Here is a 288,358-nt window from a genome sequence, read left to right on the forward strand (position 1 = left end):
CATGTCTAACACCATTGATGCTTCACCCACAGTTTCTACAATCATAGAATCCCTGGTTAGACGTTTGTCTGCCTTGTAACTTACACAGGTTTGCTTAGCACTCTGCACTCTTAAGTAAAACTATTACTGATTAAGATAATTGAGTGATTTGAACTTAATGTGGAATTTGGTAATTTTCTGTAAGTATATTTGGTTTTGCTTGGCAATAAATTAGTCAAATATTTTAAATTAATAATTTCAGAATAATGTATATATCTGTAATTTCCAGTAAATTGCTTACAAATACAATTATTGCTTCAATTAAAGTACAGGAGTTGAGTCTAATTGAAGATTTACGAATGCTGATATTTAACCTGTCCTGATTCTTTTGTCCAAAACTATCATAACTTGCTTTTATCCTCAAACATAGGTTTGTTTGTTTTTTATCAATGACCAATAACATGCCTCTAATGCAGCATGGCAAAATAAAAAACTTCTGCAAAGTAAGATACAGGGACTTTGAAAATCTCCAGCATCTTACTACAGTTTAAGGCCCAAATTCTGCAAGAATGCTTCAAGGGAGTTCTCCAGGTGATTTGATATGAGATCAGAGAAGATACTCATAACATCACTTCTGGGATTAAAATCTTATGGCAGACACACATGCCCACACAGAGACACTTCCTGGCACCTGGCTGGCATCTGGTCTATTCAAGACAAAACAGTTCCTTCAAACAGTGCTAGCTTTTGCCTTCCAGTCATCTCAGATTTTTAACTGATGTTGCTTAAATCCATATAGATGCTTATTTTCAGAAAGATATTACCAAATCATTTATCTCAATCTTGTGTGTAATGGAATATGTGATAGCATATTAATATATGCAATTCTATGCTAAAATTAATTATTTACACAATTACTCAGGTAGCATAGTTTCTTCATTTTCTTCATTCATTTCCTAAATAAAGTTACTTTACTTAAATGAACAAGTTAGACATAAATAAAGCATATTCAATTTATACCTTCCATAGGAGGTATATGTCTTCACTTCTATTTTTAAAAATGGCACAGAAGACTAACTGAATCAAGTTAGGCACATCTCTATCATAATTTTTCTAAGGGTCAAAGTGGTGGGCAAATTAGCTACCTGTTTGAAACCTCAGGAGAGAATGACCACAAAACAAGGGACACAGGATGAAAGTGTAAGGAGCTACGAATGAAACCCTGAGACACGCAGCATGAGATGGAGATGCTGGTGAAGCCCAGTGCCTGCTGCTCAGGACTGTGTTAGTGAAGTGGCACTTGACTAACAACATGTGTGTATTGGAATGCATTCAAGTAAAAAGCAACACACTGGCTTGTCATGCGCCTGTGAAGGCGTCTCTCCAAGCACCCACGCTTGTGAGCTTCAGCTTCACTCCAGACTCGTACCAAAGTTTGCCTCCAGACGATGACGGGAGTAGAACATTAAACAAGGAAAAGGCAGAAAGTCTCAGCCAACATCTAAATGAAAATGCCAGAAAGGTACAAAAGACAATTCTGGGCAAAACACTCACCAAAAGTCAATGGATATAGTACAGAGAAAACTGGCAGCCTTGGTTGTTGGAGTCCTCCATAGATTAATCTGTTCCCAGTCTCTGTATTTGCCCCCACTGGATGCCCTTTATATGATTGAATAAAACCAAAATGTACCCTGGAATAAAATTCAGAGTTCAACATTTACAGCAGAGGCCCTTCCACAATCACACTTCTGAGATATTTTAATTGTAGAGGAGCCAGACCAATAATATCAACATCAACCTCAACAGTTTTATTCACTACAAAGCAACAGGATAAGGCCAAGGGGAAGAGGTAGTATTTATGTTACAAAATAAGCTGAGCAGGGAAGTTCTCTGCAAACATTTAACCTAAGGAAAAGCAAAAATCTGGATTTGGGCTTTTCATTTTTCTTTTTCTCCCACCTGAAAACAGTAGAAGAATCACTTTTGTGTCTGAATAGTGTTAGCAATATTTGTCAGTTCTAAAGCTTGTACATCTGGAAAGCTCTTTAGTAACATATTGTTTGCTAATATTTTTACCACCTAGATCACTACTGATGAATTTCAATTCTAGTCAGAGACAGCTCAGCCTACAAGCAGATACTGAGTGGGAAACGGCCTCATTCATTAAGCTGTATGAAAAGTCACCCATTAAGTAAATAACCACCACCTCAGCCACAATTTTTAAGGGAAGTTAGGATTACCACGTCCAAGGCAAATGTGCTGGGCAGAATAGGAGCCAAACTGTTGATTTTACTGACCCCTTTTAGCCCAAATGATTAACATCACCTGTTTATTCTCACAGAAAGTATTAACTGCCTTTTACAATGGTTACCTCTCAGGAAAACACGAGATCTTTTGGAATTCTGTATTATAATTATTCTATACACCTTAGAAATAACAAGTTCAGCATTTTCATTCATGGTAATTTAAAAGCAATGCCTACTTGCATGTCAAACAATAAAGGTATATGAACACTGAAATTCATCCTGGTCTTAAGAGATTTTTACTGCAGCGCTATGGTGTAGACTCCTCATTATAATGTAAAAGACCATTTGCAAGCAAGCTTCAAGTCCAGAACAAGGTTTGGATTTCAGATGATAGCATATTTTGGTAGTGTTTTCATCAGAGAATATCTTAAACTTTATATACAACCTCAAACATATGCCAAAAAGAACATATCACAAATATTTCACTCCTACAGTATTTTAGTTTTGGAGATTTGTCAAATATTAATCACCCTTTTTTTCCTCTCTCATTCTTTAGGCAAAGCAAGAGAATAATCAAATGACATACGAATACAAATGTATAGACTTCTTTTCAATCCAAAGCAAGAACGGGAGACGGAATGGGTCATAAATAATTTTACCTGTTCCATATTCCATGAAGTTAAATCTGAGTAGCTCAGAATGAGCTGGCTGCAGCTGCCTCTTATGAAACTGCAATATATTTGGTAATTTAGGTCAAAATATCTTCAGGCACAGATTAAATCCAAACACAGGGACATATATCATTTAAGTTTGTCTTTAATCTTCCATATTGCTTTCATGCTTCCATATTATTGCAGTGAAAGAATTTGGAGCCTGTCTGTATAATACCTGTGAAAGACCTTGAGAAAGCCACAATAATAGGAAATTTTATGCCTCAATATTAACTATAAATCAATGCACAGAAGAGAGAGACATTTTCCAGTATTAAGAAGTGGGCACAAAAGCATGACTTAAGCAGGAACCAAATGAAGAGGATGAAAGTTATAATGGTGCTCCATAATCAACACAGCTGTGCAATAATTTGATTTTCATTATAATGATGCTATTTAAACATGCCCTGCATATTGAAGATTGAGCATAGTACATAATTATTGATTAGTTATAAACCATTTGTGTTTTACGTTTATTTCATCTGAAAATAATTATCATACATTTGCACTAATTAATTCATCATCTTTTATTACTGGAACTGAAAGGTAACTAGCAGAAAACAGAAGAAAGGGCATTGAGAAAAAAAGCAGGAGGCCCTGTAAAGCACTAGCATTATTTGCAATATAATACTACAATGATGCTCTTTGCTTTTTTTATAACATAGAGAGGGGCAAATGATTTTCTAGCTAAAATTTACTTGAAATTACTAGTAAATTGCTCTCTAAAGCATGCTGAAGTGAAATTCAGCAAATATGCTGATGAGATGGATATTGACCTATCACTCAGTGTTAATGTTTTTTTTTTTCATGAAGGTTGGCAAAATTATTGGTCATTTTGGAATACATTTAAGAAATTGTGCAGAAGATATTGTCTGGCTTTGGGAGTAGAAGTTCTTACACTACACATCCCATACAACAGTGTAGTGAAAACTTTATAAAATGAAGTTGTATAAGGTTTTGTGAACTGAAGTTTGTTCCCTAAATAGAAATAAGAAAGCTTGCATTTTTACTGATGGATGGGTTCATCAGCTAGTAATACAATTACTGTGCAGTACTGTAAAAAACACTTTGCAACACTGCATGGTGCAGACAGCCCTAAGCCAGAGCCAAATGAGATAGACGCTAGAGAGTAAGACACACATCAGCATGGCATTGCTACTAAGCCTTATCGAGAGGCACAATACACTAAATAGCACTACTACGTGGTTCTATCTGCAAAATCTGAGCCTGTAACTAAATGGTACTACTACATTGTGTACTACAGCTATGCTGAAGATACTCATGATGCTGCACTGTACCTTGTGAATACACCTAAAAGAGATCAAATAAGGCAGTGATAAAAAAAATTAGATGGTATATAGAAGTATTTGAACTTTTTCTCTTTGAATACATATATAATACGATGGAAAGACAGATGCAAAGAGCAGCCTACTCTTCCAGAGGCCCAGATGCCCATTCCTTAGGAGACACCCATAGATGATAGTGAAATTAGACATTGCTCACTCTGCTGAACTCTGTGTGGTGTAGACAAGCCAAGGGCAGGCAATGACCTGAAAGTTTATGAGCTAAGTGTCATGCTGGTGGCATGGTGAGCGTGAGAAACAGCATGCAGGGTGCAACCCAGCACTCCTGCATGGGATACCAATGGAGATGTGGCTAGCAGAGCCATGCACTTGCCATTATTAATTACATGCACCATGCATATTTAGTCTACGTCTTGTTTCTCTGGTAGGGTTCAGATTGGTTTTGAAATGTGAAAGACTGTGTAAGTGTACAGTCCAGTTCCTGTACATTACATTCATGCCACTGGCTGATGGTTGAAACAAACTCCAAAATTATGTTTATTTTACCAAATCCATGCTTTGTATATTTTATTAATTAATTTAATGCCTTTTGAGAGACTATAGTAAATTGTACCTATCTTGATATGTGAGAGAAATGCACACTGAAGTGGAAGACCCGGCTTTATTAAAGTGAGGGAAAAGCAATTTCAGATCACTGAGCCTGATGGCTTATGGGTGATCAGTAAGAACTTGTGGTGGTGAGAAAAAGTGGACAAATAAGTTTCACTTTATCAAACTCACATGGTTCTAGCAAATATTTCCGTACTTTTATATCAACTTTAATCTCAGCACATCTGTCAGGCAGATTGCAGTGTTCTTAAGCATAGGAAAGCAAATAAATTACAAGAATTTTGTATAAAACCTTAACGCTCCAGGAACAGCAAGCAATTCTTTTCATGCTTAAATTTGATCTTTAGTGAGCAGTAGGATAAACTCTCACAGAACGGCCTGATAACAACAAACAGAACCCTTGAATAAATGGAATTTTGAAGATAAGACTCACAGAAAAGCTGGAAATCATACAGCAAAATGCTACTGAATAAATATCAAAACACTTGATATAGCCTCAGAGCAATACACTTCACAACAATTTGCACTTTCATTTTTTATTTTGTTTTTTGGCAGCTTCGTCTGATTTAAACATGTTCCAAAAATTGTTTTAAGTCCCAGAGTTTGATTCAATAATTTTGTATTTGGGATATTCAAAGGTATACTTATGGTACCTCATTTATTGTGGCTGATGATATACTAGTATTTTCTTAAGCACACACAAACAAGGCAGTGATGAATAGATTGCTTAGGTAAAACAAGAAATGTGACTTAATCATTTGTTTCAGCCCTCAAGGTGTGAATGATGCTGCACGTCTTTTACATGCATTCACCTCCCTTTCTGCCATTTTTTTCTCTATCAAATTACCCCTGACAAAAAGCTCCATCTAATACCTGCTACCCACTCATGTTCCACTGATTTCTCATTCTCCTCCCCAGGCAGCTCCCTCTTCTCTTTCTTCTTACTTTCAGCTCCCCTGCTAATGATTCCTCCTGCAAATCTGCAGAAATTCCTAGTTTATATCTAGGCTCCAGGAGACCAATCACCTCTTCAGGAACAGACAAAGCAGGGGTCCTACACAAATTTCCCAGGTAAACAGGATACTAAGTCCAGGAAGCATTACATGCCTTTTTATACAGTGTGATTTAGGAGTTCACTGGCATCAAAGACAGTAGCTGGCTTATCACCTGGGCCTGATTTGGTGCAGTCTTTATCTTCATGTGCAGTACAAGGTTTAGAGAATGTATTAATGGCCCTGTAACTGAGAAAAAGTCCCAAAATGGAAGAGATCTTCTTCCAATAGAGTTAGAAGCTTTGGTTTAGGAAAAAAATCATATTTCCTTTTGAAGTCTGCTTAATGTATTGAAGAAATAAAGGTGCTGTTGTTTCCAGTGACTGTGTCTTTTCAATCATACAAAAAGAGAATATGGCTACATTCATTCTTTCATTCATTCATTGTTGATTCTCACACTACCATAGAAATAAATCAAATGTCATTCACTAAAAGAGGTAGCTTGAGGTTCTACTTTCTAAGCTCTTTGTTTAAGTATGTAGATTTCCTTATTGTTTATTTTTATATCCTGTGGAACAGGCTTGTTTCACCCCATCGTAAGAACATAAACAGAACATGTAAGGCAGAATAACTGTGTTAGCATCATAATATTTCTCCTATTTGAAGATATTCTAGTTTTGTAGACAAACTAGTTACCCAGTGCAATATTAAGTACTTTCTTATAATGTATATTTGTGCCAGAAAATACCAACACAATTCAGCAAAATGTCTGATAAAAGGATTTTGCAAATTCTTCAGAATTTTCATCGGTCCCCTCAGAGCTGATATTTTCTGCCTATCTTTTCACCACGCTAGAAAGAGCCAGCGGGTCACATCCCCTGCTGCACAAATACAATCACCCTGCTGTAGTGGGTTAATGACAATCAAAGCACATTTTACCATGACTGATAAATGCATTCATCCTTCATGTGATTATAATCAGGAAGTTGATTATCAATAGCAGAAAGACCACTGGAGAATGCTTACCTGACACTAGCTGGGCGAAGTTAAAATATAGACATCCATTACTGATTATTTTTCATCAGACACCCTGACAATAGCTAAAAGATAATTAGATTTAAGAGTAATTCTTTTTTGCTTCAAAACTCTGCCCACATGAAATAGAACCATGTTGTGCTAAATCCACGTGTAAACACATACTAGAAAAGAACTGTAGGTTGCATGACAAAGCAGCACAGTAATGGGAGACGCGTCATATTATTGCCTTCATTTTTACATCTGAACACAGAAGTAGAAAAGAGATTAATTGATTCATGCATAACCAAACAAGAAGTTTCTGGCAGTCCTTCCCTAAAAGGAGTATAACTGAGCTGTAATTACAAGCCATTTCAGACACAACTGAAAGCTATCATGCATCATCCTCTAAATTAACTCTTGCAGTGCTGTCCTGCTCTGTAAAAAAACAAACCGGACTCGGCTGCCTGGAGTGGCTGAATTACATCTTCTGTTGACCCTCCAGCAACTTTGATTTCTCTCACTAGATTCCCTGCACAAGAGTTTCAGTGAAAGTGATGTATATACAAATTTAATAAGTGAAATTTTTAAAACTGGTGATTTGTTTGGGTTTTTTACTTAGGGAAAAATCAAATGGGAAGCTGTTGACACATCGTAAATCGGGTCACAATTTCTAAGCCATTATTAAATAATCAATAATAGTTAATGACTTGTTTGATGGTTAAATGTCAAGAGGAAAAGGCCAATGAGTTTAATGCGATAACAGATTGGTGTTAGCTGTATTAGCAAATATTTTTGCTGTTGAAAACTATAATTACCAAGTAAAGTAAAAAATAACCTATTTTTGAAAGAAAACCACAGAAGAAACCACAGCTGACCTATCTGAGGCAGGATTAGAGCAAGGGAATGTGTCCAGTCTTACAAATTAAATAAAAATAACTGTGATACAATACAGGTAAATTTTGCTTCTCTGTGGTAGAGAATTTCTCTCTATACCTACCAAATAAAGGGAAAACATGGTTACCTTAGTTTAAAAAAACAAACAAACAAACAAAAAAACACACACACAACACAACTTTAAATTATCTTTTCCTTTTCCTTCCATTGTTTGATAATATACAATATATCTCTGTTCTTCAATGGTGCGACTAACCTGGTACAAACTAACCCCTTCTGTAGAAAATCCTTTAGTAGAGGTTCCGTCACAAGGAATCTGCATTAAAAGTTTTTATGGAGTACATTTACCACCAGTATAATTTGGGACAGTATTTAAATACACCAGAACCCTATGAATCCTGGGCTTTGCCACTGTCTTCCATGTGTCTCCACACCAAACAAAATATGCGCGTATTAATGTGCACTGCAGAGATAACTAAGGCACTCTTAGCTTAACATTGTTTCTTCTGCTGTGTGCAAAGAAGGGCAAAATCAGTAATAAAAACATGTGTAGAGTTGTTCAGAATGCTTGTATAAGAAAAGCTAACATTATTCAACTTACAGAAACAAATTAACAGGTCATACAAAGTATTGACAACGATTTATCAAATCTTACTAGGTTTCTGAGTCAGTGACTGATTCCGCTTTCAACCTCTTTTCACATACACAGTTGATGGGAAACACGATAATGCAGCACACACCGCCTAAGGATGGGGCCAGCTCTAATGCTGCCTTTCAACTGCTTTCCTCGCAACAGTCAACTTCTTTTGTTCCCTTTTTCCCCAGGTAACTATGTGCAGGGTCCTTTATGTGTGTATCCTTAGAACTTGCCTGTAAATTGAACCAATTCAATAGGATATTGGGGAAAATTATGTCTTCACCATCTCCTCACACAGGGTCATCCAATAATTACTTTCCCTGGGGATTAAAAGTAGAAGTGCTTCAGAGCAAACCAGTCACACCTTTGCCCTGAGACACAGGGAAGGGCTGTCCAGCGACAACCCAGTCTGCCCTTTTGCCTTCAATAAGCTGAATATGGATTTATTTTAATGCAACTGCAACCAGTCAGGCACTCAGGTCCATTAGCAATTAAGAAATAATCATGCAGTGTGCACCCAGCATAAAATTCTTTAAAAAGAGGGAACGAGAATGTTGGTATTTTACTACAGTTGCAAAGTCAAGCCTACTATAAATACCTCTGTCAAATAAATTGTTATTGGAAAAATACTATATTCAAAAAGGAACTAAATACCAGTTATCCTGCTTGTAAGCCTGAATTTTTAAAATGTAATTTCATGAAACCTCAAAACATTTTACAAAGTGAGGCTTTATGGAATTCAATTTGACTTATACCTGACTTTGATCAGTCAGCACACTTATGGTGATTGCCTCCATTGTCGTGCTACCTTCCCATCTGACAGTCTTCTGGACTAAATGTAGTCTAAAACATCCACTCTCCAAAGCTAGCTTGCTATTACAGAATCAAATAGAACATTCATCTTTAATTGCACATAAATTTGATCACTCTACACTCCATGAGGGATTATGAAATAATCGCTTCTCTCTTCCTTCGCCTCGGGGGAAAAAAGAAAACCCACAAAGTTTGCAGATTCCATTTGCCACATGCAAAGAATATTCTAACAGATGCGGAGCACTCTTAGGTTCACAGTAACTGCAGGATGTATACAGTGGACTGCAGTATCTGGTTTCATAGACAAAAGAGAATTACCAGCAGCTTTGACACTGCCCTTTCTGTTCCAGTTCTGTGGTGAAAGGTCCACAGATATATTGTAGAGGAAAATACAGTTACACACTAACATGCATGTATATTGTGCATAATGAATAAGGCAGACCAGCATCTGGGTTAACTTGGTTAAAATTACAAAAAGTAGGTCTCCAGCTTTCTAAATGCTGGACAATGCTCTGGAAAATATTAAAGAAATGTCCAGTTTAGCACCTGGGAATTAGAAACAGGAGGCTTCATCTTCCTTTAAGACATCTGGTTTTAGCCATTGTAAATACAGGGTTCCAAAAAAGATGTAATTTTTTTTAGTCTTATAAAATAATTCTTTTGGTTTTTGTCAAGGTGGTTTTATGAAAATACAAATGGTATTGTAATATCATCAGATGAAATATTTCAACTTCATAGTTTAGTGAATTTGCTTTATCTAGACATAAATAAAAAGTGAGTCTTAAATATTTCTATTGTGGCAGGATGAAAGGAGTTTGTTATCTTTTTAGAAAAGTATTATTCCAAGAGCAATTAAGTAATCCTTTAAGTAAAGATTTAAACAAATTGAAGTTCAAAACAACCTTTTTATTTAATATGTCTTTTGTAACATGTAGTAGGTTTTACTCGGAGATTTAGCTGGTCATTTAAGATTAATGGATAAAAGCTTGCTTTAAACAACCTTTATTAACTGAAAAACACTTTTAATTCACATAATGCATTACATACTATGTGAAAGTGCAGTTATTGACTGTGCCATTGCAAGTTTATTATCCTGTTAAAAGTTAATGTTGTAATTGCTCCTGGGCCGTTGCTTTTTTAAAACTAGTATGGGACAATGGTGTAATTAACTGTATGCAATTCAAAGAAGCCCGAGAGAATTCTTAAAGCTCCAAGACTGGGGGCATGTATTTGTCGACAAACTGGACTTGGAATTATAGAATTAAGTAATCTGATATATCTGGGAGCAAAAATATTTATATGCAATAAGACACAGATAGAGGATGGCTTTCTCTCATAGGTAGCTTGTAGGTAAGGTACAGTAAAATCGTAAGTATATACAGTGCACCTTGAGGGAAAGATTATTTTGAAGATACTACCACAGAAAAAATGAAAATGTTAAAAATTAATAAAACCCCATTTTACCATCAGTCTCCAGCTGCTTTGCCATGGCCTCATTTGGACCCAACACTTCCAGAGCTGACACTAGAGGAGGAAATGTTCTCTTTCTGCCTGGCAGTAGCAGAATCTTACCCAGCTTGTCAGAATAGAAAAAAAGGCAGTGTTGCTCTGGGTGGTTCCAAAGATGGTTGAGAAAGCATAGTGTTCCCATGCATGTCTTCACATAGATATTTCACCCAGTAGTTTCATCTCGGTTGCAAAACTACTCAAAATTAAATAGCAAAAAAAATGTCCAGAAAAATTTATCCAGTCAGATATAATACACAAATACATCATGAAAAGTCAGCATCATCAGCAAGGATTTTGTCTCCCTTTGTGATTCTCCGGTTACTCAAGCAATTGTGTAATGTATTCAGCCTAACTTCTGGTCATACGTGCAATATTGTAATACTAAAATTGTCTAAACAAGGAAAAAAGCTGTGCAAATTTAACTGAAGTTAGTTTGCCAGTGATGAAATATGACGGCAGGCAGACAAACGTCTTTTCCAGCACACATTCAGCTGCAGTCAAATGTCCTTTGCAGCTCAGATGGCTAACTTATGTGAAAAGTACAAGCTATCAGGATTTTACCTTAGTCCAATTAATTTAGGTTACCATCTTTTTTCCCTGCACAGCTCAGACCCAACAGAACATTTTATTCCACAGAGAAGCAGTGTAGACTTCCTTCCCTCTGCCCCTAGTTACTCAAGTGACCAGACTTTCAAGCATCTGGGAAGATGAATACTTTCTATCAGCTACAATTTAGATAATCTCCACAATCCCATTTCATGATGGAGTACATATTTAAGGCAACAGGATTACTGAAATGAATAAATACTCAGAGTCTGAATGAGGTATCCAGAATCTGGACTAAATTTTATAAGATTCACTTAAAAAAAGGTTACCTTCAAAATTTACACCTTTGTGATGTTTAAAAAATATTTAAGCAAAGGCAAAAATAAAGTGCGTGCTTCTGTGAGCATTTTTACAACAATGCAAGAATTTCATATCTACCTTTACCTCTCTAGGGCCAGGCATGAATTTGCCAGGGGTATAGAACAGCTAAGTGAGAATGCATTAAGCTCTTGTACACTTCTAAAACAGTAGCGCAACTCCCTTTTGCACAGAACTGCATTAGTTTTAACATCACTGACAACGGTTAAGTCTCTATTGCAGGAGGAACTGTTCAAATAACATTACACAAAAGATATTTTCATTCAGAATCTTTGAACTACTCCACTTATAGAGAGATGGATTGGCACCAATGAATTAAATGAGTATGTACAGGGTTGTAATAAGTGCAAGTGTGGCATAACGTACCAGCACACTGCAGGACATCCTTGTGACTTTGTCCTTGCGTTGTAAGAGCATATTCCCGAGTGGATTGCTTCTTGGAGACTCTGACAAGGAGGTCAACCAAGCCCACTTACTATTCTAAAACGTGTCTTTACAAATACATTTACACTGGCAGGTTCAGCCTCACTGAATCCCATGCTTGGATCAAATTAAATCATTTCAAACATAAGAAGCCATTATGAGGAGTATGTCTGCTTTCTGCTCAGTCTAGCCCCGCATTACAGCAGACAGGCATTCAGTGAGTGTTTAATCAAGGAATGCTTATTAAACTGCAGGTTTGTGCTGTTTCTAGGGAAAATATAAAAATAGAAACATACTCCAGCTGTCAGTCAAGATGATTATTTTAATGCTGCCACTCTTAGTTTAAAAAAGTTAGAAGCAGCTGAGTTTAAATACACATACTCTGTGCATATTCACTATACTTCTGTACCTTATTAACCTTTTGCATTACACCAAGTTCAGTCTAAACTTCCATAGTCTGCAATTTAGCTACATTTTTCATTGTCATACACCTACAGTGACTTCAGTAATCTTGTCCATACAATACTTCACCCTGCTGTTTAATTTTGTTAACAGAGAAAGGTTGGGGTGGTTTGTTTGGTTTTTTTCTTTTTTTCTAAGCTTTTCTTAACAGTAAGTGAACCAGAGTTGGAATGTCACGGGTCTTATGTAGGGAATAGGAATAGCTGAGCTCTAGAGTTTGGTTTTTGACTTTGGAGGGAGGAGAGAGAATATTCATCACTAGAATTAACAAGCATGAGGTAAAAGACTGGACTGAGGGGAAAAAGTAGAAGCCCTGGCATAGACAGCCGGCAGACAATAGGAGACAAGCCAATTGATGTGAATTAGCTTGCTTCCACCATAAAAAGGATCAAGAAAATAGTCATGACTGAGCCATTACTTGTTCTGTGGTTTGCACCTGAGTAACTGTAATTATCTGCTGTCACACCTCCCCACCAGGCAGACTGCAAGACTGCAGATTAAGTCCCAGGGTGAGATGATCTGCACTTCAGTGGATAGAGACTCACTGTACCTGAATATTCCATATGGCCAGTGGTATGGAAGAACAACCACCAAATTACAGAAGTTTGAAAAGCAAAGAAAAACAAAAGAAAATAAAATCAAAATCATTTTTAATAGAAGAATTCATTTAATAGAAGAAGTTTTGATAACATTTTTATTGAAAATTGTTCCTTTGATCCAGAATGGAATGTCTGGTCAAACAAGGAGAAATACTAAATGCAAAACAGGAAGGAGTTCAGTTTTAAAGGGAATCTTAACAGATGGAGAAGGCCTAGCATCAGGACCATATTCAGTCCTGTTTAACCTCAGGACTTTCACTCCAGTTTCTTATAGCAGATGAGCGGAGCCGACTAGAGAGAGAAATCCTCTGTGGCACTATGTTCAGCCAGCTATGAAATGGCTCTGGCAGGATCAACGCTACCTACCTCACGGAATGAGGAACTTCCTGGTCCCAAGCATTCCCATCTCGGGGTGGGGCTTTATGGAAAATCTGGAATGGAATCAGGTTCACCCCCGTACAGATCAGGAAAAGTTTTTAAATCTCAGAAATGTTGACAGAACAGGAAAATCATTCAGCTCTATCCTTAGTAAGAAACATTTTTTATTTTATCACAAATGCTTATATAAAACAAATGCAAAGATAAATTCCAGTTTTAATATACGTAAAAACTGTAGCTGGGGCCTAAAGTCTGACTTACAGTTCTTTTTGTATTGGATGAAAATACTTTAAATTATAATCTGGAATACTGATTAATGGTCAACCAAATATTCTGATAACAAAAACATGGATTGGTCAAAACTAGCCTAAATAAGTTGTAAAATATTCTAAGAGAACATGGAGTTAAATTCAACTGAAAAAAAGCATAATATAATTCACATTGGGTAAATTTCTTGTTCACTCTTAGATTGGCACATCTGAAAATCACTCAAGACACTGCTTTGAAAACATCCATATATTCATCATGTAGCAGTGTCAAATAGAAAACAGAAGTATTCTAGTTGCACTATTATAGACATATCTTTGAATACTTTGTTTGCTTACTTTATCTGAGTCGCAATACAAAGACAAACAGGAAAATATCCTAATAAAGGACAAACAGGAGAAGCCACAATGCCAGCTGGCATGAAGAGGGTGCAAACTTCAGTTTCGTTCCAGACAACTGTGAAGAAATAACAGGGAGATACATCATCTTAATATTTCTACATGCTCATAAATCCATATACTTTTACTCAAATCCACAAGTGCTGACTTATTGCACAATTCAACATAAAGAATAAAGAAGTTTCAAATGATTTGTTGCTCTACTGAAGATAATGAAATCGTCTTTCAGCCTGTTCAACATGTCTGTTCAACATTTCACCCTACAGTGAAAAAGAAAACACTATTGAACCTTTTGGCCTGTACATCCTTAAAGAGCTAAAACCATGAAGGGATAAGAATTACTAATTCATAAAACCCACCCTCTTTTTAAAATAAGATTTGCTGGTGACCAAAGAACTGAAATTAGAGGCAAGTCCTAAAATAAATTTCTTCCTTCTTCATCAGGTAAAGTATATTAGAGTGCAGATTAAAGTGATTTGCACTTCTGCACAAAATCAGATGTTCACCAGTTACTTTCTCTTCTGTTGCTGGAAAATCTGTTCCTCTGGTCTTGCCATTCTGCTCTTTGCACGTAGAGACATCACTACATCCTCATATTCTCATATCCGTTAATTTCTTATCAAGTGTTCAGCATGTCTAGGTAGGTGCTGAAAATTGAACTGTCGGTTCACTGTGTTCCAGCCAACTGTCTAAAATTAAGGATCAAACACAACAGAAAGAATCAAAGTTTCCTCAGCAGCAGAATTTCTGAATCCTGATTTCCCATCATTTTCCTCTGCAGCTTCTCTACTATGTAACTATATGCTTGAGCTCTTGCTTCTACCTTTCCTTTCTGAGAAAAATGTAGGGTAAAAATCCAAAGCTCACTGATGACAGAAATACAGATTTGCAAAGGACCTTGGGATCATCCAGTGGGATATCTGCAGCTGGTATGCATCTCATGTGAACATGGGAGCCCCATATTTTCCCTGGACCTTGCACCGAAGGAAATTTCCCAGACATAGACAGTATCTCCATCTAGAGCAGAATTATTTTACTTTAGATATCATACTGTAATCCCTCCTTCAGAGAAAAGGTCTAAACTCTATCCCAGCCCTCTACTGTCCCTCAGCATTGATGTGGAGTGCCCCCAACAAGACTACAGAGATACAGCTTGGAAAAAAATGAGGAAAGCATGTGTGAGGAGGAAGTATTAAGGAGCTAAGGAGGAAACAGGAGTAAATGAAAAAGAAAAAAAAAAACAAAAATCCCTTAAAAACAAGGGATCTGAACCAGAATAATTCCAAAATATGCAAAGGAATGAAACAATCTGCCCTCTCCTTTACAAAGGATTTCTCTCCCATGTTCCTATTTCTAAATCGCAGTAATTCCAGGTCTGTAACTAAAAGACCCAACTGCTATATAGAAGACAGAAATTTTTTTTCCTTAAAATGGTAAACTGTTGCTTAATTGGACACCCAAAAATCATTTTTCTTTTCCTTTTCATTAAAAAGTAGTTGTGTTTACCAGAAACCTTAAAACAAAGGATGTCTAGCAGAGTACTAGGATCAATATGTTTCTTAAACATTGTTTTCTCATAAAAGCATTTTCATTTGCTCTTCTTTCTTTTCAGTACAGATAAGCTGCTTCTAAGCCATAGCAACTGAATTGGGATTTACACATTTCACTCTATAATTTTAACTATCCAGGCTTGACTACTTGCTGCTCAAAGTCAACATACACCAATTTTTTTATTTTTTTTTTTTTACTAAAATATACAGGATAATTGCTAGAGTTTACACAAGGCATTCTTTTCTTTATTGAAATGGCAAGCAGGGTAAATAGCACTGTACTTTCAAATGCTAGGATTTCAATCCATTTCCAATTAACCACCACAAGAAGAATATACTCTAAAGACTTCTGACTAGCCTAGAAATGTATCACTGTTACATTAAATCCATTGGTGTGTCCATCACAGTTGTTCAGTAACTAAGCCACTAGCTGTGGAACTTGGTTTTAGGCCAAGCCAGCTTTTATCTAAAAGTAATGCAAAGTTTCTTACTGTTATGGCTGTGGGAGGAAAACCTGAATTTATAGCTCAGATGACAACCCAATATAAGAGCAGATTAAAGGATAATAGTTTGAGTTCCTTTTATTTCATGATACTTGAGTACTTGGATTGGCCATGATGCACCCAGGGGGTTTAAGGTTCAAGAACGATGAAAGATCAATGCTAAAGTAACAGAAGCTAGATTCAAAATATGTCTGGATCAACAGGATGAGATTCATTGGTAAGGACACATGTGCATGCAAAATAGCAAAACAGATAGAAAAAATAAACCTCCAAAAACATGAGAGGCAATTTTAGACTGTGAAGGTAACGCACAGAATAAGAAACATAAAAGTACATAAAAAGTGAAATTGGTAAATCAGAGAAGCCAGAGAACAGCAAAATTTATAGATATGCAACTTAGAGTTAATTATGAAGGATAATTAAAAGAAGCAATATACACACACACATAGCATGCCAAGATACTTACAAAGAGAACAGGGAAATGAGAGAGGAAGAAGATTCTTTACAAATATTTTAAAGCACCAGGAAAGAAGAGCAATGAGGAGCTATAAGGAATAAAGGAGAATACCACTGTGATGGGTATCATGAAACACATTTTAATCAAAAATACTCTGGATAAATACTATGAAAATATATACTGGTAAACAACCTGTGCTAGCAAGAGTGACTGTGCAGGACTGCTTCAGCTCTAACTCCTATAAGGACTGGAGCTCCTATGGGGTGGAAGTCAGCTGAAGAGATAAGTACTGAATAAACCTGTGTGTGTGATTAGGCCAGTAGCAAGAGAGTCACATGCACATTTTAAAAAAAAAAAATTGAAGACAAAGCAATCACCCTTCATGTGACAGGAATGTGTACTATGGGAAGCAGAATATCTATTCCAAACAAATTCCACTATGTTCATACAAACCATTTCCACTAAATGAAAAATGGTCCTAATGAAGCAAAGAGCAGTATCCCAACTTCTGTGTCAACCTATACTAAGGGGGACTGTCTGTCAATTTCAGATTTGACACATTTTTCCTCTTATGAGCAAGAATAGCAGCAATTGGGCATCTTATATCAAAATACTACAGGGATATTAATGACCAGCTTATAAAGAAAAAAACCAAAACAATTCTCTGTTGATCTCAGTGAAGCCACCAGAATCCACACTAACTGAGAATCAGAATCCAGATGTGGTTTTTGGTTTGTTTGGGTTTTTTTTTTTTTGTTGTTGTTGTTTTGGGGTTTTTTTTACTTTTTTCTTACTGTTACTGTGACATGAATTTTGCCATAATTTCTAGGGAAGAAAAATTATAGATTCTGGAAATGGCCGGGGGGGGAAGCACCTTAGCTAACACTGCAAGTGAGCTAATTAGTGGATGTACTTTATTTCAGAGTAAATCTGCCAACAATATTAACTTACAACACAAACATACTTCAAGCAGGCTTAAGAGTTAAAAGTAAGCAGCTATGAAAATATTGAGGACAGCTACCTCTCTCATCTCTGAAGAATCACTGAAGTTCAAAAGATGCTTACATTTTTACTTTTAATTAGTTGCCATTTTGATGTCAGCCTCTAGATAGCATGAAAGAGAATAGAGCATTGATGGGTGGATATGACAAAATCCAAGACATCACCTTTCCTTCCAGATCTCCTAATCATCTTTGTTACTTTCAGAACAGTGGGTGAGATTCAAGAAAGTTACATGCTCAAAAAATCCCCAGCCTCCCTCAGTACAAGACTTTTTTTCCTCTCTACAGCTGCAGTGAGGTTGTTCACTAAATAGCGATTCAGGCTCTAGGGAATAAGCACCACACTAAGCCTCACTTGGAAGGGAACACAAGCTCCCTAAGGTATGCCCTGCAGGCTCAGAGAAGAAACACAGGACTGCAAGCTGCCAGTGTTAATATTTGAGATTCTGTTGTTTTTCTTCCCAGGAAATGAGGTAAGTCAAGGAGAAATAACATCTGTCCGAGGCAAGAACACACACACATTTAAGTGCTTTTTGAGGGTGGAGAATGAAAGAAAGGGGTTCTTTCCTTTTGACTTATTTAAGCTCTCCGTGGGTTTGTATACAGTTCAAGCTTTTAAAAGAGAGACTGAGAAAAATAGCAATCAATAGTGTCAGCTAAAGGTGACAAACAGAGCACAAGGTGGCTACTGGAGGGACACACCATGAAGACAGTGGCTGGGCAGTGATCAATTGCATTTGGAGATGAAGAAAGACAGAGGGAGCAAAAAGAGGAATCGATCCAGTCTACTACATCTGCAGATATAGGCACCTGGAGCAGGTAGCATGTGACGGACAAGGGTTTAGTCTGTCAATAATTTATACTGCTTCACCGCATAACTTTTAGTAAGAGTCTGTCTTGAAAGCAACAGTATTGACATATGTTGTATGGTAGAGTTTTACTAAAACCTGGTGTCTCCAGTCAAGAGCAATTCAAAGCACACAACTCAGGATCCACTCACCTTAGTCCTTTCTGCCGAATGAGTTTTAGGCCAAACTAAAAAGGCATTTGAAATACTGGTTTTGACAGAAAAAATAATAGAGAAGCGCTTCCAAAACTAGACAGAAAGGGGAAATAAAAAACAATCCTTCTCTTTTAAATGGATCATTCAACCCAGCTCTACACTGTCGAAAATGTTATCATTACATTTGGGCAGCATGTCTGATGTGATATACTAAAGAATTCAGCTGGTTATAAAGGCCTGGAATCTGAGTGGGAAGAATGATCTAAGACATCTGAAAGCAGAGGCTGCAATTGCGAGATGCTTTCTGGGCCAAGCGAAAAGAAGGATGCTATTCACAGCCTGGATTGTCTGCAGCAGCTAAGAGAAACATCCTGTATACGGAAATGTCACTAGTGGGCTGGTACTTAAAAGTGAATAGGGCTCAGCCCAATCCAATTTTTCCAAAGCCTAGACATTCAACTATACAAAGTGTAAAAGTAAATATGAAAAATAGAATTTTAATACTTATCCTCAGAAGAACACAGGAATTAGTCACCCCTCCAAAAGTCTCCCATAGGTGAGTAATAAGCATCACAAGAGAAAGTTGATTTTATTTGTAAAATGGCAATGCAGCTAATTTTTTAATAAATGCTTTACTCTATTTACTTCAGTTTCTGGATTTATTTACTAACTTCAGTATAGCCATTCCTGGGAGAAAAGATTGGTCCCTCAAGCAAAATGATGTCACAATTGTCAATTAATATTTCATTAATTTATTTCAAATCTTCTAAGTAACATTGAATTTAATTGGTACTTTATTTATTGTGATAGACAATGTTATGCAAGGTCAAGCCTTTGATTAACTGCGTTTTCACTGCTGAAGATGGACATAAAAACTGGTGGTGGCTGTTATAGCAAAATCCATATAGGTAACTGCAGTGTCTTTAATGAATTATAGAAAAAGTAAAAGTAGTATTTACCAAAACTCAGGCACTTATTAAATCACTCACAAAGTTCCAAATTATCCTTCCACACATATACTCACATATTTAAAGATAACAGGTTGGTTCAAGGAGGCACACACATTTTAGCCCTTGTGACATCCGTTCCTGACTGTGTATTTTAAATAACATCAGTCATTTCTGCAAGAAGCTGTCATTGCAGTGTGAATTGTCTTTCAAACCATATGACTGTTTTCTTCCTGGCTGATGACAAAGGCTCTGGTAAATTTTGTGACCCTCAACTGAGAGCACTACATGAGGTGCATCTAAATTTGGCTTCTCTAAGAAACTATTTCAGACCGTTGTATTGAGGAGTTTCTAAATCATCTATCCACTGCTACTGTTGCTTCTTCTCCTCCCTCTCTTCTTCTAAGTCTGAAACTGATGCATGATTATTAATTTAGGACATGGTTATTAATTTAGAACGTGTTTTGGTTCCCTGCATTTGCTTAGTCCATATTATACAGCTTCTCCTAGATGAGCATGCTGTACACAAGTCATTAATTTGGTACAGAAAAGTTCATACTATGCTGAGCCACGGGTCCCTCCTATTACAAAACAGGCCACTTGGCTGCTCTAGTGAAGTCCATAGCAATCATTCACAGTGAAAGTAGAAATGATTCAGCACTCAGCAGAGCCTTAAATGTTTCAGAAATCTGTTTTCCAAAGCAATTGCTGGTACCGTGACAGCTATACTTAGGCTTTATACAATGCCTACAGATAAGTACATTTCCAACCTCATTACAGTGCTATCAACAGAAGCCAAGCATTTAAAATGTTTTATGCATTGGCTGAACCATATTTTAGTTTAGAAAGAGCAGGTAAGATTTGTTTCATCACAAATAGGCTAGACATTAAAGTAAACAAATCAACAACATTATTCTATGCTGTAAGATCAAAGGAAATATCGACTGCTACATTCCACTGCTGCCTACCAATAATTAGTGAAATTAAACAGGTTGATTTTCTCACTTTCATTTTTAGTGATTATCCACCATTTCATTAGTTCCAAATGTAAAAACTTGTTTAAGCCATGATGCCTGTCAAAACAAGAGACGGTAACAACAAGCCCTTGCCCTTAGATGAGCACAGCAGGTTTTCAGCTCCTCAAAAATAAAGCCAGCTGGAATAAAGTCTACTTGTGGTTGTTCATGTAGTATGGTATGTAAATCTTAAAATGTTCCATGTCATAGCCAACCTGTCATGAATGATACCTGTTTCATTAAGTTTCAGGTGCACAGTTACTCCAATCATTTTTGGGTGTTCATCTGCAGTTTTCCTAAGGCCAACATCATTTGCTAATTACCTCCCTTCTCCAAATCAGACCCATCTAAATCGTTACCTTCTTACCATTCAGAAACTGAGTCTCTTGTCCAAAATCACTAGTCATTTAAAGCAAGAAAAAAAAAAGGGGGGGGAGGGAAGGAGAGACAATCAGCACTGATTATTTCACAGGACCAAAATGAGTGGGAACTCCATGACTTAAAGTCTATATAAGAACTGAACTGCATAAATTTCTAATGAAGAATAGGTAATTGTTAAATTCTTATCAACTGTAGTATTGTCTCCACTAATATGTTTCTGCACATTTTTTTTTTTAAGAACATACTTTCTTGGCCAGATTTTTAAAAAAAACCTCTTACAAATATCTTCTCTGAACAGAACAAGGTTGTTCCTAAAGTAATTTAGTGTCTGTGTGTGCAAAAAGGAAAAAAATGGACAGGAATCTTACAAGTTTAAATAATTACCCCTGAACACAAAAATTAGCCTGTCATGTACAGAATGAAATTGTTTAAAATGCGTTTTTGCAAGTTGCACTCTGATAAGGGAGACAGGCTTTTAAAGGACAGAATTTGTTCTAATGATCCACCTGAAAAGTATTTTTTAATTCAAAATTAGAACTTTTATAGAGAAGTAATGGAGTATTTCTTTTTGATAAGCCACTTCACAGAACAGGGATCAGAATGCAAATTATAGTTATTTGCTCTAAGTGGTTTTCCATTAGAATGGCATTAATATGAAACATTTTCTTTTTCCATTTCATCAAGACATTTCACAGTATTTCTGCTACCTTTAAGAAATGGTGTATTAATTTAACAAAATTATATATAATCTTGGGTGTATTCTGTATGCTTCATTTATTTTTTGCAACATTCATTATCTTATTTTTCATGTTTGAACCTGTCAATTGATAACACAGCTATGTCTCCTTTCAGAAGATCAGGTTTCAGATCAGAGAAGCAAAGTCTAATTACAATAGTCATTTGTGAAAAATTGAGAGTCTTATTAAATAAAAGGATGACACAAGCCCTTGTGTTTAATAGTCAAAAATCTTGTAGGTAAAAGCTTTCTTCTTCTCTCTCCCTTCTTTTTTTGTAGTTTAACCAGGAACACAAGTAACTGATAAATGTTTGGGTTTTTTTACTCTAGTGTAAACGAAGGGTGCTGGCACAACGGTGTTGTGAGTCATCTGTAGCATCAAGAACACAGGTAGAAATTATTGAATATGCATAAGTAAGAAATAACAAACTTTTATCTGTGGCTTTTTCACAATGGCTATTCAAAGCTACTCACACATACTGGTTGTGGACAGCAGGACACCACTCCACCAAAGGTAATGCAAAGGGCATGTACAATCATCAGAGCACATATTGCATCATCCTTTTTTTTTTTTTTTTTCCCAACAACGTTGTTATTAATAATTAAAGTGGAAATCCCAGCATTAGTGACCACTATAGACAATTAACTAGTGGTTTATTATTTATTTTAATTACCTGACCAGAAGGCTGTCCACATTAAAAAAACCATCAGTATATGTAGTAACATTAGGTTTCAAGGGGATTAGCTCTTTTACAACCTGTGTTAACTAGTTTACAACAGCCATAACGTGCTTTTAAGTATGTTGGTTCTGTGGCTGCTGAGAAATTGGTCTCTCTTCATCAGTTGACTATTGATTTCCTATCAATTCAAACCCTATACTGTTTCACCACTTCTCGTATATGTTTTCCATTATGTTTTAAAATAAGCTCACATATACAGTATGCAAAAATGTCATCTTTTTTTCATTTTTGTTGGTCTGTTTGTTTTGGGTTTGGAGTTTTTCGGGGTTTGGTTTTGTTTTTTGTTTTTGTTTTTTCTCCCGAATGTAGTGATTACTATCTATCTAAAAGGAAGTAGCCCAAATGATTCAGTCCTTGTTCCAACAAATCTCCCGGAGTCAAATCCTCCAAGTGCCTTACGTTTCTCAGGTCACTCATACCACTGTGACCTGCACATAAAAACATCACTAAATCAGAAAATGAAACAGATGGTGCAAAGTAAAAGAATCCTGTTTGAGATTGCAAGTTCTGAGTTGAAACACTTTAGATCACTCTTGTCCCAAAATATTTTCTATATCTATATTTGTTTCGGTGAAAGAAGTGGTCATGCATTTCAGAGCAGAATGTGGCTCATAAATATTAAAACAAAAATAGATTAGTAAAATACAATCTATGCAGTACCTAATTGACCTCAGACAGTGGAGCAGGGATCAGTACAAATCCTTATGGGGGGCAACAAGTGAAAAAGCCCATCCCTCCACAATGAAGAGGTAGACTTAATCTCACTCAGCATCCATTGCAGTCAGCTGGCCTCAGCATCTCATCTAGGCTTAAATGTCTTGATAGAATATCATCTACAGTATTGGGCTGGGCATATGATTCATTCACACTATCACCATCTAAATATGTAGACTGACAAAAGTCTCCAGCAGATGCAGTTAGACTCAGAAGAGCCATTTTATTTCAACAGCTTATTCCTCCTCAAATAACTTAGTTTAAAGCCCTCTGTTGTTCTAGTCCTTCAGTGGTGTGGTTCTGCTTATGTGGCCACCCCACCAAAATTCCTCTCTGACAGCATTGAAAAGGATGGTATAAATGAAAGAAGAAAATCCCGTTTCTTATGCTACATTTAAGAAGAATCAGAAAAAACAATGTCAGTCAGTAGTCTCACATAAACAAGTGCCATTCTGGATGTTAGCATAAATGAATCTCAAATTATTTTGGAATAAACAAGACAGAAGTGCAGATGCAAAAACCTATCCGGAAAGAATATACTGAAAAAGCAGAAAGGTGACAGAAAAAACATAGTTTTGCAGTAAGACAGAAAAATGTGAAAATTCAGACAGGTACGGATTTGCGAATTTTGAGAGAATGAATGAGAGAAATTGATGCCATTTTATGTACCAGTCTTATGGTATTTCACAGAGATTCAGAACCTATTTATAGGCCAAAATCATTCAACTAGCTCAGAAAATGGTATTTTCCTGCACTAGACTGGGCCCATCACTGGGAGGATTAAGGAAGAACATGTCTGAAATACACACAAGCGTTTCTTTTATTGGAACAGAACGGAGATCGTTAAAAAATGTTGCAAAACCAAAGTCTATTAATCAAGTTCTCCTACATGTCTGGTTAATTTCATAACCAAACCTTTTTTAGAGTTAGACAAGCTCTCTAGCAAAATAATTATTTATATAAAATAGGGCCATGCTAATAGGAGATACTTCATGGAAGAGGAGCAGATCAGCAGATTTTCTTATGATATCTCATTTTTAGTTCAATGATTTGCTGCTGCCAAAGGGGAAATCCCCCTTCCCAATCCTCCCAGGTCTGAACTTCCTCATTTTCCTTTCCAACATCTCTGGTACTTGCCTGGCTTCTCAGTGAGCCCATTCAGCTAAATAATTTTTTTTAATATATTTTTCTTCTAGCTTAGGAAGACTAGCAGGCTCTCCAAGGAGTCAGATGAGCACCAGAGCTCACATAACAGATTAGGTTCACCAAGCAGGAGAGAAAGTAAGTCCAGCCCTATCCTCAGTCATGGGTTATCAGCCATCTCTTGAAACTTCACCTTAAATATACTGCCCTGAGGAAAATGCAGTGTGCAGAGATTCAGATTGAAGTCTCTATTCTAAATTAGAACCAGGATCTATACCCCAGGAAGGTGTTCCACCTACTACAGTGAATTAGTTTAGTTTGCCTTTGCATTATCATTCCTTCTTCCCTGAATTCAAGAAATGTCTTCAGTAAAACCTTTACCGAAATAATGCATTTCTGCAAAAAGATTTGATCTTACTATACCAACAAGTTTCACCTCTCAAACATAATATATATTCAAAAAGTCGTGGCTAGTTGTCTATGGGATTTTTGTTTCATACGGTGGAGTAATTTATGGGGAACACATGACAGCAATTAGCTCCAGAATATGCCATGCAGTACAACTGAAATAGTATTTCTATAGAAAGACAGTAAATTTGACGTTACTGTTATCAAGTCCTAGTAGTACCTGGCAATTGCTCTTTACAGGGAGGGTGAATGGCTGATTACACAGGGTGGAATTTCACTGTCTTCTCGACATAAATGTCCCATCATCATTACACTGCTTTGCTTACTTTGAAATAATTATGGCACTAAAGAATGTTGGTTTAGTACATCATCCTTTTCCCATTTGTCTGCCACTGCTTCTTACTAAGCTGCCTCTAATAGCAGTAACTGTACCATGCACTCCTCCAAGCAAACTCTCTCTTGTAATGATAGATAAGCAAAGAGGCTCCAATTATCTCTATTATAACAACCATGGGAAGATGTCCTTATAAGCTGGGAGGCAGCCTAAATTCAGGACTGTGTAATTGTCTAGACTGATCTGCTTGCTAAAGAGGAACATGAGGATTTTAATGAACCCAGAAAACCACCCAGCATTTTGTTGAAGGTTCCTAGAGAGTGACTGACCATCTCATCGAGGCATTAAAAATACATCTCCTTCTAACTCTTGTGACAATGTTAACCATGCCAAAAAGTGAATTAGGGTTTAAGCAGGCTGAGATTTTTTTTCCTGGGTTGAAAAAGAAAAAAAGGACCATTTCTTTCTTACTGTTTAAAAAGATTTGACTTACAAGCTTCCTCTAAGAAGGTTTCCACAGGAAACTAACCCTTTCCAGCCGTGAGACAATTATCAATACTAACATATAATGTATGCTTTACTTCATAAATATATAAAAAGTATTAGTTACACAGCAATGTGCTCAAAATACTGCTACTAGAATCTGACTATTACTGGCTTTGAACTGTTGGACACAGACCTTAAGCTCAACAAATGGGAAATCATGCATTTAGATTCACTAGTTTGTGTGGGTGACCCAAGCATCCATCCATCAGGAAGGAATGACAGTACAAAGACAGACTAATTCTCTCCCAGATAATTCTACCGACCTCAAAATCAGACCTTAAATATAAACATGAGTGCAATGCAAGTCAGAATCCAAAAACCATTAGTAAGATGAAAAAAAGGAAACATGAAAACAAAAAAAAGGTGTTGAAACAATCCGCTTCCTTACAGTGGAAAATAATCCTTGGGGAAATTTCATATTCTGTTATCAGAAATACATGAAAATTTATAATTAAAAGACAAGTGATCAGCTCTATTGCCTAGTTCTGTGTTCTATGTGACAGATTTATAGAATATAGTCATCACCTCAAAAAATCTACATCAGGGTTTTTCAAATGGTTTGATGGATCACAAGACTTTTTTTGAGGAAAAAAAAAGATCTACAGCCATACTATATATCTCATGTTGTCTGGAGGCTGAGAAAGTGAGGTGAAAACAAATCGGTACTTTGCATATCAGTCCATGCAATTTTATTGCTTTTATAATATCATACATTTTGTTATTATTGTCATGACATGCCAAACAGGCATTGACAACAGTCAAGAGCTTGATCCCTAGTATGTGCTGCCATTAGCCATCTATCCACTGCACTTCTTTGCATGCATATTTCACAACTTTTTGCAGTTCTACAGATCACCTCTTGAGGCTGTACATTCATTCACAGCACTTTCAGTAACGACGACATAGTCTGCTTCCACAGGTGGGTCTCCGCTCCCCCTTCTTCAAGAAAGATCAGTTTTACCTGTGATAACCCCAGCAGACATATGCCTGCTCTGGTCTTAAAAACCTTCAAGGACAGAACAATCTATCCCTTAGAAATCCTAAACACTTCCTGTTATACTTCATTTCCCTTTATGTAATTTGAGTCTGTTCCCTCTTGTCACAGACCTGGACAGTGGTATTTTACTTCAAATTTCTTTACTTTAAAATTATTCGGTAAGAGTTTTCTCTTCAAATGCTCCTAGCTTGTCCTCCCAGATTTACTGGCAAAATTCCCATTCTCTTCAGTAATGCAGTATCTGGATCCATGACAATAAAAAACACATTTTAATCCAATATTTCTTTTCTTCTATGACAAGCTTTCCAATAGAAAACAGGTTTAGTAAGTTGTCTGAACCATATGATATTCATCCAAGACATCTAAAGGAACTCAAAGATGAAATGTTTGAACAATTGATAACAACCTTTTCGTTAAAACTGCCTCTGAGTCACAGCAAATGTAATACCAAATTTTGAGAAGAGTCTCACACAGTTACAGAGAATGGATCAGCCAGAAAGACGGGCAGCCTTACTGGGCAAAGGGGTAGGAAATAAAATACATAATATTTTGTCCATGGATATATGGACAAGGGTGATAACACTGAAAGGAATAAGTTACTGGCAAGATCTTGTCTCTCAAATACATTGGAGTTACTTGAATGAGTCTATAGGCAGATCAAGATGATAGAGTCAGCCTGGATTTCTGAAAGACTTGAAAAGAACGTAACACAAATTGTGAGAGCTGATCTTTCCAGGTAGATAACTTGTTAAGAAACCATGAGAGTATATGTGGAAAAGTTATATTTGCCCTATTCTGACAGGAAGCCCTGTGTCTAAATTTTCAAAGGCTTCCCTACAGATCCATGGGATCTCCTAAAGCATTAAATTAAGTTAATATCTCCCCCTCCTTATTTCAGAAACCATGAATTTTCATTCTTTACATAAACTTTGTTCTACCAACTTTCTTAGGAAAACTGATTTTTAAAAGACCAAAATCCTTAGGAAAACTGATTTTTAAAAGATTCAGAGAAGGCAGCAGCCCTTTTTCCTTAAGAATACTTGTTATTTAGAACTCACACCACAAGAGAGGGACTTACCATCAAACATACTGATGTAAATTAGTAGACATTACAAATACCATCCGTACTAATTGCTGAGAAGCACAAGTCCCCAGTTTAAGAGAAATGCTTCAATGATTAAAGGGAATCTTGCCTTCTGAATTGCTGAAACAAACTCATTGCATTTTAATTTTCTTCTGAGCACAGTCTTGCATTTCAGGTTGAGCATCAACAGTCTGCATATAACTCCAGTGTTTACGCAGTTGCCAAAATTTGAGCTTCCTTACATAAAAGACAGTAAACAGTGAGGAATTACTAACTTCATCACCTGCCTCATCTCACTGTAAGCACATTAAACTAAAATTATTTTTATCGATCATAAAAATTAGGACCTCTTGGGACTTTGAGACATCTTATTCAAAGTGCTATACAAAACTTAGAGTGATCAGGATCTATGTTAACTATTATAAAATACATATACATGTGTACGAGCAGATAGGTAACCTGCAGATCATTTGTGAAGTGCGAACTAGCATCTTAAAGCAGAATAGATTTTTTTAACTTGCATCATTAAAATTTTTATTTTTCATCTTATTTTTATCCTATATTTCTTTCAGTTGAAAGCCCTGTAAGAGCAATTCACTTAGTATTATGCATTTATATTAATAAAATTTTCTATACTGTGTAATGGAACATTACAAATACATATTGGAATAGGCAAACCTTATTAAAAGATCACGTTTGTTTTTTTTTTTTAACTTGCCATTAGGCAAATTTACTTATCTTTGTGAATAATGTTTGATATATGTTCTTTCTGAAAAAGAAGGTATTTCTAAACAGTAATTTACATTACCAAGATTTTTTTCTCCCCAAAGTCGGCTCATTTGGATCTTTTTCCCAGTGATCAGTAAACTTGGGAGGGAATAGAACTGACTACACAGGGAAGACTGTCAGCTCTGCTTCTTTCCCGATATTTTGAGGAAATAAAATACCTTATAAAAAAAGTTCATTTCCAAGCTTGGTTGTTTTCTTCTTTTTTCCTTTCAGTTGTCACAGAAATAGATTTTATATAAATTACTAACATAACAGTACTGATAATTTTGAAAAGGTTATATGGAAATTGTACTAACATCAAAAGTCACATTTGGCGAATTTTATGACAGCTTTTGCTATGTTGTTGGCTGATTCAAATTTCCTTGCAGAATACCAATCATATTCCTACATTTGTAGAATAAAACATGAATAAAATATGAAAGTTTGACATTAATAAATATTAATTTACAAGTCTTTCTTGAATTCTATTCCATCTCTGGCAAGTTCTAAGTAAAATGTTAGTAGGCTCCCTTCACAAAGCTCCATTGACCTCTAATGATCGTGATGAAATTTGCTTTTCATAACGTTCGTTCATGGGCAGTCCATAATGCTTTCAAGGTGAATAAGGTTACGTTTAGCATGTGAACCACCTTTATGATAGCTACATACAATTTTTATATAAATTAACTTGGTAAGGAAAGAAAACATAAAAGATATAAGTAGAGCTTAGTAATATGGTTTTAAAAAGACAACTGTAAATTCAATTGGTGATAACAAAATTATTTTGATACAACTTCAATATATTTTGTTATTAAAACTAAGTGCAAGCAAAACATGATAATAAGAATTGTTCCTATTTTAAATGATGATTTTACTCTGAAAACTAATAGGCTGAAAATTATTCATCACATAACAGAAGTGCAGGCAGTATATGAAAAGTAAGAATCAAACAGGATGGACAAAAAGTTATGTATGAAAGATTGAATATTGATAGAATCTCTGACAGGGTACAAAAAATACAAAGAAAATATTAGGAAAACAGAGTTATCCACTTTGCTGTATTTAGTGATTCCCAAAATAAATCAATGAATCTATGCACACTCCTTTCTACATTATTGTTCCTATGCAATAACCAGACAGGATGTTCGAAAGGAATATCTCAGGTTATAAAAATGTAACCTTATGGAAATATTTAAAATCTGCTAACATTTTTAAAATATGACCATGTTAAGGGAAACCATTTTATCTTTTAATTTTTTTCCCCATAAATGTCATTCACTTTAACAAAACAAATCAAAAAAATCTTTATTTAGCATCAAGTCTTATCATAGCATTTGATGATATAAAAAATGCAACATTTTTACACTTTTAGTTTCTTTCTTTTGGTGTTTGTGTTCCCAAACAAATTAAAGAATTTTCAGGTTTTGTCCTGCATTAGAAAAATAATTATTTTTAGAATGTTGCAGTCTCTCATTAAATGTATATTCCATTTTTTCTGAAACTATTCCTAGAAACAGATAAAATTGTGGACTGTAATGAATTTTGTCACTTAGCTCCATAAGTCAGGATCTCAGCCCATTGCTAGGAATCCCAAGGGAACTGCAATCCAATGAGCCTTCCTGCAGCAGAAATGTTGAGCAACCTGTTTCAGAATGACATAAGATAGCAGATCTACCCTTCTAATTTCTGCTGAAAAGAATGAAGTTTAAAAAAAAATGGAGGAAGATGAATTGGAAGAATCTACTGATTGTGTAATGAAGAATGGATAAATAATTGATAAATTACATTGAAAATTCCTTGTGCCGTTATATGAAGTAACTGGTAGATTCCCAATTTAGCTAGATGTGGTTCAAGGCCACAAATATCCAAACTGGGGGACTGGCAACAGAAGTGAGGTAAGTCATCCTCTTGTTATAGTTTCTGCTGAGCAATGGTTAAATGATAGCCGATGATGTCAGCCTGTGCATCCTTTTTGGTTACCAACATACATTCCACATGATTTCAGACTTCTGACAAATTATGGTGAAGTTTGATTGTCAGAGAAAAAAATGAATGGTGACAAGATGAAAACCTGCATTTTACTAGTTCAAAATAGAAATTAAGATGTAAGTGAAAGAAAATATTTTTTTTTTTAAATGTAAAACTGAAGTGAAGCACTAAGTCAACATGACCAATACATAAATCTGTTCCTAATGGAGTCTTTCATAGGAACAAAGACTGCTCTGGAAAAAGATTGACCTTAAAAATTAATTTTACTAAAATAAGCTAGCATTGGCTAGAGGCTAATTTTTTTCTCATCTTTGCATGAAGGTCAATCTCAGGCTGACAAATTAAACCCCAGGTAGCATAATAAAATTTCAAGATACCAGTCTAAGAGGTCAGCTAGAGACAACAGCAGTATGCTAACAAAATACAGTTTACAATAAGAATGGAACAAAGATATCAAGATGTCAGAAAAGAATATTTAAGATTAACTCTCCTTTTGATAGAAATTTCCACTGGAAAGTAAATAAATATTCATGGAAGGGTTTGAGCCATGAGATGAGTGTCTCTGATTATGACAGATTTCCCATCCACATTATGATGAGGCTGTCATCCTGAATATGAGAAGGGAGGGGAAGAAATATGGATAGAGGTTTACTATCTCTCCAAGACAAGAGAATATTCATAAGAGCCTTTCATACCTCTTGGTGTTCCTAAAGCAGCAGTAATTCACTTTCTGCTTAGTTGTCAATAATGAAAGACAAGCCTCTTCCTTTTCTTCTCTATCAAAAAATGTTTTTAACAAAGAACAAGGGATATTTTTATTCATATTATGTATCTCTAGAAGGAATAAAATAAAGGTGTAGAATTACATAGACTAAGGAGAGTGTTATAAACTCAACAGAATTTTTGGATTTACTTGTACTCCAATATTTTCAAAGTTTAAATACATCCAGTTTCTGAAAGCAAATCCAATATGGGCATCCAATCTAAATTTCTATCACAGCTTACATTTCCTCACAGGGAATAGTCTTACATTTCCTAGCAGAACAGGACGTGGAGTTGAGAATATTTTTTAGCAGCAATTGCCTTCTTTATCCTGTCACTAAAACCTAAGATTAATTCTCATTCACCCCTGTTTTTTACTGTGTAACAAAAGCTGCAAAGAGCAATACCAGTGGAGTGGCCAGGGAAGATTGTGCTATGTTGTCATCACCACTAGTGAGAGACAGATTTTTCTGCATTCACTTTTGGGTACAGAATAGCCTACCTTCAAGAAACAGAAACAGTAAGTCCAGAAGAATTAACATTTAACAGCAGAATTAACACCTGACAGAAAGACAAAACTAATTCCTCTAGTCACTGTACAGGACTTCTTTCATGTTCCTTTCCACCCTATGGATACAAAACCTTCCCAACTGCATAACTCCACCACTGCAATTGTAAATCAAGCTAAACTTGCAATGGTTGCTTTATAAAGCAACTGCTCACATGCAATTTGCAATCAAACTTAGGCACAAAGAGCAAAAATTAGCAGGAATGCAAGTTGTGAGTGAAGAGAAAGTTCCGTTTCACCTCTTTTCCTAACATTTCTACACAGAACTTGTTACATGTCTCTCTACATCCTGATACATATTTGTCTCATTTACATTCAGACATGATGTCAACTGGAAATACATTTAATTACATAAACAGATATCAAGTCTGGGTTTTGCTCCTATACTTTAGACATACTTGTATAATAAAGCGATCTCCAAATTTATCTGTCAGACACAGAAAGCTCAGAAGTTCCTGGAGGAAAAAGAAAACGTTTTTTTCTTCAAATCACTAGGCTTATATAGAAAATTGTTTTATCCTAAAGTTTCCAGTTTCTCCTACAACAGGTTGTGTCAGTTCATATCTCATTGAGTGAGGTAACACAGTAAAACTGATGGAACCCAGCATGAATCATCACAAAACATACCAGTTAGAAAGCCATGCGAGAAACAGTTACTGTCATGGATAATAAACATATACAAATGTAATAAGTTATGGTACTTGCAATGATGCAGCCAGCGGCGAGGTGATACAAAGCATTTCAGCAAAGTACCACCTTCATCATTTCCTTTCTGACAAGTTTCACCGATCATTTCATAATGAAAGTCATTTTACTCTAACATCTAGTAACTTCTGATGACTTTAAACCTATACAATATCTTCTAACTTTTAAATTCAGTAATATTGCTATATCTAAGGCACAGCAAAAGTAAATTCAGTCATGTACAACTTTAGCATTAAGCATACATCCACTTTAAAAGGACCATCTGCTTGTCTGTTTTACAAAGAACTCTGACATGCAACCATTTTTCACTAGCACTTACTTGCCTTTGCCAATCTCAGGCTGATTTACACTACGGGACATTACTATAAACAGAGTGCTGGAAAGTCTTGAATTTGAGTCATCTGTGCAAAAGATTGCATCGTTATATGAGATGTTTTTTAAGAAACTGATTGCAATGTCTGTACAGGCCACCCTTAGGTGAACTAATATGACCTATAATGGAATTCCCCAAAAAGAAAAATGGCACAGTATGAAGTGCAGACCAAAATGTTTGTACCAAACAAGTATTGACCACGAGCCACATTCATACGATCATTTTTTTCCTTTAGTTAGTTACTCATGCAGGAGAGCCTCACTCATCTAGCTTGAAAAAAGGGGAAGGGAAAAAAAAAAAAAACCAACACAAAAAAACAACCCACACAAATAAAACCAGAAATAGTCCTTGTAGGGCAGTCCTGAAATTTGAAATCTCACTGTGTAGCTCTGTAAAGACTGAAACCCTTAGATAATCAATTATAAAGATAAGACTAATAGGAATTAGCCACCTCCGCGTCCTTTAAAAATCCTAGCCTGGATTAATATATGTAACAAGACAGTCTCACAAAATATAGAATCTATAAACAAGCTACAGCTCAGCCAAGTAAACGAAGACTGCAGAAGCAGTATTCAGTAGCAAGCAGCAATCTGTTTTAATGGACCATAAAGCAATCTTAAATGAAAGAAAATGAAAGAGCAGTTTAACATTTTTTTTTGCAAAGCCTTATGACAATGACAATATTTACAGCCCACATACAGAAACACAGATGCGCAAAAATTAATCTGCCAAGATAACTTTCCCCAAACTTGTCGTGGACTCGCCTAAATGAAGGTTTTATTATGATATGATTAATAATGCTATTCAGAAGTACGGGGTCAAACAGTGGCATGGCAGTAAAGACGTGTGTAAAATTACTTACTCAGTGTAAAGAAGTAGATCACACTTTTTTTTTTTTTTTTTTTTACACAAGATATGAAACCTATACATCACTGCATGTTGTTTTTCAGCATCTATCTACTCTTTTCACTGAAGCGATGGACATATAAACTACATAAAAAATTGTCTTGAATAAAAGAGTCTATATGCTACAAATACCATTGAGTTTACTGATGGTAACCAGTTTTTATGCTTCAAAGGTCAGTTATTTCCAGCAACTAAAATTAATTCTGAAATATACCGATTTTCCCTCCTCATCAACACATTTACTTTTGTCATGCCATATCAGATATTTCAAATTTTCAGAAGAAAGTACAAATTCTTTCGGCCATTTGTTCCTGTTATGTGACTGAGACTCAATCTTACATCCATGTACAATTATGTTTATAAAAAGATTATCTTAGCAAATTCCACTTAAAGTGTAAGATTACAAAAGCTTGATGTAAGCCATTTATGTGGGCTGTATAAGAACAGTTTCCTGTTTTCAAATATTATATTGCCCTTTCTTACCTTCCTCTAACTGTCTGGCAATCTGTTTTATAAACTCTTCCTCAAATGAGGCTACACTTACAGAAACACAAGGCAAAGTCCATACCACATGGACTTCAAGCCATTCTCTTCAGCCAAAAAAATCTATGATTACCAGAGACAACCTTTTCTGCTGTATGGTGTTCAAGGTCTGAATTCCTGGGGGAAAAATAAAATGCAACAACATTTCTATTGTCTATCTCAAAGCATGCAGTAATTATTTTTTTCTCAGTATAGTAATGTTCTTCATGGATGCTGTTATCGTTATGATGACTGTTACAGAATTGCTTTAATGTGAAAATGAAGGCAGCATGACTAGAAACTTCAGAGGAAATTTCTCTACAAGGGTCAGAGATAGCAAGTGAAATAAAGGATTAAGTAGAGAGTGTTGTTATAGCCCAGAGATTTTCATTCCTTTCCCTTTCCCCCCTCCTTTCTTTTTCTTTCTTCTCATAATAATAATCTCTTGAATAAAACTGCCATAGTTGTTCAAACAAAATTCTAGTGCAAATTTCAACATACCAAACACGTTGGAAGGTTTTAGGATGTCAAAGTAACCTTGAAATATTTGATAATACTCTGTTTCCATCTCCCCTACTTGTCTTTTACTCAACACAGTGATTTGAGGCAGAAAAACTAGAAACGGGGAGGGAGGAATATTTAATGTCAAATTTTCATCAACAAGAGACTCTACAGTGCAAATGAAGCAACAATACAAATGTAAGAAATAGAGCAAGGGACAAAATCACTATGATCATAACTCAAAATAATATGTATAATACTTAGCTAAATTTTAATTTCAGGATGAAACTATTCACACGCTTAAAACATATACTTCAGTCCTTTGCTGGGTCAGGCAATTTATTTGTAAATTAGACCTTGTCTGTAACAAGATCTACTACAATAGTTTCTAATATTTCTTGGTCCACAGACTGAGAATAATGTGTTTGAATAGCAACATCAGGCTTAGATTTTTCTGGACAAGCAATAGGATGCTCAGTTTTAAATTGTGGTTTGTGTGGATGCAAATAATGTCATATGCTCTTATAAGCAATATGCTGCTCACAGCTTGGGAAGCACCATCAATACAATACAACAGATACATATCCACTTCAAGTCATATCCTCTCTCTATATATTTAAAAAATTGCATATTTTACATATTTTTTCTTATTTAACAGGTTTACATTTCTTAGCTCAGAAAACAAAGGCTTATACTTCCAGGTAATTCAGTCTTGCCATCAATGATCCAGTCAGGCCCAAAGTTTAAATGCATTTAACTATTACTTTGATAACAATTATCAGTATATATCAATAATTATCAGTGCGTGTGTGTGTATATATATATATATCTATATCAGTGTGTGTATATATATATCAATAATTATCAGTACATAGATCCATATATATCAGTCAATTTTCAGTATTATCATTACAGAGTATTATCATAAATGTATACTCTTCTCTTTTCCATGCTCTTTTTCGTACTTTTCATGTTACATTCATGCAGTAATAGCTCCATTTCCTAATTTAGATTTTTTTTATTTATACTTAGCATTGAATGTTTACATTAAGATGAGAATTGGTTTCTTCTTAAACATCCGGAAGATTATTGCCATCCTCTACATTTCTACTTTAAATAAAAAAAAAAAATAAAAAAAAGAAAAAAAAAAAGAAAAAAGCTTGGAAAAAAGATCTTTCAGGCTTCCTGAATGTTTTTGGTATCATTGTATAATCATTTTCTCTCACATTCTTGTACAAAGAAGTGAGATCCCTACGGACAATCAAACATCAAATAGTAACGCGTTATGTTGATCACGCTTAAAATATTACTTGCCTTAGGCTCTGTCAGCAAAATTAGCCTCTCTCTATTTCCTGACTTTTGAAGATATAAGGGTTTACACATGTTTTCACTAGGGGAAGCCAGACTCTTCTTTACCCTTAGAGATTCTTACTCTAGAATGCCTGGGCAGAGATTCTGCACAAACACAAAGGTCCCTCAAGATGAATTCAGGTGAGACTGAGTTTATACCAGTAAACAACAACCTGTAGCTTTAAGATAATAGACACTGTCATGTGAAAATAAAACAAATACAAAGCTGCTCCAAAATGTACCAGGTAAGTCTGCAATACTTTGAGTAGGTATACCTACAAAAAAAGTACTCCAAGCAAAGGTGCCTGGTAACCCTGAGACAAAAAATGAGACTGCAAACTGAATTCATTCCCTATAGGACACAAATAGAACATATAAATTCAAGTATAAATACATTCCTTGGTTTAAATAAATAGCTGCCAAGAAACACAGTGTTCATCTATTCTAAAATTTCGCTGACCTATCTTTCCCCTCGTATATTTAAAATCCATTTTTAGAGCTCTAGCCTGATTTCAGGCATTCAGTCATGTGTGTCACGGTATCACCTGGAACATGAAGTATTAGAGATTTCAGCAGTAGATTCTATACCATTCATGTACTTCTGTAATTAAAGACAGTTAATTATTAAGTCCCTAGTTTTCACAATACTCGGACAATAATAGCCAGAGCAGCCCAACCACCCAGGCAAACAAGTTGCTAGCAGAGATGAGACCAGAATAATACAAGAAGCACGTTCACAGATGTTTGTGCCAAGCCACAAACAGTATGAACAGGGGTTAGTTTCTGCCTCCTGAAAAAAGCACGGTGTTTGAACACACTTGAACTGATGACTTAAAACCACACATGGCTGAAAGGCTCAGCTATGTGGTCAGATCCACTCAATCTTTTTTTTTTTTTTTTTTTTTTAAACAAAAACGTTTTTTCAAAGAAAGAATTTTGGGGTTTTTTTTGTTTCTTCAAAACACAAAGAAAACAATAGTACAACCACTGAGGCTCTAACCTAGGATTTAGAAAGACCTAGATTAAAAGTACTGCACTGTCTCAAATTCCCATCATGATCTTGGGCATTCAGTTCCTAAGGGCTTGTATAAATTGAGCATTGTATCACTTCTCTGCCTCACAGTGGGAGCATAATATTAGAACAGCCATACCAAAGCCCTGAATCCTGACTGTGACCATAGCAGAAGCAGATGGTTAAGGAACATGTTTCACTGCTGTATTTTGCCAGTTTTCATCAGCCTGCTTTATCAATCTATTTCAACTTCCTTAGATCTTGTATGGTGAGAAGTAGTAAATAATTGTTTTCTATTCACTCTCTCCAGGCAACTCATAACATTGCATTATTTGCCCTCTGGTAATTTTTTTTTTTCCCCCAAGCTGGAAATTCTGCAAATGTTTAATCTCTTCTAGCAGAGAAGCCATTCCACACATTCCACTGCTTTACTGTCCTTCTCTCTACACTTTACAGTTCTCTGCTACATATTGTCAATCTTGTCAACATTTTGAGCTGGTCGATTAAGCAGACATTCATAGATTTATACAATAACATGACAAGTATTTTCTGTTTTCTTCTCCATTACTTCCAATTAATTTCTAACATTGTATTGGCCTTGTTGACTGTATTAGCAAAATCCTCAAGTCACATCAGAAAAATTGATTTTTATTAAATACATCCTCCAATTTTCTATCAAATGCCACTGCTGGCAGAACACATTACTATCTTTGTGTTGCATCCTGAAGATCACAATATGCTGAAAGACCTGAATGATTTCATTCAGAAAACAAACCTATTTGTCTCTGTATATTAGTCACTCTGATATCCTCAGGATAATTATGATATTAAAAGTCAGAAATTAGATTAGGAAAGTGAAGAACTGGTTTGAGAGTTAGCAGCACTCAGCAATGCAACGTGCCAGTTCAGGTCAGGAAATTAAAAACACTATGGTCAGCTGAAACAGAAAAAGCAGCATGGATAAGTAAAGTGGGCTCATAACTGACTCCTCTAAGGTGCGATCAGATATTGACTGATTTGATCTAGTCAAAGCCTCATAATTTGAAAAGATGTATGAAAATGGTATCTTTGGGAGCACAGGTACTTCTGACATCAGAGAGGTGTTATGATCCCTGTGTTGTTTTAATGGCCTCAAAAAGAAAAACATAGTCTAATACCATTTTATGACACCCTGGGCTTTCCTCTTTATATACTTTTCATGCTTGATACACCTGCCATTTCTGACATCTGAAGATGTCACAACCTAAGGTAAGAAGGCAAAAGGTAACTTTGGCATTATCACCAAAGCTTTGCATAGTTCTGGATCACAGATGTTCATAGTGTGTAACTAGTTATTCCACATGTGCTGGTGAATGCATTGATATTGCAGAAAGTAGTAATAAAAATACGTACAATTTAGGACAAACACTCAAGGATTTTTACTCTTCGGTGTATCCTAAACTGGAAACAAAAGAATATAAAACACTCCTTTACTCATTTGGAAAGCATTCCCCAGAAGACAGCGATAGTGGGCTGTGTAGACAGCATACTCCAGAGTGAAGAACCACGCTCTGACCCACTCTTTCTTCCAGCACCACGTGCTCACAACTGTCATGAGGAATGAGAACCAGCTAATGCCATGAACTTCACCTACAAATCAATAAGAAACTCGCACGATTCCTGGAAATGCAGGCCTAAGTGGTATTTTCTGGAGAGAACACACTAAGCAGACAGCTGCTTCAATCTGCAGTCACTGCAATTTCGAAGTGGCTATCTGGTGTAGCCCACTGACAGCGCAAGCAGCCATCCACTCCAGAGGAGACAAAGGGGGAGGTCTAAGCCAGGAGCAGCTGACATCCTGCTAGAGACACTCATCTGCAGCACCTCCTAGAACCTGTCAGAGAGCAAACTGAACCCTCACATTTCTGTTTTTACTTGCAAGGGTTTCCCTGGGGATTACCCAAAAATGAAAATTAATGGCTAGTACAGATACCTATGTACAGCATTACTTTCCAGCTTGGGGGGGGGGGAGCGGGGGACTTTAATGCCTTATGTTTCATAAAAAATTCTCTTCTGTATAGGGATATAGGATTATTGTTCTCTTAAAAGGCTGGAAGAAGAAGCTAAATTAATTCTTTCACTGATAAACAGTTAATTTTCCTATAAGAAAACAATAATCAGGTTATTTTCTAAGTCGGAAAACTACTGATCATTACAATAAAAATGTGAAAGATGAGAAGTCCTTAGATGAAAAGTCAAATGGCAGCTGTTAAGCAAAGACAGCACAAATAAAGCAAGAAAACATGCAGGAGAAGATGTAGATGCTTCTTAGTTCATACGTAGCTCATTGCTTGGGTCTCATTTGCAGGATTATTTTTCCTACAATACCCTACTGTTCTTTCCAATGACTCCACTTGAAAAACTGCAGCAATGAGATCTCCGACAAGGTACCAGCTAGTATTTAGGATCAGATATCCAAGCATGACCAGTACACCAGCAGCTGCCAATTTCTCTGTCAGTGCTAGTAACTCCAGTTTGTACTGGTTATGGCTACAAAGCACTTCTAGAAGCAGATAGAAGTCAAAAGCAATTAGTCTGAAGTCATGGCAACACGCCATGAATAATGTTCCAAATTGATGCCAAGCTCAAGTCCTAGAGATGGTTTAGCAGCATCAGCCCAACACACTACCTAAACTAAAGAAACTTGGCTCCCAAGAGGGATCAAAAAGCTCCTATTTTCACCAAAATGGATAAAAATCTTTCATTTACTTTTAAGAAAGCATACTTAATTCACGTCACTGACAAAGAGAATCTGTTAGAAGGCGATCTTTCCTTGAAAACAGAATTTTTCTTTCCAGAAGCTCCCCCAAACGATCTTCTACCTCTTCATTTCTGTATCACTCTCTATCTTCTTGTGGAAAAATGGAGAAGGAAAAATGGCAGAAGTTACAAATGAACACATGCACAGAGTAGATATTTATTGTGGAGGTATGATGCTCTATCATACAAGCTTGTGAGGAAAAAAAAAATCAAACAGATGAAAACCATTTTTGTAAAAACCTATAGAAGAAAAGTATTTCCACATTTTTCTTTAAGAATTCCTTTATTTATCTTTGTATTAGCTGTTCAAAAAGCAGCTTGAAAAATGCAACAGTCATCTCCACATAGTTATGCCCATCTGAACTAAAACAAAAGCTCACGAATGTGGAGGAGTATCTTGAATATATTAAGATCATATTGACTACAATCAGAAGGGACTACGACCAGTGGGAAACTCAGTCAAGACTATCCACTAAAGAACTCCCTTTATAGCAAGAGAAGATAACAACAGCGTAAGCACTCAATTCAGCAGTCCCGATTTTACTACTAGGGACATGATTACTGGAAAATACCTCTGTGAAACTTGTGAACATGAATGGCGATGAATATTTGATAGAAACTTCTGCAGTACTTTGAATGTCTATATGTGACTATACATGCAACATATACATCAGTTCTGTTACTTTTTTTGTTCTTCAGTTTAGTCAAAGACATAAATTAACCCATTTTTAGAAGAAAATGAGAATGAAAAGTTAATATGGAGATATAAAATACATCTTTATGATCAAAAAAGTATCTATTAAAAATATTGGTTGCTCAGAATGATCTACTTCTTGAAAGTTAGCTACCTATCAGCCATTCCATCCAGCACTTTTTCTCCGAGATGACAAAAGAAAACACACACTTTACTTGTGAAAGTTACCAAGTTGAGATAATTAAACAAGCTATATAGACATCTTGGAATATTATTTTCTTCTTGCATTAATGCAGAAACATGTTGCCCAGATGAAAGCTAGAATGGTGAAGTGACTCTCATGTACTTGGTATTATACTTTGCCTCTAACACCAGCATTAACCTTCTGCTAAGTGACAGCAGAAGTCTAGCCCATATAGGACAGAAATGCTGAAAACAGAAGAGGGTATATCCACATGTAAGTATATTTCATTTTCACGCTTAAATGAATTCTGAAAAAAGATGATTACAGTAACCCTTGAAGCAGTCCTCCTTTTTCAAGAACTTAGTATATATAGTGCAAGACTTTTGTGCCACACACAAATCAATCACATACAGACATGAAGAGACACCTAGTCTAAAATGAGTATGTTTAGAACCTAAATTAAATTTGAAATATTTAACTATACAATGTTTGAGCATAGTGGTGCCACAGAATATTCTTGAACAAGAAAAGCAACTTGTGCTCACCATGCTAAAATTTTTAATTGTAATTTCCAATATCAAGTACAGTATCAGTTTTAAAACTTAATTTAGGACATGTATAAGATCTTATTTGTAAATCACAAGAACACAGGTACATTTAAAGGCTACAATGTTGAGTAACATTGAGTAATGTTGCGCTTTTAAAAATCATATTTCGCTGGAATTATTATTCACATTGTAATGATTTTCTTTTTAGCTGGAGGATACTTCTCGGTTGCCCAGTGCTGCTCTGGCACGTTTAAAAGACCTGATCATCAATCTCTTTGAATCAAATTGAGACAGAATATTATGAAAGATCAATTTCCTTTGCAAGATATTATTGTTGCATTGCTTGCTTCTCTATAGCTACACTACTTTTGAAATAAAAATATATAGCAATAAATGTTAGTGTCTATGCCTAGGTACAAAGGCAGCAAATCCCGAAGGAGGTTTAGGGCAAGCTTACAGCTGGGGTTATGGAGTGAGAGGATTACAGAAGCCTGTTCAAAATTGTGTCTAAATAAAGAAAAATATGATTGTTACATACTTTAAATTTTTTTTTTTACATTTAGGATTGAAAGCAAATCTTTCTAAATACTAATAATATAATTATATTTTAGAGCACATAGTTGTCAGTTTCCCCCTTGTTGTGGTTTAACCCCAGCCAGCAACTAAGCACCACGCAGCCGCTCGCTCACTCCCCACCAGTGGGATGGGGGAGAGAATCAGAAGGGTAAAAGGGAGAAAACTCATGGGTTGAGATAAAGACAGTTTAATAGGTAAAGTAAAATAAAAATAGAACAGTAGTAATAATAATAATAGCAATAATAATAATAACAAGTAATAATAGTACAATAGTAATACAAAGCAAACGATACACTCTACAATTGCTCACCACCCTCCGACCGATGGCCAGCCCGTCCCCCAAGCAGCGATCGTTGCCCCCTCCCCCGGCTAGCTCCCCCAGTTTATATATACTGAGCATGCCGTCACCTGGTATGGCATAGCCCCTTGGCCAGTCTGGGCCAGCCCCCCTGGCTGTGCCCCCCCCCAGCTTCTCGTGCACCCGGCAGAGCACGGGCACTTGAAAAGTCCTTTACCACTGTGAGCGCCACTTAGCAACTACTTAGCAAGAACAAAACGTCAGTGTATCCTCGACATTGTTCTCATCCTAAACCAAAAACACAGCCCCATACCAGCTACCAAGAAGAAAATTAACTCTATCCCAGCTGAAACCAGGACACCCCTGAAGTCATCAGCCAACCTACCATCACACATTGTAGAGACCATTTTTGCCATTATGAACACTTCATTTAGGTCATAAAGCTAATTTTAGCTGAATTAACTTTCTAACTTTACATTTCAGTATTACAATTACAGTTAACCTTAGTATGCTCTGTCTTTAGAAGTTAAAGCAGAGAACTTATTCAAAAGCAGAAACAGCTATACAGAAGTTCATAAGTTAAAAAAAATCTCAGTGACTAAAAATAAACTCCACCCATTACCAAGGAGATTCTAAACCCCCATCTGACTGTGAGTCTCCTAATATTTTTCCTTTTCTATTCACTCATCTGAAAAACTTTTGATACACAACAATGACCGAACACAACCAGAACGAGTCCATTCATTGACACACTAATAAATTAATAGTTAATCTAATTAACCACTTGCCAAAATAGCTAGCTGCTACAATGTTATTGCTTGGATACCATCATTTCATTCTATCCAGGCAGTTAATTTCTAAGACACTTGCATGCACGTAGTTGACAGTTTGGCATGCCAGCCTCACTAACTCAGCTGCCTTACTTTTCCAACCCTATCTGCTATCCGCTTCTGGGAGAGCCCTCGTATGCCTTGACACTGGTCTGTTCCTGTTTAGTTCTGTTGCACGGCTTCAAGTTTTCAGAAGACAAACTACAACTGAGGAAAGATGAACATTTAAAGTAAGTTATCCTGGAGATGAGTGTCATCTGGTAACCTTTTCAGGTGGGTAAGCAGAACTGGAACATCATCAGCCAATACAGATAGCACTGAATCCCATTCAATTAAGATGGAGATGATGTTCAAATCTCTCATTCCCCATTTTCCTTTCTGGAACAGGCAAGTTGTCATCTGGAGTTTTACAACTGAGACTGAGTTGAGTTTTGCACTAAGGGCAATGCTTCAGTCTTCTTTTTTTTAGCATAAAAAATTCAGTGGTCTCCCATTCTCAAGGAGAAATAAAAAAATAACTTATAAAATAATTAGTGCATTTATTTTTAAAATACAGAAGTAGGCTACTCAAACTCACTACCTTTTTCAAATCTTAATATTAGAACAATGCATTTTTCAGGAAAGCTTGTATGGAATTAGAACTCACTAATTCTCTTGTATATGGTACATTTGGATTAATTGCTATTTTCTCATGACCACTTGCTATAACGAAATTATCAGCAGCAGCAAAACTGAAGAAAACTTGTTCAAAAGGCTACCAGCTTTTACTGTTTTCTTCTAAAAGGAACCTGAAAACTTACTGCTTTAATACCTTTTTACCTGTTTCTGTCTGCCCCTCCTCTTTGTAACCCAACCTTTGTCTTCTCAAAAGACAGCTTGACTTCACTCCTATGAGTGCTAGTGAAGGGAAGCCCAATATTTAACTGAAGTTAATGTCATACAAGCCATCTTAGAAATGTTAAGAAAATGAACCCTCTGGTTATTCAATTATTAGTGAGGGGAAAAATAAGATCACTTGGGTGCCATAATAATGCCTACTTTAATAAGTTCATGTTTATTTTAAAGGTATACTTACCTTTAGATTGTCTGAACTTAGTGCTTTTTATGTACAGTTCAAGAAACTTGTGGTATATGTTATTCTGAACTTTACTTTTATGAAACAAACTGTACTAAAATGTAGCTAAAAATACCCTTAAGTAGAAAGAGATTATTAATTATAGACATTAAAAAAGTTCTGTTCTCCCTTTATATTTTTTCCTCAAAATATGATTTTGCAGCAAGAAAAAAAAAAGAATAAGCAAGCACAGTACCTTTTCAGACCAGTATAAGGACCTTCCTTACTCAAAGCATAAGTATCTGACAGTCTAAAGACAACTTTTGAATGGTTTTGAAAAGTGAAATGAAAACACTGATTCAACTGAAATATACCAAATTTACTCTCATTTCTCAACTTATTAAGAGTGAACAAAAAAAGAATAGGAAAGCTTTGTAAACACCGGTAAAGCTTTTACAGATTTAAAGAAGCAAAAACACTGAGTTTTTCTAATGAAAAGGCTTATTTAATCTAGTAGACAATATTCAGCATCATTGCGACAATCAGCATGTTCAGATACCACAATATCTAGCATCAGCAAAATTAATGACAAGAAAGTCACACTTTCTTTACCCCTGAGAATAAAACGGCTGCTGAAACACCTTACCAAGGCATGTGCTGGCACCTCCATTATTCAGACTTTATAAATCAAATCTGGGTTTCTTTCTGAAAAATATGTTCCAGTTTATCCCCCAGACCAGTTGAAGGGAAAGTCTATGGCTTATGTCGCCTTATGGATTAGCTTAGATAACAGTGACAGTCTTTATATGCCTTTAACACCAGAAACAAAACATCTTACTGTTACTAATGGTAATAATGTGGTCAAAACTCAAGGACACGGAGGGAAATGTTCTACTTCTCAACTGTGTTGCAGCTACACTAATGTTTATGAAGTTACTACAACGTGGGTGGAAACACTCTGCTGATAGGTTTTGAAATAGTTTTGTATCAACATTGTATGTGTACAAATCAATAAGAAAAAATACAGGTCCATGGATAGTCAGGAGTTTTTTCTGCATAGCTGATACTTAAAGCACAAGATGCAGTAAGACTAGAGTGCAAGTCTCTATTAGATTTTGTTAGATTTTAAATCATACTTTGTAAGTTATTCAAAGCATGTTGTGATCCCGACATGTTTGAGAATACTTTGAAACATGGATGAGAATTGGAACTGACAAGCAACGCAAAGAATCTAAGTGGACTGTCATTTTTCTTTATAGTGTCAAAAAGGACCTCTTATTACATTACTGACATCATGATTAGGAAGCCTGCATATCACCACATCTTTTGTGCATTTTACAAGTTGCATTGTATCACTGAATGAGCTAAAATTATTGTTCCATATGTTTTAGGATGGATGGAGTAATCCTAACAGAGGCAACAAGCCACTCCTCCAAGAGACATAGTAGTAACAGAAATTAATATAAAGGGATTATAACAACATCAAGTATTGCTGCTAGTGACTTACAGAAATATTACTTTAGTAGTGAACTAATACAAAAAAAGTAAATGCACATCTCATTAGGTAAAAGATAATAATGCTTTGAGGGTTCATATTCACCCAATACCTCAAACACACTTAGCAAGCATTAGCCTTCTTTCCCATCATCTTCTAGTTCACTTACAAAACGCTTTAGCCAGTAACGTATCCAAATGTTTTGCTTTAAGTCTCAAAATAAGTCTTTACTTACTTAACTTTACTTAAGTGTAAACTCAAGAATAGATTTTATTTCTATTGAATCCCCTTACTGCAAAAGAAGCCTAAGATATTCTTTCATTCCTCCAACTAGGATACTGGGCCATTTTTGACAAGTCCCCAGTTCTTCATCATATTTGAGTAACAAACACATCATGTAACATCTTCAGGTGAATTAAACAAAGGAAGTAAGGAGAGGAAATGCAATTAATGCAGTAGGCTGGGATCTGGGGCTTAGTGTGTTTTGCGTGTTCATTTTGAACAAGCTTCAGACCTTTATAAAGAAAAAAAGGTTGGAAGAAGATCCTAACCACGCAGAGGATGAATGAAGATTTTTGACATTTAGGGCACATAGAATTATGAGATAAAATATTTGGCATTGCCAAGTTCTCAGTGCTCTAATTCACCTGCCTTCCAAATCTCCATATCCTGTTTCTGCTGTTCTTGCATGACATCCTCTCCCAAACGCCTACATTTTTCCAACCCCAGTTTCTCTCTCCTGTTGAGGAGACCTCCTCTCTCTGCCTACACAGTACTCACCATAACATGCCTACCTGCCTCCCCAGCTCACTTCTGGTGACTGCTAATTCTTTCATGTGCTCCTGTCACCTCCAGCACACCAAGCTTTTTCTGTCACAGCATATCCAGGGATAGCACAGACTCGTGCCTGCGCCACACTGTCAAGAGAAAAGGTCCTGAGGCAATCTGGCTCCAACAGGAGCTCTTTCAAGCCCCTTCTGACTAGTGGTACAGACAGCAATAGTGAGAAATGAGTCTGCCCGTGGCTTTCTGCCCTGAGGAGCTGAGCTGAGGCTAGTTTGTCACACCTGTGCACCCAGCTGCAAGTATTTAAGTTCCTGGAGGGAAGGGAGGGGAGCTATTTCTGTAACATGCCATGGCAATTACTACTGATGCATGCAGCACAGTGTCCAAGGAGACAGGAGATTTACTAGGGGATGGTTATTCACATTTAATCCTGCCCTCTCTACACAACATGTTACATTTTCCCTGCTGTGAAGTGAAGGTGAAACTGGAGGGCTTGGGGATGCAGGGGAGTTCACCTCCCTGGCTTGGTGGGCTCTGACCCAGGACTCCTCCCATCCCAGTCAGACACAGGTGGCTGATGCGGTTCCCATTTGTGGGTCTGGCCAGTGGCAGGGCTGAGCACGTGCAGGGCTGAGCACGTACGCCACAGGCACAGATACGCGCACACACATGAGTTTAGTAGTGTGCCTACATGCAGAAGAGAGCACACTCCTACAGAAAATAGTCAGGAATAGAGCTTAGTAAAATAGGGTAAGCTGTGCTGTCAACGTGCAGTGCTCAGCCAGGCAAGGGTACTGACCAGCAGCCTGCCTGCACTCAACTGGCCCTTTTTATCCCCCCTCCTCTCTATTTTTCCATGCTCATTCTTTCCCCATTCATTTTGATCTGCCCTTATCTCCTCCCAGATGAACAACCCACTCCTGCACACTTTTTCCCATTGGTCCCAGTTTTGCTACACCCATGGCCACATTTGGTGTTTCTGATCCCATTATCTAAGCTTTCTACCATATACTGACAGGGTTACCTAAGTTCTGTTGATATTGCAAGATTTCACTCCCCCAAAGGTTCCCAATACTGCCCTCCAATTATCTGTGAAGTTCACAATCTCCCACCTAACTCCCCATTAATCACCCGTGAAATCCAGCTAAGCTCACAGCACTGTCTGTACCCAAAGCTGGTATTTCTGATCCCATTACCGAGGTCATCTCAATCTTATATGGTATTACTGATATGGCTACCTGGGTACTGTTGGCTTTGCAAGGTTCCCTTTCCCAAAAGGTCCCCCTTGCAATTATCTGTGAAATCTGGGTATTTCTCATGTAACTCCCCTTTAGTCATCTGTGAAATCTGACCATTCCCTACTCTAACACGCACCTTCCCTCCACTCATTTCTGCTGTCACCCCTTCTCACACCTCTCCACGCCTTTAGTTTTCCCTTCCTCTAAATCTGCCTATCCATCCTTCCAGTTGGTTATCTCAGTTATCCTTCTGATGTCTCTTCAACCCTGAAGATGGATACTCAGAGAAAAACTAGGTGATTCATGAAATCTAAGCAGTCGTGACTTTCCATTGGATAGGGATGGAGCTATCAGAATTTTTACATATATTTATCCTTGACCAAAGGATAAAGAAGTCTTTTCATTTGTATTTTTGGTTTTCCCCGCTTCAAGTCCAAGAAAAACAGCATCTTAATATAGTCTCCCCCGCTTTTCCTCCAGCAGGTTTTTGCCTCTGTTAACAGGAAAACAGTCATCCATAAGAACTCTCTTCAGCAGATGTCAGCTCCTACTTCTTGTAATGAGAATTTTGCAATGAAAACAAGCAGAGAAAAGGGGATGATGAAGCAGGGCTCTTCAGCATCAGGAAGATGAGAAGTTTCCCTTCCCATATACTAGTGGTGTAACAGCTGAGCTCCCATCATGCACTCAGGATTCATTTCTTTGCTACCATTAATCACTTAATCTCTCACTGAGAAAGCAGAAAGGCACACGGGATTCTGCTTTTTGGGATCATGACAAGATTCCCCCGATGGAATAAATTACATAGAAAAGAGTGAATAAAGCATAATTTTTTATCAAAATTATCAAGGACTCCTTAATGTTGATATAAATAATTATGCTTTGATGTTTTGGGATATTTGCATGTGGCTAATGCAGTCATACAGGCCCGAGCCAATTCCAGAAGGAATTGCCAAATTAAAACCCTGTTGCCTATATCACCTATTGCTCTAACCTCCTCAGATCACACACCAGTTCACTCAGTCCTGTTTCTCCGCTTTCCAATTTCCTGCAACACCAAAACACAGTTGTGATCCATTTACACTGCAGAAACACCTGCCAGAGAAAAAATTCATTAGGAATTGCTCTTACTGTAGGCAGAGATATACAACAGAGCTCTAGCAGGAGCACCAGTGCTTTGCCATAAAATGGGCATTTTTGTAAGAGTCCTTCAGCACTATGCTGCTGTGCTTGACCTTGTTCCGAGCAGGAAGCATCACTGTCTCCTCTCTTTGAAATGGTATGTTGTGGTCCAGTGCAGCCTAGAATCAAGAAGGGACCACCCTGGTCACCAATAATTCCTGGCATCCGTGCAGTAAGTATCTAGATAAACAAGGCCCACATAGCAAATTCCTTCAACTTCTTTGCAACAGATACAGCTCTGCAACTAGAGAAACAGTAACTCAACACCAACAGAAAAGGTAGATATTAAATCAGTGGAGCAAGGAAGCAACTTTGAATTCCTAAAGAAGGAATTGGGGAAAATGGGCAAATAAATCACACCCTGTTGTCACTGTTGTATTTCAGTTAATAGGAGTTGAAGGGGATTCAATTTTGTACGCCAATACTTTGCAGAGAAATGTAATTTTGGTAGCATTCGATTTTGGGGCACATTAAGACCCCCAAAAGCTGCTTTCTAGAGGATACGAACATCTGACTTCTGATAATCAGGGCTCCTACTTCCAAGTTAGGAATCTAAAATCAGTTTTTCAAAGTCACAGCATTCATTATTAAGGCACAGAATATTAGTGATCAATTCACTATGTCAATTCAAATTCTAAAGAATATTCTAATCAAAATTATTTCGTCAAAGTCAAAACTGACACTTAAGCACTTAGCATTTACATATACCCTTAAGCAATTGCTCTCTAATTATTTTAAGTGTAACCATAAAACTAATGTTTAAGGGCCAGCCCAAAGTGAGGACTTGCTATTGTAAACACTTTAAAAGATTAGTACATCACAGCAAAGAGCACACAGCCTGAGCAGACAAAACACATAAAACGTGGAGAAAAGAATACAAACACAAAGCAGAGTGATCAAGGATTTATCCTTATTTCTTTGGAAGAAAGAATAGGTTAGTAAGCTAGGAATAAGCTAAACAAAGAGAAGTGAAGAAAAAGACGACCTTGATACTAAAGGCAATGAGAGAGAAAGTAAGAAGGGCAAATGGGGAGCAAAACTGATATGAAAATTAATCATAGACTGGGAAAGTGGGAGAGAAAGAAAGGACTGGATGACATGATCAACTGTCACAGAACAGAGGACATCTAGACAGAGCCCAAGAAAGACACTGAAAGTCCAAAGACTCCTGCTTTGCCTGCTTCCAAATAATCCAATCCACTCACTCCATGCAAGAAAGAATATACATAAGTGAGCAGTTATCTAACCTTACAGGGAACACCTTTACCTGAGCTCAGAGGTATCTGATTTTTCAAGTCAATATTTAACACTGTACACTCCAAAACTAAATTTATCTCAACCTAACTCCTCCATAGTGCTCAATTCAAGCTTTAGTTTTATAGAGGTGTCCAACTTTAATATTCTTTCAATGTCTTAAAGGCTAGCAGGCTCTTGTAATTATTAATTTAGTAATACAGTATTTGAAAAAGAAAATATATATAAATAAAAAACGTCATTTAATGTTGTGTAAAGTATGCCTAGGTCATTAATTATTTATTTTTAAAGTCACCTTAAGATTGGATTTTATGTTCCTTTTCAAATTTCCCTACTGCTACCGATTTGTCACAAGCAAGTTTTCGTATGTTGGCTAACATACTCTACACCTTGCTCTATTTTCATTGATCTGCACATCCACATTACAAACGAATTTACTATATATGTTGTGTTGTACATATGTTGAATAATTTCTGCCCTCTTTATTACCACTAAAACTGGTTTTATGCAGCTCCCAAGGCTGCATTCCTTTGCTGAGCAGTATCTGACCACGGGCTAGTTGGTTTTTAGCCATGTGGCCTCTGGTATCCTTATGTACCTGTACTTTCAAGGCTTCTGCCCATGCCTGTGCTCCTCTGCTCTGGTCTAGGGTCATAGATAGCTCACTGTTGTGGTTTAACCTCAGCCAGCAACTAAGCACCACCCAGCCGCTCACTCACTCCCCCCACGATGGGATGGGGGAGAGAATCAGAAGGGTAAAAGTGAGAAAACTCGTGGGTTGAGATAAAGACAGTTTAATAGGTAAAGCAAAAGCCGCACACGCAAGCAGAGCAAAAGAAGGAATTCATTCGCTACATCACACCAGCAGGCAGGTGTTCAGCCATCTCCAGGAAAGCAGGGCTCCATCACGTGCATAACGGTTACTTGGGAAGACAAACGCCATCACTCTGAACGTCCCCCCCTTCCTTCTTCTTCCCCCAGTTTATATACTGGGCATGACGTCACATGGTATGGAATAGCCCTTTGGCCACTCTGCGTCAGCTGTCCCAGCTGTGTCCCTTCCCAGCTTCTTGTGCACCTGGCAGAGCATGGGAAGCTGAAAAGTCCTTGACTGGTGTAAGCACTACTTAGTGACAACAAAAACAACAGTGTGTTATCGGCATTATTCTCATCCTAAATCCAAAACACAGCACCACACCAGCTACTAGGAAGAAAATAAACTGTATCCCAGCCAAAACCAGCACACACACTCTCCACAGACCAACCAGTTGTTATTACTTTGCGTTAGTTTAAAAAAATATTCATGTTAAGTGTTATGCCACGCAACTGTACAAAGCTAAGCAAAAGCTAAAACGAGGTAGGTGATAGTCCCCTGGTCAGTAGATAACAATCTAGCAACAATTATATTATTGCTGTTACAGCTAAAAAAGCTAAAAAAAAAAATCTCCAGGCTTGCCAAGACAAAACCTGACAGATATTGAAGTGCGCACTGTTAGTTTAACACAATGCTGTGACCATTTACAGGCAACAGCAACTCCACATTTACTGGGCTACAAGACTACGCCATAGATCATACAAACACATCCATCGTAGTAAAAAGACTTACACAGCTCTATTTTCCTGGGTAGCTGTGCAGATCTATAACAAGGCATTGTTACCTGATATGGTTTCATTCAATGATAACAGAACTTTGCTTTATTCAATAAATTTGCTATCTTCAATTTCCTATTGCTTTACAGTTTAATATTAGGAGTTTAGTAAGATTTCCGCTGTTATTTCTGCTCCATGTACCAGGTTTACTCTGAAGAGCATCTGTATATCTGGTTTGGTTGCATCTTTTTTCCATTAATATCCACCTTTCCTTTCTTCTTCTAAATCCATTAGGATACAAATTACATTTCCAGAAATGCAACTAAATAATATCTGAAGCAGTTTCTCATCATTCAAGGACAAAAATGTTTTATACTTCGACAAGTGGAAGACTAAACTCCAAATCTACATTTGATACAGAAATCCTGAATAAATGTGTAAATATTCAAGCATCTGCTCTTCAACTTCAAGCAATCCAGGTGTTTGTCACCTCTAAATAGTTCATGTAGGAGCGAGACTAACAAAGAATAAGATTATCTGAAAACTGGAACTGAGTAAGCCTGTTTTGATTTTTCTGCCTGTGTAGTTTGTGATCCTATAAATTATGCTTGGGTCATATCTGCAAGACTATCTTCACAGTTATACTGGTTAAGAATACTCATGAATATGCTCTGGGAATTTATGAGTTATTAAAACACGGAGTCCCACATCAAAATCATTAGAATTAACTTCTAGGAACCACAAGTCTGTAGCATGATGAACACGCATGGGAAAAAAAGTAGGCAGGGATCCCATGAAATTTGTTTTTCTCTAGGACTTGGGCTGTAACCTTGACCATTGAGTAGCATGTGTCATACCACTGCATTTCCTGCTGAAATCTATTTGAAGATTTTAAGTTTCTCATGCTCCTTCCAGTGCCTTCAAAGCTGTTTGGTCATTTCCTCATTTAATGTTTTAACTCAGAGATTTCTCTGCAATTCTTTAATTTCATAGAATTGTTTAGGTTGGAAAAGACCTTTAAGATCATCAAAAGACCAACCCTTAACCTAGCACTGCCAAGTCCACCACTAAACCATGTCCCTAAGCACCACATCTGCACATCTTTTAAACACCTCCAGGGATGGGGACTCAAAAGTAGTTGAGCACAGGCTTCCCTGGGCAGCCTGTTCCAGTGCATGACTACCCTTTCAGGGAAGAAGTTTTTCCTAATATCCAATCTAAACCTCCCCTGGCACAACTTGAGGCCATTTCCTCTCATCCTATCACTTGTTACTTGGGAGAAGAGACCGACCCCCACCTCCCTACAACCTCCTTTCAGGTAGTTGGAGAGAGCAATAAGGTCTCCCCTCAGCCTCCTCTTCTCCAGGCTAAACAACCCCAGCTCCCTCAGCCGCTCCTCATACGACTTGTGCTCTAGACCCTTCACCAGCTTCGTTGCCCTTCTCTGGACACGCTCCAGCCCCTCAATGTCCTCCTTGTAGTGAGGGGCCCAAAACTGAACACAGGACTCGAGGTGTGGCCTCACCAGTGCCGAGTACAGGGGCACTATCACCTCCCTGGTCCTGCTGGCCACACTATTCCTGATACAAGCCAGGATGCCATTGGCCGCCTTGGCCACCTGGGCACACTGCCAGCTGTTGACCAACATTCCCAGGTCCTTTTCCACCAGATAGCTCTCTAGCCACTCCTCCCCCAGCCTGTAGCATTGCATGGGGTTGTTGTGACCCAAGTGCAGGACCCGGCACTGAGCCTTGTTGAATCTCACACATTTGGCCCCGGCCCATCGATCCAGCCTGTCCAGATCCCTCTGCAGGGCCTTCCTACCCTCCAGCAGATCAACACTCCCAGCCAACTTGGTGTCATCTGCAAACTTACTGAGGGTGCAATTAATAGAGCAGTAAAATCACTGCGTTTTTTTCCCTAAAAAAAAGTCTTATGGGAAATATTTTATAGCGTTTTCCTTTTAAAAAATACTTATGGGAAAGTTTTTAGAGTGACTTTCTAGATCTTGGAGTGAAGAGCCTGTATTGCAAGTAAGAGAAGTTTGGAAGAAATACCATGTAATTGGTTGCCATTAAGATAACTAGGAAGCTGAGCTGAAGTTTATACAATTTTATAATTTGGAAATTGCTAAAGAGCAACTTCATTTTAAGAGATGAAGGTAGAGACAGAAATCATAAGGTTCCATCATAAGAATTTTCCAGTTTTGTTGGAGTGGGTGTGGGAAAACCAGTCTTAAAAAAAAGGTCAAAGTTGAGCATGGGTAGAATGGGTGAGAAGAGCTCAGGGGAAAAAAAAAAAAAAAAAAAACCACAAAAACCCAAACAGTTTCTTTTTCTTCCCCCTACACGACATTTCTTTCAAATCAAAGGCCTTCTATCTAAGCCTGCAAAAAGCTGGTTTCTCAGAGTTACCCAAATTCCCTGCCTGATTTCTGTTGGAAGCTCAGACAAAACCAAAGCATTCCTAGGGAACTTTACAATTTCAAGGATGCAGTGCTTTCCAACAGAAAGGCATTCTTTCCAAAAACTGCGAACACAAATATCAATTCCAGTGTTGGCTTAGCCATTTTAAATTAACATTTCAATCAACACTTCTGAATTTTGTTACATTAATTCATTTTCCTGCTATTCCCATAGCTTCAAGATTTGAACTTAAAAATGAATTTCTGCTTATATTGAAAAGTGTTTCAGAATTCCATTTAAAAACCTCGAAGGAGAAGGCAAATAAAGAAACTTCCCTGCTAAACTTATTGCATATTTAAAATCTTGTTGGTTTTTTATTCCATAGTGCTGGAAAATGGAAATGGCAACTCATTAGAAGGTCCAGCAGAGAAGCACCTGGCATATACACTGTAGTAGTAAAGGTTTTATACACAACCCCTACCAATAAATAGAAAAATCTCTCCAACCCCAGTAATCTTAGTGCCTATGCCTGATTTTATTAAGATGACAGTTTTGCCTTTTTTCCCTCTCTGTTTTTTTTTTTTTTATGTACTGCTTCTTTCTATAGGTTTTCTTAGGTTTTAGAGAACATTTATCTGTTCACTCTTGACTGAATACTGGGAGTTTTATTATGCCTTAAAGGAGTATAAATAAAGCTATTAAAAAAACGTGGACTTTTCTCTTCCTAAATCTCAAGGTGAAATTTATTTTCAAACTACATATGTCCTTCATTTCTCCTGTTGTTTGCATATGCTAATTTCTATGCAGATCAAAAGTTCGACACATTCAAGTGCTTTAAGTTCATAATCACAAGACAAAACATATTTATATGTGACTGAATAGTGGCGTGCTCAGTTTTCACTCCATATGAAAAGGGTATGGAAAAAGCCACAGCTCCAATATACTTGGCAAGAGGCAAGTGAAGGGAAGGCAAAATTTTGTTTTATGACTGCTGAATAGAAACTGGATAAGAAAATAGCCCCCCCCCCCTTTTTTTTTTTCTTTTATCCGGAGACCACCCGAGAACTACAGCTTATGTAAATAAACTGTTCAAATAAACTCTTTTCCACTGTTCTGAAACAGTCATGCTTCTTTGATAGGCAAAAAAGAGAAAGAATTGCTTAACTTCCACAGAAAGTAGTGGCATTAAATACGGGTGTATCCAATAAAGGTGTAACGAAGAACACCATATTATGCTGAATACAAAGTGACCTCAATTTACAAAGATAAAGCAACAAAACCACCTTTGCCTGACAGAGCTGTTCTTAACCCTGCAGTCCTTAATAGTGCTAGCTGAACCTGCCCCACTGCAGAGTCTGCTAAGCAAGGCTGAGGAGAGAGATAAATTTAGACAGTGCTGGACCCTGCGCTCTCTTTCTTGACTTTTGCCAGCTACAGCTGTGCCTGTCACTTCAAAGAGCTTAAAAGCATATTCTCTAAACATAGGATGGGTTGCATTTTTTAGATCTTAATTTCAGTTTTTATATGGATCAGTAGAGTGTGTTGAGCTGGCTTCATCCCATCACCGCGTTGCATCAGACCACCCCTTTTCGGCAGGCAGTACACAACCGTATCTTCCTGTTTGGTTATGACAATCGCTATGAAACTGGCAACCTAGTTTGCAAATTTGTATTGCTTTTTCAGACTCATGATGCTATTTCCAGAAGCCCTGCATCTGCAAACCAACATCCATATAATGTCTCCTGTCCTTTTTTGGGAACACCAAGTTATGATCTATTTAGTCCTAATCAATACATGATGTGAAGTTAATCAGTTTGTCTTACTGCAGATCTTTAAATCTTAAGAATTACCTCTTATTAGATTGGTCAACAAATATGAAAAGTAGCATTGCTTATACTAAATTATTGATAATTACCAAATTCCAAGCCCCTTGTGAAATTATTTCTGTGTTTTCCCCTGCTTCTTTCTTTTTCCTCCCTAGATTTCTTCTCTGTCCCCTTTCCTTAATTCCTGATGTTTTGCTTGTGCACTATCATTTTATACCAAAAATTAATGCCCTTACAAGTCACCTGTTAGGAATACTCCTACATGTTTTTTCAGACATTGAAAAACATAGATACAAGAACGGTTCAACGAATGATTTTTATTTGCCATCATACCCATGTGAAGTAGAAGCTAATGGGTTTGAAAATCATTTGTTCTAATGCTTTTGGGGGTGCAGGGAGAAATAACTAAATTAAAAATGCCCTATAAAACTATTCATTCTTCTTCCTTCTAAACAGAATTTTTCTATGATCCTGCTTGTGAGCTGAATCTTTCAGAAGCCAACCAGCATCTCAATATGAATTTTTATGTAAAAGACTATGTATTAATGCAAAGCACACAATGTCTACATTGAGGAAAGACAGTGGTCTGATGAAGGTCAAGACTCGATATTTAAAGGCTGTTGAAGCTAGAAATGAGGGAAACTATCCTTACAGTATAGAAATAGCTCACAAGTAAAGATAGAACTTCTGGGTATTTGCAAGTTCTGCAAAGGCTTCTGAAGCTGAGCTGTAACTGGGACACAGACTGAACCTCAAAGTTGCAGGTTTGGTGTTTTTTGTGTTTTGGTGGTGGGGTTTTTTGGTTAGGGTTTTTGTTTTGTTTTGTTTTGTTTTTTTTAAAGTACTCAGACTGCAGGGATAGCAAAGCTCTGTCAGCCTTTAATCCCACAGAGGAATGCACATGAGATAAACAGCTGTCATTTTAAAAGGTGTTTTCTGCTGTCTGTATGCTCCTTCTTTAGCCTTCCCCTGAGAATACTGTGCCAGAGGAAAAGCACTACAGTCCTGGATTGACAGCCCTAGGGATCAGGAGATTGAAGTTAGCCCAAACAGAGAAAACCCTGTGCAGATACAAGGCACAGCCCCTCTTCACTCCCCTTCTTCAATTTGAGACCAGCCTGAAATTTCAGTCAAGCCGTTTCCAGCTATCAGGATAGCAAAATATTTATAAAGTTGATTTTGGGTGCTCATGTTAGGATACCATACAGAGTCTGACACTTCTTGAGAAAACTGAGTCACATCAAATCGCTAGTCTCTGACAGAAATTATATTTAAAACATATGTTGCTACCACAAAGTGCTGGTTTTATTTTAGGAAGAGATGAATCTGAAGCAGTCCGCATTGCACAAAGAACTACCAATATTGCCATATGCATATGCTAAAGATTTGGTTCTGAAAGCTGCCTTTTACTTCTGAAGGAAAAGCTGCTTTCGATCTCCTAAATGAAGTACAATAGCACCAACTGCTGCTGTCTCAACCGATGACTGCTAGATCCTATTACTATAAAAGCACGAACTACTTTCCAGCACAAAAGCTCATTTACCTCATGAATCAGCTGCAACCCATTTTTGGCCTTAGCTGCCAATGAAGCTCTTTTATCTCTGTTCAGATGCAAACCTCCCCTGATCTGAGTAATAAGATAGAAACCATCCTGGGGAGGGGGGAGACCCAGCTAGAAAACATCTTCCTGGTTACAAAACAACAACAAAAACATCTCCCCCAGAAAGTCAGCGGAGAAGTATTTTAGTCTTGAAATTATATATTGTTAAAGAACTCCCGTGTCATTCTTTAGCTTTGAAATGGCCCTTCCAGATGTTACATATCTCCGTCACATATTTCTATGTCTGTCCTTCCTCCTTTGACTTGCTCAGTGATCATGTGCAACAGAGATGCACTGAATAACCAGAAGCAGGCTTCAGGCTCTAACAAAAGAAGAACTGTTGGAGCTGAATGCTTTTACCAGCTGCCTTTATCGAGTGTTTTGAAGAATTTGACTTGCGCTCCTTTTCTAAAGTCTCTATTCTAACAGAATATTTGGGAAAGGAGGAAATTTTTACAGAGAAAAAAAACCATTGCACTCTTTCGCTCTATTCTTACGCATAGAAATCTTCTTTCACATATGATGCTACTGCATCAATAAAATACAGCAGATTGTGTGGGCATGTCCTTTAATAATTTGGTGGTAAAAATAATAGAGCAATTACAAGTTAACATATCCACCTGTAATGAACCCTGATGCTTAAAATTAATGGCTAATAGTATTCAACATCAGTAAGAGGTTAAATGTTATTCATAATTTCTGGTTCCCTCTGAAGTATAGTGCTCATCAGGACCATATCACTTCACAAAGTCTTCACTCTGGTCAGAGATAATTGGCAGTTTTCTAAGTATGATTATGTCCTCTAATCTGTGCTACAATTTGATTATTACAGCTTGGTTGTTTATCTGCATTATGATAACTACAAAATTCCAGAGCACTAAAACTTTCTTGACTGCTGCTTTTGAACAATTAGAAATATGTAACAAAATACTTCTGCAAAGCTCAGGGAGGAAATTTTTATATATTATATACAAAGACGTCAGGCTGTTAGTTAATGCAAATATATTGATGACATCTGTAAACACTGTTTGGAAAGACAGCACACCTGCTTCTCACGTCTAACACTTCTACTTTAAGAACTAAGCAAATCATATTACGATACCAGCTCTAGCCCAAAAGCTAACACGCAGAATCAAAACCAGTGTCCCAAGATAAACCATTCTTTAGCTGATGATGTGCTCTGGAAAGCCAGAAAATGGCCCCTTCATTTGCAGTGGGTACATACCTTACGCCACCTTCCCACACAGGAATTCACTTCTTCATTCTGATCCATTGCATTTCCCTATAAAGAGAACAGATTGTCTTCGCCAAATGAGTGAACTTTGGAACTGGTTCAACATCTTTCAGGGGCAAGACATTTTCAGCAATTGTTATTTTTAACATGAACCTGCTCTCCTAAATTTCCTCCTAGCATTGTCCAAATAAACCTGTCTGATTATGTAAATGTTTCATATGTTCTGCTTTTTCTTTTTTTGAGCTACTTTGATAGCAAATGACGTTCTTGTGACAGTTACAGCAGATTGTATTTTCTGTTATAGTAAAGCAAATCTCTCCAAATTTTTTCTGTACAGGAAAGCAAACCACTCTAAAAAATCACTTCATTTTAAGGCTAGAAGAGACTATGATGATCACCCATCATCCCACAGAACAAATCAGAGAATTTCATTCTCTAATTCCTACATCTAACTCATCTCTAAAACTCATTATTCCATGTGCATCTTGAAGAATCTCAGTCTCTAATAAGCAACCATCTTTTTTCTTTTGACTTTGAGTAACAATTTACATATCCATCTATATTAGGGATCATTGCAAGCAAGAATCCTACACCCTCATATTTATCGGACAAGGCATCTTCGTGTCCTTCATACAAGCAAGAGTTGAAGGACTGCTCTACCAAGAATTGAATCAGTCATCAGAATACCTCAACAATAGCAGAAAGCCTCATGAAAGCCTTGAGTTTGTCCTGAACATTTCATTTTATGTTAGGAATGGGGATGCTTCTCAGGAGGTTCATTACCTTGCCCGAGTTCAGAGGGAACATGCCACAAAGATAAGAGGAGGTTCCATTTGGCAGCCTTGTTGCAGACCAGCAAAATCTGCTGTGCACTTGAAACAGGATTGTGACATAGCCATAGTTTTGGATTTATCAGCTAGCAACAGACAGTTGTCCGAAAGACCTATTTCTGTAAGAGAAAGCCTTCCTGACCTCCCCTGTATGAAGGGCTGAGTATCAAAGACATACTCTGTGGAAAAGGCGGCAAATTAATTTATTGACTAATCAGGAAAAGCAGAGGGACACCAAAGCACAAACACACCCCCATGTTTTGTATGAAGGGACACCAAAGCACAAAAACATCCCCATGTTTTGTATGAAGATATTTCATCAGAAGGGATTAAATCACCTCCAATACCTTGTTAGAGGTGATAGCTATGGAGAAAGATATCATTATAGAAAAGTGCAATAGCAAGGTAAGCAAGTTACCAGTGGTTAAAATGAAGGCCCAACAAGTATAATCGTATTGAGTTCCCTCACAAGACAGCCTTCGTAGAGGTATCTTTACTGTTAACCTTCTCAGAACTGTAAAACAACAGGGTGAAAAAACAGCTGTTTCCTAAAATTGGTAGGCTGATAGGTAAAAGAGCTCTGTTAAATTTCACTTGGCATACAAGGGAGACATTTGAGCTCTCTAAACTTGATTAATCCAAAACATTCAGTACTCAGTTCCAGTAATAAGAAACACTGAAAGCCTGGTTCACTTTGTGAGGTACATGCATCTCAGAGATCTTTTTACTGTTAGTGAAAAGCACCTTTATTGATGAGGAGCAATAACACCGAGAAAAATATTGATTCTGTGAGACAAACCACAGTGAGACCAGATCAGTGAAACTTTGATACCTCTGTGAGATTTGGGAGCAGAAAATAAGATCTCAGAACATTCATAAGATGCATAAAACTATCATCTGGATAACAGATTTTTGCCTTGTGTCTCACCCTAACCATCAAAGCCACCTTCTGTCTTGCATCAGTCAACATCTTCAGCTGGAGGGAAAGAAGGCACATATTCTAAATTAAACTAGGAAGATAACAAGCAGAGACTACTGACTACCAGGCTTCAGATTTAAAAAAAATCTGATTACCCTGTTACCCTATCAGAGACAAAGAGAAGTCTCTCAGAATAACCTGAAACCCCCCCAAAAAAGTCCTCAGTGTAGTAGAATCTCCCACTTATAAAAAAAATCATAGACTGACTCAACTCATTCACCAATGCTTAGAGGATCAAGGAGGTAAACTGACAGGCAGATGGGTCTAATTCTTTGTGCATGAGTCTCAGAGCTCAGCTACTTTCTGACAGAGGGAAAAATTTCAGGCCCATTTGTTTGGATTTCACTTGAAAATTCCCAAACTCTGAAATGCCCTGCACACTGTTGATCGCTGCAATGAGGTTTCTCTGAATAAAATTCCCATCCCAGGACAGACGCAGCTGTGGAAACAGAATTGGATAAGGAACAGTGGTGAAAAGATGCCAGGTCTGGATGTGTCCCACCACTGTGACAAGAAACATCTAACACTCTGAACGGTAGCTAGTAAGGAACAAGGCTCTTCAGAGAGATCACTATTTCAATGAATATCAAAATTGTACAATAACATGTCAAGGCTTACAACCAGTTGGGTGGTAGGGAGGACTTTGCAAACACGGAGAGCAGTGTGACACAAAAAAAAAAAGCTAAGAGACTGAATGGGGATGAAAAGGTACCAGGGAGTGTTTGAAGCCAAGGATTTCAAAGGGCCTCCTCCTCCTTCTTTGCTCTCCCTTTTCAGTCAAATTGGCCAGGTAGCTACAGAAACAGGGTTACCCCATTCCCACTACAGTGGGCCGCTAGAACAGCCGGGAGCTTGGTGAAGAGCCTTAGACTGGCAGGATGGCCTCCTGGCCCTCTCACCAGCATGTTCAATACTGTACTGAGCACACAGGTCCACAATACATACATATGTATGAAGGTTTCCACTTCAACAGGTCTCTGCAGTTTGTAGGTCTACTTTTAAGCCAAAAAAGTTATTTCATATTGAGCTGTTATACATGGATTGGGGGGGAGGGATCGGAAGACAAAAATCTTTTACCTCTTTGTTTCATCCAACTGTTCACCTCTCCAATCTTTCTTTTCACCTCAGTTTTCTAGATTCAACCCTAATTCACAACTAGCTTCCTTCTCCCACCATGTTCCGTTTTTTTTTCCCCCCGAGTATATTATTCATTAAAAAGCATTCAGCATTGATCTGAACTTCAAGTTAAAAAGTTGAATTTACTTCACTTCTGTGCCCAAACAGTCTGTTGGTCATGCGGAAAGAGTTATTTTCCCTGTGAATATAAATACATTAAGGTTTGTGAAGGACAATTACATCTCCCACAACTACTGCCAGTAGCACACCACTTTGCAGTAATTCCTGGTTCAGTTCTACCATTTCTGTGAGAAATTATCATTTTAGTCTATTAGCAAGTTGCTTATGAAGTGTTTCAGATGTAAGAGTTATGAAAATAAATGAGGGCTAATTATACTGGAAGTCACCTATCTAAATCATCTTTGCAACTCTGAAAATACATGAAATTTCTATAAAAAGCTTGTTAAAAAATGTCTTTTCATGGTATGGGTTTGATTTCCACATACAAATATGTACGATACTGGTTTGAAGGAAGGTTTACAGAAACATTAATTTAGACAAGACTAAAAACACTGGGATTAATCTTTAAAATGATTGGATATCAATTAAAAAACCTGTGGTTGTCTCGATAACAGAGGGGAAAAAATCATAGCTAACACTTGAAGAAAGGCAGCGATACATTTTTCCACAAAAAAAATTACTATTATGGGTACAGGCTTGTATTTAAAGTACATTACAAAAAGTTATTTTCTCAATCTGGATCTGAAAAAACATGAAGCAACTGTTATGAGTGCTTTTCTGCTTAAGCCAAGATAGGTGTGAATTAAGCAATGCTTCTAATTGGCAGGGGAAACAATCAGCAAATAAACTTGATTGTTAATATTTACAGAGCAAAATCATCCTGGCCATTATTAGACGATTACTCAGAACAACATTTAAATAACACCATCTTCTGCTAATTATAAACTGACTGATTAAACTGAGGAGACAACTGAAACGCAGTAACAGGCGCGAAGGCCAAAACTTACCGCCTTCCTCTGCGTTCCAGCGCCTCCTGCGCCCCGGCCAGGTACCTCACCAACATGGCGATAGGAGAGAGGGGAAAATAACTTCGTTTTGGTTAAAACTGCCGGGGGGGCAGCGGGGTTGGTGGCCTGTGAGGGGGGACAAGCCAGGGCTGGGCTGCAGCGCCTGGGCAGGGCCTGGGATGGCGGCTCCTGAGGCGGGGGCTGCGGAGGCGCGGCTGGCTGCCGCCCAGCAGGCCCCGCGCAGGCAGCGGCGCCCTCCCGGCCCTGACAGGGGGCAGTCGGTCTGCTGCCGCTGTCAGCGCGTCAGGGAGTCTGTCTTGCTTTGGAGCAGTGGCTATTGTTCATTTTCCCTGGAAAGCACCAGTATGTCTGTTTTCATGGAAGCCCTCGACCCAGTAAGGAACATCAGCATGTGACTAAATTTAGGCGCTTCTATTTAAAGACAGAGATACGATTAACTGGGTCCTAACATTGAATGAGACATTGCACATCTCTAACAGACACAAGAATGATCAGTGGCCTTGAAACACCATGAGAAAGTAAGGAGAAAACTCAGGGGATTTGGGGTCTCACGGAAAAGTTCGGGTCTTTGGAGATCCCGAGGCCCAACCTCCTCTTAAAAGCAGGGCTATAGACTAGGTTAATCCAGGGCCCAATTAAGCCAAGTCTTGAGTACTTTCACTGAGGAAGTAAGTTTCCACCACTTCATGGGCAACCGATTCCTATGCTGAATTGCTCTAATGAAGATTTTTTTTTTCTTTTTTCTTTTCTTTTGTTCAGACAGTTTCCCCTGAAGCAGCTTGTCCCTGTGTGCCTCTTGTCCTGTCACCGTGCATCCTTGTGAAGAAAGAACCTCTGTCCCCTCTACAGGTACCTTTTAGGTACCAGAAAACTCAGTAGATCTTCCCTGAGCCTTCAAAAAAACCATGCTAATTTCTCTTCCAGTGATGACATAAACACCACCGAAGTCTGACGGAGAGTCCAGTCAACACTGGAGAAACATACTACACCAACAAAGAAAACAAACAAACAAACAAACATAAAAACCCAAATAAATTGCATTCTTCTTAGGAAAAACTAACCCTGACAAAATATATCTGTACCCCTGAAAAGTGAAAACAAAGTAATCTGTTTACATCAAACAATCTAAATACAACCTCCATTTTTAGAATAATGTTTTATATAACAGAGAAGTCTCCAAAAGGACTAGTTAGCAGGGCTTACATTAGTCACAAAGCAACCACCACCACTGCAGGATCAAACTCAAGATGAAGGCTACTAGATGAATACAAGTTTTAGGCTAAGACTACAAGCCTTCCACTTACCCTGAAGGCTTAGAAGATCCTTCCACAGTAACTTAATTAGCAGGAGGAAGAGCCTAAGTTTCCTGAGTTTTTTTCCATGAAATGTATGTTGGTCATTCTTGACCATTTTATGCAGAATCTAGAGTGAGCTTTAAGGGGTGCACATACATGGTGCTGCAGTTTGGATGAGGCATATGTTCCCACAGAAAACCTGAACGTTCCCCACTTAGTTTGCTTGCACTCTCTGTTGTTGCAGCTATGTAGACTTTCCACATCTAATTTAGTTAGATAAATTTACTTTATTGCTGGAAATACTTGATCTAGAATCATTAATTTTCTTTCTTCCTGCTCTTTTGCAAGCATAATAGTTAAAAAGACATCTGTGGAAAATTATAGGAAAATTGTATTAGCTCTGCTTGACACAAATAATGATATTAGGGTTTGCACTTTATCCTGTAACTTTGGTAAATCAGGTTTATCATTCTGGTGAAAGATGCACATATTACTTCAAATAATTGGAGTTAAAAGGGGTGTAACAGGAAGGCAGAAGTTAATAGCACAGAATTTCTTTGTAAATTGCACAAGGCATGCCATTTAGAAGCGTTAAGTCAACAGCAATCATTCATACTCTCCAGCAGACAGCAGGCGGAATTTTTGCCTTCCAGGCATATATGATGTGATGTTTGGACTTGCTACCCTCACAGGAAAGCAAAGTTGTTATCAAACACCAGTGTCAGTGGGTAAAAGCAATGAATTTCTAGAAAATTTAAAGATTCAAAGTAATCCATCTCGAAATCAATACTTTACAATATAATTTATTTCAATCATGTTATGGCATTACTGATGCAAAATGAATCTGGCCCTATGCAAGCAGCTGTTTTCTCAGACAGAGGTGTGGACGTACAGCTTTTTCCTAACTTTAAAATACTTAATAAAATTTTTTACATTGTGATCAATTTTCAATAGTAGAAAAACTGCTGTCTCTAGCCATTACTAGCTACATACTCAGCTAATGTAAAAGCTATGTCAATTTACCTCATGACCTAAATTAGGGTTTTGCAGGGTCAGCTAGCTTTCTCAGGGAGAAAGACGCAATAGTTAGCTGAGTCAGACAACTACTTCATTAAGATTGTTTCAGTTGCAGTCTAATAAAGGAAATGGCATGATGAAAAAGTTGTATCGTTTTTGAGCATGTAAATCTTAACTTGAAAGTTCCCATATAGACTTTTTCTGACATTTCAGATAATAGAGAAACCACATATCACTTCCTCTAACCTCCAGAGCCTAAAACCACAGCAAAATACACAGAAAGTTAAGCTAAGATAAATCATGATTGCCTGTAGCCACTCTAGAAATACGACTCCTTTGACGGCCCTGAACCTCCTCATCTTATCATCTTTTTATGACACAGCAGAACCCCCGTTTCTCTGCCTTGTTGCTAAAAGCTTCAAGGTTATTGCTGGTTTTTAAGGAGTCTTTTAGTCTGCAGACAATGCCATACACTGCCTCGCTAAGTGTAGTATGGAACATTAAGAGCTGCATTAAAGAAAACCAAACATTTATCTCTGTATTTCAGAAATAAACTTTATCTTATGTTTTACTACTATAAAAAAATATTTGACATGGGTATGCTATGGTCAATGACTGTTTACAAGGCTAGCAATATAGTACTGGTCAGCTGAATTATTTTTACAGAAATAAAAAGTGGGCAGGTACTGCAATACGGTAGAAAGACAGGAGACTGAGAAAACTGGCAGTAAATGCTGTGAAAGAACCAACGGACAGGATGTAAGAAAACTTTGCTACAGGTTGAGATAGTGTGGGAACGATGACTTCTTATGCATTTGTATTGTTGTGCCCCAAAAATCCCATTATTAAGCAATGACCACAATCCGCTTATTTTTCCATTGTTCCATTATGTATCTCTTCGCAGATACACCACCACTTGCAATGGACATTATTTCCTGTTGCAAGAGATACTGTATGCGTAAGGAGCTAAAAATTAGAAAATATTTACACCACCCCCTCCCCTGATGTGACTGGTAACACATCTGAAGGCATTAATCCCAGAAATAAGAGTATAAATCACGATTCCATAATATAAGAAAAGAAACACATTAAAAAATATGTTGCACATTATGACACACAAAGAATCGTTGGGCTAGCGATGGCAAATTTATTACCATTTTTGACTTGCAGACTGTACGAAAGATGAGAATGTTTTGAAGATACCTGCGTGACATTTCAGGGCCATCTCGCATTAAATAGATAAATCCCTGACATATTCAATGCATTTAGCAGATTTTTGGCAGATTTTGTCCTGCTAAAGTTCTCAAAGGCTATTTCCTGCTTTTGGGAATGGCCAGAGAACGCAGCTTATTCAGTCTGCACCAGTGTAAAAATAAGCCTCCCGAGAGGCAAATTATTAAATGCAGAGTTCTCCTTACCCATAATTTCTTATGTAGCTTAGTTACCATATTGATTAATGTCTCATGTTGTATGGCCAAATGTCATATTTGTTCTGAAAAAAATTTCAACATATGGAGATCTTTAATTTTGACACATTACAAAAGTAACGATGTAAAAAAATTACAACACGCATCATGAGAGATGCACATTTCTTCTCAGTGGAATAATAACGTGAATGTACATGCATATAAACACATAATTAACTGTAATTTCGTACTTAATTTTGTACTTACAAGATCATCCAGCTGCCTTAGATATTTGGGGGAAAGAAAAGCCTAGATGAACAGACCAACAGGTACTGACCAAAGCTCAAAAAATCCAGAAGATTAAAAGTGAAAATCAATCAAATTCAAGAGAGATTTTATATCATTGAATGAATTTGTGGATAATTCAATCTGATAAAGCTAAAACAAAATCATTGGGAAGGTAATTTAGGGCATTAATCCACCGAACACAGAAATAAATTTGATCTACACAGACTTCACAATGAACTGTTGTAAACGTATTTCAGTTTAGTAATCTCACTTTAGGAAGCTTTTCTATTTTTGTGGGTTTTTTGGGTTTTATTTGGGTTTTTTTGTTTGTTTTTTTCATTTTTAATCCCATTATTCCCCTTTTAGCAACTTTTCAGTAACCTGACTAATTGCTTCCGTCATGCATAAAACAGAGGCTCTTTCATACAAGTTTTATTACAGAATAAAAAGATCTCCTCTCTCCAGTGGAACCTGCAATCTACCTTTCACACAAGATGCAACAAGTGAATTTAAACAAAGTTAGGTCAATGAATGGCTGAAAATGCCTACCATACAAATTGGCTACACATGACATTCTGAAGTAATTAAATTAATCTTCCACTCTAACACCTGTGTTATTTGCAGGATCTTCAGCAGTGATGTTTGTCATAACAAGTGGAGCACTGCTAAATAGTTTTATTCCCTTCATTTGGGTTACATCTTTTTTAAAACCCACAGGCATACCTTCAGTAGCACATTAGCATCCAGAAAATCACGACAGCCATTCTCAAGAATACCAGAATGAAGAACAACACCTGGTAGACAGCCAAAACAAGCTCCACAATAGGGGATCTGAGTATGTAAAAGACCACCTCCTTCCTCACTGCAGTGACCATGAGTAGGAACACTTGAATTAAGGAAGGGGTCAGCTGAGATATCTCACTACACACAAAGAGGCAGCTGGTGAGGTACCATTCAGTTACATCTTTTTCTGACCATCAACTTTTTAAGGGCATCCTGCAAAATTTATCAGTAACTCATAGCCCTAGAAAACAATCAAATCCATGCTTTCTGCTCTTGGGATTAGTGTTAGTTGCTGTGGTCACCTCACAATTCTTAGGAAACTGTAAGTAGATCTGACTATAACAAGTGTTGAATAGCATCTGAAAAGAATAATCTTTTTATTTTCTACACTGCTCATAATTTTGTTACATTAGATCTGTCTCTCACAAGATCAGCAACAAAGAAAATAGTGTGGTGCTCCCGAAATCATTTGCCAGCTGCCAAACAAAGGCTGTCAGGTAATTGTTTAGTTTTCATTCAGTCTCGGGTTAAGACTGACTCAACTCAGTGGAGCTCAGGATAATCATACACCATTCTGCTCCTAACACTTATCTGCAGTAACAGGGAGAAATCGACAGTTAAAGATCCTTGGAGAATAACTAGAGACATAATAATAATAAAGGAAATAATAACTAGTATGCCTTCAAAACCTCAAATCTCCATTACTACAGGTCAAAACTAAACTAGAAAGAAGCATGATGAAGTATTCAGTAGGTCATATATGCTTTTTTTTTTTTTTTAAAGTTTGTAACCAACTCTTTCATGTGTAACAGGGAGGAGCTTGTGCTTCTTGTGCTTCCACTGCCCTGTTTGCGCACTGATGAAGATGGGTCAGAGGAATAATTCATGGATGTGCACTGAGCCGAGATCCTCAGAAAGCTTGCAGGTTTAGGAACAGTCCCAGTTTGGGAGACACAAGAAGAGAGAATGAATCAGGGAAGATGATGAGGGGCTGGATGGGTCTCCTGGGTAGGATTTCAAGAGGGCAGGAACAAGTGAAAAATCAGAAGCAGTTTCTTTAAGGTACTTTATACATCCTATTTCACCGATAAAAAAATCCATTCAGTATTATGGAAGTACAGGGTGGGTCTTGACTGACAGGAACAAAAGAAACATGCTTTTTTTTGTTTCTTTTTTCATGGCTAAGTTGACTACTGCATTTAGAAAGACATCCCACCTTTGAAAGTCCTCAAGATATTTTCGCTAAGAATTTTCAAAAGTTGGACTTGAGCTGATACTAAACTATTAACTCCGTAACAACATCAATAATATAGTCCAGATCTTAAATAATAGGTCAAGTGGCAAGACATACCCCAAAATTTAAGATTTATCGAAACAGTCATTAACCACAAGTTTATGACAGTTATCTGAGAGTTTAAAGGTTTAACCTCATGAGAAGTTTGTCTTCTCCTTTCATTCGATAGTGGCTGTCTGCATCAGATTCTTGTAAGATTTCATTTTAACTTGAACTTTCAAAACAACTGTTAAAATTTGGGCCCACTGACACAGTTAGGCCAGAATTTATAATCTGCAAACTCATTTAACCAAACCTTCAAGCACCTGCAGCTACAGATTTACCTCTGACAGTTTTCAGTGATACATGCAGGAACCTTGTGAAACAAGTAACCAGTTTTTCCGAATGTGAAATAAAACAAACTAGAGCAAAAGGATTTACAGATGCAAAGAAAAACCATAAACCAAGATATTTTTCTTATAGCTTTTATGTACCACCTCATATCTTTCAGTTTTACATGTGAACTAGTCTCTGCAATAAAGTTTCAAACATTTGAGATTGTTCTTTGCATTTGCATTAAAAAATTTTTATAATTTTTGTTTAAAGGAAAATTAACACAGTAAATCAGCCTGGATGCACAAGCTGTCACTGTGTACTACCTACCAATGAATTTTGCTTGATTAAATCTCATTATTCTCAAACTTGCCCTCTATGATAGCATCACCACTGAGGAGAATAATCTACAGACAAGTCAACGGCAGCTGAACAATGGACTCGATGTTACCCACTGGATCATAGTTCCATTAAGAAACCATTTTTATCTTTGTCAGGTGCATGAGCTCCACTTAAACAACTTCATACTTAAAGTGATCTGTTTTCAATCACTGCCTCAGAGTAGTTGTATCGTGTTAACAGTCTTAGGGTAAAACCAAACCAAGGGTGGTAAACTACACAATTGCTATTGAAGTATGTAACTGTTCAGAAAACGAAAGCAAAACTGCCATCTCTCTTCAAAAATATCAGTTAAGTAACAAATGAGCAACTCAGAATATGACATTCAGAGATTCCAGTTTGTGGCACATTTTTGCAAAGATTAGTTGAACTGTAACCTACTTGGCCAACAGTTTCTTCAGGCAGGGATTTTAATTTTTCATGAACACATTGCTCTAATAAAGTACTTGACATTAGTTATGGCTTTTGAATTAAAATGCATTCATGACATTAAATTTTAAAATCACTAAGCCATTAATTTTGACCAGCTTTTTTTTTCCCCGCATAGTGTTTGCAAGAATTAGCAACTAAGTGCATATTTCACCAGCAAAAGAATGAAAGCTGTACTAATAAACCTTACTTCTGCAGGTCCCTGCAGAGAATGGTAATATTTTATACACTGACTGCATATCAAATGAAAGCCAAAACCAAATTTGCTGTTCTGATAAAGGCTTATTTGTCAGATATCACATAATAGTTCAACTTATGATCGAGGGCAACTTAACACACAATCTGCTATCTACATTTTCTTCTGTATTCAGAAATAAAAAGGTTTACAGCATTGCAGAACAGTTCTATAAATTGTCTAGCTCAAGCACTGACTTTAGTACCTACTTCTGAAACTATCTTGCTACAAAAATTTGCAGGTAATAACTAAATAGCAGAGCCTACTCAATTGAGGATGCTGATCTGCAATTTCTTCAGGTATGCAAGTCCCCGCAGTTGCCCTACTTTACCTTACAAAAAATTCCCCCTTTGTCTGCTTTGTTCAGGGTAGCATTCAGAAAGCTCAAACAGTATAAATCATAGGTATTTTAGGTTTTAATATAAAATCATTACTTCAGATATCTCTACTGGCCCCTATAACCTTGCTACTAAAAGAAATAATCTGCTGATAGTACGGGAGCCCAATAGCAGACTTCAAACCAGTTTTCATCGTTTTTTATCTTGTTTCATCTCGTTCACCTTGTACTTATGAAACAGTGTAGAGTTAGGACACTTAAGATGTTTAATAGAAACAGCCAATTTGATATCTGATTCCCATGCTAGTATCATTCTACTGTTCAATAAACTACAGTCAGTGAAGTAGCTCAGTTTTAGTTATACATTTTAATTGAGTACAATTTACACACTTTATACACCTCTAAGTAGTGCGTCAAATTTGCTCAACAATAAGAATGCAGCTCACTGAAACAGATGTCTGATCCTCCAGCTTCCCCAGTTCTTTGTATTGGTTTTCTTTATTACTCTACGTTAACTTGTAGATAAATTAAGCATAAGTGTCTAAAATTCCAGCTGTGTTGCAAAACGCTGCTGCAAGGCTAAATTTTTAAGTCCAAGTAGTTTCATAATCTATGTGCAGTTATTTATGAAGGCAGCAGGAATGCTATTCTGACAACCTAATTAAACTTCCAATAATGTCAGCAGGAATCTGATTGCAAAATGGCTCATTTTATAAACATCACTACTTTTATGACTGACAAAAATATGCACGATCAGGTGCCAACTCCTTCACAAATACATATTTTACAACTTGTGTTGTAAATTGCTTGCAAGTACAAAATTCTAAGATGCTAAAGGTCTATGCTCCATCCATAAAAAATGGCACAGTTCATACAAAGATTTCATGGATTTTGCTCTTCTGCCAGTTTCACATCCATGTAACTTCACTAGTTTCAGAGGAGTTACTCCCAATATATACACAAATTTACATCGAAATCAAGCCATCTCCTGTATACAATATTGGACCTGGGATTACACATGCGTTTAAAACACAAGTGAAATACAGGACAGAGAAAAGATAATTGGACCTTGCCTATTTTAAGACCACTATATAGTCTGTATATCACAGTGCACACGAAGCACGCATTTCTTCAGAATTTGCTTTTTAAGTTTGCTGCCCATTGCAGAAGTCTCTTTAAAACTGCATGGGCCATGAAGTACCGAGTAAGTCTGAAAAAAATTACATTTCTAATTGGAAACGTTCAAGAGTTACACAAACCATAGATGATATCCCACTATTTAAACCAGTAATGTACCCTAAGTTGAACCACTTCCTCATGGTAGCGATTGCTGTGTTGGTAGCCATTACAGCTTTTCTAATTATAGTACAGGTTAAAACAAAGTATTGAAAGTTTTTAGCTCACTCATGTATGACATAGATATATTTATAGTAAGCTTAAGTATTGGGAAAAAACAGTCATTTGGTACTGACCAACTGCCCATACAAATAGGAGAACTAGCAGTTCTAGATCGCCTGGTCTTCTCAGTCACTTCGCAGAATCCATTCAAAAATCCAGTCTCAACTTCTAATCTTGGAGTCACTGGCTGGTTTTGTTTGGTGGTTTGGGTGGTTTTTTACATTTCCATTAAGACCATTTAAAAATAGTAGTCTCGATACAGCAGGGATGGAAACACATAATTAAAAGTCAGACCTCACAGTCCTCAAATTTAAGACATAGTTTTAAAAACCTCTTAAGGAGATGTGCCTTCTGGTTTTATTAAAAATGAAGGTAACATCAAATAAAAAGCAAAACTAAAGAAGAACAGGTAGAACATTTTACTTTCGTCAAACCTTAAATGTAAAGTATATTAAAAAAACATGGTTTGGAATTTCAAGAACAGGAATATAAACATGTATTTTGTATCCCAGAAAAAAATTCATGCGGGTGTTACAGTATTTGATCATTCTCTACATCCACTGGTATGCAACATCAACTTAATGCTATTAAATAGATACAGAGATACCATAAATTCATACAAACACCAGGGTCTTCTGGCCTCAGTTATACTCATACTGTAGATGACGCAAATCTGTTCTTTGGTAACTGGAGTAGGCTCATTTTCCATGCCAACGCACAACTGTTAGGAGACCATATTAGCCACTCATCTCAGAAAATTACAACTCTTGTAGACATAGTCTGGGCTACTTTTGTCACAAAAAATAGTATTAGAGGTGGTATTAGAGGTATAAATGCAAAGAAGTTAAAATTACTCATTCCTTGTGGTGGCTGTTTCAGGAAAAAAAAATCCAAACTCTCTCTTTCTCTATTCATTGTTTAATCTAGGTAACATTTAGACTCATATGTAAAGGTATTTTGATAGATGGGAATGTACACATGCACACTTTCAGTTTAAATAAAGAGACCTGTGTGGAGAATGGCTATTTAAAGTTAACATGACTTGAAGGTATTCCTATAATAAAGTTTAAAGATTTAGTAAACTGGGACATTACAAATCCAAAAAAGTGTTTCTAGATTTTTCATCTTCCCTTTTTCAACAAAGACTGACAGAATATACATATACAGGTTGACATTTTGATTTATCCAAAACAATTTTCACTTCGCTCAGTTTGCAAGTCTATTGACTAAAATGTAATATCATTCACAACAAAATATTTTCAGTAAGTGAAACAATAAGCAAAGAAAACCAAAACTAAGCTCAGAAGCTAAGTGGTTTAGAAAGCCTGGTAACATCTATGTGTGAGTAAGTGTGTCTATAATTTTTTTTATACATTATATATATATAGACACACACACACATATATACACACACACGTGCGCCCATGCGCACACGCACACACACATTTGTAACCTGCAGTGAAGATCAATCTATTTTCTAATAAGGAACAAAACACATTATTTAAAAATGTGGCTAATTTAACAAAACAGAGAAGAAACTGCTGCTATCAAAATATACAATTTGGATTGCAGACTAGAAGGCTAACAACATTAAAAAAATAGTTTTAAGCAAAACCCCTTTGCTTCTGAATAACAACAGGTATCAACCTGCCATAGCATGAAGCATCCAAACAAGATTTTATAAAAAGTTTAAACTGTGACTCTTCTTCATTTGTAAAGTTCTTGAGATATCATATAGTGCGAGCTCTGGTCTCCGAACTGGAGCCCCTTTCATTTTTCTCAATCCATGCTTCAGGAAATAAATGGCAGCTGAAGGATTCAGAATCTCAAGTGAGATTTGTGCTTTACCATATACCTGAAAAATAAAAAACAAAACAAAACAAAAAAACCCCAGAAAACAACGTTACTATTCTTTTGGTATTTACAGAAATTTTACTCTCAGGAACAATATGCACAGACTTTGTTAAAACAAAATTTTTAGAGAATTAGCAAATTGCTGAAGAGATGCAATGTCTTATATGCCATATAGCTCTGTATTATGCATAGTATTTGTCCCACTAAAAGACAGTCAGCTAAAACCTTTGCTTCGAAGAAAATTCACGTTTTCCAAGGTGTCACACAACTTCTAACACTGGAAGATTGTTGTTAAAGATAACTCTAGTTCATTCTGGGAATTCAGATATGTAGTTTAGCTGAGACTTTTAAATAAGAAGTCATAGAAAGTTTGATGCTTGGAATTATTTTGACAATTCCCATAGGATTTTTCTTTTTGAAGTTCACTCAATCATTCAGGCAGTTTTCTATGCAATCAACATGAAAAGACTAAACATTCATGAAATGCACGGGCTTCTCCCTTCCCCCTGTATTTCTTCAACTGCTTTGTGGTAATAAAGTTTTTTCTCTACAACATGAAAAAAGTATTGCAATGAACTTCCCATTCAGGGAGGGTTCTGAACCACAGAGAAGCAGAGTCAGAAGCAATGCTGCTCTTCACAGAGCTGCTGGTGCTCCTCCATCCCTCACTTCTCACAAAAGGCAGGGCTAAGTACCTGGAAGGCCCCCAACATACAGAAGAAACACTAGTCCAAAACTCATTACGTGCCATGTCTTTTTTGACTTCCTTCCTCTTCTACCCAGTGCTGTGGACTCAGAGCATCAGGATAAGATAATGCTTTGTGGCTCTTTATCTTAAGGTAGTTTCTCACCTTTTCTAGACTGTCATCTAGTGAGGTGGAAAGAGAAAGGACAGCTTGTAAGCTCAGAACTGCAGTCCAAGGGGAGGGGCTGGGGGAACAAAGGAAAACTCTCCACCACCTAGCTTGTTCTCATTCCTTTCCTTCTGCCCAACGGGAGGTGGGGAAACGTGGCACTAATTAATGTTTAATGGTAACCACACTTCCTTTAAATCCATGCATATTACACTGTGGAGATTATTATTTCTAGTTTATAATAAAATATAGTGGTGTATATTTAACTGTATCATCAGCGAAAGTCTAAACAAGCAGTATTTTCAAGCTAAAACATTGTTCGGATGTCTAAGTTGTAAACAATTCCCTTGTGGACGTAACTTTTCATTCCCACCAAACATCATAAAAGCATGAGCATAAAGGATTTTCAACAGGAAACATACCTGTCCAAAGTTTCCCAGAAGCGTAAAAATACTGGCCTGTCCAAGTGTCTTTTGTGGTAGCTTAGTTCTAACACTGTTACATCCCATTTCTGTACATTTGGATCCAGACGTACTTCATCATATTTGAGATGAAAAGCTTTAACTACAAGAAACAGAAAAACATTTAGCATACAAACATGACGACTTTACAGTGTTTAATAACTAGTCAAAAAGAATTCCCACCCTACCCCTCTTTTTTCAGAATAGAGCCTGAGAACAAAATTAGTGAGCCCATCCCTCCAGAAAGTAAACTAGTTAATACAGGACACAGAGCTAAACATAGTGGTTGGTGGCCACTGTCAGGCTCTCATGCTATTACAGGTTTAAGTGAAAGGGCAGCCCCTATTTTTAGATGCATAGGTTCCAGGAGAATAGCAGAAACCCATTCCCAATTCAAGCACATTTGCTTTGGGAAACAAAGATGTTCTTTCTGAAAATCTTTGAACTGTCCAAGAGCTAAAAAAAAAAAAAAAAAAAAAAAAAAAAAAAAAAAAAAAAAAAAAGCAGCATTTCTGAGACCATTGAGAAGGAAGCCTGGCTATTTCCTGAAAGTCTGTGAAGACTGATAACAGAATGCCAGTGTAACCCCCAAACGCTACATGAGGCATTCTGAGAAATTTAGTAACTGCCAATTTCCCCTGATCTAGCTCTCAGTTAAAAATGGCAAAATATTAATAGTTATTTTGCTCTTGGGAAGTATTGTCACATGTGAATTATGTAAAGCCTAAAGCATTAACACAGTGAGTATTAAAATCTTCTTACAATTCTTCTTGACTTCCTTAGGCAAATCATACGTTTGACACAATCCAGTGCAAAGTATTTAAGTCTTGCACAATTCCTATCTGGTAACCAATTTGATGCATTTTCTATTTTGGATATTATTGGAGAACTAAAGCAGAAGCATTTGACCAGGCTTGTGGAAACTAGTTATTTTTAATGCCATGGTCACATCTTTTCTGGTACCACACTCTTCATTTTTTCTTCCACAAAATCCACCCACAATTTTAGCCAAATGGCTAAAATAAATAAAACCACCAAAATCAGTCCATTCTTCCAGATACAGATCAATCTATAAAATGATATATCTAGCAGCTTTCTAGAAGATTAGCACCTGAAATTAACTTTTTTTCAATTAACAAACTAAAGAAGTGATCATCTGGCACTTACAGAAAACTTAAATCAACACCTGACAGAGGCTCTGCATTAAGGTTAAACAACACTGAGCAGAAGACAATCCACTTCTGAATCTGAAACAAATCAGTATTAAAGCACGCTAATGTGCTCTAGCAGCAAGACCTTTAAAATGGTATTCAAAATTAAATATTTCTTCATTAAAGTGACATCATTCAAAATTTCATCTGAACCATTCACCTGCAGATGCAAAAATAAGCTTGTTTGCTAAGTGAACATTAAACACTCAGATCACGTGTAAAGAAAACTAAGGAGAACAAATTAGAGACTCAACTAACAAAATGCTATGTGACACAGCAATTGAACAAGTAAAACCAGTTTGACAGGCACTGGTCCAATACAAATTTTATTGAGGAATTCTTTACGGTAAGCTACCTGCTTGTTTTCCAAAATGACAGTGATAAGCTTTGAATATTTGTTAATCAGTACAGACCCAGTGACTTACATGAAGAAATGCAAACTGCGGATGAAACAATGACTGTTGCAGATCCCAGAAACCACATTTATGAAGGCTACTGAAGACTATAAATATGGGCACAGCAACAGCTTCAGGAAAAGGTAAACACACACAACCAGACTGACATTGCCTGTGATCTCTCCATTTACACTGTTTTTATTTTGAGGAGTGAGCAAAGTCATTAGGAAAAGCCCTACAGATACTCTTATCAGGAAAGTATTTTTAAAATACCTCGCTTTGAAACAACGAATGCATTTCTAAAATTAAAGAAGGTCCATTTCAATGTATCTTTACAAGTCAAGTAAGAACAGATATCCTTCTTAAAAAACATAAGAATTTGTACACCTTCAGATTGAACTACGCAGGCTATGATTTTCATCTTTTGGCATAGTGAAGACTTCAAAAAAGTCAAAGCATGTCATAACCATTCCTGTGGCCCTCTATACATTTATATGTACATAATATTAAAATTAATAGGAACTAGCATGCAACTGCTAGCTAGACCTTAAATAGTTTACAGCATGTTTCTTGGTTTTGCTTTTCACAATTTCTATTTTCTCTATATCTTCATTTTGAAGTGTTATTTTCTTCTTTCATTAGTCTCTTTTGTTAAACTCTCTCCTGTGGTGTATTTTTTCTTTTACATTGGCTTTCAGGCTCTTTCACTCTCCCTATTCATTCTCACTGCCCCCTTAAGCAACTCATTCTATTTTCTTGTTCACAGATACATCCTTAGCCTTCCGTCCGACTGCTTTCTTTTTTTTTTTTGCTCCTAACCAGACTAGCATTCTCTTTCCGGCTTCTCCTTCACATACCAAATACGTGCCTGCATAAAACCTGATCAAACTTGTTTCCTCATCACACTGACTGGAAGATGACAGACTGAACTAAGGTGGTTTTGGGGGGGGTTTTTGGGGTGGGGTTGTTTTTTTTTTTTTTCTTTTGTGTGTATGCATTGGTTTGTTTTTTTTAAATCTGTAGCTCGGAAGCCACTGGACACTATAAAAAGGGCTATTTTCTAAGGCAGCTTCACAATGACGCAAGAGAGAACAGAATCCGACAGTTTCTTTAGATATTATCACACACCTTACAGTCGGAAGAGTGAACTGTGCCAGAAAAGTGCAGTGTGTCTCAAAGCACACTGGGCATAATTGTGATAACTCAAAAAACCTGTTCAGATCTATACAGTGGTAACATCTAGTTCATAATTTAAAAGTATTTGTATCTTATTAAACTTTCAAGTTTTTGTCAGACACCAGATCATATTTGTAAAGCTTTCTTAGTGAAATACTAGGTGATTAATCCTCTGTTCAAAGTAGTAATGGGATCTGAAGACAGCCTGTAAACCTGTTATCTATGAAGTGTTATAATATACATTGTCTTTTCACCTTTTTTTAGAAGCCTAGAAAGTAAATTTATACACTAGCTATTTCTGAACCTCTTGTAAAGACGACAGCTCTGAGAAGATTTCTGTGAGCTTCCACAGGTCAGGACAGAAGAATTGCAGAGGACATATTAATACCTGCCACCTGTGCAAAGACCTAAGCGCCGGTCTTAACCATGCTAGTCCAACAGGACTTTGGCAGTACTTGGCAGTACTTTACGATAAGCATAAAAACCCCACCAAAAAACCCAAACAGAATAACAAACTCCCAAACACTTAAAATCAAAACAAAAAAACCCCCTTACTTTTTGCAAAGATATCAACAGGTGATCCATCAGGCAAGAGCCAAGGCCAGCCTTTGAACTGCCAAGCAGGACCCTGTACAAACACTGCCACCACACGATCCCTGCGAACACAGGAAGAGATGGACATGTTGATGGCCTTGAGCATTTAAATTACATTACAGGCAATATACCTTAGCAGAGTTTCTTATTTTAGTAACAGCAGTATAGCACATTTAACCACCACACCTCCAGCGCAACTGCTTTTGCTCTCTTAAGCCAAAAAAAAAAAAAACCAAAAAAAACCCAAAACAACTTTCATATGATTTTTCTGAACTTTTAGCTCCGCGCCTTTGCAGAATGCAGCCCAGTTTCTCATGTTACATTTATAAGAAGTCAAACAGTGTTTATTTCTGGTCATTATTATTTTGCTTTTAAAAAGCACTCCAACATTTTAGAGAGAATCTTCTATGAATAACACTGGTAATTGAGATGCATCAATTTAAAAGCCTTTATTCTGAATATTGTTAACTTCTATTCTAAAAATTTATTAGATGAGGTAACTGTTAATTTTCTGCCTCCAGTTTCAAAGTGCATCATTTATTGTAAGGCTATGTAACCATTACCTGTGGTCTAAGAAAATAAATTTGTGATTAAGATGAAGCTTTTACATTAAAAAAATTTAAAAAAAACCCACAAACCTTTGAGAATAAATGCTCTCCCACATATGGTCTTTTTCTTGAATATTGACATCATCCAACCATGGTTCCTACCTACTACAACAAGTAAATACCTCCCTAATCTAATTCCCAAATTTAATTAATCACAAAGTCTACCAAATCCCAAATGGAAAATAATAATTGAGATAGAGTTTTTGGTTTGGTTTGGTTGTTTGTTTTTTTGCTTTAAAAGACAGACTAAAGCTTCTCCATTTAAAATTATGTTGAATGTTTTGTAATGGCTAACAGAAAAAAAACAGTGGCAACATGTTAGTTTCTAACATGTTTTATCTGATTCTCCCTAAAAAAAGCTAAAAAACCCCATACCACTTCATCTCTTCGGTCAGGAGGGTTTTAGGAAACATTTTAGATGGTTCTTAAAGGTTTGATCATTAAACATTAAGTGCTATTTGATATTCAGAATTTCAAAACCACAAATTTCTTATAAGTTCAAGTTCTCAATACAGAGAACAATTAATTTAGGAACAGGACCTTTTCAAAGTATTCCTCTCCCTTAAAATCTACTCTGGAAGTTACAAAACCACCCAAAATGTTGTCGTGCATACCTAAAATCCTCCACATTTGTGAGGAAGAAGTAAAAATGTTGCCTAATTCATCACATCACACAACAAAAAGATGTTTCTTCAGAATTTTCCTGCTTAAAGAGAAATATGTTTTCATAGTATCGAAGAATGGGCTACAGACAAAATAATCTGCAGCTTTTTCTTAAAAGCTATCTATGATTCCATTTCCCCAACTGGGGCTTTCCCTTCACAAATAAGCTTCCATCCTTGGATCCAATTCAATGAATCTGATTCACTACTGAAACCACAGTTCAGTCTTTACTGTCTGATGTGTTTTCTTTCTTTCCTAAACTATTAAAAAAAGTTAGAATGTCAGATGCTGAAGGCCTGCGAATGTATCTTTCTAATAGATCTCATTCAGGAAGAAGATGAGAAAGGAGGATTTTCTCTCAAGATCACGTTTCAGTGACTTGCAGACTACAGTATCATGAACTGGAAAACTCATATGAATATTCCTATTGGGATTTCTGGAACATGTCAGGCAAACCTAATAAAAATAGTTGCACTGCTCATACTGTTAAAATGTAGAGTGTTGGATTTCTTAAGAAACTTCTTAAAAGAAGTTTAGTGTCATATTATTTTCACCTGAAGAAAAGACTCCTATACAGTTAACAATCAAATCCATTCCTTTATCCATATCTTTTTATGCAATTTAGTAGAATTTTACTGGTCCTCTCCAAATTCTGCACTCTCCTGATTAAGAAATTTTGTAAAGGGGAAATCTACTTTACCAGTCTTGTGGCATAAGCTTCAGAGGTTGGTCTACCACTCGATAAGGTACAGTAACGCTGACTGTAGTTCCCCCAGGCTGCATCTGGTCCTTCCTTCTCTGTATTAGAGTCTCATTTTCTCGTTGACAGCCTTGTTTCTTCTTTTCATCTGATGGTACAAACCTTGGGGAATAAAGAAACATTCAGTAGACAAAAGCAATTTATTTGATGCAATCAGCAGGAAAAGTAACAACTTTATCAGAACTTTGCATTATTGGCAACAGTCACCAAAGCCATCTCATTTTCACTATGCCAAGCCTCCTCACTACTCCTTCAGAACAGCAAAAACCGTTAAGGATAACATTTCCTAAGCCCCTATGATAAACACAGTCATACTAAGAGGTCCTCTGCCCCTCAGAACTACAGCCAGGCCTGTTCTTATACATTCATGGCATTCCTTGCTGACCTTACCCAATGCATTTGCAGAAGAGAAGCCAGACCACAACCCACTGAATGGCTAGAACCCATTCTTCTTAGTGATCAAAGGTAACGTGGGGAAGCTTGGGCACTGAGAAACAATCACTTCCTGGAACAAATTTTAGAGCTCTTGCTCTTGGAGCCATCAGAATTATGTTTTCTCAAGAAAGCAGGGATTTTTGGTTGAAAAGGTTTTTGAGTGAGGTTTTATTTTCTTGGATGATGGTGATTTTACATTATCAATGATTCATCTGGCTACTATGACGTATGATACTACAATTCTGGATTTTTTTTTCCCTAAATAGCTTCTCTGACAGATTAAGTGCTCAGAAAATAAGGATAATGTGATCCTAATGTCTTATGTAATCTCTGTATGACAAAAATAAATGCTTAAGATGTGACACCCCCCCCCCCAATGAATTACAGATCTTTGATTTTTCAGCCCCTCACCTTAAAAAAAAAAAATTCAATTCCATTTCAAGAGTCTCTTCTTTATGGCAATAATAAAATACACAGAACAGTTCTCAAAATTGGCATCATAAATAAGAGAGTAGTGCAAGTCTTTTTACTGATGAATCTCAGTGGATTTTGTCAAAAGGAAAGATAACAAAATCATGCATTTTATAGAACTAAAACTATGTTACAGAAAGGTAAGCTAGTGTGACCAGTATCACCTACCAGGCCAGCAAAAGAGCAGAGCTCAGACCCACGTTCTCCTAATATTGTATTCAGAACCACCCAGTTGCACTACTAACAGTTTGCCACTGACATTTCATTTCCAAAAATTCTGATAAAAAGAAACACTATGTTTCACTTAACTGCAAATGTTATCATCAGGAGTATTGGTGCTACATTTTAAAAACACAGTACTCTACATAATTGGTAAGTTTTTTCTTCATTATAGTACAGATGGTGCTTTTTAAAAGTTTACTACAGTTTTTGGGTAAGTTGTTTGCACCATTTCTATTTGTTCTCTTCAACCTATTTCTATTTGAATACTAAACCCCAATTTGAATGTGTTTACACAGGCAGGCTGCACTTCCTATTGCTGGAAAAATAGAAAAAAGGAATGAAAAATGAAATATGAGAAAAAGTTCATTATTTGGTCAACTTGAAAATACTAGGTTTTGCTAACATCTTATATCCAATGAGAAAATGGCATTTTGGGGAAAAAAAAAACCAAACAAACATGTTTTAATGCAGCATGTGGAAACTGTCAATAAACCTTCAAGTAAAACTATTTCACTTTCCCAGCATAAACAAACTGATGAAGCCCCCTTATACTCTTCATGATTTAACAGCATTTCAAAAACAGAAAGTCACAACCTATTTCTGAAGTGTGCGTCCAAATGCATACAACTGCACTGGAAAATTAAAAAAAAAAAAATCCTGCAAATGACTATGAATTGTGCATTAAAGTTGACTAGTATTGCAAATACAGAAAAATCATTACAGATGTTAAATGAATGATAAGCTATAAATTAAATTATGGCTATCTGTCTAGTACATGTAAAACACCACCATTCTAAAGAAAATACAGACAAAAAAGCTATACAGGATACACTGGGGAAAAGTACAATTAGGCCACTTAGAATATTATTAAAAAAAACCCAAAACGTTAAGACAGTCATTTCACCAATAATTTAAGTAATTAGAAAACAGTCAATATTTACATATATTTTATCTACCACAACCAACTGACACATACAATTGCATGCTACACAGAATTGTTCAACACAGTTCTACTTTGGAAAAAGCTACCAAACGTGACACCAGAATTAAGTATTTCTAGTCAAGTTGGTAACTTAAAAGTGAGGTGCAACTTTAATCATGAGCATACCTAATGGCCTGTCCTGCCAACATGTTGCATACTTTGCTTTGCCAATACTAACTGATAGGAAACTGTGTTTTATAACTTCAAATGAGAATTTGCTTGGTGGTCTTGAGCTTTTAAGAAAACTATTCATGAGTCTCTCCTCTCCCATCAGAACTAAGGAATCCGAACTGGATAGAAGTTTGGGTTTGGTTTTGTTTTGTTGGATTTTTTTTTAATAATTTTGAAAATTAAAAAAAGAAAAAAAAAAAACACGGGGGGGGGGGGGGGGGGGCAAAAAAACAAAACCAAACAAAAAAAAAACCAAACCACAACTCGAACACCTTTTACCCAAGTGGCAAGATCTATGTGAAAAGCCAGGATCACCTAAAATGGTGGAAAGCTTGAGGAGAATTTTGTTATTACATGTCCCATGTACTGAATGAGAACTAACTCCTACAGAATATGCAAATAGAAACCAAACAGCCATACATACATTACAGTGATAATCAAATATTCACATGAACAGTAATCTAAAAGGTCACATTTTTAATTTAATTTGTAAATGTGAGGAAGCAAACACATTTTAAATGGAAACAGGAAACCTAGCCACCCCTGCCAAATTAGACAAGAAGCTATTCTACAGAGTCTAACAATTTCACCACTATATCTGAGACCCCTCAAATTTGGCTGAAGTAGGCATTCTCAATTTTACTTCTAGCTTTAAATGTTTCTGTGTTTAACAGTTCATTTCAACACTAGTTTATTGACCGTTTCTTTCCATTTCAGCTAGAAATTGTGTTACAACCATTAAGGCACCATTCAGTTGTGCCTCAGTTATGTATCTTCTAGACAATAGCTTCAGTTCTATTTACTGTAAAAATCTGAATGTTTTTGAATGCATTTCTCCAGGACAGAACATAAAATATCTTGTTATATGAATTTTCTGAAGAAAAAATATCAACGGGCAGATTCGCATGGAACAGTAGAGAAGATGATTGTCAAAGAAAGCATTGAAGGAAATGCTTACATATATGTACACACATAGAGTACAGGAGTAAATGACAGCTTACAGAAAGTTTATGAAATATATGCTTGTATTTCCAGGAAGCATCGATTCAGTAAGTACAATGAAAGCCATGTGTTCAAGAACTGAGAATCAATAGAAATTACTGTATGATTATAAATATAATCATGGTTTACTCCATCCCTACCTGGACATAAAAGACAAGCTTAAGACATCTGAGTATTAAAGAAAACAGCAAAAAACCCATCTTCTCTTGGGAATTATTTGCCACAATACTATAGCTGGTGGCTTAACTAGATATTTGTACTTGACACATTTTTAATCATCCAACACACAAGAAATGTGTTCTGAAACCTGACTGTGCAGGAGCTTACATTTTTTTGTTACTTCTCCAGATTACTATTCCCAAGTTAAAAAAAAAAAAAAAAAAAAAAATCCCATTTCTACTTAGAATCCCTTTTTGTACCCCTACTGGAAAATTAATAGTACTCAATTCTCTTGCTGTTAATTGCCAAAACCATTATTCACATAAAAACTGGTGCACTCTCTCACTTTACAAAGACAGCAGGTCCCTTTCCTAAGATAACAGGCAAGCGATTGAAGAAGATCAAATTGTGGGAGGTAATTGGTAAGACACTATCCACTGAACTGCCAGAACTGCTCATGCCCAGGCTCTAAACTCACATCAATTGCTAGTATTAACTTTAAAACACTTTCACTGAGATCAGGTCAGCACTTTCTGGCCCCCAACTCAGGCATACTGAAAAATGCGTGAACAGAGAATAAGGCAACTCCAATGCTGGACAGTAACCGAGATCGTCGTTAATATACATCTGATTGTGTTTAGAACTGGAGACTTATTTTTACACCCCGCTCATATTTTTGTTAGATTACAGTATCAAAAGCTTCATACACCTATTTTTGCAGGAGAAGGAAGCTTTTTTTGTAATAAATCATCCCTGAATCTTTCAGCTAGTTTGCTCAATATCAAGGCTGGATAAATCTCAGTGAGTTGCCTGGCCACATATGGTGAAACATATAATGAGTAAAAGCATCATCATAATAAAAATACATAATCATCATCTAATCATTTACATCTGCCTGATAAAATTCCTGCCTCACTTTTGTTCCATTTAAAGCAGAAACATTGCCTCTGAAAAGCCTAACTTCAGATATACTCAAATACTTAAGTCTGGAAAGCCAGATTTTACACAATAATTATGATATCCAGTATTGCATTCAGATAGTGAATAAGAGTAAAGTGTATTATGTGAAATATTTTTAAGAAGCCTCACAATATAAAGTATTGCAGTACTGATTTTAAATGCAATTGTATTTTTAATATTTTAGAAACTCTTCATTTTTATCTTGTACTTGGCTCTTTAGAAAAATAACCTTTCAAAAAAGGTTATTAAGAATATTTGCGTATTATACAGCATGTAAATGGCATATATTACAATTATATATAGAAATGTCCCCCTACAAAAATCTAAGTTGCAACAAATATATCCAACAGACAAATCAGATGTCTAAAAAAAGAAAAAAAAAATCTTAAACCAGTACCATGCTTCTGGTTTTTCATTATATATATTTCATTCTGCTCATGATAGCTTTCCTGCTTTCTGTATTCTCTGCCTCAAAAGAGAGCATAACATTAGTGATGAATTAAACATGCTAAGCATCATATAAATGTCAACCTAATTTGGCAAGGGAAGAAAAAAACCCAACGTACTACAGAGCTATGAAAAGGGTTACTAAAAATGTTGGTGTAATTATTAAGTTTCTTTCAGTCCTTGACAATTGAATTTAATGCCTACCGTAGTACCGGATGCAGACTGTCCTGTTTATTTTACAAACAATCTAAATTATCTCTCAATGATACCTCAATTACTTTGTTTCGTATCCAAAGTGACAATGTGTTGCAGCTCAGTTACTTATAAAAAAAATCCAGCGTCCTAGACAAAAACTATCCTAAAAGACAGGTATTCCCAGCTATCACTGTAAGTTTTGATTTTAAGTGGTTTGATCTCTAATTATAATTTCAGCTGACTTTGTTCCTTCTTTTGTTTTAAGAAACATTTAAAGTGGAGGGAATCCCAAAAGCTTGTTCTATTTACGAAACCCAAATACTCATTCTTTATTATCACACGCTTCACAGAACTGTGCTGCCTCAGGTATCAGGCACGGAAGAAAAAGTTGCCCTGTAAACAGCCCGTGTCACACGTGCGTCACAGCTTCCGTACCCTAACAAGCCTGGGGGCCGCATTCTCCCACGGTTCTCTTGCATTTCTCAGCAGTCTCCCCTGCAACGGCTCTTACTCTTCCAGCACCAAAAATCACTTCTCCTTGTGCTTTATCATTGGTCTCCTCTGATGGCTAATACAGGCAGGCTGGTTACCTCTAGAAACACAAGAAATCCAAATCTACCTGCACCTTCCTCGGAAGGGGTAAGGGGTATTAATTTAATTTGGGTGTCTCTTTTCTACCCGGTCAATATTTCTTCATTCCAAAACTTGTGGCAGTGACATGTGTCTTCCAAATCTCTACTCTTCTGTCAAATTTAGCTGAAAGTGGGGAATGAGTTAAAGGTGGTGGTGACTTAGAGGCAGAAATTAGAGAAGTCCTCTTCCCTTGGAAAACCATCACATTATCTATCAATCACACTCTACATCAAGGCTAGTTCTACACTCTGCATACCTGAACAGTAAAAATAAACCCTGCAGCCATTCCTAAACAAACTACTTCAATAAATTTGAATGCAAAAAAAAAAAAAAATACAGGCCAGGTGGCATATTTTCTAGAAGAGTGCTAGAACTGTCATGGCTAAATTAATATTTTGCTCTTCCGAATTCTGCTATTGCACTTCTGATTCATTAACATACCTTGCTACTTCACTTTGTCTTTCATACTTTTTAAGTACATCAGTGTCCTCCTTTGACCCCTTAAACTTCATTTTTTCCTGGATCTTTGCACTCTAACAATCAGCCTCCTCTTGGGGTAGGTCTTGAGAAGTTAACTGTAGCTCTACCCTGGTGGAGCTGAAAACAGCGCAAGCCTCCTAGCACAGATATACTTAGACATGGCATATAGGTGCTTTATTCTATTATAGCTATTTCCGTATCAGAAAGTCACAAATTATACAGATGTAAAATCCAGGGCTTGTACTTGTGAAATTTTTTCTTAAACTTAAAAGCCCACATAAACAAGCAACATCCTCTGTCAACACAATTATATCAGTCCAGTAACTGCTTGCACATTAAACTACAATGTCAGAACCCAGCCTTCTCTCTGATTAAATATTTCGGAAAAGTCACCAAGAGTCCAGTACGCTTACTGGGTCTTTGAAGATATGTGGCAGAAATCTAGGAACTAGAAATAGCTGGGGATCAGAAGGCACTTGGTATCTCACAGCACAGTTTTAAAAAATTCTAGGGCAGCACCAGTGACAGCTGTAGCACCACAAAAAGGAAAGCCTATTTTTGAAGAAAAGCAGTGTATAGTCTCATAAAGGACACGAAAAGTGCTGAAGGTGGAAGAAAGAAGAGCTCTCCATTTTTTGAACATACCATACCGTAACAGTGTATTTCTCTGTGAAAATGTTTGCCTGTTTCAGAAAAATTAACTGGTATTAACAGATAGACAACTCTAAATACCATGATCTGTTGGACAAACAGAAAGATGTTTGGGTTTTTTAGTGGGTTTTTTTTGTTTGGTTCTTTTTGGGTTTTTTTTGTTTGTTTGTGTGGTTTTTTTTTTTTTTTTTTTAACCATAATAGTGAATTTGACCTTACCATGAAGAAGTAATTTGCAGTGTTGATTCCATTCAGCCATAATGAATTAAATCTTACAATCAGATACGTGATGCAATAAACAAATTTTAGCAACTCATTAATATTTCCCTGAATGAATTTGCATCAATACTTAATGAGAATACTTTATTCTTATTTTTGTTCTATGTGAACATAAAAAATTCTTTATTTACACAACCAGCTGACCTGCTCAGCTGATACAGCTGTTGATCTAAAACAAAGGCCACCCTCCTGTCCCCTTCTGCTTTACAATAACTGTGGTCATTTCCCGAAATCTTTTCTGAGCTCCTTGAGCACATTGCCTTTGCTCATCTTCTCTAAGCCTTCTTCCAATGTAAGGGTTCGTTGATCGGTTGCACGCGTGTGTATATGTGTTACATAAAAGAAAACCACTACAGACATTAGAGAGGGTACTGTAAGACTTCCTTCTCAATCTGCCCATTTGGCCCACAGGTCACACCTGTGCGAAAACCTCTGAAAATTAAGTTTTTACTTTTTTCCTACTATTCAAGAGGTGTTAATTTCTTTTATACTCTGGTCTGTAAAACTAGCTTGTCATTAGACAGTAGATACTCCCTCTTGCTTAATTACTAATTTGGTACTAGTATACCTTTATATCTGAAAACCATATTTTATACAGTATGTTCTAATCAGCTACTTACTTCAGATCTTGAAGAAGGTCCTTTGCATTAAGCATCGTTATTAAAGAGGTCGTGGCTGCTGGAATAATTATTATGGGAGTTCGAGATCCTGTAGAGACAATAAAAGTACATGTGCCTAGGTGGGTTTTTTTGTCATGGTTTTGGTTGGTTCCCCCTCCTCCCCTTTTTCATTAAAGGAATTGTACATAAAAACAAAACTCTTGCTTAACAGATCAAAATCATGGAAAAAAATTCAAGGAAAATTGTGGTAAACCTTTCCTAAATTGAAGGTTTTCATTCACCAAAAAAAGCATATCTCTGTATCAGGAGTCTCTAAATATGGGTAGGACCCATATTTAGCAAAACAGAATGCTGTCTGCATTCCAGTGCTTGTTTATATTGTTGCTTGTGGTTCCAGCCATGAAAAGGATTGTGTAACTAAAATTGACTCACCTTTTTTCTGGTTTGGCGGTGGTCTGGCTTGAGAAACTGAGAAAAAACATAAAATATGGCAGAATGACTAATACATAAATATGAATGTCATTGTAAGGCAACATTTCAATGTTTTTAGTTGCAGAGTGAACAGAGAAGAGTCACACTGTAGTCATTAGATCATTTTCAGAGATGCAATACACAAAGTTGAAGAAGGGATTTATAATTTGGGTCTTAGTATTGAGAAGACAAACAGCTTTTGATCGTCTGAAACGGATGTTAGGACAGTTGAGTCAATCTCTCCTAATTTGACTGAAACTAGTCATCACTCTCCATCCACCTCAAAAGGTTGGGGCACTATAGCATTGACAAAAGTTGCCAGCAATCTTGAAAAAAGCTGCTTGTAGATCTTAAGTTCAATAGTGCTGAACGAACAGGAAGACTGTTTCACGACAAACTAATCTTTACAGACCCTCCCCTTTTCATTAGTAGTTATTCTTGTACATGGTATCTGTAGGATTTAGCTATCCTTAACAAATGTAGAACAATCAAAATCTGAATTTCAGGTTTACTCAAGTTCATTTTGGATTGCAATTTGAGCTACATGAGCTCTTTGGGTGCCAAAAACAATGAAACTTGACAGATATAGCAGCAGTCAAGAAAAAAGCCACAATGAAAAAAACAAAAACAAAACAAAACAAAAAAAAACCCAAACCACCAAACACACACACAAACATTACTGGCCAGATAGAAACCAAAGAATTCTGCCCCACACTGCCCCAATAAAATGTTTCCACTTCAGTCTTCCAAGTTGTGACCTCCTCAATATGGGAGATACTTCACTTCAAAATTGGAAAAGCATATATGTTTCTTCACTTTGGTGGTATTAATGAATAACCTGGCTTCCTCCAAATAAACATTTTATAGTTCAGTTTTCACAAGGCCTAACTATGGAAAGAACTGTTGTGCTTGATAATTATCATCATACGCGTTTATCCTAATTCACAAAATCAGAAAATGGTGAGTAGTAAAAAGACTGATGCAGACTAACTCAAGTCTCAACTGCTACTATGCATGACAAATACCATTAATTGACTTCCAATTTCATAGCACCAACTTGCTCATGTTTATTTACAACTGTTTCAGAAGCTGCCTAGAACAGTATAAATATTCACAACACATAGTTGCCATTGTTGAAATACTGAGACCATATCCTTAATTATCTTTTCCTGACACTGTCAAATGCACAGATATAATTGGCAACACTATACTGAACTACATGAACTTTACCTACCCAATGATTTTTTTATTTTTTTTTTTTTTTTTTACATCTAGGTATCTCCTTAATGTAAAAAAGTTCCTGAAATATACAGGCAGCGTCAGCTGCCCTAAAAAAAGAAAACCAGGGGCAGGCAGAAGCATCTGTAAAAAATTTGATAGCTGTACCAAGACAGGTTAGTAGAAAAGTAGGAACTACAGAAAGGTGCAGAAAAAAAATCTTAAATTAAAAGCACATCTCAGATATTTTTTCAAATCAGTATTGTACAACTGTTTTGTCCAATTCAACTAACGCTTCTTCTGTGCAAAGCAGCATCCTCCTGGAAATTACATGTTTTAAATACTTCAACTGCTAAGAACAGAACAACTGATTTTTTTTTAAAGTTCCAAACCCCAAAATATCCTAGAAGAGGCAGATTTTTTTTTTTTTGAATGAAGCAGTATATACTTTCTTCAGACTATACCTCTCTTCTTTGTTCTTTCTTCAACTTACAACATAGAGGCAAGATAATGGATTAGATTGGCTTAGAGAAGGGCCATATCAGTATAACCTGTAAATGTACAAAAAAGTACACTTCTGCCAGTTAATGCCCATGAAGTCACAGCTAGCAGTAGGGACCTGTGACAACTCAGTCAGATTTCTGCTCTTGCCACTTCTACCCTTTTCATATTGCTGTCTGTCAACTCCATTTGCATTATTATGCTTAACAGGGCTAGTGAGATAAGTATGACAGGCAGCATGACCTTTCTAGTACCAAAATAACCAAACAGAAGAATCTGTGCACAACAGCATTTAGGGTATGCTGAGAATATTCAATAACAGAATAGATTTTTGGGGAAGAATCATTTTTACAATATTAAGTCTTAGCATTAAATTCTACTAATAAATCTCAAGGAATTAGCAAGGCACACATTGAAAGCATTTAGTAGTCTCATCAAGAATATAAAGTACTCCAGCAGTAATTCTAGAAAAGGTATATTCCTTTTAAAAGGTAGCTCTGTTTCCGAAAAACCCAAAATGTTCCCTTTCCAATACCTTCATAACAACAATAACCATCATCTTGTTACTAAATAACACCTTTCACTTGAAAATTTCTTCTACCAAACCATAAATTCTCCTAGTATGTAAACTAGGTACAGATATGCACATAGCTGTTTGGAAACACTGATCCTCTCATATACTGTCTGTACCCTTACACTCTTTTAAAAGCTCTTTCTAAGGGTTTCTCATTAAAACAAAGTACTTGTATCATTCCATCTTTGAATCTCAATTTGAGATTCAATCTGACATACCAAATGGACTTGGTAGCTAGTCTACTAGCTGGGAATTAAAAAGCCAGCTGAGGATTCTGGGCCCATTACAAATACCTTATGTGCTAAGAAGTGTGAAGTAGTAATGATAACACATTCAGAGAAAGACTTATTTCTGCTATATTAATAATAGAAGTAATAATATATCTCTTTTTGAGATTAGCTTTTCTATTAAGGTTGTTTCTCCTTGGAGTATTAGCCAGCTCTTATTATATATTTGAGCTGGCATTTGTGAACTACCAAGCCGACAACCAAGAAGTTAGTCACTTCTTAATTTCACCAGCGCATGCTTTCAATGGGCTAACTGTGCAACACACTGAAGAGAATGAACCCAAGCCCCATGGTATAACATTATACCAAAAAGTTATGTGTTATTTCCAATACCTATGCAGTTAAAGGCCACAAATAAACAATCCTCACTTCATTATTCAGCTAGCTAAAGTTTTCAATAGTACTTCTTTGAAACTCATTTGAAACAGAAGCACAAATGATAGTAGGCTACCTTACCTGGTCGTGGTACAGGCTGTGCTGCTGGAGTTTGTGTTTTTCGAGCAGAAGCACCTTCCTTTTAAAAGACAGAAGAGGTAACATTAACAGCTGGCCTTCTTGTCAGGTACATGGTTTTTTTTAGATTAACACAGGGCTACAGAGGGTATCATGCAAATGAGGACAATATGTTTCCATTAAAGAGAAGAAAGAAAATAGTGAAAATATTCAAAACTCTTTACAGATTCTGTCTTAGACTTGGGGAGGACAGACAGCCTCATAAGCTTTTACAGGTTTACATTTTAACCATCAAATGCCAATCAGAAACATTTTTTTTCCATATTCAAAGAAACCTTTTCTATTTATAGTATTGTTTCATTTTACCGATGATTACTTTCACCAAGAGTTAATAATGTAAATGTAAGCAATTGGCAGTAGAAATTTCACAAGATCTGCTTATGCTCTGGATGGAAAACTAGGACCAAGAAATTGCAATGCATTCCTGCCTTGAAGAGTTTTAGTGCCCAGAAATAGCACACTCATGATAATTAGTTCTGCTCATGCCTTATCCAATTACCTTAATGTAACAAACAAAAGACCTGCACTACTATTTATTCTTGTTAGCTCTGCAGAGTCAACGCACCACGTAAGAGAACAGTGCGGTCACACGTCTGCTTCCAAAGCAACATTAAATTCCTGCAAGAACAAATTCCTTCTCAGTTGCTTCTGTGAAACCTCACTGAACGAAACATATAACTAACAATATAGCTAACACGGAAAAAAATGCTATGTACTCCAGCCACTTCAATTTGCAAGGCTGACAGAAAACCTTTTAACATGAAACCACGAATTTTATCTAAAAATTACTTAAACCCTATGTGAAGCACATCCTTCAACTGAGAGACACTCAGAAAGGTCAGAGATCCCACCCCGGGAAAACCTGTTGGAAAGGACTCCAATATGTCATTATCACATTTGTATGTCCACGTATAAATAACAATATGTTCTGTAATTCAAAATAGAAAAGCTAATGAGCAGGGGACTACACACAAGCAGCCTCAAGTTCCATGATTTAAGTAACCCTTAAAGAAACTGCTTTTAGGTTTCCACCATGAAAGTGAAAACTTTGTTTTTATCTCAAGAACTGTGAAGTACAAATAGAAGATCACTTGACGAGCCCTTAGAAAACACAAATTTGCTCAAAATCTCTCTTCCCTGAGCTTTAGTCGAAGCCACCCGTGATTAGTTACAATAGGCTGGAGCTGACATTTGGTACAGCACGCAGCTTTTGTAACTTTTACAGTCAGCAACCTCCTATTAAACTTCAGCATAAGGATTTAAGCCCCCATTGCAAGAATCGGATTGAACTTGAATTTTGCTGTACTCTTTTCTGCTTATTAAAATACCAACATCTATGCAGGGCACTTGAGTCAGTAACTGTTATTTTAAGACTTACTTTTTTAGTATCTGAGAAAAGGTATTTTTGCCAATGTCCTTCCACAATAATTACTCAGCAAATGATAAAAATCAAAATACCACACTCTAAAGGAAGAGCAGCAGGAAAGGCTGACTACCTTTGAGAGAAGCCTTGCAAGTGAGCAACAGCAGTTATTCGAAACATTACCACCTCTCTTTTTGCCAAGAAAGTAGAAATAAAACATTTTGTGTCTGTTTCTATAGAAAAATGTCATTTTCTGTGTGTAAAGACTGTTCCTCTGGTGCACTAATTACACATGTTGAAGAAATACCAAGAATTATCCCATAACATTTCCTTAAATTCAAAGCACTTTATGAAATGGAAAAAAAAAACCATCAAGCTAAAGAAACATCACTTCCTGTCATGCTAAGTTTCAAGTTTTAAATCAAACTCAGTTTGCTTGGATTCTTAACTATTACTGTCTGCAGTTCCACATGTCCATTCCTCTTTCCTCCCCTACAGAATCAGTAATGTAACTTTTCAGCCTCCCCTTCCATTTTTAGTGCCTTCCATATCTCAAACAGACCCTGCAGGACCTACAGCAGCTGCAGAGAAGAGAGGGAACCAGGAGCTGCTTCAGAGATACTGGAGTTTTTCTGCAACCTTGGAAAGAATTCTAACCAAACTATAATCAAAGCCTTGCTTTTGTTTCCGTATGACTTGTGCTTGTGATTTCTCTCTTCACCAAAATGGCCATAAAGCACCAGAATATACATAGAATCAAGCCTAACAAAATAATTGGCAAATGATCTATTTGGGAGTTTTTCATACTTTACTCTGAATTGTCTTCTCTATAAGTGATTAGTGGGAAACTTAGTGCAGAAGCCTAAAACAAAAAGGCAGGGCTTTCAGAACATTGCAACCGAAACAAACAAACAAAAAACCCAACCCCAAAACAACAACAAGCACATTAAAAAAAAAAAAAAACAAAAAAAACACACACACATGAAAATATCTGATTAATGGTAGGAAATAAATTCATTTAAATGACTAAATACAAAAGACAGCTACCACTTCCATGCCCACAACCTTTCTATTTGTAAGAACAATTTCTGCAAGTCAATAAACAGAGGTCACAGCTAAATCACTGCCTTAGACTGTGATAATTTAATGGATGAACTGCAGCTCACAGCTCCTGATATTCTGGCATCCTAACACAGAAACTCAGCTGTCACCTACTGAAGGCGTAACATCCATCCTTTGTAACTGATTTATACCTCTCTATGATTATCAGTGACCTAATCGCCACCTCCTATTATGTAAAAACTGCAGACAATGTAGCAAAAGAAGCTCTGATCAATATTTCAACCCCACATTTCTTAAATGGTTTGTAAGGAGAAAAGTGTACTATTAAGATGAGGAAGAAACAAAAGTACAGAGCAGTGATGGTTGACAAGATACGCTAAGTGGAGAAGAAAACCTGCTTTCAATAAGGAGGTCATTAGCAGGACAACTTTGCTAACATCTCACACTGTCCTGAAAACAAAGGATGCTGAGTTTAGATACAAAATTAATGCTTTTCAAAAGCATTCAGATAGAGGCATAAATTTTTCCTACGACAACGCACTAATTTATGATACAAGCTCTGTTTACAAGGCAGGTATAACCACAGAGAACTACCTGCTAGGATTTCTCCCAGAGGAAAAGAAAATTAAGTTGGTGGAGTAAACTTCATTGTTGGTTCATTCAACCACACAAGGTAAGTGCTGCTGGTAATTTATGGCCTGTTAGCTACTTGGAGGCAACTTCTCGCTTGCACGCCCTGACTCCTTGTAAAGACAGCAGCTTATTTCTCAGTGAGGGCGCAGTGAGATATTTCAAATCTTCTACTGTGAAGTTTTTAATGTAAAAGTTACTCTTAAGTAGCTAGCACACTGCAAATTCAAACTCCAGTTTGGGGAGCTTTTGTTTGTGCAGCTGTACCCTAAGCATCAGAAGCAGCAGAAATCACTGTTTAGCTATTTAAAGAACATTCATTTCCTCAAAGTTTCTGAACACTTAACAGTTTTGCTCAAAGATGACATACCTAATTCTTATGCATAAGCTGTTTGAGACCATGAAGGAGTATGTTATGAATATTCATAAGTTGAAACTAATTTAGTAACAAAACCATATAATTTGAAAAATACAAATCTTTAAGACGACCACTTAACATCGTATTTTCATCAAAAACATATTACTTGGTTTAGCTGTGCTAATTTACCATAGAAGGCTATATATAGTTTACTTATGATTTACATTAAATATATGAGTATTTAACAATTCAGAAGCACCAGCCTGACATAGAATGAAATCAAGAAAACAGATATCAAAAGCTTCATACTTTCCTGGCTTTCACCGCACCATTTACAGACACACAACTGTATATACTTTTCAGTAGAATTCATTCCATTTCAGTACATTTCCTATGACAATAGATATTTACAAAATGTCTGCTCAATGACTGTTTTTATGTTAGTGTATGCCTTCTGCTATTTAGCATTGTTCTACCTAAACACCTAAAAATATTGGGTCACAAACCAATGCACGAATAGAGAACAGGTTACTATATGTGAAAAAATCCAGATTCCCACTTACAGTCAAACAAGGAAAAATAAACCCACACCCTGAAGTACGACTGGCTTCTACTATTATTGTACGCCCTAGTAATTACACTTCCAGTGTGTTTTTTTCTTCCCTCATTCCTTCATACAATGTCTATGTTTTTCTTAAAAATTCAGACACTGCTATGTGCTCTGGTAAGTTTTGTGAGAGTCAACTGTGTTTGAAATAATAAGAAGCTTTAGGTCTACTGCTTAAAGTCCCTTAAATTTGTATGTTTTGTACACAGCTTACTTCACACCTTTCCTTTCACATGTGCACTCATTTTCCCTCCCCTGCTTCCACATTATACAGGAAAGTTGCAATATATTATGAAGATACAAATGGCTTTGGACAGATTCTTACCACACTTGTTTGTCCTCCAATATATTGCATCCTCAATGCATTTGAATGTAAAAAGTTCAACAGCTTTCAAGAAATCTCAATAGTAAAACTGAGATATTCCATCCACACAAACATAAAAAAATTATCTAACAAAAAAGTAAACTATGGTCAATCTATAGTTGTATTTAGTTACCCAACAGTGGGTGTTGTTTTGGTTTTAACAGCTTTTAAAACCTTCTGCAGTGTGTGTTGACCTTTTTAATTAAAGAAATAAATGTAATTCTTTGTGTTAATTTGCAAAAATCACCAATTATCAATATCCATCTGATACCAGGACCTAACTAGTATTTTTCTATATTTTAGAAAAAAATTCTATATTTTAGATACCTAGTACTTAAGTCTAAATGAGCATTAACATCCACAGTTAAGTTACTTTCACTCATTTCTCAATTGGAATCAGAAATTGCCTGAACATAACTCATACTACATTTTAGGAAATGAACCCTCATGTTTTAAGCAATAAAACATGTCATACAGGTAGAATTTTTTCTTGGAGGCACGTTTCACATATACCCAAGTTAGTTTACTCTCTTGGGGCACAAAAAAGAGATTAAAAGTTTCTTACTGTGGCTTCGCAAGGTACAAATAATGGAAGGAAAAACCTCAAACTCTTAACTATTTCACTGCACATTCACTGTCTCAACTGGTTTCTATGTAGAGATCCATACAGTTTGTAATATTTTGATCTTTAAAAAAAAATGTTAAGAGCAACAGATAGAATTGACAATTTGATGCCATCTTATGGCTTTTTTAGTTTAGCAAATTTAATTTCTATCTTGTTGCTTTATAACATTGATATTAGTACAAGATCTTTACCTAAGAATTTTTAGATTTTGGGGTAACTTGCATGGTCCTGCACAGAAGTAGTACAAGTAAAAAGTAACATTTGATTCTGCAAGAAGTATTAGCAACTGCTTGCATATAACACATAAAGCAGCTTTCAGCTTCACCATCCATGACGGAAGACAATTCAACCAAAGACTTCTGTTCATAAAGATGAGTGTAGTAAAACCGCAACACTCTGATCTCAAATGAGAAAGAAAATAAATACATGCGGATGGTAAGCTTCTAAAATTATCTTTAAGAACAGACTTCAATTTATCTATTCAGTTTAGGGCAGAAGAGACTGTAAGAACTCATTTTAATTACCAGCAACTATACTATCATTGCCTGAGTAATTTAAAGTATCGAACCTTTGAAAATTCTAGTAAAGCCAGCCTAAAGAACTATGGCAAAATCTAAAACAACTGCATAGTTAAAAAGAATATTATTTTTCTAGAAATTAAATCTCTCATATATCAATGTATGACAAAGCCAAAACAAGGGGATGACTTCAAAAACAGGTATCTAACATCTGGTCCAGATGCCCTACTTTAAGCTAGACAGAAACATCTATCTACTTCATATCAATGGCTTGGATTCTGAAAACACAGGGCTTTGTTCTAAAAATGTAAAGCCCTTAAAAGCAGGGGGGGGTGGGGGGGGGTGTTGGTGGTGTCTCTGCAGTCTTCCTAATATTTCTCTGACTTCTGTTCATATTAAGAAAATTTTAATAATATTTTCAGTTTAGCTAGTGTTTCACATCATCGTTTTATTTACACATGAAACTGGTATAGCTTATTTGCATACTTCTGTGCACACAAATCCGCATATGCAGTCCCCTAAGACAGATACTTAAATAATAAATTGCAAGCCTCTAACTCCTTTCCTAATTTTAAACTATGCTGTAAAAAAATAGAATTTGATAACAGGATCTTAACTATTGTACAAATATTGCTAACATCACAGTCATTTTAGCTTCCTTGCTTGTAATATTAATAAAAAGGTCATTTCTACTGTTTACATTGTTTCAACTTCCTTATAGTCTAGAAAAGAGAGTGGGAGTTTAAGCAGAATTAAAGATACTTTTATAGAATGAATTTAAAAAAGGGGAAAAGTTTACCATTATTTACCAAGGCCTTTTGATACCAACTGCCTAAGGAAAATACCACCATAGCTTCACTATTTCCTACTTCAACAACTGAAAAACTGATGCGACAAAACAGGTTAGTAAAAATTATATAAATCATATTTATTTCAAAATACAAAACTTCTTATACTGAAGATCATGTCTTATCAAGCATAGTTTGAAGAAAAATACCAATGGAAGATTACCAATCCCCAAATTCAGTTGCAAGAAAGAAAACTTGATGCCCATCTTCTTAGAAAGATAAGGCAAATTTCATTATACTTTTCAAAATACTGTTAAAGTTGTTGTACATACAGCAAATTTCACAAGTGTAAGGAAATCAGATGTAGACAGTTTCTTTTGAATGAGTACAGCATTACAATGATGGAGGAGAGGGAGCAAGGAGAAGCAAGGGAGAGTGGCAGAAATAAAACTATGCTGATGTCATCAAGGGACTGACCGAAATTTAGAAATACTAATCTTTGTTGTTCCACAGCATTCAAATTAAACTTTTGTTTACAAATCTGGTCCTTTATTAATCCATTACAGAATTAAAACTGACAAGATTACTTAAATTCTGAAACATTGACACCGTAGAACATAATAAAGAACAGGACTAATGGGTTTTTTTCAGTAGCAGGTTAGGCCTGGAGATCAGTGTCATTGAAAGACATGAAAAATACTCACTGCAATTTCTTGTTTATTACAACTAGGTTAAAAGAAGTTTGGTTTAAACATGGAAAAATATGACTGAATTAATCGGGCTGCTTATGGATAGCTTCCTTCAGCTGGGGCTGCACGGCTAGAAGGCGCGTCCCCTGGGTGGTAGATAGGGGATCTCCAAGTCATGGGGGTTGGGCAGGAGGCCAACTACCTCCTCCCGGAAAAAAAAAAAAAAAAAAAAAAAAAAAAAAGAGTTGCAGAAACAACGAGCATCAGAAATGATGGAGAAAATCGGTAACGAAGTGAGGAGGAGATGGAGCTGGATCGGTCGTGTCCTGAGGGGGAAACCGACAGAAGACTGCGCTGTGGCCCTTGACTCCAGAGCACGCAGCCGCGGACCGATCGAAGTGGAAGAACGATGTTCGCGCCTTGTGTGCCTCCTGGCACTGAGAGAATTCAGATTCAGATTATAGATAGCTTAGGTAATAGTCTGGTTCTGCAAAGAAAACTGTTCTAAGCAACACAAATCACAACTGAACCTAAATGAATACTGTAGTGACTAGTGATAACCTAGGGAAAAAAACATGTAAATATGCTAAAATAATAATAAAAAAATTATTGGAGATGTTTTTGGAAAGAGTTAATGAAAGCAACAATTACTCAAATGACTTAAAACTTAAGCACTACCCCCAAAGCTAAGCTTTCAAAACGTTCCTGAACAGTCTTCAGTGAAGTGTGCTAGGACTTCTCCCATCTTTATGCTTGCACAAAATATCAGTAAAATTAAGATCTTCATCTTGAATTTACATCAGTCACGTAACTTCAGCAATTTTGAGCTGAAGCGGAATGCTGGTGACAAAGCCAGATTAAACACATAAGCACTTCCATCTTCCTGGGGATAAGCTGTTTTCATCAAAAAACAACTCTTAATCCTGAGAACTCCAGAGATTTTGTTTGTTTTTTTTTAAAAATAAAGGCCTGCCTATAATATACCTACCTATGTTTATTTAAATAACTCATTCCCTTGAAACGCGCAAAAAGACAAAAGTAGGTATCGCTAAAACATTATTTTTGCTTATAATTCTTTTCCTTTGGGTTAATTATCTGAGCCGTCCTCAGGCATATTACTTGGCAATTGCTAAGATTTTTGACAAACACACTTTGAGAACAAAAGGATTGTTTCATCTTTCTCAAAAGTCAAGTGCAAAGGTTTATTCACCACTGGTTTTCTGTATACTAAAATCAGAACGTGCCGCATCAATTCAATAGAACTGGAATTTGTGTAATTGTGAATTAACTATGATTTGCTAATTATTTAGTCTCCAACTTTCAAGCTTCACGCATTCATGAATCTCTCATTCCAATAGTACCCGTAACCACAAGTATTAGTCGCTCATATAAAGTGGTTTTTCACCAGAAACATCACAGAATATGGGGCTCAAACCATTTACAGAAAAGCACTGCTGACATGCAAACTCTAAACACACGTAGAAAAACACTGTTATTTTTCTATTCAGATCCTGCTTTGGAAATGGTATTCAAGGGAACAGTCATATGTACATTAAAGAAAATGTTGCTCAGTACAGATCGACAGGGAGAGCCCACTTACACCTGCATTCAGTGAGCAATAAATTTGCAGAGGAAAAGGCTTGAAAGACCTCCAAAAGGTTCCTTTGCAACTTCTGGAAAGACTCATGAAATGCTTTGTGCGAGTAGAATATTTTCAAAAGCTCTGTAGGTACCTACATGAATACAGATGGATCCTTAACTTCTGCGTGAAAATTTTTCCAAAAAACCCAAACTGAACCAAGACCCAAGCAACTGATGAACTTTATGTGATGCTGTTCAACGTCTCAATGCAACAGAAACTGATGAGGCTCTTTCCAGACTCCCCTTGGTTATACTGAATCCTGTTGCTAGAACAGGGAATGCTGTAATATTAGAATTCTAATACAGAGGAAGCTATTAAAGGCATTAGGTTTTTTCGTGATTGCTTGTTCAACAAATTATCCAGCACCACTTTTTCGCTGTTGTACTTCATCCTGATGTGATCTTCTCCTTTCTATTCACTGAAAAAAAGTTTTAATGTCATTCTTCCGTACCTTACCAGCTTTAGCAATCCCAGCACTATGGTTATATATTACATTATGTTACAAGAAAACATAATTGTCATGGGTGATCACGGCCAGAGAGATGAAAGCAATTTTCCAAGTAATCACCTTGGAAGACTTAAAATATCAGGAGAAAATCCTGAAACTGTATTCCTTGAGGAGCCAATGCACAAAGCTGAACAGTGCAGTGATGAACTCTTCATTGTTTGTGTTGCCTAGAAAAGTAACTGCTGAGTTCAAAACCAGCATGAGCTTTTTCAGGATCAAAGGCCTTAGCTGCAGTTATAATAAATTGTAATAAACAAGCCAAGAGATAAGAGGGCTTGACCGATGACGGTGATGATTGTAAGAATAGAATGGATTATAACTACTTCAACATGGAAAGGGCTATTTTGAACTGTCACAGGCCAGGGAAAAGTCTAGAAAAATGTTCTATTTGCAGATTGTCTTGACACTCAAGGCTTCCTCCTTTATGAATAACAGCTAATCTACTATGCAAGTGCAGCTGCAAAAGAGTAGGTGTTTTTTTATAAACCACAGATGACGACCATCTTGAGGCCTGTTATAACTGGAACAGGCTGCTAGTAATACTAAAGTACAGATCTGTGCAGTCAGTCGAGTAATATTGGTAATGAAATCTGTGCTATCTCAAATTTTCTTAACTCTTTTTATATTTCTTTACCTTGTGAGTTGTACTAAGACACCACAACAGAGTCTTGCTGGACACCCGCCTGCTGCATTGGCTACAGCAAAGTGAAGTGAATACCAATTGTACATACAGGAAATTTAAAAAAAATACTAGAAGAAAAAAAATGTGTATTTATATGAGTTATCTGTGCCATTTGCAAACAGAGCAGTAAGCCTTCAGCATAACATCTATTAAAGCCCTCATATCAACAAACTATCCACTGAGACAGAGCAGATTCACTATCTTGGGTACTGGCAATAAAAATATTGACAAAATATTGAGACATAAGAGATATCTGTACAACAGCAGACAAGCAAGTTAGAACACTAATTTCCTGCAAAAATTTCTGAGTTTAGTCCAGCATGAAAGTTATGATTTCTGGACTTGCATATGCTGCAGTTATCCACAGGCTGTAATTCCTTGAAACTAGAAAGGACTGGACATTTTAATCTGCTTACAAGATAACTAGAATACTATCTCTAAACATTTGTCCTGCCCCAGCTGCATAAGTTCACAGGTTTGTTTTCAATTGTCATATTTAAAACAAACAAACAAATTATATTGAAGAATGAAAATTAACCAAAGAAACACCATATTAACAATCCCCCCAAGATTTTGTCCTGCACTTATTCTACAGATCCTATTGCTTTAACTCATTCAAAAAACAGACTGCAAGGAAGAGAATATGTTGTGTACCATGAAGACGAGACGTGAATCAAATCAGGATGCACGCAGAGTTTTTTGGTGGATGGTGGTGGGAGGACAATGGGTGAACAGACTTTTTTATTTGCTCTTTAACACCGTGGCTAAGCAGATCGATCATAATGGCAGCAAAAGGTATCACTTCTCTGCAAAAGGTATCACTTCTCCATAGCAAGAACGCAAATTCAGTCATTTCTCCCCTTTCTCAAATGCTTAATTTAAGCCTTACATTTACAGTCGGTACAATCAGAAAAGCCCCTGTGAAACGTTTGCCAAGCACTGTACGTAAACACAGCATTATTCAAGCTTAAAACACATGGGAACAGCAACAAAAACTTCAGACAAAGTTTTTTGCAATAAAAGCACCTCTAGCTGGGGGGGATGGGACAGGCCACACTCACATCACTGCCAGCCCAGGTTTTGTTCCTCATCTCCTTTCCTCATATGCGACAACATAACACTCTTTGTCAACAGGTTGATACTGTGTTCAGAGGAACTGATCTATGCTCAGTTTTTATCACAAGAAGCTGGGAAATCTGACACATAACAACCTGTTCCCAAACAGAGTTATTGGTCATCTTACGAGTAAACTTTTATTTCACTAAAAATACTAAATCCAAGAGAAACCAACTATTTTGAACAGACACAGAATACCTTACATTTTCAATGTACAGGCTTGCTAAATGGTGCCATATGAAAAAGCACTATTTTGAAAACTATTATGACTGGAGCTGACATTTGGTTGTAATGTTTCTTTCTGCCTGGTGATTTCATACACTTGTATCAAGTAAAACAAAAGATTTCCGTAGATTTAACTTCAAAGAAAACACATCTATTACTGGATCAAAATGTTGACATTCGGATTTCAACAAAATAAACAGATCCTTGGAAGCATTTTCCCACATTTTAACTTGGGGCATAGAGGCAATTTTGGATTCAAAAGAATATACGTACAAACTTCAAGAACCAAACCTATGAAGTTCATAAGCAGTGTATTAATAGTACCTCAATCTTAGTATTAAACTTTAGGAATTACATAGCCTCTAGCTTCCCATGCCTTATATATTTAACACAGTAAAACAACGTGGGGAAAAAAAATTGCACTCTTCAGTATCCTCAAATGGCTGCTCCCACCACTAGTAAAAGTCATTAACATATCTTTCTCAGTACGATATTCTGAAGTCTGAGCATTTCCAAAATTTACAATAATAGCATCCCACTTACACCAGTCACAGGAGCTCTGACAAACTGTCTTCTAGACTACCTAGATCCTTTCTGTGGACTGCATTATGTGAAAGTTTCACACACACCATCATAATCAAACACCCAGAATGAAAATGCTATGGTTTTGGTACTGTTATATGCCATTTATGGTCCTGTTCTCCAATTCTCTCTCTCTCCCCCCAGCTTTCCCAGTGAGATCCACTGCACTACATAGTTTTTGCTGCAGAACTCTCATTCCAGGATTCTGTTTTAATTAAAATACAATTTTATTTACAATTTTTGAAGGAGCACTCAAATTAGACCAAAACATTTTTTTACCACCACCCCCCCCCAAGAAATTTCCACTCAGTGCAACTGAGTAACTGGAAAAGGCCTAAAGTTTCTCCCCCTAGGTACAGATGTAAACAGATTAAAAAGCTAAAATATTTTGCAAGCATCACTACTATGCAGCACTAAATCACACGATGGCACATGTCAGCAGAAACAGCCAGGAAGCCACCTGAACCCAAAATTCTGTATTTCCTAGATTAAGCTGTTACACTGATTGAATAAATTCCAAGATTAAAAAAACCTAATAATCCTCCAAACTCTGCAACAAAGTAAAACCTACTGTTTCATACCCAAAGAGTGAATAGACAACGTACTCTTCAACTTTCAGTTGTTTTCATTTATGTGCCTTCTCAAAGTCTGGCTCTTTGACAAAAGTTATACAGCCTTTTGATAGGGCTGTTTTACTTCAAAAAGAAGTCACGTATGTGAATCAAGCAACAGAATCACAATATTAATCATCATATAAAAGTCACTGGGACACAAAAAGTATTTTAGTCACCCACCATAGATTCATATGTTGAAGACAAATAATAGAAGAACAGATAGCATATTTTCATCATAGCAACAATGCTTTCTACTTATGTGCTTCTTGACAAATATTTAGGTTGAAAGAATTGCCTTCAAATTTTTTTGTACTAGCGTGCATGCAACAGAATTTGTGTATTATTGCTACAATATTATATACCAAATAGATTGTGCAAACTGCTATCGGTATTTGTATCCTGAATTTACATATCATTCATCCCACCCTGTTGTAGAATATAAAAGCCAATGATGCTATATGCCTATATCAAAAACTAACTGTAATGGCAATAAATCATGCATTAAGTTAAAATACAGGAAGGATTCTGGCTGTATCACACAAGAGGAATTTTTCCATTTGGCCTTCTGCCTCAACTTTCAGCTTCCTTTGGCATTATATCTAAATTCCCCATTATTCTTCTCTCTTTAGTAGAGAAGATTAAATTAAGCCCTTCTCAAAGCACTAAGAAGACAGCATTCAACGTTTATTTTTTCATTTTATACACAATCCATATACTAGATAGAAGCTTGGAGAGAGTCTATCTATGCATTACGAGATCTGGTTTATAATACAACTGTTCTTTGAAATGGCTAAGGCACAGCTGTATTTCTGGTAGTGCAGAAATGCAGTCCTCTTAAATAAAGGTCAACTGCCAAGGTCTCATTCATACAGTCTAGGGCCATTCTATTCAAAGATGAAGACAGGATAAGGGCCGTACAAAAACTCTACAAATTTTAGGGTCTTCCTATTATGCTATGATTTTTATACAGTCTTCATCCATCACTGCAGAAAAAAATAACCCCTTGACTAAATGAGCAGACTCAAAAGCATATTTTAAAACAGGTTTTAAAAGTTTTCAAATGGCTGCCTCTCTCACTCTCTCTCTCTCTCCCCCATGTGTATGTATATACACATACATACACAAATTTATCTTCAAGAACTTCCCACTGTGAATAAACATCGAAGATGACAGACTATGCCAGTCAGTACAGACACAGGTGAAGTTCACTGCAACTATTATTTCTGCTACTCACATGTTAGCAAATATCAGTCATCCATAATGATCCTGTGGATTTCACAGTTTATCTGAAGGAAATCTGCCTTAAGCAGCAAGACCTCTTCAGCTCTCCTTCAGCCCTCACATCTGTCCTGTTACTTCAAATAGTTGTTTCGTCTTTGAAAAGTCTACTGTCCATGATAAAAAATAAACAAGATTCCCCCCCCCCCCCCCCCCCCCCCAGCAATCTGTTGCAAAGCAAGATCCCCTCACTGGAAAACTGAGCACTTAGGTGGCAGGAAATAAAAATGAGTAAGCCACTAAGAACAGACAATGTTTTGGAAGACAGTTAGGCTTTCAATGCCAAGATCTCAATGAGAAAAAAACCCAAAGTGCAACAAGATTCCTCTGCTGTGACACCCTGGAACTTTCTGTACGTGCTCAGGAGGGCTTCACCAGTCACAAACAGATTCATTTTCATAGAGACTCATCCAATAACTCCCTTGTCTTAATCTGGTGGTGCTTTACTTTTATGAGAAAAGCACCAAAACAAAATAGCAGTGTCACCCTTTGAGAAAGTGCAGCATAGTAATTTTACGTGTAGCTCAAAAGGCTGGTAATAAGTACAAAACCTCACACATTTCTATTTATTCCTGTTCTTCTAAAAGACATTTTGAAAATGTATGAAAAACCAACTATTCAAGAGCTTATACCTGACTACATATTTCTTCCTTATTTCTCAGCTCCTACATTGTCATATTCTTGGGTAAATATTCTATGCCCATTTTGAAGGAATAGCAAAAACCCTTATCTTCTCAAACAGGCATTTTTGTCACTGACTAGTGCCTAGTTTGAAGAAAAACATCTGAAAATTAGATAAAAATAATGACAAGGCACTACCAGTATGAAAGCTGTTCTAAAAAAACCCCAACTTACTTTTGCCATCAGATCTCAATCAACTGGGATCAGACATTTTCCATTAGAGATGACAGAGATGCCTTAGATTTAGCGATTTCATTAGCTCAGGGCAGCTTCGTAGAAACACAGCTAGTTTACTTCCCAGGCCAGCAGGGCTTCAGAAACAGCACCACCACACAGCATGGAGCTACTATTTATAAATCTTGCAAGCATCTCATGTATGCCACAGCATTGTTTCAAGAACAAGCAAGCAATTCTACACAGAGTCATCAGAGCTTATTAGCTCCAGCCACACGGGACCTGAACCAACTCCACCAGACCATTCAGAGTAGGCTGATGCATCTATTCCCTAATGGTCGACATTCCACAAGGCTTATTAGATTGTGTGCATTATCATGTGAATACACAGATCCAGTTTCAATCTGGCATTGGTCCCAACCAGCCTGCTAGTGAGAGAAGAACAGAGATTCAAGAGACCTGCTCTAACTTTCCTCACTGCATCCAGCGTTTCCCACATTAGTGACACATCTCCTTGCCCACTCCCTTCCCCCAGCGCACCTCAGATAACTGAAAGTTAATTACACATAACAAAAAAACCCCTCCTCTTGTCACTAGGCAAACCCAGCATAAAAGTGCAGATACTGGTGCATAGTTCCAGACAGTGCTGTGTAGAGTCAACTGTAAAAAAAAAAAAAAAAAAAAAAAAAAAGATTTTTTTTTCACAGCAAAGAAATCTTCTCCATATGAGGTGACCTAGATTAAAAAAAAAAAGGGGGGGGGGGGATTCCTCTTTTTGTATTGTATCCAGGCCTCGTTAAATTAATAAGGAATTTTTATTCTATTTTATTGCTTTGCTTGCTTACCTAGAAATGCAATAGCAGTAGAAAATGACTGTTGTCTTCTTTGCACTATTATGTTTCTTACAGATATTAATAGAATTACAGGGCTTTTTATATCTGGCAAAATAAGTAACTCCAAGGAAAACAGTAAGATGGAGATCCAAAGGTGTGGGGCGAGGGAAGAAAAAAAAAAAAGATCAGGTTTGGTCTCTGAAAAGTTATTTCTTTTCTTCTGCAATGTAAATCATAATACTTGCATGTGAGTAAAGCACAAATGTGCAGTAACCAAAAATTACAGAAAAAGCATTTGTAGAAGTCTGAATGCTTAGTTACGCAAATCCTTGAGAGGAGAAGACTTAAAAGAATCTGCAATGTGCAAGCCATCATCCAAAGTCATGAGATTTGTGGGGTTTTTAAGAGGATGACAGGGTTTTTGTGTGTTTTTTAAGAGGTTCTTTTTTTTTTTTTTTTTAAGATGACAGATGCTCCCTATAAATTTACTCTGCTTTAGTAAAACGGTTCAGTGATAGAAAGCTTTGCAGATGCTGATTAAGAGTTACAAGAATATATCTCTCTATATTACTTAAAAATATAATGTTTAATTTTAGGCCAAATTTTATTAATTCAGCATTATTACATTAAATAGATTCAGTATTTTTTTTTCGTTAAACACACACCTCCCTACAGGATGCATTAATGATTCTTAATATTACCTCTCGAGATGGACAAGATGCAAGAGAGCTGTCTCTGACTTTTGTCTGTTAGAAGGCACTAAATTACAGAAAATAAAAACCCTCGAATTTAAGTTTGAAATACAGTTCAGGATAGCAGAAAAGAATAAAAATTCTCTAGTTCTGAACCAGTATTCTCTGTCAATTAACGTAATACAAACTGAGCTCTAAGGATTTCCTCTAAATCATGTATTTGAGGACAAGGAGTCCTGGTAACTCTGACTCTAGATTAGTAATTTATGTGAAAAAAATCCTCAGGCTCATGAAAGTAATCTAGAATCTTACACTGATTACAAAAGGAATTATTAACACCGTTATTCAGACAAAAAGCATGATTTCCACAGCACTGTTTCCTTTTCCTTGGAAATCACTAAAGGGATGCTATCATTTAAGTTGAATGAGAATTTCAAAAGTGGAAAAAGTCTGCAGGACAGACTGGCAACTAGGGGTACGCAAAGACATTTTGTACGGTAACTTGATTTCTTTGTTTGTCAGAAGCATATACAAATGAACATTTACTTCCAAAGGATTTTTGCCACAAAACAGAATTAGCTTTGATTTAACTGGAAACCAGTTCAATGATATTAAAGCACACTACATGATAAAACTCAGTACATACTAAAATCAGCTTTTCATTAATACACACTGACTGGAAACTACTTCAAGTTGAGGGAATCATTAACATGGAACAACAGTAGGAAAAAACAGATACATGAAATTGGCTGGCCAAGCTGAAGCAGTTCTATCAAACTAGGTGGTGTGCAAGGTGTTTGGAATAATTTTAGTTCCCCCAACATGTCAAAGAGAGGGCAGCAGGGAACTGCTCTTAAAAGGGGACTTATTCTCCATCTTACGAGCTAGGTTTTCTATTGGATATGAACAAATATTGCTTAAATTTATTATAAGGATAGAACCTCTTGGATCGCTGGAGAAAGGATTTTTTCACAGATTTTGTTGGTTTTCTTAGTTTACGCATCTGTGCTTGAAGAAAAGCCCTCAGGCATTAAAGACACTTGCTAAAGCTTTGTTATTTTTGCTGTAAACCCTGCATGTCCCACAGAATTAGCTGTAAATGAGGATACCTACAGGATGGAGCTGTAGGAATTAATATACTAAAGCTTCTGAGGAAATGTGACAATGGAAAGAGTCAATACAGGTCTTAATCCCAAGACATATGAAATTCTGACAGCTCTCAAAGTCCAGCTCTTCAATTTCACATTATTTAACATTAACTAAACAACTGTGTCACCAATTTCAACTTCAAAACCAGGAATTTTTGAGGCTGACAAAATGCTACCATGTTCACATACAAACCATATACAAAGGGAAAAAAACAGCGTCACGCACACACAAAAACAATCTCCATAGCTCATCCAGCAGTCCAAGGAAAAGTGCTGGGCAGGAGGTCTGCATCCTGGTGATGAACCTGATGGGCAAGACTCTTCAAATCATTGGGAGAGAAGTGCTGGATGCCTCAAGAACCTCAAGACAGCCCAAGGGAAAAGGGTCTTTCTGGGCCTGTTGCAGGAAGGAATCAGGCAGAGAGAAGGGGCTGGACAGGTGGTAACAGCTGGAACAACTCATTTTTCTCCTTAGGCAGAAGAGCTGGTGGCCTATTAACTCCTATAGAATGCCACCTTCCTGCTTTAAGAGATTTGATATGTAGTAGCGGTTCTTCCCCACAGTCACTTCCTGTAAGAATTTAAGTTTTCATTTCAAATTCTCATGCTGGGGGTGTGAGGCCAGGTGTTAGGGGTGAAGTCATAAGGTACGGGGAAAAACAGAAGTCTATTTTCCACAACTGTTCTTTAAACTGCCTGCGAATGCTTAGTACTTCTGCTGCTTGGCCGCCTCTCCCCTGCTGTGCTGAATCAAAGCTTCATAAAGTCCTTGCTCTTCTCAGAATGCAAAAGGAACACTTGTGACAGGCAGAAAATATTACTGCTGGCACTGGACTGTCAGTTTATCGGGGAGAACCGCGCAACCAAAAAAACTGCACAATACAAATGAAATTATGTTGTCCATCCCCTGGAAAAAAAACCCCTGCATTTAGCACTTGAGATCAGCAATAATTGGATGCAAAGCCTGGGGGAAGACATGAAAAATCAGAATACAGAAAAGAAAAAAGATGCGATAAAGCAAACAACACATTATTAAGGAAAGAAACGTGTCTGGACAGTAGTCCAGTATGCAAAATTTGCATAACACAGAACCAGAACAGCAATAAAGCAGACCGAAACCATTTTGTATTCTGGGTTTTCAAGTGAAGTTTGAAGCACCCCGAACCCTGTGTTCCTCACAGGAAGCTGTGATAGGAGAATGGATTGAATTCCAGTTGGATACCTAGAACGTCAGCTTACTTAATAAAAAAAAAAATAGAAGCTTTAGAATTATGAAACATCCCCTTGAAATGTTTCCCAAGGTATACGGAATAAGAAGCACCCTCCTGACTTGAAAAGATTGCTTGGTCTTTCCTCTCTCTCACAACTTTGCAAAGTTAGGGGATGTGCTTATATTCCTTATTGAATGATATAACAATTATCAGCTACTCATTAGCAAACAAAAATATGCATGTTTCAGAATAACTAGAAATCTTTTCCTAGTTCTACCACCATTTCAGATTGATCTATATTGCTGCATCTCCGTTTTAAATTTAAGACATTCAACGATTAATGAAATTGCTAAGTTTATGGCTTGGATGTGATTAGAATGGAGTGCTAAATCTTGACCATTTATAAAAAAAATGCAGCAAGCGTAAGCTGGGTTTCACAACTAACTAAGCAATGGGGAAAATCTGCTAAGGAAAATAAGGCAGGCAATACTGACACTTGTGGTCATTTCTAGATTGCTGTTTTTCATTCAGTTACAAACATGCTTGTGATAGTCAAGAAACATGTTGGGATCACAAAGTATATTCTATGATCCTGTCCTCTCTGCTCTAAATGACTTATTGGAGAAGTATTCTTTTTGAAGCAAAGAGAAGAATGGCCACTGGCAGTATACGTAATAATTAAAAAAAATGAGAAAATAATAAATAATAATAAAAACACAGAAAATTAAAACTAAGCATTTATGACATTTTGTATTAACACATTTCCAGAAGGAAAAAATAAAGTTTAAAAGCAAAAATAACTGACCTTGAAAATGTTGCCATTAATCATTTTGAACTGTCACTTGAAAGGTTTTCAACACATTACAGCTGAAATAATACTACATTTTACTATGATAAAATGGAATAAGCTTTGCAAAGTATTCATGGAGCATCCAGAAAGCACGGTCCATATGGGAACACCGTTGACATGTCAGCTATGATGCACATATTTAGTTTAACTTTCATGGGACTTGTGGCCACCAGGCAGAAAATTACCTAGCACTACACGCCTGACTATCACGACCACTCTGAATTGTTTTGAGAAACTTCTATTAATGTTGCCAAGACAGAACTTTATTCAATGGCTCAACCTTAGGGTCCGATTTATTTTAAAACCAGTAAGACAAGATTCTGCTGATACCCTCTAAAAATGACATGTAGGAAGTTTAAGTTTTTTGAAGAAAATATTCCAAACTTACACACCTTTGTTTTGCCTAAGTACATTTTGCATAGTTCACAGTTGTCACATGTGCAGGTTAGTCTAAGTAGACAACTTTTCTGATTCCTTGCATCTGCTTCTAGCTTTGCAGAACTCACTGAACAGTCAAGCTTTCACTGGCCACGGTAACTCAATAGTGTTCCTTACACACACACTGCACATCTTCACATCAGAGTAACTCCTTCTTAGTCTTAATAGATGGCAGCCTTTCAAACACTAACATTGCAGCTTCTAATTTAAGATGTAACCATAGTAACATTACAGAACATACTACTCCTTGGATCGAGAACAAGCAGTCCGCTGACCCTTCACGGTGAGATTTAGCCGAAATAAAGCTCATTCCAACCTCCAGCCCAGCAAGATTACTCAAACCTTCAGGTCATATTTCCAGTACAGAGCAAGCTCTGCCCTCCTGAAATACCCAGAAACATACAGTATCACATAAAAGTAGTAAAGAACAAAGTGCTATAAAAGAAAAGGAATTTCTTCCTGAAACTTTGACTCTCTAAAGCTACATCAGTCACACCCAGATAGAAAGTAGTAGAAAAATCAAAGCTTTTCCTTACTTTTCTGTAAGATGAGCAAAGACTTGCTCATCCTTTAAAAGCAAAGAATGAGTGAACAAAAGAAACTGTTCATTAAGATTTAAGAATTCAGTATTCGGTTTGTTCACATGGCAAGATGACAAATTTTACACATATCAACAGGCAACAGCTCTGCCTGAACTTTGCAAGCTATGCAGAAGTGACATGGTCATATAATTAAAAGCCAAAGCTGATGTCTGCTCCCTTCTAAATTTACTTTAAAACAGATTCTATTTAGAAAAAATGGCCCTTGGCATTTTTGTACCTTTAGTATTTACTAATGAGCATTTACAGAAAAATAAAAACAGCTCTGCCCACCCCAATATGTAAACATAATACATATAACTCACAAACCTTCAGAGATACGCTTCGGGTATAGTGAAGCAGTAGTAAATAAATTAAGTGGAAACACTATGGATTTTAATAACCATTCTGTTGAGATTCAGACTTGCTTCCTGAATACAATGTTATGCGTCTTATATGAAAATTCAAAAATCAGAGGCAGATTCGCATGCTGGTATTCAAAAAAACATTACTTGCTTCTACGTAAATCAACACAGGTAAATTAACTACATGTCTATCTCACTTGATTTCCTACTCGTAGCTCAGAATGCAGCAAATTGACAATACTCCTAGCCAAACTCTGTCACATATTTGTATGCATACAGCAACAGATTATATATAGTTCTGTATATTATGTAGGGTAAGGATAAGTAAGCTTTGTGTGTTTAAGTGGAAAATTCAGTAGACTGAGCACACATGCAACCTTTCAAAGCACTGATTCTCAATTATTCAGAAACGTCCCAGAACAGGAAGCGGTGCTGGACACAGGTTTCTCCTCTCTCGCTCCACTGCCCTGCCGACCCCCCTCCATTTTTTAAATTCAAAATTTTTAGAGTGGAGGAGATACGAGTCTTTACCGATATACATGTTATATTTATAACTAATATTTAAGGAATACTCTCATGCTCCTAAAATGTCCTCAAATAGGATATTAGGATTTGGGGAAATTGTCATTAGGATAGGAAATGCATACATTAAAAACAAGAGTAAATTAATAGAGAAAGTTAGTGTACATAGGTGATTTAGTTAGTAGAATATAAATCTGATTATGTTTCTAGTAAATTACCAGAATATGCATTTAGAATATTAAAACACACTGACTGCCTTGGGAAGCCTTATTTGCCAGTAAAGGACGTACCCACCCCCAATCCTACTAATCAGAGATACCATATGATAGAGCAATTACATTTTCTTTATCCTTTGGCTAAAAACAAAACAAACCAAAAACCACAAAACCAAAACAGTCTAAAGAGCTAGTCATTAACTTTTCAAAATAGAGTGGACAAACACAGCGACTAATAAATACTTGGGGAAGTATGCTGGTAGCTTTCTATTTTCTGAGCTATCTATTGTGATATTTTATTTATAACATATAGTAAATATAATAAGATGCTTCAGCATAGAAGGGCCAGTCATTGAAAGGACAGAAGTGAAAGGAACACAAGTTTCATTAGGACCAGAAAGACAAATTCTATAATATACGTATGTCTGTAACAGACAAAAGACATTTTAGATCCATCAATAATTGAAATCAAATGTCCCCGATTCTGCAATACCAGACTTCGACCTTTACCAAGGAAGAAAGCCATTAACAGCAGAAAGGCAGCTTAACAGCATGTGCTTATACATTAGTGTCGTCCAGCTTCATTGACTAACCTAAGACTACAAAAAGCAGCTTTTTTAAGTAAGCACGTGTAAAGGAAGTACAAGCAAATACATTTTTTCTTTGGCATGAAGGCACAGAAGATTTATACTTGAAGAGAGCTAAATGGGTTAAATCAAGCTTTGGAATTTAAATGCTTATAATTCCTTTGCACTGCAGAACAGCTTTTAGAATACAGGAATAGAGCGTCTAGCATTAAAAATCCCCTAGAGAATCATAAGTTACAGTGTCAAGGAAAAGTGAAAACAATTTGGAAAAAAACCTTCAATCGTTCATTTAATAATCATACAATTTTTATACTATTCACCTATCATTGTGCTTGAACTGAGCATGTATCATTTATCAAATAGGAGCAAGAGCCCGTAAAGCTTTCTGGCTGCCTTTGGATTTAGTCAAAATGAATGCAAACAATCACGTGGGATTCAGCCAAGCAATGACGTTAAATTCTGCTCTGTCAGAAGACAGCATCTGTCAAAGCCCACATTTAAACTGCTGCCTGCCTGTGCAGCAGCTGAAGAACTACGGAATGGATTTTATAGACCAGAATCCTCAGTTAAAACAGCTCAAAACCATTTCTATTACTGCCTAGCAACAATGAAGGAAGGAATAGAGGGAAATCCTATTACTGAAGGCAACTGAGCCACTACGCGCTAGCACTCCCTGCTAACATTACCATTAGAAATATGGATACTGAGGAGAAGAGAACACAGCACTGCATTGTCCGACAAGGGAAACACCAGATGTAAAAGCTCCAATACATCGGCCGTCAACGCCAGACAGCCCCGATCAGAAGAGAAACGAGAACTACTGTCCTTTTGTTTGAAGGATGAACAAAAAGCCCCAAGACAAGGACAACACTTATGAGCAAGGAAGGTAACACAGCAACGAGCAGACAGATGGACAGATTGGATACTGTGAAAAGCAATCGCAGGAAGCAGGCTGTTGGGGGATGTGCGCATGTTCGATAGCATCTTTTTTGCTGAAGTGATGGCGTGCCAAAACTATTTTCTGTGGGTATAATCCTCGCACCATAAATGGCCTGACCAAGGAAGGTATGTCAAATCCTTGTGTGTGATACTCATTCGATTGTCTGTTACCTTTTCAGCCATTACAGATAACGATCGTTCCTAATTCGCAGAGCCCTGAGATAACATGTCTCTGAACAGGGAGAAAGAATTCTAGCAGGTTTTCCTCTCCCACAGCACAATGTCACTACCTTACACTTCCTAAATGCATTGCTTACAGTCTGCACAAGCTTGGTGTGGCTAGAGAGGAGGGATTAAAGGGATAATGTTGCTACTGTAATGATTGCTTTTAACTGAGAAATTAAAAACTCAAACCCCTCCAGTACAGAAAAAACAGTTAGAAATCCTCTCAAACTAGGTCAGAATAAATCCTTATCCTAAGTAATCTTAAAGCACTGGTGAAATGGCCATGATGTGACACGCTGAGAGCGCTGAACCATCAAAACAGACCACGCAGTCAAATTACATTATCTTAAAAGTATCTTCAGACCTTTTTACACTTGCTTTTTTACCCCTGAAACAAAAGCAAAATGTCATCAGGCTAATATCAGCCAAGCATAAACTGGGAGCCTGCAAAAGACTGGATATGATTTAAACCATCAGCAGTGCAATCAGGCACCACATTTTACAAGTAACATAAGGCTCCCCTGACATCCCAAAAGGAAACCTTCAGACACTAAACACTCAAAATGGTGAGCATGTAACTTATCTCCTGCCATCATTACAATTTCTGTTTAATGTGAAAACACTGACTGTTTAACTTTGATTGTAAAATGACATTCCATCTCATTGCCATTCATTTCTATTTATTGTTGAAATCTAAATACTTCATCACTAGTAGCAAACAAGCAAGATTAATATTTGCAATACAAATTTAAGACCTAAATCTATAGCAATTTAATACACCACAGAAAGAAAGTGCTTATCTGCAGAATCTACCAATAAGCTATAATAAATCATTAAATGTCAATATAAATGTGCTTTCTTTGCCCAAGGCAATGCTAACATGCACTAAAACAACTGCAACTGGAAAGAGCTCACATACCTAAGGATGCAGCATACAACAGTCACTGGTTTCAGATCACTTTTAAGACATTTCGAAGGTAAAGTCACTTTCCAGAACTTTTAAAACAAGAAATTCTACCTGCAGGCAATACTCCTGGAGAAGCATGCTTAGCTAGTGGTGCGACTTTCATATCTGACATTTAAAAACCTGCCCATCAAACCTCATCCCGAGCGCTGTTTTGTGCAAAAGATTAATGCAGTTTGTAAGTGAACTCAGGCACATTATGTGAGGCCTAATATGCAGCCGCTGCTGCTGTTTATCAGAATACCGACTCGGGCTGCCTTTTGAACTCTTCCCTCTAATTAAAGAGTTTGCCCACACAGCTAATCAAAATATGAAAATCCAGGACGTGTGAATAGGAAGTCGAATGCTTCAATCTGCAAAGCTATAATTATAGAGCAGAACTGGAAGTACAAGGAACCGAAACACCAGCAGAGCACAGATCACAAATAAAAATTCAAGAGGCATTCACAGTTTATATATTTGGCATTTGATAATGCATCAGTGACTGCACAGTCAAGTGCCAAAAATGAAGCAGAACTATTATAAAGCCTATCTTCCAAATGCAGAGCTACATACAAAGACACACTTCCAGAAGACAAGGTGATTGTATAGAAACCTTTTGCTATACTTAGGCTTTTTTATCTACTGGCAATGGTTGGTACCTGTTCATAAGCCTTCTGTGAAAGGAAATTTTAAATATTTGGGCAAAAGCAGTAACGCTCTAACACTGATTAAAAAGTGAGAGAAAAATAATATTTTTATTATACTGTTTGATCGTGTTTTTAATATACGTTGATAGCTGCTTACATTATTTTTAAACAATGCATCCTAGCATGTAGTATTTTTGAAGGAGCAATTGCTACTGCTGCATTTAAAATGCTTAATATCCACTGTATATTTTGAAATGTTTTACACCTGAATTACAAAGAAAATGAGACACAAAGTTATTCATTTTTTTCAGTCAATAGTTTTATGAAGCTGAAAAATAGATGTGCGTTTTTCCCCTATCCATACAATGCCTTTTTAAGGGGAAACAGAGACTGAAGATTTTCTAGGAAACTCCCGCCTTGAAAAATCAAGGGAATATGTAAGTGAGAAAGTATTCTCTTTACATTTCTTATGATTCTAGTTCTGTCCCTCACTGTAAAACATATTTTAATGTGCACAGTGTCAGCATGCAGCCTGGAAAAAAAAAAAGGGGGGAGGGGGGGTATTCAGCTATTACAACTGCCTTTTCTGGGACACCTTCTCAGTGCAACATGGAAAGACAGCACCTGAAAACAGTTTTCAGTTTACACAAATATTTACATAACTTGAGATTCTCACTTTTGCCTATTCCCATATGAAAGTAGGTGCACAACAAAACACTACCTCAATTAAAAATTAAACACAGATTAGCAGTGCAGTGCAGATTTGCTGAAGTATTTGCATCTAATGACCGCAGTTTTAGAAGTGGAACAATTCAGTGTGACAAAATTAATCCGAATTCCAGCTGCTGCTCCATAATTGGGAAATTCTGGTTTTGACTTTCTTCCTAAACTGCATACACATGCAATGGAATGAAAATTAATCAAATATTCCCACTGTTGCCCTCCAAACTGGTATCAAACAATTAATTTCCCTGAGATCTAGGGTACCCTTTGAAGTGACATTTATATTTGCTTATGCAGAGATATTCTTCCCAAATAGCTGAGTGTTCATTTAAAACTCACTGCACACTGCAGAGAAACTAAAAGTTATTAGTTTTGAAGGCATGCTTTTATTTTCTAAGCATGCAAAAGCAGGTGCAAATGGTCAGATAAGCAGAAGTATTCTACATTTGGGGCTTATTTTCTTTTACATAAGGATAATGCCTCAGTTAAAGCAGCATAAAATGAGTAGTGTGGAATTTCAGGTTAATTCTCAAGCTGCACACTTTAGACACACATGTTTAACAGCTGTAGACTGGAAAATAATTTTTAGAAAGATAGCTCAGTCTCTGGTAAGCGGCATCGGTCCAAAGCAGTTAAAATCTTTAAAAAAATCATAAATACTTTCAGTGAGCTTGAGAACAAAATTCATGAACGCTGTGTAACAGCACGACAGGGAAGAGCTTAATAGATCACTAGGCAAATTTTTTGCTATTTCAGAAAGAGAATTAAGGAGAGTGTCGCCTTTTTAGATACATTTACATTGTCACAAACCAGTTAAAATCCCCACTTACTTGCTCCTCCTAGTGGAGGTTAGCAAGAGAGACAACTCCGACTCTGTGCAATACTACTTCCCCCTTGCTTCTAATACTGTGAATGAGGCATCTTCTGCATACACGTTATTTTGTTTATATATAACTGACACACAGTAATTAAAATAAAGCTCAGTTACAGGTCTCTCCCTACCCTTTTGAAATACAAATTTTCCCTTACATGAACCAGGCAGATTGAATGTTGTCAAACACATACAATTTAATGATATATTATTCAACTGCCATCTCATCTTAAATTACTTCCTTACAATGTAAAATCCTGTAATTTTCCATATAACATGTCACTTAGTTTTTAAATGCAGAAATTAATCCAAATATTGGTTTTAGAAGATAGCAAAGCAATTAATAAATTACACATTTATATTAGAATTAGCATTTTCTATGGACTCTTGTTCAACTGTCATCCTTTTTCCTATACAAAACCCTAGGGCCCAGAAATAAATTAGAGCAAATTGAAAATCGCAAACGAATTGCTACTGTGCAATGAAAGGTTCATTTACAAGACGATGTGATCAGCTTTTAATATGCAGCATCATGAAGCTGCCATATTGACTCTGCTCTTGAATATGAAAAAAATTTAAGAGAAAATGAAGCACAGACTACTTTGACACTTTTTCCTACAGTTACAGCTGCTGGTAACAATATTTGAAATTTTTGTATGATACCAGAAGTACAGTAGTTACATATAAACTTATAGAGGAAAAAAACCAGAAATCAAGTTCATCAGACAGTTTTCCAGGAACTTACTGCTGTGCAATTTTACTTCCAATTAATATGAACATTTACCTAAGATCTCTGCCTACCAAAAATCAACAGCTTAATTTTACATCAGCTGCATATGAGCCTGGCACAACAGCCAAGTGTTCCATTCAATATTTTCCTTCATTGTGGAGTAGAAGGTTAAAGGTGCCTGAAAGGTGACCGAAAATGTTATCCTGTGTTACCATCTGAGGGCTGTGCAGTGAGGTTACTGGACCCTGAAAATTAATTTTGACAGGTGCATCTTCTCATTGACTTTCTGAACACAGCCGGGGCCGGTGGAAACATGCCAAGCAGTGTACTGTGACTAACACAACTCTGCCATAATCAACCTTGCGCCGTCTGTCCCACCACCAATACATGACCATTTTACAAAAAAAGGTTTTTAAACTGTGAGCCGTACTAGCCTCTGCATGTCAAATCAATTTTAATTAATGCCAATAAACCTTCCATCTGGTATCAAGGCCTTTTCATTGAGTCCTTCTCAAACACTGTGGAAGGATTTCACAGTCAGTATACATGAAGCTATTTACATCTACTTCACACTACTTCTGCTAACATGATCAATTTTTTTTTTTTTCCTTATCATCTTTGGTACCCAGGATGTTTGTCAAAACTTTTACCATGAAAAAAAGCATTTTTAAAAGCTAACAAATCAAGTCAACTTTAATCATAAATGAAGGTTGGCTTCTGGCATAAAATCAAACCTTGTTTATATTAGCATTGGCTGTTTTTTCAAAAAACTGAGCTCAATTTTATGTTTATATCTACTTTCTCATTGTAACCTTTTATATTATGAGCATGTGAAATTAAAGATTTCTGATTTTCTTTTTTTAAATCTTTGCAGAGTGAGCCATTTGCAGACAACTACTCGACATGAACAAAAGAAAATGAATACCAAAGAATAGCAGTGGATTAAAAAACAATCAGAAAAGCATTTTGCTTCGCCATTGTCTCATATCCCATCATTGGATTCTTACAACATGCTTCAGTGGAGAAGACGACACTGCTGCTTTGCAAAGATGACCTGGAATAGCAAAAGGTCTCTGTTTCGCACCCATCTTATTGGCCTGATCTCTCTCGTATTTCTTTTTGCTATGTTTCTGTTCTTTAATCATCACGACTGGCTGCCAGGCAGGGCTGGATTCAAAGAAAATCCCATGGCTTACACTATACGAGGATTTAGATCTACAAAAAGCGAGACAAACCACAGCTCTCTAAGGAACGTGTGGAAAGATGCCGTACCTCAGACGCTAAGGCCTCAAACAGTCACCAACTCCAACAACACGGATCTGTCACTGCAAGGAGTAACTGGTTTGGAAAATACACTCAGTGCCAATGGAAGTATTTACAACGAAAAAGGTACTGGGCATCCAACTTCATATCATTTCAAATACATCATCAACGAGCCTGAGAAATGCCAAGAGAAGACCCCTTTTCTAATATTGCTCATAGCTGCAGAGCCAGGCCAGGTGGAAGCTAGACAAGCTATTCGACAAACTTGGGGTAACGAAAGCCTGACACCTGGCATCCAAATTGTTCGTATTTTTTTGCTGGGGTTAAGCATCAAGATAAATGGATACCTCCAGCGTACCATACTAGAGGAAAGCAGACAGTACCACGACATCATTCAACAAGAATACTTAGACACGTACTATAATTTAACCATTAAAACTCTGATGGGAATGAACTGGGTTGCATCTTATTGTCCACGTGTTCCATACGTTATGAAAACTGACAGTGATATGTTTGTCAATACTGAATATTTAATACACAAGCTTCTGAAACCAGAACTTCCTCCGAGGCACAAGTATTTCACAGGTTATTTAATGAGAGGTTATGCACCTAATAGGAACAAGGATAGTAAGTGGTATATGCCACCTGATTTGTATCCAAGTGAACGTTATCCTGTATTCTGCTCTGGAACTGGTTATGTTTTTTCTGGCGATTTAGCAGAAAAAATCTTTAAAGCCTCCTTAAGCATCAGACGTTTACATTTAGAGGATGTATACGTGGGGATCTGTCTTGCCAAGCTGCGAATTGACCCTATGCCTCCACCCAATGAGTTTGTCTTCAATCACTGGCGAGTTTCTTACTCCAGCTGTAAATATAGCCACCTAATTACCTCCCATCAGTTCCAACCTAGTGAACTGATCAAATACTGGAACCACTTACAACAAAATAAGCACAGTGCCTGTGCCAATGCAGCAAAAGAAAAAGCAGGCAGGTATCGCCATCGTAAACTGCACTAGAAGGACAACGCTCCCTCTGTCAAATGTACTCCATGTGCAATTTGTAAATACCGCTGAACGCATGTACAGTGAAAAATGGATGAGCTTAATGGGACAGCCTTTAGTTGATCCCCATCACATAGTGGAGTCTGAAAATTATTTTTTTAAGTTAAAAAAAAAAAGTATAGTTCTTGATAACACTAATATTATGAAACTATAACCAAAAGGTTTTCCCAGCAAATTGGAGGAAAAAACACGACAGCATATAAAGATTTTTGTGTTAATGTGCAATAAGAAGCATGCACACTTTGGTGGTACAATTGCTGATTTATGTGCCAATAAAATATAATTGAGCATATTTTCCACACTAAAATTTTGTTTTAAAAAAAATGCATTCATAGCTCTAGTTCTCTTCAATGTAATGTTTTTTTGTTATCTAGAATTGCTATAAAATGAAAAATGAAAACTAAGGAAATGCACAAAGGGCAGATCAGTTTTACGTTCAAATACCACATTAAAATTATTATACGCTTCTTTAATGTACTATACATTTAGCAATGTCACATTTACAATTTAGGAAGACACTGCCAATGAACTCTAAAACACTAAGAAAGTACTCCCTTAAAGTAGGTCCAGTTTTGGGAACGTTGCTTATTTTGGTTAGGAAAGAGGGATAAATGAAATCAAACTTCAGAAAACTGCTGCTTTGTACATCACCTTTGGAAATGCAAGCAGTGTTCTAGACTCAACTGTAGATTCAACTAGATTCTCCTCAAAGAGCTGACTAAAAGTTACTTAATTCTCTAGAAGTCATAGGGTGAGCTCCCAAAATGTGGTGCCAAGTAACATTCATCTTGGCATCTTGATGCCAATTCATTGAATCTGCTATTAATTTCCTTACATAACTCCAAGGCAGCTCAAAGGCTGATCAGAAGTGCAAAAATGGAACTTCAAGTCTTTCACCATCGTTTCAAAAATGTCTCATTTGGTGGAAAGAGAGAGAAATCCAACCAAGCCTCTGTTGATTTTGCACTTTCCTGCCTACCAAAAAACTAAGGATCAGTCTAGTGAAAAATAGGTCTGCTAGAGAAAATTAAGCCACACACCTTACTTTATAGGTGGTGAAGACCAGGTCATAATAAGATTGAGAGTTCCAGATAGCAATACGGGTGAGAACAAAATCTAAGCAATTTTAAAAATTAAAGCCACAACATGTACCACTGAAAATAAATTGTGAGAAGTAGGTTAAATCTATTTACAGGTTTCCAGTTTTCTAACAAACAGAACTTTTAAAGCTTATTTTCCAACAGAGTTACAGCAGAGTTGTATCAGATTCAGGTTCTTACTGTTTGTCACAGTGCCAGGGTAAACAATACCCACCTCTGATTTAGCAGCAAATGACGGAACTGTGATTAGTTTTCTGTTTGACTGGGACTTTTTAATTGGATAAAATACAAATATTTGATGTACTTTTATTATTTAATAAAATTGATTATATTTATGGTCTTCAGATTTCACTTTTTATGGGAAAGCTGCTCAGGAAGAAATAAATTTCTAGCTTTATCATTACTTGACTTTTCCAGTGTTCCCTAGTTCTTAAAGCCTAGTTTTCATACCATGCACAATACAGAGATCACAGCAGGTTTTTCTTCTTTGTAATGAAAAGACAAATCATATTACTGAGCACTCTCAGCAGCCCTAAGGCTGTTTGTATGCAGGAACTTATACACATGAACAGACTGTATTGCACTGGCCTAGCCCTCTAAAGAAATTCTAGGAGCTCCTATTGAAGATGGGTATAGGAATTTGCTCATCACCAATTTTTTTGGTGATCCTCCACTGAATTTCATCATCTGCTGTATTTGAGGTATGAGAATTATACATTTGTGCATTTCCAAGATACCTCAAATTGTAGAAATGTCTGTTTCTGAGGAGAGTGAATGTGTGTAAAAACAGTCACTCTCTGCAGAAGAGATTTCTCCAACTAGATTGAAAGTGCATCCACTTAGTTTACGTGATGACTATTGGCGTTCATGTGACGCAGAGATGCAAGCTGCATTAGAAAAAGTCTTTGGGAGTGTTCTTTCAACACCCATTTGTAGTTTTCTTCACACTCCATCTGCCTGCTTCCTTCCAGCTAATGCAGGCCACAGTTAATACCCCAGCTGAAAGCCACCCGGCTTACGTTAACTATATGAGAGCTTTACACAATAGTGCAAGTTTTAGACAACCAGAGTGAGTGTTGAAAGCCAGCTACTACTCAAGGGTATTCAGTTCTGGAAGACATACAAGCCCATAAGTGGCCTCTCCCCGAGTAATGCTGGCCAAGAACACAGTCCATCCTCTTGGAGAGGACTTCAACACTGTTCCCTGCCCTCAAGCACTTTCAAGCTAGACTGTAAAGTACTCTACTAGGATTTTACCAACTCTGGCTAGTTCAAAGTTACTGGTTTCTGGGTATAGTCCAGGAGGTTAATAACTAAACCTTAAATAGTTTGGCACTTGACTCATGAAGTTTGGCAGCCAAACCACCTCTCGGGTACTCCACTTTGGAGCTCATGCATGATGCCGATCTGCCCGAGCTTGGCAGAATTACGGTACAATGCCTACGAGTTCAGTATATCAAACTTCTTGCTAGTTAAAATACTAACGAGGAGTAAAAGATGTTAAAAAAAGCGCCATTTTTAATGTCTTTTTAAGGGTCCAACATAATTTTTAAAAATTCGTATTAATGTTTCGGTATAAGTTGAAATTACTCTATAAACATATTTGAATCATTATCAAGACAGCCAAAGGCTACTTAAATCATTTGTATCCCAGTACTGTTTTCTTTCACAGTTCGTTACAAAGCTTTCAGAAGCAGGAGGGACAGCTTCTATGATGAAATATGCAATTACAGAATGAAGGATCTACATTCCATTCTCTGAACGTTTTTACTGTTTTCTAGCTTGCGTTTAAGCTAGTTGCTCACTCTACTAGAATATAAAAACAGTTCACGTTAAAACTAGTACAATAATTATTTATATCCTTAAAACCTTTGACAAGTTCTCTCACTTCCTTTCCCCATAAAGCAAGACAAAAAATGCATTTTCATTAGCAACAGGATACAAGCTTGTATCTAAAAGTCCAACAGGTCTGCCATGCACTTAAAAAAAAAACCAAAAACCAACCAATATAACTAGTTAACTTATTGAGGTATAGAAGTTTGTATAATATTTGCTTTAAATGATTTTACTTCTCTGTGTGTCTGCTTCAGGTTGAAAACAAATACAAGAAGTCATAATGACTCAAAACTTATTACAGAAAAAAAATGCAACGCCATCAGTACCATCATTATGGCAAAGAAAAAAAAAATCTTAGAGAAGTGAAGCATGGTAACAAAAATCAGAAATTGGAATTCCATAATTTTTCCCTATTTATTTAACTTTCAACTAAATAAAGATTTACACATTGATACTAGATGACCAAAATGAAGTCTCACAAAAAATTGTTATTCACCAACAACAGAACTGTTCCTTTGACATCTCCAATTAAATCAGTGATGTGGGTTATTTGCAGATCACACATCAATAGATTTAAGCATGGAAAATGCACAACTACAGGTTTTGGTGTAATACAACTGATCCTATCCCCAGCCATTGTCAGATTTTTCATGGGTCAAGTTCACTATCTGTTCTAGTCTGAGGGAAAATTCAGTGTCCATTAAGATCTTCACTTAAATGTTATAAATTATTTTTATGTCCTATACAATTTTAAATTGTATGATGGCAGTAATCTAGAAGAGACGAGACAGACTGGCTTTCAGGTTAACCTTACTAGAATAGTAATTTAACATTTGCTTTTCTTTGCAATGCAGTAATATAAAATGTGTCAGTCCATCTTTACAAAATATTTTCAGAATATATTAACATGTTAAGACATGCATTAACTGTCTCAAAATCCATGCTAATTCAGGCACTGGAGGGGAGGGAAGCACCCAGAAGCCATTACTTTAGACTGCCCCCTCCATCCCTACTAATTTTCCTGATATGTTAACACAATCCGCAATCATACTTCAATCTAAAATACCTACATAATCCTACAGTGCAAGAAAATCTTATCTTTTGAATGAACACTCATTGCAACGTGTGAAAACTTCCTAGGAGGAGATGAAAGGGAGAGGGAAGATGCTAATATAGAAGCTACTACTTCTTACATTTGTGCTATTAGCAAGAACAGGCTTGTAACTGATTTGCAAAAGCAACAGTAGTTGTTTACATATTTTTCCAATTTTAAAACCCATTTCTCAACCTCTATTTTATGCTGTCAAATAACACACATAAATAAATATTTGACAATTACTTAATTACACTACGATAACGGCACCTATCAAATTTTAAGAGCATTATCATCCTTTTCATTTCAGACTGTTCTTCCAAAACAGTATGCGATTCGGGTGGCGCACAGTCTCACCCTTGCCGACCACAACAACTTCAGATTGCAGATCATACCCAACAGGCATGGCATCTGCTGTCTTGCTACACAGTACATCTCTAGGCCATCCAGTCCCGCCTCCCTTCTCCAGCTTTGCCTCGCAAGACCTAGCCACTCTGCCAGGGGAGCACGGGGGGAAGGAAGGAGGCAGGGAAGCTGCACCGCCAGCTATGCAATGCTGCACTGTGAAAATGTAGGTCAGAAAGGAGAGAACGTTGTCTTTCCTTTGTACCCACGGCAAGAGCGAAGTCAAAGGCTTTCCGGGATGGGAGGCTGGGGGAGGGCTGTGGAGAACAACTTCTTACAGCAAGTCAGTTAAAAAAAAGCTTTTGAATGTCAGAAAACGGAAGAGCGAAACTAAAAACACAGTAGCTGATCAACGCCACACAGGTTAAAAAATATAGGGCTGGCTCAGTGATAAGGGAAAGCATTAAAAGTGAGGCCAAATTAGAAAGCAGGATCTGAATTTCTAGTGATAAGTGTTTGCACTTCTCCCTTTCTGGAGAAAATAAAAATCTATTAGGTAAAGCCATTCTTTTAACAAAATTTTTAGTTTGTGATTGCAGTGCATGCTTTTTATTATGGCCTGAACCAAGAACATGACACGATGACATGAATACCAGGTCAGCAACTCCACAGAGAGTATTTTACATACAGGACTGTCAGCACGCAGTGAAACCAAAAGCAAAGAAAACTAGATCACTTGTATCTAGGATTTAACATTTCATTTTCAAAGAAAGAGTTAATTCCAGTCTTCATTTGTCCCTGGTTAACTCAAAAGAAATCTGGCCTGGTACAACATGATACCTTCCTTTCACAGTTAAATGACTGCAAAGGAATTTAGCTGAACATGGGATATGGATGAAAACCACCACATTGCCGTTCTGATATTACCATGGCAACAGTTACAAGAGCTCTCTTAAGCATTTAAATCTGACAGCTTTCATGATAACGCTAACTGGATGATAGTAATGATGAGTTTTAGTTCATGAGCTAACTGGTGTATAACTCAAACCACAGGGTATGAACCATTCCCTTTGCTTTTCTCAAGACTATGCTTATGGTCAAAATGTTTTGACCGAGACAGTAACCTTGAATTACTACTCTCAAAAAAAAAAAAAAAAAAAAAAGTCCCTCCAGCACAGGGAGTACTCATGGCTTAAAGCTTTATGTACTCTCAAAGGTTTCCATTTGAATGCTTAAGTTGCACAGTTGCTATAGAGGGTGGAGAAGTCAAGACTGCTAAAATCTTTGACGGTATTTTTCTCAAAGGGCTTTCATTCGCCTGGAAAGGCTCGAGAGAAGAATACACTTTCTAAAGAGAGAATTGAACTGCTGCTGATACCTTCCAGGTATCATTTGCCCGAGAGAGGAGGAGGAGGAGACCGGTGTTTTTCTACAATCTTTATCACTTTGTAACCAATATATGCTTTTTAAAATAAAAAAACACTGCAAGCTGCTTTACCTCACTGGAGGCCAAAGTGTACTGAAGAATGTACAAGTATGCCTCTGAGGACAAGTGCATCAGAACAAGCGCATCCATTTCCTTTTAGCCCATTTAGCTTTATCTAATATTAATTGACATTTCAACTGTTTAATATGAATATTCTGTGAACCACTCACTCTGATCTCCCAGCTGCTTAGTGTGGGCATAATGGAGAAGCCTCTTTTTCTTCACCTCATATGAAAGCAAAGTGTGTGAAAAATGTTTCTCATCCTAACATTTTAAGAATATCGGCTTTGATATTGTCTTGCAATTAATTCAACTGAAAAAGATGAAGAAACTGAGAACAATGAAATCCTTAAACGTTTAAAATTTCCCAAGATGACAAAAAATCAGACTAGAGGAAATAGCCATGCTTGCAAGGATGTAGAAGATTTATTTTTTCAACATAAAGTCCTCAAACAGTTAAGTATTCCCAGTTCTTTCCCTGTTAACACTTTTTAAAGTGTTGCATTGAAAAATTAAAAGCATCCATGCCGTCATAAAAACAGCAAATCCCTCCACTCTTGAAAAACCACAACCCCACCACATCTTTTCTTGTGGAAAGGCCAAGTGTTCCCAAATCTCAGTAAACTCGAAATTTAAAACAAGAAAAACCAACTGCCACAAGAAATCCTTTGTTAATAAAATACCAAACAAGTCACCAAGGAAAACAGAAACCTTGCTCACTGTCTTTACTAAATATTTAACATATCCTGCATTTAAACAAGTTGAGGTCTAAGAAATATTTTGAAAATGAGAGAGATATTCTAGGTTTCATTCAGGATTTCTATGTCGCTGTCATCACTTCCAAAAGAAGCAAGAATTCAGTATACAAAAAAAAATCGACGTCACAATTTAAGCCTGTTGTGCCATAACATATAGGTTGATGCAAGATGGTAAAAAAAAAAGAAACACTGGAAAACACCATCTGTGACTCAGTCAAAAATTTAGTACTGCCACTTAATGCAAATGCCAGTCTTTTTATAGGCGTTCCTCTGAAGTCCACCTAGGCATTGATTTTTGTAGACATAAAAATTCAACTCAATTATCCAGACGTCTGAATCAAGAGAATAACCAATTTCCCATTGTATCATCTTTGAAAAATTCAAAGTATTGTATTTTATTGATTGTTTTTTAATGTAGAAAAGGGTAACAGTTTTATGTCCCAATAATTTAAAAAAAACAAGATTACGATTCAGAGGTATTCTTAACATTCTAAAATAAAAGTAAATATCATATATGTACCTGAGGGGACAACTAACACATCTGTTCCTCAAAAAGCATAAGCTTATGCTGTAAGCACACTGAGGCATACCAAAGGGGGGAAAAAACCCCAAAACTCAACAAAGCCACAGAAACCACATTGTTCCTGTATAAATATATCTGCAACAGAAAAGTATTTTCAATAATGCCTCTATTAATGTCATGAGAAAAATTCTGTCTTTCAAATATGAAATTATTTCTAAAAGTTGATGCAGCAGATTACTTCTATCCTTTCACCAATTTGAGGTGGTTTATCTATTTTGGAAGTTAACCACATTAATTAAGAGAGCTAATCTTTTCTCTGAATTCTCAAAATGGTTAAAAAAATAATTAGAGAAGAATGATAATCACAATTCTTTTACTTTACAAAAGTCATAATTTATTCAGATTTAAAAGCCATAGTTACTACTTCATACTATCCAGCTGTCAATTATCCCCTTTTTAAAAGCAGGCAAGTTTGCTTACTACATCCAGCAAAGGTATGATTTTCTTTCTTTCCAAATTCAGTTGAGAAATGGACGCTGCAAACAACTTAAGATATCCAACTTCCATTAAAGTTAATAAAGGAATGACAGCCTTCTGCCAATAATTTGGGGGCTGTAAGCCTGAGTAAAATATAATGCTGCATATTCATTAAAAAATGCACTGTCTGGGTCCCTAAAACATTTTTAAATTTTTTTCCTTCCACCATTTCCTCATTTTCTACTAGTAGAAGTTAAACAGTTCAAATGATTTATTGTCCAAATTTCACACTAGCAGAGTGGAATGGAAAAACTACAACAAAGTACACAATTACATTTCTTTCCTACCCCTCCTCCTATTCATCAAAAAAACTTTACACATGAACACACACTTTCTCTAACATCTTCTGCGCACATTCCATAGATCGAGCCTTTTTGAGAAACACTACTTTTGTTGCGTGTAAGACTCCTTATGACAACCAGTCAAATACTAATGTTTTACTTCTTCCAGTTCTTTGAGAGAAAAACATCTATGAACCTTCTATTAAAAATCTTTCATTGTAAAAGATTTTTACATGGAATAAGGGGGGGTGTCTGTTCCTCCCTTCCCCCCACCCCCCATTTCTTATCACAATATCCTCTTGGACTTGAGTATTAGCACCTGAAGTACTAATATAATACTTGGATTCATAATACCTTGATTTACTCATAGAACAGATGAATCCCAAAACGTTCATGACAAAACTGATTATCATGAGCATTAAGTGCCTTTTCTTTTTTCTCACCACCCGTGTACAATTGAATTGCAGAAAGCAGTACATGCTATCATATTCTAGCTAGGATATAGCAAAGTACTTTTGCATCAGTTTGAAGTGCTGAAAAGAAAATATTCACTGGTACAGTCATTTCAGCACATACAACTATGATCCAGTTTAAAGTTAAGATAAATTGCAGAGTTGGACAGTGCTCTGGCTCTGAAAGGATAGACTGATTCAACCATGCCAGAAGGCTGAGTAGCTGGCCTTCACACTGTTTATCATTTCCAGATGTATAATGCAAGGTGCTGGATAATTTCCATTTTTTTTTCCTGTGACACTTAAGACTCTTGGGCAAAAATAGCTTTACATATTTGCTGAACATATTTTACACTGCCTTTGTCAATTACTTGAAGTGAAAAATGATCACAATGAGATGCGTTGCCATAGGAAAGAAAAAAGAAAAAAAAAAAAAAAAAAAAAAAAAGACTGCCTCCCACCACAGCCAACTAAAAAATTTGGCATTTCATTAGTTTCAGTGGCCAATTCAGACACAAGGATCCACGTTCATAGTTTGTCCCTGGCTTTCGGGAAGTCAACAAAAATGGAATTCATTTTATAATGGTCAATAAAGCGTTCTTTTCTTTCTGTCCTACTTCCCTTTGACAACTACCTCTTCACAGCTAAACTTTTTCTCAGGTTATCAAAAAGATAAGTGGTAACCCACTAAAGTGAATTTCTGCAAGATGTAAGATGAAAAATGAAGCATTTTCCTAAACAAACCCCATAACAACCTCCCTCCCCACCCAAACACCTCAAGAACACGCCAATAATGAAACATTCTCTCTCAGAGAAATTTCTAACTGGTGTTGTTTTAAACAAGTGAACATTAACTGCCTAAACATGACTTTTTTTAAGACCTCATTTAGAAGAGATGCCACAAAGCTGTCTGGTTCTGAGAAATACCAAACTACAGTTTCTGAATTTTCTATACAACATTTTCAAAGCTTATTAATAAGATTGAGCCCTTTAGATGTCATCAGAGAATTGGTCATATATTGCAGACCAAGTCTTTGCTTATCAGTGGCATCAGATGGTATTAGACCAAATCAAATTGTCTTGTTTCAATGGTTTGTCAATGTACCTATACAGATTTTAAAAAATCCCATAAATATAAATAAATGTTGATTAGGACCTCCCCAAACAGTCAATAAAATTTATCCAACAATTCACAGAAATGTTACCTAATTTTCCCCATTTACTGAAAAATGTAAGGATAGAACACAGAAGTTCACCTATGCAGATTCAACTGTAGGGATGTTTTAATCTGAGACTATACCATCCTCCATATACACAGTATGGAAGTTGAAATTATCAATAAATTTACTGTACTGCTGCTAATGACATTAAATGAAAAATAAAAATAATAAAAAAAACAGTAGAAATACTTTACAATTACTGTCCATTATTCTAAACTTTTAAAACTGAGACACTTCAGTGTTACATAGTACATGTCCTTCTATTAAACAGGGTGATAGAAGATGCAAAACCAAGGAAAGCCACACGTCTGGGGAAATAAGTAGGCAGGACGAGCACCGAAGAAATTGTAACAGAAAATATTCTGCCCTAAGCAGCTTATGTAAGTAAATGAGAGGATGAATTTTAAGTGGTAGGCTTCAATTGATCAGTTTAAGTACTGGAAATGAGTGTTTTTCCTTGTCTAACGACAACTGAAGTGTGAAAGGAGTGACTACGCCCTAAAATAAACTGTCACTCTATTAAACATCCACAGCAATTTAATTTTCTCTTCCCTTTTCACCCTAAAGACCCCAAACATACTACGTAAAACTGAAAGCAAAACCAACTACCCTTGGGTTTGCCGAGCAAAGTAAAACCAGAAGTTAAAAAGACCTCTGCAACTTTTTTAATACGCACAGAACAACTGCATTATGAAAGTTTTAGAAAGATACTGAATTTACTACTGAATTTACATGAAATCCAGATGATCTTGAACTGTGCATGCTGGAAAATGCACAGTCTTTACAGGCTAGTTAATAAACACCATCATAGTTCTATATAATCTAGCCATTACTACCTGGACTGAAGAGCAATACTTTGATTTTATTTGTGGCTCTGATTCAGATCAAATCTGTAATCCTATGTGAGCTAGCAGTGAACATGCACACAGCACTAAAAAATGGGACCTCAGCAACAAGAGAAGCAGGAAATGGATGTGACAGTCCGGGGAAGCTGCTCCCAAACTTAATGGGCTAACCAATGATCTAAAGGTTTATAAATATTCAAGTAAAGGTGAGAAGTCAAAGCATATTAATTTAAATGCATTAAATTCCCACATTAATTTTCTAATGCAGGAGTAAATTGGCCTTCACTCACTGTAAACCAAGGAAATTAAACTACAGTTAACTAAAATAATTTTATTCCTAAAGACATCACCAGCCAATGGCAGTTTAATGCATTATAACTTATGAATGTTGATGTTGTACACTTTGGTAATTTGCTTTAATTTGCTTGAGTGCCTTGATCTAGATATAGCCTTAAGGAATACTTGTATATTGCCATATTAGATTGCATCATCCTTTGTATTAAGGAGAAAAGGTTATTTCTGAATGGCAGAACTATGAAGCACTTGCTTTACCAGGAAAATGGAGACGACTGTTGAAGACTCTTAACTTCCAAAAGACTCCTAGCCATGCTGAGGTGGCAACAGCTTCACCCTGGAAAGACCTGAGGTGTCTAATTACAAATGAAAAATAACTTAAGATTTTAACCCTTTAAAACAAATCCTGTATTGGGGAGCTCAGCAGCTACAGGAGAAAGCTGGAAGGAATTTCCAGAAGATCCTTGAGTCCCTGAAGGGCACTGACTGACAGACTCAGATGCTACCAGGAAGGAAAAACGTCATGTTTCAGACACAGGGGAGGGTTTTTTGCCCCCCAAAGCTACACACAGTTATTCTTCTTTGACTAACATTTGTGTGAGTGCAAAGGCACTTACAGAAGTCTATTTATTTGTCACAAAATCCCTAAACAAGATGGGAATCCAGGAAGATCTGATGCTGAAAAAGGCAGATAACTTGTGAACTTATACTATTAAATAGCTCCCAGGTCAGCAGCAGGCTGGAGGCTGTGACAGCTGGAAGACAGGCTAGAGCGGTTAAGAATCAGTTTATATCGAAGAGAGAATGCCTGTAAATACTGCTAGAAAGCACACAGGGGCCACCATGAGTCTCTCCTACAGCAGCTTGGTAATGAGGAGTAAGCACGACTTCAGCCAGGGCTTTATCAGAAGAAAAATATTAAAATATTAATCAGAAGAACTGAAAACTAACTGAACCCAGATTTAGATAAGCGTATACCTTTCTATGTAGAAAAGTTCTAAGTATTTTACAGTGAAAAACAAAGAATTAAAAAGCAAAATACAATTCACAGTAATACCTAAATTTACACTGAAGTATAACAAATTCACTATAGATCAGTGTTAGAGTGAAAGAACTGCTAATAAATAAAAACAGAATACATCTTTTTCCTCCACCAAGATAATGTCACAAAGCACAAGAAGTTTAAAAATGACTAAAAGCCCTCCGCCCCCACCAAAAAAAACTCCAAAACTTATTACAAAAAGGCATAAATGCCTTTCTGCAATTTAACTACAAGCAAAACATTTTTTCCCCCCATCATCTTCAGATTTGCCAGAGAACCCTTGAGAAAAGAAAACATCTGCCCACCCCATCAGCTTTTAATCTTCTTATGGACAGAATTAATTTAGCTTCCTTCTGGGGAATGTGGTAAAAGAGGAAACCGGCCAAGTCTACTTGAGCCAAAGTGAGTCTTTTGGTTTTTTTTTAAAAAACAAAAACAAAAACCAACAAAAAAAAACCAACAAAAAAAACCCCAAACATATTTCTCAAAGCTGTGAACATTCTTTACTTATGCCACATTTATGAAGTATCAATATATCTCTATGCATTTTAATATAGTTTAAATATGGCTTCACTAAAGAAACATCACTTTACTGAACATAAGGCAGAAACTCCTTGAAGTTTGCCAAATATTAAATGTCAGGTTTATCAATCATTTTCATTCCGCTTATGAGAGGCATCAGAAAAAGTTACATTATTTCCTTAAAGGTACTATTCTTATTCATAACTGAGAACTTTCACAAATATTAGTATACTAGTAACTACTGTTTGAATTTTAATACATTCTTGATCTTAACCTGGAAGATGTTGAGTACTTATTACCTTCTATATTCTTTTCCTCCCAGCTCCATATAAAGAAGTGATAAAATAATACTTGGAAATATTTTCTATGTATTGTAAGTTTCCATCTATAAAATGTCCCCTGCATATGGATTATTGTTATGGTACTCATTGTTTGAAAGGATCTAATACCTACATTCATATTCGAAAGAATTACAATTCACACTGATAATACAAGCCAACTACAGGCAGCTTTCCAGAGAAGAAAATAAAAGGACATTAAGAGTCTTGCTGACAACTGCCAGGGGAAGGAATATAAGAAACATGTTGCATATACGGTTTTGTTGTACAGTACAATACACACACATAAGAGTTACCCTTATTAAATATTTAGTACATCCAAATAAAGGTGAGCAAACTGCCTGATTAGGCTATTGTTTCATTAGTCTGAATGGCAACCGTAACAAACAAGTAAATATAATTTTCAAAAGATTTCAAAGTATGAACAAGGAAGTTGATCTACATGTTCAAATTTCACATATGAAATTTGAGTCAACTATAAAACTACCCTTTACAACCAGATGTAACATTACACCAGGCAGTCCAGAGTCCCTTTAGATTTTAATTTCTAAGATAGTATAATTATCCATTTAGTATTCTAATATGTATTTTACTACTTTAATCTACATTTGACCTGCTGTTCATGTCCAGATATTTTTGGAAGCTTTTTGATGACATTATTTTCCAGACCTAATTATACATGTGAAACCTACTATAAAATTGGTGGTTTGTTACAGCATACAATGTCACCCTAAAACAGAATAGATTTTTATAGACCAATATGAGGTAGCTGTATATATTGTATATATTATAATATATTGTATATACTATTAGCTACAAAATATTTGGCTTAAGGCCTTATAAAGCACTCTCCATCTAGAAGTCTTTTGTTTTACTTAGTAACCACAATAAAACACAATTTATCAGGCAGGTTATCTTTTTTTAATGACTACTGGATTCCATTTTAATTTCAGTAATATTGCAATCAGTTTGCCTGATCTACATCAACTGCTCCAAAGATAACTAGTAAGTAGGACTGATGAATACTGCTGCATGACGCACCCTCAAGTCTCCTTATTCCAAAGTAAAAGGAGAGGGTTTTTTTACCCCCCCCCCCCCCCCCTTAGGAAACAGATTTGTTAGCAGCCTACTTTAGTCACATTCCCTCTCTTCTTCCACAGTATGTTTTGAACCTACTTTCCAATTCCAATAAAATCTGTAGGAAAGTTATTGCCTTTGTCAATTTTTATGAAAATTGCTGGCCAGGGAAATTAAACCCTCCAATTACTGCTCCCGAGGAGGGAAAGGCAGGCAGTGCCTTTTCTCTGTCTCCTCAAAATGGCAGCACCAAGCCACCGAAAGCAAACATCTCTAAGTCATGAACTGCACTTCCTTCCAGGTCAAGGAAGGGTATGAGGAGATACCCACTTTACTTAGGTGAAGAAAGACTTAGGCGATTATAGAGAAAAAATACATTACTTTTGTTCCCTATGAAGAAACTTAGAATTTTAAAAAAAAGTTTTAAATTAAAAGTACTATGAATTTACAGCAACTAGACTGACAGTTAACTACAAGCAATCTTATCACATCACTACATCACTTTGCTTAGTCACACAAAATTTTGCTTCACACTTTAACTGAATTTTAAAAGCCTATCTGTTGCTTATGCGCAAAACCCACTCATACACCTTTATGGAAGGAAAGTGTCGCCTGCTTTTAACCTCAAAGAGCCGAAAAAGTGAGATATTTTAATTCCAGTAATACATCCTAAGTCTCCTAAAGCAGCAAACCAACTGAATAGTTCAACTTCCTAAAACTTAGTCTGCCAAACGCAATGGTAATGTAAGGTGAAATAAAAACATGCTTTGTTAATACTCAATGCTGTATGAAGTCTAACCAAAAGTTTTAAACCCTAACTAATCAAAATATGTATTTGTAAGAAAACAGTTGTTTTCAAAGTTATTTATCAATTTCTTTCAATTTACCAACTGCTGCAGGTAAATTTGACATTTTAAGTACATTGGACAAACCTTCATTATTTGAAATAGCAAGTACTTCAGATTAATATGTTCATATAGTAGCAAACAAAAATCTGAGAATCACTTTTACAGTTTAAAAGAAAATCTGAATGCTTTGCCTCAAAGAAATTTGCGTTCACACTATGCATTTATTGACTCACAAAGATTAGAAAACAGGTGAGTTTTTTCACTCGATCAGTATTTTCAGTGTTAAGTTTCAAGTCCTATATATAAAAGGACTTAATTCTGGATGAGGGGATTGAGTGCACCCCCAGTAAGTTTGCAGGTGACACCAAGTTGGGTGGAAGCGTCGATCTGCTGGAGGGTAGGAAGGCCCTACAGAGGGACCTGGACAGGCTGGATCGATGGGCCGGGGCCAACTGCATGAGGTTCAACAAGGCTCAGTGCTGGGTCCTGCACTTCGGTCACAACAACCCCATGCAACGCCACAGGCTGGGGGAGGAGTGGCTGGGGAGCTGCCTGGCGGAAAAGGACCTGGGGGTGTTGGCTGACAGCCAGCTGAACATGAGCCAGCAGTGTGCCCAGGTGGCCAAGGCGGCCAATGGCATCCTGGCTTGTATCAGGAATAGTGTGGCCAGCAGGACCAGGGAGGTGATAGTGCCCCTGTACTCGGCACTGGTGAGGCCGCACCTCGAGTCCTGTGTTGAGTTTTGGGCCCCTCACTACAAGAAGGACACCGAGGTGCTGGAGCGTGTCCAGAGAAGGGCAACGAAGCTGGTGAAGGGTCTGGAGCACAAGTCTTATGAGGAGCGGCTGAGGGAGCTGGGATTGTTTAGTCTGGAGAAGAGGAGGCTGAGGGGAGACCTTATTGCTCTCTGCAACTACCTGAAAGGAGGTTGTAAGGAGGTGGGGGTCGGTCTCTTCTCCCTAGTAACAAGTGATAGGACAAGAGGAAATGGCCTCAAACCGCGCCAGGGGAAGTTTAGGTTGGATATTAGGAAAAACTTCTTCACCAAAAGGTTAGTCAGGCATTGGAACAGGCTGCCCAGGGAAGTGGTTGAGTCTCCATCCATGGAGGTACTTAAAAGACGGATAGACGTGGTGCTTGAGGACATGGTATAGTGATGGACTTGACAGCGATAGGTTAACGTTTGGACTCGATGATCTTAAGGGTCTTTTCCAACCTTAACGATTCTATGATTCTAAGAGGCTCCTGTCACTTAGAAACCCCCCATACCAAAAACCTCCAGAAAACTCCACAATCCTTTTGGGAATAGAGAGGGGCAAAACAGAAAGTGATGAATGAAAATTAAAACAGACCATACATCTTTCAACGCTTACCTACATGTACCTTCATACACACGCAGGTCTCCACTTAACTCACTTAGCTTAGCTGAGCAGTGTCTTTAAGAGAGTTTTAGATTAATAAACACCAAAGAACCACCCTTCCAGCAGCAGTGATGCAAGTAGTTTCTGCAATAGCATATTGCTCAGTGAAAACATAAATATAGCTCCAGATGGTAGCTCAGCAGATCGCAATCACAGGTATATTCCGGAAGGTATGATCAGTATTGCCTAAATGCTAGTTGAGTGAGCCATAACTAATGCAGAGTTCATGATACAGTCTTTACAGTCATTTACCTAATGAGAAAGCCTACGCTGAAACAGACTGTATCCAGGACCACCAGCAGCAAACCTGAGTAAACCCAGACTTTGCCTACGGACTGTCCTGTCAAAGATAAATAAAACACATTTAAACATCCTGAAAGCAAGTATGCAGATTCAACAGCAACAGCATGTGGCTGCATAAGAGAGACAGGCATATTAACACCTGGATTTAAATGGAACAATAAAATCACATAAAGTTAGAGACCAAAATACAGCCAGCCTTAATCAATGACCTTCTTAAATGGTGCAAGAAGGAACTACCTTAAAGGCTTAAAAATACCACCTATTTTGCTATTCTAACTGGACCTTCTCATTAGTGATGTTGCATTACATTGAAAGAGTGCTGAATGATAGCACTTACAATCTGTCCCCCAAGAGACTGAGAACCAGGGCTCTTACCTTAGCATTTCAATAACATTTGCCTCCAAATATGTCTCGATTCTGAGCTCTGCAGGTTTGGTGTGCTTAGAAAATACTATCTTTGCCTTACATGTTCTGATACAAGAACTAAAGAATACCTGCCTATAACACACACTTGTAGTAACTGTACACCTGTGAAGAAAGTCTGCCACACTGAGATTCCCTCTGGTTGGATTCAAACTCTACCAGCCACACACTGAGAGTTCAACATAAGGAAAAAAGAAGGGGAAAAAAAAAACCAACCAACCAACCAAAAACACCAAAAAAACCAAACCACAAAACAAACCCACAACTGCAAGAAGAAGGAAAGGAGATGGAGCTCTAACATAGCAATTCCAGAACAAAGTCCACAAATTGAAACAACAGTCCTTAAGAATGTTCAAAGAGGGCCTGGACAATAAGGACAAAGTACAGAACTTATAAAAATAAAAGAACACTCATAAAGGATAATTGGCCCTGGCTTAACTAAGTAGTAATAAGTAGCAAGAGTGATATGTATGTATGTGAGACTGAGCTTTGAGGCATGTTCCTATGGATGTTGCTAGGGTAACAATCAAGCTATCCTACTTTCCAAGCTCAGAAAGAGGTACGACTATGATGCTAAGTTACATATAAGCAAGTACTCCAAGTAAAACTTGTTTCCACAAATAATAAATTGTATCTTACTCCATGAACAGCAAATAACCAAGTAGTAAAGTGTCACATGGCCTAACGACAATGGTACAATCTCAACAACTGAACAGAGAAGGAAATCTTGACTCAGTCACCTCAGATTAGTTACATAAATAACTCAGCTGATCATTAAATACTTGAATTGTAACTTTGATTTAGTTACTGTATCATGAATTGCAGAGTGTGTTAGAAACCTTCAAAACTTTGTTAAAACTCTTGTTCAAAGACAAGGGGATGGTTACCCATGTGATTACCTTGGCAAATGTGGATAAACACGCAGGGAGAAGGAGGGATGTTCAAGTGAGCTACTTTCTGGTCCCCATCTGTCACATGCTCATTTCTACTAGGTCTGTAAGACCTTTTTACCACCTTCAATAGTTGTGAATAAATTACAGCACTACATAATAGCTAAGTTGTTCTTTCCCCGTTAGAAGAAATTTTACAACAAACTGTCAGTTGAAGATGCAGCTATCACATATTCAGTAGATGTCTGGAAATAATTTGTAGAGGGAAATATGTTGACAACATTGTTTAACATATAAGCTGTGTGAAGCGCATGATGTTTGACTGTTCAGAACTATTAGGACAAAGTATAAAAATCTGTAGCTCAAGTTCAGCTGGTATCATTGAGCAATGCCGTATAAAACTTCCATTAATAGATATTACACATAAAACTTAAGACCTGAGAAACACAAATGAATCTAAGCACTTATATAGGATTCAAGCAGAAAGTGGACATCCAATTCAAAGAACACAAATGAAGTTTCCCAGACATTTTCATTTGGGGTCATGTTTCCAAATGAGAGTGAGTCCTGAACCATTCGTAAAGGATCTGAGTCGTGGTGTACATGGCAGATGAGTTTCTCAAGGGACACCCCGAGGGCTAGCAAACAAACTCCTCTCATTCAGCTTCAGGTCAAGACAGGTCTAGCAAGTCATCTTAAAATTCATACCAGGAATTTTTAAGGCTCTCAAGCTCTTTTAAGTAAAGCTCCCTGGGTGTCTAAAGCTCCACTTCAATGTATACTCAGAAATACTTCGGATTCTCGTACTTGGCACTCCTCCATTTAAACCACTCAAGGACCTGACAGGCATGCCACAAGCACACTTAGCACGCTGACACAATGGAGTTCTACACAGAACAGTGACTTCAGACACATTCATTCAGTAATAAAGCTAGATGGCTCCAGGTCTTGCTCCCTCTTTTGTTCAGTACCATACGGGGCAACATAGCAACGCCTAACTTCCAGATGTGTGACTGGTTATACAACACCCACTTCTTTTCCTGAATTTGCAGTTCTTGGTCTCAAAATAAAATAAAACCTATTATGAGGAACAAAACGGGCAGTTCTATTGTATAATGCAGTACAATGGCAAGATATTTTGGCACACATGTACATGATTTACAATCCCTGAGAAAATGAGTGCAGCTTTGTTCAACCTAACGCATTTTCTTGAAAGCAGCATTTGTACGTGATTTTCCTTGGTCTCTATCAGCTTGACTATTTACACTAAAACTCTTTAAGGGAGAGTAATTTATTTAATGTTTGAAACACGACTGAGGCAATGAAATGCCAACCACTGAAATTGTTGTGTGGACCTTAAATATAAAATACAGTAATAGTATTTTTTTCCTAGGAAACTTGGTTGCATTTCATCCACCCTCATTAGACACACAAGGCTGCCTCGTCTGTTACCCCAGAGCAGTGTAAGGTTGCTGGCAGACTATTCTGGGGAAACATCCATTTCTCCAGCTCAAGGATTTTTTTGAGTTAGTGGTCACGTCCTAGCCCTTAACTCTCATGGACCGAGAGCCTCATGGTTATGTCTGAACTAGTTACCAATAAATATACTTAACATGAAAAAAATTTACAAATCCAATGAAAACAAAAGGCTCTACCTCCAGCATCATTTATGGAACACTCTTCTAATGGACAATTATTACAATTTTCCTCACCTCCTCTTGATGGTTAAAAACTGAACAGTATGCACACAGAGTTCACAGAACACTGCTCAGCCCGTGGAGGGGAGCGGGGGCGCGGGCAGGCTGCTGTTACGTTCGCGTCAAGAATAATGACCAGTTTATGCACAGACTGCATGAGAATTACGCTCTGCTTCAGAGCCCGTTTCAAACGCTTTCAAAGAGTCTGTTGTTTTGTTGACTCCTCCCTCAATACCTCTGATCTCAAATATTTTAATGAGATTAGCACATGACACAGAAAACTGGTGACATGTGGATAAGTAGTTATATCTCTCCTATCTAATATGTAAGATGTATTAAATTTTTAATTGTTTTTTATGGGTAAATGCTATTTATCTGTATATTGAGAGGCAGCGTCCAATTCCACCACATGCTTCTGAAAAGTCATTTCAAGTTTTGGCACTGAATTAAAATCTTAATTCCTCACAATAAATTAAAAAAAAAAAAAAAAAAAAAGATCTCATGGATTTACCCACTTACACAAAAGCATATCAATTATCTGAAGTCTTTTATATAAAATATGTGCATACACCATGTTGATTGCTTCTGCCCCAACATGCTTCCTCTCCAATGGCCCAGTCCTTAAGGTGCCAGAAATTTCACATTTCCCTTCATTCTCCTACACACTAGTCCTTTGAAAATACACCAGAGGTTAAGCAACCTCTCAGTTAAAATAATAAAATCACTAAGACTATACTATACTCAAAAGATTTTGAGGGCAATAACAATAACGTCCTTTGATTAACTAATGCTCAAAATCTGATACTGACCACAAACTGATGAAAAACGCTGCTGACCTTAAAGGTGCTGAACTGGTCTTCCAATTCTTCTGAAATTAAGCCTGCTTGTACTGCGGCTTACATATGGGGCCCTCTTTTATTGGTTGTTTTTGTTGGGATTACGGAATGTATTTGTTTTCACTGAAATGTAATGTATTTTCTTTAATTACTGATAGTCTCATACGTTTACTCAGGGTAATTTTACAACTGATTGTTGTAAAGCCTGGCAGTTTACATTGGAAAGATAGATGTTACTTTTGTTAATTTGTAGGAAAAACATTATCACTGAACTCAGAAGCACTGAAAACTCACATAGAATTTCTTACTAGAGATAAAAGTTACATGTTTGATACACTGCAGAAATTTGCATTTGAGTTTGCTACAAGCGAAGTGCCTCAACTGAAACCCTCACTAACTATACTGATTCTTCAAGCATAGCCCCAAACTATCCGGTAAGGATATCATCTCAATACGTAAAAGAGCTGTTGTGTCCACCTGTTTACTGAACAGTAAGAGAAAGAAATGCCAACAGTAGTTCTGGCTGCTTATGAGTGCAGATGATCAACGACAGATTCCATTACTAGCAGCAAAAACAAAAGACAAAGGAAGCTTTTGAGCTTCAGCAGCCGTGAACAGTAAAAGAAACCAGAAGTTAAAAACAGGAGAGCTTTCTAGCAATTAGGAAAGGCAACAAAGTAATTTCTACAAGGGCCTACTTCAGTACTATGCAGATCTTATTTGCTTGCACCCAAGTTTATAACCACACTGAATCACAGGTCATGACCAGTCAGGACTCTCAGAATTCAGAAGAAATCATTCCACAGAACTCCATAGGCTATCAACTCTATTCCTTTCTTTCATATTAAAGTCAAGAAAAAAAAACACAAAGATAAGTAAAGCCAGCATCACTGTGACTGTTATTGTCATGGAGAAACAAATATTATTTGCGTGTGCGCACAGTCACTACAAAGCATGCCCTCAGCTTGGAAGTGGATACACTTTAGTACTTATCTATAAAAGCCAGCTTTATTAGATGCTCACGGAACAAGCAACTTCTCCCGTATCCTGACATAGGTGCAGATAGCTAGTTTGTTCTGATCTTGACATCTCAAGCTATAGTCACAGTTAAATACTTCACATATTGTAGTTACAGAAACCAGTATTCCAAAACTCAATTTCATTATACATAAAAGGTCAGACCCACTTTCTAGGCTTCCACTAGATGACACTGGCTTAGACTCCAAGTTAACATTTCTCTTTAGAAAAGCAGAAGGTTAATGCCCTGAACATGTCAAAATTTACACAAGTAATAAAAAGAACATGTTGAGAATATCAGCTTAAGATTCTCTCTCAGCATTCCCTCACACCCTGCGTGGTACAAAAATACTAACATACTTATCTTCCATAGCTCTTATTTGATCCATCTCAAACAGTAAACTTTCCTACTTAAAAAACAGAAGTTGCCCTGCTATACAGGGCATTATGCTTTGAAGTGAAGCCTGCAGGTAGATCTGTAGGTTTATAAAAGTCATGCTGCACAATTTGCAACATGAACTGCTGGGTAACTAGATAGCAAGAGCTACCACCGCTAGCTTACTTGTTTCCAAAACATCATCAATCCAGGCAAAGAAAGATGTCCTGTTATAAACAATTCCAGGTCCAGAATAATGAAATCATCCCTTCACAATAAAAATCCATTAAATAAGTCAGTTCTTCCTAAGAGAAAGTAAGTATGCCAATTAAGCAAAAACCCTGTTACAGAGAAGAACTGCCAGCAGCACAAGTTATTTTAGCTGACATTACTTCAGAAAAAGCCCACCATTCACCATCTGTTCTGGCACAAATTTTGAATGCTAAGAAAGTTTCCAACATCACTGATGAAAAGAAAGCAGTCAAGATGCAGAAGTTTTTGTTTTGCTGTTAAAAAGAACAAGCATCTAGGACAACTCACATTTCAGCAAGAACAAACACAAAACAGAAATTTTGCACGTTTCATTACAGAGAATTACAATAAGGCAGAGTGCAAGTGGAAGACATGTAGGGAATATTACACAAAACAAATAAAAGCTTCTTACAAATTTTACATGAAAAGCCGGCAGGCAACTCCAGGCAGTGGGTCACAGTTTAGACCCCAGGTAATAAGCATACGCCTACAAAGTTTTTTTCCAACTGCTAACAAGATCAAAACTTTTGGAAGCTAATGGCTCCATCAACCTTTTAAAGAGAAGACTAACCATCAAAACAAACTGTTTAGTTCAGACAAAGAAAAGAAAAGACAACGTGTGACAAGGAAGCCAAAGGAATCAACATAACACAGAAGGAACAAAAGTCGGGGTAGATGGTATTACCAATAATGTTAAACACTCAAATGAACCACCACACTAGGATAAAAAATTTCGTCCAACATGCAACTTATAACCAAAGTGGAAATTAGAGCAAAAATAAGATGATACAAAAAAAGTGATAAAGAACGAAGATAAAGTAAAATACATAATTCATCCACCTCAAGGCAACATTTGTAATTTCAGAAGCAGTAAGAAATTCTTAATGCCTTTCTACAAACCATTGGTGAGATCTCACTTAGAAGACTCCATGAAATTTTACTTCTCCATGCTCAAAAAAAAGATGAATTCTAACTGGAATAGCTAGAGAAAGAAAACTCACATGGGAATTGAAAGCTTATTTCACAATAAGACTTGCTTAGCCAAGCAAAACAAGAAGTTTTAAGAGAATATGACTACTCTCTATAAACACATGAATGGAAACAAACACCATAAAACAAACAGAGGAGCTACTTAAGTCAAGGAGAAAAATGGCATGAAAATGAACCTTTCAAATTTCACCATACATCTGGAAATCAGAGGTCTGAAGTTTGAAGACAGCCTCTAACAAAGAGCTACCTAACACTTCAATTCCTTTGAAACGTTTGATGAGTTCACAAAAGGGAGTATACCAATACTATGAGGATAGCAGATAACATCATGTAAGGTAGAATGCAATTCCAATGCTATCCTCCATATTCCTATGGTTTAGTCAATGAGTATAATGTACTTTTCCATTAAAACTCATGGGGAAGAAATTACTTTCCCATTTCCTCCCTAGTTTTGTCTAGCATAAAAAAATAGGAACAAACCACAAAAAAACCCCATGAGTAAAAGCATAAGATGAAGTTTGCTAATTGGTAGGAGATTAAGTATTCCATACAAAATCACAATCTGAAGATTATGGGTTAGAACTATGTAGTCCATCGCTGTGACAAAGTTTAGACAAAAACAGATGAATATTTCTGTGCCACATAATTAACAGATTTATTTCTCCCCCATCTGAAACGCAAAGTCAGCATGTCATTGCAATTTATGAATGAGCTGAACATTTAGGGCACCTTTTTAATAGTCTGGAAAATAAGGCTCCAAAAATCCCTTACAAGTTCGTTCTTAGAAAAACACCAAATGACAGATGGAGTTTTAATATTTCTCATGACACCAGATGATGCTTTATGTGCAGTCATGCAATACCTCTTAAATAGTTATTTCAAAAAATACTAGTTTATGTCACAAAAAGATTTACTAGTAATTTAATATCAGTTATATTTTCTGTCTTAATGGAAGAAACAAACAAGGACAGTTTAATAACTCTACCTCAAAACTCTAGGTAGTATGCTGAATACGTAAGCTAGGATTCCTAGAATAAAAAACTCAATTATTTTTTAATCAACTTAAAAAAATTTAGTTACTGTGCATCCCTTCACTTTTACAGTTTTTATACTGACAAGCTTAAAACATTTCAACATTTCTACTGTACTATAATCTTGCTTTTTTTTTTTTTTCTGCTTGCTTTCTTATTTCTCTCCACAGGGCAATTTAAACAGAACCTATTTACTAAATCATTTCAAGTCACTTCCAACTGAAACAGATACATTATACCATATAAACCTGGGTTTGGTGTAACAACACTGCTTGATCCCTCATAAAGCAGCCCTAAATTTGTGCAAGGTTCAAGAACAAATCTTCAGACATAATGGGTTATTTTCTTCCTTCACCCAATCAATTTCTGAATTAATCTAGAAACAACACTGTTTAGAACTAAGTATATTCCTTCTTTAAAAGAAAATTCTTTCCTTTTTTTTTTTTTTTTTTTTTTTTTTTTTTTTTTAAAGTATTTTAAGTCCAGAAGAGGTTGGGAATGAAAGACTTAGGCAAGAACTTTTAGAAAACAAGAAAAAGCTCTAAATGTTTTTAAGAAATTCACATTCAAGATACTATTTTATGTTCAAATCAGGAGTGCAAACTAGAAGTAGTGCATGGATTTAGGAGAGTGTTTAGTGCTGTCTATTCATCAGATTTATGTAGGTATGCAGATGGCAAAAACCTTAATGAGGGCTCTACATTAGTTTTGTAGCATCTGTCCTACTTGCCAGCAGATCAAAACAGCATTTGTTTGAGAGCATTCAACCCACTTCCACAAAAGCAGACAAATATTGGCCAAAGAAAAGGAAATCTGTTTGAGGGTCTCTCTTTCTCATCTGGGTATGTAGCAATTCCCACTGACAGCATTATAAAGTCATACAAAAGAAATCCATCTCACTAGGCTAGAAAGCTTCAACAATAATGCAGAGGTCAAATTCTTCCACCACTAGATTTATTGTTACTAAATGCCAAGTAGGAAACAGAGCGATACTCTAAAACCTAGTTTTGTTACTTCAGTTTTGTGAGTATAGTTTTATCACTTACAATTATGAAATATGTCCTTCATAGACATACATAAGGCTAGCAAAAATCTGGGTATCTTAGTACAGTCGAGCACAAAAAGGCTGCACCTCCACAAGAAGAACCTGCCAGCAAAGCCTTCCCAGTACACGTTCTTACTGCAGACAAATCGCTGGAGCAAAGATCTCCAAAATGTGCAGACCAAATCAAAACATGTTTTATCTTTTCACAGAGAGGAACATTCATCAATTCTGTTAGTCACTCAAAGTGACCTTCCAGAGCCTAGGTCAGGCTGACAAGATATATATATATAAGTACACTATAATTTCTATAAAACATATTTAAGAAAAGACTTTTAGCTTACCGTTACAGACTTCAGAGTCATTCCGTGATAGGTGCCCATGGTATCAATTTTAAAGCCTTCCGTTTCTGCAAAGGAAAAAAAGTCTCTTTAAATCATTATGAACATAGGGACGTCATGTCTAAACGGACGACACTGGAAATATATTTAAAATTAGTTTTGCAAAGCACACATCTTGCTATTGGTAGTGGTTTAGGTCCTGTTCACAATACAAAACCTGGTTAGTAATTAGGAAATCTGTGTTTTCTTTAGACAGAGGTCCATTTGGTATTTCTGCTTTCTGTAACCAGAGTAAGCTTTTCCTGCTGCATGGAATCATTCAATCCACTCCAGAGAAAGGATATAAACTTAAATCTTTGTAAGAATATGTTACAACATGCATGCAGTCTCAGAAATTCTCTTCACCACAAAATGGAGAAGTACTTCATACTCCCAGAATGCATTATAATGGAACATATTCAACTTGTAGTTGTATTAATGGAAAGATATACTTAATAAGAAACCGCTTTACATGTTGATTATAAAACTATGGCCACTTAACATGATAAATTCACTTCTGGAGTACAAAAGAGCAACAATGTCATTGTCATATGATATAGAGGATAGAATCTGCATAAATTCACACTACCAGACTAAAGGTGATTAAAAGGGTTGTTTTGGGGTTTGGGGTTTTTTTTTTAGTGGTTATAATCAGACTGAATTTATGCTGAGTAAGTGCCAGAAGCCTGCAAGTGCTCAGTGACTAAACCTGCTGCCGCTAGCCTGTTTGCTTTTGAATACTCCTTCTCTGTCCTCCTATTCTCAGCATTCTAAGACCAAAATCAGCTACTGAACATTGCCACCAGGACTTGCAAGAAAACCTTTTTCCTTTTGTAAATTCCCCAGCCTTGTGTATCTTCTGTCAACTGACCCTATCAACCAACCACCCAATTAATTCGTACTTTAAAATGGCATGATAATCACCAATCAAACCATGATAAGCAAGCATTTGTCTACACCTAAGCAACTCTGGGGCTATTTCAACTAGACTTGGGTAAAGGTAACTGATAGCATGCAGAAACAGCTAATAGGAATTGGATTATTATTGCCATTTATTACACCGCCTTCACACAATGCATCAGCACAAAAACATAATAGACCAAAAATAATGCAGAATCAAAGTAACGCTCATACCTGAATCTGCAAGAAGTCCAAGAAAAATATTAGATTTTCAAGACTGTTAGAGCTGCTTGCTCTTATCATGAGTAAATTAACTTAAATTGAAACCTAGACAACCTTGAAAACAATGCAGATGCTCTGGGAAGCATCTATGGTTGCTCATTCTTTCTTCCTTAGATGAGAAAGATTATCAGGAAATGAGGCAGAAAAGTTTCCCAGACTTAATAACTTTCCAGTGCCTAGAAAAAGACACCCAAGAGTTGAAAACCAATCATACTCCTCTCACCACAGAGATAGGTATCTACTTTCTGAACACTGTTTTTGGTTTTACCTTCCCTCCCTCGCCCCCTCATTTATGCTACCAGACCTACCACCAACTACCAAGTGGACAGGCCTAGTGTTACCGACCATGTTTTGTTTTACAGAGTCACTTCAGCTCCAGCACTTCATCTGGGCTTCTCAAGGCCAACCCTCCCCTTTTACCGGATTTAACATTTCTGAACTACACAGAGTTGATTCTGAGAACGCAAAATGCAGGTATAGACAGACATGAATGCAGTCTTCTCTACTAATAAAATAAATAAATAAAAAAAAAGTAAAGAAAAAGAAGCCTTGCTTCCCTTTGTAAACTGATATTGTCCCACTGCCTTTCCCCCCAGCACCAAGCTGTAATTATGCATTGAGTATTAGTTCAGGGCTCATACAGCTGAACTTGATCTACAGACAGCGAAGCTGCATCCGATGAACACTTCCATCGGTAACAGTTTTCTCTGTGACTATATAGGTCACTGCTTCTGGGCAAGGAGCACATTAATATTTCAGGTGCTGCCTGGAGCCTTGCAGAATACTTGGTAGAGCTCCCATAAGTTGAAGAGATGCTTTTGCTGACCTGGAGTGACATAAATCAGAGGTGTTTAAACTAGGCTGACAGGTGTTTGCAAATTTCAGAAGGTCACCAACAGAGGAACCTTTGCCCTTTCCAGACTGACCTATTAGGGTTCATCATGCCTATGATATGGAGAATTTCCAACTATTTCAACCAGATGTTCTTCCCAAACTCCAAAGAATACAGACGCCCCTTAACAAGACCAGGAAAGCAGCATCCCCTCTTGTGCCTGGCCTGCCACCGTTCCTTTCCTCTCGGCACAAATCCTGGTTCTAGAATTAGTTCAACATGTTTTTTCCCCTCTTTCTTATTTCTTTCCACTGGACTCTCTTTCTACTCTGTCCCTAATAAAACTTTGCATTCCTTCCGAATTAATTAAAAAACCCTAACCCAAGCCTCCCTCAGCATTGCATAGGAAATAAAGGCCCACACAGCCAGCAGCACAGTTAGAAAATAAATCGAAGGGGAGAGACGCACCTGTCAGTCAACAATCCTCTGCTCAATCGTCAGTGGTTTCATCTTTTGCTAAATTCTCCCCAAGTCCCTCATAAAATGTGTCCTGGTTCATTTAATGAGCCGCAAGAGCCACTAAACAGGGGCTCTGGCTCTCACCAGCTCCCTGCTCCCAGCCTTGTGCTTCCCCTTCCCCCTAGCAGGAGCGGCAAACAGCTAGGATCCTAAAGAGCCACCGGTTGTCTCAAGCATGAGTGGGCACTCATGCCTCCTGAACATTGCCAGCAGCTACACAGGCTTTCCCATTCTATTTAACAGCTACTCAGGCAGTAAATAATAATAATAAAAAAAAAAAAAATCTGTAAATAATGGCATAGTACTTTTCATTATTAAAGTAAATCTAAGAGATGCTAAATGGTCAAAGTAGAACGTAGGTACCCACTTACATTCTTGCAGTTACTGCAGCCACTATGGGGTCTACTGCGGACCCCAGGGTCTGCTACCTGCAGGTAGCATGGGATGAGTAGAAAAAAAAAACCAAAACAAACAAACAAACAAAAAAAACCCCCAACCTTCCAAACTGCCCAGCAGGTCTCCAATTTCCTGCCTCAAGCTCTCAAGCAACTGGTGAATGAGAGTTAAGCATTGCCAGCTTCCAGATAACCACAGCAACCCTCCTTTAACTGGTAACAGCACAGACACTTTTCTCAGCATACAGCTTTTTTGGCGTGATCCTCTCACATTCACCATGTGATATTCTACCAGTCAGCCACTCGCTTTTCTTACAGAAATAAACACTGCTACAAGTGAGAGCCCTGCCACTCGCACTTTTGTGCCTTTTTATAAGGTCTCAACAATTTCTACACTTGGCCACATACAGCAGCACCTTCGGCTCCCCTCACTGTATACAGCCTGTGCAAAGCAGAAAACAAACGCTTCCAAGTCAGGGACTCCACAGCTATAGCTGCATTCCCACTTCAAAAACCGCTGAGGGTGTTAGCCAGGTTAATGCAGCTGGTTGTGAAAGACAATCAAGGACCAGGCTAGAAAGGCACTTCTTCCAGAGCATTCTCCAAGGGCAGTGGCTGACCCTGATGCAGCTGCTCAGAAGCAGACCTGGGACGCAAGAGGACGCACAGGCCACAGTAAAGAGGAGCAGAACACAGAGCAACCTGGAGCACCAGGGGACATGCCCTCAGCATAAATGCTGTACCATACCCTCTGACTAAGAGCACAAAAGCAATACATCTCTCCCCTCCCTCCCAAACGAGCTCAAACCTGTGCTGCTGAGTCAGGCACCAGAACAGAGATGAAATATTAATGCCTGGCCAAGCATTAGTTTACAATGCCAGCTTCAAAATCACAGCTTCACTGATGGTAATAGAGGAAGCAGATAAAATTATAAGCCATCTACTAATAAAAGAGTATTTAAGAAGAAAAGAGCCCTTTATTTAAAAGTATCATGATGGCAAGACTTTGGACCCTTATTTTTAAATTGGAATTAGATGCAGAGCAACTGCTAAAAAAAACCAAAACCTACTTGAGAGTCTTCAATACGGGATTTTTAAATGAAATCACAAAAGTTATCATACACATTAAATACTTTAAACGCAGGTCTAACACTAAGGAGTAAAGAACGCAAACGAAGCCCAACATTAATGTACTGTGTCAAACTGCATTGCAACTTTTTCTGTTTGCCAAATATAATCAGTTTTATAAGCATATAAGCATTGTTAGAAACACCAACATCACTAAATGCCTTAAAAACTACATCTTTAGAGACTAAACACAATAACTAGTACTGAATAATCAATTCTAATGCTTCAAAAATATAAACTATCATCAGTTAACATTAAGACTTATCTTTTCTTCTCCAGTCATTGCACGTATTATGATCACAATTTCACAGTTCAATGACCTAAAGACTGTCAAAAGAATCATACACTTTTCCAGTGTAGTTCATCACTCATTACCTTTCTAGCATCATCATGCATCAATCTGACTGCCTCCTCTCTTTTAAAAGAATTAGACCTGGAAATGAAAATATGCACACTAATGCATCAGCTTATTGGACTGATTATATTCTACATCACCATTTGGGCATATGTGCCATTTCCTTGCATACAAGTATTCATGCTCAAAGTGCCTTCCATTTGCCTAAAGCCCATTGCTCTACATCAATCTAGGTCACTCTGCATTTTGATTCTGCACCTGCTGCAGCTCTAGCCACCCAATCCAGGTGCAAACTTGAGCACTGATACATTACCAAAAGAATAGCTTTAAAGAGACTCAAATTAACCTGAATTTCTGGAAGGAACTCTAGGCAAACAGAAACAAAGGAGCATGTATCTGAAACATTGAGGAGCTTGAGTTAAAGACTTTGAATTGTGGATGAATAAGATTGAATAACCACTTCTTTTTTCAGCTGTATACTCTTCAAACCCCAGATAGCAACAGCTCTGCAGACTGCCTGGAAATGATTCACTACCCCACTTCACACCCATGGTAATTGAATCACTGACACCAAATTTCATTCTACATTAAGAGTTTACTGAACACTCCTTTTCAGTACTATACCCTAACAAGTTAAAAGTTTCATGCCTAAATTTCCAACCCACACTAATTAGTTTACAAAATTTTCTGCATAGTTCATATGTAACAGTTCAGTAATAAAATTACAAGTAATTAACACCAAGTTCCTAGAAGTTTCTTACAGTATGAATAAAAAACATTACATTATGAACCTGTGTACATTTTCCAACGCTGAAGTGAACGTACAGTACTGAACTACTTGGTCAAACCAAGCCAGAAAATAGAAAGACTGCAATCTTTTTCCAAATGTGAATCTCTTACACATATTCTCACTAGAAAAAAAAGCAGAATCCTATAACCTTAAAAATGAATGCAATAAATAAAAGTCTAACAAGGCAGTCAAGTTTCAGAACTCTGCATCTCCTGCTACCAGTTCTCCTATTCTCCTTGTGTGAACAGAAATCACACAATTTAAAAGAAAATACTTATAATGAGAAATATTTTATAAAGAAACTTTCTTAACAATGTATAAGAGAGAAAAAAAATCTATGGTCCAGAGTCACCTCAAGTTTAAAAACTTCATAGTCCTCTGTTGCGTAGACTTAACACATGACTGGTTGAAAGCTAGACATGCTTCTGAAAAACTGCAGCTATGTTTGAAAATCCAACACAATTACAGGAATAATTCAAACATAAAATGACAATAGCAGGAAGTCAACAGCAAGCTTTCCTGAAGCTTGGATGTGGTAAACAATATTCTTTTCACCATTGCAGACTAAAATCACATGGCTGTACAGCAAACCGCTCTCCAATTTACACCAAATAGGACTAAAGTTTTTTTGGTTTTTTTTCAGGGGGTAAGGTGGGGGTGTGGAGAAGTGGGGAAGTGGGGTTTGGTGGGGGTTTTGTTTGTTTTGGGTTTTTTGGGTTTTAATAATAATGATTGGCTTCTGCTATGTTAAAACCTTGACAACAACAATAGCAGGCAAACAAGAACAACACTCCTGGAACACGTCTTAAAGACCTAACACTTGGAGCAGCACAGAGAAACTTTACTTTGCCATCTATACTGAGAGATGTACTCAATTGGTCAAGAAAATGTTAAGTCTTCAAAATTATCATCCCAGCACTATTTCACACTCTGGAATTACCAAAGAAACAAGCATACGAATGGGGAAAAAGCAGGGTATAGCATCCAAAACAGTTTAGTACCTAGCATGTCCTATAGAACAATCACATAAGCTCAAAGTTTCAATATATCACTGGCTGAGCTGCAAACCATACACATCAATAAACATGTATTTAAATATCAAACATTCAGGCAGACAGGAGAGGACAGGAGATACCTTCCTAAGCATCAAATGACATTTGGGCACAGGATTGTTAAACCCTGAAAAGGATGTAAAAAATTATGTTGCTCGAGAAGATATGATTGACTGTAGTTTGAACAAGATGGTCTGTGGCATGAATAAAATACCACTAGTAAAGACACATTAATAAATGACATTAATAAAGTGTAAAAATAAAAGCTAAAGGTAGTAATATGAAGGAAAGGAATAAAACTACAAAAGGGAAAAGTAGGGAAAGTTTAGCACAGAATGGAGCTCTATGTTGCTGAAGAGAGGATATCATCACTGACTGCCAGCGTGAAAGAAACAAAACCAACACAAAGGAAACAGCAGTTAGGGAAAGTAATTGCGGGGCCTTCACCTCCTCACCTCAAAACCATTTGAACAGTTCAGCATGATGAGCACACTGCCAGGTAACATGTTCTTCCACTGTGGAGATATCTAGGACATGCGAGTGCTACTGCAAGAGACATTCTAATACATTTACTATGGCATATATCACAGAACTTTAAGTATGCCAAAGGAAAGATTTCTCTCTCCTGCCTAACCAAAGATGCAGTAACAAGACACCCATTGGAGAGAAAGCTACTGACTCAGGGCTGCATAAGCAGTTCCATTGACTGCAGGTGTAACTGATTATTTGCTCTTCAAGAATAGCACCTCCCAATTACAACCCCCCCTCACATCTACTATTAAAGCAATCTAAACCATTCTAGCAGCAAAGCCTGTCCCAGCTGGCATGAAGATTTTAAGTAAGCCAACCAGAGAGGCATCCTGATACACTCTATCAGAAATAATGATCCATCTCAAGAAGCAGAGAAATTTGGCTGCAACTCAGCAGTTTATTTAATGCATCTTGTGTTAAAATTCCTAAATTTACTATCTTAGCTCTACGAGCTTTGAATTGTTTATGCTAAGAACAAGACTGTTAATGGAAAAATTCTGTATTAAACCACACAAACATTCAAAGAAAAAACAGTTCACCTCTTTGCTGCCTAAACTATAAATCTTCATGAATACTGTAGTATTATATGAAACTGCAGACAGACAATAAGCCGCAATCATGATGCACCTAGGAGAGGACTGCTGTGAATCCTTCCTATAGTTTCAATACCTCTGAGGAATGAGGAAACAGGTGACACACGAATACAAAAGCTTAGAGACGTCGCCTCTCTTGGCTTTGCTTCAGTCTTTAGCCAAAATCACTACTACGTGCATTGTCACACACATCTTACAATCCTCCCTTCCACAATCGCTAGCCAACCATACGCACAGTCATATAGAGTAAGATGTGGAAACCCTTCAGAGTCATGCAAATCTGTAGGGTTCAACTTCACCTTGGGTGTTATCCATCATTACTAATAAATGTGGATACAATGGTATAAAGACTGCAAGTTATTATACCTAGAACTTAAATAATCATCCTTCGTTTCCTTCGTATTTCTTTCCCCAAATCCCCAATACTGCAAGCTTTCCATAAACACATGTAATTCCAAGTTCTTACTACATCGACTGTAGAAAAAAAATAGTCTTTAAGGAACAAAACAATGCCTTATTTTACTTTTATTGATGACTCTTTCTGCTTGCAATTGCACTTCTGTATGGAATATTTGGGGGCCACAACTTAATTTTGAGGGCAATTAAGTTGAAAATCCTTTAAGGAATGAGTTCACTTGTGATATACTTGCAAGTGATGTGTATAGTTCAGTTTTAAGCCAATCACATTACCAGTGCTGAATGGCATAGGAAAACATTTATGCCTAATTATGGCTTTTGAAAACTACCTGCACTGTGAGTTTTAGTTAGACTAAAGTTTTAAAGTTATAGTTTTATAATAGAATATCCCAGAAGTAAACATCATCTGTTAGTTTCTAAAGTTAATCTGTAGCTGAGGAAGATCTCGAATATCTCTAGGTCCTCTCCTAAGAAATCCAGATGTTAATTACTAATTCTACATAACTTCCATAAATGCTGTATCAGCACCTTTAAGTCAATCCTGTATTTGAAATACATTCTTTCAAACACCTAATTTGTATTTCCAATGCTAGCCTACACTTATCTAACTTGGTATGACACTAGTGCTATTCTTCAACTACGTATTTTTTTAAATACACCTAGAAAACTGAAATACAAAATTAACTCCATATGCAACTAAACCAAATATAAGAAAGTGGAATGTTAAGACACATAAACATATCCTAAAGAGAAGCACAGTGGTAACAACTACTACCCAGGAAGAATATGACCATTTCAGGCATTTCCTAACCACCACATTCACAAACGAACCTTTCAGCTGGAACAAGAGCTGCAGTCCAGTCCATTTCAGCACTGATGGAAACCCCAAGACCACATTCTCAGAATCACATAACATACAAATGAATTTTTCACCATTATTAATTACAGGCAGAAACATTTTTTCCCCTGGCAATCATTTAATCTCTTCTTTGATTTATGTTCAGAAATTTCTACATTAAACCCACACTGGTGAGCTGCTCAACAAACTCTTCTGGGTTCTTTTTTCCTGCCATGTAAAACCCGGTATTTTCTGTTCCCTCTTGAACAACACACATGTGGTAAAAGCATAAACCACATTCACCTGTTTAGTACAGATGTTGTCTACACAGATTGCTTACTAGAACTATGTAATTTGTCATCCAGAAGTACACAGACCATTCCTTTACATAAGTTTCTTGTTGTAAAAGAGTCCACAATTAATTATATGCATCGGTACATTGGAACTGTTACACTTGTCCATTAATGTCTTTCTCCACCTTTTATTTCATACTGTCCCATACAAATATTTACTATTTTTAACTCTTAATAGGAAATGGTAGTAAAAGGAAAAGTACTTGGCAAATATGTGGCTATTGAAGATTTAAAATATTACCAGAAGCAAACTGAAGAAGTACTAGTAAAAATATTCATGGAAGGGTTGGTGTGGTTTTATTTTTTTTTTTTTTTTTTTTTCTTCTTTCTTTCCCAAATTCCCTTGGCTCTTATTATAATAATGAATTCTTCATGGATGCTATTTGTCGATTATTTTTCAATGCTGAAAAAGGTAGCAAATATCCTGCTTCAGCTTTTTTCTCCTACCCCCCATGCAATTGTCAGTGAGTAGTAGTAAATAAAAACAACTGCACTGAAATAAAAGTATATTGAGGCCAACAAGGAATAGACTTCAAGAGGATATAATAGAATATCTGACCAAATTTCCTATAGTAAGTTTCACACACACAAAAAAAACCCCATAAACCTAAAAGATATATTCACATATAAGTGCACATTTACAAAACTTTTTTTTTTTTTTTTTTTAATAACTTCACAGACAGCTACAGTCAGATTCTGAAATTCTTGTACATTATCCAGCATGAGGCATGTGGAAAACATAACCTTCACAAATCTCTTACGGCATGAAATTCTTCTTGGTGTTATATTTTGTGCTTTTCTTTCTCCAGTTACAATCAAAACTGAATATCCAAGTAGTACTGTAATATACTCTTGCTTTTTATTTATTTATGTAGCAAAAACTATGTCATTTCAATATAAAATTGAACACAATCAGCTACAGTACAACACTTCCACAAAATCCGAGAATTCACATACAAGGCATATGAATGTTACTCAGTTTCCCTGAACAAAAAATGGTACTAACTTGGACAAAGCTCAACACTCTAAAAGATGAATGCTGAATTGCTCATCTACAGCTTAAAATGGCATTTAGCAGCATGTAAGTTCTTGCAGCCAGAAAATAAAACCCTCAGAAGCACGCATAGGAAGTTTCATTAAAGAAGGGAATGATTTTGTTTGAAAACTAGAAGGAAGAGGCAACTCAGAAGTGTAACAAAATTTGCCTTGTCCTCTGCAAGGAACACAAAAACATCCAACCACAACAAACACAAGATTTGCAAAATAAAAACACAACAAGACATGAACATGAAATAACTAGAACTGGTACTAAAACCGAAGACAAAAAAAAAAAGCAAGGGGGACTGAAGAAAAATTTTGAGTTAGAAAGACAAATCACCACTCAAGTTCACCCTGTTTTAAAATAAGTGAGAATTCTTAAATATCGTAGATTATTTCCATCTTCTCTTCAGAAGGGAACTAATATTTTGCACTGCTGTTACCAGTTTGTTTTTTCATTTAAAGAGATATAACAAGCTAATAATATTTACTTGTAATTACTAGAAGCAACTTGTAAAGTCATTGTGACTGTTTGAGGACAGGCAGTCTATTTCATTTTATGCACCTTACAGTCATATTTACAGTTCTGCTTTTTTATTAATTGCATATGACCTTCCCCAAACCAATAATTAAACACCCCCCCACCCCCCCAGCCCCCGAAGTTCTGGCTTTAAGCTTTCAGTTTGCTTCCTAAGAGGCAGAAATATTTTCTAACAAATAGTATTTTTAGACTTTATTACTTGGAAAAGATATCTTTAGGCATAGTTACAGCTTTTTTTTGGCCTTTTCCTAGGTTTGAAAAGTAATGGCACAGAAAATCCCCTAGCTCGAACTTTATAACTCATTGATTTCATTTCCCAATTTTTATTTCCTTTTAAAAGAAGCAGTACAATCAACTTACCCTCTTTGCCTTTGAATCTTTCCTGATCATATCTGTTGTAGGCAGCTGGAATAGGTTGCTTATTTCGTAAAGTGGGATCCTAAAACAGGTTAAATAAGATTTGTAAAACATACTAAAAAATACTTGATGGTTTTTGAACTTCATAAAGTATTACACGGAACCGCTTAAGAGTATACAATTAGTTCATTTTTGTAGGAGTTTCAATGCATTTGAAAACTTCCAATACGTTTCCCTTCAACATCCACTTACAGTCTTACAGAAAGAGAGTTTAGGAGTGCATACTGAAAGCAATGACAACAACCTGAGGCAAAACTAAAGTAGCAGTAACAAACTACATTAGCTAAAATGTGTAAGTTTTATGAAATCACTGAGTTTTTGTAATATCTCAAGAATTAGCGGGGGAAAAAAACCTGTCAAGTGACAACTCATGATTAAGCCTTCAGCCACACACACAAAATATTCCTTGCCAGCCTGATTAAGCTAAAATCCTGCTAAACCTACAGAATAAAAACAAATTTGGAGGAAAAAAAGGCATTCTAGGAAAAAAGTTTTTAAAAAGCACCAACCTAGCGGCACGCTAAATACCAATTTAATCTTTTCTGTGGATGACTTAGGTATGTATTCACAACTGTTCTGAACGGGACATTTCAATAGTCCCGAGCACAATTTACAAAATTCAACACAAAGCAAATATTTAAATGCTGGAATTCATCTTGCTATTTAAATTTAGTTCTTTGTTAAATGCAGCAGCAGCAAAAACAAGTCCAAGCATGATTAAATAGCTTTTACAGAAGACTGCCACTGAATTCAAGAATATATTAGGTTTAATAGAATTCAATAGTGAACACCACAATACAAAATAAATCCTGTCTAATACCTAGATAGACTTAAACAATAAAACTCTAAGTCTGTCCTCCTGATTTATTACAGGCAAAAGAAAGCTGGTTCAAGCTGCTCCCACTCATGAGTCATGTTCCAGATTCTTAAACATTTGCTACCCTATCTGTCAGAAAAACAGCAAAACATTTTGTTTGAAATGGCAGTAGTCTCATCCAATACATTTTTTGCAAATAGATGCAGGATGTCGCTACTGTTTGATAGATGCAGAAGCTGGCACTAGCAGTTTAATCTCTAAGTAACAAGAACATATTGAACAAATTAAACTAATATATTCAACTCTTTAAATACCAATAAATGTAAGTTAAGTCAAAGAATATCTGTGAAGTTATGCTTGAAAGTTGTTCATTCACTGGAACTAAACCAAAACAAATTTCATATTTAATAACGACAAGACAGCCTTCATATTCAAAGTGCTGCTCTTACCGTTGGTGCTGTATTTGGTGCAGGTCTTTGCTCAGGTGCTCGGCCTTCTTCTCTGGCTTTTACTGATTGAAGAATTGCAAAAATATTCTTGGCAAAGTTCTGGAAAAAAAAAAAATCAGATACCCGTGAACCTTGCTGACTATCTGCACTTCACGTTAATAACAACACAGGCAGAAGACACCATTTGGTTAACTTGTGCTTCAAAGAAAAACAAAACCTGTGTACCAATTTTGTAAATAGATGTTTTCTGATTATTTTTCTGTGTCAGGACCCAAACACAAACAGAGTTTTAAGGCATCATTGCTACCTCCTATTCTTTAAGGCCCAAACTTGCTAAATCTAACTGGCTTCGTTACAGCACAAGCTAACCCAAACTCTTCACAAAGAGCTTGCAAACTAATCTCCTTCCCCCCTCTTGCCTACCATGCCCTTACAGTCCCTTTCGAACTCTTTGTGCTGTAGCAAGAAGGAAAAACTTTCACCCAAGATTTCCAAGACAAGTCTCATCTCCGAGGCCCACGTACCTATCCGCTAATGAGAGCCTGTCTGCTCGCTTTTGGCCTCCTGACGGGAGGTCTGAAGCACAGTCCCTCTGTCTGCCTAACCCTGCGCTACAAGCAGCTTTCCTCCACCCCGGCGTGCTCATCTGTCTGCCTAACCCTGCGCTACAAGCAGCTTTCCTCCACCCCGGCGTGCTCAGCTGCTCTTAGAGAAGAGCCCTTATGAACCCGCGGGAGGCCTCCCCTGATCCTGCGTGGAGCAGCTGAGGCAAGGCAGGCAGGCAGCCACCTCCTGCACTTTCCATCAAGGCTCTTGAGCAGAGCAGAACATGCTTCAGCTGCTGCTTAACAGTTCACAAGCACAAAACCCTGTCACGCTGTCTTGCAGTTCTTTTAATATTTGTTTTGAATTATGACTTCACTCCATTTGGCACCAAGTAATTTAAGCAATAGAGCCTTCATTTTAAATTGGAGGAAGCAAGTATAGAAATCACATTCACAAGTCTTTGATTCAAGAGTGATCCAGGATAATTCTAACAACTTCATGCAGTGTTTTGTCAGATAACTAAGTCATTGAGGCACAACTGAGCAAATTATATTGATCAAGGTTTTTAAAACACATTCCCCTCCTGGTAATATCAGTCGATCTGCTTTATTCTAAACAAAAATGTAAACGCTAATTAAACATTTGAAAGGCATATGCTTATTACATTACCACTCAACAGGCATTTTAAGCTATAGAGATGTGTACACAATGTCTGTCATTACCGACAATTTTCAATAATGGTTCATCAGTAAAAGAAACCTTTTATCAATTAAGGAAAATGGCTTTTTTACTGGTTCAGAATAGTATAAAGTATTCACAGAATGCTTAGATTCGTCCAGAGCATTGTATGCTAACACTGAAGTGGTGTTAATTAACACCACTGGCATTACAAAACAAATGCATGAATTACAAAACAAAGACTTTTGGGGCGAATTTTGTAGAAACTGTTTAGAGCAAGCTGTAATGCAAAGCTTCTCTAAGCTTGTTCACTTGACCTCAGTCAGCATGTTGTCAATCTGCTCCAAGCCAGAGGGGCAGGAACTGGAAGACCACCAGAAACCACTTTAAAAGGCAAAGCCATTCCTTGAGCAAACCCAGTTCTTTTCACAAAGGCTGAAAGAACTCATACAAAACTGTATTTGAAGTTCTTTTCAGTCAGAAAAATCCGGGGGGGGGGCAGGGAACCAAACTTTAAAGAGCTGTGAGCCATGCACATATCAATTATATGAGGACACTCAGAATCAGCTCTGTTCTTCAGAAAATAAGTCTAACTACATGCTTTAACTAGAAATTCAGAGATTTCTCCCAAATTGTGGAACGGGCAGAATATCAATCATAATTCTTGTCATTGCTGTGCTTCATCACATACTGTCTCTTGGAAACAACAACCTACTCAGTCTTCTGAAATTCAGGAGGAGAAGGAACTAATTAAATACCAAGAGGAGAAATTTTATAGGAGTGATTGTCCATGTAGAAGCAAGGTCTGCTTTTCAGTCACAAGGAAGCTACGACCGGCTTTCACATCCATATTTCATTCATAAAACCTACAGTTAACATATTCTTAAAGTAAGCTTAAATTTCAAATTATGATTCTTTCAAAGGCATTTTAGCATCTCAGATTTTAATAGCCTGAAATTGCATGTCCTGGACTGATTTTTAAATTCTTTCAGGTAAAAAAAACCAACAGGATTTTCTCCCATCTGGTGAAAAGAAGTCACTAATAAGCATGGAATTACGAAGTGGTTTTGATGATGTCTTTTTTTCCACAGCGTAAAAATGCAGGTCTCCCAAAGCCACAACTAATATCTGTTTGGAAGGGTGAAAACCAGCAGTGTTTTAACAAGCACTCAAACTAACATCATCATCTTGCTGTTCACTGGCTTGGTCAGGGATGTGGGATCACATTACTGTGACAGAAAAATGATAGAGCAGGAAGCCCACTGCAGGTACCAACTGATTTGCAAAGCCCTGCAGAGTTGCAAGACTGCTAAGTTTTCATTGTTCATCCCTTCAGAGATCAGAATATGAACACCCCCAGCTTCTGCCCTAGATTTAGTTAAAACTTAATACCAAATGCAACATTTTTATTACCAAAAACTTCTGGTCTGGGGGACAGAGCAAAAAAAGAAAAAAAAAAAAAAAAAAAAGAAAATATTTGTTTCTCTGCATTAAGTCTTAAAAAAATTTAAACATGCTTTAAAAATGATGCTTCAGAAAATCCTTAGTATGTAAAAGGACAATTACATCAATTCTTGTTGCTAGCTGCCTAGAGTGCTGCTACTCCCATGAAAGCTCTCTTTGTCAATTCCAACCATGTCTACACCTAATAATAAATCATCACTTTGGGGGGGGGGGGGGAAGGCAAAATGTTTCAGCAACTATCAAATTGGGCTTTTGATATTTTCTTAAATAAAGTCCTATCATAATAGATTTTTCTACCCATCCTCACTCCTACCTCTAAAAAGACAACTCATGCACTAGATGTAAAGCGGAAGAGAAAACAACGGTAGCCAACAGATGATCAATAACAGCAGCTATGGTCAGATAAACATAGGCATTCATCTTACAAAAAAAGTCACATGTATTCTTTAGGAAAGCCTGCAACAGTACGTAAATTCTCAAAATTTACTGGCACAGATGCTCTATCCCTTGCCAACATAGTGACTAACACACACGAAGTCAAGTTACTATCACTGGTATTAATTTAACACCAGGCTGTTTGAGGAGAAATACCAGAGCAAGTAAGATCAGCCTGCTCTGCTGGGGAAGACTTAATGAAGTTACATCATTACCAAAAATCCTTTTGTAATAAAAATACTTCCGTTTAAATATAGCACAATTTACTCTGAAAAATTGCAATCTTCATTCTGTGACCTATATTTAATTTCTGTACCTAGCCAAAAACCTAACGCTCATGAAGAAAGACTTCTAGTCACAATAGCAGCTTTATCAGGCTAGCAAAAAAAACCAAACAAAAACCAAAACAAACAAACAAAAACACAAACAAAAAAAACCCCAAAAAACCCAACTTTTTCCTGATAACGATCATCAAGGAGAAATACTAATTTCAACTTCATAGAAAACAATTCTTGAAGCAAAAAAATTAAAGAAAATATACTTCATGTCAATCATCTGAACAAAAATAAAAGATTAAATCTAGCATGTAGAACTGGAAACGTATACACTGTTACATGGCATGGCTAATAGAGCTTCAAAACTCCTATAGCTGAGTTGTAACCAAGTTTACATTCTGGTATTTCACTGCAGAGAGAGAAGAGCCTAGGAACAACCCTCTAAACTCAAATAAACTCTTATTTGGGCTGACAATAAGGATTTCTTGTTGGACATGCATCCCAGGATGATCAAGAGCTGCAGAATGCTATAAAACTGTCCAAACTTATAGGAGAGCTGGAGAAAGAAGAATCAAGCCCCTACCACACTTCTTTTACATGTTTGCTTGATGTGCTGAGACATACTAAGTCCTTTGGAGGCACTTACAGACTGAAAGGCATGATGCAGTACCAGAAATGCAATATTCCCATCACATTATCAGCAATTCCCATGTACTGCATGACATGAAAAACAAACGGTATTCAGGTGGTCTTGTAGCAGCACAGCAGAAATATAAAATTGTTCATATGGAACATGAACTGATGAACTGTATATTTAAAAGAAAATATTTTGCACATTTAAATTTAAAGCACATATTTAAATCTGGAGCCCTTCATTTAAGGCATCGCTCTCCTATGCCTAAGAATCTGTATCTTCAACTTGTAAACTGTTCACCAATATTGAAGTTGATCTTCTCTCCCCTCCCTTGCTTTTCTAATTTAAAGACAGTCCTAAAGCACTGCATTTTATATTGTGTGCTAGGTTGCCCTCATAATCAAAGGCTGGACATATGCAAAATTGATATTCAGGGACAGTCACAAGCAACTGCAAGCATGCAAATACACTGGTAGAACAGCTATGCGAACTACCGGTATTTTCCGCACTGTGCTTTTCAGACCATAAAAATTTCCATCATTTTTGACCCAGCATCTTTCCTCTCCTTATACAAGAAGCCTTCAGATAAAGGCCACAGCTAGAAACATGATCTTGAATTATATAGTTGTGATGAACTAAATCCTCCTTTTTGAATTACATACACATGCACCTCTCCCATTTTCCTTATTTGCTTTCATTTGAATAACACCTAAAACGCACAACTTCACTGGCAGGCACGTTTGCAGAGAGCTCACGGCACCTCTCAAACTATTCTCCATACACTTTTGACCTGTCCATACCATACTACAGTAAGTCATACAACAAGCATACTACCACACAGACAATTTAAAAAAAAACCACCTAAATAAACAGGACATCTTAGTCGTGCTTTCAGAACAATAGCAGTTTAAGAAATCAGCAATAAAGTATGGGAATTTATATAGCTAACCAACTGAAACACAGTACATGACTTAATTGTTTTAAGCTGTCGGATTAGGGAATTTATTAAAAAAAATATTGATAAAACTGAAATTGTTACTAACTGCTGGGAAAAAAAAATAAAAATCAGACACTCCCTTTCACAAGAAGTTACTCTGGGAATCAAATAACATTTCTTTATGTTCCAGTCAAAAAGTTCATTTAAGTATTACTCTAGTCTACTGCACTGAATTGAAAACATAGCTATTAGCCCTGTGTATTTGTGGACTATATTTTCAGTAACAAGTACCACTCCTCACTTGTTCCATATTATCTTCACTAAATTTTTACAGCAAGAGTATTATATGAAAGACAACCGAAACATTTAATTTGAAATAGCACAAAGGCTGATTCAGAAGTATGAAAGAGCAGCAACACTGTAATATTCTGAAGATACAGCACAGCCTAAAATCTGCTCAAAAATCCCCCTCATACATAATCCGAGTTTATTTCTCCTATGAAAGCAGCATATGGAAATGTATTTTTTTTTAATAGTTACAGAAGTAGTGCTTAAGAATGGTGAAGTTATTTTACAGCTGACCTAAATTTTCTTTCAGGAAACACAATGCTTTATTCTACAGAGTTTTCTGACAAATTCAAGGTACCTGTTTACAAAACAAGATTCATTATTGCTCAATATAAACACAATTTTTATAATCTGGTCCATCTTTCCTTTAAGTGCTGTATTCAAAACGTCTGCACTAGTGCCTAGCAGCAATATAAGAGTCTTCTCAGTTTCACTAAGTAAGCTAATATAGTATAAAGTGGAGTCTGGGAACTTAAGCTATACCATGCCATTCTAAAACCATATGTTTGTTCCATTTGAAAGCACTAATGAGGATACTAGTTGCTATTAACCTGGCACACCTTTGCCTTTTTAATTTTGCTGTTAAATTCACCACTCTTGTGAATTTCAGGAACATAGAACAATTCTGCCACCTAGAGCCCATACATAAAGTTGCTTTCTTTTCTTTTAAAATATCAAAAATTTTACTCTCAGACCTTTTAAGCTGTCAAAAGTGATTAAAATACCATATTAGTCTTACTATAAAATTATTTTAATTTAAATACATTTCCAGTTACAAGATCATATAAAAGAATTTACTGAAATTGTGATTATAACTGTAGTATTAACCCCCTCACAGGTGACTTCACTAGTAAGAATGCTCAAAAGGTATCAGAACAAAAATATGAGAACTGAAAGTAACTGCAAAAACAATTTCTCACAGCATTTACTTCAAATATGTTAGTTACTGTTAAAAGGATCAACCCTATGAATAAAACGTATTAATTTAAAAAATAAAGTATGCAAATACTAACTGCAGTGGTAATATTTTCCAGGTAATAACACAAAACTAAACATATTGACCACCATATAGAAGAGATTTATTTGGGGAAAATGAAAAGTCCTGCTCTTTAATACGTATGTACAGGAATACAGAAAACCACAAAGGAATAACATTCTGAAATAGTTCACAGCAAAACACTATATTAGATAAATTTGCAATTGTGTGTTACATCGAAGGTAAATGCCACATACCAGGAAAGCACTAATCCCTCTAGCTAGGTCACCTATAAACTCCGATCATCTTACCTCGTTCTGGACTTCTCATCACCATGCACACAAACATACCCAGAAGCTGGGGGTGGGGCAGTGGGGAAATAAAATCAAGATAGCAGAATACGTACAACCCACAGTCATGCTCTATAAAACGAAGTTAGAGCCAAGTCCATTCCCTTCTGTATTAATGTCCTTTTTTATGGATACACAATACACTGGGCATCATCAACCTTTTTTCCAAAGGAAAGTATAGATAACTAGTACATTACAATAGGACTGCAATAACTAAAGATATCAGATCTGAAAAATGATGAAGGTTTTAAAACAAAAAAAAACAACAAAGTTGTTTATTTAAACAAATTGCTTCTTATACAAAATAAGATTCCTGTACTTTCAAAACAAAGGTTAAGAAAAATATGTGCTGGATAGCCTGGTCTAAGTCTTTCACATAAGAACAGAGAATATAAAAATATCAGGATTAAGGCAGAAAAACGTTTTATTTGATTCAGGCTTACTTCCTACTTTATCAGAAAAGAGGACAATTTTTGTATACGAAAAAAGCCATAATTCAGAATATCTCTTAATTTTTTGGTAAATATTAAGCAGGGAGAATATTAACTACCAAGATTGTAAAGGAATCAAATCAGTCAGTCTGTAGAAGTGAAGCAACAGCAAGTAATAAACTAGACCTTTGCTTCAACATTTTAACCTAGACCTAGCAAGTAATATGCACATAAACAAACAATCTTATATTGACAAGAAGATACAATTTCATGATTCAAAGGTTATGAAACTAGAGGGACCGAGTTTCATGTAACTCTGACCCCATACCAAGTTCTAAAGCTCTAAAAAGTTTTTCCATTATTAACAGATACCTGCATAAGGAGCCCACATCTGATCATTCTTCAATTTTATACACAGCTAATTCCATTAGAAAAATGTTTACCTCGAATTCAGATTTCTCATGTCCAACTTACATGGTTCTACTTCCGTGCTTTTCCCTGGCACGTATCCAGGCGCACAATAACGTTAAGACGCCATATAGGTCACTTGACTCCTAGCGCCTTGCAATGCCTTCAAAAGACTTAGACAAGGCTCAAGGAAGACAGTAAAGGGATGTACAGATCTGTTAAAAGAGGTCAAGAAATCCACAAAACCAGCAGCTGGACAAGTCTCACACAGTTGCTGCACATGGATATAAGTGTGTCTGTGTATGGACTCACATACATGAAGCGCGTATAGCAATTGTTCCAGCTTCTTAGTCGAAGCGATTTAGAAAGGTTATGTGGTATAACATTTAAGCCTTCCCATATATTCGATAGGATGGATTATGTTATTTCTCCTATATGTAGGGCTAGAGTTCACTCAAGAAAAGGTAATTCTAATATGCTTGCAACTGTAAGAAAATATGACTGAAGAGCACTACCCAAAATTCAAAGTTTTGGCAATAATCTCCAGCATATCCCTACAAAGAAAAAGATGAAAGATTTTTTTTAAAAAACATCACAAATACTCAGAGCTCACTATTCTTATAAGAACACTGGTTCATTTCAAAAAGTTATAAATTCACAAGGCATTCACTAGTGCATTTCCAAGATTCCAGTTTTAAGATTTCTCCACACACAAGCATGTTCAACCCAGCCCACCCAGTTACCATGCTGCTTATCTAAGAAATATTTCTGAGCAATCTGGGAGATTAAAAATAAAAAAAGTAATCAAATACATCAGAAGTCACTGACAAAAATATGTCCTCCACATAGACCTGCGAAAGCTGAAACTCCTGCTTAGGCTACTTTAATTTGTTCCTACAGGAAGAATTCAAGAGCCACGAACACATTTTCAGTAGGGATGGAATAAGGAAGTTTTTCCTTCAGAAAAGATTGCTGAAGCTTGCTACAGGAAATTATAAAAATCAAAGGATTATTCAGGAAGGAAAGATAGAGGAAGGATGTGAAAAGAAGGAATCAATTTCAGTTTAAACACAGTTTTTCTAGGTGTTCAGTGGTTTGTTTTACAAAAAAGCCAGACATTTATCTAAAAACATGTACACAACAGAACTGAAACCTCTGCAAAGCAGTAATTCAAAACTTAACACTCCAAATGCTTATGATGTTAAATATTCTATGTATGGGTTCAAAACTTTAGCTACTGAAGAAGATATCCAGTTCTATATACAAAGGTTCTCTCAAATAAAGAAGTTACAACAGTAATATTTTGCTAGTATTTTCCCCAACAATTTGCAGTTTCGAAAGTGTCAATATTAATTCTGACATATCTTTACCAGACAATATTTCAGTTCAAACAGATTTAATAATATAAAAATGTGACAAATTTAACCTGCTCTCCAGAAACAGGTTCCACAGTCAATGGCACAACTACATTACCAAGAACTCATTCATACCCTTCTAACATGATGTAAGTAAGCATGCAAAATTATTGTTTGCTTTACACAAAAAAGGCCACCAAAAAAAGAAGTGAGGCACTTACAGCAGCAAGACACCTTGTCCAAATATCAATCTACAGATTAAATAATTCCCACTTTTCTTCTTTAAACCTCTCTCCCTACACTGTACTACTTCTCTCCCCCAGCATACCCAGCTGGTCTGGGTCTGAAGATAGCAGTTCCCTTACCCTGATTTTTGTGTGTGTTTGTGAAGATTAAGAATGAGAATTGGACTGCATGAAGAGCGATGACAAACAGGAGTGATTAATTTCTTAAAGCCCCCAACAATTGTGGCTGTCAAAAGAATGGTAAAGGAATTCAGCAGTAGCTCTAGCACCAAGTACTTTTATTGCTTTTGAAATCTGACTGAATTTTCAGTTGGTTAGACTGTCAATGACTCACCAAAACAGCAATGTTATGTTGCATGCCTTTAGTCAAACCTGAAACTAAATTGCTTTAAACAATACATCCTCTCAAATAGATCTAAAATTAAGCTACTATGAGAGGAAAAAAACCTTAGACTAAACAGATGCAATTTGGCTCTGAAAAGTGATTACATAAAAGTGTCACATTATTCATAAAATCTAGAAGACTACACTACAGACTTGGGGAAGGCCAGCAGATGTTTAAAACAGACAGTGCAGAATGACTCATCCCCTAGCGATTAAATCAAACACCATTTCCAAAAGAAGGTAGAACTGCATAATAATCAGGCAGAAGACTACGGAAAAATACCTCAACAAAAAGTTCGAAGTAGAACATAAAAATAAGCAAGCAGACAAATGCAAATTCTGGAAGTCTTAAAAACAAAAGGGGACAGGTAAACTGAAATGTCTGATTTTACAAACAATAGCAACCTCACAAAGTCAGTAAAAAGACAGCCAGGGATCAACGCAACATCTGATTAAAAGAGGGTAACAGAGGAAGTCGTACAGGTAAAGGGCCTGTGTGATGCATTATAGAAAGCTTAGAGTCAAATAAACTATGAATGACAACCAACGAACGATAGCAAATGAATGATAACCTGTCCCAAATCCTTAGAGCATTAGGGCTATATTGCCAACACGAACAGGACAGTACAGAAACCTTCAAAGAAGAAAACAGTAATCATGAGAGACTGCAGTTACTTTGCAGGTTGGGTAAGTGTCAAGAAGGGAAGTGATGCAGCAATTAATTCTTTACCTATCATAAGCAATTGCTTCTTACAGCAACTGGCCAAAGTAGTCACAAACGGAAAAGCATCTCTTGATATCCATAGTATCTATTTTAGAGAGGTAGCTGCTGAACAATATTCTACAACAGGAGTACCAATGCACTCAAATTCAACATTCTTGTAAACAAAACAAACAAACAAACAAAAAAACCCCAAACCACACAACAAAAACCTACAGCCAGGAAAAAATCCACCTTTATTTAATTTCAGCAAGGGGAGCTATGTAACAATGAAGATGCTATCAAAAGATAATTAAAAGCAGCATCTAAAAGGGCAGAATGCAAGTATCGTGAAAACTTTTAAAGATGTTAAAGAACACTACATCACTGGAGACTTAAAAAAAAAAAATCCTGGAACAGTTCTATAAAGCAAAAAAGGCTGTTTGAAGTAAAAGCAAACTTCAAAATCGGAAAATGTGTCCAAAAGGAGAAACAGTAAATAGTCCATAAATATATTTAAGATTATTGCCATCTACATAGAATTTTGAGAAGCATCTTGCTGAAGGAATCAGTACTTTTTTCAAACACATCAAAAACAGAGGAAACCTGCCAGAAAGCTGATAAGGACAACAGATTCTTTTTGCTGTGGCCTGATCTTGCTAGTGTTTTCCTTTTGCATCTTAAGCTATCTCTGCATCTTTGTTTACTACAGAGAATTCTGGGAAAGTTCACACAGTTTTTCTCTGTGGAGAAGTGAGCTTGAGGAGCTGCCTCAGACTGAAGCAATTTTTAGAAAGAAACAATAAAATTGACATTTTGGGGTGCCCACACTTTTGTTACCATTCACTCAGCAGGTCTAAAGGAATTCAGATATTAAAAAGTCAGACACTATATGGTATGTAAACTACTGTTGAAGTCAATCTTGGTTTTAAACATTCTAGGAGGATTCAAGAGACTGCAAATAAGACTATACCAAGCAGACAGTGATAATTTACAATAAAAAGAATTATCGGGCACATTAGCAATTCAAGTATCATACAGAAAAGTCAAAACAGCATTTGCAGAGGAGCATCACACTTCCCTGATCAAAATTTTCTAAATGAACAGACAAATAGATAAGGAATGATCTGCCTGAGAGAATATATCTGAGTTTCCAAACAACTTTTGAGAAGGTCTTCACAAAGGTTCTTTTAAAAAAAGAAAAAAAAAAAAGAAAAAGAGACTCAACCAAAACCCTCCCAACCAACCTACAAACAAAAAACCCTGAGCTGTTCTGGAATAAACCACGGCCCTGGGTAACAAGTGATGTTTCCCCATCTACTTACTCTCACTGTTACTTGTACAAAAATATAAACATTAACATTCGATGATTTCCGTCCATGCTATCAAGAATGCTCCTGCAATCCTGCACGAACAGAAATAAAGATTTGCTATTATGCCTGTTATATTCATCAGCCTAGTCAAAGTAACTGCATGCTAGAGTCTAAGAACAAACTTGATGTCTTATTTCTTGTCTTTCTTCCTGTGTTAGGTTTTGCTGAAAATCACTACCCCATCTCACTATTATTACAAGGATACTACAATAAAACATTCAACTCTTTCCCTAGTATCTTTGCAGGTTTCCCCTGGAAGACATGTAGATATGAATGCCACGAATGAATGCTAAAGGAGGAAAAGCTACGCAGATTCCTTCAGTACAATCATTTCCGATGACTAAAATGTTAAAGGCTTTTACCAATTTATCAACTGTTCAGCAGTGAAATTGCTACAAATCTGACAGACTTAAAGAAGCAACGCTCGCTCTGAATGTGGCATACAGGTATTTGCCACACATCTAGTAAATTACCCCATAATTCATGAATGAAATTATTCTACCACTAATGCCATGAGACCAGGTTGTGAAAATGAACGCTATGTAAAATACTGTTAAAAATAGACAAATGAAAACAGGGACTTTGTTTACTTCTAAACATTATTTTCCTGTGGCAGTACTTAAAGAAGTAGTGAAGGCAAAGGACGCAATTTAACAATAACCTCAGGAAAACAGAGATTTGCAATCTTTTAGAAAGTGACCTAGTGCCAAGTATCACTGCAATAAAGAAAGCCTAACTGTCCAAAGAGAGCAAGCTGTCAGCTGTGCTTGCAACGACATTCTGGATGGCACATAACCAAGGACAGCTAAAGACATGGATTAAAGGAGCATGAAGGAACAAAAATATACAGAAAAGGCTCCTCATGGTAAAGAACACTTCCTGGTTTTACTCGTTTTACCATCTTTTCTGTTTACTTCAGTGTTTTCCACAGCTTAGCAGCCTTTGGACTTTCAACATTGTCCTGGTTTCAGCTGGGATAGAGCTAATTTTCTTCCTAGTAGCTGGTACGTTTTGGATTCAGTATGACAATAACGTAGCCGCAGTGTTTTGGATTCAGTATGAGAATAATGCTGATAACACACTGATGTTTTAGTTGTTGCTAAGTAGTGCTTAAACAGTCAAGGACTTTCCAGCTTCCCGTGCTCTGCCAGGTGCACAAGAAGCTGCGAGGGGGCATAGCTGGGACAGCTGACCCAGACTGGCCAAAGGGCTATTCCACAGCATATGACATCATGCTCAGCATGTAAAGCTGGAGGAAGAAGAAGGAAGGGGGGGACATTTGGAGCAATGGCGTTTGTCTTCCCAAGTAACCGTTATGCACAGGATGGAGCCCTGCTTTCCTGGAGATGGCTGACCACCTGCCTGCCAATGGGAAGTAGTGAATGAATTCCTTTTTTTGCTTTGTTTGTGCAGCTTTTGCTTTACCTATTAAACTGTCTTTATCTCAACCCATAAGTTTTCTCACTTTTACTGTTTCAATTCCCTACCCCATCCCACCAGGGGCGACTGAGCAAGCGGATATGTGGTGCTCAGCTGCCGGCTGGGGTTAAACCACAACAGTCCTTTTGGCGCCCAATGCGGGGCTCAAAGGGTTCGAGATAATGGCAGATTTGATTGGAATGTGCTAGATCAAATTTATAGCTGTTATTGCTTTTCAGCTATTAATCATCAGACTTCTGTGCTTGCCACGGGGCTTGCTTGCCTTAGTGTATATTAGAGTCTACTGCCTGTTAGTAGCTGCTTTTTACTTTTGCTGCTTGCTGAACTGCTTATCATCTTACTCTGCTGTGCCTGGGAACATTTTGATAACAGCAATGGCCATGCGCCTGGGCTGGCAGATGGCCAGGGCATCGCTGCTGTGTCTGTGCTGCTGTACTGGACAGGCTGGAACTCCAGTGTGAACTCGAGTCGAAGGGACTGTGACCTGTGCATGAGTCCACGCAGGAGCAGGACACCCCAAAGCGTCTGTGGATGTGGATAAGCCCACACCAGAGCAGGCATATCTCAAAGCGTTCATGGCCATGGTTATGTCTGTGCTGCAGCAGGTATACCTCTGAAGGGATTATGGCCCAAGGGTAAATCCGTGCTGGAGAAGGTACGCCTCAAAGCATCTGTGGCTGTGGATAAGTCCATGCTGCAGCAGGTACACCTTGAAGCATCAGTAGCTGTGCATGAGGTCATGCTAGAGCACTTCTAAGCGTGTGGCCATGGATAAGCCCATGACAGAGCCGGTACACCCCTGGAGGGAGCAGGTACACCCCTGCAGCCATGGGTAAGGCCACGTTGGAGCAGGTTTACTTTTGAAGGGACTGCGGCTGTGGGTAAGGCCACGCTGGAGCAGGTATATCTCCGAAGGCATTGTGGCCCATGGAGAAGGCCACGCTGGAACAGGCGTACCTCAAAGCAACTGTGGCTGCGGGTAAGTCTATGCCGCAGCAGCTATGCCCCTGGAGAGACTGTGGCTCATAGATAAGGCTCCACTTGGAGCAGGTAAACCCCTAAGGGACTGCAGTCTGAGGATAAACCCAAGCTGAAGCAGGGGCAAGGGGAGGAGTTCATTACAATGTTAAACCCTATGGTCTGGTCCAAAGCGGCCAGAGATGGAGATTGTAATGGAAATACCTCTAAATTGTTGTAACCCAGGATTTGAGCTGCATATTATGGGAATTACTATAGCAGGAACCACCTGAACCAATGCTGGACAAGTCTTACACGAAGCAATGCAAGTCCAGCAGTGACCCGAACTGAGCTGGCTTTGGTGCCCAGTAACTCCACGCAACACACCACCTCTCCTGTCCTGAGTGACCACCATCACAGATGGAGCCCAAAGTCATGGACTAATGAACTCAGTGGACATTTTATGGACATTTATGGACATTTTACAGACATTTCACAGGAGTGGTCCATAGGCTAAAGGAATGATACCTGTGCATTGTATGAAAGGATGGGAAGCGGGGTGGTGGTTAAAGAGGATGTATTGGATAGTGTGGGACCTGAGCATGACGTAAAGGGTATGGAACAAGGGGTGGATACTGTCCTGGTTTCGGCTGGGACAGAGCTAATTTTCTTCCTAGTAGCTGGCATAGTGCTGTGTTTTGGATTTAGGATGAGAATAATGCTGATAACACACTGATGGTTTAGTTGTTGCTAAGTAGTGCTTACACCAGTCAAGGACTTTTCAGCTTCCCATGCTCTGCCCAGTGCACAGGAAGCTGGGAGGGGACACAGCCGGGACAGCTGACCCCGACTGGCCAAAGGGCTATTCCATACCATATGACGCCATGCTCACCATATAAAGCTGGAGGAAGAAGGAGGAAGAGGGGACATTTGGAGCGATGGCATTTGTCTTCCCAAGTAACCATTACACATGACAGAGCCCTGCTTTCCTGGAGACGGCTGACCACCTGCCTGCCAATGGAAAGTAGTGAATGAATTCCTTCTTTTGCTTTGCTTGTGTGTGCGGCTTTTGCTTTACCTATTAAACTGTCTTTATCTCAACCCACAAGTTTTCTCACTTTTACTCTTCCAATTCTCTCCCCCATCCAATCAGGGCAGAGGAGTAAGCAAGCGGCTGTGTGGTGCTTAGTTGCCGGCTGGGGTTAAACCATGACAAATGTACATGTGTTGCTACTTCTATCAGTTACTCCCACTTTTGTCTGTTTCAAACCCACAGGTACTTCCATACAGCCCTCCCAATTGTAGGGCTCAAGCCAGCTTTGTTCAAGAGAAATTAAGCGATTACTTGGTATCTTTTAAATGGCCGAAGCAAGTATTTTGAGATACATTTTAGGCTTACTGTAATAAGGTAAGAATGAACTCTTCTGTCACTGTGCCAACAGCCCTCCAAAGCCTTCCTTCACCTAGAACATTAAGCATAATCTCCCCAGCCATCTATAGTTAACAAGCTAGAGATACAGAAAAGAGAAAATGCAGTTTGTCATTTGGATCATAAAAATAGCTTGGTATCTAGAGCATTACCTTGCCTGTGCTTTGTAAGATTGTAGTTCTTGTCCTCCATACTCTCTCTCTGCTGACAATATCTCTGGTTACATCCACTTCAGCATCAACAAAACTTCTCTGTTTAAGAGCAGTTATGTCATCATCCAGATCAGTTTTGATAGTGGATCTTTTCTTTGCCATGATTTTTGCTTTGATAGCAGCAATTTTTTCCACTGACATGGCTTCAGACAAGGACCTAAATGAGCAAAAATAACAGAACGGACTGAACAATTGCACAAACAATTCTTCTGAAAGAATTCATGAATTAGTAATTTCATCCTGCTTAAAGCTTATGGCTATGCTATAAATCATAAAATAGTCACTTTACATATACTTGAAGATTACATGAGCTTGGCATTGCTGTTTTGGGCATGAGAATCAAACTTCTAACAAAAGACTCCATCCCAGTATTAGCATAAAAACCATCAAAAAATCCGAACTGTAACAAGCAAAAGTAAAGACTGCAAATGTAAAGTATCAGGACTAACACTTCCATTTACGTTGTCATCTAAATTTCAGCCCCCTGTTATTTTTAGTGGATTACAATTTTATGTCCAGTCAATCAATCCCTGGCTGCGCTGAGGCCTTCAAAGAATTAATCTAAATTTTGGCTGAGGTGCTGTTACGTGGACTTGGTCACTTGGAAGATGCGTTACCTTTTCAGAGCACGTAAGCCAAACAAATAACAGATGGTAGTAACTTTGTCCACTTTAATCTGTGTTTGAGGTAGCTCAGTTCAGTCCAAGAGTGCAACATCTTTATCTGTTTGCTTTTAATTGTAAACACAGAATTTGGTTGCCGAACAGTGAGCCCTATTGTTTTGCAGATGAGCTGAAAAAAAAAGGACTGAATTGCACAATCCTAACTGCACATACTCAATTCAACTTTATGTGATTGGGTTTTTTTTTGAGATTACATTGAAAAAATAATACAACGAGTCCTGGTTGTGAAGTATTTTCCTTTTACAACTAAGCTATTGGAAAGGGAACTTTTTTGTGTTGCTGTTAAAGTAACAATGACAAGCGCAGAGTTCAAACTCTCCGCCTGTAAACGTTATTTATGCTTTTAGAAGGGCAGTCTTTTACATTCAGCATTAAAAAAAGAAAAACTGTAACACAGAATAAAGTAATTATGAATGAATATTCAGTAACCCTCACTGCAGCATTGTCTCGTAACTCCAAAACAAAAGTTGTCATACACTCACACTAGTATCCAAATTATTAGTTTATACAAAACAATGTGTGTACTTTTTGATTTTTTGATCCTTAGACTTTCTGATATTACGTCAGGTATGACAATCAGGTTTCTTTTTTTTTTCCCTATAGTTTCCTTTTAAGTACACCTATATGAGAGAGAGAGGAAGAAGATATTCAAAAGACATATTATTCATGTGGTTAAGTGTAATTATGGATTCTATAAATGCCACACTTAGGTATATTAATTGTCACAAAGCTAACTGATAAATTTAAGCCCAGTAAAGAGCAGACAAGCATTCACAGTATTGTTTATGCTCACAAAAAACTTCAAGAATGCAGTTGGTCTAGCAAGAGAAACTACTTATTTGCAAAAATCCAATGCAATTCATACTTATACACCTTCACTGTAGGAAGCATAACTCCCACTTTACATTATGACACCTGACACACTAAAGAAACTAAGCACCTACCTTTAAGACTTCTGAACTCAGGTATTTGAAAATGAACTACTAGAGTCTGGTATCCTACTAAGCCCAAGACCCTAGCATCAACAAGGCCTTGCAATAATTTCATTTCTGCCTGGCTTTGGGAAGATATGGTGTAAGACTCAAAACCAGCTGTCATTCTCTATAAAGTTCTGGATGGATACAACAGAAAAGGAAAGGTGATGGGCAAGTTTTTAAGCACTTGAATACTGATTACTACTTATGGCAATGACAGTGCGTTATCCTCTGGCAGCCTACTGCCTCTTCAGAGGCAAGAAGCTCACCTCTTGTAGGGAGTCAAACAGGGGTTGTGTTACCCTTTGATCTGTTCTCACAACATTTTCCTCCTTTTGCATGCAAGACATTCCTCAATACAGGATATTTTTCTTTGAAATACAGAGACATAATCAGCTTCCTCTTGCAGTTCTGCTCATTGTATTTGACTGCTTAGATAAACACCTCAGCAGAAGAAAGCAGAAATGGCAGACTTGGCGAGAAGAAGAGACAACTGTCTGCTCACTGCTCAAGACAAACCAAATCTCATGCCATGCCATCTGAACTTTCACTCAATAACAAGAGTGTGACCAGGCATGAAGTCCTGCCTCCTCAAGCATAACTGATGATAGTACCTAAGGGAGGGAGACTTCCACTGAGAGCTGTTGGGACAGAAGTAAAACTGGGTGCCTTGAATAGCACAAGAATCGTTATCAGTCCTTTAATGAAACATTATCCATAAGAAAAAAAAGCATCCCTACCTGATCTGTTCTGTTTGCACGATACCTTCTTTATGTCCTTCCAACCGAGCTGCCAACCGCTCCTTGTCAAGGCGCACACACTCTTCATCCTAGCAGTAACAGTAATGTTTAATTGTAAAGTTTAATTTTTTGTGCATTTTCTTTAATAAATGCAACTAGAATTAAACCTATTCAGAATTTCTTTTTTTTTTTTTTTTTTTTTTACATTTGCAAGTACAATCCTTATCTCCAAGTATTTTTGAACTGTCCATTTACTGTTAACTGTACAGCTATTGGAAATTTCCTCTCAAGAGCCACAACGTATAATTAGAATAATGAAAAAGAAACTACCATTCCCTCATAAAGAGCCTTGCTCAGACAACAATTCAGAACAATAGAAAAATCAGTCGGAGAACTTAAAGCTGGCAAACAATGCACACATTTAGGAAGGACAATACATATACACATATACATATTTAAGGTAACTTCATTGGACACCCAAATTTGCCCAGATATTTCATCAGTGACATTTTTAAAGAAAATAACTGCTCAGAACTGTTATATCTTGGCGCAGAACTTGTTTATAAATGGCATTCCTAGTAAATATAAAAACAAGTCAAGAGTAAGGAAGCCTCTAGTTACTCAAGCCAGGTTTGAGACAGACGTGTAATTTGAGAAAGCAGTAGAGAGATGTAATTTTATGCCATCTTTTCAGCTTCTTAATGCTGGTACCACTTGTGTTCAATCTGTCTTATTTCCCCACAAAACTTAAATCAGTGTCAAGCCTGTCTTATTGCTAAAAGGCTGTTTGGAAAGGCTGAAGCACAGCAAAACCAGTCATGCCCATGTATCAGGTGAGACGTGGAATCTCTACACCAAGACAATCTCTGAATAACTTAAAACAGACTTTACAGACTCTGAGCTGCCAGAGCAGCAACAAAACAGAAGATGGCCATAAGCTCATTAGGCTTATATGTAGAATTCTTGATTCGCCAAATTATGATGGTGAAGATCTACAGTTTCAAAACATACTGGCATCACAACCACATAGGGTAATGTAGAACAAAAATCTATAGATCATGAATAGGTCATGTCACAGCAATCATACGCTTATGTGCCATTAAGAATGCATAAAGTTCTTATGATTCTTATGCAGTTATAGCTAAGCACAAACAATGTTCAAATCCGATTCCGAATAAGGGAATTTATGTATTTTGATAACTCTTCTAAGAAGAAATCTAAAGCCTCAGTACTTTGAAAATATATACAGCCAGATTTATAATAACTCAGAGAGGAGACAACTGGATGAACATAGGTTTTTTTAAAAACAAAAAAAACAACAAACAAAAAACAAATCAGTAAGCCAGTTTTTAAAACCAGGAAGAGTTAAGTCATACAATGTGTGTAATAACTAGAGACATTGCTTCTATTCAAGAGGTACTTGTGAAAATACACTGTTTAATTAATTACCTAAGACACAGCTTCAGAAAATAGTAATCACAGGGACAGATTCAAATACTGCTATTAGGAGACTAAAATAGCAGGTAAAACAAATAAGTATCCATTGATAGAGATAAGACTGGCATTTAAATTATAATGCCAACCCATGGATGGCAAATAACCGTAATCAGTCATTAAACAGCACTTTTATTTCAATCCCATAGCTCTTAGCCAACAGGTTATAATGCAACAGGTACTTAGAGAAATGTGGTCAAGCTTTCCCCTTTCATACTACAACTTACATCTAGCAACTAAAATTCCAAGTTTAAATCACAGGCTTAAATTCTAACTCCTTCCAGTTCATGTTCACACTAACAGAAGTACTGTGTGCACCCAGAGGGTAAGTAGCCCAACTGAATTGCTACAAAAACAGATAAATACTGTAATTTACCACCACCCCCAATTTGCATTGATGACAGTTACTGTCATTACCTCTATTCTTGGCTTCTTTGCTTCTGCTAATATTTCATCTGCTGCTCTTTTAACTACAAGAAAAAGAGGACATTAAAAATGCAAGATTGTAGTAGACTTTCATAAAATAAACCTCAAAGTTATTTTTTGGTTAAACTGTACCTTGAGTGGATCGTTGAAGGCCAATTTCAAGTGGAGCACTTCTGTCTATACTTGAGGAGGTTGCTGAAATCAAACATACCATTTCATTTAAGTACAAAAGATTTGCAAAAGTATTAAGTAGAAAAGGAAGAAGGACAACAGATAAATTGCAACAACAGAAATTCTAATTAGATATTAGGTAGCAAAGGCAGTCAAACACTGGAACTAGAGATATTCAGAACCTGACTGAATACAAAGTTAGATCAGGTTGCTCAGGATCATTTGGCCCTTCTTTGAAAAGGAGATTGAATCAGATGACCTCCTGTGGTCCCTTCCAATCTAAATTAGTCAGCAATTCTATGATCTGTGTATACCACATAAAGGAAAACAGAGTCACAAAGATAATTCCTTTATAAGCTGGAATCAAGATCTACTAGTTTGTCTGGTTTTTGGAATAAAGACAACCTGCTGGTCCTTTTAAAATATATACAAAAAATGGTTTACTGCTCATATTCCAGGAATAATCTCATATTCCAGTACACTTAAAATTCTAAGACCACCTACAACACAGAGCAACTTACAAAAGCAAGCCATATTTCTCTTTCTCTCCTCAGACAAACCCCTTTTCTCTGACTACTGTTAAGAAAAATTTTAAGATGATGGAATACCAGGCAAATCTGCCAGACTGACAAAGCAGAGATTTGATATATTTTACTGTACTGAAGATTTTATCCCACACACCTACTGCATCAAGATCAATGCACTACTGACAGTTTCCCACAGTCCAGAGAAGGAAAAAATATAAACACTGTGCTGGTTTTGGCTGAGATAGAGTTAATTTTCTTCATAGTAGCTAGTATGGGGCTACATTTGGCATTTGTGCTGAAAACAGTGTTGATAACACAGGGATGTTTTCATTACTGCTGAGCAGTGCTTGCACAGAGTCAAGGCCTTTTCTGCTTCTCACCCCACCCCACCAGCGAGGAGGCTGGGGGTGCACAAGAAGTTGGGAGGGGACACAGCCAGGACACCTGACCCAGACCGGCCAAAGGATTATTCCACACCATATGACATCATGCTCAGCCTATAAAGCTGGGGGGAGAAGAAGGAAGGGGGGGACGTTCGGAGTAACGACGTTTGTCTTCCCAAGTAACCATTACACATGATGGAGCCCTGGTTTCTTGAGGATGGCTGAACACCTGCCTGCCGGTGTGATGCAGCGAATGAATTCCTTCTTTTGCTTTGCTTGCATGCACAGCTTTTGCTTTACCTATTAAACTGTCTTTATCTCAACCCATGAGTTTTCTCACTTTTACCCTTCTGATTCTCTTCCCCACCCCACCATGGGGGAATAAGCTAGCGGCTGTGTGGTGCTTAGTTGCCGGCTGGGGCTAAACCACAACAATGCTAAGCATCCTAATACATAACTGTTAACTAAAAGATGCTAATAACAACAAAAACGTAGCTCACTTCTAAACAGGCATGTAGGAATGCAGCTCCTATCTAAGCATCATAAAAATAGTTAAGTTCAGAACAAAATTAAAAAAATAAAAGAAATCCTAACTTTTTTTGAGAAGTTTGACTGGAAACTGAAGCTGCAAACCGACCATCATTAACCATCTTTCCCCTCCTACCCCTCACTTGTCCCATAAATATGAAACAGTAAAGCGCACTATGTGTCTAAGTTAAAAGAAAAGCGTCACTCACATGTTTCCCCATTTAGGTATGCAAGCAAGTCTTTCCTATCAGGTCTTCTTACCACAGGAATGTTTTCAGTCTGAAAAGATAGCAGACTTGACATTAAACTGTTATTGCCTCAGAAAGTCTCTTGCTGAAGATTTTTCACTTTCCTTGAAAACTACTCATTCACACAAAGACAGGAACATGTGCCCTGCCTCCCAGGAAAGCATAAGTATGAAGCTTAAAAATACAATTACTTCCTAGCACATGTTCAACTACACAAAATGAAACACGTTGTCTGCTATAAAGCTGAAAGGGAGGATAGCCTTTTTTCTCTTTCACTTCAAACTTTCAAATAAGATTAAGAACTAGCTTTTAACACACACACACTTCTCTGCCAGGAGTCAATGTTGGTATGCAGAAACACAGTATTTAAATTTTGTTCTTCCAAGTATGTACAACACACAGCACTGCTCTATCAGGTAACCATGTGGCACAGGGGAAGATAAAGTGTGGGCTCATAGAAAGCAAATGGAAATCAAAAGTACTTTCTCTTTCACAGTTCCCCATCTTTACTTGTAGAACTTTTCCAATAATTTATTTAATTAGATTGCACACTTCTGAGTCCACTCCAAAGCTATTCTGCCGTACTCTTCTCTGGTTTGTAGATCCTTGCAATCTCGGGCACTCAAGGATCATCTAGATTGGGATCACACAACAGAGAACAGACGGGACAAAAATACTTTTGGAATAGTTAGTGCTGGAGACAACTGTGACCATAGAATATCAAGAGAAATGCTGCCATTACTGTTAATATTTGGGTGACAAACTCTTATTGTAAATGCAACCTGGTGGTTTGAAGGGATAATCTGTTGGGAAGTGAATTGTCAAGAAAAATACGCCACCTTGATAGGTACTGTCAATTGATCCCTAGGTAGAGATCTTACGTTTTAAACACACACACACACACACACACTTTGTTGCATATCTTTTTCCCTTTCCCCAGCCAAATTCATACACTTAAATGCTACTATCGTTCCCTGAAAATAACTATGCACATATTACTTATCACAAACAAGACAAAATAAAATTTTATACGGTCTACTTACTGCAGCACGGCGGACATAAACAGGATGTGAAAGGTGCACATTATTGAGCAGGAACAAGATAGAATCCAAAGTGTAGTATTCCCTGGGTTGGCCCTCCTTCCCTGTCCTGTAAAATCATGAAACAAAGATTTTAACATTTAACCTCTCCATCTCTGTCTCACAAACACACTTTTTTAGCAAAATTCTCTTCTCTTTCCAGATGACAGTTCAAAAAGCAAGCAGTAATATTATCAGGCAATTGTCAAACTAGTGAACTATCAATTGTGTTAACAAATACGAGTGAGGGATATATGTTCTTGCAGCCTCTTTACTGAACAAATTATAAAGACTGTCCAAAATAATCCAAAAGAAGAGCTGGATGGGTTGTAAAACATACAAGAGGCAAGACTTGGGAAACCATAAGAACACATTCTCCCACATCTCAAACATATTTATTCTGATTATCAAAGGAACTGTCTACCTTATTTGGGACAGCTAGAGGAACATAACTGAACTGCAAGTGAAAAAAACAGTATTACATGCTCTTCAGATATAATGGGACAGAACTTTCACCACTAGAGAAAGCACAGTGAAGAATTCAGAATACATAAATCCCGTGAAGTCTAGAGAGCAAAAGGTTCAAAATGGTGTGGAAAGATCAAAGTAAGGAGTGACTAGAAACTAACTGCACACAAAACTAGCAAAACCAAAACAGACTACAAAATCACAATGAACTCCCATACTGAAGTTAGACCACTTCAGAGCAACATGACAGCATCAAGTTTAATCTCGGCTTTGAAACAGCCTGTTTGAAAGAGATGCCTTTTAAGTCTAAAAAGGAATTTGTTCTGTGTAACAATTTGAAAAAAACAATCCCCCAAAACAAGGCCAAACAAAACCCATAGTTTCAGCTTGGCTCCATGTGCATTGAACATAATTGCCTCCTCACACACACGTTCACCCCTTTATTCTCTTACTAGAAGATTTTGTAGGGGAAACAATGCCTGTCCCAGTTTCAAAACAAAACCTGCTCCCTAAATACTTTGACTGCTCTGAGAAATGGGCCTTTCCACCAGTTTCACAGCTCTCAGCGCAACCAGGAAAGCAATGAGTCCAGACCTGGGACCAGCCAGACCCCAGCTCCAAGCAGGACAGGGCTCCCCCACACTGCCCAGTCCCCATCCCCAACCAGCCAAACCAGCCGGCTCACCTCAAAGCTTGAGGAAGATGACCCACCAGAAAACCAGGCCAAAACTGTAAAATTTGACTGGCACAGAATTTTGATCAAACCAGAGATTTCCAGAAGAAAATATTTTCATTAAAACCATAAGAAGGAGTTTTCCCTCCAAGTACAGTGGCTTTACTCATGGCTCACCATCAGCATGGGAACACTCACCACTGAAGTGCCAAGCTCACTGGTGGAAGGGACAGGAAACCAAAAAAATGCTCAGCCATAACTGTCTTTAACCTGAAAGAGCTACTCAATCATCTCCCAAATGCAACAGAAGTATAAGTCAGTTTTCTCCATACTGTGGATATAATGCCACTACAGCTTTTCTTGCAATTATTTTTCTGAAATTACCTAGATCGAAAGTGTCCAATACCCTGTTCAGAACTCATTACTAGCAGTAAGGTTGAAAACATTAGTTTTGTAATGATGCCTGAGAAAAATAATATACTTTTATTCATGTGGAGAAAAGTGATTCAAAATACCAGAACAGCAGCAGAATAAAGGATCTTTCTATCACTGTTTCTTCCTTCCAAAAACTTAGTCTGCATGAGGTGGGGGTGTGCGTGTATGTTTTGTTGCTGGAGAGGAAAGGGAAGAGACAGAGTATCTCTCAACTGCTAAGAAGCCAAAAGCTGGCTTCACAATTACAGCCAACAGAACTGGATTCCTCAGTAAGGAATTGTTTGAGTATTTCACTGTTTCACTGCTATCTTTGATACGGTGGTATCTAAACATATTCAGAGAACTGGTAGAAACAAAAGCTTCTTCCACATAGACGTGGCTCTGAAGTGAAGTCTATGTCACATGATACAGTTGTCACTTCATTTTAAAAACAAACATTTTAGATTATCTCACTTCACTATTTCTTTGAAGTGTGTCATATCCACTGAACATTATATAAGAAGTCCAGCTGGTCATTTATTCAAGTTTTTATGTACATTATTTAGCAATAAATGGCATAATTTAGATAACAAGTACTGAACAGTTATCTGTTAATTTGAAAATACAGTACTGCAAAGCCAGAGGCATTGCCAAAGCTCAGCAGGGCACAGCTGGTACCCCATCACTTAAACCACACACACAAGAAATTCCCATGCTCATTATGGTTTTAAGAGGATGTTTTATTAGGAGGACGAGATATTGCACATTAAAGGGAAAGCATCAGATGGACATGCAGTTGCACATAAGGAGAAAATTTAAGTCTAAACTGGCATTTCAGCATCAGTTTGTGTTCCTTTCAGGTTTTCCAGACAGGAAGAACCTGCTCAATAAACAGAACTAAAAGCAAGCTGATCTGAAGGTAGCTTACTTCATTCAATTTACAAACATCCAAAGCAGCAAAAGAAATTCTCTTATTTCCCATATCTAGCAATGGCATCAATTACTTAAGAAAAAAATTAAAATCTTAGAATTCAGACCTCAAAAAGTCCAGTAGCTATATTTTTGCTTTAATAATTATTAAGAGTTGTATCTCTTAATAAAACTCCAGCCTAGAAACTGGAGAAAATGTTTACATAATGCAAGAGGGAAAGTTTCACCTGCTTGTTTTTACCACCAGAAATTTATTTCCAGCTCATCTCTTCACCCTCAACCTGTGGGCGTTTATTCAGTTTTAACTGCTTTATTTCCTATTTCATGTTCCAAAGAATGAATTTTTATAGAGGTACTAAAGGCCTGTGTCTCATTCACAAAAGAAAGCAGCAATCTTTAAAAATACAAGACTAGGCATGCAGTGTATCACACAAATTACAACACCCATGACCAGCTGCTCACTGTTTAAAAACTTCTCAGCTGTGCATACAAGCCCCTCTGCTGGGTAAACAAAGCAAGCAAGTTTCTCTGTTAGACTGATTCCTTCCTTTGCTTTTGAAACAGATTCTGTAATCACTCTTCAGGGGCCACAGATCAGCCATCAGATCAAAACACACAAAACACCTAATCTTAGACCATCTAGGCTTCTTTACGTGCCAGCAGGGGTCTTCATATAAGTATTATCTGGAAACTAACCTGGACTAAAATGAATTTCTGCCTTTTCCACCCCCCACCCTAGGTTACTTTTAACCTGGCTCCGTTCCTTAGACCAATTCACTGCTTGGCTGACACTTGTGCTAGCACAGAGAGAAGGCAGCGCAGGGCAGCACTGTTGACTTCTGCCAGCTTAGCTGCTCAAGGAGCCACAGTGTTAAATGTCTAGTGGGACTACTTCTAAATCTAGCAGGGACAGAATGCCACCACTGCTGTTCGGACTTGCATTACTCTCTCCAGACTGGCAGTAGAGATGCAATTACAGCAACTGTGCTGTGGACACCTAAAACAGAAATCAAGATTTGCTTCATGAAAGACTAAGCCACTAACAACTGCTCACTGCAAGCATAGCTTGGATCCTGCCGAGCGACCTGAATATAACAGGGTTTGAATCTTAAAAGTTTTTGAAAACGTTCCTCAGAAGTCCCTGCGTAAGTCTGGAGATTATATAAATTAACAGCTCCTAAACCGTGGTGCCAAAGCTATTGAGCATGGCTTGCAGAACTGGTCTCATTTTTACAGTGTCTTCAGTTTAAAGATTAGATATATATAGTTCCACGGCGGTTCACAAGAAATGTTGTGAATTGATAGCAGTCTGATGCTACCAAAAGTTCAGAAGCCACTGGTCTGAACCAAGATTTACTAACTTACTTCAAACAAACAAACAAATTCCAAATTCTGCAACACGTCTATCACAAGAGGTGAGGACACAAACAGGTATTATGAGGTTACTACTGCTATTTTGTTCCGAGTATCCTCTGGGCACCCACAGTTCCTTCTTGACCATGGACATAAAGCTGCCTTAATGTACATAATAAAGTTTTTCTCTCCAGCTGCTGACTTTTGTTAACAATTTCTGGGCCTAATTCAGGCTCTCCTAAGCAGCAGTAGAGTTAGGCTAGCATATCAATTTCCCCATTCCCTACAGAAGAGCAATGAAACTTGTCTGTCTAGTTAACCAGTACTTGTTACTGCTTGGGAAAAGCAACTTGTAGCAAGGAAACCACGACAATTGTCTGCACAGTTGCTCAGCAAAAATAGAACTAAGACTTTTCAAGAATTTTAAAACTTAACTGCTTATGCAAATATTTTTCTTCCTCTGCAGGCTAGCTACCAGTATCCCCCACTCAGCCAGGAAGTGCAAATAAATCCCAAATGAGTTTCTGAAAGCTTGAAATAGGTAATGAAATGCACATTTCTAGTTTTAAAGACACTGCAAAGTAAAATCCGTTAAAAAAAAAAAATCTATCTACAAGTTAACATAAACAAATAGGTTTCTTTCCTTTCTCTCTCAAACTATAAGTCAGGATTTTGAATCAATAATTATATTCACACCATAATTATGAAAACAAAACAAAAAAACGAAAATCCCTGGTCATAGACTGAACTACAAGGGGGTTTTTTGAGTAATCTTTAGGTTCTTCTGTTTTTCCATCAAGCTTCACAGGATAATATACCCTCTTTGATCAGTACCTGAAATGTTTGCCATCTGGTATATAACAATAAGCATTGTTTTCTCTTGGGTTTAAAAGGGACTCATTGAAGTCCTTCTATTTAGGACATTAAAAGCAAGCAGCTGCTAAATGCAGAGGAAAGGAAAATGAAGAACTCCCTTGCATTGTAAGCAAGACATATCATGCTAGAAAATTCAACAGGTATAAAGCCTCATTTTCTAGAAGTTTTCTAAAAATAAGCTTTTTATCCAATATAATCATTTCAGCAACAGAGACGCTACCTCTACGTGTTTATTACGATGCGAACAACTAGGAAAGAGCCTGCACGAGGTCCAGCCCAGGAAGAGGCCTCAGGAGGTGCAAAGCGCCTGCACACTTCAACGGGGCTCGCAGGTAACGACAGAGGGAGCCTCGGTTTGGACCTCACTGACTTTCCTACACCAGGACAAAGCTCCAGGAAAAGAGAAGTAGCCCGGATAAACTAACACAATAAAAACATAACGCTTGTTGTCCAAACAAAACCTAGGAAAACTTCGCGGCGCTGCCTCCTGCCATCTCATCGCGGGAGCCTGCAAGACCCGGCCCCGCTGCGACCTCCAGCCCCCCCGGCTCGCACGGACCGGCCGAGAGCCGAGGAAAGGCCTCGCCCCGGCCCCGCTGCCCCTCTGGCCCAGGCCCGGGCGGGGTCCTGGGAACCTTCCCGAAGGGACCGGCGAGACCTCCCTGCCCGCCCGGGCTGCCGGCGGCGCAGGGGAGGGAGGCATGGCCCGGCCCGGCCCGCCCCGCCGCCAAGGGTGCCGGCGGCACGCCGCCCAGCCGGCCGCTCGCTCCGCCGGGACACCGCGTCGCGCCCAGGCAGAGAGGAGGCGCACGGCCCCGGTGCGCTCCCGAGGGGCCCTGCCGGGAGGCGGCAGCCAGGCCGCCCGCCCCCGCCCGCCTCGCTCCCTGCAACGCGGCGGGAGGCGAAGGGCGGCGGGACCCCCCTCCCCGCTCCCCGGGCCCTCCCTGCAACTTCGGGGCAACTTCTCCCTCCGCCTCCCGCCCGTCCCTTCCCCGGGCGAGCGGCCGCCCGCCGCCCGCCCCGGCCCCGCCGCTCACCCCCAGATGACATAGTTGGTCTTGACGTTCTTGGGCCAGGAGAACTCGCCGAAGATCACCTCGTCGCCCTTCACCACGATCTCCTTCTTCTGCGTGTTGTACTGCCGCAGCACGCTCAGCACGTCCGCCATCTTCGCTCCGGAGCCGCCGGCCGCCGCCGCTCCGCTCCGGCCCGGCCCCTCGGCCAGCCGCGCGAGGACCCCGCCGCCCGTTGCCAGGCCCCGGGCTGCCCGCCACGAACGCCTGAGCGGCGCCGCTGCCTCCGCCGCCGCCTCCAGGGGGCGACGCCGAGCCCGTTGCCATGGAGCGGCGCGGCCCCGCCCTCAGGGCGGCACCCGCCCGGGCGGGGTGGGGCCCCGCCCCCGCCGGTCGGGGCAGCGGAGGGGAGCCCTGGCGGCGGCTCCGCCATGGCTTCGGGCGGCGCGGCCGGGGTCACGGGCGCCGCCGACAGCCGGCCGCTGCCCCCGCCGGGCCCCCGGAGCCCAACGGCCAGCGGCACCGCCCCCGGCCCGGCCGCGCTGTGCGTCCGCACGCCGCGTCCCGGCGGCCGTGCGCGGCAGCTGCGGAAGCGCCGTCACCGCCGGAGCGACCGCGTCCCGGTGAGGGTCGTTGAGGGGCTTGTCACGACCGGTAGCCTGGGCGCCGGCGTCGTGTCGTGCCGCCCCGATAGCGCCAGCGTCGTCAGCGGAGAGCAGTCAGCGGTGTGGCGCCGCCGCGCGCCAGGCGCGGAAAGCAGGGCGCCCTTTCGGCACTAACGCGGTCGGAGCTTGGGGAGCAGCCTGCGAACGGCAACGCGGCCCCGCGCCCCGCCCCGCCCCGCCCCGCCCGGCTCCGCGCGGCGGCGGCGGCGGCAGCGGCACGGGCTCGGCGTTGCCCGGGACGGCGCGGCCACAGCAACGCCTCAAGGAAAGGGGATAAAAGCTCTCAAAAGCTGTGCGCTCGTCTCGCGCGGCAGGTTAGAGAGAAAGGTCTTCTGGAACCTGGAGGTAAAGGGGAGGGGAAAAAAGACAAAAGAGAAAAATCTCCGCTTTCTCAATCGCACAAATGCGATTTAATTCGGACAAGAATAAGCCGTCAAAAGACCGTAGCAAAAAAGTAATTAGGGAAATATTTATTGCCTCTGCATCTGAAGAAGAAAAAATAGTAACGACACCGAGCAAATATTACTTTACCCTGCAGCGTTCGGGATTTCATAGAGCTCCTCCAACGCGACTTGCCCACCGGAGCGACTGAACATCTGCAGCCGGCGGAGGCCTCCCTCTGTCAGACATGGGTTTGCTCTCTCAGCCTTCCAGGTTCATTTCTTCTGCTCAAGCGTACAAAAACTGGAAGTGTAGTACCTCACAGCAGAACCCGACAGACTGGCATCCCCCTGGGGAATAGCAGTTCTGGGATGTTAGGCCTGGAAGAAAGCTCTCGTGATGGCTTATTCTAATCTTTTCTTAACACTTTTCAACATTGGCAGAAAACATCATCCAATTTTAAATCCGCAAAAGGCAAAATTGCATCATTTTTCTTCCTGTAAATAGCAGAGACTGACAACACAGACTAAAAGTCAACAGTGTCAACATGATTTCCTTTTCCGAGATGTTAGCGATATCACCATTTGTGATAATCACATTTGCACAGCATGCTGAATATCACTACTATATTGATAACATTTCACATATGGTATCAAAATAGTCTAATACACAAATATACTACAACACTGAGTAAGATGCTGAATTACACCAATTAATTCCAGTATTTATTTTTCAACTGCCATGGAGTAACATCTATGTACTTAAGAGACAAAACCATAATGAACAAACAGAATATAATTTCTCAGACTGGATTTGTAATGATTACTGGAGCTACAGCTCATGAAAAGTTGGAAGGAAACTTGAAATGTTTCCAGCAGGCCAAGTCCCATTACTACGTCTCATCCAGAAACCCCACCTCATCACCTAAACCAGCATTACCTCTGAAGAAACACATCCCATACATCTGCTAGGCTACAAATAATACTTTCTTCAGCACGATACAAACTCATTATGTTACAATGACACAAAAAAGCCATACATTTTAGTTATGCTGTGGTCTGTTGCTCAGTAAGCAGCGAACGATGCAGTACATAATCAGCTGCAACACATGGCTGCAGAGAAATTTATTTTCATGTTTCAAGAAAACGTTGTAGTTCTGGTTTATTTTTTCACTCAAGGATGCCTTCGTTAGAAGTTTTAAATGAAAGTTTGCAAAAAAGTTCCCACAGTTTGCTTTGAGGATCATAGTGAGATTATTAACCATTACTTTAATCACTAAATCAGGATTTGATAAGAAATGCCAGAGAAACTATTTTCACATGGCATTAGACACCTGAGAGTTTATAAGCTTTATCACAGGAGATTAGGCTAGAACATATTTACCTGAAATGAGAAAACATGTTACCATCTAGTCAAATGAAAGTATATCACATAGGTACAATGTTTCAATTGTGTTTTATGACTCGTTTAACGGAGCTGTAGTCTAGCAGGTTGTGCTGATGTTTTATGTGAAATAAAAATTAAGTTGGGAAAAAAAAAAAGTTTGACAATTTTACATCATAGGTAAGCTCATTAAGATTGATAACATTAAGAAAAAATGTTCAAGTCTTATAATACAGGAGCAAGCTATACCATGTCTGAATACACAGCATTCATTTTCATATGCAAGTGAGCAAAACGAAAACAGTACACATCAGTTGATTTCCAGTGATCCAGAGCACAACTCTGCAAAACTTATCCTCTCGACAGAGAAGGGCAGAGAAGTTTCTGCAGTACTGAAATTCTTGTCTAGATCTCAGTGGGGAAACTCAGAGGATACTCAACGGGTACCCTCTGCCAAGGACATATATATTTGACCAGCGATCCAGGCTCCATAGCAAGTTATGTGGGAGCGAAGCAAGAGAATATTGCCAAACAGCTCTTACTAGACAGTCTGAGGAAAGAAAAAAAAAACACAACACCCCCACATAAAATAAAAACTCCAAATTCTTTAATTTTTTTAGGAAGAGAAAATGAATTTCCCAGGATTCAACAAAAAAATTCCACATATTACAGGATTAGTCAAACATGCTGCAAGCATAACTTCCCAGATACTGTGACGAGTTCATTATCCTTCAAGACACTATTTGTTGTCTGGGAACGCTCCTGTTTCACGGGTAAGTTTCTGACTCTTTGCATAACTGCAACGCAGGAAAGAAACGTAAAGAAAACCAGGCAACAGAAGCGCAGACAGAGAAGATTTAAAATTAGTTTTACATTTGAGAAAGCAAAGGCACCGCCGAAACCTTGGCACCTGGGAGTCAGCCACAAGAGGCAGGAGACCACCAACCCCTACCCCCCCACACCTCCACCCCCCACCCCCCCCCCACCCCTACCCCCACCCCCCTCCGCACCAGAAGTCGCCCCGGCGCCTCCAGGAAAGCCACCCCATCTCTATCGCCTCTCCTAACCGCCGTCCCGCTGACAGGGGCGCTTCGGAGCGCCTGCACTACCCCTACGTCGCAATTCCAGAACGGTTTTTCCTCAGAAAAACAGCCTGCCGCCACCTGTGCCCTAACGGGTACCGCCGCCCCGCCGGCCGGTGCCCTCTCCCCCTACCACCGCCTCCGGGAGCTGCCCCCGCCGCCGCACCGCTCTCTGCCCGGCTCTGGAGGCGCTCCTTCCCCCCGGCAGCCCGCCCCGTGCCGCCTTCACCCCCGACAGCGCCGTTAGCGGGGCCCTCACCTGAGGGACCCACCGCCCCCGGGCGGGGCGGGGCGGGGCCGCCCGGCACGCGGCGCCTCGGGACACCGGCAGCGCGGCGGGCAGCCCCGCGCTGCGCTGGGAGGCGGGGCGGGGGACCTGCGAGCGGGGTCGGACCGCCGTGAGGACTGCGGAGAAGCCCCGCCCCTTCCTCTTGGCGGCCATGGCCCTGCAGAGGGCGCTGCGCCGGGCGGCGGCGGGGCTGCGGCTGCGGCGCGGGTGGGTCGGGTCGGGCCGGGCCGGGCCGGGCCGGGCCGGCGGGCGGTGCGCGGCAGCGGCGGGAGCTCTCCGTCGGCGTCGGCACCTTGGGCTTGGGTCGACCCCGCGGGGACGGGGCTTGCTTTCTGTCTTCGTGCCCTTTGAACGCACATTGTCAGAGGAGCGGCCCTCCGGGGAGCGGAGCGGCGGGTGCCGGGGCCGCCTGGGGCGGGGGGGACGCGCAGGCCTCGGGACGCGCAGGCCTTGGAGCAGCAGGCCTGCGGGACCCGCTCCTTCGATGAAAACGAGCCTGGTCCCTTCTCTTAAGAGTCGGGTTGCGACGTCCAATACAGCCCAGTGTCAGATTTGACACTTGTATCTTTGTTATCATTGGGGAAACAAAGTCTTCCTCTTGTGAAGGCAGCCGTTTTGGTTATTATTATCGTCTGCAACATCCATCTGTTTTCATCTTCCTGCATGTAAGAACTAGTATGACTGTAGGTATTGCCCCTGAACTTGCATGTAATGGAGAAATCACACTAAATATTTAAACAAAAGAGTACAAAGCCAACCTTTAATTTGTGAACTATGAAATGTGTCATTTGTTTGAAAGCTCAAATACCTGACTTCAATTTCTTTTTAGTTTTAGAATGGGGAATAGTCTGCCTACTTCTGTAGGATTGTCTAATGATGCTGCTGTGAATCAAATACAGGTAACGTTATTTATGCAATTCTTATTTTCAACATTTCTAAAAGCCATAGTTACTTAAAAGCTCCTCTGATTTATACAAAGATATTCTGTAAATAGTTCCACGTGTTGAACCTCATTCTTATATTCATTAAGTAATACTGGCAGCATTGCTTATCCACAGCCCTAGAACCTGATCTTCCTGGGCTGCATCCATTTTACGTTTTTTTCAGACCTCTACTCAAATTCAGTACTGCTATCAATATTGGGAATTAAACCTTGTGAAATGACTGATATCAAGTAAAGTAAATATTTAAAGAATAAGGTGGTTTTTAAAGTAAATTTACTGACACTACATGACAGTCTAAATCACCTTGAATTTACAGTAAAGTAATAGGGGTATTTCTTTCTCCCACTCAGAATCCTTTTTGTCACTCTGCTTGCCACCGGCACATCCTGTTTGCCTTACAGAAAGGGAAAGCTGTACTAAATAGTTCAAGGAGCTGCAGCTTGTTTGGCAGACCATGGGAGGTCTGTGACTGCAGAGCAAAAGAGGGTTTGGGGTCGGCACCACGGCATAGCAGTGCCGCGCTCTACAATCAATCATTCTGCTCAGTTTTGGCGTCAAGTGCAGTCATCCACAGCTTCATAGGTGCCAGTAGTGCTGCTGGTAGAGATCGTTAATGCCAACTCCTCCGTTTCTCTGCTCCCACAAGAAGAAGATCATAGCGTTCCTGAAAGTTAAATACTGCTAAGCCTTAACTGATTCCAGGTATGCTACTCAAAGAATACCGCATACCTTTTACTGAAAAGCTTAAGTGGAGCAGAAGTCACTTTATCTTCGGTGTAGTTCTGCAAACTGCTGAAGTTGCGCCTCACTGCCTGCTGTGCTTGTGCGCAGATGCTCTGGGATCTGGCCAAGCGCCACTGCACTTTTTGAGGTCGAGAGTCTGACTTGGTAGTCAGGTAGGAAGCAATTTTTGTTCTGATGTGAAAGTATGAGATGCATCCCTGAAGGAGGTGCTAGGCCACCACAGAGGTCTTCAGAACAAATGTGGGGTGGATATGTTTTGCACCTACCATACAGGTGATGATATCTTCTTGACAGATGCCTTGATAGAAGTCACTGTTCTGCTCCTTGTTTTTAAAGAAACGTAGTTATTCCTTGCCCTAAGATGGTTGTGGCTCTACATTAGATGTTGGGAAAATTTAGAAGCTAAACTAGCTTTTCACTTTACCTTAAAAAACTGAGAATAAAGTAGTGTTTTGGAAGATTCTTCAGAAGTAGCCAGCTCATTGCTGTAGCATGACTGGAAGCTCCTCCCTTGTCCCTGTTAAAAATACCTCAGAAAGCCTTTTACAGAGAGTTAATTTTCCTGTATTTGTTACCATAATAGCAGATTTTTAACTTCTGTATTTGTTTTCATGACTGTTCAATACTGTTAAAATACAGTGACTTAAAAACAAAGCACACTGACTTGAACATTCTTTTGAGCATACAGGACATCATTTCAGACAACTGTGTGGTGATTTTCTCTAAAACAACATGCTCCTACTGCAAAATGGCAAAAAAACTTTTTGAGAATATGAATGTAAATTACACAGCTGTAGAACTGGACATGAACACAAATGGAAGTCAGTTCCAAGACATTCTTGAACAGATGACTGGTGGCAGAACAGTAAGTATATTTTCTTACATGTAACAAGCAAAGTAAGAACTTAGAGTACGCATGTTCCTCATGGGTGATGACCACATCAGGTTCTTCATTTTTTTGAGACAAATAAACTTGGGCTACAAGCTCCTAAATTAAAGATGAGGTACTGCAGAAGGGTTCTGTACTGCCTCTTTCCCTTGAGACCCTCTGGCTATCTCTCTGAGGTGATCTTTTCCATACTGCCACTAAGATAATTGAAGTATCAAAGTCAGTTTTTGTTTGTATAGGTATATTTAACCCATTGTGTTTAACACTTACCTTGTAATTTCTTAATTTTATACAGTCTCACCTGACTCAATTATTTTCATTTATTACAATCTCCCGTACAGTGACTTTATCCCACTTTTGAGGGGCACGTGAACAAAGTTTCCCATCTCTGTAAATACTATGGAAATGCGTGAGTTGTACAGTAATATTAAGTACGCATGTGGAAGAACATAACTATTGTGTGTATGCTAAAGTCCATGTGGGCTTGCTTAGATTTTTATCTTTTTTCCAAGAAGTAACTAATGCAATTTTCATTTTCTTGATAGGTGCCAAGAGTGTTTGTCAATGGGACTTTTGTTGGAGGTGCTACAGAAACTCAGAAGCTTCATGAGGAAGGCAAACTGCTTCCATTAATTTATCAATGTCAAGTGAAAAGAAAATCCTGACAGCCACTTAGCTTAGCTTAGCCTTCCTTGGTAGAAACAGAATTCCAGACAAATTGGAAGGTCACAAAGATAGACTGCATCAGCTGGACTCAACAACTTCAAGCTGTGCATTTCTGAATCATAGATCATTCTCTGACACAGACTTTCTGGACTTGGCAAATACTTGGGTGTCCTTGCCTCAGCTTTACCACAACCACAATGGTGATTAAAAACATTATGTAACTCTTGGGGCTCTAAGTGTGAGATAGTGATGTCATTTTATTGCTATTACATCCTGATACTATGCTTCGGAGAAGTATAGACTGTACAAGAAGAATCCTGTGGGTTTTTTGCTGCAAATTAGTTTGCTTTCTAGCTTTGTTCCAACAGTTACAATAAATGGTCAGTTGCATTTAATGGTTCCTTTAAATTCAGTTCTTCTCTGAATGTCAAATTGTAATCATGAAAAAAGTATGAGGCAGCACGAGTTTGTAGTGATACTGCTGTATGCACGTCTGCCTCTCTTAACATTTCAGTGTCCAATCACCTCGCTACCAAGTTGTATGTCCAGTTGCTACAGAAAAGGGAATAAAGATTCTTGCAGCTTTAGAGGGGTGGGCAATTGCTTTCATCTTTACTCTGCCCTATGAAGTATCAGTCTACACAGCGTCATTCAGGAATATCCTTCTAGGGGAGCCAGCCAGCTCGCTGTCACTAAACGGTGCAGCTACAAACTATGTTATGATCAACACTATTATGAAACTTAAGACCAAGTAAAATGGGTCTAATATGCATAGAGTTTATTTAGTACTTAAATTCTACAGTCAGAATGCAGTTTACTAGCTATTTTAACTTGCAGTTAAATGTCTAAAAGAAACGTCCTAAAATTCAATCGTTTCAGTACAATGTACATCCAAAGCCAGACCAGGCAATGCCAAGCCTCTTGGTTATTTCAAGAAAGTTCATAGGCAAGTAGGAAATTATATCCCGTTCTTCAGTAAAAGGGACCATTACACTACTAAAGGTGCACAGTTTAGAATAAAAACATTAGTCAATGAATTTTTACTCACTTGTGAATAAGACTCTTGTTATTTTCATTGCTTTCACCACTGCATGCACCTAAACTTTTTTCCCCTCAAGGGAAAAAAGCATCACATTTATCTTCAGACAACTAGGACTGTAAGAGTATAATTGAAATTCAACAGCTTCATTTTTGTGATGCAGATTTGAAATGTTTAAACGGCATCATTTGTAGAAAGTATTTAGTATACAGTTGCCTCCACTGTGCATCTTTAACGTGTAATGAGCTAATTAAACACACTGACCTCGTTATATTTTTATTATTGCAGTTTGCTGTATTTTGCTATTTTCATCACTGTCTTATTAAAATTTTGTTTAGAAGTGCACGCTCATCAAGGTAAACACACAAATGCACATCTATCCCTAAATTTATACTTAATAAAGCAATTTATTTTGCATATACAGTGATAACCGCATATTCTTTTTCTCTGTGTAGAATTCTTAAGCCAGTTACGTTTTCTCAGAAGATTAACATTAATTTTGCACCTGAAAGCTGGTAAATCCATCGTGCAACAATAATAATAATAGTATGCAAAGGAATTTTTCAAAGACCTTTTCATTTTGTTCCCTGTTTAAAAAAAAAAAAAAAAGTAGTCCCAAAACAGTAGTCTAAAATAACCCTTTGAGTTCTAAGTTTCAGAAAGCCCAGAGCATTGTCACTTAAGGCAATATTCTATTCCAGCTGTTGAGAAAACATGCTGTATGCCTGCAGATCCAAGTGAGTGCCCATTTATTAAAGAAGAAATGTCTTAAGGCACTCAAAGGGTTAATTATGTTTCTTTTTAACCATATTAAGGTTCCCCATCCAAATAGTTTCTCATTAATTTTGTATCATTTCATAGAAAGTAGCAGCAAGACAGTGTCTTCGTTATTGGATGGCACAAAGCCATGTTATGTTTAAGTTATTTAAACATGATATGGCAGTTAAAGTGTGGTTCTACTCTAGAAAAAAAAAAGGGAGGGACTCAAAAACAGTCATTAAGAATTTCCATATTTTTTGCTTAGCATTGTCTCCAGGACAAAGCTGTTTATCTTAAAATAATGCTTGTCCTGGGATCTGAACGTTAAAAATCGCCCACTAAAAGATTCTGGACTTACACTGAAGACATACCTGCTCATCCAGCTTAAATACCATGCCCCTAAGAAGCGTGAGAAGCTGGCAACAAACATCAAGTTATTTAACTAAGCAGACAGGGCTGTGAATGCGCCCATCTGTTGCTTCTTTATACAGAATTATTTTTAAAGAGTAGAACTGCACTTTTATAGGAGAATGTAACAGAAAAGACATTTTATTTGTAACTAGTTGTGCTTAACTCTAAGAAGCTGGTAACATTAGGAAAACAACTATTTATTATTTGTTAATGAAGCATTTGTAAAAGTTCTCAACATACCACATATATATATGCAAATATATATATATTTAAACTTAAATTCAGAATGCAGAAATACCTAAAGAAACCACGCTTTACAGTATCAAAATTATAAATCCAAATGTAAGCACACATATTTAAAGACACCATACCTCCTGCTGAAATTAGCTAATCTTAAATCTTAGCTCTCAGAGCAGCACGTACACGATACGCTGTCCTAGTGTTTTACCTTCCCCCCCATAACTCTTACTCAGCCATGTTGTACACTATACCGTATCATGGCAAGATGAAATCTCTACCATTCCAGCAATAAAGTCATTAAAACAGCTTACAGCATATTTGTCCACTGTGAACCACTGCAAATAGCAAAATGAACCTATAAACTGATGAAATGCTTAAAAAAAAAAAAAAAAAAAAGATTAAAAGTGCAAGCAAGACAAATGATCCTTTGCTTAGGTTTACTTCTACATCCTAGTCTTTGAAGATTTTCTCTAATCAATACTGCAAAGAAGCTGCCCATTTATCCAGAATATTAATTTAAGTGTTTCCCTAATTCTGCATGTAACAGCTGCTTGATAATATTTAACAGAACGGAAAGCTCCAACCCACCGAACTAATTCTAGAAAAAAGCTTTAAATTTGAAAAGCCAGTTTTAAGTGGTTACTTTATAAAAATAAAGCCATTCGCAGGCAGATGTTGGATTTTTTAAAATAAACAAAGTATACTTTTGTCACTGATCTTTGCACAAAGTTTTACCAAAAATCTGATAGATAGAGCAAATTAAATGTTTTATAAGGGATTTATATAATCAAAGGAAAGAACAAATTACCCAGTTTTTTAAAATTAAGATAAATACTATGGCATCAGTTCTGGTATAAGTTATTTAGCAAGGCTAGCACGTTCAATGGCAGCACAGAAGGCAGAAGAAGAACAGAGGCAAAAAAAGGAATGGACAAGAGCTTGTATGTGAACAGCGATTCAAGTATAGGCCTGAGGTGAGAAGGAGATGGGAAAGGAGAAAAAAGCCAACATTAACAGAGAAAAGGAAGGGCAAAGCAAAAAGGTAATGCAAGAAACAAAATAAACGGAACCAATACTTACGCTTCTGGTATGGTGGCTATGAGTTAGGTATGTGATTAAGCAGCACAGTATTTTGCAATGGAGAAAAATATTTTCCTAATGTTTTTTACAGACAGAGCCATTATTAAAATACATTTCCAAAACTGCTGGTGTATTTTTTAAGCCAAGAATAAATACTTCGTTGGATAGTCTTTTAAAGCCATAGCCATTTAGAGGCCCCAATTAAACAACAACAGTGAAAAAGCAGAACACAACCCCCCTAATGATTTATGTTTAACAAACAGGTTTAACAGTGGTTTTAAGCAGCAAGATATTTTAGGGCCAGTTATTAGTGGCCCTCACAGAGTGGGCACTTAGACGGGCCCTCCTGACTTCAGACCTACACCTACTTTTAGACTTCTCTTGTTTAAACACATCGGATTGCAGGTGAAGACCCTGTATTTTGCCTGTAGTCTAATTCTACAAGCATCCTAAAATTTCCTCCTCCTTGCTAAAGGTCTAAAATTCCTGACACGAAATTCTATTTCTTGGCAAAATTATTACTATCTTTATTAAATTTATTATACAATGCTGATGTATGTATTGCATGATTTTTAAGACATCTTGAGTGCCTTCTGCCCTCTCCACATTCTTGATTGCAACCCTTCCATAAAGAAACCTGACCTTTGATGTTCATTTGTTACAGCCCTTCATTACAGAAGAATGTTCTACCTCTGCTGTGCTTCCAACCATTACATCCTTTTCTTCTTTCTTAAAGCTAAAGTGCCTGAACATTGTAGTCTTAGACATAACAGTCTAACACTTAAGAATTGTTAAGGGGTCACAGTGAAATGGCAGTCAAACTGAAATTCTATTAATTCTGTTAGATATCAGGAAACCTGCATTCACCCAGTCTACAGTTGCACTTTGCATTTCGACTTTTTTTTTAGTTAATGTTTTGAATAAAACTAACTCTCTTTAAACTTGTCCCTGTTCAATTTTTACTGGTGAACTGCAGTGAACATTATAGCCCCGTTTTTGTTTTGTTAGTCAAAGTATTCCTCCAATGCAAACAACACTATTAACTTGAAAGAGTCAGTGTCTCCTCTTTGGTGAAAGGCTAGGTTATTTCTTGTATACTGAACTAATGCTTAAGCTTAACAACTTTGTCTTAGCTCACTTTTTTTCTTTCTTTAAACATTACAGCAATTATTGCCTCTTTACATGTGCAGATATCATTTTGGAAATTATCAGTTTAATAACTAAAGACTAAAATCAGGGCAAATTTATGTTATGGCAAATGAGTCATGCTGTCCCCTAAAATTCAGAATATGGGCAGATAAAAAAGATCCAGTCTATGGAAAAGGAATATGCAGCATCATTCTTCTATGCCCCTTACTGTAAGATAATAACAAAACCAGACAGAAAACGGTAGAAACACACTATAAAGTTTCAGCTGTCAGCATTTACTTCAGTTTCCCCTCTCTGTGAAAATCTTAAAGGAGGAGCAGATGACAACATGATCTCATTGGTGCTAGTTTTATATCGGATAACCAAACCACTTACAATATTCTATTTCTAACAAAATTTTTTGTACAAAGATACGGTAAATATTTAGGAGCACAGTATGTACTCCAGCATGAATGACTATCTTTAACATGGTGCATAGCTATCCAGTGTCAATAGATACAGGGAGCTACATTTTCTCTAAGTTCTACTGAAAAGTTCATCTTCACTTACACTCTAGTTCAAGGAACTGTATTTTAAACTGGACTGCTTTCAAAGATGCAACACTACTATAACCGTTCATTCAAGCTGTTAGTAACTAGTCTAATCTTTTACTTGCAGTAAATTTATGCAATTAACTGCACAAAGTTACTTGAAATACCTGCTTAAGTTTTAATTTTATATTTAGTCCAAAATACTTCCTATTACTTCACAAATACTACCCCAAAAAAGAAAAAGTACTTGCAAAAGATACTTATCTATCAGTTATTTTCAACATCTCTAGCTTAGAAGGAAACAACTAATCAGATGTTTGACTATTGTGTAATTTAAAACACATTACTACCGAAACCAACCCCCAAACATCAGTGCATTTACTTGAAATAATTATTAACATGTATTGAGCAAATGAGTTTACTCCCCATATTCATGGTGTTTACTTAGAAAGGAGACTAAAAGCAGTAAGAAATTTTTCATAGGAAGTGGCTGATTTTCTTTTTCAAACTCAAAGTGCTATGTCTCAGCTTTTGTAGGAACACTTGTTTTTTCTAGATGTCACCTGACAAGCTGGTGGCAGTCCTGTATTCTTCAAGCATTCTACCAGAGCTGTATTGTAAGAGCAGTGATAATTTGGAAGTAACTACATTCATGTCCACTGAAAGGTAACATTCCTACCATCAGTTCTTTAAGCCATGGTTTTAATGTTAGACAAGGCTTCCCTCACTGTTTTGATTTATTCATTAAGGTAGAGTATAAGTATGTAGCAGAATACCTTCCGTAACATGTAACCTCACATTTTAGCACCAAAAGAGGTATCCATCCTACAGAATGAGAGCTTTGCATTTATAATCAATATGTATGAGGCATAATGAAAAGTGTTACAAGTATCAAAAGTATAATATGAACTTGAATTTTACATTTAAAAGCTTGGGGTTTAGGCAGAAAAATATGGTCTTACATGTCATTTACCACAACTGGGTTATTTTTATAAATCATAATTATTTTCAAATTAACATCAAATTCACTGTTTAAAACAGCCTGAATTAGCATAAAAGAGGCTGACATACATTTGTCTTAGGGGAAGTTGTAAAAGCATCACTAAAAAACCTTTCTTGTCTTCTAAGATTGTGATCTACTAAAGAGATCTCTTAACCTCCCCCCATACACACATATATAAAAACACACACACAGAATTAAATACATATACACATGAATTGCTATCAATTCCTGTTCCAAAGTGATAAGATATTCACTAGCTTTCTCCTTACTTACTCACACTCTTAGTATTGGACTAAAAAAAAAAAAAAAATCCAGTTTCAATCACTTTCTAAGCAAGATTTTGAGAACATGAAGGAGGCAACTGTACATTTCATAAAAGGTTTTAAGAATTGGTCACTATAAACTGGAGGTAGTTTTGAAAAATGTTAGCTTGACTTAATTTACTAAATCAGAAGTAACGTTAATCTACAAAAAGATTTTAACAAATGAAATACTCTCCTGTTAGGAAGACTGTTTCTGTATCATTGAATACATTCTTTTGAAGAAAATGTAACTTTTTGTTTCTGGTTGTTACCACTCAGCTTTCAAGAGCACGCCAAGACACATGCACTTGTTGATCTTCCTCACTGAAAGTGTGCTGATGCTTCCTGGAGTTATAACATGGACTGAATGTGGCTTCCCAGCCATCTCCAAGGTCTTTTTCTACTCAAAACAGTTTTTAGAACTTCCTGTAAAGCATATTAAATCTAAAATAGTGCTTCTGAAACTGCATTGTACAGAAACTACCCCTCAATTTATCTAAAGAGAATTACACTTTACTCCTGAAGACCCAGGTGACAATCTAGATAGAAAAAGATTAGCATGAGCTCTTCCACTTTCAGTTTTATCAGTACAAAATTTTACTGGGTAACTTTTATACTGCATCACAGTCACATGGTCTCATACGTGCCAGAAAATACTTCTTTTGTAGATTTGAAGTGTAACAATGGAAACCGTTGAACCTTAGTAATTTGTTTAAAATACAAAGATTAAAAAAAGCCCAAAGAAAAAATCCCTCTCAATGAAGTTGCTGTTAAACTAACATTATTAAAAATACTGAACCCACTTTTTTTTCCTACCCCATCCTAAGAGTAATTCATCAATTTATTCTTGCAAACAAGCATTCCACAGCAACAAGGGGAGGGAAAAATTAAAAATCTCTCAGTATTTATAATCTATTATAAATGAAATTAAATTATGTATTGTGTAACCCTGTAGCTACTTCTGGCAAACTTCCCACTGTTATTTTAAATTGTGTGCAACAGGAAAAAAGAAAAGAGATTTCTCATCTGCTTTTCTTGTTTTCCCTTCACAAAAAGGTAACATTCTGATAGGTATATAATGTGCCATATTCTAATAAAGTATATTTGGCTGGGAGTTCCCAGGGTGAAGTCTGTTGCCAGCAATGGACCCACGGGGAAGAGCAGATGCCTAGAAAATTAAATCAAATCCAAAGCGAAGTTTCGAATAACATCCAAAGCTCCTGTATCAAAGCCACATATATCCAACATGCCTCTGTCATCTGGATCTGCGATCGTAAAACCATTTGAGGTCATTCCACAAACAATCAATTTAGCAGGAATACCCATTTTCTAGAGGAAGGACAAAAAAAAAAAAAAAAAAAAAAAATCAGAACACACATATACAGTTTAAGTACACTTAAACATGCCAGAGGGCCAAATCTTGCTATCTTGCTTGCATAAACCACTGTCTGAATACGCATACTGACACAAACTAGATATGCCATAACCAGAATTGCAGACTGCCTGTTAACATTGTACTTAACCTGCAGCAGATATATTTAAATATAAATGGAAATAATTACAATGAGGTATATTAGCACAACTTTCCTGCAATACTAAGATTCATAGATTATTTCAAATGCAAAGATTGCATTTGCTATTCTGCAGTTCATTCTGAGAGAAAACTTTCAATAATAATTATCAAATCATCTAATAGGAGTCAAAGAGTGTGGTTTTTTCTAAGGCAAGGATTTCCAAATGTTGGTTGAACAAACACAACAACTGTGGCCTGGACAATTCTGCTACATGAGCTGAATTTGCAGGTTAGTAACCTCTAAGGTAAAGCTAAGCAAGTGGCATGAAAGCCAGAGCACAGAAACTCTTTGTTTAAAGAACAGATTTAGGAATGGGAGCTAATCTCAGCTAAGAAGTGACAAGCTAAAGATTTTTGGTATTAATTTCAACTGGGTGGACAGGATACTACGATTAATGTCCATACATACATGCTTGCCAAAAAGTATTTTTTGTAGTTTAAAAAATAGTTCCTTTAAAGCATAAAAGATTGTTTGCTGATAAAATAAGAGTTTTGAATAGCAATGTGCTTGGAGAAGGCAATTTTCTTAGTTCTGTTTTAAAATTATGAAGCTGCACAGCTTAGAGTAGCCCCTTTAAAACATAATGAGCTTTCTTCACAAGATACTATCACTTTATCCTACTGACACCTTCCCTACAAGCTTATCTTCATTACTTCATTTAAACTTTGTGGTATCTACTGCAGACATCAAAGTTAGATTTAATTCTGTGAGCCGAATTTCATTCTGTAAGAAAACTTATTCAATTATATATAGGACGCAGAAATTCATATATTCCCTGAATACCAAACAAATTTTCATTGATATAGCAGTACACCGAGCAGGGTGGGATAATTACAAATCCTTTTAGCAATTCAGTGGTTTTACATATGCACAATTAGTGCAATATGTGCACTAATTCTGCCTAACTACAGAATATATCAGTTTTTAACAATATATAACTATTGAAAAAAGCCACTAGTTCAGTCTAAAACATTTTTAGAACCGGTATTTGTTTTGTACTGTATTCATCAATTATAAACAGTCAGAAGCATATTTACCTCTCTGTACTCTCTAAGAGCTGTTGCAGGATGAGTATTTCCAGCAAAGGTCTCGTTATCGGTAAATACAATGAAGACATCAGCAGCTGTCTGATTTTTTTGAGCCCATATCATTGGAAGGGAACAATCAGTGGTACCCATTGGAATCTTAAAAGAAAAAAAAAATATACATGGAACACATCAATACAGAAATTAGTAAACCAGGGAAAGATTACTTTTTAAGTAAGCTTCATGTTTTATCACACACAGAGGCTTCTTTGTTAAACAACAGTTCACTTATTCATTTAATTTCAGTTTTGTCCAGGGATTTTTTTGTTTGATTTTTTTAATATTCTTTTCAAACTAATTCATTGTGACCTAACACTGCCATTCTAAATTGCAATGGTTAACATCTGGCTGTTGAAATAATGACATTTGCTGGGCATTCCTTAGATAAAAGGGAGAAAAAAAAATCCAGTGTTTTACTACACAGATACGGACTAAACACAGTACTAGAACTGATTACAAAGAAAATACAGTGTAACTGCTGAGACTTCTACACTCTGAGGTTAGCAACAACTATTTCCCAATTTTTTTTTTTTTTTTTTTTTTTACATACTTCATACATTTTCACTAATACTTGAGGTAACGTCATATCAGCTGTCACTGGGCAAGGGACCATTTCATGTGAAAAGGCAACAATATGAGAATCCTTCTCAGTACGTGCTACAACCTGAGAAAGAGGAAGACAAAAATAATTTAGTTATATTATTCAGAATTTTTAATGTCTGAATCAAGGCATTCCCTACAAAACACACAACATGACATATCCTTTTGTATTTAAGTCACCATGGCTCCTCATATGCACTAATGCTTCACTCTACACTTTAAATATTCTGTAATATTACTGCAAATAACCATTGCAAAAATCAGAGCTAAAGGACTGCTCTAATTACTGTAACTCTAAAGATACCTCCATATTTCTTCTCTCCCCTCTGACACGAAAAACTAAACATTTTTAAACACCAACAAACATTCGACTCCACTATAATAGAAATACACAAGAAGCTTTAGAATATCACATTGAGGGGAAAGTGATTGTGATACAAGGGCCATGTTGATAACTCAAATGCACACAAGAATTATTTCAAAAGTTCTTAATCCAATCTGTATTATTCTATGAATGCCTCTGAAAAAAAGTAAAATGTATTTTCAGCTAAGGTAGGTGAAAAAGCAGTCTTGACCAGTTTGATTTATACTGGAAACCAACTTCTTCAATTTGATCTTTCTGAATTTGGTTGCCAGTAGATTTAAGCATCCGGTCTACCAGTGAGTCACAAGGTCACATCTTGTGTACCCAAAAAATATTATATATAAGCTTCCTTCCGATTTCTAACCAGCTTCAGAGCACCTTTGTATCAAAAGAGCAGCTCAAGCTGCAATTAGTTACAAATAAAAGAAGTGTAATGCCTCACCATACACATTGCTGCTGCAACTGTGCTAGCATTGAGCACGCTGCCCAAAACTTTTTGTGTCATTGATGCACTGACATCAACTGCAAGTAAGAAGCGTTTTCCTGTTGGTTCAACTGTCTAAAAGGAAAAAATTAAAAAAAAAAGAAAATAGGTACACATAATTAATAGATTGATTTCTTCTTCTTTCTTCTGCTTTCAACCCTGGAAGTGGGGCTTTTTTTTATTCTTTCTGGGGTAACGTTAGGACAATAACGTTGCCAAGGGATGAATATATCATGAAGTTTTGATTTTTTTTGTTTAATAAAACCCCAATTCCTAAGATTTTTGTTATAAAGTTTCAAAATTGTTATCCACTGAACAAACTTTTCTTGATCATTTTATAAGCTTTCAGAAAACAGAGAATTCTTAAAAAGCTTAACAAATTGAATAACTATATTACCTTGAAAGTTTTGTAAAACGAGGCATCTAAAGCTTCTAAAATGTCTTCATCAGGACGCCACCAAAGCTTCCCTCTGCTTCCATGTCCAGCTTTATAGGTTTCTAACGCAACCAAAATATGGAATGGATGTATTCTACCCTACAGGCAAAAGAAATCAACAGTAAGTTTTTGAAGATCTGAACTCCTTAAGAAAAAACAACCAACCAAACAAACAAAAAACATAAAACTAAGATCCTACTACAAAAAAAAAAACCAAAACTCTCTATTTTAGTTGTTATTTTATATTCATTAAGTTTGAAGAGTTCATGAAGTCTTTACACAGCTGTTGTATGAACTGATACTTGTCAGTTACTGGTGATGGACCTCATTCCTGCCCCAGAATCCTCCAAGGAATTCCAAATGTTATCTTATGCCATCACCAGAATTTTGGTGAAATTTCACAGCTCTATCTATGATTGTCCAGCGCTATTTTCTATCACATGCTTACAATAAGAGAAAGTCCCTGTCCTCATGAGGGGAAAGGAGTTGAGTTAGGAAAAGAACAAACTTAAAACTAGTTTTGTATCAGATACAGTAAAACTGGATAAAGAAACTATTTTCAGAATACAGCATTCATTCTCCTCTCACTATAAGAAGACAGTCCAAATACTTTCTTCTTTTTTGGCTTTCCCTACATAAACCAAATTAGTGGCTGCTGCATGCTAAGTATTATAAACCACATCTTTGCTTTACTGATTTATCAACATTTTGTTATCTTTTTCCTGAAGAGGAGTTTCAGTCATTCATCACTATAGCAGCAAACCTCAGCAAATCTGAATGCCTGTCCATCATCTTTCTTCCACCAAGGTATTGTGCCACCATCTTTGCTCCCCCTTCTCCAGTGCCTCAATAACTATGCATGATTAAAGAAGGCACCAGAGAAAGGGAAGAGCGGTGGGACAGGAAAAAAAGGACCTACTGTTGTTCTCAATTCAACTACGGTCTTGAAGAAGTTAAGTGTCCTGATTTTAATCTCCCCAACTCACAAAACTATTAGAAAAAGCCACTTATCTTCTCTATCTCCCATTAAATTCCTGAAAATTTTATTCTCTCTTTGGGCCTAATTTGTACCTCTTTGATGGATAGTAAAGCAATCTGAAAGGACAAAGTCTCCTTGTTCTGTATTCTTTTTCCTCTCAGCTGTTATGCTAGTTTCTTCATTCACTGCCTAGGATCCTACACAAGTGACTTCCACTCACTTTTTAAGCTTATATTGCTGATTCTAAATTACAAGACTCAGAAGCAACAGATGAACCCAACAGGCAAAGCTTGCCACAGCCCTAATTTAAAAAAAGATCCTAGCTGTCAATATACTAAATTTATAGAAAAGTTTCAGAAATAGGGGAGGGGGGAATCAAATGATAGATACAGGTTTTAAAATAAAAGTGCAGGTATTCCACTGCAGTTTCTTTAAAAGAAAAAACCACACATTTCCTCCAAAGAACATCCCTTTTATTTTGTAAAGAGGTTGCCTGAAGAAATACAGTTTAGGAAGAGATTATGAAAAAATTTCATACTTTTTTTAGCAGTTTCTCATTTCTCAGTCTTTCACATACTATTGCCACTTCTGAACCTCGTGGTTCAAGCACTGAATTTGCTGTCAGTTTTCCTAAATTTCTCAACAATACAGTAATGGACATCTCCTTCAGCAATGCCTTCCAAACCTACAATCAAAGAAAGAGAAGGGAAAAAAAAAGATGAGATTCCTAAACTACAAGAACTGACATCTGTACATTAAATAAGTGTATTTTAAAATAAACGTACAAGTTATATGAAGGTCTTCATTATTTTATATTAGCTACTTGGGTAAATAACTTGAAAAACAGCATAAGGACTATTTTTTATGGAAATCTAGACTGAAGACTCTGAAAAGTGTTACTCTAAAGAGAATACAAAGCTAATGAAGTTTACCTACCTCTTTAGATTTCAGATGGTTTGTCAGGAGATGCTCTCTAACTAGACCATATTCCTCTATTAAATGAGTAACTTCCAATTCATCTTTTGTGCGCTTTACTTTCTCCACAGCCTCCAGATACTTTAAGAGTTTTTCAGTCTCAGCAGAAACTGCTTTGTCTTTATAAGCCTCTTGGACATCTTTCCACCCTTTGGTAATATATTTAGTGACTATAGCAATTCCTGTTGAAAAGAAAAATATTTTCCAAGCAGGATTACCATCTTTATACTGGCATTTATCATTCTAGCAAGCAAATGCGTTAACAGGTTTCATTCTCAGACCTGCCAACCAGCTTACAGCTGGTCAGCCCCACACAACTTAGAGCAGTAGTTTTAATTACTGTATTATTCTCCTTAGAAGTAAGGAGCCTAACGTATTTGAAACCAACAGATCTTCCCAAATAATGAAAAAGTGTTATTTCATCGTTTGTAAACAAATAGGAACAAATTGAGGGAATTGTATTATTTTATCTTCTCTTGACATAAGAAAAAGAAGGAACAAACTCTGTTTACCTTAAAGATAAACAGGTCAATTTCTGATACGACCACTCACATTTTTAAGGTGCAATTTACAAAATGCCATCACTAAGAAATCATGAGTCTACAAGGGTACTTGGGTTTCCAAAATAGTTCCACAGAAAATACAAAAGGTTTAAAACACAGCATGTTCAGGTAAATAAAAATTTATTACCTTCACTGGCAGGTTTTAGGTGGGACAACCTCAGAAGATCTTTATGAGACCAACCACTTCTTTGTTTATATTTTGTAACTGCTAAAGCAACAGCCATGCCATTCTTTCCATTGTACCAATCTGCAACAGCTTTCCTCAGCGCACGGCCCCACATGCCACATTTCATGCCCTCCTTCAGATCTTTTTTAAATTGGATGAAAGTAAAGAGATGAGTTGGTATGCAACACACCTCAGGAACAGCTTTAAATGCCGCTTGTTTTGTTTTTGCATCAGAACACTGTGAGCAAATTGCAAGAGCAAAAAGCAAGGGCTCCTGTTTTGCTGCTCTGCCTTCTTGACTAAATGTCTTTATTTCTTGAACAACTTCACAACCTCTACCCTCTTCAATCAGTCTTATTAAAGCTTCTGCATTTTCAAAGCCCAGCTTCTGGTCCTTGATGTAATAAGTACCACCTTCTGAACCAAAACACAAGAAACGTTGCAGTCGATTCATATCGGTGACATGCCACACATAACCACTTTCAGAGTTCGGCACCTGCTTTTCATTCAGGAGTTGCACTTGGTTTTCCTCGTCCTCCATTGTTTACACTTCCAAGAGGTCTGTTGAAAGAATAATAAAGTTTATTAAGAACCACTGTGAAAACCTTATGACTCTACTCTTTTATCACTTGTTAGCACAGTAAGTATATCTTATCTATACACTTGTAACTTTTCTGTCATAAATTTAATAAGAGTATACTCTAAGTGTGCAATAATACACATCAGTTAGGGCAAAAGAAACAAAAAAATCTGAATTACAATGGTGACAAATTTATTTCCTTAAAACCAACTTAGAAACTACTTAACCCCGATAAGTGGCACGCAGAAAACACGGCTGGCATTATGCCCTTTTGCCACTAATATATTACACCACTTTCTTAGGTAGATTTTTGAATTGCATACTAAATTGCTCAAAACTCAGATCTTGCCCTACTCTATTTTGCTGAAGACTTGGTAATACTGACCAACTGAAGAAACATGATGCCAAAATAAAGAGCTAAAATACTGAAAAACTGTTTAGTCGGAAGACTTTGTGAGAGTTTAAATATGGCGGGTTTCAGACAACAGCTTCTTAACAACTGACAGTAGCTCAATAAAAAGTTATCTTTATTACAGGCTCAAATAGTCTGCTGTTTCAAGTGTGTTGTGGTTTAACCCCAGTCGGCAACTAAGCACCACACAGCCGCTTGCTCACCCTCATCCCTGCAGAGGATGGGGGGGGGGGGGGGGGGGGGGGGGGGGGGGGAAGTAAAACCCGTGGGTTGAATAAAGACAGTTTAATAGGACAGCAGAGGAAGAGAAAATAATAATAATGATGATAAAAGAATATACAAAACAAGTGATGCCCAATGCAATTGCTCACCACCCGCTGACCGATGCCCAGCCCGTCCCCTAAGAGCGATTGCTGCCCCCCGGCCAGCTCCCCAGTTTATATACTGGGCATGATGTCGCACGGTGTGGAATAGCCCTTGGGCCAGTCTGGGTCAGCTGTCCCAGCTGTGCCCCCTCCCAGCTTCTTGTGCACTGGGCAGAGCATGGGAAGCTGAAAAGTCCTTGACTGGTGTAAGCACTACTTAGCAACAACTAAAACATCAGTGTGTTATCAACATTATTCTCATCCTAAATCCAAAACACAGCACTATGCCAGCTACTAGGAAGAAAATTAGCTCTGTCCCAGCCGAAACCAGGACAAAGTGAGATCCAAGAAAACACACAGACCTAACAACAAGCTCTGTACTGCTTTACATTTGAGGTTAAGAAGCAAAACACAGCACAAAAATTCACAATCTTTTAGGTCTTTATACATTCTTGAGCTGCAAGAGAGTTCAGCTGTAGTATTCGTAAGCAACAACACTGCTCTTACTTGGAAAACATCTAGCATAGTAAAATTCAAGCCATAGCATTTAAACTGAAATAAATGCAGGTGAAATGAAATCAGCAGGGTAAGGGGAAGAAAATTCATCATCATCACTATCTCCGAAACATTAATATGACAACAATAAATTCAGTTTCCTCAGTTCTTACCAAACAATAAAAAGACACTCAATAGCACCAAGAAGTCCTATTAAAAAAAAAAAAACACACCAATAATCCACTCCATCAAACTGCACATAGATCTTAAAATACGCACACACTAAAGTCTGAGCACACACAAATGACATTTCGAAGAAATCCACTTAACAATTTTTAAGTACTGCAGATATCTACTTTTGACATGCTTATTTGGATACTGATGATAAAAGCCACTTTGCTTCATTTACCAGGATAATCTAGCACAAATAAATGTTACTAATGCAGACAGAGATTCCGCCCCCCCCCCCCCCCCCCCCCCAGTTTAGGTAACAGACTGATTTACACACAATTCCCCTACTTTCTCTTTGACACAGAATTTTCCTTCCTCTGCAAGAGACTAGAAATGTACCCTTCCCCCATTCTTGCCTATCTGCACTGATGTGCTGTCTGCAGCCAGACTTAAATAACAAATAATCATCAGTGCTCCCATTATATTCTGTATGCTGCTAAAATCATAAAAATAGAAGCCATATGCTGATACCTAGTTTAAAAATGCAGGTTTCAGTTAAAAATTAACTAAGAAATATCTTTCATTGTATTATTCAGAGCACCAGTGCTCAGCTATTTTTGTCAGTGCCTAAATATTCTAACCATGTTTCGTGCCAAACCAATTTAAATACACATCATGGTTGAGCCGACTTTTTCACTGACATCTGAAGCATGCAAATACACTGAAAATAACAAGGGTGGTATTCGCAATGCGTGAATACTGTATCAGTACGTTTTAATGTCTATATTTTATTTCAATACACTTCAATTAGCTGGTTTCATTAAACAGTAGGTAATGTTTCATAGTAAACATACAAAACCCAAACAAAAAATCCTGAAATCACAGCCAGCATCCATTAGTTTATTTATCAGAAAAAAAAGGGTACATGGAAAGATACCGAAAAACACCATTAACCTGAAGCAAAAATAAGAATGGGGAGGATAAAGGATCATGCATGAGTAATAAGATCTCCATATATACGAAATCTTGAAAATAATTTCTTGTTGCATCTTTCATACCCCTGCTATAATAAATATTACTACATTAAAATGAGACTAATGGAAAACCTCTTTTCAGTCACCTGTGGATTACTAAGACTTAAAGTGAACTCCAAGGGCATGCTTTTGGTTAAACAAAACATTTACCATCTCACTTTGCTGATTATATTAAGAAATACCAGCACTACTTTGAATATTGTAGAGGTTTTTTCCTACACTTTTCCATTTGCACAGGTTCCATCTGATATGTCCATTTTATTTTAATTCTCACTTGGAGAGCCTCACTTGTCCTCACATGCTTAGTTTTATACTCACTAATACAAATTAGCTACCATTGTCATCACCACTCTGAGAATGGCAGCAAAACGTAAATGAAATAATAACATTTCTAAAATTACAAATAATATTTATGTGGTTTGAAATCTAGATTTATTTATAAAATACTGTAACACAAGATCAGTATTTCCACCAAAGGTATCATCCTGAAAGGCAAACAGTTCACTACCTCATTGTTATATGTGAATATGCAGTGTGATGTTAATTGTATTGTATTAAAGAAGTTTAGAGCTAACCATCAGAGAAAAAAATTCTCCTGCTGCACTTCTCTGTTACACCATGTAACAAACCTAACTTACGCACGTTAATAATGGATCATTTTTATGTTTACTTTTGTATGGACTAGGCTTTTGTATGGACTCATAGCACTGAAAGAGGTACGTGCTAGCATCCGTAGGCTTCTGACACAAACATCCGTATTATAAAAGACAGTTGCAAATGTACACTTCTAGTTTTTCTGAAGCTACTTCTAGTTTTTCTGAAGCTACTTCTAGTTTTTCTGAAGCTTAGCTCTTTAATTTGCCTTCTTAGGAATATACTATGAGCTACAAAAACAGATGCGGTTGCAATTTCCACCTTTTGTAAAGCTTCATTTTCACTCAGCCCTCAAAGTTGTCTTCTCAGATGAAACATAGTATTTCACAATGGAATTAATTACCTGCAGTACTTACCTCATTGAAAATGCCTATGACATGTCTTCTGAAACCTTTAATAAAGTTATTAATACCTTCTGATAAGCAATCTAGGATACAAAACAGACTTATCTCAAATAGCTTATTGCTGCCTCAGGGATTTGAAAAGAGCTTCAAACCGACATAATCTTTTGGATCCTAATATGAATTTTAAATTCCTTAAAATAAATTTATATTTTAAGAATTACCCTTGAAATCTGCAATAGCTGATGCAAATCAGTAATTTCACTACTAACCAGCCACACTAGAAGTATCAAATTTAAACTTCGCCAGGATCTACTGGAAAGTTCAGTGTTGAACTATTTAAACCATGCTGGCCATTTCTAACTCCTGTTTTGTATTTTAACCTCACAAGTTCCCAAAGCTATTCTCTCCCTCTAACCAGTCCGTCTCCTCTGCCCAGACCTCAAGCTTATTTTCTCCTTTAACACCTGTACAACACAGACAACTTTCACCCTTGCAGATAGATAAATGGTATGGTAAATATAAATGGTAAAACGCACTTAACGTATGCTCTACCGTAACCCTACTCTTCATCTGCCGAGCTGCAGCAGTGAACTTGAATTTCAAACGCTCATGGAGGATTTATCAATGATACTCTGGCTCCATAAGCATTTCCAATTTCTGAGCTACTTGAATGCAAACAGCAATGTGAAAAGTCTTGAAAGTTACAGACTAGACACTTTATAACAAAAATTGCTGAACTAAAATTCATGGTTGCCCACTATTATTAATGAAAGACAAAAAACACTATGGGAATTTTTTTTTTTTATATTTCAAACACCATATAAATTAATTTATAAGTAAAATATGGCTTTGACTGGTCTGAAACAGCCTATACAGCACTTACATCTTGATTGGTAAGTCAGTATCTTTATGTTGCTGTACCATAACGTGATTGAGTTTTCCTGTTATTTTCTGTGACTTTTAAAATTCACCCCTAGTTTTCCTAAGAAATAAAATATCTTACTGTACAAGTTTCAGGTACATATTAAAAAAAATATGAAAAGGACAAAGCTTTAACAGAACTACAGCTTCTAACTTAATTTCTTAAATTTACCTGCTATGTTAACAGTGCAGAATCAAACTTTGTAGTGAAAACATATGGAATTAAACTTTAACCAAGTCAGATCTTTTGTGAAAAAAATGCATTGACATTTTGAAGACAACACTTCAAATTGCCTTCAAATACTTCAAAATCATATACACTTTGTTGTATAAGAAAATGCAGTCTCCCACTCTGCTCTCAAAATGTTGTATAAGCATTAAACTGATGATCACAAAGAATGCCTTCTAGTTTATTGAGCAGAGAAACTGTAACCATCACACTGAGCTATGGTTGTAACAAAATACACCTGCCCTACAGCAGCGCTCTGACAACAAGGTAAGTCCTCACACTTCAGAAGCATCTCTGTGTAAACAGGAATGCTAGGAGAACATTTTCCACATCACAAATGCCATGATCACCAGTACGATGGCAGCGTAGGAGATACCAGACGGCATGAACCACATACTTGCTCAAACAATTGTACGACAGAACTTGCTTAAAAGTCTGTCTGCTTAAAAAAAAATATTGACTGGAGGGACAAGGTAGCTTAGCTGACGTAGAATAAAATCATGAGGAAAGAGCATCTAAAGGTAACACCCGAAAACCTGTGAGTTCAGCTGTCAGCCCCTCTACAGACGACACACACCAGCGAGGGCGCGGCAGACGAGTCACCCCAAAGGACAGGCCCCTTAACCCCCTCACGGGGTGCCCCCTCCCAGCGCCCAGGTGCCAAGCCGGAGGAGGCCACGTACGGAGACGGCCTCTCCGCATTCCTCCGACATCCACGCCAACCCCGCCGGAGAGGCCGCCCGCCCCCGCGCCGGGGCTGACGCAGCGGGGCAGCCCACACCCGCGCCGCGCCGCCGGCCACCCGGCCGGGGCCAGCCCGCTCCCCCCGCCCTCAGCGCTCCCCCGGGAGGCGCGACTTGCCTGCGAGGCCGCGGCCTGGGAGGGGCCGCGGGGCAGGGCCTGCCCGGGCCAGCGCGGCCTCCGACGCCGAGCAGTGGCGCAGCCCCAGGGAGCTGCGGCGGCCGCCGGGCCGGACGATGGGGAGGGGAGGGCACCCGGGATGGCGGGCGGTGGCGGAGCCGGCTCCGGGCGCGGGGGACAGGCAGGGCGGGTCCCGCTCCGGCCGCCGGAGGCTCCGCGTCTCCCGCAGCCCAGCCCCGCCCCGCCGGCGCCCTGACAGCATCCCCGGGACCCGGATGGGGCCGCGCCCACCGCCCCCCGCGGCCGCACCCCAGTGCCCGGATGGGGCCGCGCCGCCGAGCCGGAACCGCTTCCCGCCGCGGCGCAGGGGGTTTCCTCCGCCCGCCGCCTCTCCGCCGCCACAGGAGCGGAGCCGGAGGGCGGAGGCGCGGCCCCTCCGCGGCCGGGGCGGTACCACCGCCGGCAGCGGGCGGCTGCCCCGGATCCAGTCCCCGCCGCCGTTTCCTGCTCCCGCCCCGCCTCACCATAGAGATGACAGGCGCGGCGTGGGCCGCGGGGCCTGCCGGGAAGGGAGCGGCGTGCCTCGGCCTCCCAGCTTAACCGGCCGGCGGCGGCGCCGGGCCTGAGGGAGCGCGCGGGCCGCCGCCATGTCGGGAGGGAGCAGCGCCGGCGAGTGGTGCCTCATGGAGAGCGACCCGGGCGTCTTCACGGAGCTCATCAAGGGCTTCGGTGAGGGAGTAAGCGGGAGCGGGGCCGGGCGCTGGGGTCGCGCCGCTGGGCGCCGTGGGGCTCCGAGGCCGCGGCCCCGCCGGTGGCTGGGGCTCTTCCCGCGCGGGTGCAAGACCGTCCCGCCCGCCGCGTCCAGCGGGGCGCTGCCCGGTTCCCTGGCGAAGAGCGCGGGGCCCCGGTGGGCTCAGCCCGGCCGCGGCGTGGCTGCGGCCCGCCCGGGCGGGCGGAGGAGGGGCACGGCGGAGGGGAGGCTCGGCCGAGGTCCGACGCGCCCCGCCAGCCCGCGCCGGCGGAGTGAGCGCTGCCGCAGGCGTGCGGGAGCGTCGCGAAGCCGCCTCCTGTGGCAGCCGGCAGCGCGGCGGCAAACGGACGCGAGTGGGAATGAACGCGTCTCTGGTGACCTCTGCGCGGCTGTCCCGGCCTCGGGCCCTGCTCGCGGCGCCCGGCGCTGCCCGCTCTGCAGCGCCGTGCTTCCCCGGCGGCCTGCACGCCTGTTCACCGCGGGCAGCGGCCAGCCCCTCGGCGGAGGGGAGCTCCGAGGGCCCCGGGCCCCGGCCTCGGGCTGTCCCGCCGCGGCCCAGGTGTTCCCGGCTTCAGGGCGGTGGGTGCCCCGTCGCAGGGCGGGCTGTGCAACGGAGCCCCGGGCACATGTGTGCTTCTGCCGGAGAGCTCGGTAAGCACAAGCTGCGTGGGGGAGAATACCAGCGTTTGCGAAGTGCTGGATACGGGTTGGGGTCGTGTGCCAGCTGGCTCAATTACAGAGCCTTCAGGAGAGAGGACCTTACGGGAAAGGACTCTAACCAGGCTGAGCTGTGGTGCTTGGCAGTAGGCTGGGTAGCCTGCAAGGGGCTGCTTTGGCTTTTAGAGTATTAAATTTTATGTTGAGTTGCATTTAGTATCTTTGGTAATACTGTGATTATATAGTTATAATAACAGATATGTCTACACAGGATTTTGGCCAAAGAAGCAAAATGGGTTTATGTTAGGTTACAATCATTTATGATTTCTGTCACGTCTTTTTCTCACAAGTGAAGTCCAGGCATGCTTCTCCTTTTGTGTTTCTATTTAACTGATAGATTAATCTTCCACGTACAAAGTATTTGAATTTTTTGGGCTCTATCTTATGCAAATGTCTTGCTTGAGTGTATTGTTTACAGTATTTTCAGTCTACTAACATGGGTCTTTTTCTGGAGATAGATGGTTTAAGCTTTGCTTTGGACTAGCTGACAATGTCTTTAAAAACAGTATTATTTTCAGTTGAGCAAAGGATATGAGGTGACCCAAGACACGTTAATCTCCTCTGCTTCTTTTTTAAATAGCTGTGTTATAAAGACATCATCACCATACACAGGAGAAATTCCTCAAATAATTTCTCTTGACCTGTCTTGTTTGGTTAGTTTGTTTTTTTTTTTTTTTTTTTAATGAAGATGAGTTAAAGCCTGTAAATAGACTTCCATAACCTGGACATACAAGTTGTAAAAGTTACTATAGTTCTTTCATGGGTCTGTCTTTACTGGCTGCATCCCTTTTGAATGGGGTAGTTGAAGAAACCTGTCTCTTTCCTTGTTTCAGGTTGTAGAGGAGCACAAGTTGAAGAAATATGGAGTTTGGAACCAGAGAACTTTGAAAAATTGAAGTAAGGCACTTTTCTAATCTGCATGGGTTTTTATTCACATTTGTCTGAAGTCGCTGAAAGAATACGTACTAAACTCAGGTGGTTTTTTTTTGGTGGCATTTTTTTGTTTGGTTTTGGTGTGTTTTTTTTTTTCCCTTCAGTTTCCACAGTAGTTCATTAGGATTTTGATTTAATTGAATACTTGGCAATTAAATTACTTTTTATTAATGCTTTGGTATTTAATCTAGCTTTTCTGGTTTTGGAAGGAGATGCTAATGGCAGCTAGAATGTGAAAATAGATTTCTAATGATTTTGTCATTGGCTTGCATTATACCCTTTGACAAATTCTTTGACAAACTTCTGTCCCTTGCTTTATTGTCCTTCTTCCTCACATAACATGATATTGCATCTGTTGCCTTAAATAAATAAATTTACTGTACTGACGTACTTTTGTAACTCATTTTTCCTGCAGAACCACTTCCATATGTATGTGAAGGCAAATAGTTTTGTTATGACTGACAATGACTGATATTATACGGAACAGTTCTGCTCTCATTAGGCAATATTAATTCTTTTACTATTTTGTCCGTGATGCATTAAGTGTTATCCGTGTTCACATGCAAGATTTTAAGAGGAAAATGTCATCTAACCCAGACCATACTCTATTCCTGTGAAGATATCCTGCACTTGTGTAATTAATCTTTCAGAAGATGTAATAATTAGTACAGAAGATGTACTTTTAGAATTTTTGTCTGACTGAAGGTATTTGACAAGTGACACCTGAATGGGAGAAATGTTACTTGAGAAGTGGTTTATTTGCTGCCTGCACTATGTACTTCATATGATACCTCATCAGAACGTTACCTTGTTTTGTTCATAAAGTAACAACTTTGCTTGTTTGTACTGTCAGATGTATATCTTTCTAGTCTTGAGTGATGGCCAGCTTCCTTCCTTCTCATGCACACATACAATATTTTAACTTAAACACTAAGAGTTAAAGAATATAATAGCACGTAGCATTTTTCAAATTCCCTCAGTGGACCCACTATTCAAAAAGACATCTCAGACTTCTGGTCAGAGCTTAGGAAAAGTTTCTTATGCAGTACAGTAGTATGTTTACCTTTTGTAGATAAATCTTTTGTGGCATCTTTGTGGCAATGACCTTAAATTCAGATTGATATGAGGAATAAGTTTTTACTTTAATGTAGCTGTAGATTTTGTAAGAATTGTTTCCTTTACTAATAAGTTTTTGTTTTATGGGAATACTAAATACAGTGCAACATGCAGTAAAAGCTGTTTACTATGCAAGACCTGCAGTCTGCAAAGCAAGACACAATTTTAGTAGAAAAGAGAACCGTATTTCTCTTACTTCTCAGAGGGAGAACTCAAGGCATGAAGTTTCACGAGAGCTCCTCTCTGAATATTTCATTTAAGCCTAAAAGGATTACCAAACTTTAGTTCCAGCTCTTGTATATGAACGACAAATGTTTCAATAGCTATTTATCACTAACAAATTTAAATGAGTGTTGTGCAACTGTGATAACTACAGTAACCAGGAAAACTGGTCCTGACTTATGAAAATTACTGACTAAATACTAATTCACACTGCGATTGTTTAGCGTATGTGGAAAGAAGCATGAAGTATGTTCTGCCTAATTAAAAGATCACATCTGAAAATTTCAGTGCAAGTTCCCTATGTTTAGAAATAAATAATTAACAGAATTACTGTACCAGCATACTGTTAAATTATAGTAGAAATTTCTGGCTTTGATATTTTTCATCAGCACAGGTGATTTTTTTTTTTTTCCTATCAATTTTATTTTTTAGGCCAGTACATGGGCTGATTTTCCTCTTCAAGTGGCAGCCTGGAGAGGAACCAGCAGGTTCTGTTGTTCAGGATTCCAGACTGGATACAATATTTTTTGCTAAACAGGTATGGCAAGTTCAGTATTTTTCTTGGATATGTCATGAAACATAGCTTTTCATACTGAAAAATAAATATCTTTTTGTTAATATGTACACAAAAATTAACATTTTACAAGGTGAAATGACTAACAAGTTCTGTGAGAGTAGGAACTGTGTATTAAAAGATGATTAACAAAGCAAATCAGGTTGATCTGTCAAGTCAGACAAAAATATCATCAGGTGTGGAAGAGTAAAGCTCTTATTTATTTGTCAGTCCTCTCCTATAACAGTAACTCTTCTGTGCAATAAAGAATTACTTGGTAAATGTTCTCAGCAGAATGAGCAGATTATTTTTCTGAAACCACTTTCAACAAATTCTAGGAAGGCATGTTTATTTTGGTCCAGTTTTTATTTATTGTGTTTCGCAAATGCTCTGCAGCCAGGGCAGTATAACTCTAGGATAATACTTTCCTTTAAGAGTTTGCAAACCATTTTGCCATGGAAGTTCTAAGTATTTGAATCAGAAAGGTGAGTTTAACTTAGAAATTATAGGAAAAATTGTTTTTGCTAATGTAATCCATTGTGTTTTATTAAATACCAACTAGTACTGAAATTTTGTGTTAGCTTTGACAGGCTGCTCTGTGTATTGTTTGCAAGCAAGAAAAGCAAGAGAAAGTAACCAGAATGAAAGGAGGGGTATTTAGTAAATGTGTTTAGCTCTTTTTCAAGACCTGCTTCTCAAATGATGATAAATATAACAGTCCAAACAAGAAGTGTAACCTTACATGTGTTAATTACAAAGCATTCATATCAAAGGGCAAATTATTAGGCTTTCTGTGAAGACTGACACATAGACTGGTTGTTGTTTTGGGGTTTTTTTGGTTCGTTGGTTCCCCTTCCTCAACGAAGAAGTGTTTTGTATTTAAATTTCAGGATATAAAGAAGTCTCTACACACTTCTAGCTGAAAGTATAGAAATATGGAAAGCAATGGAAACATTAGGTGTATCTATAGCTCTCCTGGCTGCTCTGTACATGTGGTTCTGTTGTGCAGATAATCATCTTTAATTTGTTTCTTTTATAGTCACGTTACTGTTTCATGCTATTGTGGATGACTTTATTCCCTGGTCTTTTTTAATGCTGTTTTCTTCATTCTTCCCCTGCTGCAGCTCTTGAGTCCTGCCAAGCAGTGTCTACCATTCTTATGATACAATGATCAGCAGTAGTTTGCCAAATGTCTTTATAGGTTGATAGACACTGGTTTAGGTTGTGATTTCTACCTAATCAAACATGCCATTAGTGATCAGTAGGCTGTAGCTACAGAATAGCCTTTATGCAAAGAACCTCAGGGAAAATCCTTGATACAGCTCTCAAATGGTAGTTACATGGCAGGAAGAAATTACTCTGATATGAATCTAGAGAGTTTTTTTTAAGATGAAGGCAGATTTACCCATATTCAAGGAATTTCATCTTTCTTGTTTTCTGTGAGTAGATGAGGATCTCCCAGAATTGCTGTTCTTGTGGATGCTGAAAAGTTTCAAAGCATTTGTGTGCTTGCTCCACTTCTTTTGCCTTTTTTCCCTCCTCCACTCTCCACTTCCCTTTTTGAAGTGTGACACAGTTTAAAAGCAAGTAGCTAAGAGATTTGTTGAGCTTTAAGTTGGGATTGCAGCATGTACATCAGAAAATTTGGATAATGTTAGACTTGCTAACAAAAACAGAAAATTAAAGGCTAGCAATGAAAAGTCGTCTTTATTTTATAGCTTTCTTTGAAGTATTCATATTTTACTGTTTTCTTAAGTCTGAAACCTCTTTGTGGAGGTGTAGGAACTTTCTAATCTTCCCCCTCCTTCACCTGCTGCCTTTAAGGAGGGTGTGCTGGAGTGACTCTAAGAATTCATTAATTGCATGGAAAGCAATTTCTAGAAGCGTTCACTGTTTTAAAATAGTAGTTATGCCACTTGATGGCATGGAATACAGGTTTCAAAAGCAACGTGCAAAGAGTTTAAAATTAGAATATCTTTTTCATTTTTCAGTATTGTCTGTTAGTCAAGTGCAGTGGCTTAGCAAAATCAGAACATTTCTTGTAGACATATATATGCTTGTGTTTCATGTCAGTTCAGTTTTGCCTGGACTGAGGTATTGTGACTGAACAACTAGTGAAATAGCCACAAAAAAATTAAAATTAAAAGTCAACACATAAATGAAAGAAACTGGTTTTGATATTTTGGGGGGATTTGTAATACCAGTTTAGCTCTGGTGACTTTCACATTGGAGGAAGTTACCCTTAGTTAGAGATCCAACTTGACAAGCTATGTTTTGAGGACTGATAGTGTTTTCTCAAGGAAATGGCTGATCTGATGATTCGCTGATGAGAGCAGGACATCTCGGTCCTCCCGGCTTGTCTCCTTTCAACTTCATGGTTCTGTTCCTCTCTTGCAATGGCTCAGCAGCGCATTGAACTTCCATGAGCCAGTGCAGCTCATCAGCCAGCAGTTTCCTGTAGATTTTCCGTGCATATTTTCTGGGTTGATCTCCTGCCACACTGAGATGTATTTGTTCAGTGAGTCTGTACAGGCCAAAGCAGGTAAAAGGTAAGTGAGAGAGAAGAGGAGTTTCTTTACAGTAGTACTGAAGCTATTGCATTTCTTGAAACCGCAGTCTGTGAATCCTCTTGAGTCACCCAGGAGCACAAGAGAAGACAAGCATTAATATTAGATATTTCTATTGTAAAATAGCAACTCCTCCCAGCTATTGTGCAGCTGGGCTTGCGTGCCTTTTTTGTTTTCTCTATGCGTGGTTTAAGTCCAATTTCACGGTGGCTTTGAGGATGGGGTTTTGTTATCTTTCAAGAATCTTTTTCAGATGTCAAGCTCTTTTTTTTTTAACTACAAAAGTGATGGGTGAAATAACCATATGTTCATTTGTAGGCTGGAACCCTAGAACAAATAGATTTGTTTTCTGGGTTAGCAAAATTTTTTATGACATTTAAGATTGTTGGTCTGCTGATCTATATCTTCAAAACTGACATGACACTGGAGCCCTAAAAATTTCAAGAAGTCTTTGACTCTCCTTTCCCATATATTTTCTTCTTTTAAATATTACCATCTAAACAGATCTGGTACAATCCGTTTTACTGCAGAGAAGTTTTAAAGTGTCATTTTGAATCCTGTATGAGCAAGACTAAGTAACTGTTAATATGTAACAACAATTTAGTATGGGAAATAAATGATGCTATTACAGCATGGCTCCATTTCTGTTCAATTTTAATTAAATGTTCCATCTTAAAAATTGTTTCATTTTGCGGGGGGAAACTTTAGTTAGATGTAAAAGGCTCCAGTGCTCAAACTGTGTAGCAAAACATCTTTAAAATTGCATTAGGAAACACAGTTTTGGTAAGAAGCTTGTGCATGCTCACATTTTACTCATATCCACATTCATAGCGATGTTGTAGTTGAATTCCAAATGGCAACTAGATCTTATTCAAAATTAAACCATGAGTATGTTGGGGGGGTTGAATTTTAAAATCTGTCTAATATGCATGCATATTAAAGGATTTTTTTTTTTTAATGGTCACTTTTATGTGCACTCATGTTAAATTTGGCCTCCCTGTTATGCCTAGGTATGATTTGGTCCTCTATTTGAGGCCACAGAACTCTGGATGATCTTACATACCCTTTGAGCTAGGATACCTAGGCACAATGAGGTGAGTTAAGGATACAATTTCAGCCTTAACTCTGAATTTCCTGATTTCTGTGTTGCTTAAGTAGGCCCTTGCTGTTATTTTTACACACAGTGGCTACATGACTGTACCACTCAATGTATTCAGCTATATTCAGCACTGTTTTGCATAGCTGTATTCTGTGCTGATCACTGCAGAAGTTGAAGCGTCTCTTGACAAAAAAGAATGCCATTGTTGCAGACTTATGTACTAAATTTTTTTAGTTTAATAACCTCTTCAGGTTTTATTACTGAAGTATTGGTGTCATGCCTTTGTTTTGTGCCATATATTTATTTTATGCTGCATTGTGATGATAGAACATTACAATTGTGATAATAAAACATTAACTTCATTAATTGGGAATAAAATGTATATACCTTCAGAAGGAGGATCTTCTAAATGATACTGTTAATAACAAAACATTGGTCTTTAGTTATCTTTGTGCCACTAATGGAAGCATATTGTATGTGGTTTTTTTAACATTTCCAATACTTCAGTTGATTTCAGACTCAAAATTTTTAACATTTTCAGGTTTGGTGACATTAAGATAGACCAGATATCCATGTTAAAGCTGAACTTGGGATAACAGATAACTTATAAGAAGTAAAATGAACTTGCAACACCTCTAATCAAAGTCCGAAAGAAATTTTCAGTAATTGAATATAACTATAGGAAGATTATATCTTTATTCCAAAGGAATAAAAATAAATAAATAAAATGAGATAGGGTTTTTAAACAAGAATAAGTTTTGGAACTTTGTCCTAATGCTGAGTTTTTCATGTTGAGCTTTGTAAAGCCAACTGTTTTTTAACATTGGGATGCTTAGTAAGTGAACCCCAGAGATTTGCTGGTTATACTACCAATTGCAGCACAGGGTTGTCCACAGCTTTTCGAAAAACAATATATGTAATCCATCAGATAGAGGATGCGAGTCAAGAACTTAAAGTGCTTCAACCTTAAGTTGATCCAGAAACTCAGATCAGATCCTTAGGGAAAGGTGCCTGCTTATGAAGTTACACATCTTAATTGAAGAGTGTGCCAGAGTAGCCTATTCAAGTGGTTCCTTTGTTTTAAGCTAAGCTTGGTGATACGGCAATCTTCTCAGTTTTTTTGAGATCATCTCACTAATGTGCATATATATCTGTATATATATTATTGTTTTCTTTCAAATATTTTTAAATACACCTTGTAGCTTTGCTAGCAAAATCTTTCAAATATAGGTATCTGCTTTAAGTTGGAGTCCTGAGTATTGATCAATCAAATATCTCTCCAGGACTTCCTGGACAGAAATATACAGGCAAATGTTGGGATTTCTGGACAAAAAAACCAGAAAATACTCTTTAAGTTTCCTCAAGTCAATACAAAAATCTTTCTGGGACAACCTGCATATATTCTCATGCTATCTAAACGCAGAAAATGTTTTCTGCCAATGCTGAGACACCTTAAGTAAGAGAGACACATTAGAAATTAGGGTAGATGGGTATCCTGAGCAATTGCTCTCTCGAAGGACTCGCTAGCTTGTGTGTATAGCAGTGCTGGACTGGCTGTGTGCATTGATAGGATGCTCTGCCCATGTGACAAATAAACCTTGTGCTCATCTACATTTGGTACTGCAATCACCTCCTCCTCACTGTGCTCTTTGCCCTGCGCATGAACTACCATGAGCTAGGTACCTCCTTCCATCTTGGTAGTTCTCTCACGTCATCTAGATCCAGGAACATGCTGTCCTTTTATGCGTATCACCTGCACTTGCTCCTATTCCTCTGCTACAGAACTATTCTTGCTGCTTTTTCCTTACCTCCTGCCTGTCACTTTCTGAAGAGTATTTGTAGTTCTAGAATGTATTTCCATTTCAGCAGCTGGGGGCCACTGGTCTAAGATCTGCCCCTGTTGCATATTGTTTTCTAGCAGTAAGACAAGATTCTTTAGCTTCATCCTTTATATACTTAAACAGACTCCTCTCCTACTGCAGTTGGAATACAAAAATATATTCATGCTGAAAGGCAAATATTTGATGAGACCACAAATTCCCTGCTGAGTGCAATTTTTCTGCCTCTTTTTGCTGTTGTTTAAAGCTCCTGTATCCAGCTGGTCCAACACAGTTTCTGTGTTGATCTTGCCTCTAGGCACAAAATATGTCTTAATTTCCCTTCCCTTTTTTGAAACCATGATTGGGTTAGCAGTCTGCCAGAGCAACTGATTGTTCCATCTTGATTTTTCAGTAAAAATAGTTATGACTTAGTGCTGTCCCTCCCTATAATGTCCTGTGTTAGTTATCATTTACCAAGTGCAGTTTGCTGTAGTGATCCTCCCATCATTGTAATAGCACTGTTCTAGTAGTTCTTCACCACAGGTGTCTCTACCTTCTTTCTTGTTTCTCTATCAGCTTAATTAAAATGTCTGTAACCACTGCTTCAGCTTAGACCACTCTAATCCACTTAGGATCTTCCTGCTGTTGTCCTAGTACTACTTCTACAGCTGTCTCTGATACCATTCTCTAGTCACATCTCAGAGAATCTTTAGTTCTTGGTTCCTTTTCCTATGTTATAGTATTAATTCTCTTGAATTACGTCATTCTAGTAGTCCGTGGTTTTTAATTTTTCTGCTGCTGTTCATTATTTCACTGCCCTTGATGGATTTTCCTTTTATGTCCTTTATTTTGTAATTGTGTGAACTGTAGTCTTCAGGTTGTGTACCTGCAGTTTGTTTAATTTGAGTTTCAGTTGCTGTAACCTGTTCTGCATGTGTAGTTGACTCCCTTGATTACCATTTAAGTCAACTAGATTGTATTTTTCTTAAATTAAGTAGTGCATTATTATTTCTTTATCATTTGCACTATAATCAGAACTGAGAACACCCTGAAGCATAGAAAACTAATATATGATGTGGCTTATAGTATTAACATAGTAGGTTTTCCTTTGTTAAACACTAGCTTTGATTGTAAAACAGGTTAGTTGGTTTTTTCCTCTTTTTTTTTTCTTTCTCCTTTCTTGTTGGAAGTGGTTTCACATTCAAAGCCCTGAACTAATTTTCATTTTTTTAATACAAAATCAACATCCTCTCTCCCAGTCCTAAGGTTTAAGTAGTGTTTTCAATTGCAAAATAGTCTCATAGACTGAAGATATATTATTTTTCCTAGCCTATAGCTCACTGAGAAAAAAACCTGCTAATACGAAGTCTTTCTACTATTATGGCCTTACACCTTTTAATTACTGTGCTTTTAATTAAATCTCAGATTATATTTAATAATCCTTGTAGTCACTCTCTTTAAATACTGTAGTTTGGGCATTACTAAGCAACATTAAAAACATGGCTGTAATATGAAGAGGTTTGTTTATATTTTTTAAAAATGCAATATTTAACGCTTAAGTCTAAGGACCAACGTCACACAAACTAGTAACTTAAATGTAAGATTGAAAAGGATAGCTATATTGTAAATTAAGAAACAAGTGAAAAATCTAAAATTTCATATGGCTTATTACTCAGCAAACCATCTTTTAAAAAATCTTTACATCTTGGAACACCTCTAAATGTTACTAGTTTATCCCTAGGATATTTGAAATTTTTTGTCCAATGCATCGTTTTTATAAAAATTCTAGGTTCCATAATGTGCTTTATTGTCCCAAATTAAAATTTTTTTGAGCTCCTACTCCTGCTAGGAATTCTGATTATTTGAAGGACATTCTCTGTGGGAGAATTGGCTTTTTTAAAAGATATGTATAGATATAATGTAAAAAAGATATTATATAGATATAATGTAATTTGGGCAGCTTGCTTTTAACAGTAATTTGTTTTTCCACTGAAATCAGAGGGTTCCTGTATTTCTTTCACGTCCTTTATTAATCACTTTAGGGAGGTGGTGAGACAGTAGAATGACAGAGTTTCTAAGCAGAGGTGTGAAATACCAGTTTTATCAATGAATTGTATATGACAGTCATCCTGTGTTCATTTTATTAGTCTCCTACAGCAAAGCCTTTTCTGTGGCTATTCAGACTAGATTTGCTGCCTGTTTTAGACTGAAGCTCTGATGTGAATCAGCATAGAAAGTGCGTGTTTGTAATGCAGAATGTTGCCCAGCTGAAATTAAATTTTTATCACCAGTACTGAACAAATTCTCAACACTTTTTTCTAGGTAATTAATAATGCTTGTGCCACTCAAGCCATAGTAAGTGTGCTATTAAATTGTGCTCATCAAGATATCCATCTAGGAGAGACTTTGTCAGAATTTAAAGAATTTTCACAGAGTTTTGATGCTGCGGTAAGTGCCTACTATTTTCTGTATTTTAAGTATTATAGTGTTTTATCTACGTTGGCTTACAATTTAATTTTGTTACTTACTTTCAGATGAAAGGTTTGGCACTAAGCAATTCGGAAGTGATTCGGCAAGTTCACAACAGTTTTGCCAGGTAACACATGTTTTAAATCTAGGCAAAATTTGAGCAAATTCTTTTTCATCTCAGATTTTTTAAAATTTTCTTTGCAGACAACAGATGTTTGAATTTGATGCAAAGTCTTCAGCAAAAGAAGAAGATGCATTTCACTTTGTAAGCTATGTTCCTGTTAACGGACGGCTATATGAACTAGATGGCTTAAGGGAAGGACCAATTGATTTAGGTAATATTTTGTATTTTTTTCTGAACATCCTTCATTTTAACAATAGCTTATTGCAACAAATTGGTTGTATGTTATAGGATCAAACCAAGTCATTTATTAAAATAAAGCATATCTTTTAAGTTTTCTTCTTTGCAGTCATTTACGTTGTTTTATTTTTGTTGGTCTGAAAATGCAATTTTCTTCCTGCTTCCTCCATGTTTCCGATTATCTCTCCTTTCATTCAGTAATTAAATGAACAGGCCATGCAATCTCGTGGGCTTCTAATACCTTAATAGTTTTGTTGCAAGAGAGAAGTTTACATAACCCACTTCTTGTGGATATTTGCTCTCCTTACCTGAGGAAATATGTTGTTGTTCTGAGCTATTGCTAACAAAACCTGGTAAAACTATGTAATCTTCTTGGCTTTCCTTTACAGATAGTGCTCAATTCCTTTCGCTGATGTTTTTCCCCACATCTTCCTTTTTGTGGTATTGTCACCCAAGACAATTCCCATGTCATGTTTTCAAAGCTATTTTTTTTCCCAGGTTGATAATAAACTGTTTATTTTATCATTTGTTTCTTCTGTGGGAGCATGTATACAGCTGACTCCATATGCTTTTTATGCATTATGTGGCTGGTGTTTACACACTGTCCTCTTTCTTCTTAGATAGCAAAAATTTTCCCAAAGGTTTAAAAAAGAATACTACTTTTAGCATAGTTTTAGTCTCTGTAAGACTTGTTCCTGTTTCATGTCTTGTAATCTTTCGTAACTTGTAGTATGTGTGCCATCTTGTGTCTTGAAAAGCTCTACAGTGCCTGTCGTGTGTCTGCACTTTCTTTTGAGTCTGATATAATCTCAGTATGTTCCACGCTCCACTTCCAGAGTGTTTTCCCAATTTTCTTGACAGTTGCATTTATTTTTAGGCTGAGAAATAGCTTGCTGCTAAATCTCATCTTTAGTCTGGCTAGAGAGACTATAGTCTGCAGACCTACTAGTAACATAACTTTCATGGTCACAAGATCATGAGTCTCTTCATTTGATTTAAGGTCTTGAAATTGTTAAAGAGGCATTATCAACTTATGAAATCACCTTTAGTTATTATCTCGTTTATCTAAAAATCAAGTTATCTATCATATATCCTTTTATATTCTTTTCTGGGTCTGACTTTTTAACATTGTATTGCATCTACATAGTATTAACTCTTTATTTTGTCTAAATGCAACAGCTGTAACTATCCATAATTTTTTTCTTTTGCTATCTACTTTTATGTTGTCATACCAACCAATTTCTTTTGTGTCATAAAAATCTTGCATAACATACTTTTCCCCCCACCTTGTTGTTTCTTTTTATCAACAAAATAAGCGTTAGATGCTTATGCCCTTAAAATTTAGTTTTGCTCCATTGCTTTGGCCAGTACATTATCTAAGTATTGTTATTAAAAAGTCTTCCACCTCCTAAAAAACTCACCTGAGTAATTTGAGACTGCAGTTGCCAAGGAAGAACTTGTTACATATTCTGAAGTTGCTGCATAAGCCTCAATTATACAAGTCTTGAATTTGCAATAAATTTTGCAAAGAAGATTAATTTTTTTTTCTTTGTGTTTTTTCTAGGTGCATGCAATCAAGATGACTGGATAAGTGCTGTACGGCCTGTCATAGAGAAACGTATACAAAAGTAAATAGTCATGATGCTTTTAAAATAGAGCACCTTTATATATGTTCAAAAATTCCTTATTCTTAATTTCCTTCAATTAAAGGCTTTCAGCTCCATTTCTAAGGAATGACACTTATGCATCATTTTTATGTGCATATCACTGTGTGACTTCAGAACCTATTGCCCAACATGAGCCAAATGTGATGATAGATAAGTCTCAAATATGCTGTGTTCCTGTATGATTAATCAAAGTAGGTATCTGTGTGGTGAAGAGAGATCCTACTAGTACTCTGAAAAAGGAAGAGCAAGATTATGAACTCTGTTAGACAGCTGTGGGTCCTTGTGAGTGAAAACTGAGTGCCATTATCATGGATAAAGTTTCGGTGTGTGTTTATAATTAAAAATACCAGATAATAACTATATCCATACAGCTGGTATTTACAGAGAACAAGTTTACCTTAGGTAAGTGGCTTGTTTTAGAAATTTAAGCTAGAAAAACATATTATAGACTTAGCTCTGACCCCAAGCTGCAGCCCCAAATGTGTTAGAAATTGATTTTATGCCATTCTTAGAAAACAATTTTCAAAGTCTTTTACTTGAAGACTTTTTTTTGATAACCAAAACATTACTACCAAATCACATTTGGAGAATGATTTTATTTTGTGGCAAGATTGGTTCTGTAGCACAAGTTAAATTAACAGATCCATTTAATTTTATTTTTTCCAGAAAATACATTCCCTTATAATGAAATCAGGGAGGAGGTTTTTGAGTTGTCATGTTAATGATTAATTTTGAAAGTGGGTTTTTTGTTTGATTGTTTGTTTTTTTTTTTTGTTCCTCATTTAGATACAGTGAAGGTGAGATAAGGTTTAACTTGATGGCTATTGTATCTGACAGAAAGATGATATATGAGCAGAGGATTGCAGAATTGCAGCAGCAACTTGCAGAGGTAGGTCATGGTATTTAACTTAATGGAGTAGTTCTCTGATAATAGTTCTGTGTCTTCGCTTTATTATTTACCTCCTTCTTTCCTTGCTCCAAATGGAGTATCACTAAAAAAAGCAGGGAAGGTTTACTACGTATCTGTCCAACCCAGTACAGTGCTGTGTGGATGCACTGATGTGGCTCTGGTTAGTTCCGAGTGAGCTAATTTGAGCCCTCGGTACAGAATGACCATGTCATTGTGGCTCTCTTTCTTGACTAATTTGCTGCAGTAGTGGAACTGTTCTTTTCCTAGTACTTGAGCTAATCTGCTTATAACTAACTGTGGAAATTCTTTGAATGTTCCTATAACTGTAGGCAAAACTGAATTTTTTTGTGATAGAAATACTCTTAAGACTTATTTTAATTAAAAAAAAATGCAGTAACATCATCCATTTAACTTTTTTCTGTTTTGTGGAAGGAGGAGCCTATGGATACAGATCAAAGCAGTAATATGTTAAGTTCGATACAATCAGAAGTTGCAAAATACCAGATGTTAATTGAAGAAGAGAACCAAAAATTAAAAAGATATAAGGTATGTAGCCTTTGATTTTCTGATGAAACTATTGGGAAAGTTGTAAGAAAAAGCCAGCTTTTATATCTATGGGAGGCTGTTGCAATTAATCTGAAGGAGTTGGATGGGTACTAGGAAGACAATGTTATGCAAATTCATGTTGCATTCCTGAATTTACAGGTTAATCACCAGTTTGCTTCCTTTTAGCATAAGGCTTAGAAGTCAGTTTTTGTAATGGTCTCTGTAGCTCCCTTTGTTTTGCCACTTCTTTGTATCTTTCTCACTTTAAAATATTTTTTAAGCACAGTGAGTTCTAGAACTCCTACAAAGAAATTGTTCTATGTGCCCCAGAAGGCTGATCGGCCTTTTCTTGCTGGAGTTGCTAATTACACTACTATATGTAACAGTGGCCTCTTACTAAGTAGGATTTTTTTTGTTTGTTTTTACTAGAAGGACTTCGGCGTGTTAGTCGTAACATTTTTCTACAGAGTGTTCATATAAGTTCTTCCAGCTCTCATTGTCAGTAATGAAGAATGTTGATGTATCAATGAAGGCTAATCAAGAGATTCTGTGAACTTCATGTATAGATTCATTCTGTGTTTGCACATGTATCTCCTATTCTGACATATAAGTACTTGCATAGCTTTTAGTGAAGAAGCTCTCCTAGGGTACTTGAATTGTTCTTTTATTATAGTTTACCTGCTGTCTTTGCCTCTGTGGAAAGCAATGAAGACACAATTGGCATGTTCTGCATTTTCCTAAATAAGTACTTTATGTGTGTGCACTGAAAGTGTATCAGTCTTTGAGATGACATGTGGTATTAATGAAAAAGGGGAATGGGAGAGTTTCTCTGAGATCATCAATTCCAACTTTTTTGATAATTCCCTAATACTTTTAAAGGAATGTTTGGGGGATGCAGGGGGGCAGCTGGGTAACCAAACTTTTTTCCTTTTTTTTTTTTTTTTATTAATCCCTTAACCTGTTTTTGTGAGGGGTATAGAAAGTGGCTAGATTAAAAATAAGTTTTAAAAAAGAAGTTGTATATATCAAAGGATGAAGAAATGAAAGAAACATTTGCAGTAGATGTTGTTTTTTTTTCACTAAAAATGAAAGAAATGTTTTCACTAGTTTCTACAAGGTACAGACCAAGACTTCAATAATTCTAATGATAATTTCAGATATATTTCTACAGTACATGTGTTAAGTTGTAACGTGTTATTGTTATCTGTCTCTAAAGCAGTGTCACTACGCTCTTTTCCACAGCATCAGGATGCAATTCAAGAAACTTTTTAAAAAAAAAAAAAAACAAACAAAAAACAAACACAAAAAAACCCAAACAAAGCATGTGCTTTACCAAGCATGAAAGTAAGCAAACAAATGAAATTGGGGGGTAAAAAACCTTAAAGTTCCTAATTGTGTGTGGAAATATTGTGGAAACTGCTTAAAAGTCCACATTTTTTATGTTAGGGTGTCTACTTGGGGTCAGTTGAAAAAACAAACCATTGTAGAAACTGCAAAGTGTTCAGTATAACAGAAACAGTTATGCTTTTACATTACAGAAATGTTTAAATCTTCAGCCTAGGCTGAGACCACAACTACGCAAGGGACTGTAAAAATACATAGGTTGAACTGCAATTTTAGTTGAGGAAAAAAAAAGTGAATAGATAACAATACATATCAGTGTTAGCAGTGGCTAAACCATATAACCTACTTAATCATTGAGGGTTTTTTCAGCTAGCATGAAAAAAAGACCGTAAGGAGAATTTGTGCCTTAAAGAGTAAATTCATCTGGCATATACTTTCTCACCATGTGCTCAGAATTTTATTGCTTTGACTTTATTTTTAGCCAGCTGAAATTTAAAAAAGAACTCCAGCTCTTGGGGGGGAGGTAGCGACAACGACAAGGATGGGGAAAATCTCTGTTTAGCCATATAATAATTCTGTTAATGCTTTTAATTTATTTTTAGATTGAAAATATTAGAAGAAAACATAACTATCTGCCTTTCATCATGGAATTATTAAAGACTCTAGCAGAGCACCAACAGTTAATACCATTAGTAGAAAAAGTGAGTATTTCCTAGCTGACTTTTAAGAAACAGTATATTACTATAATTCTTCATACCTTCTACTTAAAATTAAAAATGCAGTCAAGTATCTTGGAAGCATAAATGGCATGGGTTTACCTTTACATTCAGCTACATTGCTAGTTTACCTGATAGTCTGTTGCAGCTCTCAAGAGGCACAGTTCCAGTGGAGACTGGAGATTGTGGGACCAACCAACTTTGTACTACTATGCAAAGGCAAACTGTATCTCCCCTTTGATAACCTAAACAAATTTTTCTAATGGTGATATAGGAAGAGGCAATTCAATATCAGCTGAACGATGGCATTACAGGGCATAAGATGCTACAATACAAGAGACACATGATTTGGGCTTTTCTACTTGGGAAATTAAAAGCCCGATTAAAATTGTGATGTGTTGCTCCAGTTAGTATGTGGTAGAGTTCCCCATACTATCTTGATATCCCTTTTTGAACTGAAGGTTATTTAAATGTATACATATGCAGGTGTGTACATACAAGATTAATCTCTTTTGCCAACCTGGACTTTTAGTACTCCGTTTTGTTGTTTTATCTAGCTGTCAACACTAGATGGCAACCTTTGCACACAGGTTCTGGTAATTTAGGTAGCTTGAAATTTGTTCTCTTAATCTTCTCTGTTCTTATGCTGATTTACTGGCTCATTGTTCTCCCCTTTTTAAGGCATCTAGCTATTAACATTGATTTACAATTAAGGTTTGTATTAAGGCTTGGGTATTAAAGCGTGCCTGTCACTTTGGCAAGGTTATTAAACTGTATGGCTAGTCAAGTACTTGAATTGTAATATCAGTGCTGGCTTGCATATCTACTCATGTGCTATAGATAGTATCCCTAAGTTTGAACTCACACTGAAAAAGGATCTCTATGTTATTATAATGAAAAAAAGAGCTAAGTATTATTTAATTAGTACATTCTTTAGCTGAATTTACTAAGGAGAGTATGTTTGCAGGCCAGTAGTTAATAAGACAGAAACTTTTGGATTCAGTTTTTAATCTTTTCCTTCTTTGGGTAACTTCTGGAGTTTTAATCCAGTTTCGTGTTAATAGGAGTTATTTATAACACCATTAAGCTTCTTTTACAAGTAAATTTCCAGTGGACTTGAGCAGCTGGTGATAACAAGTCTTAATTCTAAATCATTGAATTAGATCCAGTTCTGTTCAATACTAAGTTGTAACAAGCAGGAGTCTGATTCAGAGCGAACAAATTTTGACAGAAAGATGGCTGGTATTTCATTTGAATTGTCCACTCTTCTTGCCTAATCTTTTTTCCCTAAATTCATAAGGAAGAAAATGCTAGCTCCCTGTCAATTTGAACTATCTATGAATTGATACTAGTTATATGAGAATCTGTTTGCAGATATATTGGTAGGAACTCTTGTGGGCTTTTTCCCACTCTGCTCTTTTGAAAGATTTAAAAAACTAAGATCTTGATTGCTTCAGAATTTAATTTGTGATAATCATTATATCTGAATGCAGTGTGTTCTTGTGACAAAATGTTTTCATTAGGAAGAGTTATTTCTATGTTAAATGAATAAGGAGGTATGAAGAATGAAGTTTAAATTATGTTTTAAAAATAGTACTTTTTTTCATCTTTTTCCCCTATGAAAGTTACCTTATCTTATAGTTTCTTTTGTATAATATATTTAAACCTATATGTATTTTTTAAAGACTTCATATATGAACCTAGTAAAATAGTAGTAGGATACTTCTGAAGGGTCTAAATTTACATTTAGAATGTCTCTTTCTACAACATATTTTGTTGACTATTCAAAAGTGTAATGAGTAGTCATTCAAAGCTCTAGAAAGAAGATCTTTGTCTTATCAGGGCTTAACATCATCTCCCTTTGTTTTCTAGGCAAAAGAAAAACAGAATGCCAAGAAAGTTCAGGAGGCCAAGTGAAGATGACTTTGCAAAATACATACAATTATGTGCTTCTGAAACTATTTTCATGATGACAAATAAAACTTTTCATAAATTTTAAATTTTGTCCAGCGCACGTTTGACAGTTGTAACAGTTTGTCTTGTACTGTATGCACGGGTCTAATTCTCTTCCTTCCCCCGCATCTTGTGCATGTAGTACTGCTAAGTAATGTTTAGGTTCTCTTGGTCAAATTCAGTATTTAAGTCTACCTGATTTCTGAAAGCTTGGGAAGAGGACCTAAAAATGTGCAAGGAAAATGTACCCGTTTTGTCCCACTCGAATATATGATAATGATACAAATGCCAGAGTTTAAGTATAAGCATGAGCTTTCTTTGCTCATCCCTACTAACAATCATAATACTATCCAGTTGTTCAGTGACATACCCTGTGTCTTTGTTTTTCTGAAGTATGTGTCTAATTTTTTTACAAAATTGAAAAGTATGAATTTAGCTGTAGAAACATTTGCAAAGACCAATGTATAATCTCAAAAGATCTGCATTGCTTTAGTAGAAAAGATAATAAATATTCCCATTTTTATTTTGGCAAACTTTCTTCTGTGGTATTTTATTATTGGATAAGATGATTAGGACATGTATTGGAGGTCATCAGCCTTGTGACTTGGAGTACGTGCGTTCTGAACTTGGGTTAGAAAGAAGGCATGCTGTTGTTTTGGGGAGTTAATATTCTTGGATATAAGGTAGTACTGTTCTAGAGTATGTTAAATTTAAGTCTTTAAAACAATGCTTTTTAATTGACCTTGCGAGGTAATTTAATGTAAGAAAAAAACATGTATGGAAGATTCTTGTTGCTAACAGCATTGTAATGGAAGATGCTTGAACTGTCTTCCATGGACCAGAGGGAATGTCTGGGGAATGGAGCTCCCATGATGTTCTGCCTTCTTAGTGCGGCTCATATGTGAACTATGAATAGGCAAATTGTTTGGGCTAAGGATAGTAACAGGTCATTGTAGCAATACATAATATTTGAATTACTGTAACACTGTTAGTGTATAGTATATATTAATTCATTTAGAAAATTTCCGGTTTCTTCCAAAACGACTGAGACAAGAAATAGAAAGAAAAATAAGCAAAAGAACTTGGATTGTTTGGAAGACATTTAAAACCAGTAAAACATGTTTGTTTTGCTTACTTTGGCTATAGGCATACATCATTGAACTGTGAGGTCCTTTGGTCTTGTAGGCTTGTATGATGAGAATATACTGTATTTAGAGAATTTTTTGTAACCCCGAAATGAAACAAATTCTGTTATCTGTTGGTGCTTCATATACATTGCATATATATTGACAGGATAAAATTTTAGCCAAAGAAGTAAAACATACACTGTACTCTCCTTCTGCTGAAAGGAACCACTTGAGTCATTGCGGTGGCTGGAAGGGTAAGATCTGTTTCAGAAAAGAACAAGAGATCCATGTCTGTGTTTTGTAGAAAATTGAGCAGGTTAATGAGTACATAAACTGTGTGAGAGCTCCCTACTTTAATAATTCATTGCAGCAGTATTGTCTAGGGGAAGGGAAAGACTCTTTCTCTGTAAGAGGCATTTCTGATCTTAATGTTATACTCTAAACTGCATTTCAACCTGTTGAAAAGATTTGTCTGTCTTTACGTGGTAGCCTGATGATTCCTGCTGCACCCTGACATTCTTGGAGAATTTTGATACTTTCTGCAATAAAATTTTGCTATTCCATAATAGATGTCAACTTAAATTCTACTGAAGTCATTCCATTCTCCTTTTATTTGCATGCTTGGGCATGTACAAAGGAAAAGGAATTTTGCTAAAACAGCAAATTATTTTAATAGTTTTTTTTTTTAGAAGCCAGAATAACTTATATTGCAAGCAAACTTTCTGGATTTGTGGAATGAAAAAAAGGATGGATGTAAAGATCAAATTTTAACCAAATTTTAGTCCCATGTGTGAGTGAAAAATGTTTTTGTTGTTTTTTTTTTTAAAAAAGAGTATTTAATGCAGAACAACTCAAAACTAGTGTACTTTGTTATATTATAGAATCTTTTTTTTCCTGATCAAAACCCATATGCTAATTTTTTACCATTTTCATCAAGTTTGTAAAACCATTTTTCATAACATGTATCTTGGTTTTAAAGGCAATTATTTGTATGTTGCCTGCTTTTAGGACAGTGTCACATGAATGTAAAGCTATATATGAAGTTGATGAATTACCTAATTATAGGTACCGAAAAAATTAGAGATTTGGACCTTAATCCATCTTACAGTTTTAAGATGCTGTATTTTGCTGTATATAGAATGGTGAAAGGTTTGTGTTCTGATTTATTTCAAGGGCAACTGCTTTCTGCTGGTATAAACATATGGCGTGGCATAGCTGTCAACAAAATTCAGGTATAATGAGAATAAACAATAAGTTCAGTTTCTGTGAAGAATTCTGCCATACAGCTGCTGTTTCCTGTTGCCCAAAAGAGGTCAGTGTATCTCCCATTTGCTAAAAGTTTGTTGACATAAAATCCCAATGTAAAACTTCAGTGTGATCTCACAGTGTTGTTCTCTGGCTGCCAGTCTTAACATAGCACATAAAAATTTAAGAATCCTGCTGTAGCCTGATTTCTTCCTTCACAGGGTAACATTTTATATTTTGGACATGAATTATTTTAAAATACCAATTTGGTATGCAGATACAAATTTAAAATACAAATTTGCATGTTCAACAGCGTTCTGATTTATGAGTGAATAGCTGCCCAAAGACACATGAAAATGCAGTAGTCTGTTTCTTGACTAAGAGGGTGAGAAGAAAGAAGTAAGACATACCACTAGACTCATTAAGTGTTTGCTTCAGAGAAAAAAAAAAAACTCCCTGATGTATTACGCCAAATAAAATTTATTTTGGTCACAGAAAAGTCGGATAGAATGAACTTGAGCATAGCAAAGTATTAGAGCAAAGATTGGATCCAGATGGTTGTGGTACTGGTGACAGCGTCTTTTGCTCTGTGAAAGGAGACAGGGAGATTTTAAAAAATAAAAATTGGCAGGCATATACAAGGCCAGTGTTTTTCTATCTTTAGAATAGGTTTACATCTGTTCATGAAGATGACCTGTTACTGTCAGTTCTTTCACTTGAATTGCAACATCTAAAACTTCTACAGAAACAATTCTTTACTGGCTGTTTCATTTAGTAGTGCAAATGAGCTTATCTGGGTTTTCTTTAAAGTTCATGACATCGCTTTTAATAAATGGGTGTTGTGGGGAAAATGGTCATGCTATCTGTACATATGCATATCGGCTTCTTAAATGTCAGATCAAATAGCAGATTTATTTATTCTCATGATGTTATAGAGGTAGATAATGGAGGATATGAAGTCTATGGGTACTTTTGTACAATTTATCTGAATGTAATCAATAAAAACAGGGTCACTCCAGAAAGTGAATGCTTAATGACTTTGATCTCTTAGAGATGAAAGGGAAATATGACTTAAATCGGCTGTTATGATAGAGGACATTTTTATTCATCCATGAAAAGACAGAGGAAAATTATTTCCCGCCCCTCCCCAACATGTACAAATACAAAGAGAGAACTGTAAAAAAAAAAAAAAAAATCACTTGGAGATGGAAAATGTATTATATTGTATTCACTTATTTGTACAAAATTCTCCTTTTGAATGTCTTCTCTGGAGTGTTTTCTGAAATTGACTTTAACTTGGAAAATTTCAAGAAATCTTTAATTATATCTTATTTTTAAGCTACATTTTAAGATAATGTTCATAAATCCTCTCTATGCTTCCTCTAAACTGTTCATGTAGGAAGCTATCCCTTCCCTCGTACAAGTTGTGCTGCGTGTGTGTTACCTTACTACGTTGCAGGGTAATATTGAAGGTCATTGATCAGTTAACAATGGATTTATCCTTGAGTTTCCAGGATTAAAGTGCTAGGAGTCCTTACCTTTGCAAGACTTTTGGTCCTAGTGACTTAGTTAAATCTGCAGTGTTGGTATACTCTGAAGAGTGAATGAGCAACAGATAAAATAATAAGTTTTTAATTTATTTTAGTTGCAATAGTGGTGTATATTCCAAAGATCTGACCTTTGGGCAGTGAGGTTATGAAAGCTACATAAATGGAGACTAAAAGTAGAAAAATACTAAGGAAAGGATGACTAGATAGTGTGTATTTATTTCAACCGTATGGGACTAAGCTAAGTAATTTTTTTATCCCTAAGATTTGCAAGAGTATTTTTTCTCTTAATATCTTCTGTTGGCTTTGGCAGTCTTCTCATAGCACTACATAAAATGGGTGATTATCAGCAAGTGAAGGAGCTATTTGAAATGTTCTTGTAAGAAGTTTTGTACACCTGACAATGTGATGGTAAATTCAAGTCAGTGTTTTACCTGCAGCCAGTAATGAAATCTTTAAGCATAGTTGGATTTGTCATTGTTAAGGAAAGTTGTAGAAGTGTGGTACCTTGCATTTGTTACAGGCTAAGGAAAATACACGTGCAAAAATATGTTAGCTCTCATAGTTCATAACAATTAGACTATGAACCTGAGCTTTAAGAGCATTTACCATGGTTTGTGTAGTGCATCCAGAGAAATTGTGGACCTGTATTTACTTGTAGATGACTGGCTGAGAAGCAGCAGTTCTCAGCAGCACTGGTTGTGAACTTTGAGATATCCCCTCTTGCTCCCTGAGCAAGTAACAGAATTAGCACAAAACTGCAAAATACCAAATCACCCATTGCTTTCAGGTTATACTCACTTGCCAGAAAGCAAAAATCCCTTCTTTTTATCCAGTGACAGAGGACTTACTGGTGTGATGAATAACAATGTTTACCTGTCCAAGATGGGGCATGTGTTAGTGTGCTTGTCATGTTTGTCAGACTTCAGGTGTGATCTTACAGCATGGGCTGAGCTCTTCATGTCCTTTATCCCAGCATTGTATCAGTAAATCAAAGCTTCATGTTAACTCTTCCGTGGTCTCTGTGATTAGACCTGATGAATGTAAAGAAATGCAATAGTTCTTACACATCCCTCAAACTATTCCTGTGATGGCTGAAATCTTTTCAGTTGATTATCCTGCAGCTTCCTTTAAAGTTGGCTTACTACTGGGTTTGAAGGGAAGCAAATTTACATTCTAGGCGTTTCCAAAGCCTTGTGTGGTACCTACCTAATCGGGTAGGTACTAAACCTTTCACGTTTCATCTTAAACTCAGTCCTGTCGTATATTTCTAGTGGTGAGTAAGTGGCTGATCAACCTCTTTGTAAGTTAAAGCATGTTTTAGTGTAGCACTGGTAGCATCCAACCTTACTGGATTTGTGAGGCAGCTATATGGAACATTCTGGGTTCTGATGGACATCAAACACAGAATATTTTAGTCATCTTCAGAGTTGGAAATACTACTTCAATCCTGTCTTGAGAAAGCTGAAACTCTTCATTCCATTACTCAGTGAAAATAGTGCTGGCTTAATCAGCCTGAATAGCTTGAAGGCAAGGAGATCTCTGGAAGAATTAGAGATGCTGCTGAAGCATATACTGTCAGACTGTTTTTGAATGTTGTACATGAAGAAGTCCCTTCAAAATCAGTGGGTGTAAGTAGGATGGCTAAGCAGCATCAAACTGGCAATGCAGTTACTCTTGGAGTAAAATAAATGTGCCCAACAAAGAATACTTGTTGGAACCTTGATCAACAACTTTATTTGTTTTCAACCTCAAAAGCGCGATAGGAAAGTTCAGTGAAGAAGTGTCAAGTTTATAGCCTGTGTTCACTAAATACCTTTGTGAAAGAATGCTGGTGCTCACGCAAAAGCATTTTAACATTATTTGCTGCTCTAAGAGGCTGTATCCAATGTAAATCCTTACAGAGGGCTCAGACAAGTTTGACTAATGACAGCAACAAAAGTTTTATTAATAGTGGAAGTATGTTACAGATACTAGTTTTTGTAGAGGAGGAGCGAAAAAGTTACTCCTGTTAAAAAAAAAAAAAAAAGGCTGGTCAAAATTAGATCATTAAGGATGTATGGGCTTGATCACTTTGTGCCTTGCTAATGAAACCTCTTTCCCTTAAAGTTTATGCAATTCTGAGATGGGAACTATGTGGGATTATAAAACACAGATTTTATCTGAGGTCCCTGAGCATTCTCGTGAAATAAAATATAAATAGAAATGCGTGCAACAAGGAAGTAGTTATGTTTATATGTTATAGTTCCCCCCCCCCCTTTTTTTTTTGGTGAACACCTGATGGGGTATTTAAATCAGTCATTTGTATACAGTGGGTTGGTTTTTTTTTTCATTTAATGCATTTGTATCCCTTAAGATCAAAAATAGCAACATAGCTCATAGTAAGTCCTGCTAGCATTCTCAATCTTTTGTGTTCAAGAAATCTCTTATTTAGCAAAAGTGGTGATAATGCAGAGTTGTTCCCACAGAGTTACAATTACAAGGTTAAGTGAAATTGAGGTAGGTTTCTCTGTTATGTGTAATAGCCACAAATGTTGCAAAAAAAACTGTTTAGCCATGGAGACTCTTTGTCTGCTCTGGATAATCTCACTTCCCTCTATTAATAAGATCTAATAGAGTTTGGTATATTGAAGGCACTTTGCAAGTCTAGTTAAATGTTTTGCTATGATAAGCAAGTATTTTCCATATTTTGTTCAGTTTGTTTATGCTTTAGTTACATCAGTTGGAGATTATGTTAATATTTGACTTCTTTTTTTAACTATACACATTGCTAATTGCTAGGGTTACGTCTCTGACAATAACTAAGCAATCATCTGCAACTTTATCAGTATCTGATATTTACAGTTCAGTGAATGAAAAATAAAGTGTGCTTTTAAGCAAATACTTTTATTAATTTCTGCTAATGTTGATGGCAACCAAGATAATTGCTGTATCCCAATTTAAACAAGAAAACATGAAATAACTGTAAGATATTTCTCATAAAAATAATTTCTGACTTCAACATCCAGTAGCACCTCTTGTCTGAAACACTTTCTGCAAATGTGCGCACAAGTGTGCATGTGAATTACTATTTCATCGCAGCAGATGCTGAAAAATGTTTTTTATAGTAACGAGTCAGATTTCCTTGTCCAGTTTTCCTTAATGGACAATGTTGTACTACGTAAGACCAAAAAGTTTGTGGTTCAATGTTCCCTGTGAAGTTTATTAAGATATTATTAAGCTATTGTGCTTTTACAGTTGATGGAAAAGCAAAGAGTAAGTCTTGAGGAAATAAAACGCGTGCATAATTCTGCTGATAGTATTTAAAATAACCTTCTGAACGGTACGGACACATTTGACTTAACTCATTGTGGTTACTATGTGGTGTGCTTCAAAAAATAAAACAGCGTCATGGCTTACAAATTTTGTTTCTCAACAGAAAAACTGTTTTCCAGGAGCGGAAGAGTATATTATAAGCTTTTTCTTGTACCACGTCTTTCTCATTCCACTTTTTATTTTTCCAGTAATGCTTTGACCATTTCTCAATCACTTAGAAATCTACAGAGCATTTCAGGAAGTTTTGCACTCAATATTTACTTTGAAGTCTAAATGTGGTAGTAACAAGAGGTGATCTAAACATGACTACAGATTCCTAGATTACTGTTGAAAATGCAGTTTGGTTTTAAGGAGAGAGAGAAGAGATATAAAAGTGAAGCTTCTTCATCTGCTTTCATTTACTTTTCCCCTGTTCCATATTTTAAATGTCGCCCTGACCATTAGCTCCGTATCCCCACTCACATAATATGAGAGCAGGGATTTGCTGTCTGAAGTGATGAAGCACCATCAGGTACCTGTTTTTAGGAACTGTATATGTCTGTGAGTGATATTCATTTTATCAGATTTTATCAGAAAGGTGTAACTAGCCAAACAGACTGTGACTTCAATCCTGGAAATGCTCTGGTGATGGAGGGAGAAGAGAAACGTAGGTTGTTACGATAGCCCTGGGGATGGCAAAAACATTTATGCTCGTATATCTCATCTTTTAACCTGAAGCTGCAGTGTGGGAAGAAGCGGTATCTTTACAGTGACTCCGGTCTTTCTGCAAACCATTGTTTTCTCAGTTCAGAGAATATTTATACTGTCAAAAGTTACCAGTAGAGGACGATGTATCAATTTTCCCTTTGAGTTTTTTTCCCCCTCATGTAAACTCATTTCCAAATCTCTGGTAAAAAGTAAAAGGAGAGTGAGGGATGTACTGAGTTTTCTGTGTCTGTCTCGCTGCCTTACCTGCTTGATTACATGAAGGAAAAAAAAAAAATCATGAGAATTAAATGTTGATACATGGCAGTGAGAGACCTTACTGTCCCACTCAACAGGAACTGGTAGAGACTATTACTTAACATTGTCTACATACTAGTGAGAAAACGTCTTGTTGCCTGCCTGACAGATGAGAAGGAGAAAGAGCTTGTCTTAGGGGAGTTTTCACACTATGCTGAGAAATGGAGAGATAAGGACAGTAGGATTATGCTGTCCCAGATACCTGAGACTCATTATCCAGAACTCATCTGTATGTGTCTGTACAGTATTACATGTGCCATGGAAAAAACACTGGGGGAAAGGAGGTCTGTGCAGCTTCTTCTCTGACGCATCATCCAGTTTAGTAAGCCTATAAAAGCAAACAAACCTAACAACTGAATGCACTGACTTCACTTGTCCAGGTTCTTCTCTGTGTATTCACAAGTCAGAAGAAAGACGGGTTTTGCCGATGTGGCCTTACTGACCAGGGGTTAGTCCTCTGCAGTGCCATTCTTCAGATGACAGGTAGTGGTTACCTAAGGATGTTGTGAAACAGTTGAAAATTTTCATTACGGTCTAAAGAAAAGATCTCTTCCACTACCTGCACCCCTTGAAGGGTCAAGTATTTGTTGTTAAGATCTTGAAACTGTCTGTCCGCTTATAAACCATACTTTGTAAGAACTCATTTTACCATAACTACAAGACTGACTTTGGTCCCCTTTAAGACAATTTGGATTCTGTTCAGTGATTAAGGCTTTTTGAAGTTCAACAGTCATATCTCGAAGCATGGAGTAGCATTCCTTGGCTCTGGCAAAGGAGCGTGAGGGAGATTTGGAATAAGGTGGTAAAACCAAATTGGGAATAATAATGGGAAAGGCTAAGAGAGAATAGATGTAGAAATCATTAGTTGTTTCTTTTTTGTTTTGTTTTCTTTTCCCAGAAGAAGGGGAAAAAGTTGGATGAAAGGTACTTCCTTTGGTGATCAGGGGATGATTAGTAATTACGTGACAATCTAAGTGTAAAGTTGCACGTGAAGTCTTTGGGTGTAGAGTGTTTCGGGGTGAAGGAGGCTTGCTGCTCTTTAGAGCTGCTTGGGTGACTCTTCAATTCAATACATGGTGCATTGAAATAACCATGTAGGCTTTTCACATGTGTGTGTACATTTATATGAGATTGTGTCTGAATTTCCTGAAATATTTTTGAGGCAAATACTTGGCTTAGACAATCTTTTTGTTCATAGTAAACAGAAGATCTATGCCATAAATTTGACTGATTTGTAATAATATTTACAAATGCTAATCGCTGTGATACTCAGTCATTTTTCTTATAAAGTACAGGAATCCTGACTGTGTCTTTTGGATGTAGTTAGACCTATTCACGTTCCACTATGCTGTTTCGTTGAGTAGCTTTTCAATATATACAGCCTCTTCTTAGTACTTTATTTTGCATTTTTCCATGATGTTGAGCATCTTATACCATGGGTTCGAGTCTAGGAAACATTAAACCTGGCGTTTAGCTTTGACTCTTAAAAATTCATTCTTTAGTTTTACGTCAAATAGTTCCCTATTTAAAGTATGCCGTTGTGCGAATGACTTGCAGTTTGTTTGAGGAAGTTAATTCTGTTGGCATTTACTGCAATTGGTTCTGTTAAGTTCATGATGTTAGGTAATGAAGAAGCTAAACCTCTTAGTATGTTTGAAACATGTGAGAGTCAGATGTGACAATAAAAACATAAGTGAATTCCATAAGCAGCAAGAAATTTAGCCTGAGGAAATAGCAAGAGATAATGCTGTGGTATGTGATTCATGTGCCACTAAGCCTGATTCACTTCTTGTGACTTATAATAAATCATTGATTAAATATAAAACTATCTTCCTCCCATTGCAAAAAGCATAGAGATGTCCAATAAAAACAACCAGGAGATTTGGTTCTGCCTGGGGAATCTGTTCAGTAGTTGTTTAACTGAAGGTATTCCAGTTGTTTGTGAAAGTTCCCATAAGAATTTCATTATAAATTCCTGGTCAGAATGAATGTTTAGTACTTAAGATACCAGAAATGTCATCCACAAGTTTGATCAATTAAAGCAAGGAAAAGTACTGAAGCAAGTAATTGAGGGCAGTTTAAAAGAAAAGGTATAATGAGTGCAACTGAATTTCAATTTACTTGTAGCGTGACAAATTCTTCCTTTTCCCTCTCAAAATTTTTATGGTTGTTGGAAGCACCCTGGATAAGAAATGTGTTATGCACACACAAACTTTACAGCCAAAGTTATTTAAAAACTGAATCTTACAACTGAGAAGAAAAAAAGTCAAATGAACAGAGTTTGAGTGTAGAATTTTAGTCTTTGCTTTATGCTTCAACTTAAGGATATTATATATTTTCACTTTTGAGATCATTTCACTACATACATTTAACTGAGTGCATTTGACTTGCCATTGTTGCACAACAAACATGGAAAATAACATGAAAAATGAAGAGGGAAAATATTATGTCTATGTTTCATGCCTAAAGAAAACATTCTTCCAGTTCTTCTGTTTTAATGGTATGCTTGAAGTTTTGAAGATTCCTGAACCTCTTGCACTTAATGCATGATCCAGAATAAAGCCTCTGCCTGGGCTTGAAAAAACAGCTTGCCAGAGCCCTGAGTGCATCCTCTCCCTTCCTCCCCCCTCCCATTGCTACATTTAAGGTCCCTGCATTGCAGTAATGCCTGGCTGTGTACCCCATTAATCCATACCCACACTCTGACCCACAGACTTGACTTTCTGGCTTGACTTCAGACCTGCCTCAACGCTGTGGACTTCCCTGGAGATCGCTGTTTGTGCCTGACCCTGGTTACTGTCTGCAGATCTGATCCTGACCCTTACCTGCTGGTTCAGCTTCTTGACTTGGCATTGGACCTTCCTCATATCCTATCTGAAGACCTGCACCGTGCCTGAGCCTGGCCCCCATCACTGGACCTGCTCTGCTCACCCTGGCCATGTACGGTGGGACTGTGCTGCTGTCGGTGAGGGTGCTGCCCTGCCTGCCTCCCAGTTAGCCCAGCTCCCACCTCATCCTCCCAGGTAGAGCAGCCTGCCCTCGCTGCTCCCTGGCTGCGTCCAGCTCTGTACCAAGCATGGATCAAACTACAACAGCCTACTGCATTGACCTGGATCAAACTAAAACATGCTGAATACCATCAAAATCACGGCTATGTCTGGCACTTGGTGGTTTTTAAATCGATTTTAAAAAAAAAAAAGATGTTTTTCAAATAAGGTCTCAAAGAGTCCTTGGGTGTTTATGGGGTTTATATGCATAATTCTATTAGGATTGCTTTCTGACAGCACTGTCCTCTGATTCTTGGCTTAATATTTTGATTCCTGCTTCTGTGTTAGTTGTTTTCCATAGCAACCACAAAGTCATTCTGGGTCTCTGGAGCTTAATGTGCCTCTAGATTTCAATTTTTCTCTTCTTCCTTCACTCGGTGCTGTACTTCTCATGCATCAACTCAATCAGATTCAGTGGCTCTAGAGAGACCGTTCAGTGCTCATGCTGTACTGCAGATGTTGCTTTTTCTAGCTTCTGCCTTCTTCCTACCTAGCAATCCCAAGATGTAGTAACATATCCTTAATGTGAAAGCAATCCTCAGTAACTTTCATAAAGGAATTGTCCCAATCACAGAACATTCAAGTCAAATTTCTAATAATTTCATGGTACTGGTATGTTACATAGATGTCCCTTCTTTGTGTATCTCCTTTACATGCTCAAACTCCTTCAGTATGTGGGAAAGTATAATTCCATGTTTTTCTCTCTTACTTTGTCAGTTACCAAATGAACTGCCAATGATGTTTTGTGTTATGTTTATAAAATATTTTATAAACATGTAATTTTACAGTAAAATAGAAATACAAAAGTCAAAGCTAGAAGAGAATGTTTGGCTGACTGTTTCAGAAATAGTTTTTGATTTATTCAATATAGGACACTGTAATCTATGGTTGGCTTTGGAGGCCTGGCCCCTCACAATGTTTGTGTGAGGGAAAGGAGAGGAAAAAAAAAAATTTTGTTGTTTTCCCTGCAAATGATGCAGCAGTATCCAAATTCTGTGCAGCTGGAATTTTGGTTCAGTGCTTTGAAGTGGGATGAGACACTTCCAGTAGATTGTTATCCTTTCTATATTTCATGAATCACTCAAAGCTGCATGCTGCGCCATCTGCTAACAGTTTGAAGCCACCAAAAACCCATTAGCAGTATTGTCTGGATTGCTTAACAAAAGGCTGACTAAGTGTACCTAGAGCTTGACATACACTCAGGATACCAAAAATGGTAAAAGTTGTGACCAACCGAGAGGAAGCCAGGTGGAACTGTAAGGGCTTAAGTGCACTGCAGAAATTGGACGCTCTCCTGTATTGAGGAAAAGTTAGCAATGCTCGTATACAAGATGACGCTAGAATTGAAACTACTTGGGGAGTTTATGGAAAACTGAAAACAAAGAGCTGAAAAACGGAGCTCAAGACTAACAAAGAGTACTCAGACTGGAAAAACAAGAAAAGTGGCCTTTTCTGTCACACAGACAACTGTTTGGCAGCTTCTGCAGAAGTGGAAGGGAATTAAAAAGAACTAATGAGAAGGGCAAGAATTTCTATAATGCTAGAGCTACTTGTTTTTCACGTTAGATGGAGCTGTGTTGTCGTAATGTTCATGCGGTATTTGCATCAGGATAATTGCATCATATGTTCTGCCATAGTTCTTTCCAAAACAAATGAGTACAACTAGATATACAAGATATACAAGAGATAAGGAAGGTAGATAGTACCATCAAAGAAAATGTCCTGAGACTTTTGTTCTCAGAAATCTGAGGCAGGGATTGGAAAATTTGTAATGAAGGTGGAAGAAACACTTGAAAATATGCTTTGGTTGTGTGATGGGAGAGCAAGAGAAGTGAAGAGCCCTGTTTCTTTGGGTTGTAAGGAAATAAGAGTTGCTTACTATTCTTATAACTCTCACACCAATTTTTGTTAACACTAATGTCTCGGAAGTGTTTATTTTTCATTGAGCAGATCTGGATGGCTTCTTTTCTGCTATGCAATACAGAGTTATTGAACTTTGTCTTCTGTCTGTATCCATGCATTACTGTAGGTGGCAGTTGGTGATATACATGGGTATGCAAAGCCATTCAGGCATCCTTTCTGTTGATGATAGCTTCTCTTTCCCTGCAGAGCTAAATTCAGTGACTTCTATCTACCGCATGGTTTATTGCATACACAAACACAATGTACAGGAAATAAAGTTGATAGTTCTCAACTGCTGTAAAATCTTAATGACTGTGCTCACAGCAGACACAGTGGGTACACTGTATGCTTCAGGTTCTATTTTAGACAGCCTGAATTTACAGTCCTCATATCTTGGTAAATATAATCCCTTGCTTTATGACAAGATAAAGATAGTAATCTTCACTTTAGATAGCTCTAAAGATAGTAGTCTTCACTGTGATGAAGCCAAAGTCCAGATCTTTGTTCTGGTATAAAGGCTTGCTTTTTCCATATAAAATCCTTCATTTTGAAATCATACATTCATATACTTCTTCCCCTCAAAAAAATAAAAATATTAAATAGAAAAATCAGACAGTATGTTGGATGCATCAGCCATTCCACTGGTGAGAAAAACCTGATGTGGGCTAATGTTTTTTTAAAGATGAGCCATGTTAATTGGTTATGGTTTATATGTTTCAATTAGTTTTGGACTTAGGTCTCATAAACACATAAGGAAGATTTTAATTATCCTTCTCTTTCTTGTGATGATGTCATGATCAACAGTGCAGCTTACGAGCTTCACAACTTTTTTAGATGTTGTCACAACCTATTTGAAACTTTTTTTAGTGTAAGAATTTGTTTTCCCAGTGTTTGCAGAACTGGGAATCAGTCAAATATTTATGTGCATACGAAGAGTCCTACTAAAGTCAGATTTCTTACATAAATAATTCATGTAGACATGTAGGAAGGCTCATGCCTGCATATATAACTTATGTACTTGATTAGTTCATTGTCTCTGAGTAACTACTTGCTGTATTTCTAAACAGTTTTCAAATATGAGATCCTAGTGTCTAACTGCAGCATATAAGAAATAGTTCCAATGTTTTCTTTCACACTGTAAGTAAAACTAAGTTCAGAACAGCTCTGAGAGAATGATGAATTAAAAATGAGATGTTTAATTTAGACTGGGCTTTAGTCCATATTGTTCTTAGTCCATTATTTATAAGAGGTTTTATGCTTTACTGTTCTCTTGTGTATTTACAAACTTGGTAAATGCTCCATGTTTGAGGTCACTATTTCTTTCTGCTAAACCATATATTGAACAATTAAAGTAAGAAAATCTTCTACGTACTGCTCCTGTTCTTCATTTTAACCTAAACTTATCTTTATTCCTTGTTACTCTTGTAATTGCTTTCCTGACCTTTTTGCTTTTGCAGCATGGTCAAGCAAAATATATCAAATTCACGAGCTCATGATAGGAGGTTGAAGAAAAACAGAAAGTTGAGTAATGCAAAGACTACTCTGAAATTACAAAATATTGAAGTAGTCCGCTTTGCATGAAGTACTAATTAATTAATCCAGTCCTAGTGTATGCTTTTGTGTTTTTATCTCTGAGGATAAAGCATGCAATAAAGGATTTTTAAACATGAAAACCCCATTTCTTTGACTACTATGTAGAAGTGGGAGACAAAGGTCATTTTTTCAGTGATAGTTTGATCTCTTTGTCCAGCTTGCTCAGTGGACTTTGGAAATGTTGGAAGTATTAAGGCATATTTTTACTTTTAAGTGTGTGATGTACCACATACATGGTTAGTACATACAGAGTTAATAAAGCATAAACACTAATTAGGTTTGTATTTGGTTTGCTGTTAAAACAACCTCAGGATTTACCAAATTGTCCAACTCTTCTTGTATCTCAAGGATACAATGTGTAAGACCCAGTCAAGGTTGGATGTGCCTTTCTTTGGGAGCTACAATTAGTGCTGATAGATGCCAGCTAGTTTTACTGACTGATTCTTTTTATCTTTTAGACCACATCACAGGCTTAATGATGTCTGACATGTCCAGAAAGGCTTGTGACACTGATGGGAGAGGAACTAGTCAGCTGAGATATTTTATTTTACAAAGATAATGCAGGTCAGGAAGTTGGGAGGATGAGCTTGCTGCAGAGACGAGACTCTCCTTTCTGCCTAAGCGAGACAGGGGGAGCACCAAGTCTGGATATCCTCCTGCAGTGCAGCCACTTCTGGTTTACAGGTGCCTTCAGAATACCCTGTCCTCAATGAATATTTTGTCCTAAACTCTGAGAAAACAGAGCTGATAGCATGGGATCCTCTCTAGGTGTTTGCTCTTCATGTTTTCAGGCTGTATTTATAGCCTAAATTGGCTACAGTATGATGTTAATTTATTATGGTTAATTGGAGTAAAAATGCAGAAAATGCAGGCAGCAGAGACTGATGTAGAAAGCTCTCTGCTACTTACAGAGTAGACAGCATTTCTGGGTTTTTATTGTATTATCTTCTGACTTTATCTAGATTAAGGTACATCTGCCCCTGCTGTTATGCTACACCCAGTGGCCTCGCTGTGGGAAAAGGAGAGGATTTCTGCTTTCTTCCTTGGGGAATGCCTTAACCGCAAGGGGGTTACGGAGCAGGTAAGCACTATCACAGCTCTTTTCCTATGCACATCTTTAAAAGAAAAGTGTGAATCCTGTTCTTCCTTGGAAAGGAAAGTTGTGGGAACGTGTTCATCAGGTGTGTGCTGGACTCTGCACGCAACATAACCCTCGTGTTCTCCTGAGCTTAGTGTCCTGTGCTGGCAGAGGAGGGAGGGGGAGGACTGACAGTGGCATTACATTGGGTGTTTGCTATAGGCCCCTTGTAGGGGTCTCCATCTTCCTGGCTGTTTTGGACTCTAAGTTCCCCCTCAGTGTTGTAGTAGTGAACAGCACTTTACCGGAGTTTAGAGACCATCTGACTGAAAGATACAGACTTAAATCCTCAGATTCTTTAACGGAGTTGGATGCTAAGAGTTTCTGTGAAAATCGTTGCCCTCAGCCACTTAGGATCTCTTATTTGGCCACACATATTTTACATGATACGCTACTTTTGGAACTGTATCTCTGTATTAACAGCAGTGAGGAGAATCAAAGTGCACGGCATGTCAACAAATGACTGGATGTGCGTAATGCAGGGCCTACGCTCAATTACTGCTCAGTCCCTGCTGACTTCTTGGCTTGATATTTTTGTACCCAGTCGCTATAAAGCACTGCTGTAGCATGTTGGATTTGCCTGTTCTGCGCTGACTCCTTTAGCAGGAGGTCTGAGTAGGCTAGATGAGGCTGAACGGTGTTTATAATTGGATTATAATTTACAGGGTCTAACATGATTTGGCTTAAAGCATACAAAGAGAAATTAGCTTTTTAATACAATTCAAGCAAATCATAATAAGCGAGTCGCTAGCAATAGTTCTTCTGATGTAGAGAAGTCTTAAGTCTTATCTTAACTAAGAGTGTACATTAAATTAATCACAGGCTTCTAGAAGTTAATATTAACTCAATTAGACTGAAATTGCCATTATGCTATATTTTGGAAATTCATTAAATAAGGAAGTTTACACTTATGTTTAGTTGCGTCAATTCTCTTATGATCCATTTCGTTTGCATCTCTATCTTTCTTTGAGTCCTTGGCGCTTACTAATGATTAAAGAGAGCAGTCATGCCTATAGTTAAAACACCATCTAAATTGTTAACAGGACTGAAAAAAAATCCTGTAGCAGCATCCCATTTTGCCTCAAGACTTGCAACTAATGACTTTCTGGTTTTGTTTGGGTTTTTTAATGCAATTTTCTCTGTATTTTTTTTTATTTGGAGGATTATATATAACCTTCATGAGCATGTTGCATTTTATGTTCTTAAGTAATCATGTTAGTGTCTTTACATAGATAGGAGGAAGTCTAAAATTGTCAATATCAGTATCTTAGTGAGCATTTTGATGAAATAATTTTTCTCCTCAACAACCTTTTATTTAAGTTCAAAATCCTACATGAATAATTATATGATTTTGATATATTATCACTTATGAAAGGTTCTTCTCCCCACAAAAAAAAAAAAAAAAAAAAAAAAAAAAAAAAAAACCACCAAGAAAAAAAAGAAAAAAACCAAAGAACTATGTGTGGTCTCCTAGCAAGGTAAGATCCACTGTCACAGAAAAACATTCTTGCTTGTCAGTCACTGCATTAAGTTTCTCAACATCCATTCTGGTTTGGGGCACTTGCATGTCCGACAAACATGAAGAACTTTCATTATTTCATAGCTCTTTTGAACAGAATAACATCTTTTAGTGAAATTTCAAGTGCAATATCCTACTCGTATTGGTACGCATAGCACACAGAGTATTTTGTTATAGTTTCCTGTGCAAGATAACATTCCTTTTGTAAAGTTTGGCTGTGGAGATGGACAACTATGAAGGTTTCAAATGCCATTCATGGACTTCGCACTAACATGTACCCTAGAACTTTTGATTAATAGGAAACAAAGTTTAACCATGAGAGCCTGAGGTACAGCTGTCATTGCTGAAATGGAGGTTCTTGCTCAATTAATCTTTAGTTTATCTGCCAAAAAACTGTTATGCTAACTTCTGATTTTTATTTCATTTCAGCAGAAATATTTGAGCCGAGTCATGAATCTATGAAACATTTTGTTTCAGAAGTATCAGTTAGCCCCTTTCTGAAAAGAAGATTCTGGAAAAACTTTTTTTAATTTGATTTGTATAGGTACATTCAAAAGGAATCCTTAGGCTCTAGCTGACAGTGCAGTGGAGCCTCTGAAAGGCTTCAGTTATGGCATAATAGATATGGTAAAAAAGATATGGTATAAAGCAAAAAAAGTTGACAATAGAGTGCAGGAATTTCAGATGGCACTAGCTAGCTTATCGCCTCTGCAATCAGTGATGCAAAATCAGTTTGCAGCAGCACTAGTTCCCATATATTTATGTAATCATGGGAATAAAATCTAATGAAGCTCCTGAAAGCAAAATGTTTTAGCATTTGTTGTTGGTTTTTGTTTCCTCCTCTGCCATTTTGGGTCAACAAATTCAGACAGAAGAAGAGCAGAAGCAGTTCTGGTATGAATATGAGTATATGTAGGTGTGAGTGGTGTGTTTGGTTTTTTTGTTTGTTTGTTTGTTTGTTTTTTTGTTTTTGTTTTTGTTTTTTTAGCCAGTTTTGACTGTTATGTGTGCTTGCACATCAGTGTTAGTTTGCATAAGTTAAACCTCAGGTGCATAAAGACAATGACAACTACTGCAAAGAGATGGTCCCTTCTTTTTTTTTTTTTTTTCTCTATTCTTACTTTTGATCTTTAAAAAAAAAATCCTGCAAGTTAAAACTCAAATCTTTTAATTATGGTATAAAGATGTCAGAAAAGAAGCAAACAAAAGAACCGTGGATTGATTTCCTTGTGCCTCTTTCTTTCATCCCAAACCTTGTCTAAAAACCTGAAGGTGCTACTCGCAGTATTGCCAAGTTACCCTACTTCAAAGGGATGCTCAGGATTTATAATATTAGTTCCTTAGAAATCTAGGCTTTGTCTGATTTTTTTTTTTTTTTTTTTTTTTTTAAATGCTGGCTTCATTCAGTTACTGAGGATCTTTTCTATTTATACAGTACAGGTTAGATAAAGAAACTATATGCTTATATTAGGCATACCTTCCATTCTGTTACAACTTGATTACTTTTATTTTAAGTACTGCTAGAGCAGAACTTCAAAAGCAGTCAGCGTCTTATTCTTGTTCTTCTAATGAGTTGTTGTTAGAAACTGCATCTAACTAAAAAATATCCATTCTCAGCCTGCCCTTTCAGAGCTGTCTGTAACAGGACATGGTTTTCCCAGTCCCTCATTTTAAAAGGAAACGTCTCAATTCTCTTGCATGAGACTCACCGCACCATGACCTGAAGCAAATGTTTCTCTCTGTTATGAAATGTATTTCATAATATGGGCTGGCTGGTGGGAGAAAGTAAACCTGAGCAAAGGGAGATGATGTATGTGTCTTGCAAAAGTAACTGTAGCCTATTTTTATCAGGGTCCAATCTTTTTCCTACTGTCAGAAGGATGTAAACCCATATAAACAGGGCCTGCACAGATTCTGACGTGGATGCATTACTTACAATGTGCATATCAGAACTTTTTTCCCTTGCTCCAAAATTTACTCTACTGAATTTCACAGAACTGAGTAAATTGGCTGAATTCAACAACTCCTGAAAAACTGGGTAGGGCATCTTTTTATGCATGAGGGCAGGAAATATTTTTATGAATTGCTACCTTTGCCTTTCAGGTGTCTGCAGTATTGCACCTAGGGCATCTCTAGATCTTGCTGTTGGCAGAGGTGGTGTGTTGGCTGCTCAGCAGCAAACCAAGGGAGAACAAGTCCTGGCACAAATAATAACGGCAGCTCTGATTGTATAGGGGATGAAGTTAATGAGCAGTGTTTTGTCCTTGACATCAGTTTCTGGCTTTCCGCTATCGCATCAGAAAGACTGTACGTCTTTCAAATACAGACCTCCAGCTTGGCTTTTGCGGCATGGGGCTTCCATGGCCCCTGCTGACGGCAGGGAGGTGAGCAGTTTCTCAGTTTTCTTGGACTGTCTGATCAGCTTTTCAGTGTGCTTTCTGACACAGCTCAAATGTACTGCGTTGTGGGTGTCTCTACTTCTATCCTGAGACTTCTCTCAGGAAATAGCTAAGCTAATTTTAGAAGCAAAAACAGTTGAAAGAGGCCCATTGCAAATGCAGCCAGAGTATCTCCCGTCTAATCAGTTATGAAATCTGATTGATGCTAAAGCTTTTTCTTAGCAGCATGTTTATTAATCTTGAAGGGGCTGGAGAGAAAAACAACACAAGAGATCTTTTATGAGGCAGACATAAATGAACAGAAGCTCTTTAAAAATGAACTTGTGGGAACTGGGAGATTGATGCAATACATCACAGGGACAGAAAGGCCAGACGACAGCTTTCCGAGTACATGTTGGCATAAAATCAGATAGAGAGAAAAGAAACTATGGTACTTTTTGCCTGACATGACCTGAGGAAAAATACTGGCTGTTGTGCAGCTCTTGCCTGCTTATCTCGAGCATATCATGTTCTGTAGCGATTAAAATACAACTCCTGGTGACAGCAGGAACCCAAATGCCCTTCTGAATTGTGTGCAAAGTGCGACAGTTGTTCCTTCAGCCCAGGTCATGTTTCAGTGCATGTTTTAGCAACAGCTTTTTGTTGCATTTGATTCCTATATCGTTGCTCTGAATGAAAACACAGGAAATATACAAAATCTTATAGCAATATTCTGTTTATAAAGGGAAAGGTAACCTGTTGTCAGGGTCTATGAATGTTGTACAGATTCACACTGTGCCAGGAAGACAGGGAAGACAAAAATGAAATGACTCATATTCTTAAATCTTTCATCTAAACTCTTTTACTGATTTTTTTTTTTTTTTTTTTTTTAAGTTATATTGCAGAATGAACAGCTGCAGGAGAAATACTTTTTGCACCATGAGTAGAACTAGCGTTATTTCCATAGCAGGCTACCGTTGAGGGCTTCTCTCTTCTTATGCTGACTACAAGAGCCTGGGAGATGAAGACAGTCCTAAGGAGGGTCTACAAGCTTCTTTACTTGTGTTCTGTCATGTCTCATCCATTTTTCTGGTGTCTGCTCCTGAATAGATCTTTACCATGTTCCAGTTCACAGGGGTGGGGTTTTTTTGCACGTACTGAGGATTTTGTCTTATTGGAGTCTTACATAGCTATTACTAGACTTGAAAATGTTACTGGGCTTTAGGCATGAGAAACAGACTTTAACCTAAACAGAGTAGGTTTGAAAGTAAAAGTTTTGAGCCTGGCTTTAAACAGTCACGAATTTTTGGCAACATATTATAGCCCAAGTTACAAGGTGCCACATTATTTGGAACTGCACATACATTTCTTCTCTGATTGCTACATACGAAACAACCAATTCCCTCTCATTTTCAGTAAGATGATGCTTCCTGGTCTTCCTTGTAATCAGCTTCAGAAAAAGGGTATTTTGTACAGAGAAAAACTATCTGTCATAAATGTAGGGCCATTCTAGAGCATTTTGTTACAACTGATTGTGCCTTAAATGTCGTCTTTGGGAAGACTTTTTATCTCTTTAGTCTGGGCCAAAATGAACACTGATGAGCTATTTCTTGTGTGACTGAAGTTCTCGGAGCACAACTGATAACAGCAGTAACAGTCATGTAACGTACAACTTGTTTTAACTCTCTGCTGTAGAGGGTTTTACCAAGCTCATGCCACAAACTTTAGTGGGAACAGATGAGTCTGTGCTGAAAGCTTTAGACAAATTCTACCCAGAGCATTTTTTGAGAACTGTAGGACCTTTTTGAGGATATATGTAAAGACCCAGCATGAGGCATGAGAGTGAGAGCCCTAAGGCAAGGAAACTATTCCACTATTCATGTTCTTAAAATTACTTTGGTGCACAAGTCACTTCTGAGCCAAAAGTAATCAGATATTAGACCTCAGCAAACTTGTGAATGTCAGAATTGTTTTAGGGAATTGGGATCCTTCATCATAACCACATACTTTGCCAAGATTTGATGTGTGGCCTCAATTCAAAGAAACGGTAAATACTACAATTTACCCAAATTATTATTCCCTTGCTGTGCCTAAACTTCAAAGAAAAACAGTTTCTTAATAGTTTGTATGATGCTATAAATAATTTTTTTTTTTTTATTGCATACTGAGAAAAGAATAGCATTTCGTGAGTCATACTTATTGTGCAGTCTGTGGACAAAGCTTTCAAGGCCTGATGTGTTCCCACAATGTGCAAAAGCCATAAGGTTCAACAGTCTTGCTTCTTCCAACAATAAATTAAAGACAGATTCTTAAAATACTTTGACACGAATAGCTGAACCTACTTCGAGAAACACCTTAGTAACTAAGTTGCTATCAGATCCGAGCAGAGGAAGAGAACTGTATACAAAGCCTCATTATGAGTTACATGAAGAAAAATCTTTGTCCAGAAATTTCTTGGGTTTGCGTGGTGTCATCGGTCAGTGTGTAGGAGGTAATGTGTTTACTGAATGCTTTAATGCGTAACTGCCAGGATTTTTTGGGGGGGTTGCTTTTGTTGTTTGGGTTTTTTTTTTAATTATTTTCTTGAAATGAAGCCTACTTTCAAGAAGTGACACTTGGCCATAATTTATTGGAAGTGGCACAAATCCTGTTCCGTTACACCTCCCTAATCCTGTTGAAGTCCATGGCAACAAAGAGAAGAATTTGACCCTCATTATTATAATTTAAAACTTTGAGCCAAATTGTAAGATAAGCTGTCTCTATACTATTTTGCTTAAAGATTTGAATGTTTCTCTGGTATGAGAATTACTGAATGTGGAAATTCCAATTAGACTGTATCTTTTGTAAAATGACAAAAACAAAACCTGGAAAGACGGTGCTTTTCTGGGTGTGCAATTCCTTGCCTACATAAATATCTTCTTCAAATGAGTACCTTTCCGAGTAACCTGAAACAGGACTTGATCCTTCCAGTGCTGCAGGCATTTTGCTGTCCTGTGGAAGTATCAAAAGACATGAAGTTCAGTGGATGCATCTAGGTGTTTAACCAGGTCCTGCTTACCTTGAAGGTTAGTGGCAGTATTATTCATTTTGTTTGAAAAACAGCTGAAATAATAAACCACGCTCCATGATTTGACACAGTTTTGTCACAGGAGAGAGAAGCAATCGGAGCAGCAGTGAGGACAGGATTGCCAAGGGCTGCTGGAAGTGATTGAGTAAGGTTCTTTGAAGAAATTCACTGCGTGTTCAGATATTTCATCCAGAAACCTCTATCCATTTTGCAATGGATCTGAGGAAAGCATATGATACTCTGAGCCACAGCGAATGATCTTCTGACTGACCAAATCTATTCCATAACATTGTCAAAGAGCCCAGTAAATACATATGGGAATTATTTCCATTTGTGTGCAAAAGCAAATATAACTGACCTTGTAATACATTTCTGCAGACCGTCACGTCTATGAACTTTGCACCCGCAGAGATTGCATTCAGATTGCCTCAAATGCTTTGCCCAAACTTAGAAAGCTGAAATGAAACTCTAAGTTTAACTTTTTTTTCACCCTTTCGAGAATGAGGTTCTGTTGAAAAGCTTGGGTTTGTTGATTTTTCCCCTACTTTGTGGGGAGAAGTCCCTTCTCCCCACTATGCTTCTATTTTCTGCTTTGCTAACATGTAATAATTTATCATTCCTTTCAACTTGGAGAATAGAGACAGTGATGCTGTATTACTGTGGATTATTTTTTAATTTTTTAAATTTGTTTTTAATCAGATTTTTATGGGATGGGGTGAAAGTACTATAAAACTAGTAATTGATCCTATATGATACATTCAATAAGGGAACGTAAGATTTAAGATTTTTAGAAGAGAGCACTGAGATGAGGGATTGTGCTACCAATCTTCTAGTAACTATCAAAACACAGTAAACACTATGTGAGAATACATTGCTGCAAATGACAGTAACTGCGCCTTTTCAGGTTGCAAATTATATACTACTCCGAGGACGCTTGGATTTACGTGTAAATGTGATTTTGATAAATCCTGCACACGGTTGGAGGTAAGAAACATTTGCATTGATTCCATTATTGTAGAATTTTCCTATCGAGTTGCCATATTGCACTGGGCTGCGTGGGCAGCACGTTAGGGTCAGCACAGGGTTTGGTGGTTTGCAAGCAGCAGCCAGCCCCGAGTACTCTGCTGTTACCCGCTGTGCCCAGCGGGAGCTCAGTGCCTGCAGAGGGAGCAGCTCTTGCACCCCCTCCCTCTCTGCTCGCCTCTTCGCAGAACTTGCAACACTTTTTGTAGAACTTCTTGAAGTATCTTCCTGTTATGTTCTTTTTACTGCCTCTAAGTATGTTTTTGCTCCTACATACTTGATAAACATCAAATAAATTATAGGGAAATAGTTGACGGCATGGGAAATTTACTTTTAGGGTTGGTGGGTTTTTTAACTGTACTGTCAATTCCATGAAACAGCAAGATACTTAAGCATGGGCCTCTCCGATGTTCAGCTTCTTTACACATCGTAAGTGACTGCTTCCTTGGTATCTCACCGAACACACAAATGTCAATATTTATAGGAGGGTTTCGGTATGTCATGGGGTATTAATAGCATTTCTATGCAAGGGATCATGATTTTGCACCATCAAGAAATCAACAGCTTTTTATTGTTGTGGGGTAGAAGATACTAGCAGCAACTAAAAACAATGCTAGAACAAAAAAACGAAGCTTGACTTTGCATATCTTTCACAGGCATTCATCCAAACCAAACCATTTCAGGTTCAGCCTGAAAAAACAGGTTGGAATACCTGAAAGCAGACACAGAGATGATACTTATGGACAAGATGAAGTAACGAGTAAGTCAGTTTTCTGTATCTGTTCTTCCCTAAGAGACCAACTCAGCTCTTCAGGAACAACTGTGAAAATTTGGATTAACCTCAATAGGAGATCAATGTAAATAGTAGCTTGCCTTGAGTAACACCAACCCGATCCCTGTCGATCATGTCCTGCTATATTTTCCCTAGCTAGTGTCTCAGTGTATCCAATGCAAATTTAGCTTCATTAAGAATAATTACCTAGAGGAAGCTGAGTCTCATGACTATACCACTGGTCTATGAGCTTAGGAGTCTATTCTGTTTGGCTTGTTAGGAGACCGGATCTCCACAGCTTTGCAAACTGCCGCATTTTCCATCTTGCTACCAAAATTCTTCCCAATAATCTCAATTGGACAAACATACTCTACAGCTCTTAAGGTAACCAGCTTAAACCAATCAAATTCCATCTTGGATTTTTTTAGGAGTTTCTTTTTGTCTTAACCCTCTCCTCCTGAGACGTTCGTTCAGGATCTCACTGTTGTACCAGTCAGGTACTTTTCTCCTGACTCCAAATGCAGCCTGTTCCCGGGCCGCAGATGCTCTTTTGGTCTTAACTTGAGGAAATCTGTGCAGAAAGCGCTCACTGTTTCTTCTCAATATTTCTTCCAATGGGTGTTAGCACTCATTATTGAAAACATGCATCTCATTTCTAGTTTAAATGTACCTAACTTTTGTTTCTTATTTGGCTTTTTATAGTAAACAAGCAAGCCTTTCCCTCAAAGGGCTGATTTTGGCCTCTTTATTCATGTCCAACTGGTAACTTGTGTTCCTATGCTTTACACCAAATCCTTAGATTTGTGCAGAAAACCTGAAAAAAGTTAACATTTTTTTTTCTGTGCAGTATCTGTGCAGAACAATCTTCTGTGATCCATAAAGGGAAAATAAGGATTATTTTTATTTACCTATTAAATTAATGTGAATGTTATTCAAATATAAAATAGATACAGTGGTGGGACATACTGAAATCTTGAATTGTCAAGTTGAAAACTAGTAGATGTTAAATGACCAACAATTTCTTAATGCTATCTCCTAAATAAGTCTGAAGGATTAGTGATGATCTCTTTGCTAAAGTTCTCTGCTACATTGTAGGATATTTATTGATTAACTTGTTTATTGGAGATTATTCATCAGTGGTTATTTTAAGATGGGGCTGCTGAGACTATAAGCTCCACTGACCTACAATAGCTTTAGCACTTTCAAAGTTATGACTTTAGAAATTGAAGCTCTGGGTTCTCTTACAGATTAATAACTAAAACCCATATATATTTCTGGGGGAAAAACAGGGACTGTTTGTTTGTTTTTCACTGAAGCTAACATAAATGTCATGGGTTTGTACAAAGTACAGTTTTTTGTTTCTCTTGGTCACATAACATACCAGCTGATGATAAAGAAAGTAGGAAAAAAAGCCCTCTATAGTTTTCCGATCTCATATTATTTGCATTAAATCAGTGTGAAAGTTAATCCTGTAGCACAGCAGAAAGGATCATATTACAAAATCTTTACTTGACAAAACGTTGTTTCTGACCAGACTTTGTATGATGAGATCGAATAGACCTTTCAGTTGGTTGAGGTATTTTTATTTCTTGCCTAGAGGAAAGTGGAGGGAGGATGAGAAGGAAAGGAGAACTAAGACAAGAATTTGTCAGTATACTTAAATAGATCAGTCATAGAAATCACATGTGTATCAAACGCATCTGGTCCTGGTCCTTTAGTTTGAAGATCAGGATAAAATATTGAATCACTGGGGTCAGAAAAGAGCAAAGGCAAGGGAAGCCAAATCCATGGTCAGCAAGTATGTTTCCAAATATAGAATAGTTTAATTGTCTTTCCTTGTTAGGCCTGTTTTCTAGGATTTAAAAATAGCTGCGAGCACTCTTTAATCAAGACTTGAAAACTATTATCTGGCAGTGACCTGTGTTGAGCATCCTGCGGGTCTGGGCTCTCCGGGTGGTCACAGTGGGGACAGATTTATGAGTTTTCCTGAATGCCTTCTGGACAGTTGGGAGGCCGCCGTTCTTTTTGGCACATAAACGAGTGCCAGTTGTGGTAGTGGCAAAACTTAAAAGTTGAGCCATGCTCTTTGCCTTTAGACAACTACCTCCAGTGAAAAACAAAGAGGTGGGATTTATCTCGCTCACTTTTAGATGTATAGGTCCTGGTATGGAGCTGCTTGCCTAGCACTGCAGTAACTTAGTGCAGAGAAATCTGGACTGTCATTCGCCTCCTCTATTTTAAACATCTTTCCATTTAAAGCAGAGTAAACAGCTTTTGAAATGTCTATTTCTCTTCACTAATCTTAAAAGAAAGATAGGCAGCGAGTCCAAACATAGAAATTTTTTATTTAGGAGTATAAAGTTGGGCAAAACCCCCTCCCACTCAAAAGAGGCTGTTGATAGAGCCTCCTTTCTGCTTATTCTATTCATCAGAGCCCAGGTAGGGATGTTAATTTTGCAGCACTTAGTCAAGATCCAAAAGACGCCCTTATGTCCTCTGGGGACCTGCTGGAGGAGCTGCTGTAGTGGCAAGTAAATCAAATTCTCCCACCCCACGTGCTTCTTGGGAACCCGCACTCAGTAGGGGCAGAAGGCCAGAGTGCGAACTGGCATCTGCTCCCTTTACCTCCTCTCTCCTCTCACGTCTAATATAAGGGGAATTACCACAATATATCCACCTTGCTTTGTTAAAATATTTCAAACTGGTGTTTACCAAACTCTCAGATTTAGACCATGCTGGTCAAAAAGGTGTATGTCCTGTCCTTCACTGCTGTGTGGGAAAAAGAGGGATTTGGGGGAGAAAACTGCCTAGTGATTCACAAGCATTTTTAAGCATTGCTAGTTGATCCAAAAGAATTCTGCCTACCCCTTTAAATTACTGTATTCACGTCTGTGATTATTTTTCACTGCTCCTCCTATTTATACTATCCTTAAAATTTTTTAAAAGAATTAAATGAACTGTTGTTTCTCCAACTGTTTAAAAATAATTTCTTGCTACAGGCATTAGCTTATTTTTGTAACTCAGCCAAATCTTAATCTAAAATATCTCTGTATCATTCCACTAATTTCAGTGAGAAAGAACTCATTAGAACTGGTAACTGAACTGGAACAATGCTGATTAAAAGCAGCTGATGACCCAAGAACAGTAGAAATGTCATTATACATGTTTATAATGCCCTCTGAAATGGAATAAGAAAACTACTGAGAAAACTTCTGGAGGGAGGAAAATAGTGCATTATCTCTGCATATTGTATTGTGGTCTTCAACAATGACTCTGAAGCAAGAATGACTCATTTTGGAAAACGGAGAATGTAATGAAATATCCATGAAAGGTCTGAAAACTGGATGATTACAGTGGCTACTATAAATAGATTTCCATAAGCTGCATAGGGGATTTCAGTGAGTGAGTTTGATTCTTAAGTGACAACAAGTATTACAGCGTGGTCCTTATTTTGATTACCATTGCGCCTCCTGCATCTCTCTTCTTTCTCACGTTGCCTTGTTTGTAACTTTTTCTTGTGCATTGCAGAGTAATAGTAAATGCCTGTAACTATTGTACCTTGATGCTTGATTAAAGTAAATGAGAATGGAGTGGGGTGGGTGGAGGGGGAGAAATCTGTGCAGTCAGAGGAATGCTTTTATAATCTGGTAAAATATTCTCAAGAGGGGAAAAAGTAATGAACTCTGTTCCTAAATGGTCAACAGCTTATTAGACTTCAGACTGGTTCTTCTCAAAGATGAGCTGGTCATGGAACTCATCAGTCATTTCTAACAACATCAAGGCAACCAGAGATGTGGAAAGTAATGGATATAGATATTCCTTCTTCTTTTGCTTGGGATTGAAGTTAAACTTTTTTTTTCTTTTTTATTTTTTCCTTCAAATATTGTTGTGTTTGAGATCTCCCTCTATTGTACAATCATTTTGAGAACTGTCTTAACTAAGTTAGTTCTTCAGCATCTTTATCTCATCAGTCTCACTAGAAATGCTCAATTACAAGTTCTCTGATCTTACCCTGTGGCTTTGTGCCAATAGCCCTGATATTAGGTAAAGTGTTTCTTCAGCCCTAGTCTTTCTAACTCTGATACACAGTGAGAGGGACACTCATAAACACTGATGAGGAAAAAAGTAGTGTCCTACGCATGTGAGTACTAGTTAATGTACAAAAAACTTTATGGGACTGTGAAGTTTCATATCTTTCCTCGCCCTCAGCTTGAAAACTTCTGATATTTCTTGTTCTCTATTGTTCCATACTATTTATAACCTCGAGCTACTCAGGTCGCCCTTGCTGTAACTCCCCTGCTAGTTTAGAAGAATGTTATTGTCTTCTGTCTGTCTAAAATTACTCATGCTTTATCTTCTCTGTTTCCTCTTATTATTCTTCCTCAGATCATTGTTCTTGATGTTATTGCTAAAATGAATGTATTGATTTCCTGTCTCTCTCCCTGACTTTTGTTTATTAAGATAAGTGTTTTAAGATAAAGTCTGTTGTTTATTACATATATTGGATCTTTCTTTGATCTTACAAGAAAATTGCTACCCCGAACTTAAGAGCTGAATCACAAGTGTAATAACTCTAGAAGACCCATTGAACACCTCTGTGTTCTTTGTTTCATTAATTCATTTCCAGGTTGCTGGTGAGGAAGGACTATTGGTTTTCCAGGAACAGCGATATGATGGTTTGCATTTACATCTCTGAAACTAACTCCCACTAAGTGTCTGTCAGACAAACTGCTTCTAAAAAGATGATGCTGCAACTAAAGAAATAAAGATATTAATCTTCTTTAATTTTATTTGGCTTATAAACTGGATATGTGCAAAGCCTGAAAGTTTCAGGTCCATAAATATGCTGTTTCTTGACCATTCAAGCCTCAGAGTTAGATGAGCCAAAGCCAAAAGTCAACTGCAGCTCATGAGCTGCTGCAGCTTTGGGTTTAAAAGCTATAAGCATATGAAACCAAAGTTTTGTTTTCCTACCTGGAACCCTAAGCCCAGCCTAGGTTTCTTTGGTCTGGTAAACTGTTAGAGGTTTTGATTTAAAAGTGAGTGTTTTCTCTGATAGTTTTGCACTTTTGCTCACTTACAGCCAGGTCTTAGTTGATGTAAACTCACATACCTCTGCTGCTGGGGGAACCTCCTGCCTCAAGGTGCAATGCCCTCACTGCTATATATAAACCTCGTCTTTAAATCATAACTAGTATCTCATGTCTATCTGCTTCTGCTGACGTGCTGCAGTGAGATTTCTCTGGAGAAAGGCAGCCAAGGCTCGTCCTGCAGAATTGAATGGTCCTTGGGTGCAAAGGAAGGAAAACAGGGCATGTGAGCAACTGAAAGCCTGTATGAATCTGGGGAGACAGAGGGGAAAGGAGCTATGAAAAAGAAAACTGGATGAAGGGCATGGACCCACAAGAGTGGGGAAAGGTGGAAGTGGAGAGGTGGACACTGCTCCCTGCTTGTTTGCTCAGAAACATCAGGAGGGTGGTGTCCCAAAGCGTGCTGCTGGAGGCAGAGGCTGGAGCACCCGGACTGCATGTGTCCAAAGGGCGGCATGGGCAGTGCTGAACCTCAGCGCAGCTATGGCACTGTTTAAGGATGTGACCTAGTCAAAACAAAACATAACCGAGCCCACGTGTTGGAACATGGCTGGATACCATTGACTTGAGTGGAATTTCACTCCAGCAGAGGTTTATTCCAGTCATGGTACTATGTTCAGAAAGATAAACACAAATGTATGCTTATATCCTGAATGCAAGTTAATCAAGTTAGATAAGACAAGAGAAAGTAAATATAAGTGATACTATAGACCAGGATGCCAGCTGACCTTGTGATTTGACAGGTCAATTCTCAATATTTGTTCTGCTAAAAGGAAAACTTGTGTATTTCTTTGTAATGTTTGTGAATGGATTCATGTATTTGTCTTTGCGTTTTTCTGCCACAGTGCCATAAACGAGATAACGAGTGATTCATGTACCCCGCTAACAACATGAGCACTCTGAGCGACACACCAACTGCTCCCACTGAAGCCCAGCAATGAATATAGCAAGAGGAAGATGCGTTATGTGTACAGTATGTAAAAGGATCTGTGGGGAGTTGAGGATGTTTACACAGCCATAAAGAGAACAGGTGTCAGTGTGACTCCAAAGAAAACCCAATATCCTGTTTATCAAAGGAAGTCTCTTACTTTTTCATGGAACGAGTCATCCTTGTGTTTGCATCTCTGGACAAGAGAAATAGGGAGCAATATTAAAAATAGCTGCAGTATCAGACCTTCTTCCTGGAAGCTGCTTTGCATGGAGGGTTGTTGAAAGGCTCACCTCAGGCAGAAAGATGGAGTTGGGCAGTCAGCTCCCGGGTGGGAGCCCTGCTTTATCTCGATGCAACAGAATAATTTCCATCTGCTTGGTTGGAGCAGAAACCCTCTCTGTTTCTGACAATACTTGGCACAGTGTTGACACTAGAACTACAATTTTCCATTGTTGTTTTGACCCTAGGATAACTTCTTTTATGGGTAAAAGCTTACTAGCTGCACACTTTGTATTTAATGTAACTGGCGTTCTGCCACGTTGGCTTTTCTGCTGCATTTTCATTAGCAGAAGGAAACTGCAAGACAGTGGCTGTACACGGACGACTTCACTCATTTCTAGTAAGGCCTTGCTGAGTGGCACCGAAGGGTGATGTCCTGGCCACTGAAGACATAAGCTGTAGAGTTAACTCTACATCTCAGTGATTTCCAGATCCAAATTAGAGATGGAAACCGTTTTTTGTCTCTTTCAGGCCAGTGAAAGTCATCTCAGGCTCCCAAGAGTCAAAGAGCATTTTTTCCATCATCTTGTACATAATGACAAACAATAAATATTCTGTTAGGCCCTAACAGCATCACAGCAACACAGAGGCTGTGATGCACATGTGCTGCTTTGCAAATGGTTTTATTCATGATGTTCAAGATGGGATAAAGCCATGTTCCCTCTAGCCCAAGAGAGCTTGGAGTGGAAACTCAGCGGGGGACAGACACCGGCTGCCTATTGCAATGGCTCCCTTGTGTTGCAAGTGAATCTGGAGGCCGATCAGGAGCAAGGGGTTACGGGGAGTGCGGGTGCAGGCTCCAGCTGGGTGGTCACAGCAGCGGTGGCAGGGAAGAAGGAGCTGTAGCTGCCCAGTCACCCTTCTCGAGGAAGAAGGAGCATGTTTGGGCAGTGACTTTGCAGAAGGAAAATTTGCAGACTTAAGTTAGATCAGCCATAGAGCATTTACAAAAAAATTTTATTTAAGGAAGAAAGAAAAAAAAACAACTCATAATGTTGTTAGTTTTAGGCATGTACTACTATTCACATATGGTGAGGTTGATAGCTTTTTTGTGAATAATGGCAATAATAAAGTATCTTTAAAAACAAAACACACACCTTTATATATGCTGCAAAGCTATTTAAGCTGTGTTTGCAAAATGTAACCCCTGACTGAACTTTGAAACGTCTGCTTCTAGAAATACAAGCCAATGCCTTTTTATAGCAGCATACTGACAAGGATAATTTATGTATTTCACAGTATAGAAAATCCTGGAGGCAGTGTTATTTTTAGGTATGTAACCTTTAAGCATATTCGGCTATATACTAGTAAACTAGTTTTTAACAGGTGAATGACTTAATATAGCTAGGCAGATGAATTACAGATGTGGATAATGTCTGTCCAAATTGCTTTTTTTCCTGGCTCTAAATTATTCATCAGGGATGGCCAGAAGCCAGCTATGGGGATTATTGATAAAAGTGAGTTAAGAATAGATTAGAACATTTCTCTTGTGAAGTATAATGTTTCTCTGTGGACTGCGTTATTTTCCATCTTCCATTAAGCGCTACAAGCCAGACTTTTTTAACCCAATTTTAAGCTATTCATGTTCTATTTAAATTATGTTATTATAAATGCTTGAGTTCCTTGTTCATAGGGTGAGGGGTGTTCTTTTAAAAGAAATAATGTAGTTATAAGCAAGAAGACGAGCATTTCATCATTCTGCTTAGGGTTAGATTTTGTGGAGAAGTAAAACTCTGTTCTTCTAAGGGCTTGCCAGCTGTCTAAGCTGGGTGGCTGAAATGTGCAATACCCATTAATTTTAGTCAGTGGTGCAAGTGCAGTCAGTATTCTCCTGTGAGTATCGAAGTTTTAGACCAGCTGTGGTTTTGTATAGTTTTTTTGTTCTCTGTCCCTTTTTTCATTATATTGCTCTTTATTTTTAATAAATCCAGATTCCTGAGAAGATTAAAAAAGTCTTTGGCCTGTACCAAAAGATGAAGGGATGGAGTTACATATGGGGAATTCATTTGAAATGTGATAGTGAAAAAAGCATCATTCATTCTAAAGCATAAAATAAATGAGGTTTTCATCTACAAGATGTGCAAGAAAGCTCTAATAACTCTGAAAAAGAAATGAAGACTGTACAGAGGTGTAATAAATGTGAAGTGACTCTGTCCCTATGAAGATCATAAGGACTTTTTTCTACTGTAATGCAGTGAGATTGAATGCTTTGTTGCATCTGAGATTCATTTGGGCTCCCAACTGCCATACAGAGGTTATAACCGAAATCAAGAAAACAGGACAGAAAGGCAGAAAAAAAAAAAATGAATGATTCACTAATGAGGAAACAAAAAGGTATAGAAACACTGAGTTGTCCAAAATCCTGAGGTTTCTTATGGAACAGAATTGGAGTATTTGGGTCCTTGGTCACCTTTCTTACCTATGTCGTGGTGAATAGCTGTAAGGAAGGAGTGGTAAAAACAGTAACATCGAATAATTCTGGTGTTCTGTACCAGAAGTGTGGAGAAAGGACAGCAGGCAAGAACCAGGTAAGCACTAGGGGTTAAAGATTCAGCTCTAAAATCTGACCTTGTCTTCTTGTGTCATCACCATATATTTTTGTAGTCATTTTTCCCCGGGGTGTAATGAATATAATTCTTTCTCTTATGTATATTGTCAGAATTATTTTATTTATTTCCATGAATGCTTTTTTCCAATCCTGAGATAAACATTTTCTGTTGCGTACTACATTTCCATGTGACTTTTAACTGCAAGATAACTGTAAAACAAAGTGCAATTCACCAGCTGTGCTGGTAATACAAGAGAAAGCGTCATCCTAAACACCTTTCCTGGCAGCCTCCCTGCTTCTGATCTTTCTCCAACTCTAGATTTCTGACCTCTTGGATATGGTGGGTATCTTGATCATGTGAGTAAAGAAAGTTTGTCTTTAGATGAGTGGAGTTTATCTGAGGTGCAGGTTGCATATACAAAGATACTGTATTTAAAATGTCCAGCCTTCTTATTTTCATCTCTCCTGTCTTTGAATTTGTGTGTAACTGGGATAACTGGAAATATCATAATGGTGTGAACTGTGGTGGTGCCTCTCAATTAAATGTCATTGCCATTGCAGTCATTATTCAAATGGTCTTCTCCTAGAAAAGGAGATTTGGTAAGAAATATCAAATGTGGGGTTTCTGTGGGAAATAGAAGCTGAATGACAAAACGATCTAACATACATAACATTTATAGAGGCAGTGCAATAAATTATCAGTTAACAAAGTATGGTCACAGAAATAGAAGAAAGTTGGAAGTAGATGATAGCTCCAGTGCAGTTTAAAACTGATACTGTCTCTCAGAACATTTTTTCCATTTGTTAGTGTGCTGATTTATGAGACGTGCTTGGAAAGGGCACCGTAACCTGTGAAGGAATCCTCTGTCTTTCTCTTCTTTCTCCTGATCTCCTCCCAGGAAGAGGATGGACCTTTTCTTCAGCTGGGGAATGGCTGGAAGATAACGTGCAGAGGGGTTTTTCAGTAATGTCGTGAAGGTCAAGTCTTGCATCGCATCTGTACTTCTTCTGCTGACAGACTGTAGAGGAACTGTAGGTATGTACAGAAATACCTGGCCAAAACACACCAGTTTGGTGAAAATGTATGGTTTGGAGAGTACGTGGCAGAATGAATGCAGCCAGAACTGGGGAGCAAGGCGTGCGTGGCACAATGGAAGATATTTCCCTGGTTAACACCTTGGCATTGTCATTTCCTTTCTCCCCCATATGAAAAGCTTTCTCTTCCTGCACCTTGTATTGTGTTTCCCTGAAATGTTTCGGTCTCCCTCATGGAAATTATGCAAATGTCAGCATGCGCACGTAAAAAAACCTGACAACGGCACAAAAAGTACAGGGCTAAAATAGGTTTTGCTTAAAAAAATCATTCTATGTAGCAATGGGAGACCTAATTTCCCTGTTACATATTTAAATTATTAAGAGAGAATTCTGTTTACCAGTCTGCAAAAGTCTTGTTCAAAGAACAAACTACAAATTTTAAGGAAGCGGGTGCACAAATTTTGTGACAATGATGAATTAAAACCCCCTCAGATCTAAAAGCAAATTAATTTGCTGCCCCACATCTTTAACAACTAAGAGAGTTTTGTTCGTGTTTCAAAACAAGCTGACCTTCTAGCAGGGGCCAGGCACGAAGCTTTTCGCCAAAGGTGAATGGTTTGGAAAACTCTGAGTGTGTGTGAAAAGGGAAACAGTGGAAACTATTCTGTGTTTGGAGCACGCTTGGGCTCTGGAAAGCAGCTATGTAAAAACATCAGCCTCTGACTAAATAGGTCTGTCTTCTACGTGTATAATCAGCCTCAGCTTGCTCCCTGTTTCATGTCCTGCGTGCAGGTTGTTACGATTGCTGCAGTCAATATATAGGCATTAGTGTTTTAGTCACTTAGTGTTTCACAGCCAACAGCGAATGAAGCAGGTGCTATCCCAACCCTGGCCATAAATGCTCTGTAAAGAGGAGAAGGCTGTTGTTCCTTAATTCAAAGAAGGAAACCTAGATGGAGATGGTGCATACACAACCCAAAAATTTAAGCACAGAGAAGCATTTGCTTTGCAGACTTTTCTCTGCAGATCTCTTCTTGCTTCATCCTTCCAGGTGCATGCAATGTCCCTGGTCCCAGCAGAGTCCCTGTTGGGGGCATTTGCAGAAAGCTGGGGCTCTGCAGTACAGAGCTGCCAAGCGTGCTAGAGGCCTCTCTGCCCCGTGAAATGCAGGTGTCCCTTTGTGAGAGAGTCTGATGGGCAAGGATCAGGTCTGTCTTTCCTGAGTGTCACTCCAGAACTTCCAGAAAGGAAGCACTGAGACCTTACGTCTAGCAAAGCACGTGAGTAATGCCACTAAAGTCAATATAGCTTCTCCTAGTGTTTTGCTGTTGGCTTGAGGTCCAGAATTGTGACAGAAGCCATCCACAAATGTCTGTTTTGACGTAAATTCGTGTATTACGCATGGCTACATTTATACTTCAGCTTTCCATCAGATTTTAAGCTCATCTAAGAACTCCTGAGGTGTAAGAGGCAGGTATAAGTGACCTGAAATTGAGTGTTGTTTGTCTGACAGGGAAAGTTAATAACCTTAGTCTTTGAGGGAACTATAGCAAGAAACATAAATAGGAGCAGAACACTGTGTTCCTTGTTCGGTGTCTTGCACTGATCCTGACACGTGAGCATTCTACCAACACAAATAATGTTATCAGATCAAAATCTCCAGCCAATAATAAATCACTCCTGGCATTAGCAAGGCGCTCGCTGTACAACAATGCGACCTCCAGTCAGGAAGAGACTTCATATTTTGTCAGAGATGCTTGTATTTGGTAAGAAGCAACTCAAGCCAGTACTTGGGACCTGTACTGCACAGGTCAGAAAAACCAATAGTGACGGGGGAAGGTGTAAATTTATACAGAATACGTATTGATGAGGTTATCTTCCAGTTACCCAGAAGAGCTGCAATGACCAGTAAGTGTTTACAAAACACAGCAGCAGCGGGCGGCCAGCAGCTGCTCAGCAGCATATGGGTTATAGCTCACAATTGGATGTTATTGATTGCAAATGGCTCACTGCTAGCTTGCTTTGGCAAAGGTAAACCTCTCCATACAAGCATGTAATACTTGAAAAACTGATTATAGGTAGATAATGGAACCTGCTTTCAAAGTTACCGTCATTCCCATCTACAGGAAAAAATGTTTTTTCATCTTAAATCTATTTGAGAATAACACTCAGTGTAGAAACCCCAGTATAACATATGAGACTATAATTTGCCCTTTTTGAAATGAGCTGGATGTGGAAGAGCAAAGTTCAGTGTTATTTTATTTATAGACATCTTGGCGGCAGTGGGTGTTTTGTTGTAGATGACTGCCTACATGCTATCAGCATCCATCAATGCATTTTAGCTAGATCCCAAACCAGGAGCTCTAGGGTTTTTCCATTCCCTTCTCTGCATTTCCCAAGCCTTTGTAATCCCAATTGCAAACTGTATCAAGAGTCGCAATGGGTGGATAAAGCATTAGCAGGAATATCAAGATACTGTTTCTATCAGAAAAATAAGAAATATTTGATTCAAAATTATTGGCTAGGCTTAAACTCTGTTTCAAAGTCAATAGTGAGAATCTACTGACCCTACTGCAAGATGAATTATTCCAAGAGAGCTGGCACAAACGCTCAGAGCTACTTAGCTAGAAGTAGCAGGCTATCTCAAAACCAGAGACAAAATACCACATTAAATGCACATATTTACTGTTTATGTACTAAGCAGAAAAAGAAGGGTGAACAGCACACCAGGAGAGAACAACAGAAGAGAGAGAGAGAGATAAGGTAACTTCTATTTTATGCCATGAAATTGCAGCTGACAACACAGTCTATCTATTTGTGAGTAGTGTAAATGAACCTGAACCATATGGGGAAGTAAATAAGAAGACATCTGCGCTGTTAGATGTACAGCTGACGACAGAGGGCATTCCCTGTACTTTCTGCACTGTACAGAGGGGGAAGGAAGGGAAGGTTGCATGAAGGCAGCACCAAGCAGTCAGGATTTCCTCCCCGAGAATTTCTGGTGAATGTCACAGAGCATTGTGTGCTACACAAATAGACATTGCATCAGGGCATAAATTATACATGTACATCTGTGTCAAAAGAACATAATCATGGGTACAAAGCCGGGCATACAAAAGAAATGTTTCAATTATGGTTGCTTGTAAAATTTTGCTTAGTCTTCCCTGAGTATATGCATCAAGACATGGTTTTTAAATCTAGAATTCAAGTACTGCTTTGATTTCCAAAGACATTTTAAATGCATACTGTTGTCCTAGTTTGGACACGGCTGCAGCCAGCTCGTACCCCCATATCTGTGCAGATCATTCACAGGTAGGTGACATACAAAATCCGGATGGAACTGGTATTTTTTGGTGCCCTTCTGCATTCTCTAATTTCTGTACTGCTTCACCATCGCACAGTACGTCTATAAACATAACCCGTAGTCACCTTTTGTACTTTCTCATTTTCTCCCCAAACAAGAATGGTCTGGTCTGGACTTTGCAGTAATCTCTGATGTACGAGCAATCTATCTCCAGTGATGCAGGAAAGGAGTCGCAACCTCTGTCAACGATCTGTGCTTGCTAGTAGGAGGAGGTGCTGGGCTCAGCCTCATGTTTAAAGGCAAAATTGGAAAACTTTGCACAGACCAAAGGGACTCAGTTAAGTAACACACAGAGAAACGTTCGGTGGCTTCAAGATGGTGTCAGAGCCAGAGTACGTGAAAAAAACCCTGGGTTTCCCTACAGCAGGGGATGGCCGGTAATGGAAATGTCTTCCTACCTTCCCATGCAGCGGCTTGCAGCACTGCTCTCTAGCTGCATGGCTCATGGGCAGGAACTCTTTCATCTGCTGTCAAACTCCTCTTGTTTTGACATTTATCCGTGAGCCAGTTCCTCTGCGGAGCCCGTCCGCCACCTCTGCGGAGCCCACCAACAGCAGCAAAGAGCAAGCTGGCATCGGGGACCTTCACTTCGTAGCGCTTCGCTGAACTAGCTCAGAGATTTGTATGTGACACTAGCAGTTTCTCTGAAAGAATAATTAAAACTCCTCAAAGTGTTTAAGGAAAATATGGCAAGAATTTAAGTCTTGTGTTAGAAAAGTTGTTTGTATCATTCCTCAGAGAATTTATTTATAAATAATGTTGTCTTACATTAACTTCTTGTGTGCCCAGTCCTACCCCATTCTCTTTCTGGCTCTTGAAATGTTTAGATAGAAAATACAAATATATCTTATTATGCTTACTTATTTTCTGCCTCTTGCCTTTACAGAGATGCAACAAAGTTCAGAGCTAAACTACAGCGCTTGTTTAAAAATGTGCAGTTTCAGGGACTCTTGCGTAAAATGTTTGAGTTCTGGATTCTGCTTGCGCTTTGTTTTTTCTTTCTCTAAATTTTTCTTCTCAGTGTCATCCACATGGAGGAGAGCTTTTGTGTGATTAAAAAGTGATGTAAACCCAATACATTTAGGCCAGTTGCATCCATGTGCTCAGATCCTAAATCCATGTAGATGCAGGTGTGAGGTCTGGACAGTACATTTCAGAAAAAGCTGCCTTTATGCTGGGGTTGACTTGGCATCTGTAAGAGCTCCCTGCCCGACTCCACAGTTTGTCCCTGGAAGCCGGAATACTGTGCTGCTAACTGTGATTAATGCTATTTGTATCCAGCTTGCAGTAACAACAACAACAACAACAACAACAACAACAAAAAACCCAACCCCAAAAAATGTTAAAATCTTCAGGCCCTTTCATACCACTAATTACATTTAGGATTACACAAAAAATAAAGCCCTCATTCGTGAGACCTGACGCTAGCTGCACTAAGTACAAAGTGTTGCACTGAGAAGTGAGACGTTGGTGCCCGGCGAAGGACACGCAGGCGTTACGACACTCCCCGGAGCTGTGACGGACACAGCAGCCTGTTCTGTTTCTGCGGATTTCACTAATTGTGAAATCACTTCTTTGTCCTCATCGAGGCAATTTTTACCCACTCTTGCAGTAGTCTGTGCTGGCCCTCTTGCACTTTGCGCATGACCTTGCTGTGACCACAGGCTGCCATGGGCTCTGCTGTCCCTGCTGCCGATGGCCGGGGCTGGGATGCGGCCGTCCCCCAGGGACAGCACCAAAGAGCAGGGGCTGTTGCACCAGTGGTGCTCGTACACGTTAAACCAACCCTAAGGCAGCAACGATGCAGTGCCTGGTTCTGGATTTGCACGTAATTCCATGCTCATCATCTCTGCTGTCTGTCTGCAAATTTTTACATGATGTGCTTTTATTTTGGCAGTGTCATTTGGTTCTCCTAGTCTGAAACACAAGGTTCATACATCAAAAGGGGATCCCACCCCTGTCTGTGGGGTTGTGTCTTTAAATGGTATTTAACTGAGTAAAACAGTTGCTATTTTAAGAAGCTGCTGCTGGAAGTCTGGCTCTGACCCTCTGCAACTAGGTCTAAATAATAATTTTTAAATGTTCCACAGTGGTGAGAGTCTGTCACCCTCCAGCAGCCCCCTGTGCTGCAGCAACAGGGCCTCCAAGCAAAGGCAATGACATTGCACCATTTTATGTTAGTCCTAAACAGTCAATAAGAATTAAGAAGTAAAGACCTTTTAAATAATAAGAAAAAGAGGATTTGGGTTGGGGAAGGATGGGGCGTTATCAGCCTTGTAGTCTTTTGTGCTTTTGGAAGTCGTATTTCAGCCTTTGCCCTGCAACCACAAACGCTATAAACATGTTTTAAATAGAAAATTGAATTTGTCGTGTTAAACCACAACTCCAAGAACTGAGGCCTCTCATAAAAGCGAAAAAGATCCCAGAAGTTAGAAATGCTGCCTGCGTACAACGTGCTTTTAATCTACATCTGGTTCTAAGTCTTAAGCTTTCACTTTCCTTTTTCCCTTGCCCAAACCTTGTCAAATAATCTCACTACAGTGTATTACTAAATACCTACTTAATTAGCATGCCATGACTGTTTCCTGCCACTGCTCTGGTAGCAGCGAGGGGTTATTTCCTCACCGCCCTACTTTTACTGCTCCCCTCAGGAAGCTGTGTCACGAGGACGTGTCAGTGCCACCGCGCTGACATCTGTAGCTGTGCGCGATGACACCTCCGAATGAATCAAAAGGGAAGGGTGAATTGCAATATGTATATCCTGGTGTGCAGCAGTGACTGATATGGAAAATATTAAGAAGCGGCATAATGAGTAGTGTATGTGGGAGTGCTGGGTGTACATGGGGCTTCACTAAAAAAAGCCTCATGCGGTCTGACAATTGTTTGAATAAGTCTTAAATTTAACAGAGCGAGAACAAAAAGACTGCACCTAAGCTTTCTGGGCTGGCTTATGTGAACAGCGAATCAAACAAGCAGAGAGCATCGGGTTTCTATTCCCAAACCGAACGCTTCTTTTGGTTTTGTGCAGAATGATGTGCGAGCAGCGAAGGGTGCACCTTTCTATAGTACGGGCGGGATGATGGGGAGTCAATGTGAGTCCCCACTCCTGTTGGCTGGAAGCGTGGGAATACGCACAGACGCTGCAGTGTAAATACCACCTTCATGCTCGCTGGGACATGCACGTAAAGCGTAATCGGCTGCAGGGTTGTTAATAACCCTGTTGTGGCTCGCAGCACAAGAGGTTATCAAAGCCCACTCTGCGGGTCAGACTCTGGGTGCAGTGCAAACAGCTCCTATGAGAACTATGCACGTAGGTTTAATGCCATGTGCTATCAGGTATTTGAGAGCTCTGAGTCACTTCTTAACCTTTCTCTCAATCACCTAAGCAGTTGGAAGCGATGAAGTTTTGCCACCAAACCCTGCCTCGGCACGCCCTCTCGCCCCAATCCAAGAGCTGATACTGACACCGACATGGACGGGGATGTAGGGAGCTGGCTCGCTTTCTGCTCCAGAAATGCCAAAGCTGGCATCCCACTGAGGGTGAGAATGTGTGGGTGAGAGGGTAGGATTGCAACACCCTAAATATAGATGGGAAGTCCCCAGCTACACTGCTGTGGGACTACATTCCAGTCTCTGACAATAGCACAGGATTTTCAGACCGCATTTTTGCAGCATAATGCTGGTTTTACCTCGTTCTCAAGTGCCTTGCACTATGCTTTTCAAGCCCTGTGCGTGCTAGTAACTTTGGCATAATATAGAAACACCTCCCTGACATAAAGCTAGGCAAGTGCTTTCATGTTGGACTGTACATGCTTGTCTGTGATGTTAAATAAGTTTGTCCTGGGCTCTTTCAGTGGGCGCGCAGAAAGGGAACTTTCAATCATCACGCAGGTTTTTACCATTTGTGAACAGCTGCATTTTTGCCCTTTCCTTAGGTGCACGATTCAGCAACTGGCAGCACAGGCGGGGTATGCTTACAGGAGTGTACAGGAGAGACAGATAAAATATGCAGCTCCCAAGTCCTAATTACAGCCTCAGCAAAAGCCTTGAGAGGCTTTTCAGCTGTGCTTTAACAGATTCCCGCTCCTAGATCTGCACATCGGCTGAACCCCCCAGCTCTTAAGGGTGCTCTGCCCAACGGCACGAATCGCTGCTCGTTGCCTTACTCGGCATGTTGAAGGGGGCAAATACAACACATTCCTCTCCTTTTGTGCCCTGGCTGCAAACCGCCTCTTGGAGATTTCTTGCAAGCAGACCATCAGCTCTAATAATCACTCAGCCCAGTTTTGTTTTTTTTTTTAGTCTAGCCAGTCATATATTAAAGCTGTTGATACTTTCGGCCTCTGGATGATCCAGAGTGTAATTACAGAGTGTACGAGGACGTGCTCCTGCTTGTTTGCTTTAGATCTGCCTGCTAGCAGATGCAGTTGGGTGCCAGACACTTCCCGTATTGTGTGAAGCAGGGAGGGGTTGTTTTGGTTTTGTTTTTTTTTTAACTTCTCTGTATTATTTGCAGAATTATAAACGGGCACCTCTGCCCCCTTTTTTTCCCAGCTTAAAGTATTAAATCCCCTGAAAACTGGCTGTTGGGGAACAAGGTGTGAAGTCCTTCCTGAGGACAGGCCCTCCACCAGCTCTCGGCCCGGCGGGGAGATGAGCATGGATCCAATTCCACAATCCGGGTCTTTCTGCTTATCATCTTGTGCCCATGGGCTTTTCTGTGGGAAGCAAATCTCTGAAAGGGAAAGTTGTCCAACGCAGTAACGGGATTTCTCTTAAGCACTCACTGCCGAAGGCACCAGGAGCACAGGGAAACCGAAATTGCTTTTGAAAGCTGTTCTGATGTTGCCTGGGGATTTTGTACGTCTCTTTATTTTCCATCTCCTCCCAGTAATGTATGGCAATAAAATAAGACCTGATGCTAGGAAATTGCTCTGGAGTTAGCTCAGGTTTGTTTAAAATTTAAAGTGATTCCTGAATGTCTCTATTCCTGGAACCTTACTCCAAATGAAAGTCCCTTTTAGCTTAATGTAATTCCCTGAATGGGCTAAACTAAGTAAGGAAAAGACAACTGGGTACCAGCATCTGAATATTTCTATCCTGGACTGGGTATGTGGAATAATTTATTCCACATTAACTATTCCAGCAAATTCTCCTGTGAAGAAAATGTTTAATGGAACTGTGGAAAGAATTAAAACCCCCTTTTTTTTTCCAGTAAACCGAAGCATCACTGAAACCTCATTGAATTGCTTCATATTTTCCCAGACTAAAGAACCAAGAAGGATATTTTGGACAGAAAAGTCAAAATTTCTGTTATGCTGACATTTATAAATGCCAGTCTTTATACCAACCACCTCTTTTTTGCAAAATCTTGTACTCTGTTTAGATCAGAAGCGTCTTGGGAGTGAAAGGCCTCATTTTAGTTTGAGAAGCAAGAAAGATATAGCAATAACTTCCCTTTTTGTAAGAAAAGAGTGCTAGCCTTGTTGGATGATGGAGCCATGTCTAAGCCAGGGTGTATTTCCTCATTTCTTTAAATGTGTTCCCAAAATCTATGTTATTTCACAAAATGAGGTTTCTCATCTCTGGTTCCCGCCCGCCCGCGCAGGGGAACGGGCATCAGGGAGGCTGGGAGATCTTCTTGTTCCTCATCTACTCCCCAGACTATCATTATTGAACATGGTGACGATTTTTCAGGCAGTGCTTCTCAGCAAATATCTTTCCGGAAGCAAAGACAGAAAATTGCAGAGCTGGAAAGCTGATGTTGGCTGCTAACAGCGGGTAGATCAGAGAGAAAAGCTTTTTAATAACCTGGGGCTGCTCCAGGGGCAGGAGGAAGCGTGCGAAGCAAGAGGCTGCCTCTGCTGCTGGGGCTGCCCCGTCACCCATCTCCACACCAGGCCGGCTACAAAAACGTGGCAGGTTCTTCTACAAGAGTTAAAGTCACAGCTTTGACTGCAGTTTGTACATGTGCCTAATTAACTCAAAATTAATGGCCCAGAACCTAGTACAACAGTTATGCTCAATGATACAGAAAAAACCCTCCCTTTTATGTTCAGGATAATACTTTTTTCCTAAAGCAGTGATGGTTAGTCTTGAAGATCAAAGAATTGTAAGCAAGTTTAATGTATATATTTCTTTTGCTTTTGTTTCTTGTGCCGATTGTTGTGGCTTTCCTAACATCCAGTATTGTATTTCCTCAATTTTCGTGTCTTAACGGTTTTAGTTTAATAAATAAATAAATAAACCCCTCCTCATTGTATCTTGCTGCAATCTTACAAAATCCATGTACAGATGAGGCCTCAGGTGGAGCAACGAGAAAGGATGAAATTAATGCTTCTGTTGCTGATTACTTGGTTTCAATTTCAGGCTTTTCTGAAATTGAGGGGAATATCTATTTATTCAAAACAGTTACTATTTCATATATGTCTTATTTTAATATTAGCAAGTATTTGTATTTTAAACACAGTCTTTAAAGATGGTAGCTCCTATCTAAGCACTAACTGATAGGTAGAAATGTATGATCAGTCCTTGAAGTAAATGGGATGATTTCCCTTTGCACCGGATCTAGCTATTAATCAATAATTTGGATATATTACCTAACACCAGTCAGAAAGAAAAATGCTTTTAACCACCTACAGAGCGCACAGGTATCTTCTAATGTAACTCACTGTGCTTTATTTTGGGTCTAAATCAAGAGCTGTACAAGCTAGCCTTTTGTATCAGCAGAAATGAAGGCAATTTTTGAAGCTGAGACTTTCAACCAGAGCTGTAGGTCTTGGAGAGCTTGATCCTCACCCTGAAAGCAAGCAAGATGGTGTTACTGCAAGTGTGACTTGGCTGAAGTGATGTTGGCTGAGCTTCCAACACCAGCTTGGTTTCAGACAAACCTGGCTTCTTGTGAAAGGTTAATTGGAAATGTAAATGCTGACTGCGTGAGGAATCTTTTTGGAAAACACACACCAGATGCGCCCCCCGGGAGGAGAGCGGCTGCTGTGGAGGTTAATGGAAGGAAAGTTGTGTTGGCAGCCTGCAGCTCAAGATGTGCTCGTCAGTAACGCGATCATTTGGTGACATGGAAAAGCTACATTTCAGAGGCAATTCAAACCAGAAACCTGATTCCAAGGTCATCTCACAGTTATTTTCTGTCCCTTGGATCCAGCTTTCAGTGACCAAGGACAGATTCAGTTCTTTAGAAAAAGATGACGTAGAAAAAAAGACATCTAACGTAGCTGACTTCATTTACTCCTGTCAAGGAGGAACTGTGGGTGAAAAGGATTCCCTGAGTTTTGCAATACTGCAGCTATGGCAGTAAATAGAAACAGTAGTTAGGGAATCAGAGAAGACTGCAGGAATAGAAATAATTATCATCAGACATCAGGGTCTAGGAAAGGGAAATAACCTGCTACGTCAACTTATCCAAGTCTTTTGGTGTTCTGAAACTGCAGTGGGGCTCAATCACAGTGCTTCCTCACTTGATCCCTATTGGCGAGTAATGTATCCCCTGCCTCTTTGGGAGAGATTAAACTAGAAGGTATGGGTTATTTAGAAACACATACGTACTCTAAATAAATTTTCAATGAAACTTTAGCAAATTTTAGGTGAAAGTTGAAGCTGTTCAAGCAGGAACCATTTGAGTCCTTGCTTTAATCGGAATTAGTTTGTTTGGCCTTAGCCAAAGTGTAAGTCTGGTAACTGCAGAAGAGGCCACGCAGTCAATAATAACAACAGCTGCTGCTGCTGCTGGGTTGTGCCTGTTTCCATTTTCTCAGTTACGGGTAGTGCATGAGAGGGGAAGAATATTTATAAACAGTACAGTAAGAAAGAAGTGTCAACAAGCTAAGTTAAAACTAACCCTCATCTCAAATATACTGAATTCTTGATTAAGTCAGTCTGATCCTGACTAGTTTGGGAGGATATCACTGCTTGGTGATACTGAAATACTGTAGAAAGCAGCAAATTCTGTTGGCTGCCTTAATCGCTGGTAAAACTGGCTCCTGGCAAAAGGATTTGTAGCAAGGAGTTATTCAATCTGGTATTTGCCTTTTAAAAATCCGTACGGTACTTATAGACAGTGTTTCCTATTCCATAACAGCATGGGTTTTACTTATTCTGGAAGCTGTACTCATCACTGGAAAGCCACTAAATACATGAAGATGTACAGCTGGAAGATATGAATTTGCATCACTGCTTTTCTAGCTCTATTTGGAAATCAGCTAAGCTGTTTTTGGAAAATGATGGTGCTGAGCAGCTTTGTCCATTTATACTTTTGCCCATTTGCATTATGCCAATGACTCAGATCAGGTCACATTGCCAACATACTAAAATTATTTTCAGGCCATAATTGAACCTTGGACCTCCCAAGAAGTCTGATCAGCGTCAGTAGGTACTCAGGTGATCTGTAACGTGAAACATTTATTGGATGTTAAACCAGCCAGCAAGTCCTTCTCTTTCCTAATGATCAACCTAAGGTGTTCCTTCCCTGTTTGGGCATTACCACCTTCACAGCTTTGCTGGTGACATCTACCATTTGAACGTTGCTCCCACAGTCTCCGAACGTCTCCTGATGTGCTGCTATGTGACTGATCTGGCTGGGTTATCAAGGAAGGAGGGGCAGAAAATCAGCAGTGCCATTTCCAGATGAATGGCATTCCTGGCAAAGAGGCTGGTGATCTGCCAGAGGAAGGTGGAGGAGGAGTGCGAAGGGGAAAGTATGACAAAACAGTGATGAGGGACCTGAACCTCGAGGTTGTTCAGACCCACTTTCCTGCATGTCAGGCCATGGGCCCCCACCAGCATGTTCTTCTCTTCCCCATCACCCTTGTCTAGTGGCTTGGTGGCTGCAGGGTAGGTCAGAGCAGCGATCTGATCCCACGGAAAACAAACCCACCAAAAAAAGAAAAATTTCCTGCCCAGACAGCTTGCTTGTCCAGCTCCGCAGCAGCTGCACAGCTGCTAAATCAGATGCAAGGGCAGAGAGGGACGTGCAGGGACCGGAGGAGGGGAGGGAGTGGGAGATTGCGACTGTCCGGCTTCCCGGTAAAGCAGCTGCCACTGGTACGTCATACCAAAGCGTAACATGAAAACCATATCCTTCGTTTGTCTGAGCAAAATTCCCTGAATCTGTGCTGCTAGCAACACCTGACTCAGTCCGTCGGAAAGCTCTGACGGAGGAATGCTGATGCTGTCCCAGCAAAGGCATATCCTGTGCCTTGTCAGTCACCCAGTGTGGCAGGGATGGGAGGGATGTGACCAAACAGCTGTCACCCAGCTGGCGATGTTGCTCAAGGCCCTTCAACATGCATGCTAACAGCACGTTGAGATTTAAAAAAAGCTACCCAAATGTGGCTGGTTTTGGTAAACTGCTATTAAAATAACCCTGTGTATCCATTTGTGGTTATATCAGTTCTACAAGTGGCTTGTTCCAGGAAAAAGTAATTTGGGCTGTCTTAACTCCCACAGGCACAAGCTACAATCTGTTGTCAGTAAAGCAGCAAAGCATCTGCATTATTTCTGTCCTTGGGGAGTGCAAGCAGTGATGCTTCTGCTGGCTCCTCTTTATGTGAGGGGGGGAATATTTCCTATCTGTTGGCAATCTGCTATCATCGACTACACCCACGCTTCCTTAGTGACATTTCATCCACGCTCCTCTATTGTTCGTGGCACTAAAACCTCATGCAAACCCTGCAGCTGACATGTTCTTTGCCTGTACATAGTACTTTGTTCCCCTTGTATTTGTTTGTTTCTGATGGCATCGATTCCCGGTCCTCCCGTTGTCACCAGCAGCACCTGCCCGAGCGCAGCCTTCCCCCCAGGGCAGCTGCGGGGGCGATGCTCCACCAGCCTGCGCTTACTCAGGGATGTTATTTCCTAACTTGTCACCTTGGTAAGGACTGCCATCATTGTTAGTCACTTACTAATTCCTAGTGGAAAATATGTCCAACACGGAGTCCCCTCTGAGCCCGGTACTGATGCTACCTGCTCATGTGCAAACAGGAGATGACTGTCCCATCCCGCTGAAGCCTTTGCTTGGTGGTGATTCATGTGGCTGAAGCAAACGTTTGGCAGGTTTGTTCTGGTGGCCAGCCAGTCCCTCTACAACGTCCTGCTTTGACCACGCTGCCTGCCACGCACCTGGCCTGACGGAAATGCTCCGTCTTCTCTAGGGAAGCCACTTCCCGTGCCAAGGGCACTTCTCTTTTGTCTCTTCAATCCCAGTACTCCTGTAATTATGCTAGACTGCTGGGCTGGAGTCATTCTTTTCTTCTAAAAGCATGCCAGTGACTGAGCTGAAGTGGTGTTTCAGAGAGACTCACTTTACTCTGAAGTTTCTAGGTTTCTAGGTGCTACTTTTGGGAGTTGGCTATTACAACCTGATTATAGGCATACTCCCTGCTTTGCTGTTTCAGTTACACCGCATTAGCTGAGATCTTCTGGGTGCTCTAGATTGGTATAATTGCTCTGCACAAAGCTGAGGATCTCTATTTAATATGTCCTAATATATCATTCTGTCTCTTATGTATGTCACTTAACTAATTGGTGATTTGGTTTCCCCATCTCTACCACAGAGTGAGGCAGTGGTATTAACCTGCTGATGGATGTAAAGCCCCTTGCTCAGAAGATGCTAGAGAAGGGCTATAGGTAACCCAGGCTGCAGTGCTGGTGGTGAACTGTGCAATATTGATGTTTCACTGAGCTGATTATCTCTCTGTAAACTCTTAGCACTGCAGAAGGCACAAGTTCAGCGGTGTACTGGGATTATTTGACACCAGATCCAGCACCTTGCTGAAACCCTTGATGGACACCGTAAAAACCCCAGACTTTGCTCAACTAGGCTTTACGTAATAATTACTCTGGGTTAAATACGATAGGAACGTTGCAGGGCAGGTGCATTAGCTGGGATGTGGGGTACAGTCTGAGTAGCTGGTGCTTGGTGCTCCTTTTGATACTATACATTGTCATTAGTCTGTTGCCCTGATAAATGTTTGGTTTTCTCAGAGGAGGGAAATTACTGAAAGAGAATAACTAACTGCTTTATGGTGGCCGGTATAGCTGATTCAAAAATAGATTTCTTCTGATTCTGAAAAGGCAAGGCAGTTATGAGCCACTTTCAGGAGGTTCCTCCACAATTAGCAGCCTTGAGAAAAATATGCAAGAGATTCACTAAAGTTCTTGTCTGTGTGGCATAGGTACCTTCTCCAGAAGTTATAGTGCATAAGCACGCCAAAAGACAAGTGACCTTTTAGTGTGCAAAGTCTGCTTGTTCCAGGGCACAGCATTTTTTATGCCATTGTAATTTTTTGGTTTTGTAAGGAAACATACAAAAGAATAAATGGTTTACAAGTGTGTATGTGTTTCAGAACACCACACTCCCTAAAAATTTCGTACTCTCATATTTCCTCAGAGCCAAACAGCTTCAAGACATTATTATGCAAGCGAAACGTTTTAGATCGTGGGGAAGAAACACTTGGGTGGGGGGAGTGAAAAGGAGAAGGGCGGCTGGCTGGAAGGGAGGGCTGGTGCTCTTCAAGCCTTTTCAGATTTTGTATCCAAGCACTTGGCTTAAATGTTGATCTCTAGGAAGATGATCTGTTTGTCTCCTAGGTATTAAATGTCCAAATTCCACTGCTCCATGCTGGACATGAACTTTCTATGGCATAGTGTGAAGGCCTGTGCTCGGTGACCACTGCCAGTGTCAGGAGGGTCTCTGTGGCTGAGGGAAGCTCAGTTTAGCTGGGAACTGTCCTAGGATCCAATTTTCAAAAGAAATATGAAGGCTGATGCCAAGTACTGTTCTCACACTTGTATCCGCTTCTCTCCAAATCTTCCTGCTGGCAAACTGTGCTGCTCTGGAGCTTAATTATCACAATCCATGATGTCATTTTACAGCACCAAAGACCCCACGGGCAGCTCTGAGGCACAGAGCATGCTTAACCTAGCGAGAGACCCACAGAGGCCCTCTGAACCTTTGGGAAATTGCTCTGAAAAAAGCTCTGCCACATGGACTCTTCCAGCTGTTGGGAACATTTCACTTGCCAGACTATGGCAAGTAACTGCCAAGGATTTGAGCTTCTTGGCATTAGTAAAGCATGCATACAGCGGTGAGTCTTGGGGGACTGCACCCCGCAGGTGTGATAGTTTCTAGCAGGATTGGGAGTCCAGGCCCAATGAACAGTTAGCAAATGTTAGTTGTAGGTAAATGGAGAGGGCGATGTAGTGTATTGTTGCTTTAGTGCTAGCAAAAGACGCATCCACTGTTCCTTCCTGGCTGACATAAGAGCTGTATGGATGCTGAGCTGACTCCTGGCTTAGTGAGTTTCTCAAAATGACAGACTTGGCCCTAAGTGGTAAGTGTCTCCCTAGAGACATAACCTAGCTGATTGATAGAATTTCAGCTGAAAATTAATTTGGTGCTTTTGTGTTAGGATAACCCAACCTCTTTTCATAGCCAGCTCTGTAGAGCACCTTGTTTTTTCCTCTAAAAATATGAAGCCAAAAGGCTGTACATTTTCAATAGCTACCTAGGTATTCACACAGGCATTAGCCTGTTGAAACAAGTGTGATCTCCACAGCATCATAAAACTGCTGCAGTTGGATCATGTAACTATGTCACTCCCCCCTGCCCTCCATAAAGCTCTGTGACTATCTGATCCTAAGGTCATGGCTGATCTTTTCCTCAGCTTTCAACTGTGACCCATTTACGCTGCGTATTTATCTGTATCACTTCCATCTTGAAGGGCCGCTGCTGCCGTGTGAGCTGGCCTCTCTTTCTGAAAATGGAAGGACCCTGCTCCAAAACCCTGCAGGGAGGACAAGCAGCAAAAGCGAGGTTTCAGCCTGTCAATGGCACCGAGTGCGGCTGGAAGGGTCTGCCTTGCCTGGCAGTCATTTCTCCCCTTGCTTGGACGCCTGGTCCCAGCCCACAGTGGGTATCAGGGAAAGTAAACAGCAGGAACAAACCGCAGCCAAGTCAGGAGACAGCTCAACTTTGCAAACAGACGTATTTGGGCTGGGCGGATGCCAGGGAGGGCAGCCACACGCGCCAGATAATCTCTCTGACGCAGTACAAAGCCTGCTGAGAGCGGGGGAAGCCTCCGATATCTGCACATGCCACAGCTGCGATGGCCCCGGGACAGCAGGGATGGCTCCCCCCGGTGCTCCTTTGCCTCCCAAGCTCAGCCCCCTCAGCTCCAGCTGGTCCCAGCAAAAGGGTTAATCCTGTCAGCCTTTAAAAGCAACAGTTGAAGCAGGAGGGTGCTAGCACAGCTCCTCGCTGCCCTGCCATGTGCCCTGCCGTGCTCCTGTTATTTCAATCTCCCTTCGCCATCCACGAAGGCAACAAAACATGCCAGTTCAATAAACAACCCGCTCTGCTCCTGAGTGCCTTTTCCATATGGGACAGCTGACGTTCCAAGCCCTGCAAATATTCGATTAGTACCATGTCCCCTCAAAGCCCAAAGTCAGGCTCCCAGCCAAGAAGCCACGGAGCTGTTCTCTGGTCTAAATCTGTAATGCAGAAACACAACTTATTCCATGAGATCCCAAGTAGGAAATCTGGCAGGGGCACATAAGTACTAATTTCTGTCAGTTAGATTATCTTGAATGGAGTATTTAGTATTTTTAATGGAACATAATTTAATTGCTGCTCATGGGTACTTTGTAGCTGTTGGAAACTCTGATCTAAATGATTATTTTAATGAAAGATTGCCAAAGGACTCACATTTTAAACTCCTACGTAGGATAACAGTGGGACCGTTTTCCCTGGGTTTCTGTGCTGGCCAGCCATCATTTCCCAGTTACAGCATGCAAGGTAATGCCAATTAGCACATCTACAGAACTACACAAGACTAATTTCTGAGGGTGTTCACCACAAATCCAACTGCAGACCCTCCTCAAAAATTCAGACTGCTTTGAGGTCATGAGCTGACAGGCCCATTTGGCTAGCACAGTAACCCTCAGAAAAGGGCTCCTTCATATCTGTGTCAGGGCCCCTGAGGGCACTAATGGCCTTGTTGGCCCTGAGCAGCCCCATCTGGGCCCACACCTGCTGCCCATCAGCCAGGGGCTCTATTTAAGCTCAGCCTCAATTGCCTCATATTTCCCAAGCTGTGCTGTAGGTGTGACCTCATATCTAGCTCTTTCCTGTGTTGCAGGTAGGTCTGTCACCAGCTCTGTTTCTGGGGTGGGCCTTGGGTTGACATAGTAGCCTTGTCTCCAGTCCTGTCCGTGTCTCCTGCAGCTCCCTGGCAGTTTGTTTGGCACATGTGAGCCAGTAGGGACACCAGGTATTGCTGTGCTGGTGGGCTGAGGAGGAGCCATTGGTAATATTTTGCCACCTGAAAGAAGATAAATTTGGGATGCTGTTCCAGGTTCTGACTAGTTTTTCCCACTTGAATCACAGTAAGTCAAATTTGGGGGGGGAATCCATGAAGATCCTAAAACTACTTCTAAAGGTCACTTTTCTGCTCTGTGCACGTTGCCAAGTTATGAAGTCTCATCCAAGAAACCCTTCCACACACATACGCGTGCTTATAAAGCCTTTTAAACCGTCATTAGTGTCCCCTTCTCCAAACGGAGATCTGGAATCTCAAGTGGAAATGCAGATTTTATTTATAGTCTTGGTACGCTTTTCAGCCACAACACATAAACACATGCAGCAAGAGCACTGCATTTCAGTTTGTTTACTGAATGCCGTTGCTTTCCCATTCGACCCGAGTGGTGAGTCAGCATTGCTGTTGAGATCACCCTGTTCTCAGAGGTCCTCTCCAGCCTTTGGGCCAGAGGGCACTTGCCGAGGGTCAGCTGCTTTGCTGTTGTATTTTAGGAGGTTACTTTATGTATGGCCTTCTTCATAGCATGGAGGACTCTCCTTCAGATTGCCCTATGCTGCAGTGTCAAAACAAGCCATTAAAAAAAACCAAGCTGTTGCTGTATCCAGACAGTTGAAACTCATGACCTGGTTTCCCAAAATCAGGAGATTGGCTTAGAAAATCAAGTATATTTTTAAAATGACTGCATAGTCTTTGCATTAAGTACTGGTTTGAGGAATTACTAGGGATACTCCAGTTGCACTTTCAAAATTGTCTTCATAATCATAAGGGTGAGAAATGTATTTTTTTGTGATAAGAAAGCAGGGGAATTGCTTGCCTCTAGCATATAAGAAAAGCACCGAATATTGTGAGACTGGTTTAAAACCAGTGATACGTGGACAGTTAAAAGTTGCCTTTACTGCAGATTTGCTGGTGTTTTTCAGAAATTCTAGATCCCCAGACTCTACATGCCAACATCAGTTATATTAGCAGTGCATGAACTGGCATTGACTTTCTTGGGATCAGCCAGGACTTGCTGTGCAGCTGAAGGCTGTACCAGCAGAGCTGGGGTGCCTTCCTACCCACTGCCCTCTGGAGATGTCCACTTCCCACTGTCCTCAGCTTTTTGCAGCAAGTCCTTCCTCTAAAAATGCTAAGCTTGTCTACAGGCTTGTTCAGGACCCGTGCTCCTTTGCAGCTACGGTTCCTGGAACGTAGTTACCTGTCGGGATCTCTTCTCCTTATTTTCCTGCCTGGGTGGCTGTCGACAGGGATATGGACTGGAGCAGTTTTATAACCCGATGGAAGCTAAAAAAAGGACCATGCTCTGGCCAGCTGCTTAGCAGTGCCCTCACCTTGGCCTGTGGGACCCCAGCTCTGCTGCTGTCCATTTGCCATTCCCAGACCGGTCTTCTGCCTGCCACCGTGGTGAGTTCGGCTGTGTGCAGCCCAGTTGGACTGGGGTGGGAGGGTGAACTCTTCAGCCAGGCTGTGGAGGAACAAGCAGTTTATTTTTTGTTGCCATTGGATACTGATACCAGAGTACCAGTTGTAAAACTGCAACTGTAAGGCTGCCCAGAGTATGGAACCAGCATCTCTTAAAGCAATCGGTGGGTTTGTATTTCTCCAGGAAACGTTCATAGCAGTCTTACAGGTTACAGCACTCCCAACATGCCTGTAGTGCCCTTTTTCTGGTGAAGCTTACTCCTGGAAGCTGGGAGAAGAGGGCTCTTATCAAAAACTGGAAAAGCAATAACTGGAAGGAATGTTGTGTGCACAGATGTGTTGCATTTTACTAAAAATAAGATTTTTTTTTTTTTTTTCTCCTGTTCGTACACCATACTGTTCTGCTGCAAAGCTTAGCCTTGAAACCAGGGTTCTCAGAAACTGCAGGTAGACCATGCCAGGGACTTGGCATGGCTTGGTTGGTTTGCTACCCTGGTGGCATGCTCTGTGGAAGCTAGGGAGCTGCCTGCACAGGCTTCCTTAAGACCAATGTTCATGATTCAAATCTCAAAAATATACAAGAACAGCCCCCAGGCAGTGATGCCTTGCCTAACGGCCCCACCTAATTTCCCCACTGAACTACATACTGTGCTATAAGTAGTTCTGGCACCTGCTGAAACTAGAAATGTTTCTTTCCCTGAAACCAGACACCAGCAGTGGTTAATTACTACATCCCAAATTGGCACAGATTAATGCAGCTTCACTGAAGCCAATGAAGCTTCATGGGATTATTCCTGCCCTGGCTCTGAGTCATTAATAGGTATAGTTCTGGCTATTTTTATGCTCTTCAAATTATTTCATTAGATTACAAAAGCAATTATCAGCTCAAATCTGT

General features: G+C 38.1%; 6 protein-coding genes and 1 pseudogene across 15 annotated transcripts in view; 3 read left to right on the forward strand and 4 right to left on the reverse strand.

Annotated features, from left to right (window-relative positions):
• Positions 1 to 69,133: 69,133 nt before the first annotated feature.
• Positions 69,134 to 187,406, reverse strand: CDC73 (cell division cycle 73). Its single transcript, XM_082311699.1, has 17 exons — positions 187,219 to 187,406; positions 181,432 to 181,537; positions 180,350 to 180,419; positions 178,664 to 178,726; positions 178,523 to 178,575; positions 176,612 to 176,700; positions 174,155 to 174,371; positions 158,638 to 158,736; positions 157,315 to 157,393; positions 146,355 to 146,419; positions 91,728 to 91,785; positions 88,653 to 88,688; positions 88,221 to 88,308; positions 80,454 to 80,615; positions 78,444 to 78,544; positions 75,068 to 75,209; positions 69,134 to 73,792 (listed from the first exon to the last, which is right to left on the reverse strand). The coding sequence occupies exons 1-17, from the start codon at positions 187,347 to 187,349 to the stop codon at positions 73,756 to 73,758; spliced, it is 1,596 nt and encodes a 531-aa protein (XP_082167825.1). The 5' UTR covers positions 187,350 to 187,406; the 3' UTR covers positions 69,134 to 73,755.
• Positions 119,821 to 121,089, forward strand: LOC309590404 (beta-1,3-galactosyltransferase 2; the record flags this gene model as incomplete). The annotated part of the gene is made up of 1 exon (XM_082311543.1): positions 119,821 to 121,089. The coding sequence occupies one exon, from the start codon at positions 119,821 to 119,823 to the stop codon at positions 121,087 to 121,089; it is 1,269 nt and encodes a 422-aa protein (XP_082167669.1).
• Positions 180,928 to 181,338, reverse strand: LOC309591286 (ubiquitin-conjugating enzyme E2 D2-like; annotated as a pseudogene). Its single transcript has 2 exons — positions 181,297 to 181,338; positions 180,928 to 181,252 (listed from the first exon to the last, which is right to left on the reverse strand). The product of its transcript is annotated as a ubiquitin-conjugating enzyme E2 D2-like (transcript).
• A 3,739-nt stretch (positions 187,407 to 191,145) lies between the features above and the next one.
• Positions 191,146 to 197,090, forward strand: GLRX2 (glutaredoxin 2; the record flags this gene model as incomplete). 3 transcript variants are annotated; one of them, XM_082312931.1, is made up of 4 exons in its annotated part: positions 191,146 to 191,201; positions 191,824 to 191,893; positions 193,371 to 193,547; positions 194,117 to 197,090. In XM_082312931.1, the coding sequence occupies 4 exons, from the start codon at positions 191,146 to 191,148 to the stop codon at positions 194,234 to 194,236; spliced, it is 423 nt and encodes a 140-aa protein (XP_082169057.1). In that variant the 3' UTR covers positions 194,237 to 197,090. The 3 variants fall into 3 exon arrangements, with proteins under 3 accessions (XP_082169057.1, XP_082169059.1, XP_082169058.1); XM_082312933.1 differs by lacking the exon at positions 191,146 to 191,201 and adding an exon at positions 191,224 to 191,677; XM_082312932.1 differs by lacking the exon at positions 191,146 to 191,201 and adding an exon at positions 191,224 to 191,659.
• A 563-nt stretch (positions 197,091 to 197,653) lies between these two features.
• Positions 197,654 to 214,651, reverse strand: RO60 (Ro60, Y RNA binding protein). Of its 4 annotated transcripts, none has more exons than XM_082312925.1 (9): positions 214,567 to 214,651; positions 207,938 to 208,537; positions 207,209 to 207,429; positions 206,811 to 206,957; positions 205,255 to 205,392; positions 204,816 to 204,932; positions 203,960 to 204,073; positions 203,362 to 203,508; positions 197,654 to 202,079 (listed from the first exon to the last, which is right to left on the reverse strand). In XM_082312925.1, the coding sequence occupies exons 2-9, from the start codon at positions 208,515 to 208,517 to the stop codon at positions 201,927 to 201,929; spliced, it is 1,617 nt and encodes a 538-aa protein (XP_082169051.1). In that variant the 5' UTR covers positions 208,518 to 208,537; positions 214,567 to 214,651; the 3' UTR covers positions 197,654 to 201,926. The 4 variants fall into 4 exon arrangements, 3 of the variants coding, with proteins under 3 accessions (XP_082169051.1, XP_082169050.1, XP_082169052.1); XM_082312924.1 differs by lacking the exon at positions 214,567 to 214,651 and adding an exon at positions 214,043 to 214,275; XR_014228266.1 differs by lacking the exon at positions 214,567 to 214,651 and adding an exon at positions 214,043 to 214,275 and having other exon boundaries at positions 201,965 to 202,079; positions 203,967 to 204,073.
• Positions 214,633 to 234,296, forward strand: UCHL5 (ubiquitin C-terminal hydrolase L5). 4 transcript variants are annotated; one of them, XM_082312928.1, is made up of 11 exons: positions 214,633 to 214,771; positions 216,344 to 216,407; positions 218,214 to 218,319; positions 226,143 to 226,268; positions 226,355 to 226,416; positions 226,494 to 226,624; positions 228,215 to 228,278; positions 229,104 to 229,206; positions 229,660 to 229,773; positions 231,720 to 231,818; positions 233,706 to 234,296. In XM_082312928.1, exons 1-11 carry the CDS (start codon positions 214,690 to 214,692, stop codon positions 233,748 to 233,750), a joined length of 996 nt encoding a protein of 331 aa, XP_082169054.1. In that variant the 5' UTR covers positions 214,633 to 214,689; the 3' UTR covers positions 233,751 to 234,296. The 4 variants fall into 4 exon arrangements, with proteins under 4 accessions (XP_082169054.1, XP_082169053.1, XP_082169056.1 ...); XM_082312927.1 differs by lacking the exon at positions 214,633 to 214,771 and adding an exon at positions 215,002 to 215,444; XM_082312929.1 differs by lacking the exons at positions 214,633 to 214,771; positions 216,344 to 216,407 and adding exons at positions 220,635 to 220,883; positions 221,912 to 221,995 and having other exon boundaries at positions 218,302 to 218,319.
• A 53,139-nt stretch (positions 234,297 to 287,435) lies between these two features.
• The window catches only part of RGS2 (regulator of G protein signaling 2), a 5,209-nt gene continuing 4,286 nt past the window's right edge, over positions 287,436 to 288,358 (reverse strand). Inside the window, exon 6 of the mRNA XM_082312233.1 lies at positions 287,436 to 287,506. The gene's annotated coding sequence lies outside the window, so the exon portion shown is untranslated. The remainder of the gene's footprint in view (positions 287,507 to 288,358) is intronic.

Source organism: Platalea leucorodia (genome assembly GCF_965183815.1).
Source record: "Platalea leucorodia genome assembly, chromosome: 5".
Taxonomy (NCBI): Eukaryota; Metazoa; Chordata; class Aves; order Pelecaniformes; family Threskiornithidae; genus Platalea; species Platalea leucorodia.

Coding starts and splice junctions, on each gene's coding strand:
- UCHL5 (XM_082312927.1), top strand. CDS start 215,153: ATGAACGCGTCTCTGGTGACCTCTGCGCGGCTGTCCCGGCCTCGGGCC. Junction 226,417..226,493: donor GTTCACAACAGTTTTGCCAG/GTAACACATGTT, acceptor TTTTCTTTGCAG/ACAACAGATGTTTGAATTTG. Junction 228,279..229,103: donor ATAGAGAAACGTATACAAAA/GTAAATAGTCAT, acceptor TTCCTCATTTAG/ATACAGTGAAGGTGAGATAA.
- CDC73 (XM_082311699.1), bottom strand. CDS start 187,349: ATGGCGGACGTGCTGAGCGTGCTGCGGCAGTACAACACGCAGAAGAAG. Junction 88,689..91,727: donor ACAGCCTGTACCACGACCAG/GTAAGGTAGCCT, acceptor GTTTTTTCTCAG/TTTCTCAAGCCAGACCACCG. Junction 80,616..88,220: donor GACCTTCTTCAAGATCTGAA/GTAAGTAGCTGA, acceptor TTATTCCCCAAG/GTTTGTACCATCAGATGAAA.
- RO60 (XM_082312925.1), bottom strand. CDS start 208,517: ATGGAGGACGAGGAAAACCAAGTGCAACTCCTGAATGAAAAGCAGGTG. Junction 205,393..206,810: donor ATGAGAAACTGCTAAAAAAA/GTATGAAATTTT, acceptor TTTTGCCTGTAG/GGTAGAATACATCCATTCCA. Junction 203,509..203,959: donor TATTAGTGAAAATGTATGAA/GTATGTAAAAAA, acceptor TTTTCTTTTAAG/ATTCCAATGGGTACCACTGA.